Source organism: Barbatula barbatula (assembly GCF_947034865.1).
Source record: "Barbatula barbatula genome assembly, chromosome: 24".
NCBI classification, from domain to species: Eukaryota; Metazoa; Chordata; class Actinopteri; order Cypriniformes; family Nemacheilidae; genus Barbatula; species Barbatula barbatula.
In genome coordinates, this window is record NC_136787.1 from 4,130,368 (window position 1) to 4,371,046 (window position 240,679).

Here is a 240,679-nt window from a genome sequence, read left to right on the forward strand (position 1 = left end):
GCAAATGTGACTGCAGTCTACTTATTCTGCCTCACTACCCGTAGACACTCAAGCTTGGTTGTGGTATGCAGACATATTCAAAGTAATGAGCTGTATGGACGTTCTTGTAGCAGAAATCACTTGAGAGCCCCGGTGGCAGCCATAAACCACAGCATGAGTTCACAAATGATCGGCCTCATTATACTGATGAGCGAGGGGAGTTTTCAGAGCCAGACTGGTCCAGGACGCTCCATCATCTGTCAGCGGACTCCAGATGGGAGCACTTTCGCAAGCAATCAGGAAAGCGATGCGATTCATCTGCATGGAATCACAGTTATGTTTTAAAATGGGATTATAAAGACAATATTCTGTGTAATTCATATTTCAGAGTAGCATTGCAGGATTATGTTCTATCTTGGGAACTTTGATCGCTCAGTTTAGTATATTTGCCTGAAATGGGGAAAGAGATGAAAATGGCCCAGCACATTGGGGCCTGTGCCCCGGGGCCCCAAGCAGAGAGCACCTCAGTATGCTGACAGCCAGAAGCAAGACACTTCTTCCAGAGATTAGACAAACAGTCCTTGGATGCATGCCAATAACATAATAAAATACAATGAATCATCCATTCAAAAAACAACACAAAGAAGTTATGCAAAAAAGTCATTAATAAAGGCTTACTTGAGGGGCATAATAAATGCATTAACTACAAGGCATCACCAATGCATTAAAATATTTAGCATTTTTACTAAATCAAGAAGTATGTGAACATTTGGTCGCAATTTCACTGGCTTGACTAAAAAGACATGGACTGTTCAGAGCTATTAACATTATTTATAATAAAGTACTGTATTGAACAGGATAAAGTATAATTTTAAGACCCAAACATTCACGAAAAATTTTCTTAGCACATTTTGATGGTTTAAAGACTAAATGAAAAGTATGAAGTAGTTAGTGTAGATTAAGTAAAACGTAGATTTAGTGTTGATTAAATCTTGGTTATCCTAGTAAAAACATAATTATATTAATGAAAAATAAACTGTTGTAGAAAGTTATGTACTATAGCAATACTGCGGTTTTTCATAACAGTTTTGAGAATGACAAAAAAAACAAATATAATATTTGGTTAATCAACATAGAGTCCGGTCCACATTCTCCCCAACTAGACAGGAAGGGACAATTCGACTGGCATGTGAAACAACCAATCACTGTTTGCTTTTTGTATAACTTTTTGTATAAAGCAACTTTTCAGAACAAAAATGTGCTATGGACCAAATGAAGAACTTCCTTTTTTTTAACACTGCACAAACATTTTAACAGTATACAGAACATCACTAAATAAAAATGATAATCATTCATTCATTCATTCATTTTCTACCGCTTATCCGGGGCCGGGTCGCGGGGGCAGCAGTCTAAGCAGAGATGCCCAGACATCCCTCACCCTAGACACTTCCTCCAGCTCTTCCGGGGGGACACCGAGGCGTTCCCAGGCCAGCCGGGAGACATAGTCCCACCAGCGTGTCCTAGGTCTTCCCCGGGGTCTCCTCCCGGTCGGACGGGCCCGAGGCACCTTCCGGGGAAGGCGTCCAGTAGGCATCCGTAACAGATGCCCAACCCACCTCAGCTGACCCCTCTCGATGTGGAGGAGCAGCGGCTCTACTCCGAGCTCCTCCCGGGTGACCGAGCTTCTCACCCTATCTCTAAGGGATCGCCCAGCCACCCTGCGGAGGAAGCTCATTTCAGCCGCCTGTATCCGGGATCTTGTCCTTTCGGTCATGACCCAAAGCTCATGACCATAGGTGAGAGTAGGAACGTAGATTGACCGGTAAATTGAGAGCTTCGCCTTGCGGCTCAGCTCTTTCTTCACCACGACGGACCGGTACATCGACCGCATTACTGCAGAAGCTGCACCGATCCGTCTGTCAATCATAATCATTCAATATTTAACTATGTTAAATTGCTTCTGGATCAGTGTTTCTGGTGTGGTCTATTTAAAGATCAGATCATTTAAAAGTTTTATTAACATAGTAAAATTGAATAATATTGAGGTACCTATTTTTTTACCTTTAGAAAAAAACTATTCAGTCACAACTGCAGTTTTGTGTCTTTTAGTCCATGTTTTTTTTTTGCTTTTGGTCTTGCCTTTTGGAACACATGCTTTTTTTGGAATTACGCTCCCCCCTCCTGCCCCCACCTATAATAACACCACTTGCATTGCAAATCATGAAATAATTCAACAATAATAACATGGTTATCCATAAGAATAGAATAACATAAAAGCTTGATTACAAAGAATCAAGTAAATTCATTTAATTTGACTTAATATAGTCTAATTCACTGCTATTTTCCTTCCTAAATGATCCCATGTTTGCTAAGCAAGAATCATTATTAAATGGCTTTGAAATAACAAGACATCGCTGACATTTAATGAATGGTAGGATTGAAATTGTTCTCCAGCCCTGGCTGTATCAATGCATCACTGTGAATTTCACCTTGAGTCAGATGACAGTGAGAAATGAACTTTGGGCTTAGCACTGCCCAGAACCAGAAGGTTAACCTTTCATCACACTTTGTATTTGCTCTGTTCTACAGTAGCGCAACTAATGACCGTAATCGATCATCAAAAAATAGTGTAGAAGCCTGGGGTGACTTTACTGCAACAAAAACAGCAATATTACCTCAAACAAGTCATTTATTTACAGTTGTTTAACAGTTTTTAGCATCCTGTGGTACTTTTAAAGGTTAAAATGTGAGAAACATAAACGAAAAATAAAAACAATAAATTAATAAAACTACAGAGCAAATGTAAATTAAAGAAAATGCCAATACATCAAGTTCAAGGAGATAAAATGTACTGAAAGGGATAACATTTTGATTGAGAAGTTGACATGGTTCCCCTTAGGGTTCCTCGTAAATGTGCCGGGATACTATGCATCCCTCTAGACCACTCTGGGAATTTCACGCAAATATTAAATTACAAACCACCCACAAAAAATATTTGAATCACTCAGAGAGTCTGAGGTCACTGTGCAAACATTTTTTAACACTGAATTAAATGTTTAAAAATCACGGAAACATTCATACTATTCACAACAACCACTTGGTCTGGATTATAGTAGAGGACCGCTGCTTACCCACACAGGCAGAATAGATCAAATTGCCCCTAAACAAAGAGTCACTGCATTCCACTGTGCACACACTAGTACATACGGTACACGTGAACACACCCATGTACAGTGATGAGTATACAGTGAAGGATACATCACAACAAATTTTTCTGCCCCTGATGCCCAGGCTCCCCAGTTGGCCGCATTAAGGAACATATAGCAATACTACGGTTTTGGTGAGGAATAAAGCAGGAAACCCCTTTAGCAGCTGGGAATGGATATTGCTCCTCTCACATGCACATATCCAATTCACTCAAAGAGACAACCATGGCTACTTTAGCCTCGTCGCAGGTTTAAACAAACTCCAACTCCAACGAAAGCAAAAGTCATTAGCGCATCACTTTTTGCTTCGTTGGAAGCAATGCACTCTTCAATTGGGTATGCACGGCACGTCACTTTCCCACATAATCACAACGTGAACATGACAATACATGCTGCCTTAATTGGCAAAACACTCAACAAAACTGCTCCTTACAATATCACGAAACGCAATTCCGTGCAGTGTCCAAGGACACCTGGTTCCTTTGTAAGTCGTAAGGATCACCGTCCAGTCCAACTGCTTTTAATTTAAGCAAATAATTGCGTGTTTTAGCCCCGGTTTTCTTGTTTATCCTTTTGAATGCAGCCATTTGCCCAATCAAGAGATGTTAAAAGGGCGTGTTCACATGGGAAAGTGACACCACTGCATACCCTCTATACATGCGCTGTGTAAATGCCTCTGTAGTGAGGTAGGCGGGACGAGAGCCGGGATTCGAGGCCGGTGTGTGAGTGATAACGAGTCTCGTATCATGGAGGAGATTGGGAGCATAAGAGGACGAGCGACCTGACCATCAGTGAGAGAGGACCAGGCCTGGACTTTATGTTGTGTCTTATTGTTTGTTTATTTAATTTAAAGTATTTTGACGTTCGCCGGTTGCCGCCTCCTTCCTCCCTTTTATTGAATTTGTTACAGCCTCATTCATTCATTCATTCTATAGGCCAAAACTTTAAATAACAATGGAGACGGGCAACTACTCATCCTACCACTTAAACAAGACATTTAACATTAGAGGCTGGTTTTGTTTATTCTGATCAAGAATCTCACAAATTAACAATTCATTTATGAATCTGACCCCTTGTGAATTTCTGTATATTTATATCAGTGGTATGATATTATGTGACTTTTACCTTAGGTCTCTGTGTTTTTACTGGTGTGTCAGTCCTAAATTTAGGACTCATAAACACAATAAATATCTGCTCTAAGAATATTTCAGTTCTAAAATATGTGAGAAGTTCTCTTATACATAATAATTCTGTCTGTATGAGCAACCCCCAGAAATACGTATCATCATTGCAAAATTATACCATAATAGATCATTTCCCAAAAGCTTTTCGCTAATTCTAGCTGACTTTTCTAGTGGGTTGGAGGACATGTTGGTCTGTAAGTGCGCTGTGATGGACTAGCCATATGCAGGTTGTAAACCAAATATTTGGTTTCTGCCTTTTGTTCAACCAAAAATAACACCGTCCCACATTTACACCAAATTTGCTCAAACAAACTGAGAAATACACGTTCTTATGGGGTGTGGTATAGTCAAGTTTACTATTCAAGTTTTATAATACAATATAATACAAGCCAGTGGATTGGTAGAAGAATCTAATGTTCTACAAGTTTTCTACAATATGTTTATTGTTGTCATTCCGAGCGCTTTTTCCAATCGTGAACATTTTGAATTCTAACTAGATTGTGTTTTGGACCTTAAGTCAATTGCTTAGCAGAACATTTATCGCATTTTCTCTGTGACAGACTTTAAACCCTCCTGTTATGTGGCATGCCTATTAATGTGCGAGATGTAATGAAATCTGGAGAAAGGTAGAGCCAAACACACTTGCCTTTGATAGGGATTCTATTATATACGTTATATAGGTCTTGCTTCCGGACCCTCATGAAACATGGATGAGTTTTAGCCGTAAAAGATTCAATTTCCCTTTGATTTATACAAGAAATACATTCTGAAAAGGTGAAAAGTCCAAAATCTGCATATTGTATGTGCCATCCACAGGCTATTTTAAATAAGCTCTGATAAAATTGGAAAAATAAGTGTTGTGAAAAGGAGTTAGAAAGATCTTTTTAAATGTTTCGTCAGTGATCTGTTTGGGTTTATAGTTGTTGACTTTAGCGAGTGTGACTCTGCAGACTTGGAATTGGCTGCAATACAAAGTCATTTCTCCTGACAGAGCCTCTTTTGTAACGGAAATGGCTAGAAAGCAATGTGGAGTTTAATCCAGCTAACGTTTTTATCATACCTCTGACAGGAGTTCTTCCACTATAGCTCTTTATAGCGCTTTTCTTTTCTTACCATTACAGAGGGAATTCTCGCTGTCGGGTTCGCACTCGAGTGGCCTTTGTGATTATCTGCCTCCTTCCACTTAACAAATGTCCTCCTTGTCTCCGTGCCACTTCAGCTTTGCTCTGTTCCCCCAAAGGATGCTGAGTAGGACAGTGTAGCAGCAGGGTTTGGAACTAATGACCTGCTGAAGAGTAGGAGTGTGCATGAGGGTTCACCTCCTCCTGGGGTGACAGTACTGCCATGACTCTTTACTGCCAACAGCCGTCCCCGTGTGCTGAAATCGGCTGACAAAGGCAGAAATTTCTAAAGTGTTTTCAACACTTGCTGTCAGGCACATGACAGTTCTATTATCAATCCAATCAGGCTGGTCCCTTACGCCTGCAACCAAAAAACACACACACTTTTATGACAGACGTGGCATCTCAGAATGCTAACCAGAATACCCGGAAAGGTACAAATCGCTTTATTTGTTATCTTATATCTTAACAGTCTTACATTTGACTAATGGATTTAATTATTTTATTTTATTCGTTATTAAAATGAAATAACTTCCAAATAGCTTGTTCTTTAGAGCTGACATCACATACAGTGGGATGCACAGGTGTGGAATATTATATTTACATGTCAAATATTCTGTTACACTAAAATCTTGTAAAATAGTTTATGTGCAACTACTGTAAAATGGGGTTTGAATGCTGTTTTGGTGTTGATTTTGATGAAAATAATGTTTGGATGAAGGTGTCTGCTAAATGCATAGGCCTACATGTATTGTATGTATTTAAATAGTTTAATGCATAAATACATACTTGCATGATAATATAGGACAAATATTCAAATGTCTCTTAAATAATTAGATTCATGGAAAGTATTATGTCTGTCCTTATTTACCTCAGCAATTTTTATGGTTGTACATGGGAATGAAACTGCTACGACCATTAAAAACTCATATTCACATAATTGTACAAATCAGGGGGGCCAGGATGGGTCTGGGCCCACCCAGATTGACAGCTGGCCTACCCGGTCAGAGCCAAGAAAATTATTATTAATATTATACATTTCTTTTCATTAATTCTAAATTTGAATTGTATAAATCAAATAATAACATTTGAATTGTTTGTTTATTAATAATAATATCCAAATTTTATTAAGAATGGGCTCACGTGATGTCAGTTACGTTATGGCCTTTACGCAGCACGGCAATATCACTGTCTGAATAGCCTCTTTCAATGATCATGTAAACATGGCTTAACAACTATCCATATGGCAGTTTAAAAAAAAACATGTCTAGACAATGATGCCGAAGAAACACAAACTGAGGCACCTGGAAATTAAGGTGGAATACACACAGCAACATCCCATGAATTGAGTGCAGCACTTGTGCTTCAATGTCCATTGATATTTTCACTCAGCCAACTTCCGAATTGGTAAATCAAAATGGTCCACTTCTAGATCTGTCTTTGATAGAAGAACAGAAAATATCCAATTACCCCAATTGATGGAAAGCCACACTCCTTCAGTTCTTATTGGTATGAAAAGTTTAAATGGATTGAATATAGCAATACAAAAGATGCCATATTTTTAAAATATTCAGCCATTTTCCTGAGGTACACACCGAGTTTACATTACATTACATGTTGTGCAAGAGATAGTTAAGTTGATAGACAATGACCTTGATTTGTAAGGTCTGACTAGCATTGTGGTTTAAAGTAATGCCACAAACATCTGGGATGCTGTGTTTAAAACAAGTATTTAGTGCTCGAGACTGGATCACATGGAACAGATGTGTGAGGCTTGAGAAATGTTTTGGCATATGCACACTCCCAACTTTTTGGCATTTACATTTGCTACAGTGCAGCATCCTTCTAAAATGCTGCATGTTTGCTTTTTTCAATTCAATGCACCAAAATGTAACTCATGTCAGCACATCCCCGAAATAAAAAAACACATTAACATGAGCAGAAAAAAACAGTCTGCCTGCATCAGTATGTCAAAGAGGCTGCGTTCTTCCTGTTGCCGATGCACATTTATCATCGTCACCTCTGAAAATGTACAGCCTTCTGCGTAATCCATCACTGACCTTCACAATGCCATAATTTAAAAACCACATCAGTATACGGCCTGTTAAACTGAATACTGTATCTTATATATAGTTCAGAAACGGAATACTGAAAGATCAGCAGAGCTAATAAATAGCGTTAAGACATTAGACATACCTTTGGTGTAAAGGCATACCATACCTGCTAAAACAAATGCTCTTTGGACCACCTGCCCTTCCATTGGAACATAAGGATGACAGTCGTGGCTAATAACAGCCATCACAACACGAAGGAAGCCATCTGCCTGCCTCACAAGGGGATCAAACTTGCTCCTCCAGCCAGAGCAATATCAGTGTTTGTATGTGCTAACACCTGGGGTTTGGACCCACGGTACACACGGCACAAAAACATTCCAGGTTGTCTGGTTGTCTGGATGATGATGATTCAGATTTTTGTGATGACACTTAATAGATACCTGGAATATGCCTAATCGTTGCACTAAAATCGGATACCGATATCACTACTTTCCATGTCTTCCATTGGTAACCAAACAGAAATGCTATTGGTTGAGGCAGTGTTGCTGTGTCAGGGCTTGCCAGAGTTTTTATACCAGCAAATGTTTTGTTAGTGTTAGAGTTAACAGTATTTACAGAACACACATATAAATGTTTTTTACATTTTTTTTTTACAAAAACAGCAAGGCAAAACTGCATCCTTAAAGCTGCAACCCATAACATCCATCTTTTTATCGCCATTTATCTTTGAAACATAAAATGCAGGTTACTTACAATGATGTGTGTTGAAAAAAAAATTTTTCCCATGCAATCCAACCCAACAGCTCAATTTATAAATTATTATTATAAGCTTACCGTTGTGAATTGTGGTAAGGGAGGGAGTTTATAAAACTGATAGTAAATGTATTTGCTCAATAACTGATTTTTGTTTACATTTACAAAATTGAAGTAAATATTATGGTTATGATTATTTATTTGTGTACTTGCTGCAGTGAAGCTATCTGCAAGGAACCATAAGGAATATTAATAACTATGAACTAAAATCAAACTACACTATTTATCAATTTCCATGACTAATAAGCCTGTGTACAGAGCACATGCGCAAACCTCTGTAGCATGGCAGTGATAAACTTTGTTTCATTTTATGCATCATGCCACACAATCTTTGCACTACCCTTGTATCTGGGTGTTTTTAACAACATGCACAAACATTTTATTCATACCTTTGTGCTCCTAGCAAGTTTGATATAACATCCTTGAATTATATATTTCCCAAACGGGTCACGTTGTATTCTAACTTCAGAGCTTTTTTATTGGATGTCATTGCCATGTGGTCCCTCACTTTAACACAACCTTCCCATGGGTCTGTCAGAAATATTGGTCTGTTTTACTGTTACCCTGTTGCCCTCTCTCATTATGACTGTTATTACTGTGCCTCCTTAACAGAGTGCGATTGAAGAAATGTAAAGTGCTTGTCTGAAACATTTAACATCTCTATGTTCACAGTATGTGTGTGTGTGTGTGTGTGTGTGTCATTGGCATGCATAACATTGTTCTCCTCAGCTGTCGGTGGTTGGCTGAGTAGGTGGGGAATGACCATCTGTAAATGAGTTGTTTCGCTCACAACAATGAATAGATTGATGCAATTAATTTTTCATTATGCGCCTTCACCGCGGATCCTAATCATTGTGAATCGAGTGTGCGAGGGGCAGAAAGCGGCATTTGTAACAGTGCTTTCAGACAGCTCCATTGGGAACTTTTGAAAGGCTTTATTATTTGTTCATTAAACAGCCTTTTTTTGCTTTGATCAAGGTTCTTTGGTGAAACCGTATGTCATAGCATAATCAAAAGCAACTGTTTTGGGTTGGGAATGACATCGCCCTCATTCCCTTTTTGTCTGATACCTTGAAACAAAAAAATGCAGTTGCCTATGTACTGAAAAATACCTTTCCCGCAGGAGTCGATGAGTTTCTGAAGAAGTTTCTGTTGGCAAACTGAAAAGGTCACAGTAAGTTCATTGCATCAGCTTAAAGTTTAGTCAAACAGAATAAGAGATATACCAGAAAGTCTTCTGGAGACTCTATGTGATATTCATTTGCAGAAATGCCCTATAGGGGGCCCTCAAGAGATAGTGCTTCTACAAAAATGCCAGAGGAGAAAACACAGATGAAATATGGGAACAGACTCCAGTAGATGGTGGCTGAATCAGAAATGGCCTACTTCTATACTATATAGTAGCCGAATTACAACTGGATGGTGTAGGGCTACTGCTTCCACAAATATTTGTGAGTGTGAATTGGATGGACATGGGAGCTGAGCAGCTGCCAAATTGCAGAAAACTATAAGCCGGGTGGACGTTTTCAAGTGTAAGTAGTGCTAAATGTATTCCTCTTGAGTAATTATGCCTGTTTAACAATGTAAATATAGGTCAAAGAGCATGCGTGTCATCAGTGGCGCCCCCAGGATTTATTTTATGGGGAGACCAAATGGGGCCAGTATAAATGTTAGGGTGGCACAATACAAAAAATTTGCTATGCCTAAATCTCATGGTAGACAACAGTTTTGGCATTGCCATTAATACTGAGATCATACAGTTATTACTATTTATTATATAGTGCCAAATAGAAAACTCAACTGCAATTATCCTCATGTTTATTTGGAGTGCAATTTCAATTAAACTAAGAGTACACAAGTAAAACTGTCATTACACTGTTGCACTGTCCCAACTTAATCCTTTCTAGAACTCTGAAGTTTCACCGGTTGAACAGGACCGGACAGGACGTGCATGCTGTGGTATTGCGGCTGAGCGTGTGTGCGTAGTCGCTGCATTGTGGATAAAGGAGGGGTTGAGTTCGTATTCTACAGTACAAATAACACATTTTACAAGTTTATATTATTTTTAACGATGCTTCATCAATATTCATGTTAATTTAATAGTAAAATTATAATAATATTAAAATAAAAAAAAATCTTTCTGGTTCGGGGGGCCAATGGGGTGACCAGTGTTATTCTGGGGGTGGCAATGGTCTCCCCTTGGGGGCGCCACTGCGTGTCACATGACAATGAAAACATTGCGGATGCAGTGTGTCTGAAATGTATTCATACTGCTCCCACACGTACTATATAGAATAAACTGTTTTAACAGTCGATAGGTACTCACATCTTCATTGGATTCTTCGTAAATTCTATTTGTCTCCTCATTTTCCTTCGTTGCTTCCTTTCATTGTGTCATAGCTCTGCCCCCTCAGGAAACAAGGGAAAGATGCAAGAAAAACATGAGGCAAACCAAATCAAAGCAATTTATATGGCATACATTTTCTCGCTTAATAAACTTAATGTCATGATCCTGCCTCTCCTTGTCTTGGTTTTCGAGTCTTGTGGCAGGATCATGTCAGTCCCATGTGTTTTGTGTGGAGAAAGAGCATTGTTTTGGTTTGAGAAGCCATGCTCTCTCTCCGGTGTCACGTCCTTTAGCCCCGCCCCTTGTTTCCCTGTTAGCAGCCCATTAGTGTTAGTCTTGTCTCCAGCCCTAATCCATCTTTCCCTTAGTGTTTCAGTCCCCTCACCTGCCTCGTGCAATCCTCCTGTTAGCTTTCCCTTAGTGTTTCATCCTTGTCACCTGTGGCCACTCTTCCCTGTGTCATCAGTCCTTGTTAGTGTTTTCCCTTTATCAAGCCCCAGTTTTCCCTCTGTCCCTTGTCGGTTCATTGTCATTTTGTCATTTTCGTACCTCCTCACGTCACCTTGTTGGATTATTCCTGTCTATGGATTATCGTGTTTGTTCCTGTTCTAAGTTTGTGGATTTTGTTGATTTATTATTCAAAGGACTTTGTTTGTTTTGTTCCCCTTGTGGAAAGTTTTAGTTTACATTTTTTGTCTTGTTTTAGATCATGTTCTCCCCATCGAGGGTCTTTTGTTTAAATAAAGTTTTTGTTATTTAACTCTGCTGCCTGCGTTTGGGTTCTGTCCACACACCGTGACAGAATGAACCGACCAAGAAGAACCCAGCAGGCAGCAGTGTTTGCTGCAAGGTCCTGCCAGCCTCGTCCCCTCTGCAGCGTTCGCCAGGATAACTCAGACCTGGCGGACTACCTTGATAGGTTTCTGGAAGCTGCAGGAGAGGTGGTCCTCGGAGAGGAGGAGGTGACCGCAGCATTCATCCACGGCCTCAGGGTTCCCCTATCTCCAGCGGAGACGAGGAGGCTGAGACCGCTGGACTTCGAGGGTGTGCTCAGGTTTGTCATGAGCCGACCGGAGCCCAGGGTCTCAACTGCTCCATGTTTTGCATCTCCGTTGGGCCCCATCCCTGAGGGTCTTGCCCTGAAGCTCGGGGTGTTGACAACCGCCGCGCAACCAGCCTCTGCTCCACCACCAGCTAGCCTCCGTGGTAGGCGTGGACGGAGGGAGTCGTGGGACTCCCCGTCCGACTCTTCCAGCACGGAGATAGTGGGGTCCCCCACCGCTACTCTGCAGCCGGCCACACGTCCTGTGAGCCGGTCAAAGAGGAAGAGGCAGAGGAGAGTGGCACCATCCTGTCCTGCCCAGCAGCCGGTATTCAGCCCTGCCCAGGCGTCCAGTCCAGTCCGGTGGTCCCGTCCAGTCCGGTGGTCCCGTCCAGTCCGGTGGTCCCGTCCAGTCCGGTGGTGCGTGCTGCACCCAGTCCAGTGTCAAGTCCTGCCCAGCCGGCCCTCCAACCTACAAACCAGTCAGCCTTGCCCCAGCCGTTCCCTACTACGGCCGTCCTGTCATGCCCTACCCCTTCTAGTTCCTCCCACTCCAAGAGAGGTATCCCTTCCATGCCCAGACCTTCCTACCCCACCCCTCCGCCCAGCTCTAGGAAGCAGGGTCCTGTCCCTCCTAAGTCCCCACCCAGTTATGTTCCCAAGTTTTTCCCACCTATTCCGCCTCCCCCCTTCCCATTGATGTTTATTTTATTGTCCAACCCCAATCCCTTTCTAGTCATGTCAGCCCTGCCCCTAGTGTGTTCTGTTCTGTGTTTATGGTGTCTGTCCTCCTGTCTGTCAGTCTTGTCATGTTTAGTGTGATCTTGAAGAACTCCTGGAGGAGTTCTTTAAGGCGGGCGCTCTGTCATGATCCTGCCTCTCCTTGTCTTGGTTTTCGAGTCTTGTGGCAGGATCATGTCAGTCCCATGTGTTTTGTGTGGAGAAAGAGCATTGTTTTGGTTTGAGAAGCCATGCTCTCTCTCCGGTGTCACGTCCTTTAGCCCCGCCCCTTGTTTCCCTGTTAGCAGCCCATTAGTGTTAGTCTTGTCTCCAGCCCTAATCCATCTTTCCCTTAGTGTTTCAGTCCCCTCACCTGCCTCGTGCAATCCTCCTGTTAGCTTTCCCTTAGTGTTTCATCCTTGTCACCTGTGGCCACTCTCCCTGTGTCATCAGTCCTTGTTAGTGTTTTCCCTTTATCAAGCCCCAGTTTTCCCTCTGTCCCTTGTCGGTTCATTGTCATTTTGTCATTTTCGTACCTCCTCACGTCACCTTGTTGGATTATTCCTGTCTATGGATTATCGTGTTTGTTCCTGTTCTAAGTTTGTGGATTTTGTTGATTTATTATTCAAAGGACTTTGTTTGTTTTGTTCCCCTTGTGGAAAGTTTTAGTTTACATTTTTGTCTTGTTTTAGATCATGTTCTCCCCATCGAGGGTCTTTTGTTTAAATAAAGTTTTTGTTATTTAACTCTGCTGCCTGCGTTTGGGTTCTGTCCACACACCGTGACACTTAATTCATCAAATATCAGGAGCTTTGTTTTTAATGACATTGTGCCCAAAGATCTTTCTTCTTCGGTTAATTCTTGGTCAGTGCTAAGTCATTTAAAAAAAGAAGAAGAGGAAATAAAATTTAGGTTATCCACCTTTGCATTGATGTGGGCTGCTCTGAGACAGTACAGATGCCCTAAAGGAACAGAGCGGTAGCATGTCTAAATCCACATTCATTTGCATGCTCAGTGCTACCAGTTGTGTTCAGTATGGTACGGTCTTAACTCATGAATACAGAGAAGGGTAAAAAACCATTACGAATTTGGAATAAGGGTATAATTATAACCCGTGAAGGATTGAAGGGATAGGATGAGATGGGGGTTGACATATCTGAACACACTGCTTCGTCATAAAAAGGGAATTTGATCCCATTAATCATTTAAATTAAAAGACAAATGCCGTTATATAAGTAAGGGATAGCCGTGCATTAAAAGATTTTAATGCATGACGTGGAGGCCAAGAAGCCAAGATAAATCTCTTATTGATATGTAATTTTTGATCAGACAGGTGAAAATTACAATTTAGTACGCACGGCCTCGTATAACGGAGGAGATCGGGAGCATAAGAGGACGAGCGACCGGACCGTCAGTGAGAGAGGACCAAGCCTGGCGTTTATGTTGTTTGTATGGCCGGCAGTCGACCGAATGAGAGCTGCTGGCATTTTACTTTGTTTATTTTATTAAAAGTCTTTTTACGTTCGCCGGTTTCTGCCTCCTTCCTTCCTTTCATGGATCTTGTTACAGTTAATTTGTGCATCATTGCAATGTTCAATAATTGTTTATTAAACACTTATGGCAATTTTTGCCTAGTCTTCATTCGTCTTTTTTTAAATATCGCAATAAATATTGTACTGCAGACATCACACCGAGTAGTCATCTTACCGTGATATTTTTATATTGTAACATCACTGGTTTTTTATAAATATTAATTGGTTTTTATCATTAGTATTAATTTGTAACTTAGGGCAAACTGAAAATGCATGGCATTTTATTTTTATTTGATTGATTGTTTGTTCAAAACATCTTAGCAACCTCCTTAAGCCCAATGTATTTAAAACAGGTGTTTAAAGTTTTATAGTATTTATAAACTCCATGTTTTTTACATAAATGACAGCGTTGTGTTTCCCACATTCGTAGTCTTCGTGTTAATATGAAAAGAATATAAGGTTTGATTTTATAATCATTACCCACTGTTTAGAAACGTGTGTGAAAAGAGTTACACCCCCTAAACTAAAGCACCATACCTCTGTGTCATTTTTAAAATAACATATTTAAAAAAAGATGTATTTTTCCAAAACATTTACATCACAAATCACATGAAGAATCATTCTTCCCTTGTAACAAAACAGCCAATGGAATATACAAATGCTATGAGCCATAGCATTTCCAGTCTCCATTAAAACCCATTTATAGGTTTATAAAAAGGTCTTTTCATACGGCATCTGGACCCATTATGATTATATTATGATAGATAGTGCAACGCTATTTGGAGAAGATGAGAAATACAAATTGTGTTTTTGACCTGTAACTTGCTGTCAGATTTTTTGTGTTACACCACAAATCTATGAATATTGCTTAACAAAGGTGTCCTTCACAAAATTACACCCTGATGATTATTACAATAGCCAAGCTGCTATTCATTAACACTGTGTATGGGCCAGACATCTTTTTAATAAGTTAGTGCGTGACGTGCCAAAGAGCTTTTGTGGCATCACCTGCCACTCTAAATGCTCATCATCAGGGTGGTCTCTCAGCTACAATTTAATCCACTGACTTAGATGTTTCCATTAAATATAAAAAAGCTACCGGTTGGAAGAAACATAAAACCCTTTTCTGCTGGCTAGGGGCTACTTTGGAGGTGTCAATACCAGCAGCGGATCAATACTAATGGGAGCGTGGTGTATCTTCCCCATTTAATTACACCTACATCTTACGGCTATAAACAAACATGATAGTGACCCCTAAAAGCGCTAAATCTCCTGCAAGAAGACACAAAATGCATCTCTATCACTTCTGCTGTGGGGATCATCTAGCAAGTAAAATAAAGAATGCCTCCCCCTACTGGGGGAGTAGAGGTGGACTTGATCATAAATATGCCAAACTTGTCTTTTTACTTGAGTGATCAACAAGGTGATATACTGAAATGTGTCAGGTTTATTGTAACGCTTTCTCCATGTTAATGGAACAATATTTCATTACGTTGTGTAAAACCCTTTCATGCATGAATAACGACAAACTCAGTCAGGATGTTTTTCCGTTGCTCTCAGGGCATAAAAAACTATATTTGATGTTTTTTGCAAAACATTTTTACACTTCATTTTCCATTTGAGTGGTCATCTGAAGCTTATTTATGGCAGTGTTTAAAACATTATTTTTCTTTTTTAATACAATTCCCCATTAACCAACAATATTGCTCGACGTGATGGAATATCTGGCTAAACGGTGAATGTTTAAAATACCTTTTAAAAATTATTATTTGTATTTATTGCCTAACGACTAAACAATCCTATTAGTATAACACATGTAACAATGATTGTGGCTTTTAAGTTGATGACTAAGCGCACAACGCCACACTAAGTCCCCATAGGATAGTTAAGACCATAAATTCATTACTTTCTTTGGGTCGGATTGTGTTGCATGGATTGCTGCATTTGGTGTCAAACAAATACGAAAATGAGGATTTGGTTTGGATGCCTGGCATACAGTGCTTCTTAACCATTCTGTTTGACCCAGAAAAAGTGGGGATGTGTTCGGCTTCACAGTCCCAGCTGACTTAATTAGAGAGCATAAACTCCAAGCTGAACTTCATAACCTTCAAATCATCGTTTGCTCTCCTAAGTTTGCTTTTCCCAGTTTACCGCGTCTGCTTGTACTCCACCGCTGTGAGACTTCACACTTCTCATGGTTCATCAGAAGAGAAACGTCTTAATCTAGTCAGTCTGGTCTTATGTGAGACTAATGGCGTACTGCAGTTGAGCAACATTGCGACCAATTAACAGACGGCAGGCCGGTTCTGATGGGAATAACAGCATAATGAAAAGCTGCCTGTGGTCTCAGCATTATTCATTCTCTTATTTTGATGTCTTTTTTCACTTAGCCGTTACACAAGAAAGCAAAAATACTTATGTGTTTTCTTGCTTTTAAAGGATACTGACAGTGTGATATAAGGCAGAGCTTGATTTTCCAATCATCCCAGTACACCATAGAGTGAAATATTTGAAACGAAATATATCACAATATTTTCGTTGGAGCTATATTATTTTGAGATCTGCAGGCTGCAGTGAAAAAAAATGAATTGCTGCTTTAGGTACCAGCTTTGCCAAAAATCACATACGTGGGTTTCACCCGGACGCATTCTTTTGAAGTCCCAGACAGCATATGGTGACGGACTTTAATTAGCCTATTTAATATTCATAATTACTGTATGTTGAAGCGCATGCACAATAGCTCACCAAAAGCCTTACCTAAACAAACACAAAAAAATTGGAACTACATAGGAATTACATTCATAGCCTTATATTATGACATAAAGTATGAAGCCCAAATATGTTTTAAGTCAGTGAGTTTTAAATATGGCACACCGGCGTATGGTATTCAGCTTGTAAAGCTCCAGTGTGATGTTAGATCCCAGCTGCCACAAATGCGTTTCCTGTATTGCTGCTTGTGGCCTCTTCCATGATCTCCAACTGACCCCAAAGTGACCTTGTTAAACAGCATTGTTCTAATATGAAATGGACACCTACATCCTAAACTATTAATGAATACTTCCAATATTGAAGTTATATAGCAACAAGCTTTACCAAAATATATTTAAAGCTATACGAGCTTTACGATAAGATATTTTTGAGAAGAACGACCTGATACTGACCTTTCCTGGCACCAGTCACAACTCGCAACTCTCCATGCGAAATGTGCAAGCGCTCATATACAGCCCTAGTTTTCTTGCTTTTTTTCCTCACAGTTCCTTTTTACATTTATATTTAGTAATTTAGCAGACACTTTTATCCAAAGCGACTTACAAAGAGTTCGGGGAGCAATAAGCGATATGTCATAAAAGAGCAATAGTACATTTGGTGCTAATACAAAGTTACTTTTTACACCTTAAAGTGACATTTTCTACAATACAAACACATTTGAATACTAAATGTCTCTTCAAGTGTAACCAACTATTTAAGTTTAGAAACAACGTGTCTTTATCATATAACATTTACTAATAATTTAACAAAGTTTAAATGTTTCTTTGCACATATGGAAAAAAATGGAAATTTATTTTAGAAATGGGATCCCTCACAAATGGTTCATCTTATTTGGGGGTCACTGGCATCATAAAACTCTAAAAAGTGTGAAAAGTGCGTCACAATTAAAGTATTATAGCTCCAAAAACATAAATATGAGGAGTATTAGTCAAGAGTTAAAGGAGTAGTTCACCTTTAAAATGGAAATTCTGTCAGCATTTACTCTCCCTCGTGTCATTTCAAACCTGTATGACTTTCTTTTTACCGCAGAACACAAAAGGAGATATTTTGAAGAATGTTGTTAACAGCCCTCATTCACTTGCATTGGTTACCAGTGAATGGGGGGCTGTGCTGTTCTGTAACCAACATTTTTTCAAAATATCGCCTTTTGTGTTCTGCAGAAAAAAGAAAGCAGGTTTGAAAGGACAATGGGGCGTGTAAATGATGACAGATTTTCAATTTTGAAGGTGAACTACTCCTTTAAAAGAGTAATTACGATTAAAATGTGAATAAAACATTCATAAATGAGTGCATAATTATTGTTTATAAATTATATTCAAAATATTATTCATTTATTACCAACTTTTGTGTGCAGGTGAATTTGTGTGCAACAAAGTACAGGAGAAAGAACCAATCGGTTGTGTCTTTCCAATTTAAACCACTAGATGGAGTAAAAAAGCAGACGGTTTGACATGTGCTTTTGCCACGTGAGTCATCCTAGACTACACTGGGGGATTATTACACAAAACGTTTTTGACAAACATGACTCGCTTACCATAATCTATCCATTGACATATACTCACAGTGTATTGCCAAAGATAAAACACTCTTGTTGTGTTGTAAATATATCATGATTACCATGAATGTCTTACAAATCTGCATAAATGTTCATCTACTCTATGAATATCAATATTATACAATGCTAAAGGTTTCACAGAGGGGCTATGAAAGGGAACTCCCATACTGCCTTTCCGCAACTCCCACCCTGCGTTAAATGATTCTGCAGGGTGTGAGGCAGCTACGCAGGATGCCAGAAGGTCCCAGTCTTTTGGTTTGCACGGCTTTGCTTTGTTTAAACTCGTGTTTACAACAGGAACAACTGAATTGCTTATTCTCTGGCGCATGCGAATATTAAAAGGTCACGTCCTCTGTAATACAAAGAAAAAGTGACCATCACATCAACACAGTCTGCTGACCATAAACAAACATGAATTATTTACTGTCTCGTCTAAGCCAAGTGTAACGCTTCGATAGTTTAAACGCTGTAATGAAGCATGCTGTTTGTTGAGTTGTTTTCATCGGCAATGTGTAAAAGAGGACGTTTTATATCATTTCACTCTTGTGAAATACACACACTCAGTGAGTAACAGTAACAGTAAAGTAAAACTGAATCTGAAATGTTTGGGACAGTGACTACTTTAGTCATCGATCTTCACCAGGGCTGTGCGATTTGGGGAAATATCTAATCGTGATTGCGATTTGATTTGCGATAAAAAAAATTCTAAAGTCAAGCTTCAGCTCAATATTGTCAATAGTGTGAAGCACAGTAGTTACCCTGCTTAAATAAAAAAATAAAAAACATTTTTGAAATTATAATTGTTTCCATTAAAACCATTACAAAATTCCCTTTGAAGTGTGTTTTGGCATTATTCAAACAGGAAATACTGTTGTTCTATTGGTTGCCAACAGCCCGATTACATCACACCAATAGAATCCAAATACCAGTGTAAACTATTAGAGTTTCCATTAAAACTAATACTACTCCCATTATAACACTTAAATCCATAAAGTTGTCTATTTTGTTAGTGAATTATTAAAATAGTACATAGGCTGATTTATTCATTTTTAAGTATTTGGGATTTTAGAAGCAAGTAGAAAATGTGTTGAATGTATCATTTTATCCGAGTGAAGGCGTCAAGTCCAAACGGCTTGTCCAGGAGACGCGCCGCACGGAGCAGAGACGCGAGAGTGTGACACTGGCTGTGTGTGGGGTCACTTAAAGTGAAACAGACGCGTTTCAAATTTTTCAAGTAGCGTCCACATCGCAGCCTCTCGTCTCACATCGCAATTGCGATTCGATTCGTTCATCCCGATTAATCGTGTGTTATTATAACGCAAACCACGTAAAAACACTCGCATGCTGTGTATCTATTTACAGTACAGTCCAGATGTTACAGTGTAGGCTATAGCCTTCGAGATTAAACACAAATTTTGTTACTGTAGGCCTACCCTAAAACAACTTAGAGCGCCCAAATCCATGAATTATTACAATTATATGAGTAATAATAATAATTTGGCCCGTTTATATTAGAGGGCAATTTGCCATTTGTTCGTGGCTATTTCAGAGAGATGTTCCAATCATCACAATTAAGCAGAACAAAACACAAAGCAAGGCTAATATAATAAAGTTTTTTAAAGTCAAAATGGGCGGCAGTATAAACATCTTGTTCCAAACCTTCAAACAACCACCCCACCCCAGGCTAGCTCTTTTTTAGGACCTTAGTCAACAGCATTTGTTGACAACAGCTTTGGAAATACATCAGGTGGGAACTGAATTTTCTCAGAAAGTACAAGCATGGCCCAAACATACTTATACTTCAGTTCACACCGTTTGTTCTGGTTGATCATGGCTGAGATTGGGTTAGTAAGGTCCAATATAGTCTCGCGATGCCAGACTTTTGAATGATAGCATAAAGTCTTGTCCAGTTTGCAGTTTGTACTGGCTAAGAAACAAACACCGAAAGGAGGAGTTGGTCTAAAAGGCACAAATCAGTTCTGTTTTTATTTTACAGTTGGGGAAGAGAGGAATGTTTAAAATTGTTCAAATCACAATAATGCATTTTATTTTATTATGGCAACTCTGTTGGGGAAACTCAACACTGTGTCATGAAGCTGGCGGTGTTAGGCATTTGTGAAACCACGAGATGCATTTGTGCACTTATTGACATGAAACTCAAATGGCTGCTCCAGTATGGAATTCCCGCCTTCCAGTAATAGGAGCCTATCATCAATCGGTATAGACTGACAATTTCCTTGAGGGCTCTGTACAGTGTTTGTGATGTACTTGCTAGGCTTAATGGATGAACAGAAGCTGAAGCAACATGCAAAGTTTAGAATACTTTGGGTTTAATTGAAATTCAAACAGCTCACACCCTCATGTGACAACATCTCCTTCAATTCACATGCTGTTACTGTCATCATCCCTGGTAAAACTCATGTTGTAGTTATCTATTGTCCCATAGGTCGGATGGAAATATCTTGGAAGAGTTGAATACGCTTCTGTCATCCTTCTTCGAGGATGCTACCGCTCTGCTGGTACTTGGAGACAACATTCAGCTTGTAAAATCACAGACTGCCGACTTCAACATCCTGACTGCGTCTTTTGACCTCAATCGAGATTGCACTTCAGCCACCAATAAGTCTGGTAATCCACTAGATCTTATCTACACACAACCCTACTCCACTCATCACTCCCAGGTCACCCCGCTGCACAAGTCAGATCATTTCTTCATCACCCTTGATCTCGATCTAACTTCTCCAGACACTACACTTCCCCACTGGTTACATTTTGGCGCAATCTACGAACACTCTCTCCCTCCTGCTTATCCTCTGAGCAGCTCTCTCTCTCTTGCTCCACACTAACCTCCTGCCAAGACAGCTTATGCCCTCTTACATCTAGGCCATCTTGTGCATCTCCTTCTGCCCCCCCCTTCGCGCCATGCTCAGGTCTGCTGAGAGAAAGTGGCACAAATCTAAACCAGAAAATCTGAGCATATTACACCAGTCCTTAGATCCCTACACTGGTTTCCAGTAACTTTACTGTTACTCGTTAATAAATAACTAAACGGCCTAGGACCGAAAAATATATGCTCCCAAAATATATACCTAACAGACCACTTAGATCATTAGGATCAAGTCAGTTAGATATACCAAGGGTTCACTCTAAACAACAGGAATCTGCTTTTATGCTGCCCGTAGTTGGAATCAGCTTCAGGAAGAGATCAGATGTGCCATAACATTATCAACATTTTAATGCAGACTCAAAAAAATAAAGTGGACCGCTCCCGGGAACAGCTGGCCGCCTATGTTCCTGATGGCTCCCCCGTGGTACACCTAGGAGAACAGCTCTCTGCACCCCAGAAGGCAGAGTTGAACACCCTGGTCCCTCAGTTTGAGGATGTATTCACGGAACGCCCGGGACGGACCAACTGCATCCAAGATGACATCCATTCCGAAAGTTGGGAGGACCATCTCGAGCACCTCCGGAATGTGCTGGACGAGTTGCGACGGGCTGGACATACCGCCAACCCAAAGAAGTGCCACCTGGGTCTCACCGAAGCCAGTTATCTTGGTTACAAAGTTAGCCGAGGCCTAATAAAGCCCCTGCCAAAGAAGGTGGAAGCCGTCAGAGCGGCCGCTCGGCCGACCACCAAAACCCAGGTACGCACGTTTCTCGGGTTGGCGGGATACTATCGTTGTTTCATTCCTCACTTCTCTTCAATAGCCAGCCTCCTGACAGACCTGACCAAAAAGGGGCAGCCCGAGTAGGTCAACTGGACAGAGACAATGGAGGTCGGCCTTCCGGCAGTTACAAGTCCCCTTGACCTCCTCACCGGTCCTACATGCCCCGGACTTCGGCTGCCCCTTTCTTCTCCAGACAGACGCCTCCGACACCGGGCTGGGCGCTGTCCTGTTCCAAGTACACACCAGAGAAGAACACCCGGTAACGCACATCAGCCATAAGGCGACCCCCGCCGAGACCAAATATGCCACAGTCGAGAAGGAAGTCCTCGCCGCGAAGTGGGCAGTACTGGTGCTCCGATACTATTTGCTGGGCTGAAGCCATTCTTAGTAGTTCATCACCACGCGTCACTCCCAGATCATCGAAAATGGCTATAGAGTCTGAAGTGGTTGGAGCTGAGGTACTTGGTTGCTGAAACCATCTGTCACTCAAGTGACCACGCCCATAATTATGCAGGTATTTAAGGATTAATATAATTTAAAACGAGATATAAAAAATTCACATCCTCACAGTTGTCATGAAGGGGAAAATTAGCTATAAAGACAAAAAAAAGGAATTTGTACTCGGCTGTAAACATGTTTTTTTCTGCTGGCATTTTAACACCCGGGTCAATGAGAGCCAGCCTCTAGCGGCCAGTCGATGAATTGCAGTTTAAGTCACTGCCGTGTCAGTTTCACGATAGAGACCGAAAGGCCTGTGATGGACAGATCTTTTATGGGCTGGGTTGCAGTTCTAGAAAGCCTTCCAGCTCAGGACTTTGAAAGGATTGTTATCTTAGCTGGCACATACATTTTTGAAAATGAGGGCAGGACTTCCTGCATTCACATGCCAGAACCTGAGGGGTCTGCAAGGCATACCCTGCTAATAGTGGTTCACATTCTTAACATTTGTGACTCTGAAACACAAAACCAGTGTTAAGTAGCAAGGGAATATTTGCGGCAAAATCCAACATAGAATTGTATGTGTCAAAATTATTGATTTTCTTTTATGCCAAAAATCCTTTGGACAGCAAGGATCATGTTCCATCAATTTATTTAACATAATAAAAACGTTATTTTTGTGTCGCCATCAAAATCGCTAACAAAAATGTCCAGCAACACGCCTTCAAACTTTGTTAAGCTTTGAATTTCAGCTTCTATTATCCACAACGTCAATACAGTGGTAAGCCAATAAAGAGCATTAAAAGAAAACCTGTTTCTTTGTAGCCTCTGATTAACAACTTCAAAGGTGATTTCCCAGAGTTTTAAATAGTTGTATCTTAGCCACATATTGTCCTATCCTGACAAACCACACTTTAATGGAAAGCTTATTTAGTCAACTTTCATACGATGTATTATTCTCAAGTTATCTTGTCCAGGGTCACATTTGATAGTGGGATCAGACATAACATCAAGTGAGGGGTTGAAACTCCCCATAATGCCATAATGTGTACATAAAGTACAACCATAATGACTTCTAGTGAAACAAAATCAAAATACCCTTTAATGCAAACGCAGTCATTCCGCGATATTGTTTTAATCGACATTTTGAAAACATCGCTTACATTTTGTGCCAATCTGTAATGGAAATCTGGCTAGTGTAAATGGTCACAAAAAGTGGTTGTAGAGCGATTCATCTTTCTTGGAACAGCAGCGTTTCAGGCACCGAAACAAGCTAAATTGTGGCATTGAATGGTTTGAAATCTAACATGTACCGGTAAATTTCCAGATTTAACACGCAATCCTAGTCTCAGGTGCAAGGTCTAATTTGGCACTCTGGCCTGAGATTCTCTCAGCCTTTGAGATTATTCTAAATAACTGTACGACTATTTAAGTCATGGTGTAAACAGCTCTACTCAGACACAGTTTACTGCCCAGTTAGTCCAGTGACGGATTATCTTCGACTTTCGGCAGGGATAGTCCTTATCATGCCACATGCCATGGAAGCCATTGGCTAAAACAGGCCTAGATCCAGCCCAGTGCTACAGTTGCTTACATTGGTACAGTCCAAATCCTCAATCCTGCACTGAGTAATTGACCTGATTTGCTTTGATAAAAAGATAATAAAGAATTAATATAATCATAGTTAATATAATCATTGTACAAAATGCATGACATACTTGTTTACAAAAACAAAAAAAACATTTTTGTCATATAAAACTTTATAGATGTCCAGAGTGTCAGGTCTCGGGTCTAGCACTCCCTATGTTGTTTGTGTTGTCTTCTGTCATTGTCGTGTCGAGCACGTGATGCTGTTGTGACAGCTCTCACGTGCTCGGAGTCTGCATGTTTTTCCCATTACCACTCGTTTCTTTAATTAGTCATTAGTTAAGTTAATTTCCCTCACCTGGTCATTCTTCTCCCTCACTTTGTACACGGCTGGTTTCCTCTTTCCTCGTTTATTTCATAACCTTTACATACTGTGTGTTCACCCTAGTCTGTTGTCAGACCTTTGTAGTTTTTGACCCATCCCAGTCATGTCTGGTAGTTTATCCCAGTTATTTGTCTTTTGGTATATCAAGCTCTTGTATTGTTAATTTGTGTTCTGTTCTGTTCTGTCCTGTCTTGACTCCAGCTTCTAGAACACTTCCGGGTGTGGTTTTCTCATCACTGTTACCCAGCGACCGCTGCCTCCTGCTTCATCCACTGCCACTGACGGATCTTCCGGAGACGTTTTCGGCCCTAGTCAATCCGTGGGTGCGTCCATTCCGGAGGAATCTGAGTTCGGCTTATACAGAGCTTGGCAGTTTCTCTTCCCAGTCGTCGGAGGAGTCCTGGAAGGGGTTCCCAGATTACTTGCGCCTCAGAGGACCACAACTCTACACGCTACTTCTTGGTTGGATTCTCTTATCTACGCATGGTCTTACCCTGAGTGCTTCCGCCTCGGATTTGTGCTAACCTTGAGTTTTTTACTACCCTGCCATGGGAATTTTCATGGACGGTGTTCTTCTAGTCCCGGGACTATAGACAGTAGCTCCGTCTCATTGGACTGTTTTGGGTGGGTGTATACTATCATCGCATTGCCTTTGCTGAGATCTGTCTATTATATCCTCTTGACTGTCGTGCCCTGTGACTATCTGAATTCTCCTGCAACGGCGAGTAAGCCTGCCCTGTTCTCAATAAAGAGATACCTGTTATATTCTGCATCTGACTCCTGTGATCCATGACACAGAGTAAACCTCAATACTTTAATTGATATTAAATCAATATCGTGCCCCCATAATGCATACAGTCCATTTGTCTGAGGATGTGCAGTTGCTTCCAGAATTACATGGACAGACAATACTCCTCTATTCTATGGACATACAATACATTCTTTTACTAAGTAACTGTTGCATGGAGAAATTCATGGTCATCTCTGTGGATTCTGAGAGAGCAGGTGTGCGGCAATGGTGACTTACTTCTCTATTTGACACTTGTCGCATATTCTATTTTAGTGAATTCTTGCCAAGCTTTGTGGTCTGACTTTGAGGCTTGATTTTTCTTCGCTTAACTTACCTTTAATTCGAACTTTGCTACTCTTTATCCGTTATAATACTTAATTGTATTATACTCCAAGGTATTGTATATTTTTATGTTGACGAGACATTGTTTATTTTGGTATAAATGTATTTGAATACAATTATAAGCCTTCTCTACTATAACATGTGGAAGTTTACGAAAGACCAAAGTAACTTCTGATTACCTTTACCCTCTACAATGAGTGGAACACTGCATACACAAACTAGTCCCATTTGTTACTGACTTTTTTATGTTAATTTATAGAAATTTACTATGTAGACCACCCTGAATTTATGTGTTTTGCTCAAAGGTACAACGCAGCGGGACTTTAATGGCTGTTTTTCTTCAGTCAGGATTGACATCGTGTGTCAACGGCTCTTATTGTTCGTGGGTAGCTTACATTGTCATTTATGATATAGTGTGTGAGGTAAGGGCTGGTAACCGTCCATTACTTTCACACATGCCAAAGTATCCACATATGCAAACAGGAGCTTCATGGGAAAGTAGTTTGGCATCTTAAAACAGCTGAAGCAAAGTGTTGGCATCTATTTCAAAATCATACAAGAAAGACACTCAAAGAACAGAAGACGATGCCTAATCAAAGCTTGCCAACTCACTGAGCATCTGTCATTCTGCGACAAATTGTAGGGATGCTGAATTAGTTTGCTTGGCTAGAGATGTCCATTTAAATATGATTATAGTAAAAACTTTGCATGCTAGTATAGAGTAAAATTGGCAATACTTTCCTAAAACAGTAAGTATTAATTATATAAAATACTTTTACAGCATAATCATTGTATGTAAGCAACTGTTGGATAATTTCAGTGTTATTATAAACAGACGTGATCTGATTCTTACAAATCAAAATAATCTAACCCCTAATGTGATAAATACCATCAAATATTCAAACCAGCTTTGAAAAGGCCACTGCCCCTCTTTATTGTGTATTACCCATTTAGTAAAACTTAGAATGGTTTGATCAAACAGGCATTCACAAAGCTCACTCTGTGTAGAAAGTGGATTTTTTCCAGTTTCCTTTCAAATTCAAAGGTCGGTCTTATTTTAACAGATGTAGGCAGGCCTGTAGCTGATCATTCCCAAGTGACCCTAACATGCACTTCCTCTCCAGTAAGCAAACACCCAGGAATGGAACAATCCTACTTTGTACCTACACATTCAGTATTAGAATAAAGTGCCTTTAGTCCCTGCCTTTAATGTTTATCACTTTCCGTCATCATTCCTTGTGTGTGAACAGAAAGCCATTATTTAAACCAGTTTTTTAAAGTTAGCTGTAAGACAGACCAAGCACTTCAAAAAGGCAGAAATGGAAAGAAAGAACAGCTTAATCAGCCCAATCTGGTTTACTGGTCTTAACTGGTCTGGTTTGCTGGTTTTAGCACTTGTCAGCTGTTAAGAATGTAAGACCAGCAAGATCAGATTATACAAGCCTAAACAGTTTAACACCAAATTGAAATCACAAGGGAAATTTGTATCAGGGACTGTTAAATTCTAAATCTATGTCTAAGATGTCTCTTAAAAGTAAGGAAAACATTTGTGCACCCTTTCTACGTACATGAGTTGTCTGTCTAAAGTGATCTGTTCAAGTTTCTGAGGTTCCCATGTGGTAAAATGGTACTTGTGGCTTTACCACAAAATGGTAACCCTTTCCACTGTAAGTAGTTGTTTACATTTATTTGAAGCATATCAAATACTCAGTTGCCACCCTATTTCTCTCCCTGTCTGGATTTCCCAATTTTATTCTTTAATGTCAGCGTGAACCGCCATTCTCAACCTACTTTACTTCTATGAAATTACATATTTTTTAGTGAAACAGGGTATTTAATGAGCAAGAGAGACTGTAATACAATAGCAGTTGATTGAAAAGCAGCCATTAATACAACCCATAGCCAGAAGCTTGTGGGGAAATGTAAAATAAATATTTGAAGTCATATAACTCCGTTATAACATTGTAAAAAAGTTATAACATTGTAATAAAATATTATTCGAAACATTATAAAACTTTGTTAAGAAAAAAACATAGAGTAATTTTACATTTGTTATATTTATTTATTTGGCTTAAATTCATACTCCAGAGTACGTGCAACTTAAAGTAACAGCCAGAAATGTACATAACATGATGACATTTTAATATAAAATGTTTTGATTGTGTTCGACACAAGAAAATAAGTCATGGGTAAGCACAATGGTCATCAAATTATAGGTAATTTCGTGAGTAAATTATTTAATTTAATTGTATAATGTAATTCCAATTCCAAATTTTTTTTATATTTATTTTTGCCTGACGTTCAGTTTTATAGATACCAACTGATGGTGAGAATCTTTTGATGTCACCACAGAACTACAAAACTTCCATTCACTTTTCCTAGAAAATGTTATATCTTACGTTTGCTGACATTAAAATACACACTTAAAATAAGTTTTAAGTATATATAACGTCAATAAAATAAGATATAAACATTGTACAATCCAGTAAGAAATTTACACTATCATACAAAATGACTAACTTAATTTCCTGATGACTTTAGTTCATTAGAAAACCTTTGGTTCCTCCAGTGTTAAATAAAGAGAAGCACATAAAAACTGTTGGTTCAACAAAGCACCATTGCCAAGGAGTGATCACAAGTAAAATTTGCAAAGGAATACCTTCTCCTCCCTTTTCTGTATATGCAGACCTTCTAAATTGAACCAGTAGTCAGGCTCAGAACAGACGAAACAACGCACACTGAACTCTGCCTCCACCAAATCAGCTACACCTCCTCGCGTGAGGAAATGTGAAAGTTGCTCACCGTCAGAGAAACACTTCATGGAAAACAGCAGTGCATGTGGGGGAACTCCTGCTGTCAAGGGAGGATGACATTGCATTGGCTGTCTCAACAGATCATTACCAAGTTTTCCATTTTGTTCTCGAATATAGTGTGAAACAGATGACAGATACTATTGTTCTGAATTATGTTAGTACTTCCAGAGCTAGTTCAATTTTGTTTTTTAGTTTATAATGGGGTATATATTCAACAAAGCAATAAGCAATGAAGAAATTTTCATCTGACCATCTGTCGATACCCCAGTGCAAATAGACCAGCTGAAACGAGTGATTTTTCTTACACAATGAAAGAAAGTGTTACCCACCCAACTCACAAAGCCATGTGTGAAGTCTAGGCCTCAGTGCTCTTCTATAAGAGGTTAGGAGGTTATTAAACTATGAAGGTTCCTTATTTGTCCTCGGAGGGTCTTTAAACCCCTTAGATGCCAAAGGCACCTGCATTTGGGCAGCATGGTCACTCCCTTCCTCTTCCTCTTGTATATCTATAGAAGTAAAACAGCCCTTGTTTCTCAGAAATTAAGAAAAACCTGAACCTTTCAGTGAGTTGTTTGTCTTCCAAGAGGGTGGTCCCACCATATTGTGAACAAGTTTGTGCAGCAAGACTTTTCCACATACTATCATCAGGAAGAGAATTCTCTGAAGTTTCCACAAAAAACGATATAATTACAACTAAAGTTCACTTAGCAACTATGAAGAAAACAACAATGATAAGTGGCCACAGTTTGGTGTTTTCAATTGTTACGAGGGACATGTTAGCCGGTAGTGACTCTTGTTTTGGTTGTCAAAGAGCAAAACAAGTGACCAAACTGGTGACTGTGGTTTGTCCGTCTGGATGCAGTAAATGTATTACCTTATGCAAACTTGCTTGCTTTGTTGTGATCAAATCAAAGTGAAATCAATCTCATAGTAAAAATCTTTATTTTACGAATAGTGCTTTATCAAAAAGTCTTTCACATCCTTATGCACAGAAACGTTACTGGTCTCTTTTTAACTTAACAGCATGGTTCACTATAGAATTCTTTGATTTACTCGCCCAGATGTCATTGATATTGTGATATTTTGCAGAATTTTCTATCTCCTCTGTTTTTTTAAAGGAACATTCTCTCAGGCTCTCAATAAAATATATTCTATTAATCATCTCAGTTGGAAAATCGAGTATAAAATGTGAATGTTTGTTTATCTGTTCCCAATGTAACAAAACATTAAGAGTTAAACAAAATAAATTCACTTAACTTATTATGTTATTACGTATATACATATTTTACTTTCCCCTGCGAAGATATTTTAATGAGGTGAGATATTTTGAAGAAAGTTAGTGGCATCCAAACTTGTATGAACACAAAACTACAGACATTTACATGAAGTCATTTAGCAGACGCTTTTATCCATCAGGGAGCAAAAGGCGATATGTCATACAGGAGCAATAATACAATAGGTGCTAAAACAAAGTTACTAGTTTCAACAAAAGCCAGAACTATACCTGTTGAGAGAGAGAAAACGTTTTTATTTTGTGTTCCACTGAAAAAAAGAAAGTTTTTTGTTTGGGGTAAACTATTCCTTTTGCATGTGTTTACATTTGTTAAAAGGATCTAATAATGGCCTAAAGTATGAAGGAAAAGCCCTGAAAATGCCTTTTTCTGGATGTGGCAGGGATTGGCAGAGCAAAACAGTTCAAACCAGCTTCACACTCAGTGAACTTGAAACATTAGAGATTCCTGTGAAAAGCAGAAGTCACATTACCTCACTCTTTCCACTGAATGTCTGCAGGCTGAATAAAAGCTATTCTCACTGTCAAAATATTCTTATTTTCCACTTGTAATACATCCTTCCAAGACCTATTCTCACCTCATAATTTCGCCTCACCCATATTTTTTTAGGAAATAATAGAAATTTTGTAATATTTTTACAATATACTGTATGTTTGTTAACATTGGAGTATTATGAATATAATATAATATATTGTTCCAGGTATAACATTTTCAGAAAGCAAAAAATTATGCGTTATTAACAATGTTCAGGAGGAGCACGTGCAGATTTAACCCGGCTGGCTTTCGATAAACAATCACAGCAATCAAGCCACCTCACCTCCTTTCTCTAGAACATTTCGCAACATAGGTCCTCATAAACGCACACGCAAACAAAGCAGCTTGTTTGCTTTACACGGTTGTTTTTGTTTTTCGAGAAACTATTCCTAAATGAGAACTAAACTGTAAGAAGGATTTCATCAGCACATGGCGGACGCTAGGTATTCAAGGGATCCTACAGAGTTTAAAAGCGCTGCAGCCATGCAGCATGCCCGCAGGCTCTATCCGTTAAAGCAACATTTCCCCATACAACTTCCCCACAGGTTCGGGAAGTGATCCCATATACCCGCTTGTTTACTTTGTGCTCGTCACCTCCTTCATTCCCAGTTGCTGTCACACCTGCACATTAGCTCGCTGTTCACGCTGGCACGCTAGCACACTGCTAAAGTTGGCTTGCTGCAAACGGTAACTCGCTGCTAAAGGGACACCAGTGTTCAGACGCCGGCCTCTGTAAACATATACTAGTCACGCTCGTAAGATTGCCGTTTTCGACCCAATTAAATAACGGTACGCCAATACATTAACGTTTCGATGGCTGTACACTTGAAGTGAAACCATCCTCTTGGGGAAGACAATTCATTCTGTGTTCCATGAGTCACTCTAATCAACCCAAGTCCATGCCTTAAAAAATTTACTATTCATAATTTATAAACTACGTTTTTCTTGTGTTTGAACCATTACGCAAGAAGCTGGGTGAGCAGAATCTTTCTACTTAAAAAATCCTCTCCAAAAATCCTTTGCATTGCAAAGACAACGCAATCCTGCCGATATGCCTTATTCAACATTCGAAAGGTTAGACCCAATCTCACTGAACATGTGGCACAACTCCTTGTCGAGGCCCTGGTAATCTCAAGGTTGGACTACTGCAATGCTCTCCTTGCTGGTTTTCCGGCAAAGGCTATCAAACCACTCCAGCTGGTTCAAAACACAGCAGCAAGTCTCGTCTTCCAACAGCCCAAAAGAGCTCGTGTGACACCCCTTTTCATCTCGCTCCACTGGCTACCGGTTGAAGCCCGTATCAGATTCAAGTCACGGATGCTTGCCTACAGGACTATCACTGGATCTGCACTGGCATACTTTCACACCATCCTACACTCCTACGCCCCATCAAGAACCCTGGGTTCAGCAAACGAGCGGCGCCTTGTATTGCCCTCTCATAAGGGCAGTATATCGCTTTCCCGCTCATTCTCCTTCACAACTCCGTCCTGTTGGATCATTCTTCCTAACTCGGTCCGGTCAACCACATCTCTCACAACCTTCAAAAAATTACTTAAAACCCATCTCTACTGTGAATACTTTACAGAAAAATACTCTCTATGAATTCTTTACAGAAAAATACTCTCTCTTTCTCTTCAAAGGTAGTGGTCTAGCTTTTGTTGAAACTAGTAACTTTGTTTTAGCACCTATTGTACTATTGCACTCGTATGACATATCGCTTATTGCTCCCTGAATTCTTTGTATGTCGCTTTGTATTAAAGCGTCTGCTAAATGATTAAATGTAAATTTAATCCAGCGTTGGTGAAATCAGGAACATCTAAGAACCCAAGAAAGTACTCCTTTTTCTCTGGCCCTTTTTGTAGACTGACAGTTCTGGCCGCCACAGACATCTGCTCTGTGTGGCTGACATCTGTTTGACCCTTGAATGCCGGCCACCATTGTTTTGACCATTTGATCACCTATGGAGGAGGTCAGTTTATTTTTGCATTGTTTTGCCAAGATAGGTTGTGTGGTTTACTTGCTTTTCAGCTAGTCTGATATGCTCTCTTAACACAGGGTCAAACTTAGCCATGAGCTCAACCTCTTTTAAAAAATTGCCATTGTTGGGTACCATTATTTTGCTTTTCAAGCCCCCAAAAACGAGGTTTCGCTCTGCAAGACATTTAATGATTGCAATCTGTCGAATGAGAACCTCACTCAAATGTCTCTTCTCAGTTGTGTGTGGTCAATTGTTTGTCCCTTTATTAAACGTAGGTCAAGCTCTTACCGTTACATCACACTTTTTATGTTTGCTGGGCTGTTTTCATGTTGTTTTAGGATTGCTCTAATATTAGTCCAATCACGCTGTCCCCCCCATTGAAAACAATTTGTAACACCGGCAAATTGCACAAGCCATGTACGTTGGATTTTTTACCATTTGTGAGGAGCCGAAACATGGAAATGAAAGCTTCTTCTGTCTTGTCATTTTGGAAATTTAAAGTTAGGAATTAAATCGCTTTTTCCTCTAATAACTAAATCAGCCCTCTCTTTACTTGACAAGACCTCAGGCCAGTCAGACGGATCTTTTGAAACTGCTGAGACATTTGCAGAGCAGAACGCTTCCATCAATTCTACAGAAGCCAGTATAGCCACAGGGACAGCCTCCGCAGGGGCCCGTGTTTCCAAACCGTACTCTGCCAAACAAATTCCACATCTAGAGAAGCCAGTATCGCCGAAGCACGGGGCCCTCTCACCGGTCACGATTTTTACTAGTGTATGATTGGTTGAATATATGGAACGAAACTAGGATATGTATGGAATGAAAGTCTGAATATATGGAATGAGAGTGTTAAATATTTCACAATGAAATAGCAAACTTATTTCTTCATCGCTAGAGGCGTATTGAGTCCGGTTGCCAGCACTTTGGCCTGTACATGCATTTCGCCAGCGTGTTTATTAATTTGTTAATACTTAAAATGGCTGCTACTAGATTTCGTGCAGACTCACTCATTATTCAACATCTTAACAATCACAAATAAAATGGCAAAATGGCGCTTTGATGACGTCAGCTTCATGCCGTATATTCATACTTTCAATCAATAGTTTCATTCCATATATCCAAGTTTCAATCTTTCATTCTTTTCCATATAGCTATTCAACCAATCATATTATAAATACTTTAATTTCCTGAAGACCATGCCATTATATATGGCATGGGCCAAAAAGGAAATAATTGTCTGAATAAGTTTAAGAAAAAGTCTGAAAATATAGTTAAAATTCCTGAATATATAAATGTATATCAGAATATATGGATAAAAGCTGAATATATATTTATAAATGATGGTAGTGCGGATATGTCATGATTTTGCCGCATCATGTCATGTTTCTCTTGGTTTAGTGGCAGGATCATGACAGAGTCTCATGTTTTGTGTGGAGAGAGGCATTTATGGCCCTTATTGCTTTCCATACACTCTCTCCGGTCTCGTCTCTGTTCCCATCCTCTCGTTTCTCGTTATTGTTTCTCGTTATTGACATGCCCTACACCTGTTCCCCTCTTGATTTGGTCCCTTATTTAATGGTCTTATGTCTTCTGTCTTGAGCTGGTTCATTGTGGTTGTGTGGTGAGTCCCCCTGTTGTGTCAGTTTAGGTAGTCATGTGTAGTGTAGTTTTGTAGTTAATGTTTAAAGTTCATTTTTAGTCTTGTTTAAATGTAGTTAGTCCTGTGCTGTCCCGTCCCGTCCTGTCTTGTCATGTCATGTTATCTTATACCCTTTTTTGTCATGCTACCCCATCGTGGGTTTTTGTTTTGTATTTATTAAATGTGTTAACCCTTTACCTGCTGTCTGCACCTGGGTCCTCTGTCTGTGTCTCACCACCCACGATCATGACGGGAGAATGAGAAGCGGCAACCTGACAAGAGCTTCGATTAGAGCTGGATAATGAAGGACGCGGCGATTTGTGTTCACTACAAATTTTTAACTGCTATTAGATTATTAATAATAATCTTAAATCTATAATTTACCTTATCACTAAGTTTATTTACTTTATTTATTTTCATTAAGCCTAGTTATGCAAGCACTGAGCTTGTGCAGAGGCTGCAGCTTTTGCCAAAGGGGAACTGGAATCCCCTGGTTGGGCCTGGGTTTTCCTGAGGTTTTTTTAATGCATTTTTATAGATTCATATATTCAGGATTTGGATCTATATATGCAGACTTCCATTTATACATTCAGACTTATAACCATATTTGTGGATTTACACTTATATATTCAGTATTTCGAACTATAATCAGATGTTTTATATATATATATATATATATATATATATATATTTACAAAAAACTAATATCTTTGTACTGTCTGCCTGCCTAGTGTTCATTTTGTCGAGGACCCTCGACGAATGCTTCATGACAAATATAGCACTTATAACGGAGTATTTTCCCATTTACTCTCTACCCCCTTCTGTGTTAATTTTCTGTCTACCTGGCCGCCCAACCCCCAGTCTGCTAGAGGAAAGGGAAAATAAATTTGTCTCTGGGAATAGTTGTTTCCAGATGTGTCCTCCATCTTGGGTCTGCTGTGAATTGCTTTGCAGACAAATACGCAGACATAAAAGTGCAGAGCTAAGAAATATGATCTGATCATTACTAATCGGACCTCGTACGAATCACACCGTATGAGTGACTAAAAAAGAACAATTAAAATTGTGTGAAATTGTTACTGACTTCCAGACCTGTTAATCACCTTATATCGCTTACCACAGTATATATATAGAAATACACAGAAAGCAATCCCCAGCCAGTACTTGAAAAAAATCCTGCAAGTCACATGAAACTCCGTACCCCTCTCATTTCCTGTGATAAAGCATAAGTCAGAACTCTTACAAAACTCACTATTGTGAGGGTATTAGACTGTCAGAACCACGCAGCTTCAGATTGTAAAGTATCCACAAAGCCGCATCCTTTACCACACTTGACTGTTGTCCTTGGCAACGAGGAGAGTGGTTTTAGGTTCATAGATTGTTTCAAAGGTCACTTTGATGGGAAATGGTGTAGAACGGTATAAGGAAAACTGAGGTAAATGTTTTTGTACTTTGGTTTCAGGCAGAATGAACTACTGTGCAAAATGCTATTTTTATAATACTATATGATATGTTTTATTAACATTTACAGAAGTGCAAATGAAGACTTTGGTTCCAAAATGAGAAAACTCTTAAAGAATCAATTTTTTTACTGTGCAGTCCAATTAATATCAATCAAACTGCAGTTGGTTTGTTTTTATTTGAGCCATAATAACGGAAAAAATACAGCTAACTAACACGATGAAACATGATTTTTTAAATTGTTTTAAAGTTGAGTTATCTTATTTTGGAACTAAACTCTTCAAATATACATTCAGTTTCAGAAAATAGTAATGATACACAGCAGCCTATATGCATGTGATGGGCAAATTTTTTAGTGACCCTTTTATAAAAATAGATATATAAACAATCCATGCATAATTGGTAATATACTATGAATAAATTATACTGTCTATAGAAAAACAACATCTGCTTTTCACAAGAAGATACTGTCTGCATTTTTCTGACAAATCTGCTCAGCATGAGAGTCAAAAAGGCAAACACACACACATTCAAATGTGTCTGTCCTGTGATGTGGTACAGACGTCACCAGAAGTCTCGCTGTGCAGCCTTTAACCAGAAGTCATAAAAACCCATGTGCTGTCCTGTCTTTAAACTCAAATACTTGATTATTATCATCTAATATTTATATTAAACTTATAAGATCTCTTTAGACTTCATTTAAAAGTTGAAGCACACATGGCCACATTGCACATATTTGTATGGTCAAGTTTTAGTTCTTACTGTATTAAAAGTGTTTAAGCAACTCATTTTGTATTTACAGCTGAGGCAGGAAGTGCTGACAGGACATACAGTATCTAATGCTGCGTTCCAAACAAAGTCAGACGTGTGAATACATGGGTAGGCATTCACTGATAAACAACCACTTCTTTTAAAAACAATACATATGTACTTGTCTTTACATTAAAGGGGGGTGAGTAATGCGATTTCATGCATTCTGACTTCTTTACACTGTTAAACATGCTGGCTTCTCGTGTATGATGTAGTATTTCTGTGTTTGATACACTCTGCCAGGGTTTGTTATGGGTTTCAGAACGTTTTTTCGAACATGAATTTACGTTGCGTAAAAAGTTTTCTTAGTCCTTCATTGGACAATTCTCCCAGAAGAACACACCGCCAAGCACACACCCATCAATGTGCTTTGTTCGGGTTAAAGAAGTTCACAGGTGTGTTTGTTTGTTCATGGCATTTCGATAATGAATGTTATTTAAACATGTATATAATGCTGGTTCCCCTTCAGTCGGTCTCTCGACGTTGTGTTGAGAGACTGACTGGGGTTTGATCTTGAGAACCTACCTTCTCCGAGATAATTAATTATAAAACGCCAATGGGTTGGCGAATGGCACGAGCACGCCAGTCTCGTTGAGAGAATATGTAGCCGCTATTGCCGCACATCACAATCTCGTGGAGGGTAAGTCTCTCGGTTAGCACAACCTGGTCACCAGGTTCCTCAGGGGCACGAGAAGGGTGAATCCACGCGCTCCGTACCCTCTTGGGACCTTAACGTGGTCCTGCAGGGCCTTGGTACGGCCCCGTTTGAGCCCCTCGGAGGTGCCAGTCTTCCTCACTTGTCGATGAAGAATGCACTCTTGACGGCGCTCGCCTCCATCAAGAGGGTGGGGGACCTACAGGCTTTCTCCGTGTCCCAAGGGTGCCTAGAGTTCGGGCCTGGCGATTCTCACGTTGTCCTGAGACCCCGTCCCGGTTACATGCCCAAGGTTCCCACCACTCCCTTCCGGAATCAGGTGGTGAACCTGCAGGCGCTCCCCTCCGGGGAGGAAGACCCAACTTTGAATGTGTTGTGTCCAGTACGCGCGCTGCGCCTCTATCTGGACCGCACACAGAGCCTCAGAAGTTCCGAGCAGCTCTGTGTCTGTTATGGAGGACAGCATCCGGGGAGGGCTGTCTCCAAGCAGAGATTGGCGCATTAGATTGTAGATGCCATCACGGTGGCATACCAGTCCCAAGATCGCCCCTGCCCACTCGCAGTGAGAGCTCACTCCACGCGGAGTATAGCCTCCTCGTGGGCACTGGCACAGGTCGCCTCTCTGGCAGACATCTGTAGTGCTGCGGGTTGGGCTACCCCCAGTACCATCGCGTTTTATAACCTCCGCGTGGAAACAGTTGCAGCCCATGTTCTTAATGCCACCAGCGTTTAGTGCGGACTCCTGGTTTGGGCGTACACCTGTGAAAGCGCCTTCTCCCCTCACTAGGTGAGACTAGTGCGCTACTTAGCCTCCATACTTTCCCCTCGTGGCAAAGTATAGGCATTCCATCCATCACTAAGCATTTTCACTCGGTAACAAACTGAGCGGAGCCGTCTGTTGGAACCAGGCCCAGTATAGGTAGAGTCATCCCTACCCAGGTAGACCACTATACTAAGGCTAGTGCCCCATACGTAGTGACTCCCCTCTGGGTCGTTCCGTGTGTTGAATTCCTCACTCCTGATTTCCCATTTGGTGAATCTGTGTCCTCCCTGCCGGTAGTGCTCCCACCTGGATTCGTCCCCCTTCTCGGGTTGACACCTTTTTTCGCATGTTGTTCTCCCCACTGGTGAGACCATGTTAATATATCCACGTGTAACCTCCCCTCTGGTAGGATGTGGCCTCCGTAACACACTCTTCAAACAGGAGAGCAGTGTTTCCCGAGTATTCGGCTCCCGACAGCTCCTCACTACTAGAGGCGTATGCCACTGTCATTGATTACCGTCAGTACTAGTCAGGGTCGCTCCGCTGGAGGTCGTGATACGGTGCAGCGCTGTGGCGTATAGATAGATCCCCAGTCAGTCTCTCAACACAACGGTTACGTCTGTAACCTCCGTTTCCTGATGGAGGGAACGAGACGTTGTGTCTTCATGCCACAACGCTGCGCCGAACCACTGCAGTGACCGGGAGTGCCCTCTCAGGTTCTTCAGTACAAAGGGTGAGTGAATGACCGCCACCATCTTCCTTTATACCCGTATGTACGGGGTGGAGACTGGCGTGCGCGTGTCATTCGCCAAGCCCATTGGCGTTTTATAATTAATTCTCTCGGAGAAGGTAGGTTCTCAAGATCAAACCCCAGTCAGTCTCTCAACAAAATGTCTCGTTCCCTCTATCAGGGAACGGAGGTTACAGACGTAACCGAGACGATTTGCAGATAGTATGAAACTGATAGAGGGAGCGGTACCAGCGCTAAAAGATACTAATGTAATGTAAGCAACACGTACGCTCATAACCTAAGCAACACGAACGTATAATGAATCAACATATATGCAGGGATAATGTGATTCTGTATTGTGTGCTTGTGCTTTAGTTCTGCCCACTGCACGCTGTTTTCGGAAAAGATCGTACAGCTATATCTAACTTTTTTAAATGTGAGCAAACTAAAGACTTTTTGAAGATGAAGTATGCAATACTACTGTATAGGTTTAATATGATATTGGCAGAAACTGGGTTTGCTGTCCCCGCTTTAAATGTTCACATAATTTTCCTACGATTCTTATAAAGATGATTGATCTGGCTTTGAGTGACATTCCGGTGGTCATGAAGTGTAAGAATTCCAAGTTTTCAGTAGCACACCACAATTTTTAAGACTTTTTCAACAGCCACTGAGCTGAAGTCACAGCCAGGGCATGACGTTAATGACGGTTACACCACAGTCACCCAATGTCAGTGTTGGTCAGCCTACATTAGCGGTGTTGTCCATTGGCTGTAGTCTGGATTCTCTGACTGTGATCAAGGACAACTTTTTCACCCAGACACAATTCAGAGAAACAACAGTTGGCTTTCATTGCCACTCGCCCTTTTATGTTGTATTTGTGCAGATACTTTTTTCACAGCTAAATGCATAATTGTAAATGATGTAAACATACTTTAGCCACTTTGGTGGGTAAAACTATTTTAAGTTTTATTTTAAGAGGTCTATTAACGATTTAAAAGTTTATAAATAAACGTTAAATAAACCCTTGACTGACATTTATATGTTTTGCCATTCACTGACTATGAGTATATCGTCATAAGTTGTCATTGCAGTTACATAATGACAATTCTGCTGTATAATTCTGTGTAAAGCAATTTTTTTCAAAATTTAAAAGTATTCATAAATGCCATGATAAAACTTGCACTTCCATTATTTTTTAATAACTACAAAAGTGTTGCCAGTATGCATATAATATATTTGTGGTTATGCAATGTCAAGCATTCTAGCTTGGCAGTCACTGGTTCTTCACAATTCCGTTATGTATGATTCATAGAAATAATACAAAATTGGAATATTCAGACAATGGCACCATCCAGACTGGCCAGGAAAGATTTTGGACAAATAATTACTACTCAAATAGACAAAATAAACACTGGAGCAGATGCAGCTGAATAACAGTCTCCACTAAGTGGACTATAAACCCATCCAAAGGTTTTTTCACTGTCAGGACAAAGTTCGACAATAGTTCATGTTGAGTTGGAATAGCCTACTATTAGTGTCTTAAGAAATCTTCTGCTTCATCATTCTAGAGACTTTAGTTTAACATGTAGTTCATTGAACTGCATATTTTGTCATTAAATCAGTATTTTGTCCACTATCTATGTAGGATAAATATACCTTAATTTTGCTTCTGATAGTCTTGATTTACTTCACTGATAAACATGCAAGGAAATCATTAAAATCAATCTTATAAGCGTCCGGAAGACAATTATTTTTAATGTAGACTGGTAACAATGTGATATTGCGTAAAACAAAACTTGGAAAAAATTATCTAATGAGCAGTACAAGCAGTACAATAATATGAGAGCATGAGATCGAAAGCAATTGAGCTCACATGATCCATCTCCCGTGAGATACTGTAGCCTTGTGTCATGAAAAGTTAATGTTGCTCTCAGCAATTTCTGCTCTCAGAAACAAATAAAGAGAAAGAGTAAAGTATCATTGCCTGTCAACTAAATGAATTGTGATTTGTCTATCATGTTTATCTAAACGTTTTTATCTATTAAATTGTAGCAATAAACCGGGTTGGAGAGTAATCTCTCCCCTTCCACACTGAAAATGTATGTAGCCGCTATCGCCGCTCATCACGAGCCAGTTGCTGGAAAACCTCTAGGGCAGCATGACCTGATCATCAGGTTCCTCAGGGGCGCGAGGAGGCTTAACCCACCTTGTCCGCGCTCCGTACCCTCTTGGGACCTCAATTTGGTCCTGACGGGCCTTCAGAGGCCTTCCTTCGAGCCTCTTGGAGAGACCGCTCTTTCTCATCTTACGATGAAGACGGCTCTCCTTGTGGCGCTCGCATCCATCAAGAGGGTGGGGGATCTGCAAGCATTTTCCGTGTCCACGGATTGCCTAAATTTTTTGCCCGGTGATTCTCACGTGATCCTGAGATCCCTACGTGCCTGCGAAGAGCGCCATCCCCCTCTTAAGTTGGGTCAGTGCGCTATCATCTGCCTCCCTTCTTTCCCCTCGGGCGAAAAATAGGCAGTCACTAAGCACTCAAGGCAGCGGGCTGAGCGGAGCAGCCTGCCACCTTTGACGGGCCCAAGCTGAGTTACCCTCATTTAGCTCTAACCGACCTCAGTGCTCCAGATGTAGTAACCCCAAGACCATGTTGATGTTTCCACTGTATTCCCCCCGAGGGTGGGAAGTGGTCTCCGTAGCGCACCTCCCCATTGAGGGAATAGCGCTTACCCAGGGGTCCTAGGGTACCGGACGGCTCTCGCCAATGGATCCGTCTGAGAAGGCCGAGGGCAGGGGCTACCCATCTTTTCTAAAGCTCTGGGACCACTGCCTACCTACTGGAAGGTTACAATCTCGCGACAGCACTTACGTCTGACTCGCCTAGGCCGGTCAACGTCGCTTTGCGATAGATTGTGACGTGGCTAGTGCTGTGGCGTTTTCAATAGGAACCCCATCTGTCGGTTCGACACAACATCGAGAGACCGACAGAAAGGGAACGTCTCTGTTACGTATGTAACCTTTATAAAGTAAAAAAGTATATAAATAAATATAAATACAGTCAGGTTTTCGCTGCCATATTATGTTACATATTTCTTCTGTGAGTTCAACGGTAGCCCGGTATGTTTAATCTGCTCACAAGCCGTGGCTGTGCAAAACGGGTACAATATTAAACAGCACTATGAGATACACGCAGAGAAATATGATAAATACACTGGACAGCTTCGAAAAGTCAATAATTTAACTGTCTCTCTTGTCCACCTTCCAACCATCTGATGTCAAGCTGAAAAACTCCACACAAACAAATGAATGGAAGACAAGTTTTAAACCACATCCCTTAATTTGTCTTGTCTGCCACACCAGTCTGCAATCCATGTCTCGCTGTATTTATGGATTCCATGTGATCTGTCCAAGATGTCTATATTCAAACTGTCAATATTTAGAATGGTTGGAGACAATATGGTGTGTCAGATTTGGTTAAGATACTTACTCAAAATAAAGAAGGTGCAGTGATAATATAACCTTTTTTAATCCTATGACCTGCTCAGATCACTTTTTAAGGAACAATATCAAGGGAGTTTATTTTTTATTTATATAGTCCTGTTATAAAGTGTTTTTGTAATGTTTTATGTATTTGTGTATACTATCTGCTGGGGGGAGGGTGGAGGATGGGGATGAGGGTTTAATGTCTATTGCTTCATACTAAAGAAGGAAAATGTAATGAGCCATACCTGGAATTTATTGTAGTACTGCTTCAAAATGAAACAATAAATAAAAATCCACCCCACAACTATAACAACAAAGATACAGAAGAATAGTATCATTGCAAACAAATTTTTGTAGATTATAAAAACACTGTCAACAAATAAGAATCCATTTGAATGTAAAGGGATAGCATTTATCATTTTCATTCTTCACAGTTTACTATACCAGCAAACACAAAGCATTTCAGAGATTGTTATCGGTTAAATGATAAGATAAAGCCAAATGAGAGGGAAATGAGCTGTAGGTCAAGAGAACAGATCAGAGCTCCAGAAGGTTTATGTGGAGGTCAGCTTTAGCACAGAATGAACTTCATTCAGTGATCCCAGCCCCCTGAAACACTTCACACTCTACCATTACCCCAGATGTTTGACCGTCTGCTCTTTCACTGATAGTGTATTAGCAGATGGGTGTTAAGTGCAAAGCTTTGATGTCAAAACAATACCTGAAGTGCTGAAAGAGCTCATTACACTGTCTACTAACAACGTCAACAAGAAGAACAAATGGCAATGTAGTCAACAGACACGTTTTCATCTTATAATAGAATATAATAAACAGCAACTTTTGATAATTGTGGGCCCTTTTTCTTTTAATGATACTGACATATTCATATAACATGATACTAAAATTGAAATATTTGCAACATCAAAGAATAACATGGTCTTATCATCATATTGTCATTCTATTTGTTAATATTAATAAAATATCAGATTACTCCAAAAATAAATAAAATAATGAATACAATAAAGAAGCACTTTCTTGCTATTCCAAAATAAGATTCATTTGGTAAATATTGGCGTCTGAAAAGTATGTTTGTGTTTACAGTATTTCCTTTATAAATACCCAGGAATTCCAAACTTAACTTTCAATCGAGTGCTTGATGTGTTCCAAACCGTGTGATGTCCACGTCACTGAAACCACATTTTACAAAACCTCAGACTGCCAAGATCTCCATTTAACCTGACTTTGCTTTCCAGTGCTTAGCAGCACAACAAGGCTTTCCTTTCTCTCCCGTGAGTGGAGTCCGTCTGGCTAATGTTGGAAGAGCTGTGAGCCAAGGGTCCTGCAGTCACTTCTGACTTCAAAGCCGTAACCTGAGTCTCTCTGCAGCTCCACAATAAATCAAATAAACTATTCTTGCATACACTACACTATCATAATATATATATTTCAAAGATCTAGGCTGCACTAGTTAGATCAACCGGAACCAGGGACACTTCCAATAACAACTGATGCATTTGTTGCATCAAAGAGTGCAGAACAGTACTCTACTCTCAGCCAGTCTTGTCTCATTGGTCCAAGGTTACCGGAGCGGGCAGGGCTCAATCCATTCCCAGACCTGACAAATGCTGGACGAAGGACGTGGTGACTCTACAAAACTTCAGTCGCTATTAGATTATTAATGATAATTTTAAATCTAACTTTTTTTATTTTGCCTTGTTGTGCAAGCACTGTCGAGCTTGTGCAGAGGCAGCAGTTTTTGCCAGAGAGGAACTGGAATCCCCTGGTTAGGCCTGGTTTCCCTCTGAGGTTTTTTTCTCCTCCAATGGAGTTTTGGGTTCCTGGACACCGTTTGCATACTGATTTGCACGGTTTGCCTGGCTGGGGGGGCTGCTAATATTTGATAGTCTTATTTAATTAACACTGCATATAGGAATGTATTGTGTGTCTGATATTTGACCTGTGTTTTGACTTCCATAACCTTTTATGTTTTACTTATAGTCAATGTTTTCTTGTACAGCTGCTTTGTAACAATGAAAATTGTAAAAAGCGCTATATAAATAAAGCTGAGTTGACTTGACTTGACTATTCACTGGGTGTTTAGGGGGCAGAGGGGGTGAGCCCTAATGCAGCAACTGAGAAAACAAGCATGTGCAGTAGGCAATAGAAATAAAGAGACAAACCTGTGAAAGAAAGAAAGGGTCAAATAAAATGATGTAAGAAAGAGTGAGGCATGAGAGAAGCAGAAGTAAAATTTAACAATTATATGGAAAATCATTAAGATCCCATTAATATCACCTATTTCTCAGGGACAGCGAGATGTAAAACTATTGGGAGTTGTCATAAGGTTAATACAAATGTAAACACCCACAGACAGTACATCTTTTACACATTGCCAACAAAACGAAAGAGAGTTCTAGAAAGACAGTTGGGCAAGTTTTTATCTGATTTGCTGACTTTGCAAAACTTTCCCAAAAGCATATAAGGCCATTTGGTCAAAGTCTTAGAAGCCTGTTAGATATTCTGAGCTATGATCGAATACTCTTTGGGTTCAGTTCTACAGAAGTGAATACTACAGGTACTCAAAGACCAATATGTGCAGGAGTTGAACCACAACAACTAGGCTTTTGGAGGTTAAAAAAGGACATCACAGCAAGAGGTATAGCTTCCCACTGAGCATGCTGGGGAATGCAAGGTATTTGTCATCTTCAAGAAAATGCAGGAATGCAAAGGGTGCTGACTTTACAAAGATAACATAGACCTCATATTGTCATGGAACGTCCTAGGAAAGACTAACGATGGTAAGTACTTAACAAAAACTCTACAATGATAACCCTGGAGAGTAACATTTACTTTACTACTAAAGATGTTACAATTACCAATGCATTTCCGTTAATCATAACATTTACATTAATCATAACATTTAAGACGAGATGAAGAACATGAGAACAGGCAGAGAATTTATGGTGTCTAGTGATGAGGCTGAGGATGGGCAGGTGAGATGATTACAAACACGGGACAGGTGCGGGACCGTGGAGTGTTTCCTTGGGGAAAACACAGGAGAAAGACGGAGATGTGAGATTATAACCCTGTCAACCTTCTAATCCTCAAACTGGCTCTCTTGATGCCATTTATCAAAAGCTGGATGTGGTTTACTCATAATGACTTTTTGTTTTATTGATGGATGTGAGTGAGTAACCTTTTTCAGGTTGTAGAATAACACAAATTGTAAATTTCTATTCCAGACGCACAGTGGCGAGCAAACGAAAAGCAAAGAATCTAGAGTGATTTACATGGATTGCAAAAGCAGTTGGAAGCGAGCCCCTCCGTTGGGACCTCCGCCCTTCATTGGTTCAGCCTTTTTTCACACATGTTCCATAGTTTTACAGTTCAGGGTAAGATTGAGGCCAACTTCTGCAATGCATCATTCACAACAGGTGGTTGGTCATATCCTTGCCTCTCTCCCTTCCTAAAGAATCTTTAAACAAACACAGACAATTGAAGCCATTCAAGTCTCTCTTTGGTGTGCTTAGAATGTGGGTTAACACCTTTTGGAGTTTTTTCAAGACTGACTAATGCTCAGACATGACTGGTTAGGTTTAAATTTACAGTGTGGATTTGTATTTTTTTACGTTTTTGCAAGTCTCACAGACAATGATGAACTGTGGATGTAATGGTCAAACTCTGCCTTGCTCTTGAATGCAAGCTAAAGAGGCCACCCAGGACATGAAAGCTCTTCTAACCTCCAGCCCAAACTGTCAGAGCTTTCACTGAACAGGCCTCACAGCCACGATCTTTGGCTTCTCTCCAAACAACCAATAACAAGTCCTCCCCATCGAGCTCCCCTAGTCTCTGTTATTTATGTATCAAATATTAAACTGAGCGACACTACCCCCACCATAATAGCCTTCATTACAGTGAAGAGAAGTACTAAACCTACTCGTAAGACTTTGATAAACAGCCAAAGTAAATGAGAAACCAAAACCTCACAAAATGTACAATGTTATTACCCAAACACAGACCACTCTAATAGAGTAGGTTCAATAAACTACTTCTCTTTGCAGTGGTTTCATAATGTATAAACTCTATCTCCAAGACACCAGAGGAGGGCATCATCCCTGTGAAGAACGCTGAACTGTACATCTTGTTTAAAGATCAATGAATGGTCTACTCCATTCAATTGTTTAGCTACAATACGTTTAACACTGAAATCTGTAGATATTACATACTTTGGACGATTTAAGTTTTGCTTTGCATTACGAGAACCAAACATACATTAGACTGTGAAACAAGAATTCAAGGTTCAGAATCTGGATTTAACAAGTCCACACTGAACACGCTTTGCTCCTTGCTGAAGTGAAGTGTAGTAAAGGAATCACTAATGATTATTGACTGATGCTGGTGTATTCTCTGGCTTTGTTTACCTTTTATTTAACTTTAAATGAAATAATGTGAACAAGATACTGTCTTGATACTTTAAACGGTGAAATTACATCTTTTAAAGATGTAAATCAAATTTCATTAAAATGGAATATAGACAACCAAATATATGGTACAGTATATTTTAGTTGTCTCATAAATAATCAGTTATTGCCGCAATGACTTTTGGACGGATGTCATCTAGTCCTGTACAGTGGCGGCCGGCCAATAGAGGGCGCTAGGGCGCCGCCCCCCTTAAGCCACAAAAAAAAAAAATTAAAACAATTAAAACAAAAATAGTAATAATAATGAGAAAAACATCAGTATGTCAATATTTGTGTGTTTTAAATATGGAATGCACCCAGTAATACATGTAAAATATGATACAAAATCATATTTGCAACCTTTCCTCTGCCTGTCTGACCGCTTCATCAGCTCTGGGGCGATAGAGAAAGCGCCCCAAGGAGGCGGGTCTATGTAGCAGTTAAGCCAATTGCTAATTTAAGATATGAATGTATGACATAAAATTTAGCCAATCAGCGTTCTTAAATAGAATCCAAGAAGGGCGATCATTTTATCGCCCCAAGCCCTGATAAAATAAGGACTGGGCTCTAGGGGCGCCATTTTTACTAAACGACAATGGCGAGCGCGGACGTTACTCCTCCAAGACCCAACCCTAACTCGGTGAAATCTCTCCTCCAAGATCCGTTTGAGAGGAGAACTTTGTCGGAGAAAGTTCGGGTGAAAGAGCTGGGCCCAGATCAACCTGACCTCTCAATCAAACAGCAGGCTAGCGAAAAAGGGAAGCAGTATATGCGCGGCTTCTCCCGTAGCTTCACACACACACACACACGTTTCTTTGTATATAGTTGACCTTAGCATAAAAATCATTCAGTTATATATGGTACTCTAAAAAATGTTAATAGTGTGTTTGCTAATATTACTGTATATATGTTTTGTATCAATTAATTGTTGCAGTTCTGGAGCACATTAACAATTAGTTACATTTAGTTTGATCATAAAATACTTTATGCTATTCTTCCAGTCAAAGGTTTGAGTTCAGCCACTTGATATCCATTTCTATATTATACATCCTTTATACAGTGTAAGAATTCCTAAAAACTTTATAATAATTTAATGTTATTGTCCACTTTCCACTCTGTTCTGACAGCATGCATATTGTGTTGCCTATTTACTACCAATGGCACCAACAGCCTTTCCAAAAGATGTTACTTATATGTAGAAATAGTCAATTGTTTACAAGTTCAGTTTAAATGCAAATAAAAGGCTTGTGTTTGTGCATCATGATGTTTATGTTTTTGTGTACGAATGCCTCAACTTTTTAATATTAAATAATTACTGACTATTTCACTGAGCACTGCTGTCCTGCAGTTTGTGTTAAATTTTATTGCGATGGTTACGGAAACAAAAAAGTATGGCACAGCCCCACCGAGAATATTTTTCACCAGCCGCCACTGGTCCTGTATATCCTTTGTCATATATCCCCATGTCATTTTTCCCACCATTTTCAAATATATACATGACATTTTAATTAGAATACATTTGATCTGCATTTGATCTAAAAGTTTATGTGAGGACCCGGACCACTGTCCGACAGTGTCAAGTATTAAAGATAAACCTGCCCCAAAGCAAAAAATATTTGGTCACTTTGCATGTATGTCCTAACGGACAATTCCTGGCCAAAATGATGTGCAAAGTGTACAGGATGATATGTAAATGGTCTCACAGTCAGCTAGACTTTACGTAAGAGGAGTAAACATTGCTTACCACATATATTTATAGTAGTACAGCTAGTTCTTTGGTTAGCTTCTTCTCAGGAAATTTTCTGGTTGTGATTAATCACCACAAAAAGTGCATTTTGCAACTTTTTCAGGCTCTTTATACACTCTTTTTGTTAACTGTTAAATGTGCTCTCTGATGAACCATCTGTATAACACGTGTTGAGGGCTGAAAAGCTTGTGATTTCATATAAAACACAGCAGTTCCCATGCTAAAGCTTATAACATTCTTCTTCAGCCTGCCATTATATGTACAGTCTTAAAAAGATAAAGGGCTGTAAGGGCTGTTAAGAGGACCAATAAAGATCTGTTTCAAAATGAAGCACGGGCTTAACAGAGATTTATCTGTAACTATGGGATGAGTTGTTGTGTCAAAGCTGGTTTGTATAAAACCAGGACACTGCGAATGATTTCGGTTGCTTTGATCTGACCTTGATACTGTGAGTGAACACAAAGGTATGCAGGTCTGGAATGTCAATATGTCACAAAAGAAACCTCATGAGCATTCCAAAGAAACTTGACAAAACAGATCCAGATTTCATGGATTCATCTCCAGTCTGATATGTTAGAGATTTCAATTGCCAACATTTTAGAAAAATATGAAGGGTGTCCACCATTAAAATATTTTGTGAAGTTTAAGTTTACATTTTTTGATGTAGTAACCATACCATAAAAAGGTATGATATAACTTACGAGGTTCCTTTCTGTAACATAACTTATAGCTCCTTATGATATATATATAAAATAAAAAAATAACATAAAGTAATTGACATAAATTACTTTCTGTATGACAAAATAAAATATTTAGGTGTTGTTATCAAGCCATAATAAAAAAGCAGATCTTCAGAATCTGGTGTCTGCTGCCAACAAGGAGTTTCTATGCTCACCCTCCAGCACGGATGGAGTCTGGGGTGGGGTAGGGGGTTGTGGTTGGTGGAGGTGGGGGGAGGTGGTGAATTGGTTCCTGATGTGAAGCTAAACTGCTTTTTTTCTCTAAATAACAGTGCTTTTTTGTTTCGAAAAATGGCATTTTCATCTTTTTCCATTTGTGCCAGTAGAGGGTGAACTACCTAATTCAGGAATCAGTGGTTCACATTGCTTGTGCTTCTGTCTCTGTGTTTAAGAGTGGAAAATTCTCAAGAAAATGTAACTTTGCAAGCTTGTGCAAAACTCATTGGTGGTTAGCAGAACATTTTTTATTGCTATAATTTTATTGCTCTTACAAGTTGGAAAAAAACTAAATTTGAGTTATAGTAATAGCTTTGCTTGCCTCAGTAGGAGTTCAAATAATCCACTCTCTGCGTAAACACATCAGTAGTACACTGTCAGTTTAGCACGAAAGCAATCTGTTTTAAAAATCAGCATGGAGACAAAACGTTGATAAGACGGCTGTGTAGCACCTGTTTATGAATTGATTTGTTGATAAAAAACAGAGAGATTCTTGGGATAATACAGACCAGACCCCGGTTGTCTTTGAAGATCCTGTTTTATGTTCAATGAAGAGTTAGGAAGGTAATATTGAAGCACCCCAGTTTATGTGAGCCTGCATGGAAGACATTACCTCAAAAATTCCTTTGACTCTGTGAGTAAACTGACAAGACGGTGGGATCCAGGGGTCCAATTGACTTCAAAGGGATTCAACGATCCTCTCATGACCCCTGGGACACAACCACCGTGAAGTATCGTTAACACACAGGGAAAATGTGATTACTGACCTCACAGACGGCGTTTATAATATTGCGTTTTTCTTTAAAAACACATAATTTTCACTACGGTTACGCCCGGCGTTTCCGTTACACTGGCGTTTTTCACCCCAAAAAAAACGGAGACTTTTAGATTGAAAACTCTGTGGTTACGTGGACAAAAATGGGTTGGCGTTTGCTTTCCTGATTCGTTAAGCCTCATAAGAGCCATTACGCTACCTAAAGGCAAGAATGACCGGCCTCACAAGAAATGTGTAAACCACTGCCTTGTTTATCTTCAAGCTGAGTATACAAATCGACACGGTGACATGACATAAACGCCAGAGAGACTTGAGGGCCGTCTTTTTTTAAATAGCTAATGATGTCATCCACCGATCCATCTGTGTGTCGCCGAATGAAATCAAATTTATAATATGGATTACCTAATTTAACATTATCCACAGAAAGTCCTTGCTTTTCTTTCGCCATCTTTCGTGCATTTCGAACTGGTCGGTTTGTGACTAGTAACCAACTGTCATCAACAACCTACTTATGTATACCCATACAACTATTTACATTTATGTGTGCATGCCTAGCATATCTAAATGGTCATGTGAAATGGTCAACGGCAGTATAAACGAGGATCGTTTTTGTTTTAAAACTGAGTTTTTGTACGACAAGGGGCTAACACCACCACAGATTCAATAACAAACATCTGTAAACTGGAGGTTCTGTGAGTCACCCAACGGCTTCTTATATCCCTTCATATAGAGAACCTCACATCCTGAAATGAATATTCAAATGAAAAGAAGAGAGATGCAATGCCAAAATGTTCCATCCGGCCCAAAAAGTCAAGGAATTCTTGCCTATAGCTCTTTGATTGCAAAGCCGATTTACTGTAAATACATATTAGTACAGCCAGAAATACCTGTCATTCCATACAAGACTCGTCTCTCTAAATTCTGGTTCACTAGCTGAATCAGATTGTCTAAAACATGTATTCCAGACGAAATAAAGCTATACTGTATACGTTCATGACCAAAACCCAGGTCAAGAATAATTATACTAAATAATATTGATGACATACACTTGGCATGCTGATAAACATATCAAAAATAGCATAATCAACTAGATCTATTCTTCAACCCTTTACTGCTTGTCTTTGATGGACAGCCCGAAACGTCTTATGAGTTATGTTTTGCTACCAGAAAATAATTTATTTTTGTCTGACAAACATGACAGCGGGACTTGTCTCATTAGTTTTGTTTATGGCCAAGTTCTTTGGCAATGTGTGTTTACTACAGATTCCAGTAAAACATTTTCCTATCTAAGATGTCATCATCTTCGTTCAATCCTGTGTTGCCTGTTAGGAAACTATGACGACACCATAGCTCATTGGCTCTATCTCCAGTTTATTTAATCTCATTCTGACAGCAGCCCGGAAGGTCCCCAAACCCTCTGCCATATGACCTTGTCTTTCCTTTCACCCTCATGCCATGAACTCTTGTTCTAACTCTTCGGCCAGTCAGTTCTGGAAGAAATAAGAGACTCCAGGTCTCCTATAAACTCCATCCTGTAAACTAGCCTCCCTTTTGAGCTTCAGAAACATGTTTAGAAATGTCTGTACTCCCCCCCATAAGAAAGAGTAAAACGCTTGTACAGTTATGACATGCCTCGAGGAATGGGGAAAATGTGATAATGTCATCTGGATATGATGATAAGAATTTCTCTTCTGTATTTTTGTCTCGTTTTCCGGTAAAAATATAATTGAAACATGATACATTAACTTTAGAAAGAAATGTAAAGATATTAATACGTGTATCATGTCGAATAATTGTTAATCTAAGCAAGGATAGAAACAACAGAAAACAATTGCAATTTGGGGAAGAATGCAGAAATTAAAGCATTAACAGGTGAATTACTTGTTTTGCTATAGAAATGCTAATTGCTTGGTCAGCATATGACAGAGCATAGCCCTTTTGAAATGTTAATGTTTACTAACACATTGAGCATGCAACTTTAAAAAAATGTATTGCAGAAAGACACATTGATCTAATTGGCACAAAACTTGACATTTTATGGAAACTTCTTTGTTGCGATGTTGCTTCTTGAGATGCTATTTTCGGAACTGTTCTACTTCAAGAAAGCACGTGGTTTGAGCGAGAGCTCCTTCAAAATTTCTTCAAATGTATTCTTAATACATCATTAATTCTTGTTGTTTCTCAAGATATTTGTTTTAAATTGCTATTTTACCAAGGATCAAATTTATCCTTAAGTGTATACCATACCAAAATCGCTTTACCAATTGAACACAACGTGAGCACCACGTGAGCACGCCGAGGCTCGCCCCCATCATGGGTGGCAAAACACTCAGCAAAATGACTGCTTACAATATCACTGCAATGCTGACCACACCCAGATTACATCTCATTTCACGGAGATGATACCACTGTAGCATTACAGCCTGCCAAGAAGACCCGTATCAGATTCAAGTCACTGATGTTTGCCTACAGGAATATCACCGGATCTGTGCCGGCATACTTTCACACCCCACTATACTCCTACACCTCATCAAGAACCCTGCATTCAGCAAACAAGCGGCGACTTGTAATGCCTTCTCATAAGGGCATTACATCACTTTCCCGCTCATTCTCCTTCACAACTGTTTCCTGGTGGAACATTCTTCCTTACGCGGTCCGGTCAACCACATCTCTCACAACCTTCAAAAAACTACTTAAAACACACCTCTTCTGTGAGAACTTGACAGACAAAGATAAAAGCGTCTGCTAAATGACTAAATGTAAATGTAATAAACAAGCAAAACCAACTCGTAAAATTCGGGCGACTTAATATAAGGTCACTAAATTCAAAGGCAGTTATTGTATATGAAATGATCACAGACAACAGTTTTGATGTACTCTGTCTTACTGAAACCTGGCTTAAACCAAATAATTTTTTCTGTCTAATCGAGTCTACCCCTCCAAGCTACTGTTGTTTGAGCCACACATCACCTGACCAGGATATTCCGCCGCACCTTAGTAGCAACAAATTCAGGAATTATTTTACAGAGACAATCGAAAACAACCAAGACAAAATTATAAAAACTCAACCTCCAAGTCTGCCCTATGAATTAGCATCAAACATCGCCCTACAAGAAAAGCTACAGTGTTTTTCACCTATTAAACCTATATATTTGGCAACATCTAAACCTACAACTTGCTTATTAGACCCCATACCAATAAACCATATTATTAAAAGAGTTCCTACCTGTTGCAATGTTGCCCATTCATCACATTATCAACTCGTCAATGAATCTAACCATGTCCCAGGACCCTTCGGGCTGGCCGACCTTATGCCTCTGATCAAGAAACCAAACTTAGACCCCAGTGCATTTGGAAGCTATAGACCGATTTCAAATCTTCCTTACCCGTCTAAAATACTAGAAAAAGTAGTGTTCACTCAGTTGTGCTTTTTCTTACAAACTAATGACATTGGCTTTAGAACGCATCATAGCACTGAATATGCACTCGTTAAAATTACAAACGACCTGTTATAGCATATATCAGATACACATTTAACATATATATAAACCTCATGCTAACGTCGTACCTTGTAGTGATCTATACGGGTGGAGCTGGGGAGGAGGAGGGTTCTGAACATGCGGCACTACTATAACAATCACTAGCCGAGATTTAAATGTAGAGCAGCAACCTCTTTAGCTGCTGGTACGGGGGGAACCAATAACTTCACCATGTTGTAATTTTTATTTCGATAGGTTAGACTTAGGACTGCGCCGTCTAGAGTTTCATGGCAGAACTGAGTCATTTACCTTTACTAGACAGCAACCTGTCATTTGGAAATCACATCTCAAATGTCACAAAAACTGCCTTCTTCCACCTTAGAATTGTTGCCAAACAACGACATATTCTGTGTTGCTGACGCAGAAAAACGTATTCAAACATTTACAACCTCAAAACTTGACTATTGTAATTTTATCATCCATCACTGGCTACCCATTAAGTATCGTATTGATTTATAAGTTACTTATAAAGCATTAAATGGATTCGGTCCTACCTACATAACAGAGCTTCTATCACACTACAACCCATCACACTCTCGAAGATCTCAAAACTTTTTATAACACCGAGAATAACCAAATCAACCAAAGGGGGTAGAGCTTTCTCATACGTAGCACCGAAACTCTGGAACAACCTTCCAGATATTATTCGGGGGTCAGACACACTCTCCCAAATTAAATCTAGATTAAAGACACATCTTTTCAGCCAGGCATTCATATAAAGCATAATATGCTAAATAAGTAAAACAATTAATGAACAGCAGCTACGCTAATTAGTCTGTTTCTGTCTACATCGGGGTACCCATCCTGAGGTAGGGAGAGATTTCGCCAGGTCCAGATGAACGTCAAATGCTCATCCATACTAGAGATTACGCCAGCTCCAGTTGAACATCCCTTGCAGTCCTCCTGCGAGAGCCTCCTGACTATCCCTCCTAGCTCCAGCTCAGGAAATTCCCCCATTCAAAAGCAAATAAGGACTACTTGAATTTGATAGTCTTATTTAACTAACACTGCATATAGGAATTTATTGTGTCTGATATTTGACCTGTGTTTTGACTTCCATAACCTTTTATGTTTTACTTATAGTCAATGTTTTCTTGTAAAGCTGCTTTTTAACAATGAAAATTGTAAAAAGCGCTATATAAATAAAGCTGACTTGACTTGACTTGTCACATTAATGCTAAAAAGTATAACTTAGTATTTAATGCTTAACTTAAATCACATGACAGCAGTTTGAAGTTATACCTGCACTACATTATGCTACTATCTTCCCTACAAAATGAGACCACATTCCCTAAACGGTTTCAACAAATAGAATTTCCTAACCACAATTAATGATCTCTGCTTGTTATTCGTAAACATTTACTCGGTAACTTTAAATCACAGTCACTGAGTGCAGCTGTGACATGTCAGATGGGATCTGGCCCTCCCGGCTGAGACTGGTTTCTCCCGAGGTTTTTTTCTTTATTTATTTATCAATGGAGCTTGGGTTTCTCGCCATAGGGCCGTGTTGGATTTCTCAATGGGAGACTGCCATATTAGATAAGCTAAAAGGTTCCGTAAATGCCGTTAACATTGCTTTATCAGAATGATCTTACTTGTTCTACAAACACCATGCATTGTAGCCTACTGTAATTTACCTTTACTGTGATTTTATGCACATTGTGGTACTGTATACATAAAAATGAATTGAACTGAAATGAAATATATCCATCACGTTGTGTAGGTTTCATGAAATTGTGTTGTTTGCGAAAGCAAATTTTTTTTATTTACTTAATAGTTAATCACACTTTGTTCTTTAGAGAGGGAGTAAGTTTAATGAAAAATGTAGGAAAACTACATTCATATACAGATATGGATTGAACTTCCATTGTTACGACTCTCTCTCTCAATGGCTCTGGCTGCAAGTAGGTACTTCAGATTTCTAATGGTTCTCACATGTCTATACGTTTTTAAGCATTTATTTGTCTTTGTAGATGTTAGTAAATGTACATTCATACATGTTAGTTCATGGTGCATTATAAATGCTATCAATTATAGCATTTGATTCAAAAATATGGTAGTATATGCTGAAATCATCAAGAGGTAAGATAAACGCTCTACAAGTGTTGCTAATTTTTTGTTCATAGCTAATCCGTTAACTAATGATAACAAACACAACCTTAATGTAAAGTTTTATCAGAATTATTGTTTGTGTGAATAATCCTTTAAGGTCAAGACAAAGATCTAAAATATACAGTACATTGCATAAAAAATGATAAAAACCCTTGTTAAAATGCAGTATTTATATTTACATTTAAAGTGAATGTGTTTGTATAGTTTTATACAACAGCTATTTGTTTACTTGGGCCGTTTTATTGCTATAATAATTATAACTATAAACATTTTTGTATAGAAAAGAGAAGCCAGTAACTTTTAAGGGACGATTTCCCAACTTTAGCTAAGTAAACCCAGGCACTTTTAGAAAGGTATTTTATTCACGATTTATATAATTGATCTTTGATGCTGAGTGAGATGTGTTTTCAATTACACACACACGCACACACAACCGCGGACGCATAGAGAGAGCGTGTGTGAATGTGACGTCACGCCCCTCTCTCTCTCTCTCTCTCTCTCTCTCTCTCTCTCTCTCTGTGTGTGTCTCTCTATGCTCATGTGCCTCTCTGGTGGAGATTTTCTCTGATTAACTGTACGGAGGTGAATTATTCCATGTCGTATGTGCGCTAAAGAAGGAGGAAATAAAATGAATATGCAACACAGCCGTGGCATAAACAGCGCTAAAAAACAATCTTGCCATCCTTGTTAAACAGACACGTGTGCGTTTCTTTGGAGCTTTTTCAACTTTTTGGATTTACGGTTCAGTTTCGGAATAACTTGGTTGGATTTTACAGTCACTGCTGCGAGTAAGTATTTCGATTTTATATCTGAAAAATGAATATGAGATTTTTTTACCGATTATTTATGCATTTATTGTTTTTTCTTTAAAGCATCACACCGTTAGCTCACAAATGTAATGCTGTAGCCTAACTATAATATGACTAAGGGAGTGCAATAAGTGATATTACTGATATTAAGGGTGCTCGTTGTCGGTCTAAAACGTAGGATAGTGCTACTTTGTTATCTCAAAGACAGTAACGCGTGGCAGTGTTCGACAGATGAGGCTGAGGAACTAAAACGGGTCACTTCTTTCAGCATCTCATTACACCTCCCAGACTTCTCTTGTTTTAAACTAGTTGTGCATTCATTTGAATAGTAAATTGGCCTTCAAAGGTCGTTTCGAGTATGCATTTTTGGGTGTATGCATAAGTGCCACCCTTTTATTACTTAGAATTACTTCTGAGTTTACCCCAATTTACGGTATTACCTTTGGTTTAGCCTAAACACTCACAGAAAGATGATAACGAGTACCTAACAACAGAGTTTTTATAGAGTTTTTTTGTAAAGAATGTTGTAAGATTGTCTGTTACAAATTGAGATAGCAGACAAAAATTCCTGGCCTGTCTGGCTAGCTCTCAAAAAACACATGCCTTGAAACGCTGTACTTCCAATAAAATCAGGATTTGGGTCATGACTTACCTCAATGACATGGGAATTGGTCACATTACTTACAGGACAGTGACAAACATGCAAATGCATATTTTTATTAAATGTATGGTTTGTTGCAGCACATGTTGCTTTGAATTAGTCTGTCTCTCTGTTAAATGTTAGTTGCTCACATTATTTTTAAAGGTCATTACTCAAAGTTTCAAGCAAACTTACAATGAATGGGTAGACCCAACATATTTAGTGCCAAGGCTTCAATCAATCCAGTGGTTGGTCTGTTTTGAGCTAGAAAGCAGACAGGAAACTCTCCCCTTTTCAAAAAACACATATGGTTCTCCATCACCTCCGAGGTCAGGACTGGGTGCAGCTGTGGAGCTTTGCAGACAGTGCTGGTTACTGCCCTTCCTGCTATGTGTCAAACCTGCCGAGGGAGATATCACACTCCAAAATGTGTTCAGTGGCCTTCAATTAAACACGTTGGTTGGTGCTTTCTAAAAAAACTAGAGGGCAAGGCTGGCTTGATGCAGTAGATGACTGTGTTCTATTGTGTGCTATTTTAATGTCCACCCAGCTAGGGTGTGACTGTGCATATTATTTTGATATGAGATGTTGGGTTGAAGTTTTCAATTTTGTAGAACAATGCTTTTACTTCAGCGTCAGGGTTGGTAACAATTCGACAGTCCTCTCATGCTAACAGTTTGTTGTCATATTGGTGTCAAACAGTTATCTATAGATTTCCTGCTGGGGTGTATGGTAGGGCTGTAGTCAACCAAAGAAATGCTTAGTCGACCAAAGTCCTGTCCTGCGCAGCGATCAGTCGACTAAAAAAAAAAAAAAAAAAAAGACGCGATGTTTTGCATTTTGATTGAACATTTATTAAACAATCGTCATAGAACATTTATAAAACAACAACGAAAAGACATCAATAATACATACAACTATAATAATAATACAATTCTTTGAAAATGAAGTGATTTTTTTTAAATAGCCGAAATTAAAGTATTTAAAGTTGGGGATGAAACATAGGCTAAAAAAAATAGGCAACTGGTCGACCAATGAGAATGTCAGTCGACCAAGACGGCATCGACCGATTAGTCGACTAAACGACTAAAGTTGACAGCCCTAGTTTATGGCCCCTAATCTGGTCAACTTCAAAGACCTCAAAGACGTGGTAGACTTTTGGGTGGAATTTCAAGGATTTATCTTGTAGTAGAATAAAGACACATTTAGACGACCCTTCATTCTGTTAATAGGTAGTTTAATAGTCTTTGCTATTTTCCACCACGTTCTTATCATTACAGCTCTACAGTGTTGTGGCAATGCGCTGGTCCGTTTGGATATTTATTGTATTGAGTTATGCTCTTTTATTTGTATTGATGGATTTTAAGGGATTGTGTTCAATTTGTCAGCTTTTAATGGATTTAATTGGATATGTGCCTTTTGAATAAGTATGTTCTTTATTATTATATTTACTATTTAAGATTAGTTGTTGTGGTGAATAATTGTATTATTTGTTGGGTGTTGGGTGTTGTAGCCACTGGAAGTTTGAATTTCCCTACGAGGGATCAATAAAGTTTTTATTATTATTATTGAAGTCCCAATTTATCTTAAAAATTAAATATAATTGGATATGAAAAAAGAAGCCTATATGTATATATACTTAGCAGGATCTTTTTGAGCTTGTTTTTCTACAGACAGCATATTCAGTGATGTAATGTTAAAATTTTGGGGTGTGCCCATAGTGTTTGAGTTCAAGATTCTCCCGTTTACAATCATGACACAACTGTGAACAAAACAGTCCCCATGAAAACTGGAACAAACTTGATTGAAATAGAGCCGAAGAGTGGATTGAATAAATTAGATTCCGTGTCAGTAGTGAAGATTTGTGGACCCTAGTTACCCAGTTACTTCCCAATATTTGCATATAACAGTTTGATATAATTGTTAAAGCCAGTTTGCATGTTCTGATACGCTGATAGTTATGTTCACAACTTAAACACTGATGTCAGCCCGAATAACTTTGCTATCAAGTCACGTCATGTTTGGTGTTCTTTAAAAAAGCTAATGAAACAGGAAGTTGGTCTTGTTGCACTGTTGTGTCGGAAGTCAATAGAATTGGCTGTGTTTGGGGCACAACGTGTTATAGATATTATGGTGCCTATAGTAGTTTTAAGAAAGAAACCTAATTGAGTATAAAATGTTAAAATATGATTATTAATAAAGAAACTTAACTACCATATGAAAGAAGTAATAATGTTTACCTTAAATAAAAACATTTTTGTTGCTGAGTCTCTTAAGTGTGAGTCATGGTAAGCAGTGTACATTGGGGTGGGAATCGATTGGTCCCTTACTATTCGATTCAGAATTGATTATTTTTAATGTACTAAATATGCATACAGAAAACGTAATTAGGTCGCATTTGCCCTCAGTGGCCGACTAGTGTTGACAAATTGGCACTTTTGCTTCTATTCTTTGAACTGGCACATATTGTATTTTAATACAACTGAGTGCCCAATAAAGCCATTCTCATTGACATTTTCTGTTGGCTGACAAATTGCATATTTACAGAAGTATGATCATGTTCTTAAGTCTAAACAATGGCAGGTTTTGGGAAACACTATATTGCACTCATTGACAATTCAGCTGCTGTATGGTCAATCAACCAGCCGGGGTACTCTCCTTCACGGTGCCTTGTGGTGGCCCTGGGCGCTAGACCATGCGCCCCCTGGTGGCCGGCGGAGGCTCCTCTGGTAGGGAGGCAGTAGCGGCCCCCCGTCCCCTGGTCCTCCCCCTTGGGCAGACGGATGCAGGCGGTGACCCCTCCCGGCTCTTCCGCACCTGCTCCTCCCCCTCGGGCGGATGGACTCAGGCTCCAGCCTCTGGCAGGCGGTGGCCGCTCTTGGCTCCCCCACCCCCCACTCGTCCCCTCCTGAGCCGACGAGGCAGGCTCCAGCTCTGGTCCTCTCTAACTGACGGTCCGGTCGCTCGTCTTATGCTCCGGATCTCCTCTGTGATACAAAAGACCGGCCTTGAATCCTTGAATCCTGAATCCTTGTGTTGTTATGTTCTTATGATGTTTTATTGTGTAATAAGGACACTTTTCCCCATGTTCACACAACACATGTACATATAATGTCAAATGAAACCTAACAAAAGCATTTGCCTGTTGTTCATTCTTGCTATGAGAGCAGATAGCGAAACATCAGACCTGTATCTGATTTAGGACCACACATGGAAGGTTCTCAGATCAGATTTAAAAAGATCGGATTCCATGTGGTTTGTCGTGTTCACACTGACATGCAGTAAACAGATCCGGGTATCATATAAGCAAAAAAATCTGATTTTGGTGGAAGTGTGAACTTGGTCTAAAAGAGCTTCTTCCTGCTCTTCTTCAAAGAGAATTCCTCAATTAAATCCTTAATAATCAATCTGACGTAGAATGTCGTTCTCACTTGACGATACTGTCATACCGGTCAGTCTTTGTTCATGCATTGATGTCCTCACTTTATTTTGGAGTCTCTTTTTTTAAAACAACCTCCCTCCTCTTTTTTTTTGAGGATCAGCATTCCATTTCTAGTCGGGAGGCCATTGGTCACAGAGCCGCGAAACGCAATAAACTGAACAAGTTCCTGTAGATCTTCACAATATTTTTTAATGAGACTCTTAACAGGCCGCGCGCATCTCTTCATTGGGCATGCCTTTTAGACGGGTTAAAAAGCCCCAGTAGCAGCAGATTTCTTGGTATGCTGTCATATTTTCTTACATTTTCGTTTGACATGTTGGGGTCATGACGATGTCCTTTATGTACTGCGTGACATGTCAACTTTGTCTCTTGATTTTGGTGTGTGATAACGAGGCTGTCTCTAATTTAACTTTAGCATAATTGCCTCAATCATGACATCAAACTCAAAAGAGAATTATCTTGGGGGGGCCCTGGTGTTCAGGGCCCTGGGCTCAAGCTCATGTTGCACATTAGTATCACGCGGCCCTACCAAACTACCTAAGCATATGCACCACTCTTCTGAACGATGGTTACCCCAAAAGTAAAAATACAACAAACTCTTCTAAATATTGAAGAAAAATTTACATTCATCATTAACAAGTCTTTATCCTATATAAAAACACATAAAATAACAGTTAATCTCCAAATTTACTCTCCTAATGCAGACTCATGCAAAGCATGTTAGGAACTGAAAATCATTCCCATCAAATCGTGTTGAATTAGTTACAGGAACTCAAAATATTTCAGTTAGTTTATATAAAATAAGGTTTACACTCCTTTAACTGTTTAATTACTTTGAACATTCAGGTCACAGCGTTGTTCTGATATTTTAGCAGTATTTATGACATTGAAGAATATGTTAGTCATGTTACAATAATCTGAGCTAAGGTTGGTTGGGTTTCTAACTATTAAAACAACTTCTTTAAAAATGACAACTTTTTTTGCTGATCAGCTAACAATGTGGTTGGTTTACCCACAAAGTTGAAAATGACCAGATGACAGTGAGATTTGGTTTAAAGGTGAAAGGTCTCTTTAAGATGTTAAAATTACATTGGATTTGCAAAGATAAATTTGGAGTAGTAGTCCCAGTAGGGACATGTCAGACCACAGTTAGCTAAAAAAAAGGCCATAGCGGTCTGGTGGTTGTTGTTAAGGGACAAACATCTATGCTGTCCTTGTTAATGATAATTAAGTTACAAAGTGGCTTGAGAAGATTGGCAAAACTGAAACACCATATACTCTATGCATCTTGGTAAATGTTTTTTTTTTTGTTGTAAATGAACCTTTGTATAGTTTCTGTAGTCATATCTGTGTAAATTGTGGTTACTACTAATTCCTTTAAGTTGCATGTAAGTCACACATCCTGTTGTGGGCAGATCTTTGCCAGAATACACTACAACCTAAACATGACTATGCTGTTAATCACACGATATTGTTAACAGTTTTGTTCTGTGTAAAATATGAATGATAAAACTCTTCTTTTCTAACTATATAATATTTGAAATTCCTAGTTTTACCTGTTTGTTTTGTGATGCATTTGATGGTAGGGTGACGCAGTTGATTTCTATGCGTCTTAACAGATGTTGCTTTTTAGAACAGTCACACCCACAGGCCACATTATTAGCATGAGGTACAAAAAGCTTTCTTATAAATAAACTTGCGATGGTACTCATTGGTCAGTGGCTTTTGATAAAAGTGTCCACTAAAGGAATAAATTAAATAGATTAAACAATACATTGAACTGTTCAATTTCATTTGGTTTAGTTATAGCAGGATTCTGTGTTCTTCAACAAGTATTGTTTCTGTTGTTCTGTTCTGTATGTTTTCGGTTAAGTAATCATTGTCATCAATCCTTTAAGGTTTTAAAGGCTTATTCACAAAACTAGTTGACTGGTTTCAATTTCAGTGAAAGGCTGAAAAGAAAAGCATTTTTGTTCAAGATTATGCAATGAGTGACAATGTGTTATATGGACAGTTACACGATCGAAAATAACCCTTTAGATTAGATATTGCTTGAAAACCACAGAAACAAAGTCTTTAAGGCAGCTTGGAATACTTCACAGTAAATAGTTTTCTTCCCAAACAGTGTTGTTTACATACAGCAACATCTTGCTAATCTTAGTACTGTTTTCTGGTTTACTTTGTGGCTTGGCTAAATCTTTGGCTATATCAAATATTTAAAGTGTATTAAGTCAGTTCAGGTATCATTTACCCAATAAACAGGTTTTGAACCACATGAGTGTAAAAATTGTTTATCTTTGTGTCAAAATGGAGGCTGTAATGCATGTTTACACGTTTCATTATTATACTTCTTTATTTTAATGTAAACGTTTTTATACACTTATGTACTATACAGTCAACTCATATTCTAAGTGAGTTTGATGCATTTTTGTGATAAAGGAGAATCAATTGTTGAGGTACTTTTTGTTCTCGTCGTAATACAAACAAGTGAAGGATACCAAGGAACCACACTTTCCCACAATTCTCGGATAGATCGACACTCCAACCTTACCGTTATGGACTCTACAACAGAAAGAGAGACAACCATTTTATATAATTTAGAAAAAATGCTATCAGTTATACTGAGGATGTCCTGTTAAGTGTACCTTTAGCTTAATTGGTCGCATCAGAAGTTCATGGGTTTGATACTCAGGGAAGACATTGATTTAGTGTTTTCCACATTTATTGAAAAATAGCGATTTTTCGTGAGCACGCAGTTTTTTCAACATGAAAACGTTTGTTAAACATATATTGAAACCCACTACTGTTACCTACTTCTCTGCACATTCCATGAATTATTAATAAGCCTTCTTAATTATGGGCATAAAATAGCATCATTCTGTTATGAATCACATTGCCAGCGTTGCCTCAAAGAGACTATGCATCCATGTGAACAATTTACTCATTGTAACAATCCGATGTCATTACTTTTTGACAGGTGCTCAACAAGGCCTGCATTGTATCCTCAGACAGGCGACCAATGCTGAAATAGATATGCGATGGTATTGCTTGTTCTGATTCCAATACTCCGAATATTTGTGTGTGATTATTGCTTAGTAATGTTTGATTTAATGCCATTTCAAAGTGAACATTTTGTTTTAGTGGATTTCAGCATGAACAAAGATAACATGTTGATTTGTATAACTTAAAAATGCTTCATACATGTCAGTGATATCACTGAACAAACCAATGCCTATGAAACCTGGCACATTGGGTGTTTGAAAAGTGCTTTCATAGAGTCTGAAAACTGCCTGCTTGGGTAAATAATCCTTTCCATTGACACTATAGCAAATTCATCATAATCTCAAATGTACATTTAAATGCCAATTAAAACACAAATTCTATATTATATTGCCATTTAGAAAAAAGCTATTTACAGTAAGTGTTCACTGTGGTTTTCAGAAATAGCTGTCTTTCACATTGGTTTTAACAGCAGATACAGCACTGTAAAGATAAAAAGTTATCAAACTCATTCAGTCAAGTCCTAACCGGAATTCCCTTTCCACTGTCTTTATCCATTGAGGATGGCTGCTTTGATACTGCTGAAACTGCGGCTTTAAGCATTTCTTCAATTGGAAGAGGAAGTTCATAGACGTTTGGGCACAGATCACTTTTGTTCATTGCTATAAGTTCAGGGAGATCAGTGGCCCGAGGCTATATGATAAAACACGTACAATGTCAGGATCTGTCTACTTGTATTCCAGCACTATGGACCAACGTGTGTCCACGATAGGTTTATAAGTACACAATAACTGTGGAAAGGTCATCCACACTCGCTTGACATTTCAGCTCTAAACAATTGATAGCAGATAGGCAGAGCTTGCCATAGCTCTCATGAGACCAGAAAAAAGGTCTGTTTGGATATTTTTGTTAACACACAGGAAAACTACAGAAATACAATTCTATGACATTCATTTTGCTAGATTGCTAGCACAGTATTAAAACGCAGTTTTTTTAATGATGGGGACTTTTAACTGAATGTTGTTTTTATATTACACTAATGAGATATTTCCTCTGCATAACCCTAAAAACCTTTAGTCTAGATTTTGTCTATTTATTTAAGGGGTAATTTGACAAGGATATAGCGAATATTATCGTATTTTTTTAGATGTAATGCAATGTGTCAAAAACGCTGTATTTTCTACATACTGTGCAAATTTGTATCTCCTCATTGCCCCGCTTCTCTATTTTACAAAGTTCATCACTATGAGAACGGAGGTGTGCTATGATTGGCCAGTGCATAGTGGTTGGTCGGATACTGCAATTGTGTGACGGAAATGTAACGCCAAAGACCATATTTGGAACATCAGGCCCTAAGCAATTGTAATGACAGGGAAGCCCACCTTACGCGTGCATACATTTGGGTGGTCTTAGTCAAATCAGGATACCAGGAACTGACGAAGATTTGTGTAGGGGTGGTTAAACTAGGTGTTTCAGGCAGGTTCGGGTGAGCATTCTCTTTTAGATAGAAAACAAGAGATACTTTACTTTTTGCTATTTTCCGTGTCTCATACACGCATGGGCAACTTATAACACACCAATGACACAGTAAAACACGTATTCGTGCCATATGACTCCTTTAAAGGTAAAGTTTGTAATTTTTGCACCATTAATGTCACCAAATGTAATTGAAATGCTCTTAACTTGAAAACCAAGAACTTTTCTGGTTTCTCTCATTGACATAACAAGGGTTGCAGAAACACATTCAGTCATTGGAATACCCAGATGAGGCCTATTTCCTGTACAGGGTGTTTGGGAAAAGAAAATCAGCCAATTTAAATGAAGTTCCGCATTGATGTGCCTAATAGTTTGCTTTAAGAGTTTACGCTATAGTGCTACAGACTACCATTGTGTGTGTTTGTGAAAGCCCACAGGATGTGCTTGTTTGATTGGCCTTTCAAGGTCAAGGTTCTTTCCAGGTTATGAGGTATGATGCCAATTAAACAGGACCAGATGGAAACTGCATGCTAAAATGCCATGGTTAACGCCTCTAAATAAACTTACATGGTTTTCAATATCAATGATACTGCTTGTTGCTGTCATTAAAGGAAAAGCTGTTGATGGATCTATTATCAGATTCTAAAGAAAAGTCATGCATTTTATATGCTTTATTGTCACAGGAGCAGCTGAAAAATGTGCCTGTACAGATGTACGAGGCAACCCTACTAAAAAAAACAGCCGGTCTCCCAGAGAGGTTTTGGCAGGTTAAGCTGTTGAAGCAAGATGGTTTGAGATAAGTTTTGGACACTTTTTAGCTGTGCTTTAGGTTTTAGCTGGACAGGCTGGTTAGAGCTGGTTGTGGCTGGCAGGGATGTATTATAACTTTGATGTGCCCTGGGCACGGATGTTTCAAAGGCCACCTGGCATCACATATTTTACAAGAACAGTGTTGACATGTCGCATGACACCGCACTCAGGAATGGAGTCACTTGTCCGGCCGTTGGGGTCTTTTGAATGGTCCACTGTTGTGGACCTGACATTGATGAGATGAGCTGTGTGTAAAAATTTAAAAGATTTCAGCTTGACAGCGTACCATGGAGCTTATGTGGGAGATGCTGCAACTGGCGCGAGATGCAGGCATAACACAGTTAAACACGTCCGTCTAGAGTGTGTTTACATAGAAGAACAATATAAAAGTAGTTCAATAGAATAGAAAAAAGTCTTCTCTGTAAACTGCACAAAAGAAGAACACAAATTGATTTATTCATAGTTTTGCAGTACTCCACACTGAAAAAAGCCTATGACCTATCCAATTCATATTACGTGGGAATAGGTTTATTCCTTGCATAATTTACATTTCTGCATTAAGAAGATTAGCGCTTAACAGTCCATGCATTACAAATGAAGTAATGTCAAACACCAAAGCATTTATCAAACGTTATCTTAATAAAAAAGTTGGTTTTAATTTAGGTGAGAGGTATCTTTCGTGATTTCTTCAGGGAAACTCTTCCACAATGTAATCCAGCTGTCTCACAAGAATGCATTCAATGTCCATTAAAGACTGTCTTTGACACATTTCTGGGATTTAAACTCATTTTGTTATTTTGCCTTCTATTGTCCTCTACGCGTGACTTCTGCACACTTATATTACACCGAGTATTTTTACTCGCCTCTAGATGTCCCTCTCAACAGCGCGGCAATGCATTAGGATTATTTATTTGATTTATTAGCTACAGTTAATATTTCACAACTGCAAAAATTCTCCCTTTATTCCACAGAATGCAGCGCTACTTAATTGACAAAAGTAAATAAATGAAAATTGTACACATATTAAATGCCAGGCCCCCCTGCTGGTCTAGTGCCCTGGGCACGTGTGCAGTAGGCCGTGCGGTAATCTGTCTCTGGTAGCTGGTGGTTTTCAGTCTGTCCGGCTAAAACCAGATTGACCAACTAAAAAGTGTCCAAAACCCCTCCAAGGCCAGCCTGCTTCACCAGCTAAAACAGGCTGGGAGACCATCTTAAACCAGCCAACCAGTTTAGGCTGGTTTTAGCTGTTCTTTTCAGTAGGGAAGTTGGCTGAGAATGCTGTCGATGTGACCCTTATCAGACATGTGAGGTTGAATGTGATGACAAAAGCTGTGAATCTCTGACACTTTTCTTTGTCTTTTACAGGAACGTAATTCTTCAGGATGGATGACGAACAATGCTACTACAACGAAACTATAGCCTTTTTTTATAACAAAAGTGGAAAGTATCTTGCAAAAGAATGGAATACAGTAAGCAAGCTAGTCATGGGACTTGGGATTACAGTATGCATTTTTATTATGCTAGCGAACTTGCTTGTGATGGTGGCCATCTACAAAAACCGCCGATTTCATTTTCCAATCTACTACCTAATGGCTAACCTAGCGGCTGCGGACTTCTTTGCGGGACTTGCCTACTTCTACTTGATGTTTAACACGGGACCCAATACAAGAAGGCTGACGGTCAGCACGTGGTTGTTGCGCCAGGGCCTAATCGATACAAGCCTAACAGCGTCAGTTGCTAACTTGCTAGCTATAGCCATTGAGCGTCACATCACTGTGTTCCGCATGCAGCTCCACACCCGCATGAGTAATCGACGAGTAGTTGTTGTTATTGTAATCATCTGGACCATGTCTATAATTATGGGGGCCATACCTAGCGTGGGATGGAACTGCATCTGTGACATTAGCACCTGCTCCAACATGGCACCTCTCTACAGTAATTCCTACCTGGGCTTTTGGGTGATCTTCAACCTGCTTACATTCGTGGTGATGGTTGTTCTTTATGCCCACATATTCATGTACGTACGCCAGCGGACCATGAGGATGTCACGGCATAGCTCGGGTCAGCGGCGCAACCGAGATACTATGATGAGCTTGCTGAAGACGGTCGTGATTGTGTTGGGTAAGTTTCACTCTTCCTGATTTGTGACTAGCATTGGCCTATCATTACCTAAACCTTAAAAGCAGAATAAGCAATAATTATTTTCTAAACTCAGAAGTTGAAACATTCAATTCAGGTTTATTTATATAGTGCTTTTCACAATGTTTCATAGTTGCATTGTAATTTTGAAAGAGTTCAGAGATGACTCAGTTGCCCTTATGGTGGATGCTTTATCATCGGTACCAAATGCCTTCTTTCTCCATTGATGCCAAAATGACGACCTAATCTAATGACAAAATGAATGGATCACAAATTACATAACAGCAAATGGTTCATAAAAACATTAAATGGCCTTTTTTTAATCTGCAACATTGGACATCATAGCTTAGAAATGTTCTTGTACTTTTTATCTTTATTGCTTTTATTTATGTGTTTGTTGTATTTCACACATTCAGACAATTTGCATACTGCAGACGTGGAACAAGCCTTATTGTGGTCCGAACATAGCTAAGGAGACATTTAGCTCTATACGTAAAGTGTTTGTATCCGTTTTTTCCACACGGATCCGGCGTTTTGGGAGCCTGAAACCGCTATTGTTTGAAATCGGGTCCCAAAGTGGATAAATCGTGTATACAGCCTATCCGTATATATTTTGAAACAATGATGTCATCACCCCATTACGTAACGTTTATGCATATGCTCCAAATCTTCTTCACCGTTATTAGTGTATAGCTGCGGCAGACTTACAGCACCACATACTGATTTGGCGTATATACTACATCGGTTTAGCGGGTTTGTGTGTACGCAAATATTTCTTGAGACGACGCCGTGAAAAAAAGATCGGATAGGGATGGCTCTCGCTTCGTTTGGATGTGACTTTAGAGTCCATTGCAAGGTAATTCTCACACAATTTCTTTTGTATATTCAGATGTTATCTCCTATTTCATTAAAACAATCATAAGCAGATGGTTTAAAGCCGCAATGATCTGATCAACAAACAAACTATCCCAGCTCATGTTTGATATTTTAAAAGGCTGGGAAAGCTCCTAAAGGTCAGTTCTCTTGTTTACCACATTTTCAGAAGAACACATGAAACCGTGATACATTCTGGTAAGTGTATGAGGGTCTGCCATGTGATACGATAAATTTTATTAGCATCACAGAGCCAAATCACACATTTTCTATGAGAACGTGTCCTTTAATGAGGTCATTTGGAAACTTGAAAACTTGCTCTAGGGATTAATTAATTTCTCGGGTTGCTGTTCACATTTTGGCGAGATTCCGCGTCTTTCCTGTCAAGGGAGATCTTTTCCTGATTTTACATAGAAATAATGTACTACTGTTTAGCCACGCGCCAATATGGGCAGAATTGTAATTTAAATCAGCAAAAAACCATCAACTTGTAAGTGAAATACCTAAATGCTATGCAATGTGTTTCGTCTCAGTCCATTGTGCCAACTTGTTCGAGGTGACGAACAATGTAGCCCTTGAATGGTCTACAGCTCAGTGCCTGTAATAGTGGTGTTGTGGCCAGTTCCAGCGTTTGCCATGCACTGCATCAATGTCATGCCTCACTGGCTCCCCCACTGAAGTCTGACTCAGAAAAAGGAACTAGTCAGTGTGCAGAATCCCGCAGCACCAGCACTGTGCAGGAAACAGTACTGTTGTTGTTCGGATCGGGCAGGCTCGTCTTCAAGCTTTGGGGAGGATGGTGAGTGGGGGCCTAAATGAAAGCGTGGTTTGTAGACTATGACCTCACCCTGGAGAAAAGAGAGGTATAGAACCATTATTGATGTGTGGTGAAAGTATGCAATTTGCTTTAAATTATATAATCTTGTAAAAGTATATATCTGCATGTTCATAAAAGTAATCAAACTTGATTAAACTGAAACTAGATTACTACGTTTTATAAAAAGGTTTCATTGTAAAACTTGCAACCACAATGCCTGGGTGTTCTGGTCATTGTTGGGTGGCCTACAGTAAATCAAAGTCCAACACCCATTCTGATATTTTCAAACCTCCTTTAATGTTAATCAATGGGTTTATTCACCAAGGTTTTTTGTCTACCAGAGGAATATAACATCACTTGGAAAAGTAAACATCTTTTTACACGGCTTTGAAAATGTGTTTCACACAGTTTTTGTTTGAGCTTTGTATAAAAAGAGTAATACAATCTGCAATAGAGGTTGAGATCATGTGACATAAATACTTTGTTTGCCCAGGTTGTTTTTGTACAAGAAAATTTATAAATAAAAGGATTGTTAAAAAGACTGTGGGATCATTAAAGTAAAAAAGATCACATGTGAAAAATGAAATGAAATATTTTGTTTTATGTTGTTGGTAAAAAAATGTTTGTTTGTGTGTCGTCTTTGCCCCGCCTCTCTGAAACGGGCAGATTTTATACAAAGCTCATCGCTCGAAAAAGGGAGGTGTGCTATGATTGGCCAGTGAACCAGTGCGAAGTGATTGGTCGAATACTAAAAGCATGTGACGGAAATGTAACGGCGCTTACCATATTTGGAACATCAGGTTCCAAAGTAATTGTACAGACGGGTACCCCACCGTACTTACGTATAGATTTGGGCGGTCTTAGTCGAATCATACCACGACCTGACGTAGATTTGTGGGGTGTGGTTACACGGGACGTTTCAGGCAGGTCTGGGTGAGCATTCGCTTTTAGATTCGATGCATCTTTTTGTTCCGACACTTTTTTTCTTGCAATTTTACGTGTCTAATATAACACACCAAAGGCAACTTATAACACACCAAAGACACAGAAAAACACGTATTCGCGCCATATGACCCCTTTAATATGTCAAATCATTGTGAAAAATCCTAAAGAGCTGTGCTTATCATATTTTCATGCATGATCCACCCAACATTGCAAAAACGAATGACACACTGCAACAAATCACTTCCACAACCAAAAATTATATCATTATTGTTGCTTGTCAAAGGCATGACTCATTCATTGTTGAGAGTTACTCAAGGGCGTATGAAGTAAATTTGAAAAACAGTAAAGGGGGGATGAGATCATTGAATCATTTTCCATTCCGCTCATCAAGAAAAGACAATAAGACGGGTGTTTTATTCTAAATACGTTTCTGTTAGTCCTTGGGTTATTTTCCTCTGAAAATTCTTTGCTTTATCAGCATTACTGGAATACATGAACTCCAATATGCTTACATGGTGTAGAGATCATTTTGCTAAAACGCATGAATTAGCTAAAAATATTTAACCTTTTATATTAAAGTGTTAAATTTCACTTGCTGAATAAACACCTTGTCACATGACTTAAAGACAGCTTTAAATGTGAAAAAGGGGCTTAAAGTTACTCTGTGGGAGCAAAGATCAAATTGAAAGTCAAAATTCAGAGTGAAATCTGGTCTGGAGTGAATGTGCCGAATCCAGAGAAAGTCCACAGGAAACGCTGTCTGAACAGCGAGGGCAGAACAAATGACCGTCCGTCTGCCAAATCCTTCAGTCCCAAATCTCCAGTTAAAGTATGGACTAAGCACTTTCACAGGTGTGACCGGCTTGCTGAGTTCCCATCAACCCTCCTGCTAAATGCTGCATACTTTGACCACAAACATGCGGCCATATCTGTCGTCAGTTTTGCCAAAAAGTCAGCATGTGTTTTTGGGGGATTTTGATGATGTGTGCGTAATATCTCGCTTATCTCGGATGTGTCAAGGTTTGTGATTTTCCAGAACAACACATTTAATCAGCAGTTCTGTAGCCGATTCACATTTCGCATCTTTTTTGGGCGCATATTCATTATTTTAAATGCAGACGCGCCGAAATAGGGGGCAAGCGGTGCATCGAGATGAAAAAATGGCAACTTTTCAGAAAGGCGCAAGCGCACTGCATATGATGTGTCAAGAACCAACCAGCCAATATAAACAAGCTCAATGAAGATGGAGACACAGTCGATCAAAGCATAACTAAATCTAGTAGCAGAGTTATTGGGATGTATTTTCAGTGTATTTAATCCATATATCCTTAGTTTATACCTCCTCGTCTCAACGGCTATCGTGGCTCATGGTTGCTTAGCAATGACAGATGCCAGGAGAGAGCAAACTCCAGGAAGAATGGAAAAAGCAGGGCGGCTTGCGTTTTCCGCACAGTTTTAGACACGAAATGTGAATCGCTGCTTATATTGCGCCCCGTCATCAATAAAAAAGCGGCAAACACTACATTACATTGTCACATTGTTGGCCCCACCCACTGGCATTCAGTCTGAAGAGTGATTGGTTCAAAAATGTTCTTTGGGTCAAGCAAATCACATACATTGATACCCCGCATTCAAACAACTTATTTCGCACTAAACCTGAAGTCCCTGAAGGGCTTCAACACATTCTAGGAATTTTATCGCGAAATGTAATCTAATGATTCGTGTTCACAGACACAAATTTCCCCTTTTTTCGTTTCACTTAGCACAACTTGTTTTTTGAGTTACCCATCACGACTTTTACGTTAGGTTTAGGGGCGGGGTTAGGGTGGATCTTTATCGTTGCACGCTTGTAAAATGTTTGCGTTTTAGCTAAATCAGATTTTGCGGTTGTGATTTTAGGGTTGGGGTGAGGTAAGGTGTTGGTTAGCCACCTCTTTAAATTTTTACGACTTCCTTTGATATCAGGTCATAAATATATAATGTATTTACACTCACTGTCTGTGCATTGAAAGTCATGGCGAGTGACACGAAAAAAGGTTTGTGCAGACTGACACGAGAGGGTAGTTCATATCTATGAAGACGAATCAATGGCTTTTACATTTCCTGCCTATGCGACGTACTGCCTTGAGTCTGGGTTGAGGGCTTTTCTAAACACCCCAGTCATTGTGCCTGATGGTGTTAATAGGCCTTTTCTGCGGAAGTAATAAATTAAAATCTCGCTTTAAGATGAAGCAACGCTTTGAACAGCTGCGAATTGAAATGCTTACTCAGCTTGAAAGAGCAGCAGAGCTTTAGAAGAGGATGGGGTATTATCAAAGGCCGGTTGTACCTAACCAATATCCTAATGTGGATGACTTTTTCATAGAATGTACTGTACAACATCACACTAGAACTAAATGATCAACCTAAGATCAAGCTGTATGATATAAAATGTATCATTAAAAGTGACACGGAACTGCACAAATAGATAAAACACTCCTATGTGCCATTGGTCTACATTAAACAATGTTAGATGAAACAGGGAAATTGTTTGTTTATCACACAAACTGACACATTTGGTCAATGTGAATCCTAGGATACAGCAAGAATGTATGAAGTCCAACTCACAGCTACTGTCACCACTACTGAAGTTTACACTCAGAATGTTCACTCTCTGTTGTATTAACATTTGGGTACTTTTCTGATGAATAATTGAGAAATACTTGCAACCAAACACATATTACAATAATTACCATTACATAATACACAAAGTCAGGATAAAGCGTATCCAATTATTTGATCTAGCTGTAAGCTGATACGTGAGGTGGTATCATGTCAGGATAATGCCATTGCAATACCCCCCCAAAAGACCTTTATTAAATCATACATGTGTTTTATGACATTAAATCCTTGTTTAACTCATTTCAAATGATATCAGAAACCACACAAATTAGATTATATAAATACTTGTTAGCAAAATGTTGTAAATGTATCTGTTCCAGAACATGACATCAGCATGCTATGCGTAAAGTGCGGTTTTTGAGGTGATATCACAATTCACCCAGTCATCCTGGATTCTCTCAGTATTACAGTTAGTTCACCGTTATTATGTCTTTTTATTTACCAAACAGCACTGAGTTTTGACACTCCTGGCTTTGGAATCTTCTAGAGTCGGTTTTAAAGTCCTTGAACCTTATTATTGCAAAGTATTTGACTGTATTTTTTCTATTATATCAGTATTTTGAACAAATACTATGTTTTCTTAAATTAAAGGTTTCAATTTCAATCATAGTCCTACAAGATAAGATTTAATGATTTACATGTCCAATTTAAAAACCTGTTTGTGTTTTATAATATACATTTTAGGCTTTAAGCAGATGTTATTTAGAAGTGTAGATTCCAAACAGTACATTTTGTTATTGTTATAAATAATTTAACATTCTTCCCACATTTGAGTTCTTTTTATTGTTGTGCATATAGCCACGATCCTCAGATTACGTTCCTCCTCAGAAACTTAACTGTTTTAACTGTTACTTTCTGAGCAGTTTGGAAATATAAAATAGGTTAACAATGATCCATCCGTTCTCACAGCTTCATCTGAACCAAGAGCAAAGTGCTTGTTTTAAAGATATATTTTCGATATGCTTTAACTTTAAACGTCTATTGATTGTTTTATGAAAAAGAGTGTTTGTGGCATTGCATCAAGTTTCAAGAAATTAAATCTTTGACGTGCAAAGTACCAAGATCTCTCTTTTTGAAAGAAAGGTCGAGTCTCTGGTGAGCTTGTTCAGCGAGAGCAAAACATGTGGCAAATCTGTGCTGGAAACAGCTTGGTGGAGTTTATCTAACTCCTGAGAGTTTCCACATAACTTTCAAGTGATGTAAACCAGTCAAGAGCAGCTGCGTTTGCCTAAAAGATCACGACTCTTCCAAATGCATTTATGTATTGCAAAATATCACTCGTAGCCAAAATAAAATGAAATAATAAAATACCTTACACATTTTAAGTATGGTTATTGTTTAAGTTTTCATAGATACTTTTTGTTATTAAATTAAATATTTAAAAAAAAAAATTAATGGATTATTTTACAGAGCTTGTCTCTATGCATTACAGGAGAACTATGCTTCATACTTGGTGGAACAGCCGTTGTGTCGCCTATAATGCTTCACATGCTGCCTCTGTGAGCAGCAGTGGCACAATTGTAAAACACTCTGACACAAAGGAAAATTGTTGCTGTTTTTTTACATTACTGGACATTTTGCCCAGAGCACAGTACAGTACAATTACTCAACAAATACCCAGAAATACTTACTATTTTCTCTCATTTCTTAAGGTGCCTTCATTGTGTGCTGGACGCCTGGTTTGGTCCTTCTCTTGCTGGATGTGGTGTGCAAAGACTGCAATGTTCTGATCTTTGAGAAATTCTTCCTGCTATTAGCAGAATTCAATTCCGCCATGAACCCGATCATATATTCCTACCGGGACAAGGAGATGAGCGTCACATTCAAACAGATCCTGTGCTGTCAACGGCAGGAGAATGTGAATGGTACAACAGAGGGTTCAGACCGGTCTGCATCCTCCATTAACCACACCGTCCTGAGTGGAGCTCACCACAACGACCATTCAGTGGTCTGAGGTTCAACAGGGGCCAGGATCCTGTTAGATTAAGCAAGAAAATGACTGTGAAGGTATTTTTATCAGCAAAAGACTTTTTCTGCTTAAAAGGTTTTTTTCTTGATATGTTTTTTGTATGTTTGGACACTACAAGTATATGGAACTATTTAAAGGCTAATCCAAGAGGTTTAAAGCATCCAGTTTAACACAAATTATATTTGCTCCTATAATGCCTTAAAGATGAAAAAAGTTTAATGAGCATTTAGACAAGTTGTAATTGTTGACCAAATTGTTGCAAAACAAGGACGATTTTTGTTGAATGGTTGTACAGCATGTGTTAAAGTGAAGGATGTTGTCAAGTGCCCAGTGAATCTGTTTAGCTACTTTACTCTAGAACAAAATAGTGCACTTGAGGGACCACTGGGAAATCATTTTAGGTGATCTATGTAAAGGACTTGATGTTGGCTTGATTTGTTTTGTTGTCGCATAGTTTGTTTAACACTGGCAGTTCAACCGACGATGACATCGTAATGTCGGTGGATTAAACACTTTCTAGGTGGATCTGACTGACCATATCAAAAACTGAAGAAACGAATCATGATAATAAATGGCATGGTGGAAAATTTAAGCCCCCATTCAATTTCTCAAAATCTTTCACATTTAGATCACCTATGAATAGAACTTTGGTGGATATTACTTTGAACGTATAACATATAGATGACGTTTTTCAGGGTGTCACAATTGAACATAATTGTACGATTATACAACAGTTTACTTTCGATTATGTGTAGTAAACTTCATATTGTTATGTTAGCTTAGAAGGCTAATTGTATACTTGGTTTACTAGTTGTATTTGTCACTCTTTTGCCATCTCTGTTTTAGAAATAAGATTGCAGGTTACTTTACCTATTTTTATTGGGGCTGAAGTTAAATGGTGTCAATCCATACGCAAATTTGTACCGACTGTTTTGAACACTGTTTTTTTAGACTTGCTCAGTAGAAAATGTTTGTTTATTTTAACCACAAAAAGTTAAAAATTGCAGCTTTAACATTTCTAAACAGCAAATTTTTAAGGTAAGGCCTTACATTTATTGTTGATCGGTCAAGGGGTGTTTTACTGTAGTTTAGATGAGGGCTGGATTCTCACTGTACAATGGTTCTTAAATATCTGTGTGAAGCTGGGTGTTCTTCTGTATCTCAACATTATGCTTTTTTAGACAAACATATGCTATTAATGAATTCATTAATAGTGGTAATAGGCAATACCATTGAACCTTAACGCTGCCTGGTCGCATTGCTAGTGACACTATGTCCCTTATCTAAACTAGAACATACGCTTTACTTTTGAGGCATTTTTATAAATGAATTCAGGGAGTAATCTAATGCCTTTTTTATTCAAAGACTGATCATGTTGCCTTTGATGCCACTTTGCTAATACACGAAATAAAGAACAAAAAATCGGATAGCAAATTTTAAATTCATATTATTTTTGTAGACATCCGTTTTGTGGCCACGGAACTGGGTGTCCGTTATAAAGAACAAACACTTTGTGGCACAGCCATAATTCAGATGAAATATAGTCATGTTGGAAAAAAATCTTATGGTGACACATGACGGAAATTAAATTATGTCTGTGCTTTATATACCAGTGTATGTACTGTACGTATGTATATAATATGTGTATATATTCATGTATGTTAATCAAAAAGGGAATGTTTATTGTTTAAAGTTAATCATTTTGAGTCAATGTATAGCAACTTTAGACCTTTTTGTAAACTTTTCTCGAAAATCGAATTGTATCTTTTTTGGCCAAATATGAAAGAATTGCTATATTTTAGAGCTCAATACCAAATGTATTTGCATACCCTCCCTAAAAATATCTGAAATATCTTAATCCGTGATATAACAAAATATCAAACCAAGTGAGATTAATATTAAGAAGAAAAAACACAACCATGCTTTTCAAACAGAACTTAAACTTTGTCAGACATGAATGTGATGAATTGCCTGTGTGAACGCGAGGAGATCACACTAGAACAACAACATTCAACCTTGACACCAGTTGATAAAGTGAAAAAAAGCTCAATATTGGTTTGCCTCTTGCTTTGGTATTTTGTCATCTTATACAGTTGCATTCATTGCAGATATTTTGTGGAAACTGTCAAATAATCCAATATCAATATTCCATTTAAATTGCTTAAGTAAAAATCTCAGGAAATAATCTCCTGTTTAAAACTGAGGTGAAATGGGAATGGCAGCAAAATGAAACTAAATGTAAATGTTTGATCTTATCAATAACAGTGCTATTTTAACTTGTGTTTGAAACAGTATTATGCTAAATGAGAATGAGACTGAAATTTGAAGACTTGCACTCTGAAGACTTTTGGCCGAGATGCTTTTATATTCCATAACAGTATTACTAATTTTCACACAACAGTAAATTGTAACATTTTCATAAGTTGGAGGGTGAAAGTATGTGATTTGTCTTACAAGGAACACAATGTATAAACCTCTTGTTTTTAGTCATCGTGTTTTGTTACCAAGCAACTAACGGTTCAAAGTTAGTTTGTTCAAAGTACATTGTAAGCAGTGTTGTGCTTTGGATCACAGCCATTAAAAAAGACAGCTGTGTGTGACGGTCGTGGGCCATTGCTTCATTCTTGGTTGAAAACGGCAATGGACCTACTGATCATTTCAGGAAATGTAACCACATTCAAAGGTTCCGCTTGGTTTCACTACTAATGATGTCTCTGTATTCTGAATTACATTTACTTAACAATGTCATGCAATAAATAAAGCTCCTTTAAATAAATTTGCATATCCATCCCATCTTGATCTGGCATGCATTATTTAAATATTATAAGAAAGGGTTAACAATGGAAGCAATAGTGTTATTACATAGTTTATGACATACATATAACATAGTGTTATTGTGCAAATAGAAAATAGTTAATTATTCCATAATGTCATGGCTCACAGATTTTGAAAGATTTTCCACATTTCCTGCAAAGGAAATCCTTGTCCAACGAAAGAAGATGAGTGATTTATGCATTATAATGGATCTTTTTTTTTCCAGCCGTAAAGAACATGGTTAAACAATTGTGAAAATGACTGGTATGTGAAAGAGATTCCACAAGACAATTGGACTACAGTTTTACTGCATAAACCGGAGCAGCTGGGATCGGAATTCCTTTTTGTTTACGTTACTCTTAAGTCATTTCTGATATCGTACATGGAGTATTTCAAACAACTTAAGTGAAGCTGTGACAGAGAATAGCGTTCTCATTTATCAGAAATATGAAGACCAGATACTACGTTCTATAGCTACAACCCTGCAGTAGATCGAAATACAAGGCAGGCTCAAAATATACACAGCGTTCATTTCCAAAACTAACCTTACAAATCATAAAACTTCAAACTTGGACACAAATATATTCTCACATGCAATAATGGCTTCCCTGTTAAGCTTTTACTACAAAATACACGAAGGGGTCCAAGAACTAATATTCCTTGTTTTAGGAGACCACAGCTATACCAGGTTTTTCACCCAAGTCCAAAATAAACTAACCAAAATGGAAACAGTCAAGCTTGTATCTACTTTTCAGGTTCATACCGCTCCACCCTCTTACTCAAAGACCCTGTGTCAGACCCTGAGAAGTAAACATGGGTCAAAAGAATAAAACAACAACATTTTGGGATAGGCGGGGCTGTGTTCCTGTGGCTCCAATGATTGCGTTGCATTAGTGTTTAGTCTGCTAAATGACTAAATGTAAATGTAGTGTAAAATGTGAAACTTAAGTGCACTGTTATTCGTTTGAAAAAGCTGCATAAAAGTCACACAAACCATAATATAATTGGTAATAAATAAATATAATTTGTTTCATTGAAATATAATGTATTATCCATTTGAAATGTATTTTTTTTAACTTTCTATAGTTACCATCCTTGGTGTGAATGAGCCTTTAGGCTTGTTTTCCAAAAAATATCTGGTCAATATGTCAAGTTGTCCAACCAATAGTGGACAGTGCCACAAACTCGTATTTGGTGACGCGAGATCGAATCTTTACTCGAGTTCCTTTATCAATCCTCTTCCCATTTCCCCACAATGTGCTTTCATGTCTTGCCCTTACACCCTGCTCTGTCCAGTAAGACACAAAACGCCCCAAAATATAAGCAGAACGGTATATGAAAGCTTCTTTTGGGGTAACCATTGACAATTTAACAAATGTTTTGGGCATTACCCACATAAAGTCTTGTCTTAAGAAAAAATGACGAGCACAATAATGAAAAAGTTCCTCGTTGTTTCTTATGAAATTCTAAATACTTTTACAAAATGTTTCTTCTGTACAGTTGTGAGAAAGGAACAGCATGTTTTATCTTTCTCTGTGAGTGTTATGTGAGGTGGTCAGGAATTTGGCGTTTGTCACAAACGTACGTCACAAGGGTCAGGGAGAGTGTACACTTAAAAATCACAAAGGCCCAAATTCAGCCGTTCGGTTCTGTTGTCTCTGTGTCTTCCAAGCGTATTGGCAGGAGCCCTGGCTCGTGAACCCAGCCGTCACTTGTTTTTCCTGGCCTAGCAGTGTGACGTCTGTGGTCTGCCTTGCTTGTTTGTTGTGGTTTCCATAGCAGTACAAAAAATGGTGGCAAAGGCAACGTATTTCTAGGATTATCAGATACGGGCTAACATTCTTAGAAATGAAACGCCTGTCCCACACACGATGACAGTAAATCCTTCATGATTCTGTTTCTCCAGTGTGATTTAATACTGTCTCTGTAAGTTCCTGTTTTTAATGCTTAGAACAAAAAATTGGCTTCAATGCAGAGATGGGTAGTGTAGTAAATGACTGTTCCATGAGCTCATGTGCTGCTGTTGATGCTGTGATATGACACTGCCCCCTACCTGTCACTTCAAGCTAGCATTATAGCACAGTGTATCATGTCTGTCTTGTCTGCCAAACTGGTATTATGTTTTTTTGCGTTTCCCATTTCAGCATATTACACTGTAAAACTGTTTTGATGCCTTCAGTGTTTCAGTACAATCAAATGGGCTTTACAAGTCATACACCTCATCAAAACAAGCAATTGATCAACTTGACTAAACTTTTACAGTAAGTTAAAATGATTTGTTAAGCCTATTAGAGTGTACTTAAGGGTTAAAATTCTGTTATGATTTGCGCAAAACACACAAAAGACATTTTGAAGAATGCAAAACAATAAAAACACACAGTGTGGTCAACAGTAGCCTACTGAGCCATGCACATCTGAGGTAGATTTATAAGGTTCATTTTATTTTGGAAGGAAATGGTGAGGGTATGTAATAATATAAAAAAAAATATATTTTTTTTTCCAAAGACAGATATGCAGCACACATTCCTAATGTATAGCTTATGTGACCACTATATTGACAGAGCAGATTATAAATCACATAACATTAACAAAACAACAGTAACAGAAAAAATACCATGCATTGTTTATATTATTTCCAAACGTTTTCCATCCTGAAAATAGAGGTTTAGTAAATAGTTGCTAATAATTCCATGGGTCAAATAAAGATGACCATTCCTCCTAAATGCTGTTTTTGGTACTATGTTATGCACTAAAGGGATAGTTCACCCAAAAATGAAAATTATGAATTATTCAAACCTGTATAAATGTCTTTGTTTGGTTTAACACAGAGAAAGATATTTGGACGAATGCTTGTCACCATTGGATACCATAGTAGAAAAAATGTCAATGGTAGTCAAAATTGCCCCAGAACTGTTTGCTGTCCTACATTCTTCAAAATATCAAAAAAAAATACATATATATATATATATATAAAGTAATTTTTCCTACTCTGATAGTCAGTGCGGTCCAAGAACTGTTTGTTATAAATATTCTTCCAAATATCTTTAAAAAAAATAAGTGTTCATCAGAAAAACATGTTTTATTCAGATTTGGAACAACTCGAAACAGCAAATCACGACAGAATATTTTTTTGGGTGAACTATCCCTTTAATGTCAAACCCAAGAATTATATTATTAACAATTGAATCCGAATAACTGTGTCATAATCTTTGAAACGTGTGTTGTAAATAGTTTGAGGACATTTCTTTTTGTAAGCACCTTTTCTGAAACAGCGTTTCAGAGTCAGGATACGTTTATTTACAGCAGATTTAAAAGAGAAACTAAAATGCCTAAATGCTTTAAATTGGAATAGCAATGAATGAATAAATAAAACAAGTTAGAAAACAAAATAATAAAGTGATGATGTGCCGTTTTAAAATATGCTAAAGTTTACACTTAACAAAAGCATCTTATTATGTGTGCACCTCTTAAGAATGTTATTAAACAATAATCAAATACGTGTTACCCCTTAAATAAGCACAAAACAGATCAAATGGCACAACATCAATGTCTCTGCTTGCAGAGGTTTCAGGCCTCTTAGGGTTCTTTAATGTCTGCACTATTCCACCTTTAAACTAAACTTCTTATGCTTACGTTAATCACCCGAAACCTTTGGTGTTTATCTGCGTCATTGCGATCCCATGAGCAGTCATGAAACAGCCATCTTCAAAGACTTTGAGGGATGAGTATTACTTAAAGTGTCAAAGTTAGTCTTTTCAATCATGTTAGGCTTCTTTTAGATTCCACAATGTTTCTCTGGGATCTGGAGCATGTGCTACACACTCTTCTGTAGCTCATATGAATTACTTAAAGTGGTTTATCCCTCTTCAAGATCCTTCAAGGTATTTTGGGGGAATCTAATATTTTACTGAACATTGAAGATTAGTTAAGGTAAAAACATTTTAACAGCATTTTTAGAATTCCTCAAGACATGTCAGATTTGATCATCTGATCATGCATTCTTTCAAGAATGCGTTGAATGCTAGCGAAACTGGGCCGGTCGGTGGGATGACCGCTCCAGCACAGACGCATGAGGTTATAAAGCTCCTGTGGACAATTTTCCGGACAAGCCAGAACATTTCCGTCCCTCACGTAGTAGATTACCTCCTCGTGGGCCATGCCGTAGTAGGGTTGCATGCCATATGAGAAGATTTCCCATAATACAACTCCATAAGCCCACACATCTGACTCGCTGGTGTAGCGGTTGTAGAAGATAGACTCCGGTGGCATCCAACGAATGGGGATGGCGTCATTTTCGCTGGCTTTATAGTAATCAGCTGCGTAGATGTTGCGAGAGAGACCAAAATCTGCAATTTTCACTATTAGGTCTTCTCCAACTAAGCAGTTGCGGGTGGCTAAGTCCCGGTGCACAAACTTGCGTTCCGACAGGTACGCCATGCCCGCCGTCACCTGATTGGAGATGGAAAGCTGCTCGAGGCAGCTGAGGGGCGGGTAATGCTCGGGCACTGACACAAGGCTGCTGCACGTCAGGCTATCCCGACTCAGAGTGGACTTCTGGGATGGAGAGCGCTGTCGTAAATATTCATTTAAGTCCCCGTGGGCCATGTATTCAAACATCAGACACATTGGCTTCCCCACCGCACAGACTCCTAAGGAGCAGACACACAAATGAGTTAAACTTCCAACTGTGACACCCGACCAAAAATACACTCCTGTTATTTTAACACTGGGTTGAAGCATTGAATCTGTTTCCGGAATGCCACAGTAAGGATTGATCCTGTCCTCAGGGGTACACCCTGGGTCAGCTGTAAAAGGGCTATTTTAGGCTTTTCAATAGGGGTACCCTTGGGGAAAGGACACAAGTAAAAGGAAGCAGATGTGGTTCATTTTAGGAGAATCCTAAGGCAGACGTATAGTAAAAGTGCAAGACTGCAAGACTGCGTACCCAGGAGCCGTACAATGTTGGGGTGATCAAACTCGGCCATGAGAGCGGCTTCTCTTTGAAAGTCATTCTGCATGTCAGCCGAGGCTTCCTCCTTCAACATCTTTACTGCAACCATGGTGAATGGCTCCATTGGCAAAAGTCCAGGGGCTCTAGAAAAACAAACATAATGGACAGATTACTCATTTATTGGAACTATCTGTTGAATAGCTTAAGTTTGCACACATCAAATCGTTTTTCTTGAAATTCACTCATCATCCCGAGAGATTAGTTGCAATGCAAAGTTGGAGCAAGCAATCGTTTCGTGAGATCCTAACTTGATTTTTATCCAGGAAAACACTGCTTTTGAAATTGTGTTTAGACAGAGCAATCTGGCTTCCATAACTACAGTTTTGCTAAACAGTCGTAATGAGAAAGCGACATGCATATAGAAGACTGCAGGTCTAGGCAGCCAGTATATATACACACTGTACTGAAGTTGTAAACACATGACTATGGGTGGTAGTTGCACTAGGACCTTACAAACAGAAGACCACCTTCACTGATCTCAAACCACATTCCTTTGTCCATATTGTGACACACTGGCAAACAGGTAATGCTTTCCCTGAATAGTTTGAATGGCAGCCAGCCACTCAGGAATCAACATAGAATGCCATCAACATTGCACTTCCTGTGTGTTCCCGGTGAAGTAACACTGTTCTCATATGCGTCCTATAAATAACCTCCTCAGCAGGGCTTGCTTACCCATTAGCGTCTACAGGGAAGTTTCACATTGAATCCCATCACATGTCTGCAAGACCTATCCTATTTCAAGAGACATCTACGTGATGGATATGTATTACACGCAAGTGTGGTTCTCATGGGTTTTGTATATACGTTTTGGTATCAGTCGGACCAGATGACTGCAGGGATCGACTGTGCTGTATGTGTCAGACCTTCACATGCTGATTCATAGGTGGTGTATGTTGACTGAAGTCTAGCTGTCCAGACTGTAGATTGTTCGCTTATTATTTAACTATTGTTGATTAAATCAAATTTAAACATTGATTTATGTCCTTTATGACGTTCACAAGATAATTTACAGTAAGGATACAATAACTGTAAAAGTTTAAACAAGGATTGAGGAATGATTATGTAACTAAGAGAATTAACCAAGAAACCCTAAATAAATCAAACCTACAGTGTGAAAAAATATAAATTTTGACAGATTTTACAAGTTATATGAACTGAATCTTACTGTTTTTTAGATTATTTTATGTATCTTTGAAATACGGTAAAAACCTGTAAAAATCCCCCCAAAAAACAAATGTAAAAACCATGGCTACGTTTGCCGATAACGTTAAAAGGACACTTTATCGCCGGTTATACCTTTTCTAGGCGTGTTTCCCGAACTATACCTTAGGAGGATACTTTCGTACGTCCCACATTACCAGGTGCTGTCCATGGCGGTGGTGCTGAATGAATGGATATTGATCATTTGATGATCAATTATTCACACTATACAGGGGCTGCTTCACTGCGTTATGTGAGGTAGCAGCGTTCTTTATAAAATAAGCAAATAGTTGAAGTTGCATTTATTAGGACTCATAGGATAAAAATAAACCAAGTTACATGCCAACTATATCCAACCATGGATATTATTTAATGTATCAATCCGCTAAACTCACTGGCAATAATGGTCCACAAATGGTCATTTATATCAAAGGTTCTCAAACTTTGGGTCAGAGGGTCACGCAAAGAGAATTAATCACACTTCCAATATCAAGGGGAAAACATAAACAAGTATGCCATAAATGTGCAGCCAAAAAGGTATTTGCATAGACTGCGATGTAAAGAAAAAGTGGCCACAAGCGGGGCGAACTCTTAACATTGATAAGGTACATACTGTATACTGTAGCTAAGAGCGCTCCAGACCAACCAACGTTTCGGGAAACACATATTAACGATGAGGTACAGCTTGAGGTATAACTTAAGAACGACGTAGCGATAAGAATTGTTCAGTGTATTTCTGGCGCCCCTAAAAGAAAGTTTAAGTTTTTTAACAAGATTACATTTTTTACAGTAAATTTTTTTAGTACGGTCAAAAACTGTAATTTACAAGAAAAACAGGGAAAACTATTTATTATATATTTTTATATCCCGTAATTTTACAGGAAAAAACTATTACTTTACAGTATATTTCTGTTGCACAAGCTGACATAAAATGACATTTTTTTATGGAAAAAATTCCAAAATTCCTTTTATAACACAGATTCTTGAGGTCACACCTTAGGATGTTTTATAAAACAGTATTGAAGGAATACTATCAGTTGTATGGCTCTTATTGGCGACTTTTTCTTTATTATCTGGTTCAAGTCATTCGTATCGATTTTTTATAAATTAAAGAAATGAATATGTTGTCACAATTATATTATTAGAGGCCTTTACTGAAAACAGGGATGTAAACTTGTTACCTTTATATGAAATTAGCTGTATAGGATCCAAAATGGGTCATAATTGTGGTTCGTCTAGATCCGATGAGTTTTTGAAAATGAGTGTGTGAGGGGGGTCTGTGAGTCTTTGGGCGAGGTCGCGGTAAATGAAATTATGAGAATGATGTCCAGATGATGTGGTAAGAATGTCAAATCACTAGCCAGTTTGACGATTATGTTTTGAATGCTGCGCAGATTGAAAGCACATACTCAACTCATGAATCAATTTTAGATGTAGTCGAATTGCAGCACGTGCGTATTTCTGACTTACTTCAACACACCCGTCACTTAGCAACCTAAGGCGCACTGGTTTGTTTGCCTTGAAAGGAATGGAGCAGACCCAAGAAACATAATATGGGATGAGTGTGGTAAAACACTGACAACCGCTATCACCGCATTTACGGAGAAGCCCAGATGTGTAAAAGGAAACTAGTCACGTCACCCATCACACCCCATAACGTTAAATGTGATAATGAGTGCACAGAGTTGACGATAAACTGCTTCGTAATGTTTTGCACAGTCCATCTATCTACAAAATAGCCGCGCTACAGTATGTGATAGTCAACAGGCGTTCATAGATGCCACAGTGCAACACCAGATTTCTTGTGTAACATAGGGGAAAATGTTTTACGTTTTCATTCATAACTCACAGACTAACTCTGTCTTCTTGCATTTAGTCAAATATAATAGTCTTGTCCTTATTAGTGAACATATATAAATTGTTTCATTAGTTACTGCACCTATATTCTTTCTTGCATACCATCAGTATGACTAGTGTTACAATTGCTCCCTTTGTGGGGGCGACTGTAAAAGTGTTTGGGGGCAATTGTAACACTGAAATACAAGTCAAATGAACCCAATGTATGTCAAATAAAAGCCTAGTTGAAAGTAATAACACTATACTGCTGTAGTACTTAATTACATACATTTAGATTTTTTTATGATTCAAATGACAGGGAAAGTTCTGCCATGAAACTCTAGATGGGGGCAGTAGAATAGTCTAACCCAATCTTGGCAAGTGATTGTTATAAAAGTGGAGCGCTCTTTTGAAACCCTCCTCCTTCCCCAGCTCAACCTGTGCTCCAAGATGATCAGGTACGCTATACGGGGGTTATTCAAATATACAGTACGTATTACAATTGCTCCCGGTCTCCCCTATTGCACGCATGTGAGTGTGTTCCATCTACCTATCCATTAATCATCTACCTATCCATCTATCCTTTTATCCATCTATCTATCCAGCTATCCATCTATTATTTATCCTTTTTCATCTATACATCTATCGTCTATCATCTATCTATCCATCTATCATCTATCTAATCATCTATCTAACCATCTATACATCTATCATTTATCATCTATCACATATCTATCCATTTATCCATCCATCCACCAGTCTATGATTCATCATTGTAACAGTAACACCATTGGACTTGCTTGAAATGTTTGGTAGCTCTCACCTCGCCTGAAACACCCTCCCGAAGGCCCCCTCTCCAATGTCACGGACATATTCAATATTGTTGCGTGGATATTCGAGACCAAGCAGCTTGGAGTTGAGAAGGAGAGGCAGCCGTTGATACATGGGGTTGGGGTGAAGTCTGTCCAGCAGGAGCTCTGAGGGCAGGGTCGTGAGAGGTGGCGTCTCCAGCACCCTACTGATATATGAGCACAATTATTGTTAAAATTTGAAGAGATAACAAAAATAACTGTTCAATACTCACATCATTGTGTCACTTGTTAACATCAAAAAGCAGTTTCTCATTTCTTTGAACAAGTTGCAAATGCTTTGGTACATCCATGCAAATGATCATGTACAATTCTCTGCTGTTTCCTACATTATCAATTGCTTATGTCATGTTGATCAAAATATATTATAATGGGTCTCTGTTGAATAGTCTCACCCCCACAACATTTAGGCATTAGTTCATAGCATAAGTCTTTACATGCAAAATGGTTGAACATCCTCAGTTTTTAAACAAATAACGCGTTTGTCTAATGTACGAAACAATATGTTTGGTTTTTAAGGATGACACCGTGTTTCTAATTCGCTTACTGACCATTCTCTTCCGTTTTATTGTTGGAAGCACCTGCTCACACAGCCCTGCGCTTCTTGTTGGAAAGGGGTGGAGACCAGCAGCTCATTTGCATTTAAAGAGATACACACAAAAACATGCCTGTTTTTCCTCACCGGCAAAAATGGACATGTTGCGTACAGTTTAATACAATATCCGTGGTGTATTTTGAGCTGAAACTTCATAGACACATTCTGCGGACTCCTAAGATTGATATTACATGTTGTAAAAGGGATACATTTGGGGGTCTTTAAGTAGGGTCCCTGAATCAACGTTGCTATGAAACATGTTTAGGGTTATGGTCTTGAACATTATTCTTATCACCCAATAATTTGTCTTTTTAAGAGGAGGGGTTAGATTTAGGGTTGGGCAACGGTCTAGTGAACCTACAATATTAAAGGTATAGTTCATCCAAAAAATGTAAATTCCGTCATCATTTACTTACACTTACACAGAAGAATATATTTTGAAGAACATGTGAAACAAAGCAGCACCACAGACCACCATAGTAGTTGCAAACATTCTACCAAATATCTAAAAATTGGCCTTTATATAGGTCTGGAACATCTTGAAGGTGAGTTAATTATGACAGAATTGTCATTTTCGGTGAACTTTCTCTTTAAGTTTTGTAAACACAATATTACCTCTTTCTTTTATTCCACATTTTCTTTCGTCTGTGACACATGAGGATGAGTATGGTGAAGAAGGCAGCCCCAGCAAAGCCGGCAATGACAAAGATAATGACGCTCATTGAGTACGCTGTGGACGCCGGAGGAGGTGGATAGAACTGTATGGGCTTAAGAATCGAGGGTGCAGTCTTCACACTGGTAACTACAAAAAAGTAGAAATTACAAGCTTTGTCCATAACCTAGTAAACTGTCTTGCTGCCTACATAGAAATCAGTCTTTTAACAATACGAATACAAAGCACACACAACTGCCATATTGATAATCTATACTTAGGTAATGCAATAAATAATGATTTTCGTATTCTAAATTGTCTACATTGTATTTTCAGGACAAAGGGGATATTGATGGTACCTTCTCCACATTTGGGCACCAAGCAGTACTCCCAGCGTACATTGGGATTTGTAGTGTAGCACCACGGCCTGTCACTCTCTCCTCCAGGGTTACGGCAGTAATTTTCTGCATTTCGTAACTCAGGAATAACGTCTGCCGACAGTCTGTGCTGATGGGGATCCTGTTTGAGAAGAAAACATGAGCCGTTAGTCAATCTATCAGCCGAGAATCTTAAACTATGTTCTTGTCATCTTGGCTAAATTTAATGTTCCAAGCATCCCTGATGTTTCCAATGTATTACCAAGTTTTTCTTCATTTAAAACCCACTGCATGCATCGACATTTTAATTCACATTGTTTTAGAATCTGGCAGAATGTTGTTAGGTCAAAATGTTACTATAAAGAAAATTTTTGATTGTATTGTTTTGTTTTTCCAAATAAAAATGAGGAAAAATATCTGTTATGCACATAGAGCCAGATCCAAGAATATACCTGGCTAAATTACTTTTGGTTCTGGGATAGCATTATTTTCCCAGTCCATAAAGCCTTAGTGTTCTCAGATCAAAATGAAAAGCCATTCAAGAACAGGGCATGTTACGAATTTCATTAGGGACACGAGAAGTTCCTTGGAATAACTTTGGCGAATCAAGAATGTAATTGGTTCATTTTTGTTACATCACCTGCTGATTCCATCTCTGGCAGGGGATTGCAGATGCAGTTGTGTTGTGAGTTCCCTGGTAAAACCTTCCTCTGTCATTGTAACATGTTTCTATAGAAATAGAAAAAGTGAACTGTCCAAACTATTGAAACTATAAAATGTCCTTTAATGTATTTTATAAATATAATAGAGGAGAACATAGAATAATAATGCACTTACTTGTAACTTGATCTTTATTGATATCTAGAGAACACAAAAAAGTAAGAAATGTATATAAAAAATTGCTTAGATTTGCATCTTGTTTTGCTAATTGTTATTTATGTTAAGTGGTATTCTAAAATTCAAATTTCTCAACGATTATACAAATCTACTTTGCTACGATAATTTTTGGCTGTTTTTTGCCACTGTGTTTTGATAAACCGTTACATGGGAACATTTGCTCAGCTGTCTAACCTCCCCCACCCTTACCTCCTTAAAGCCTTTGTCTATTGAGCATCCTAATCTGGTCCATCCACAAGTTAGCTGTCATCACATTCCTTACAAGGCATTTCACAACATCAAAACAAACCGTATAGCATTGTCCTGCTGACAACCATATGTGGCGATTTCCACTAACGCCTATTGTTTTCACGGGATGCATAACATTATTGACAACTGGCCCTGAAATATCGCAGGACTAAACAAAGATGAGTTGATACTACACAGGAAAATGTAGGTTTATGTAACACCATGTCACTCTTACCAACGTAAGGAACAGTTGTACATGAGGATGGGTCTGTTTGCTGGCTGGGTAGAGAGCTGCATTCTGGGAGAGTGATGCTCAAGCTATGCGGGAACCCACGAAGAGATCTATCCTCAGCAGAACGCCACTCTTTGTAACAGTAAAGCTCCTTTACTGCCAGACAGTGCTCCCTGTGAGATAACAGAAAAGTATTTATATACAGTAAATATACAGTATGTATCACTGGGGTGTAGTGCGGTGTAGTGGTTAAAGCTTAGGTCTGGAAATTGGAAGGCTGTTGGGCTAATCTCTGGTGGGAGCAATCCATGAATTACAACCATTGTGCCTGTAAGCAAGGCACTTAACCTCCGGTTTTTCCACTGGGATTGTCCCAATAATGAGTGTACTGTAAGTTGCTTTGAAGGAAATGTCTACTAAATGCTACTTGCTTAATTGCGATATGGGTCATTCCCTGTACAGGGTGCCTTTTTTAAGTCCCTGGGGTAAATAATCGCATGTTGTATAAAAAAGTGAATGGAACTTTGCTTAAATGGGTCGTTTTTCAAGTCTAATTGTGATTTTAGGGCATTGCACCATACGTCATCAGGTGCCATACGTCACATTAAAATCTGCCTTGAAAAAATCGTTTTATATTCATAATCATTGGTCTTGAATTGCCTCATTCTTCTAAACTAGTGCATGTTTTCTGTCCCCAGAGATGCTTTCTACCAACGTAGTATGTATTAAAATGGCAGCTTGAAAGCATTAACCCGACCCTGACATCACTTCTCTGATGTGACATCATACTTAGGAAGAAATTCAATGCAGAAAGCTCGGAAAGTACCTTTGAGATATACAGTATGTTCAGCCATTAACATCAGTGCAATGTCATAATATCACAGATCTACAGTTAATTTGCCACTTGAATTACCACAGAGATTAACAATAGAGCTGTTGTGTCATACTCTACCAGTGGTATTTTCTGAATCATGAACTTTGGGATTCCAGATGCAATTTTAAGAAATCTATCCCAGACAACATTTCGCATCATGGGGTTGAAAAGCAATGACATACTGTCACAAAGAATGAGCCGTACTCTTTCTGTTTAATGTCTAAAGATGAAGCCTAGATCCTCTCTAGTACCTGCAGACAGGTTTAGGTGCTGGGCCCAGACCAGATGGGTTGCAGTCCAGGAAGGTAGCATGGCAGAGCAGGGACTTGACAGCAGGCCTGCAGAATGAGCTCACTCCTTCCAGCTCGCCCCATGCGCTTTGAGCCAGATACTCCTGAGCGTCCTCTGGGTTCGGCAGAGAGTAGTTGAAGAAGACCAGAGCGTCTCGACGGAGCACGTTCAGACACACGTCGCCTCTGTATGTGCTGCAGTAACCAGCATTGCCTTTGTAGAGCCTAAATTAAACGAGACATTCAAAGCAATGACAAACATGACTAAACAACACGCAAAGCAAAATATATATTTTTATTTACAAAATTAGCAACATTTGCTGTTGAATACTACTAAACATGACATAAGCTACGTCTTTTTTCGAAGACTGCGTCGCATACGTCATCGAAGTTCAATATTTCAGAAAAAGCAACCTTTATATTTTAAGGTGAGAACGAAATTACGTCTTAAGAGAAGAAAATGTTCATTTGTAATGTGTTTTTTTTTACTGAAACCTTGATGACGTATGTGGTTGACAAATGCGACCTCCGGAAGCCATCGAATTGAGACACAGCTAATATCTGGCCTCTTTTCCAGTCAAATCATGTGAAAAATGTCCCTTCAGGGCCTCCATAAATAACTGCACCTCTTGAGTAGCGACTGACTCGCGAATAAAGTGCACAGTTGACAAGAATAAAGTGCAGTTCTCACAATTAGTTCATTCTGTCTAACTTCGCTTTAATTGTTACCAGATGTTGAACCTAAACTGTCGGATAATTACTTGGTTTATTTAAGTTCATGTGTAACTTCAACCATATGGCGTGTCTAGCTTTCATGGAAAGAGTGTACTGCATTAGCCAGCACATGTGTATGTGTTTACATTTATCATTTCAATCAATAGAGACATACTGATTCAATTTGAGTTGCTCTTTTCAGAGAGACAACTTTCCGCTAACATAATCGCAAGTTTTCGAAAGACTTCCTGTTAGGCAACTTGACTGATGCAGTACTATATTGAGGTCTGTGTTTTATTTCTTTTATTGCACAAAGTTCAAAGAGAATGTCAACTTGAATGACTATGCGTATGGGATTTGCTTTGTAATCCTAGTTAAATCCCACGAATGCATGTTCAGGCCACATTTTATTAAATATCTTCTTTTTAGCATATAAATGTGTAGAATAGTTTATGATCTTCACTGCTTTACGGTAATACAAATACATTACAATGTAGTGCGTTTTTTCTTAATCCACTACTGTGATGATGTATAAATAGTGTACAATTCACACAGCAAGTAATTTCATTTCAAACGCATTGGCTAATGCTTTTTGACATTATGCTAAAGACGCGATGTTGTTTTAGATACGAAAGACATATTCTTGACCTATATGATTAAACATCACTTATCAGAACTGAAAAAACATTCCTACCTCCATTCTATGGGAAAGTTGCAGGATCCGGAGACCACCACCAGGAACGGGCCAAAGAAGAGAGAGGAGAAAAAAAAATATCTTCTTGATAATGGCAAAGGGCAACACATCCACTCTGTTTGCCTGACCATACTTATGTGATGTCGTTCATGGCTAAATGTGCATGTTTGTGTCTATGAGAGGGGTAGAGGGCACGGGGGTCTGGCGATACAGCAGGTGTGAAGTTTTAACAGCCCCTCCTAAACTCATGTGACAGGGTTCTTGAGGGTCTTGATGCACGTTAAGGATTTGGACTTGAGGTCAATGTTTGTAACATTGTCTCCGTAACTGTGTGTAATTAAAACATTTAGTGATAAATATAAGTTTTAACCAGATATTATATTGATTTGTGTTGAATATGACATAAAAATAATTGAAGGTCCACAGAGCAGTCCCTGCAATTGGCTCTTTGGTAGGACCTGAAAATCAGATTCTGACGATATTAATTTATTATCATTTATTAAATGATGTTCATACATACTAGATCAAGGGAAGGAGAAATTTCTAGCATGTTTTCGCAGCGATGCATTTCTGGGTTTTTGAGGAGGCAACAGAGCAGCTATCCAAATACGAGGGAGTCTAATAGAAACAGCGGCACCAGAAGCACAGCAGCTGAAACTAACCGAGTCACATCACATTTACGCCAAGCAGCTAGACAAGCATATGGCTAAAACAGTAGGTCACAGTGGGTGTTTGTTTACATAGACCTGTTTCATGAGCTTTTATTAACAGAAGCCACACAGTATGTCACATGTTGGCATAATCGGAGTGATGTGGCCATAGACCGTTTTATTACAGTATGTACCTCAAGATTTAGCATTAACATTTATAAAAGCAACACCATACTCATATGACCTGTGACTAGTTACTACTTCTTTAAAGTTTTCACAATATTTTATTACCTTGTGTAAATATTCACTTCATGTGATGTCATCCTAGTTGCAGATAATAACTGATAAAAAATTTGCCAAATGCAACTTACGACGAATACGATAATGGCAAAGAATTACCAGAGATATTTTATCAAGTTTCAAATAGATCTACGTACTCACAATAACATTTGATTAAAAAACATGTAACAGACATCTGAGTATAAACGGTGGTAAACTTTTAACACATATTCGCATAATAGGATTAAGAAAAAGTTGTGTGTCATATGTGTGTGGTGGACTAAAGACGAATTCACGAGTATCCAACAGACAGCAACAAACTCCAACACCAATAGACACCAACATTCTAAATTCTCATTGACATTTACCCCAATGGAGTACAGTATTTTTGCAGAAAGTTTGGCTACCCAAGCACATTTTTGTAAGCATAAGCTGACTGACAAAAATAACGTAGACAAACCATTCAAACTTGCTTGTGGTCTATGATGATAACTCTGAGTCTTACCTGAAACGGTTATTTTCGCTGTGGCTTTGACCGAGTTGATTCCTCCACTGTGCTGGTTAGTAGCTTGACAAGTGTAGAGAGCGGGTTTATGGACCACTACACGCAGAATGGACACTATGACATCCCCTACAAGAATCTCCTCCACTGATGCTTCAGAAATCTCAAATGTATAAAAAAACGTACAAATCCTTAATATCGTTTGAAATATTAAAGCAACTTGACATTACATATTGTCGTTTTCAATATAAAATGTAATCTATAATTGAATGTAGAATAATAATTATCACATGCAATGTAGCAATATAGTGTAAATGTGCTTTTTAGCCTATGCTCTCATCTTTTTAATAGCACAGAGACTGCAGCGCATGTACTGTGATCACAGCCTATTTGTCGATTACTGCAATTAAGTCGTTCTTGATTGTTTATGTGAAAGAATAAAAATATCATCAAGAAAATGTTTATGCTCATATGCAAGTCATTTGGTTGTTGCCACAATTAAAACAAATCCCTCTGTTTATGCTTTGGATGTGTTGACTCTTGCTATTCGGCTAATGTGATTGGTAGAGTTTATGTGTAAATCATGAGAGCCTGTAGGAATGTTTAATCACGGCTCTATATTTGACAAAGTGCTCATGCGTCTGATTTTAGACGGTACTTTATTTGGCTAAAGGAAACTTATGAACTGAAAGTCCTGCCAGAATGATACTCCGAAGAGGTCATTTTAATCAGCGGTTTGATGATATCTCGTGTTTCAAAGATGCTCCAGTGGTCAGAGGTCAAAGTTAATATCTCAATCATAATGCTGAAGAGCATTTGACTATGACAGCGGTCTAATGATCCGAGAAATGTTTCAGATTAACATGCCTCCGCAGGCATTATAATTGCGCTTTGTGGTGTTTTTCATGAATGAATAACTTCAAAATAATGTAAAAATAGCTCTGGGAAATCAATAACATTAAAACTAGACCTATTAAAGAAAATTGAGTTAGCATTATTGTTTTAATGTATCACCAATGCTCCAAATTGATCTTACAGGAATTTTGGAACTCTTTTACGTGGTGGTTTAATGTGAATTGTACAGGTTATGTATGATTATTGATTATTGTATTATTATTATTAGAAAAAACGCAATACTATGAGCTGTTCTATTCATTCATTTCTTATGATCACAATCACTTCATTTCATCAATTCCGCATTTTGCCTTTAACCGTGACACATAAAGAGTTTGATTGTTCTAATATCTGTCAAAAAGGTTATCCAAATTGAACAAATACAACATAAATGAGAAATTTAAATGGATTATATATTGTATTAGAACAGGATGAAAACAAATTCAGAGCTACGTCCTGCTATGTAGGACTGGGACAAAATATCAGACTGGCATACTACGGACAAAATTATGTTCATTCACTCAAATTGGCTAATACCTTTAAAAAAAAATAAGCAGTTGGTTTGTTTTGATTTTAGCCATATCAACTCTAAAAATACAGCTAGCACAATAAAACGGAATAAAAACCCGATAACATCATACAAAACATGATTTTTGCAACCAAACTCTTCATATACCGACCCGATATTTTGTCATATTTACAGTGTAAGAAGGGTTAAAGGTGTAGATTTTTCTAGTTTCAGAATTTGTGGTCTGCTTTGATTGCCCACAGTGTTACCTAACACGGCAATAAAACACAAGTTTTAACCACGGCCGGTCAGCCAACCTAATACTTATCTACACGTACCTATAACAAAATTCTATTAAAAACATGATTAATACTATCCAAATAAAAACAAAGGCAGCACAGCCTGTTTATAACAATTTTTATTACCCCCTGACAGAAGCCAGAGACGTTTGAATCTGGGGTTGAGATTTATCTGCGTGTTTTTACACAAGCCTGGTGGTCAGTGTTCGGTTTACTTTGTTGCGATCTAGCAAAATCCACATCCCAAAATGATCCGGAATGATGATAACAGTGCTGAAGTGTTTTGAATTCCTGACTTGATCTCAATGTGGCTTACATTGTGTTGCTTCTGTCCGAACAGCGTCTTGAGGAATGATTGTTGCTGGAATCCTGTTATTAAAGGCGCAAAGCATTTACAGAACGCAGGCCTTTGTATTCGAGACACGCTGCCTGACATTTAACGTGAACGACCTGAATGTCTCAGTAAGATGAAATGAAAGTACGATTCATTTGCTCCATAGTGCCATAGCAAACATAAAGAGCAGGAGAAATTAAAAGATGCCGAGAGAATGAAAAAGTAAGTGTAAAGATTTACCGTATTGCCATTTTCAAGCCAGGTTATTGATGGGATTGGGTTGCCAGTGGCGTTACACTCTAATGCAACTTCGGATCCAATCTGAACTTTCTTCTCTTTGGGAACTTTTAGTATTTTGGCAGGAGCTATAGGAAGAATATATTGCATACATGTAAGTGCATTGTGAATAAATACACAAAAAAGCAAAAAAACTATATTTCGTTATGATATTATATTATTATATAAGCAAAGGAAAAACTTTTCCATTTTTTGTCGTGTAAATGCAGTCTCAAAGCATACCTAAAGAATGAATGGATACATACCTTGTACTTCAAGGGTAACTGGTCTGGAATAAGCTATCCCAAAACTATTCCTGGCTACACAGCGATACTGCCCAGCATCTTCTTTTTTGATGTTATTAATTTTTAGTGCACCAGATTCTAACACTGAAATGTGACTTTTAACCTGAAAGATACATCAAATATATAGCAAGACTTTAGATAACAAACAAAAATATATTTAAATAGTAAGACAAGATAATATTCAGGCCTACCTTTATCAAATCCTCATCTTTAATCCAGGTGATTTCTGGTTTGGGATATCCTAACGCTACACATGGCAACACAGCCTTTGACTCCACAAGCAACGTCACATTTGTCGGATGCCTTTTAATTTGAGGCTCTGAAAAGGCAACAGGTTTCTACGGTTACCATAAAGCATGGCGTAGGTAAACACATTTTGTAATATTTCCATATTTTATAATGTTTAAACTGGTTTAAACCACAAAATCTGGTCATACTTTATCAGATATACTCAACAACATACTCATCTTCAGTTGTAAAGCTCCACAGCTCTTGGCCGGTTCCCCAACTCCATTGTTGGCAGTGCAGCAGTATTCTCCATTATCTGAATCCTTCACATTGGGAATGATCAGCATTTGGCCATTTTCTCGTATAACATATCGGGAATCATAATACCTGCAGTAATGAAATAGTATCACACATGCAATTTCTTTTTAAAAGATGAAGAGTTTTATTTGTCTATGTAGAAAATACCAAGTGTTTGATTTATAAAATAGGGTTTCACTTGCACAGGAAAGTTATTTGGGCCATAATTAAACAGCAAGGCTCTTTTTCTTGATACTATACAGAGTTTGTATGTTCTCCGTGTGTAAGCATGGGTTTGCTGAGGGTTTTCAGATTTCCCGTATACTGTCCAAACACATGATGACAAAAATGATTTTATGAAGAATGTTCTTACCGAATTGGATAATTATTACGTGTCCATGTAATAACAGCTTGAGGGTATGAATCAACCTCACAGATAAACGTTGAGTTATGATCCAGAGGTGCATCTACTGTCTCAAGCAATGTTGTGATTCTGGGTGCTAAAATAAAGCAGCAAACATTGATTATTGATACATATACATACTTTTAAATTTGAACGTTTGCAAATATTTGTGCTTAAAAAAAAGGTTTCGGTTTAGTCACATACAGTGGTTTAGTTATTGGTAGCTATGACCGGCTTTCCTGTAGCTCAGTGGTGCATGGTTCAAAAAACTAATGTTTAGTATAATGCAATGTACCTTAATAGATGTAGGTCTGTGCTGTTCTGTTCATGGATTGCAGACAGCAGTGAATACAATGCCACATACAGTACAACCAATCATGCATAGATACAATAGCAAAATAAACCTTTTCCATTATTCGCATACTATTTTTTGATAACGTCAAAAGTTGTGCTTCCAACCATACTGTATTTTGCAACCAATTCAACTGAACAAGCATGGACAGACTGCTAAAAAATTTCTCTATCCTTAATGCTGTGTGTGTGTGTGTGTGTGTGTGTGTGTACGTGCGTGCATGTGTGTATATGTTTGTATGCAAATAAATAAATCCAGTAGAACATTGGATTTGTGTAGTGAATTTTTGGCTGCCAAATACAGACCATCAAAAATAATGAAACATTAAGATTAACACTCAAACTAAAAACAATCTGAAGTGAAGCCAGTTGAGAAGCATTGGATGTCAATGACTTGTTTTCACAATAGTCCAGTCATTGCAAGAAATGCTTCTTTTTGACCCTTTGTTATAACCATTAACCATTTGACCCTTGCTATAACCATAAATCATGCACTGCAAGTGTTGTGAAACAACCTTTTCTTTCCCCAAGAAAATAGTTTGCATTCTGAACACTCCTCATTACACCACAAACAGCTGACCTCAAAGAGGGTCAAAGAGGGAGGACATGTTTCTAATGGCAATAACAGTGTGAAATCACTGTTGCCAATACAGACCTGATGTTATTTCAATAAGATTTCCAGCGAATAAAAAGCAGCTCAATGTAGTGACTGGGGTTCAACTGGATACAGGCACACAAGCAAAAATGTTAGAGTGGTATTACGAGCTGTTCACACAGAATGTATTTTTCATTCCCTTGCAAACTTTTCCATTGTTTTTCTAGACACGCACTACGTGGACGTGTTTGACCAATGTAGTCGAGTCTTTCATCTTTTGCAGCGTCTCACACATAACCACTATGTTTTTAAGATGCTGTGTCAAGTGAAGTGTCCAGTTTATTGGAGAGGGGGTAAGGTAATGCCAACAGTGTATTTTCAGATGTTAATGAAGTTAAGTACTTTAAATTGAATTGCAGTCAAGATGTATGCATATGTAAATTGTATCAAATGGTCAAGTACATTGTGAAGTGTGACCAAAGTAATTTGAGATTTAAACACGAAGCACAGTCATCAATGTCAGTTCCAGAGCAATGGGCCAATCAGAAGACCCCTGGGGGGGGCAAAAATGTGTTCCGTGTAAATGGGCCATTGGAAATCTACCATGTTAAAACAAAGGTTTTAACTATTCTTCAAATTGTTTCAATTTGATCACTCACTTGATTGTAAGTTTACAAAAGCTGTGGATAAAAGTTTTTGCCGAAAGCATAAATGTATAGGTTGTAAAAACGCTTTATGTAGAGGAACTCCATTTGAGTTGTTTTCAATGTCAAATCAAGTGGAGATTTTCAAACTAATAAAAGGTTTTCTTTTAATTCTGTCAATAGCAAAATTGTTGATTTTGACCAGTTTACATATCTTTAAAGACGTGTTAGACAAATACAAGTCCGATTCCAACAGACGTGATAGTGGATGACTAAACAATCAAACTCCAGTTATAACATTTAAAACAAAGAACAAAATATCGCTGAAGAAATATACCAAACTTACTGTGGATTTGACAGTGCATATTTAATTCAGTTTAATGACTTTGAGCTCGAACGTTGATACTTTAAGGGCAAAAATCGATGGCAATGTCCAGAAGGAGATGGATGGAGTTTTTGTTGTATTCAAATGGTGCTTTGGAAGGCATCTGCTGTATGTAGGTGATAGAAAGTGTGGTTTTGAATACTTGCATTTGGATATGTATAAGCACGCCCGCTCATAAGACCACGCCGTCCCTTTCTGTTTATGCGCGTTCTCAATCCCTGGACTTTTGAAAACTACATTACCCATCAGGCACCGCACACTTCACCCGCCATCTTCGATTACACATTCGTCACACCTGTGCACATGTCAGTAAACTTTACCTGCTGGCGTCCTCATGCTAATTACCATCTGGTTATGTTACAATATAAACCATCACAATAAAATGAATCAAAAATCTTTTGAATGCCATTTCAAATAAACTTGTAATTTCTGAACATTGCCATCGATGTTTGCACTCAGTTGCTGTGTAAACCACCACTCAAAGCTATTGGGATTATGATGTTTTATGTATTATAAATTCATGTTTACTGTTGTTTTACTGTTAAATATAATGAGATGAGTATGTCCATGCTGTGCTGGGTTCTTTGTCTTGAAAACTATTTGGCAGAAGTGTGTAACATGAGCTCTGAGGAATGCAGAAGCAGGGTCTCAGATAACAAGTGTGTGAGTGTATGTGTGTGTGCGTCAATCGCATCTCTCGGCAGGACCGGCTATTTTCAAAATGTTTTGCAGGAGCCAATGGTTGGGGGAGAATGGAGTCAGATTTACATGTCCCGAGGTGATTGGTTCCGGAGGATTCAACGCCCGCCCGATGAAGGGGAGGAGCCCGAAGATAGAATCGACGTCACATACTTTATAAATACTTGTAACCCAGAAGTGTGGGTTCTGTTGGTTTTGTCTCATATGTATGTTGAGAGAACAGCCCCAGCTGGAAGAAGCTTTTACATCTGATAATAAATTCTACTTAAACTTATTGGGAAAAACGATCTCTTTGACTTTTCTTCAAATTTTGAACACGCAGGACTCGAGATTCAAAAGTCCGATAGTTGGTGACCCCGACGACGTGATTTGAAGGACAAAGAGAAGTTTTGGCGCCACATTTCGGCGGACCCCGTGGGGGAGGAAAAAAAGATATCGAGACGATTCAGATTTAACACAAAAGGCCGGCTAAAATACAAAGGTAAGCAGAAAACCTGTTATTTCGAATTCTGCTATTGGATATACTAAATTTCTGTGTTAAATTTGATGAACATCTCGATGAATAGACGAGTAAAATTGAAATAAGGAAAATCAGATTTAAAAGATTCTTTTAAAACAAGTTAGAGTCTTGTTTTAAAACAGATTAAACTGTTTACGGGTTAGAGTCCCTTGGCTAAGGAAGCCATAAATTAAATACAGATTAAAGTTCTGTATAATTGTTGGGAAAGAAATCCCGTGATCGGCGTATCACAAATTCATTTAGGTTAAAGTCCTTCGGACAAGAGATCCGTAAATTATTTACTTTGTATGAATGGTATTGGGGATGAAAGTATTTAGACGTGGTGTTTAGTTGAATGCATAAGTGAACGGAAAATTCAGCACGTGGTGTGTGTAGGCCTTGTGTATGTGTATAATCTAAGTTGGTGTAAGGAGACGATCGTAAAGGAACTAGTAGGAAAGTTATATTGAATACATATATATATAAGTAAATAAATAAATAGAATGGCAGAGTTTCAAAAGGAGTGTGATGAATACGAATGTCCGACCGTATTAGCGCAATGGCAGAGTATCGCTGAGATGATGATAGCACAGGCTGAACCAAGAGAGAAAAAAGGGAGACAAAGAGAAGCTCAGGAATGTTGGTTAGAATTGTGTGATAATTATGCATGGACGAAAGAGGCAGAGACATTCAAAGTGCCCCTGGCCCCGAAAATAAGAAATATGGAGAAAAAGGCTCATTGTAGGTTAGTCAGACATAAAGGTGATGAAAAAACGATTAAATGGTATAATGCAAGTAGATATAAAAGTAAAGGGTGTGACTTAGAAAAACATTTAAGAAAATGGGGTCGTCTTGCCCTCGTGGCGACAGCTATATCACCTATTGGACATAGGAAAGAAGGGAAAGCTACAGACGATGATGTTAGACTGAAAGTGAAGGATGGAAACAGAGAGACCCAGTCACTAGCACCGCCCCCTGAACAGTACCGCCCATTGTATCCGCCTCTTGCCCCGCCTCTTGCCCCGCCTATTGCTCAGCCCCCCCCCTACATCTCACCAAATACGACTCACAGCAAACAACAGGTCGTGCTTGAGGTACGAGAGGGAGTTTTAGACTGTAATTTAAAAGAATTAGAAGAACTTCGACAGGAGGTACAACATCTGGGCAAGGTAGTGACAGAACAGGTACATGCGGCACGAGCTCAGGTGAATGAGACAATGCGCCACATGGCAGAAAATATGGAACTTCCAGAGGAAAGTGATGGTAGTGAGAACGGAGTAGGAAGTGAAGATGAAAGGGGAAGTTGTAGAGCAGCTGGCCCTATAGAAACAACAGGTCAGGCCCAGGGCACGATGCATACAGTATGTATTAAGGGAACGATGGTGATGGATCAGGAGCCAATAGCAAAACGTACTAGGGGAAGGGAAAAAGAGCAGCAGCTGTCTAATTTTTCAATTGATCATTGCCCCCCTAACGTACCAGAGCAGAGAGAGCAGGCAATGAGTCATCATAGTAATCAATTATATCCAGGCGTACAAGCCCCATTGTTAGCAAAGAGCACTGGGGTGCAGTACCAGCCCTGGTCACACAGTGACATGACTGCTATTTCCAGTAAACTTCCTCCAATTACATCAGGGGGCTCTAAGTGGTTAAGTAAATTAACGGCCTTGAGTCATGGTACCGTTTTGGCTTTGGGTGACATAAGGTGTCTGTTGGGTCAGATTTTGACAGCCTCTCAGATGGGGAGTTTTGAACTCGAAGCCCAAACATTACAATATCCAAATGATCTTGATTTTTCAAAAGTAATCACAATGGTGGGCAGGGCACTCGGTCGATTGTACCCATTGCCACCCACCGTATACCAAAACATAAAGTTTCGCATAAAACCAGGTGAGACAGGTGCAGCATATTATTTCAGGTGCGCTGCTGAGTGGGAACAGATGATGGAAGAAAATAGTTTAACCAACCCAATTACACGAGACATATTCAGAGCAGCAGTCATGGCAGGTGCCCCTAGTGGTGTTAAGCAAATAATGGAAAATAACCCTGACATTCCAATTGCTAGTAACGAAATATGGGAAAGGCATTTAGTCCACCACACAGATAGGGCTGTAGAGAAAACAGGAAAAGAGGAAGAACAATTAGAAAAGATAAAAATAGAGTTGCTAAAACTACAGTTAGAACAAGCAAAAAATGAGGGAGGGACAAAAAAGAGTAAGCAAATGCCACAACAACCCTATCAGCCACCCCCTTACCAATATAACGGCCCACCCTATGGTACAGACGCCCATGCAGCAGGTGGGAGGGGAAATAGACAAAGGAGCAATTGGAGGGGTAGTAATAGAGGGAGGGGGTCTTATGGAGGGAGGCAGCAGGGCGGGGGAAATTGTTACGTGTGTGGTGAGGCAGGCCACTGGATGAGAGAGTGTCCACAGCTTTCAGGTCAGTTTAACGGACCACCTGCGGAGGGATGGGGTCCTCGAAGAGGTGGTGCCGGTGGTCGCGGCAGGGAACCACAAACCCCATACAACCCGGGGCAATACCCTCCACCACCCTCCAACCTACAGGTGCCGATGTTCCCGCCATCGGGCCCGGAGGATGGCGCGAGCGTTTATTGAAGGGGCCCCCAGAGAACCGAAATGAGGGCTAGGGCCGAACCTCTCATTTCGTTAATGGTAAACAACAAACCATTAAAAGCTCTGGTGGACACCGGAGCCACCTATTCGACTGTCACAGGCGGCATAAAACAATCTGATCTGAGTGACAAAACTGTGACGGTCCTCGGATTCTCTGGGGGGAGAGAAAGCCACCAAATGACACAACCCTTCAAAGTTGAAGTGGCAAATCAATGTTTATCACACTCGTTCCTTTTCTCCAGCAATGCTCCCATTCCTCTTTTGGGAAGAGATTTATTAATAAAATTAGGGGCTAGCATTCTGTGCTCAGCAGAAGGGGTAATAGTTACATTTCCAGATGGTACAACCATTAACTGTTCCCTATCAGGTAATACGACAGACAGCCAGTGGATGCTGACCTCGTGTGGGGAGGAGGAGGCAGCTGATCTTTACTGGGTAAAATTAGATGATGACGCACAGTGGGGCACCACAATGGAACTGTATAACAAATACCGTTCATGGATTTCAAATTTAGATATCTATTTACCCCCCATAGACCCATTGCATTGTACATTGTTTTATGACAGAAATGACATAACCATTTATGAAGACATGTTTCAGGAAGTGGAGGGAGACAGATGGGTGTTGGAGGGAGCTGGAATTTTTGTGAGTAAAGAAGGAGTGATGGCTCCAGTGAAGCTGACAGAAGAGCAGTTGAAGTGGTATGAGATGGCAGACACAGCAGCACCTCACATATCGTTAGCCTTACACCCAAGCCATGAAGCCAGGGAGCTAGGTAAGGTTACAAAAACACTGTTGGCCGCCCAGGATTGGGAGCCCACGGAAAAATCAGATGTTAAATATTCACCTAAACACAAAGCCTATTGGATAGAAGGTGCCACACGAGACACTGGAGCTCTAGAGCATGTGCAGGTTTCTAGATTCCATGGCAGGGAGCTGTCAGATAGTGTAGGAGCACCAGACATCATAAAAAATTTACCTGAGGATCTTTGGTCTCAGGGCCCAACAGATGTAGGTTTTTGTAACATGTCTCCAGTTTACTTTCAGTTAAGCACACCTGACCCAATCTGGATTCCACAATACCGCAACAAACCTGAGGCGGACGAGGGTGTGGCCGCAACAGTAAAAGGTCTCCTAGAGAGGGGTGTTATTACACCATACAAATCTAGGTGGAACACACCTATTTTTCCGGTGCCAAAACCAGGCACGAATAAGTACAGGTTGGTACATGATCTGAGAGCAATCAATGCTGTTGTGGCTACACCATCGTTAACAGTGCCTAATCCGTATACTGCACTCTCTGTGATAACACCTGAGCACAATTGGTTTACATGTATTGATCTGGCTAACGCATTTTTCTGTATCCCTTTAGCAGAGGAATGCAAGGCGTGTGTGGCTTTTACATACAAAGGTTGTCAATATTCTTACAACAGATTACCCCAGGGGTTTGTTTTATCACCAGGAATTTTTAACCATGCATTAAAACAACAATTACAGGACTGTAGTTTGCCTGGAGACTGTGTGTTGATCATGTATGTTGATGACCTCCTTTTGGCAGCCAAAACAGAGCAAGGATGCCTGGAGGGGAGCGAAGCTGTGTTAAGACAATTACACAAAAGTGGCTTCAAGGTAAGCAAGGAAAAGCTGCAATTTTGCAGACCTTGTGTTACATTTCTAGGTCGCATGATCACCCCAGAGGGCTCCACGCTAACTGTAGCCCATAGACGAGGAATTTTGAGTCATCCAAAACCAACCACGGTTAAAGAGATGTTGTCATTTCTAGGCCTAACAGGGTATAGTAGACATTATATTCCAATGTATGTTTCATTAACAGCCCCTTTGAGAGATCTTGTAAAACAACAGGGTATGAAGAATTTGAGAGCAGACATTGAGTGGACACAGGAAGCTGAACGGACGTTCATTAACCTGAAACAACAGATGGCACATGCAGCTAATCTCAGTAGTGCCGATTACAGATCACCATTTCACTTAGACGTCTCTGAGACAGGGTCAAGTGCACATGGGGTACTTTATCAAAAAGACCAGGGGGGCAGAAAAGTGTTGATGTATGTTAGCATGTTGTTGGACAGTGTAGAACAAAGACAGCCACCATGCAGCAGGTTTGTCGCAGGCCTGGCAAAGATAGTGAAGAAAACGTCTCACATTGTTATGGGCCACCACCTAATTGTTTTAACCACGCATTCAATCGCATCTTTTGTTAATTCTGAATCATTCACATTTTCCCCTTTACGACAGCGACGCATTGCAGCAATTTTGCTCGCCGACCATATCATATACACGCATGAGGGCATTAACATGGCAGATTTGGTGGAGGAGGGAGAACCACACGACTGTGCACCGATCACAGAGAGGGCATCAGTGGTCAGACCAGGTTTGTTTGCAAAACCATTGACTGGCCCTGAGCCAGTCATGATTTTGTTGACTGACGGGTGCTGTTTCAGGGCGGAGGACGGAAGTTTGAAAGCGGCTTATGCAGTGGTAGAGCAGGTAGGACATGAGATGATTACGAGGGATGCAGCAAGGTTAGAGGGGAAGCAGTCAGCACAGAGGGCAGAAATGATAGCAGTGATCAAAGCCTTGCGACATACTGGTGGACACCGTGTAAACATCTATACTGACTCTGCTTATGTTGTTACAGCTGTACACGTAGAAATGCCGTTGTGGAAACGTTGTGGCTTTATCACTTCGTCAGGTCGACCAATAACACATGCATGTGAAGCCAGAGACCTTTTAGAGGCTCTGATGATCCCCTCAGAGGTGGCAGTGATTAAATGCGCTGGTCACTCTAAGGTGGATAGCTCTTTGAGCAGAGGCAATGACGCTGCAGACTTGGCGGCAAAAGCTGCTGCTGGTTATGTGTCCTCGCAGATGATGTGCACATCAGAAAGAACATCTAACGATTTATTGCCGAGATTCACAAGGGAATACCTTTGTAAAGAGCATCAGCGCTGTACCCCTGAAGAAGTCTCTGTGTGGGCACAACATGGAGCTGTTCGTGCCTCTGACGGACTGTGGCAAGCTCCGGATGGACGTCCGGCGCTCCCAGCGAGTCTGTGTCATTCCATCATGGTAGAGGTTCATGGAGTGAGCCATGTCGGGGACAAACAGATGATGAGAGCGCTTGAATATTGGTGGCATCCTTTTTTAAAAGCTATGGTCTCAGCACATGTGAGCACGTGTGAAGTTTGTCAGGGATATAACGTTAAACCCACGATTAAACCAACAAGGGGTTCGTTTCCTTTGACCGGTGGTCCGGGGGACGAAATCGTGATTGATTTCACAGATATGATCACGAGGATACAGGGTAAGCGTTATCTTCTGGTAATTGTAGACTATTTCACTGGATGGCCTGAAGCTTATCCTGTAGGCAGAGAAGACAGTACGGCGGTGATAAAATGTTTAATTAACCATTATATTCCGCGCTATGGTTTCGCCCGGCGTTTACGATCAGATAATGGCAGTCATTTCAAGAATGAACATTTGCGAGTCGTTGAAAAGGCCCTAGGCCTCAAACATGCATTTGGTGCAGTCTGGCATCCTGCCAGCCAAGGTAAGGTTGAACGAATGAATCTCACCCTAAAACTCAAATTGGCTAAAATCTGTGCACAGACAAAACTAAATTGGTTGTCAGCTTTGCCATTGGCCTTAATGTCAGTAAGATCATCTGTTAACCGAATCACAGGATTCACCCCTTTTGAATTATTTACAGGTCGGCAGTTTCCAGGGCCACGGAATGCACTGTCGGATGCCATTGTGACACCATTATCTCACGCTGTCTATTTTGATAAACTGACTGCTCTCATTAAGACTTTTTCATGCCAGGTCAATCCATCTCCAGCAGCAGACCCCCCTCCTACGACGGTACAGTGGGTGAGGCTGAGGACGTTCAGGAGAAAGTGGAATGAGCCGAGGTGGTCGAAACCCTATAGGGTGACAGCGAGGACATCACATTGTGTTCGATTGCAGGGCAAGGGTGACACTTGGTTTCATTTAACTTCATGTGTAGCTTGTGACCCCCCCTCAAGGGATCTTGCAGAGACACGGGTGGACCTGCGTAGACAGGTCCAAGAGAGGGAAGGAGAATCGGAGGCTGAAGAAGCCACAGGTGAAATCACAACACCACCAGTACAATAACAATTGCAAATCATTCACAAGACAGGTGTTCCAGGTGAATGTGCTGTGACCAAAGAGAAGGACAGTAGAATCATTTTCCAGTGCAATAAATTTTGAGTGAATACTCACGGAGGTGGAAATACGTATTACCATATATTTTTTATAACCATATTATATATTGTTCTTATTGTGATTCTCATATTTATTATTTTCATATATCTATTGTTTTTCATATTTTTTAATATTTACTATTTTTTATACCTTTATATTGCTATTGTGATTTTTATATTGTCATTCTTTATCTTCTTTACCATTTTATTTTGTGTGATTTTAACCATATATATTTTTCCTTAATTGCATATTCCCATTAAGTATACTGTGTGTTTAACCATTTTAATTTCCAAGAGTGTGTTTATTATTCCTTTAAAGTCCAAGAGAGGGCAACAAAATGAAGCTGTGGGAAAACTGTAAGCTGTCGGGGATCCTATTAATAATTTCAGGAGTTATAGTAGGAATAATTTTTAGCCTAACTAAGGGTCAGGAAGGCAACAACACCATATCAAAATCGAGACACAAAAAAGCCATAGCCGATACGAGGTTACCGTGTGAACAACTCGTAATTAATTATGTTTGGGGTAAGACTACATCATTTACTTTCGACCTATGCGCTGTCATAAATTGTGGGGGAAAAAATAGTTCATGGAGGGGGTACAATATATATATATGCATGGATGGGAATATGGATAGTGTTTGTAAGGTGTCCCAGTCTAGGCAAACCTATAGGGGTGAATGGTGTCCATCATGGAATAAGGTAATCGCATATACAGGTGCTTGGACTCCGGAACAACCTAGCCTTTGGACCCGTACCTCGGCAAAATTTGATTTAAAAATGCAGAGAGATTACAGTGCAAGTCAAAATCCACTCACCCTTTCAATATCCACCAGAACGGGATCAGCCAATTATACAGGGGAGTTTTTCCTTATAATGGGGGTGCACAGCCCAGGAACAGATAAAAAAGCAGTAATAAAATTTGTTATAGACAGTTCACCTGAGGAGGAAAGAAATGAGACAATAGCTGAGCCATTATCGGTAGGACAAAAGAATGTAGTGGTGGAAATAGATTACACCATGTTAAAACCAGAAGATATGATAGAGAGAGCTACAGGATATGGGGAAAATAATTTGTGGCTGGAATGGATAATTACCACAGCCAGAGAACAGAGGTTAGATGATTGTGTTGGATGTGCTAATGCAAGACCTCATTTATATATTGAACCAGCCCCGTTGTACCAAAATGATACGTGGGGCTATGAGTGTATGCTGGCATTGACACGGATGGCCAGTCCAAAAAACTGTACCACATTGGCAGCAATATTCCCACCAATAACTAACCTTTCACGGGCAGGTCCATTTACACCAAAGAAAGCAAATTATACCTGTTTTGATATTAAACGTCTATCACCAACCAGCAACCTGGGGGAGATAAATAAGGAGTGGTGTGATCACATCATAGTGGATAATGGGACTGAAATAGGTACGTGGGCTAGAGCAGGTTTATATTATTATTGTGGAGATCGAAGATTGTTTACTAGGATACCTGAGAAGGCAAAGGGAGTGTGTGCTTTGGTAAGACTGGGAGCCCCAATAACTCTGATAGGTGACAGAGCAGTCAGAACGGAAACCATAAATTCAGCAACATTGACAAGAAGACGTAGGAGACACATCATAAAACGGAGAGCAATAGGTTCAAGTGTTGATTTATCATTAAATAGCCCGACATACATTGATGCGATAGGCATTCCACGAGGTGTGCCGGATGAATATAAACTAGCAAACCAAGTGGCAGCAGGTTTTGAGAATATACCCATAATAGCTGCCCTTTTTCCAGTCACCCCAAACAAGAATGTAGATAGGATTAATTATGTGCATTATAATGTGATGAGGTTAGCGAATATGACAAGGGATGCCGTAGATGGTTTAGCGGAGCAGCTAGCACCAACTTCACTGATGGCTATACAGAACCGTATGGCTCTGGACATGCTGTTGGCAGAGAAGGGAGGAGTATGTGTAATGTTTGGTGATCTTTGTTGTACGTACATTCCCAATAATACTGCCCCAGATGGATCAGTGACGAGGGCATTGGAAGGTTTGAAAACTTTGTCTATAGAGATGAAGGAACATTCAGGAGTAAATAATCCTATTGGAGATTGGCTAGACAAAACATTGGGAAGATGGAAAGCAATAGTAATGTCTATTGTGATGTCTATAGGGGTATTCATAGCGATTTTGATTACGTGTGGTTGTTGTTGCATTCCTTGCCTTAGATCACTGTGTAATCGTTTAATAGTTTCAGCTATTGAGAGACCGGAAAGCCCCAAACCATTTAATATGCCATTGTTATCCAGCTATACTGACGACACGGAGGACCAAGAATTTTGACCTCTGTCGAGGTCAAGAGAGGGATTATTGGGATTATGATGTTTTATGTATTATAAATTCATGTTTACTGTTGTTTTACTGTTAAATATAATGAGATGAGTATGTCCATGCTGTGCTGGGTTCTTTGTCTTGAAAACTATTTGGCAGAAGTGTGTAACATGAGCTCTGAGGAATGCAGAAGCAGGGTCTCAGATAACAAGTGTGTGAGTGTATGTGTGTGTGCGTCAATCGCATCTCTCGGCAGGACCGGCTATTTTCAAAATGTTTTGCAGGAGCCAATGGTTGGGGGAGAATGGAGTCAGATTTACATGTCCCGAGGTGATTGGTTCCGGAGGATTCAACGCCCGCCCGATGAAGGGGAGGAGCCCGAAGATAGAATCGACGTCACATACTTTATAAATACTTGTAACCCAGAAGTGTGGGTTCTGTTGGTTTTGTCTCATATGTATGTTGAGAGAACAGCCCCAGCTGGAAGAAGCTTTTACATCTGATAATAAATTCTACTTAAACTTATTGGGAAAAACGATCTCTTTGACTTTTCTTCAAATTTTGAACACGCAGGACTCGAGATTCAAAAGTCCGATAAAGCTTGACGCCGAATAAATCCGGAAAAAGAACGGAATAAGTCTAATGCACCTAATAACAATAAGGTCTGACACGGTTGGAAAACCAATCAAAACGTATTGCTAACATTTACAGGAAAAACATTCTTAATGTGGTGTCCTTCAAATAAAGTAAGTAGTGCTGTAAAAAAGTTTAGGCTAAAATAGAGTAAGTGACACGGCTGAACTTTTTCTAATGAAATTGTTGCAATTGCCTAGTTTAAATCCGTTTTAGATCACAGCATCCTTTTTATGTTTTAGGGAGGAAAATATATTTGATACACGTAAATATGTTTTATTAAATATTTTTAGCTATTTCATTTTTATAAGTGGAATTGGAGTTAACCACAGTCTAGAAAGCCATCACTGAAATCTATTTAAATATACATATATACATTTATCTCACTAATATTACTGTTCTGCAATTCAATGCAAAAATGTATGTATGTTGGGGGGGGGTTTGGGGGGGCTCAGGTCTTGACTTTGCTTAGGGCCGCCAAAATGATAAACAAACCCCTGTTTGCACTTAAAGTAACAATGTTTGAGCTCAAAGTCATTAAACTGCATGAAATATGCACTATAAAATTCACAGTGAGTTTTGTATATTTCTTCAGCAATAATGTGATTTAAATGGAGTTTTATTGTTTAGTCATCCACTCTCATATCTGTTGCAATCAAACTTGTATTTGTCTAACAGTTTTTTAAGTCTTTAAAGATAGAAACAGGTCAAAATCAACAGACAGAATGCAAATCTCCCCTTTTAAGATCTGTTACATTCAGATTAAACTGTACTAAAAATTGACACACAGTACTTTGCTCGCTAATGTAATTATCATATTGTAGGTCCCGTGTCAAGCATGTGCTATATTCAGTTTCTATGTGTTATTAATGAAGCTATAGACCATGCCAATGTTATTGCGCTCATTCAGTAAGTGGTTGCAGGGATGGGATGTGTCCTTCTTAGTGACCTCGAACCATTTCGTATAAAGCTCCAAAATACATCAACAGCAATATCGTCCTGATCCAGAAAACATAACAAAAGACTCTTTTGTTAGTTGTTTTCTATTATGGCTCCATTACAAATGCAAAAAAACATTGTAATCTTTTATGTATCAAAGGGCTTCCTTTGTTGAATACTGGATTTAATCAAATGGAATACCATCTTGGACCCTTTGCTGGTCTTTGCTTGTTTAACACTTAATGTGCTTTGCAAAACTTCTATTATGTTGGTTTTAGATGGTGGGCCAACTAGCAATTGCCCAAAGTCAGTCTCCTAACCAGTATAGTCAGGTTGGAAAGAGCATCTACGTCTAGTCTCTGGTTTGAGCAGGGAAACATTCTGTTTTAATCCCTTTCACTGCTCTGCATGAAGATCAGTTATAGACAGAGAAGATGGAGCCTAATTCATTTACACCATGACTCTGCAAACCTTGTTTGCTTTCGGCTGCGTTTTCTCACAGGGATGCATTAGCACTTTGCTGCAACATAACCTGACAGTTTCCGACGTGTGAATTAGCGGATATATCACCTGTTCCTCGCAAGAGCTTCCAAGGACAGAATCATCCCTGACCTGTTAGCAACAGCTCAAATGAATATACTACTTGGGGTTTATGCATACTACTACTCTTTACCACTTAAACATAAACAAATCACTTTTATATTACTTAATTATGTGATTATACATAATTAATGCAATATCGCTAAATATTGCTTGGCTCTCAGCCAATCAGATTCGAGAACCAGACAGAACCGTTGTATAATAGATTAAATATATTTTTCAAATATATAGTATCAGCCTTCTTTCAAACATCCCTTGGATATATTTTGTATAGTTAGGCCACAAATTGACATCTGTGCATTAGATAACACATTTTAAAATAACACAATAGATATTATAAAAATGGACAGAAAACATATTGTGACAGATTCCGGTGGTGAAAGGTGTTCACAGTCAATGTGATAAAATACACCTGTGATTATTATACAGACAGATTTTATGAAAATGTTACCTGTTAGATGAAGCTGGAACTTCGGTTTGGAGGATACATTAAACACTCTTAAAAATAAAGGTGCTTCACGTTTCCATGGAAGAACCTTTTTTTGTCTAAAGGGTTCTACTAGGAACTTTTAACACATGAAGAACCTTTCTGTTTCACAAAAGGTTCTTTTAATGAACATTTACTGAATGGTTCTCTGTGGAACAAATAATGGTTCTTCCATGAGTGAAGAACCCTTTAAGCACCCTTGTTATTAAAAGTGAATTTCCTCCCCAAGTTTTCCAACTTTGCAATTTTCTCATGTTACAATGACTTAAAAACATAACTTCAAGACGCATGAAAATTACTGACATTGATGTTGCTGATATAAAAAGGCCGCCCACAATTTGGCCAAAATGATTTATCTGCCTGCTGTCTGTGTTTAGAAGACTTCAAAAATGGACAAAACGTGATATGAATTTGTTTTTTTAAGGTAATTTGGTTTGTGTTTGATGCCACATGTCAAATATTTGACAAACTGGGGTTTAATTCAAGAAAAAAACTTTCAGAAGCGTAATAGCCATCACCAATGAGATCTGTTTTCGGTTGAAATGTATATCTGTGGTTTCCATAAGTCTTTGTCTTAATGTCTTGTTTTCTTTGGTAGGTAATGTGAATGACATTTGGTTTGACAGCTGAAAGGATGTGCTCTGCACTTTGAATGCAAAGAAATATTTATTTTCTTTCCGAAGGTCATTGACAGTTAGATGAGGAGTACAATCGCTACTGATGCTATTTATTCGATCGGGTGGTGTATACATCAATATCAACTTTATACTTGACTACATTTACATTACATTTATTCATTTGGCAGACGCTTTTTATCCAAAGCGACTTACAAGTAGTTTTTATACAGTGGAACATTACTGCAGAGCAATCAGGGGTAAGGTGCCTTGCTCAAGGGCCCTTCAGTCATGACCTGCTGGCACTGAGATTAGAACCGGCAACCTTCTGACCACAAGCCCAACGCTCTAACCATTAGGCCACAGCTGACTATCTGATACCGGTTTGCCACCTGATATCAGTGGCTCTACTTTTGCTTCTAGATGCAGATCTTACATTGGACTTCTATTGGTGATTCATAAACATAATATTCTTGAGCTCTTTAAATCTAAAAACCATTCCATGATTAAAAATGACCAACATACCCTACTAATAAGAAATGACCTCAAGTGAAGTTAGAGTTTAGGGTTTGCCCTCATGTTTCAAATGATATCAACTGAAATCAACCCATCTTTCATTCATTCCTGATATACTGTAAAACACATATTTGTAAATATTGGACTGTGTTTTGTTACAAACCATAGAGATTTTCTAATATGGTCACTGGCGGGCACTTGGAACATTGTAGAAACTCTATCTCCCTCCCTCTTTCTCTCTACGGTAGCTTATAAGTAATAAATGAATTAATTAATTTAAAAACTATATACAAATGAATACACATACACACAATTTCTATAGTAAGCTATACATGTCTTTTACTTGTGGATTGTAAATAGAGATTTTATAAAGTGATTAGTAAGTCACCAGGTGCTGCCTCATATCTATAGTCATGCATGTGCTGGTTAGTGCTTGCACAACAAAGTCAACGCAAGTTAACCCACAATCCCAATGAAACTCACCTCTCTGTAGACCTTCACTCAGGCTAAAATATGTCACAATGAGTATTAATGGAATGTTTTTAAGGACCTTCATGTTCACCACAGATCGTTCTGCTTCAAATCAGCTTTGAAATCCATTTGTGAGCCTCACATCAAAGTTGTGAAGTAAAGTCCCTGCAGTAAAGCGTGTATGGTGTATGACGGCTCCTAGAGTCTGTCAGCGTCGCTCCGTATGCGTGGATAGCTGAAGATAGACAGGGCCAGCTGCTAGATATGCTTACAGTGATATGAGGGGAATACAAAGATGCAGAGAGTGTCTAGAAACGACATAGAATCAGTTTTTAAACACATACATTTAGTATTATTTAGCATATAGATTGTGATGAATTTTGAAGAGATCGTGTAGGCCACCACCAAAAATGTATTCCTTATATTATTAAGCTGTGGATGTGATTTTATGAATCTGTGTTATGAAGACTGTCTAAATCTGTTTGACGTTTGGTTTGAAACCTCTAAGAAGAGTTTTACCCTACAAAATGTCAAAATGTTGTATTGTATAACACGGCCAGATCCTTTCATTGCATTCCTTTGAAACAAAAATGATTCAGTTGTGCCAATGATATTGTTTTCTCTTTGCTGATGAAGACGGACGAAGTTAGACCCTTATGTACCTCTAGGCGAGTTGGACAGTACTCAGGAACACACCAGCCCTCCCTCACTCATAGCAATAGCATGACAAGCATAGCCTTTGCATTCAAGTCGCCTTTGTATGGAATTACCCACCTGTTGCTCGCTGGCCCGTACGTACTGGTTTATTTTAAGCTGGAGACTGACATTTCCCAAAGTGACTGTTTATGTCCCATCCTCTCTGCTTTTGCCTTTTTTGGCAGAACATCTTTTTATTCATTAAATTATCTAATTATCACTTGGAAGTTGACAGCTTTTTAAGAAGGTTATGTTATAAATATGCCAATATGCCTACAAACATCTCCACATCTCCAGTCAAAGCGAATTTAAAGAACCGGTTGAATTATTTTGTACATGTGTAATATGTGTTTCGATTGTAGCTGCTTACTAATAAAAATAGTATGAAATTGATTTTAATCATAAAAAATCTGTTCGGTTTTGCATAGTTAAAGGTCCAGTGTATGATTTTTAGCGGCATCTAGTGGTGAGGTTGCGAATTGAAACCAACGACTCACTGCACCCCTCCCTTTCGAAGCACTACGGAAGCTGACACAGAACCAAGATGTCGTCACGTTTTTGCTTCTTTGCCGAATGAGATAACATATTTACGAAACACACACCGTAAAGCAGTTTGTACGTATGAGGATAATGTAGAAACAACATGCAAATTTCATGCAAAGGGACTTGCGGTGTATGTAGATAGAAATAACTCATTCTAAGGTAATAAAAACATAACCCTTCATTATGTAAGGTCTTCATACACCTCTGAAGACATAGTTACGTCTATTATATTGCATTTCGGGCAATAGATCCTCTAAAAAATGACACAAGGGACCTTTAATATAAAATAAACTTGATATAAAAGTATGTATTTTATTAATTTAGCCTGCTCTAAAAGAAAATTGTCAATTCAAAGAATACTGTAAAAAACATGAACGATGAAAATGTTCTTTAAACATTATGAATTTAATGTTCATCATGAATTTTCATTTCAGTCATAAACATTATGATTTTCATGTTCTATTCAGCAGTCTATATGACTTTCAAAGAGTCCAATTCTGTTAAGGATGGAAGTAATATGAAGTTCATTGTTATGACAAACTTAATGTCACAGGAGGTTGTGCAATACTGAAGACAGCTGCAATTCCTCTGATGTTCCTATTGTGTCACCCTGTGTTTTGGCAAACATTGAGACATTTGCAGTTAAGGATGGGCAAATGGACATTCTGCAATACAATATGGGTGAAGCAAACAGCCAAGACATCAAACCTACTGTATAATAGCCCAGTACCCACTGAGCTGGGAAGACTTGTGTTTTTCAACGCATTATTAGGCCTATTTATGATGCTTTGAAATGGATATGAGTTCCCCATTAAAGCCCTAAATGAATTTTTACACCCTGTTTTTGAGAATTATTAGATGTATTCTTGTTCCTGTATTGTGATCAGTTATACATTGTTAAGACAGTTATGTAATTTGACTAACATACTGTATACTGTTAAGTTTCACCAATGCATATTGTATTGAGAATAACTGCAATAACACCATGTATTCTGTATCTTCATTATTTTTCATAATTACATCTCTTTACTACAGTAACCACTGCTTAAATGACAGTAAAACTGCTTTGCGCCTATGCAAAAGTGTGAAAGTGTTATATAAATTCATTCGAATTGAACTGCACTAAATTCAGGAAGTGAATACAAGAAAGAGACACTCCCACACAGCTTCAGCGCCTTCGCTTTACAAGATTTCTTGTTACTTAAATTATACTGCCATCTCTTGCTTAGACAGAGAACTGCTTCAATGCAATATCCAAGGAATTTCAATCATGGCTCAACCCTGTTTAGCAAGTCCAAAGATTTCAAAGTATTTCCCAATTCACACAAGTACAGCCAGTGTAGGTGAACTCCTTGAACAATTTTTTTTTTGCACGTTTTTGCATGAAAAATAATTCATGCGATATAACTGAAATTAATTTAATGCAATTGCAGAAAAGGTGCATGTTCATGTTAATACTAGCATAGAAACGACATGCAGTGTGTTTCTATTCTAAAAACGTGTTACAGGTATATTGAAAAACCCCAGAATGCACTATTACGCTTTAAAACAATCTGGACAAAGGTTGATGGTCAAAGAGCATTTGTGTCTCTGACTCTTGCCGGTTTCAAAAGTGTCTCTTTATCTATCTAAAAAAACTTCAGCAGTAAACACACCACAGACACGTTGCTTTACTTCTGAACCTTGAATTGTTTTTCTAAAATGTGTCTAATATAAAAAATTGCACAAAAAATGCTACTTTACCTGTTTTACTTGAATACATGTAACTTTTTCTATAAATGATGAGCACATTCGTTCCGGCTGTTTTGATATTGACTGCAGAAATTTTGGTATTGGTATGTAATATGACAAACTGTAGATAACCCCAATGCGTCTTAAACACAAAACATTTAATGTGTAATAGGTTATGAATTTGTAATTACTAATTCGTTAAATCTGTTTGAGAACGAGTATCGTAGTAATTGTCTCATCATACAGTAGTACGTCACTACACACAAAGAATAAACCTTTCCCTTTTTCCGGTGAGATATTCAAACCATCAGATTTACACGTATGGGTGTGTTCATACATTCACTGCATTGCTAAGCATTCCCAGAATGCACTTTGGAGAGGTAAGTAAGATCAAGTTACAGCACAACAGTGTCACACGCTACAGGAAAACACCTGACAGGGACTCTCCATTCTGCACCCCATTCTCCGGATCCTCTTATCTGACCTGATATTTTCATAGTTGAGCCTCGGGAAGAGATATGTCACCTATTCCGCTTTTAGTTCATTGGTATTGGATCTAGGCAGGCGGCAGGTGAGTAAACTTCAACGTGCTAATGTTCATACTGTGTGTGCTACTACGGATAATGTGTAAGAAGCTATTTCAACTTTGTCTATGGGCAGAGTGCTTTACATTTATGCTACTGGTGGACGTCTTTATTCAAACCTGACTCAAAGATATAAGACTATTCAATTCTCTCACCTGGTAGCTAAGGAAGTGTGGACTTCAAATCTGACACTTGGTCATAATCAGACAAAGAGTGTCTAGCATATGCAAGAGAAATACGTTTTTGTCTTTTGCTTATGGAATTAATTATTTAACACGTTTGCTGTGTCTGTATGCGTCCATTGTTTAATCTATTTTCACCTTTTTATTGCATTAGGCCATGAACTCCACATTGCACTGTAAGCAGTGCTGTTGACAGACGTATTTACATACAGATGCATATCTTTTGTCAGTCAAAACCCTTTTAAAGCCGTGTTTGCCGCAGAGCTCGGTTTTTATCTGTGGTTTTCACAGAGCGTGCACTGACTTGAATAACCACACCACTCCCTCATAGCACAAATTCAATGAATTCAATGTCATGAGCAGGCAAAGTGAAAGTACAACGCAAACAACACTAAACACACAAGACCAGCAGTCCATTTCTGGGAGTCAACTCTAACATGTTGGCAAAGAAAGCAAAGCGTCCAAAGGGGTCCTTTTCCGTAACCACACTTTGGACCTCATGAGTAGCATTAACTCAAATACCAAAGGTTCTATTAAAGCAGCCAAAACGTGTTTGGACACAGTCTGAACACTTAAATAAATATCCTGAGACATTCAACATTCAATGTCTGCATTCCTGCTGTCAGTTATCATATGTACGAAGTGAATGAGGATTTTAAACTGTCTACTTTCTTCGTAGATCTGGTTGGTTTGGTTGAAATGAATGCAGGAGAGTTAAGCTCCATTGTTCATATTGGTGCTGAAAGGACTTGCTCCAGGTTAGTAGTTGTTGTAATTTACATACTTTTTTAATGAGTAAAATGACTAGTCAGACGAGTGATATATAAATAAATCTGAATTGAACTGAATGTCATCTTCCAGAGTGGATATACTGTAGTCGTACACGCTGGACCATAGCGATTCTGCTGGGGTTGTGAATTTTATTTCAATTCAGATTTATGAACTATATAGCTTTTGTTTCACACTTTGATATAAAATTTAAACAGCAATGTAGTGTGTTTTATTTGTAGATTTATTTGTAAAAAGAATGCTGATGCGCATAAAAATCCTTACGAGCTCATATGTGTTGATAACTTTGTGTAAAGACACTGATGTACATGTGCATATTTTTTGTTGCTGTTGGGTCTTTAAATGCGTCCCTACCCCTCTGAAGTTTAGATGTCTTTAGTCTACAGTGGTGTTTACATGGCTGATACCTTATAAACATGTAGATAATAGTCAGACTGAATGAGAAGTTTGTAGGTCAATAAACAAATGTAGGCAAATGTTTCACATTGCATGTGTACAAAAGGTCAGAGTTTGTTCCTTCTATTGAAGCCAATGAGATGCTTTTCGAAACATGTTCAGATCAATGTGTGTTCACAATTACAGAAGCCAAATGAGAGAAAATTATAAAAAATATAATAATCTTTGTTTTAAAGGGCCGAATTTCACTCTTTCTTGAACACCTACAACTGCTTTCTTAAAGACAAAACACACCTGCAGCTTACAGTCCATGAGGTAAAACTTCCTCCGCAATTATCTTAATGGATGCCTACACCTTCACTATACATACGCTTTCATTAACATGTGTTTCAATGAATACGTATCCTAAATTAACATTTAGCAGTTTGCAGCCCTCTTCAGGCAGAGTGTGAAATAGCATGCCCTCAATGCATATTTTTCCTCAATTCACTTTCTGTCTTTACAGAATGCCGGAGAGGTGACATTCGAAGGGATCCTGGTCATCTCCTGGGGGTTGAAGAAGCCCATCCAGCTAAAAATACAAGATGAAAAACAGACTTTTCTAGGCGAGTCTCCCATCAAATCACCAGACCTGATCAGTCCCCTTGGAAACAAAAGGTCACTATTGTATTTCGTATTCCATTTACAGTATGTGCAACCAAATTTTATTTTATAAAAAGTAATTTTACTGAATTAATTATATAATTTTCATTTTAATAGTTATATCCCTGATTCAAAGTTTTCTCTCATGAGGTGGTAGAAAAGATTTGTGTTGCCTTTTTTTTATTTAGATTGCTGTAGTCATATATATATATATATATATATATATATATATACATACTGTGTATATATAGAGTATATATATATATATATATATATATATATATATATATATATATATATTTATATATATATAAAATGTGAAGACTTGCTGTGGTTAAAGCTTTTTTTTATTGGCGTGATATGTTTATCATTGCCAGTAAGTAATGCGGGTCAAGGCTAAATAAATAAACAAACAAACAAAATAAAGCTTACCTTTTTGCTCCAGATAGTGTATCTTAGAGATTTTAGTGTTTTTATTATAAAAACAAAGAGAAACTTTTCTAGAGTTGTTTTGAAAAATCGATTTAGACCAGCTACCATCAAAGAAAGCATAAATAAAAAAAATGGCTTCACACAAAAGTGGGGGTTGTCAACAGAATAATGGGAGGCATTTGTCCACAAAACAAACTTTGTCTTCGATGAGATTTAGAATCTTGTACAATTTATGGTGATCTAATAACATGTATTATCACTGACAGGGGTATGACACGGTGGGGAGAGTTTGATGATCTTCATCATATTGATGAGCTAGAAGAAGTCATTCAAGATGGATCCAAACCTGACAATCTTGCTGAAGGTGACACAGTGAAACTAATAGTGGGGCAACATATATTTTCATATGTACCTTACGTTTCATTTATTTATATTTTATGTCTCAACACTTCAAATCTGATGATGTTTTTCTACCATCCAAACTTAGTCACACTTTAAAAAATAAAACGCTTAAAAGGTTCTTCGCGGCAATGCCATAGAAGAACCATTTTTGGTTCCACAAAGAACCATTCAGTCAAAGGATCTTTAAAGAACCATCTCTTGCTTACTGTTTTAGAATCCACAGAATGTTTACCACCTCAAAGAACCTTTTGTGAAACAGAAAAATCTTAAGATTTTAGAACAGGTTCTATAGCATTGAAGAACCTTTTGAAGCACCTTTATTTTAAGAGTTACTTATAGGATATACCTATATTGTACCTAACTAACACAATGATAAATATCTTTATAGACTACATTGAATATGAAAGCAAGACATTACGGCCTCTTCGATCAAAGCGATCGATCAGCGATGACAGTTCAAATCTGTTTCGAAGCATGAGTGACGCCTCACTTGTGAAAATGAGGGTGAAAAGTAAGAAGATGGCAGACAGACAGAACAACAGAAACTATCGTTTCTCCATCAATGGACACTTCTACAACTACAAGGTTTGCAATAACAAACTACATGAAACATAAAATCAGTTAATTCGACATCAGAGCAGGGCCTAGACAGGACCTGCTCCTTGTGTAGGCCTGTGAACAATATAGTATTTTATATACAGTAACAATAAATGTTTAATAAGATAACGTTCCTATTTTTGAGGACTAAATCAAACTGACTTTATTAGGTTACACAAACAGAGGTAGAAAAGCAGGTAGAAACATCCAGACTGTTCCAAAGAGGCATGGGTTTCTTAGAAACATAGTCAACATAGTATTTAAGAATAACTATTTTGAGATATTTCACAGTATTCTGATTCATGTTGTTTATGCAGACATCCATTTTCACGCCTACATATGGAGCAACAACAAATGTCCACATCGACAGCAACATGACAACACAGGAGGTCATAACACAGCTGCTCCACAAATTTAAAGTAAGTACTTATTTGTTTACTTTTGTTTTCCCTGCATTGCACTGGGTAGATTCTGTTTATATGCCCAGTTTCACAGAGAAGGTTTAATGTTGCTCCCAGACCAAAATGAATGTTTGAGCTTCACTGAAAATAACTCGCCCTGAAATATCTTAAAATGTCTCAGTGCCGTTGTTTGTCTCGAGATGCACACCAGTAATGTTTTTACATAAACATTTTTATAAAAGCAACTTGAATATTGAAGGTTAGTCTTGGCTTGCACTAAGCTCTCTCTGTGTCATATATTCATTTCATTTAAATAGCTTTAATGTCAAAAACATGTTTTTTTCTCAATGCAGATAGAAAACAACCCACATGAATTTGCCCTCTACTGCGTTCATAAAAGTGGAGGTATGTAGAATTAATAGTTTTCACATGTCACCTTTTAGAGGAAACAGAAAGAGTTGCTTACCCATACAAACTGTAACTCACTCGTAGAGCATTGCATAAGCCATGCAAAGATCATGGATTTGATCAACACATTAAACATTAAAACTACATTTATTCATTTAGCAGACCTTTTTATCTGAAGCACTCTAACATTTATTCAAAGAGCTAGACAGCAAATCTAGTTTACCACGTACGTTAGAGAAATAGGGTAGGTGCAAGTTTTTGTGTGTGATTTGTTGCCAAACTGTGATAGGGTAACTAGGCGTCGCTCATTTACAGATCGTTTCCCCCATGATTCTTCACTCAGGCACGCAAGATCCATTTTCCTGCCGAGTTTAGCCCCAACCCTGATAAAAGAAACCTGAACAAGCTAATCAAAGTCTTCAGAAATACACGAAACATAAAGTTAATAGGCGCAGACGTAAGCTCCAACCCCAAACCAAATGTCGTACTAAGCACAATAGAAACTTCCAAAAAGATGTGTTGAGGCAAGCTGGAGCTAAACCCTGCAGGAAAGTTGTGCTCAAGGATTGAATTGGGGCACCCCTTTTTTAACCCAGGGATTCCCAAACTGGGGTTGCAAGGGGTTTGCGAAGTACACTTTATGTCAACCAGTGCACAAACACGTTTTTCACATTACCTTGATAAAATATTGTTTTGTAGCAGTTTTGGGTGCTATGTTTGTTTGTGTTGAGTCTATCAAGCATGTCAAAAGTTCACAAAGCACAACAAGCGTATGGTTAGGAACACACTTCATGCACATTGCATATTTGACATTACCAATACTGCTGTTATATTTATGCATCTGGAAGACGTCCAAAGCAACTTAAAGCATTCAAGTTTATCAATACAAGCATGAGTGTTCCCTGGGATTTGAAAGCTATGAGCTCTGACACATGTTTTAAGCAATTGCATTTAGATCTTCTAAACATTCATATTTTTCATCACAGAGAAAAGAAAGCTGAACGGTTCAGACCTGCCACTGTGGGAACGTGTGCTACAAGGGCCATCCGACAGAATTATGAGAATGTTCCTCATGGATAGGGAAGAACAAGAAGTTAGCCCTGATGTGAGTCTGGCTCTCTGGAAACCTACAAAAGTGCATATTTAATACTCCATGTGAAATATCTTGTTTCCATTGGTTTAATAGGTCGCTCAATACCTCAATTTAGAGCAGCCCATTTTGAAGGTAGTTCTGCAAAAACTGGAGGAGCAAGAAAACCAAGAAATACAAAGGATAATATCAAAGTGAGACCATTTTGTGAATAACAGATTTGTTGGAAATTTTCCAAATGTTGGAATGTAGCAAACTACCAATTTCCATTTACTTCCTTTGCAAAGAAAGTCATATACAGGCACAATTTATATTTGTTTACATAACTAATTTCAGGTGCACCCGGTGTTTAGCTTTAACATGTTTTTATTACAGGTACCAACATCAGCGCAAACTCATACTGCAATGCTTACATAAAAAGTTGCCTGTTAAGACGGAGACAGCAGTATAAATACAGACCGTGTCAAAATTGTAGCAACTGGAGACTGTTTTCCACTTGGGGAAAAAGTACGGAAAGAATGACATCACTGCAGGGATTTCAGAACTTGAGATGCATGAAGAATCAGGATTTGAGATGAATGTAGGACATTATAACGCTTTTGTACTTTTATGTTTGTGGATATTATGTAAATAATGTAAAATATTTTTCACTTCAACCTAATCACACTATTTATCATGCAAGGGACCAAATAAATCACTGTTATTTGAGTTGCGGTTTATTTGTTATTAGTAATCTGTTAAGAGAAATTTGCTCTCTGTATGGAGTTCCATCTTGAAAATGTTCTGGAAACAAAGCTGGAAAAATAGATACTGTTGCTATGTGAATGCTGCTTTTGGAAAATAGATCCAGCCTGCAAGTGACTTGATTTATTATTTCTGGATTTCTAAAAAGGCTTTCTATTAGGGGTTTGCTTTTGCCAGGTTTCCAACTTCCAGCAAACCAATCAATTTCCAAAGGATGAAATCAATACCCAACCTACTTTTTCCCCTCCAGACGCATGTCTTATTCCCCTATTTGTCACTACTGTGAAAGAAAACATCACAGTATCTTGCGTACCGACTTTAATTTGCTTTCCAAATATAGTTCTCACTTTCACTTATAACTTCTCTTCATAAAAAAATTACAAATTTATAGTTGTTAAAAGTCATTTCATAAAGGTATTATTAAGGTATTTATTTATTATTAATAACGAAACAGACACATTCTTTCAAAAGAAGGACTTTTATAACCATATTAATACATTTTACATATCCATTATTGTTCCAGCACATATGATACAGTAAAAACTGTCTATATAAACTTTAAGACTTTTTGTTGCAGGCTTGTTTCTCCACCCGATGTTGATTATTCCTTGGATCGAGGGTTATGTCAAACTTGCACGCCAGTTGCTAAAAAAAGAAATGTCAGAGACATGCGAGTTACAGCAAAAGTTGTATGTATGTGCACATTTTGATTGCATAGCAATATGTTTTTAACAAGAAAAAAGATCTACCTTTTTTGCCATGACACAAGACTCAATATCTACGTTTTCTGATTTGAGGCATTTTGTCTTTCCTATAGTAGCCTCAATTTGGAAGTTTATCCTATTTGTAACCTGGATAGAAGAAAAGATTCACTGTCACTGGCATTAACAAAGTAATCATATAAAATAAAAAGATTGCATTCTGTACCTGAGTGTGAGCAGATCTGATGTCGAGAAGTTTAAAATATTTCTTTGACTTAGACCTTGTGTTGAATTCCTCTACAGCTTTCTTTGCAGCCAATATAATGTCTACCCTCTCTGGGCTCGATTCAGTCCAGCCACCAAGAGGCTGGACTTTTCCTATAAGAGGACACAAAACAGATCACTGTATTTGCTGTAGAGAACATAAAGCTGGACTTACATTTCAAACAGGACAGACTTGAAGCAGTGCTGTTAAAATTGTTCATTGAAGTCAGGTTTTTCTTACCAGACAAAAGGCAATTTCATCCACATGAAAATATGTAATGAAATTTAAGTTGATCATTTTGTTACGTTTGTCATTTAAGTCATCTATGTTTATCATTTTTATAAGCACCATGGAAAATAACAGCATTTCCTACTTCCATAAATTAGATCTTGTGATTTGTTATCAAGATTTAAGGTCAAAATATATTAACATATAGTCGCCATTTCTCTACAATTACAATATTATGTTCATAATAATAATCATGATAAACTGTTTAAAAGAGGGTGTGCTGTACATGGCAGGACATCCATGGCAACTACCCAAATATTACAATACTCCATCTGTTACCATTGTTTATCTACCTGTCAGATAATATCCTACTGTACCATACGACGCATATGAAAACACATGCATTTTCTTTTTTTATTTTGTTAATAATCTAGTTAACTACCTACTTGGTACAATCATTGATTCCTCCAAAGGCTGATCAGCTTGGCTGAGTTGAAATACAGAAAGAAAAGAGACCAGGAGAAGTAAAGAGACATCCATGTCTTCAGTTTGTTGGTCTCTGAAAGACTGAATGAAGGCGTGAATATGTGGACAATTTTAGACTTCTGCCTTATAGTCAGGGAATGTCTGATGTGTCCTGGCACTCCACCCTGCAACCACAGAAGGTTTGTGACGTTCAGTGCTGTAATGAGCAAGAGTGAACGCACATAGACGGTGAGTCAAGGGAGGCGTTTTGCACCTCCGTGCGTGTGTGATGTGTCGTACAGGAGAAAGAGAAAATAAAGGGTAATCTGCTTAGTTCTCTAAGCTGCCGCCGGCCTGCTGTCAGTTTACATTCAGCTTTTGCGTATTTAATTCAATTTCCTGTTAGTTACAGGTAAAGTTTAAAAGAAGTTTATATAAACATGAGAACAAGGTATGGGGAAATAGTTACTTTTTCGTTTTTTTAGCCCGTCACTCAGTGCTGTTTTTGTGAAATTGCATCGGTGTATTCTAAAGCATCTCATACATGTTCACACACAGCAACATACGGATTGATTTTTATTAATGACTGATATTACAAATCAAAATGTACACTTATTTTGCGAAGTATTTTTTGTCTTCATGAAACATTTATGCTTTTCATTTAATGTTGTTTGTGAATGTTAAATTTAGTACTTCAGCATTTGTGCGTGTGTGCGCCACAATGCAAAACACCATGACGGATGCCTTTTAAACACAATCTACATTCCAGAACATGTGCTATGAAAATCACACCCTTACTGCAGCACAAAAGTCCAGACAAAACAAACACCTCATTGTTACATAAAGGCCATGCTGACGGAGCACAGCAGATGCCTGTGTGTGTTTTATGAAATGCTGTTTTTCATTATTGAAATAGTTGTATTTTACTTTGTATACAATACAAAATTACACTTTTCCATCATAATTTCAAGTATGATTTAATGAGCTCATGTCTGTCTGTGTGCACTGAAACTTAATAACAGGTTAGCTTTTGTAATTACGGTACCTGGCATAGGCTATTTTTTTACATGGGCATTATCTGTATTTTGTATTGTCACAACTGGTATAACTTAAATTTCCCACATTGTAATTATAGACAATGATAGAAAGAAATGATTGCAAACTGTTGCATCAGTCTTTGTCATGGAAATATCACCTCAACCCAGATCACATTGTCATTTATCCGATCATTACTTTTTCGGCGATACTATGTAACAATGAAAAGTTTCTGTACTTAATAGTGTTAAGTGGTTCATACGCACAGAGGTGGGCTAAGCACAGCAGGGCTCAATAGAGTTTAAAGAGCTCTTCCACGGGCTTCCTTAAGGACTTGAACTGAAGCCGGACTCTTAAAACCCTTTCCACACAGCCAGGTGGTGTCAAAACAGGTTATTCAGGTTAATGATAAACCTACAACCCTATTCATAGTAACAGAACTGCAGCATCTTGTTAAAAACTAAATCTTTGTTCTTTTCAACGAACAACTTCAAATCAAGAACTTTTTTTACTTTTACTCAGATAAAATGTTAAAGAAGAATTTGTTACTTATAAGGGATTAGGGAATAAGTCAAACATAAAAAAATTTATTAGGGTACTTGTTCATTTACTCAAATACTTGATTTGTGTACTACGTAATTCCACCACTATACAATAGATAAAAAGCCTTTTTGGTTTCTAATAGGCCCTTTTCACAATGACTTAACTTCCGCCTTTTCGCAAAGCAGTGTATCATAACATCCGTCTTGCAACAAAGAAGAAGAACTTCCGTTTTGCCCTCGCGTTGGAATTTAACAACAGTGAAAAAAACGGACAGAACAAGTATTCAAGCACTTATCCTAGCACCGCCGCTAACGTAAAAAGAAAACAAAACACTTACCTTCATAATCAAACAGGTACTGTTCAACGAAGAATTTGTATTCTTTATTTAGCTTAGATCTTGTCATAGCGAAAATTTGTCTGAAAGATGTTGCACATCATCTAGCCATATTTGTGGCATTTGTGCAAGGGATTGTAAACTCCATTCTGAGACGCTAGTGGAAATAAAGATACACTGCTTCGCAGCAGAACGGAGGATGCGTGAGGTCATGTGAATCGTAGTCATGGCCCTGTCCTGAGTCTGATGTCATACAATGTTTCACAGAATTTTGTGCAGATTTAACCCCAAAATTCGGAATAATTTGTGATAGACCATGCCATCTCCAATGATGCATTTAAAAATAAGAGTGCAAGGTGCCAAAAAGAATCCAAGGCAATACTTTTATTCTTTTTATTTATATATTCATTTCTACTTATAAAATGTTCGTTGTCACACATACATTTAGCAACAGCGCCACCTATTGTTAAATTATAAAAATTTGGCCTTTCCTTGTTTTTATGGGCTTGCCTTACATTTATATCAGTAACCAGGTTTTCATGGCAGGTTACATCCTTTGTAAACCATAATTTGTGACCCATCTGTGAACATCAAGCTAAAGTCTTTTTTTGGTGTAAAAATAAATTGAAGATCCTGATTTGCTTTTTCTTCAGCCCAGTCCAGAACAAACTTCTGCAAAAGAAATGTATTTCCAATACCAGGGAACCTTTTAGTCAGCACAGTTGTGATATTTTGGTCCGAGTAGAGCTTTGAGATGTCATGGCACGTCAGATGTCATTGTCTCTGGTCTTCAGTCTCAATCTTTCTCACCCCATGCTCATTACTGACCCCTTCCCGATGTGATGTAGAGCTCTGTGTAGATCTCATTCACAAGCGTTGAGCTTCCTTGATTTAACGTTCCTTCATTGACAAAAATTCTCCTTTAGTCTAGATTTTAGTTGGATGGTGGTTCACAGAAGTTAGTTCTGAGGAGTAAAGACAGATAAAAAAACTAGTGAGCAACAACACTTTTATTTTGTGATATGTACTTGCACACAAGTACATCATATGAAAAATGCCATTCTATTTACCCGTTCACCACAAACTGTACCCAAGTGTCTGAATCGTTACAGGACAAAAGTTAAATGGGTTTTAAATAACAAGAAAATACAGACAGTCTTGCACTGTGAAGTTCACTTGTAAAAAAAGGTCACGCCAGGAAACACCTCAAGGGTCACAGAACACAAAACTCCATCCAGTCCCTTATTCTTAGTTGCTACCATACAACCAAACAATCAGATTTGTAAAGAGATTAAGGTGTGTCTCAGAGAGACATAAAGGTTCTGTCATGATCCTGTCCTGTTTGTCGACTGGTTTTGTGGACAGGAACCATGTCTTTTTGCGTGTTGTGTTCTGTGTGGAAGCACATGGCCTTTGTTTTGTTTGCTTTGTGCCATGTGCTCTCCTGTCGCGAGTCTCAGTACGGATCTGCTTCATTATAGTGCCTCAAATCTATTGAATCCATTGACTGTGTTCAGATTCCTTTATTTAAGTCACAAAAACATCTGCATGGCTATAAATCCACTCAAGCAAGGGTGTTTAAGCATCACACGACTTTTCCCACAACACGACAACAAAATTAGTCCAATAATGAGTTTTATTAACATTATCAGTTATTATGAAAAGTGGCTTCAATGGATTTTACTTTTATAGCTATTCTACTTTGGCAAGAATAAGATCATTTTGTGTTCAATAAGACAGGGTCAGCAGTAAGCAGTACAAGAGGGAGGATTTTTACTATTTGCTAACATGTTATTGAACATTATTAAATAATGTTTACACGGTTACATTTGAAAAAAGATGAGTGATTGCTTCTGTCTTTCGGCATTTGTGTATTTTAATGAGTGAAATTTATTCCACACAATTATTCATTTACACATTTCATCCAACGACCAATTTTTGCTTCCCTTCAGTGTTTCATTCCCGACACCTGTCCCTTGTCAATGATCCCTTGCTAGTCTCCTATATAATACCCTTGTGTCTGCTGTCCTTTGCGGAATTATTTTGTATTGCCTGACAGCCTGCCACGCCTCTTCGTGCCATGTTTTTGATGACATTTTTATTATTTAGTCTTGTTGTGTTATTAGTAGTCTAGTTATTCTGTTTTTTGTTTTGTCCCATTGTGGGAAATCTTTTGTTTCATGTTTGAGTTACATTCCTGTTTCGCCCCATCATGTGTTTTTGTTTCTTATTATTAAAAGTCTATTCGTTGTTTGCACTGCTGCCTGCGCTTGGGTTCCTCTCTCTCCTGCGAACCCTGACAGATGGATGGCTTCATATATTAACAATGGCATTGACTTTATAAATGTGAAATTACAAAAATGTGTAACTGTCACTATATTCATAAACTTTGAAAATGTATATTTTTACTCGGACGCCGGCATTTTTTGTGTCAAAATCCGTGACGTCAAATGGTTGCAACCTAATCATTTTCTCTTTTGCTAACAGCGAAGCACACACGTTTTCCATATATGAGGTCAAACATAAGATCAGATATTTAAATGCACATGGACACTAGGTTGCGGTATGTCCTTTTGACACAAGCCAGCCTGCCTGCCATAAAAGAAGAATGCGTTCAGTGAGCGGTAAACATGCAAAAAATCATCCTTTTAAACGACCGTCTTTAAGACAGTTAAGACTATTTAAGACATCACCATCCACCATTGATAAATCAACATCAAAAAGTCAAAATCTGGATAAAATGCAACTTATAAAGTTTGTTTTTTAATATGTATGTTTGTATTGTTTCTGAACAACAGTATTAAAATGTATGAAAATACACCAAATAGTGTCTTTATTTTCTTTGTTTATTATTTTAGCATTGTTTATATATATTTGTTTATCCTACAGCACCTATATTGGGACATATTTACTGATGAACTGATTAATGTGTCTTTGTTCAGTTTGGCTGCCTGTGCGTGGAATGATTTAACGGCATTAAAAAAAACATGGCGGCCTCCTTAGGTTAAAATGAATTTAAATATTTGATGTGTTTCTAACGACAAATGCTAATAGTGTAAGGCTACTACAAGGTAGTAGTATCCAGACATCTCTCTATACACCGTGTTCCCTTTAAAAGGAAGGGAGCTTCAAGATCACATAGAAGAACCTTTTTTGTCTAAATGGTTCCATAAAGAACATTTAACCTGCGAAGAACCTCCTTTTCACAAAAGAAAATCACACTACAGATTATTCAGATTAAAGGTAAGAAAGAGACGGATCTTTAAAGAACTTTTGACCTAATGGTTCTTTGTGGAACCAAAAATGGTTCTTCTATGGCATCGCAGTGAAGAACCTTTAAAGCACTTTTATTTTTATGAGTGTAAACTATAAATATGGACCTAGGCTGAAAAATATGGACCTCCACAAATCAGAATACTTTTGATGGAATTTGGGAACTTTCTGACTCCCACCCATAGACAGCAACGTAACTGACATTCTTCGCTTTGAAGATACAAATCTTAATTAGCGTTGCGAAGATGAACAGATGGTTTGTCGAGTAATTCATGGCAGAATTTTCTATTTTCAGCCGAGTTCACCTTTAAATATCAATCTGCTCGTCAATGTTTTCACAAGCTCTCGATAAAACGTACAAACTTCTTGTACACACCATGCACTTCAAAGACAAAAACTCCCATATTTTATAAATAACCTGCATCGTACATGAAAGACAGTCCTTACCTCACTAGCTGAAGAGTCTGGTCGATCCATTGATTCATCACTCCTTATTGACACACTGCTGGATTCACCAGATTCTTCCTGAATCAAACTGAACATGGTTTTATTATAAATGGCTTTAATGTTTTATGGGAACATTCATGGGAGAAAACATACATACATTAATTCATCCCGTTTGATAAATTTGCTGTTAAAATTGTTTCTGGCGTCATTGAACACCATTGTAAAGGTATGACAAGGTATACAATAAAGTCTTATTTCTGAAATCCCGTGCAACAAACTAACATTTCATTTAAAGTAATTCTCTCACCTTGGGACTGTCTTAATGCGTTGTTCTTCAGAGATGATTTTTGTAAAGTCCATAGCAACATCTGTGACGTAGACTCTAAAATGGAAAAGTGGAAAAAGTCTAGATCGGAGTGATTTTGGGGCTTTTCTTGCTAATTAAGAGAGCAATGGAAGAACAACACACTCCTTTTATGTAATAACCAACTCAAAAAGGCAATCAAGTCATGTTTGCTTGTACCAATAATAACAAGAACTTCTTTCATTTTAGAGCAATATCTGTTAAATTCATCGTTGTACCTGATATCATGGTAGTGGCTTCTTATCAAATCTGCCCAGTGCATACATGTAAGTGCACAAACTCTCATAATAGGCGATGCACTTTAAAGAACAAACTTCTCCCTTCAATCCGTAACTTCAAACATGCACAAAAAAGATTGGCTGTACCTCAGTTTAGCAGGAAAATCTGCTGAACTGAATCCATCTGGTTGATCTACTGATTCATCCTTTTTCATAGACACACAGCTGGGTCTAGATAAGTCTGATCTTTCGTTAGGCATCCTGAAACACAAGTGATTCACAAATAGTGTAAATACAGCTATTAAATCTACATAATACAGTATCTGATGTCATTAACATAGCACCCATTTAGGGAAAGTAAAAATGTTATTTAAAGTCACTGGCATTCTCTCACCTTTTGACTGTCTTAATGCTTTGTTCTTCAGAGAGAATTTTTGTAGAGTCCATGTCAATTTCAGTAACATAAACTCTAAAATGTAAAGTGTACATATTTTCCGGATTAAATTGTGGTTTTGTGCATTTTAGAAATTGGAAGAGTAACGCTGAATAAATAAACATTTGGCATTGCATAATTTCACTTTAGGAAATTCAATATTTGTATCAATATTGTGTAATATTTTTATTGACACTAACATAAACTTTAACCGGCCGTTCTATTAACGGTCATTAGTTGCCTTTTGTTGTGCCTAAGAACATTCATCTGCCATGATTATATTCACAATACAGCACGGCTCCTTAAAGCAACAACGAGATATTCTCGACCTTAAAATAATCTCTCTAAAATGATTTTAGTGGCAGAACAAACTGGACGAACTTTACTGCCGCTGCAACCTTAGCAGCCCTCTATTGGCTGAAATCACACTTCTAACCTTGGTACGCGGGTAGGTTCACAAGCACCGCCTATCACCTGCTTTACGGCATGGTTTTACAAACAAATAGGCTCTGTTACTTTACTTTTTTTATGGGAACAAAGGCTACTTTACCTGATCGGTGGACATAGTTTTAAAACGATGTACGAATCTGACTACGCTGGTTACATCCGCTTTGTAAACAAATTCACGTGTATCGCAGACAAAGTGGAAACTTTGCGACAGTTTTTACGACACGTACCAGACAATTGCGCTTATCAACCACATGGGGTAACCATACTCCAAAACGTCTCGTTGTTGCTTTAATTCTCAAATTATAAAAAATATAGTATATTATTTAAAATAATAATAATGATTATAATTTAATAATAATAATAATTTAAAACCTAAAGACAAATTATATCATTAAAATATTTAGGAAATTTTAGAACTCATTTTCACAAACTTGAAATAAAAATGAACACAACAATAAATACCAAGGCGTGTACTTAAATGAAATTATTTAATCCAATAAATAACTTAAAAACATGTATGAAATAGACTTACCTCAGTTTAAAAGGAGAATCTATGGGTGTACCTGGTGGATGCATCGATTTATCAGTCTTTATGCAGCTGGGTTCAGGAGATTCTTTGAATAAAACTGAAACATATTTGAGTTTATATCCTGAATATACAGCTTCAATGTTTTAATTCGTTTTCTGCACTGTGAAAGAAAATCAACCTCAAAACTGTTGTCCAAAAGCTGACTCGAAGGAATAACATTGCCTTTAATCTAGTTGTATTTCATATTAATATGAATCCAAACTCCTTAGAAAATTTCTGCTGCTTTAAGAACTATAAACGTGGCTTTACGAGTTATTTTACACTACTTAAACTCATCAAAAAAGGTTAAGCGATTTCAACTTCAAATAACACAAATAAATGTAAAAACTCATGGGTGTGATTATGCATCAATGTATACTTTATTTCTATTGTTTAATCTTTCTATGCTTTTTGAATAAAATACATATATCCTGATATGCTGTTGTTTGCTTTAATAGCCTATAGCACAAAGTGACACAGGCTGGAGCAGGAAACCTGTTTTTCCCCCTTCCTGTGATTGTGCAAACTGTTGCTCTTAAAACACCAAAAAGTCTGGCTTAAGTTTCACATTTTCAAGTTACAGATGCTTGTTTCTTCACACAGCTTGCTCTTGCACAACCTATCCAAAACCTTGTCGTGGCAGGCAACCTAAATAATTTATAGTTACAGTGTATTTATTATTAGTGAAAAACCATTGTAACCAAAACAAAATCAAAACAGTAACTTGCAATTCAAAACAACAATGGCACCTGCTCGACTTCTTTCACGCTCCCCCCGCAACATGTTAAGATGGATTCTCGACTTTCCAGTTCCCAGATTTGAAATCTCGGCACAAAACGTGTCAAATTCGGTTTAAAACACACGAACAGCTCGTGATATTGTTACTGCGGCTGTGCTCTCTGGCAATGGGATGCCAGATGTTTTAGAAATAACTGATGCGTAACAAACAAAATGTGTTTATTAGAAGTTTGTCAACTACGTCTTTCCGTAATCATAGCGTTTTACATCCTAAATGCAGCATTCAAAAGTTCATACGTTTGAGATCAGGATATTCATATTTAATAAACTGTGAAACTTACTTTTTAATTTATCCTCGTTATTCCCGTTGTGGTTCATAGGACATGCCTCGCATCGGTGTTCCTCAAATGAACACGGTACTTTCACTGTAAGCGAAAGAGATGTGTACGCAGCAAGCACCCTTAAAGGGACCGTTCACACCCAATACATATTTTTATATTAAGTTCAATAAAGGTGGTGTAAAATGTAAATCCTGTCTTTATAAGTGAGTGAGAACACAAGCAAAAAGGTTTAAAGTGTATTTGAGCCTATATGAATGAATTGTGCTTGTGGAACAGACAAAAAGTGCCCTTATATACACCCTGAGATACACTCATCCTGCTAAAACATCACAACTGGGGCAAATTATCATTCAATGCTATAATACAGGCATGAGGGGTCACTTTAGAAAGATTTTCACTAACACTGTGCTTGCAGATGCACTTATTAAACACACACACACACACACTTAGAAGACCATATTTACCTACACAAATAAGAAATACAAAAAATCACAGACAATCCTGAGTTATTGAATAGTATTTGAAAAATAAGAAAGGCACAGAATACATGGTATTATTACACTTTTTTGCAATAAACTGTACATTGATTAAACTTAAAGTCATACGGTCGCCCAAAAATAAAAATGTCTTCATAGTTTACTATCCCTCTTTATTTTCAAACCTTTCTGACTTTCAGCAGAACACAAAAGGAGATATTAAGAAACAAGAACATCACTGGCCCCCAATCACTTCGGTTGGGGACACGAAACCAATCCTAGTATAGGGCCAGTTAAAAATAGGTTTCAAAATATCGCAAGAATGTCACACAGGTTTGAAAGGACATGAGGGTGAGTAAATGATGACATAATTGTTATTTTTGAGTGAACTTAGATTCATAAGTTTATAATAGGGATTTTTTGTATTAAAAGTACTAGTAACTGTGTATCTTTAAATGGTGTGTTCTGTATATTAGAAAGGATTGTCTAAAGATTGTTATCAGTCTTTGTAGAAAGATGACAGAATTTATGCCTGAAATAAAAAGGAGGAAACTCCGAATATGTCATTCAAAGGCTTGCATTACATTAGTATACTTTATAGAAAGGAAATGTATTTAAATGGTACATATGACTATGAGACATAACAGAAAAAAACATCATGATAAGCACCACTGGTTCAGGGCTTGTTTGTTCAGTATGAGGCAGTAAATAGCTTTTGGTGCTCATGGCTAAACCCACTTTGATTTGCCAGTTACATGTAAATATGTAGGTGACAGCAGCAGGTGAGGTCCAATACTGTGAAATAATAAAAAGAACCACTGTAAAATGTTGATTAGTGTTAAAGAATTAGTATTATTAACAACATTAATGTTTAAATGGCACCATTCACACTATCATTCAAAGGCTTACCAAAGAGAGCATTTTTTAGAGACATTTGGCAAAACTAGGTGATTAGGTTTGGTAGGATTAGGTGATGGCACGCATCCTGGGTCGTGCGATGCCCTCTCTGGTGGCCTGAGAGATTCACTACTGCAGCTTACCCTGGGGAGATCAAAGACGCTCGGTGGGGAGGGTTGTTTGGTTACACCATTGAAGACTGTGTACTCCAGTCTTAACGATGAAGAAGCAGACAGCTCCGTCTGGTCACCGAGGTCCCCCCCCCAGGGTCAGTGAAGGAGATCGATCCCCTAACTCCGCTATCGTTTGAGTCTGGGGGCCTGATTAGCACTCCCCAGCCTGTTGCATTGGCTAGTGAGGATGATCCATCTCGGCTACGCGATCCAGTCTGCCAGACACCTGCCCAAGTTCGGGGCATTCTGTTTTTTCTCTGCAATACTGCCTCCATGCTTTAGGCCTAGGTGGCCACCCTTCTGGGGGGTTACACTTAGGTCTTGGGGTACGGGTTGGGTTATGGTTAGAGAAAACTGTCCCTTCCAGATTAATCTAGTTTCTCCCAAGACTTCTCTTCATACAGTATTTATAAAAGTGGGGTCTTAGAGTGGAGAGTGGCGGCTCCACCCCCGCGCAGTCCAGCTCATTTGGGTGCAGTTCGGGCAGGCACAGGTGGACCTGTTCGCCTCCCTGGACACCACCCATTGCCCGCTTTGGTACTCCCTGACCGAGGCCCCCCTCGGCACGGATGCTTTGGCGCACAGCTGGCCGCGGGACAAGCGGAAGTACGCCTTCCCCCCCAGTGAGCCTCATTGCACACGTCCTGTGCAAGGTCAGGGAAGAGGAGCATCAAGTGCTACTAGTTGCGCCTTACTGGCCCAACCGGACTTGGTTCTCGGAGCTAATGCTCCTGACGACAACTCCCCCCTGGCAGATTCCCCTGATGAAGGACCTTCTTTCTCAGGGGAAGGGCACGTTGTGGCATCCGAGACCAGACCTCTGGAACCTCCATGTCTGGCTCCTGGACGGGACGAGGAGATCCTGAGTGGTCTACCCCCAGCGGTGGTGGAAACCATTACTCAGGCTAGGGCCCTGGCCACGAGGCGGTTATACGCATTGAAGTGGCGCCTCTTCTCGTCCTGGTGTTCTTCTCGTGGAGAAGACCCACGGATATGCTCGATCGGGAGCGTGCTGTCCTTCCTGCAGTCGAGACTCGAGAGCAATCTCTCCCCTTCCACGCTGAAGTTGTATGTAGCCGCTATTGCCGCTCATCACGGACCAGTTAGTGGGAAGTCTCTGGGACAGCACGACCTGGTCATTAGGTTCCTGAGGGGCGCGAGGAGGCTGAATTCAGCCCGTCCGCGCTCCGTTCCCTCTTGGGACCTCAATGTGGTCCTGGCGGGCCTCCAGAGGCCCCCCGTCGAGCCCCTCGGAGATGCCGCTCTTTCTCATCTCTCGATGAAGACGGCTCTCCTAGTGGCGCTCGCCAAGAGGGTAGGGGACCTACATGCATTTTTCGTGGCCACGGATTGCCTAGAGTTCGGGCCTGGTCAATCTCACGTTATCCTGAGACCCCGGCCTGGCTACGTGCCCAAAGTTCCCACCACTCCCTTTCGGGACCAGGAGGTGAACCTGCAGGTGCTCCCTTCTGGGGAGGAAGACCCAACCCCTTCCGTGTTGTGTCCAGTGCGCGCGCTGCGCCTCTGCCTGGACCGCACGCAGAGCTTCTGGAGCTCTGAGCAGCTTTTTTGTCTGTTTTGGGAGATCAGCACAAGGGGAGGGCTGTCTCCAAACAGAGGTTGGCGCACTGGATCGTGGACGCCATCAATGGCTTACCGATCACAGGATCTCCCGTGCCCGCTTGCAGTGAGGGCACACTCCACCAGGGGTGTGGCCTCCTCGTGGGCACTGGCTCAGAGCGCCCCTCTGGCAGACGTATGTAGAGCTGCGGGTTGGGCTACGCCCAGCACCTTCGCGGGGTTCTACAGCCTCAGCGTGGAACCGGTATCTGCCAGAGTCTTACGAGACACCGCCAGGTAAGTCCGGCAGCCGGTGGGCGTACGCCTGCGGTAGCACTCCTCTATAGGTGAGACGTGGTGCTATCCAGCCTCCCCTCTTCCCCCCACGTGGGCGAAGAGTAGGCATTCCATCCATCACTAAGCACTCCTCGGCGGCGGGCTCGGCGGAGCAGCCCTGCCTCCCTTGGCCTGTTTCTGAGCTCTAGCAGTGACTCAAACAAGGCCTAGTGCTCCACACGTAGTAACCTCCCCACAGGGCGGTTCCGTCTGTTGTCTTCTTCTTAGAATGGCTCTCAATCGATGGCCCATGACCTCTCCCAGGTGTACTTCACCTGCTCGCGACACCATCTCATGTCTGCATGTCTCCCACGTGCTCTCCCCTATCCGGTGAGACCGTGTGTGAGTCTCCACTAAGCTCCTCCCTGCGGTAGGAAGTGGTCTCCGTAGCGCGTTCCCTCAGGGGGGAATGACGCTTCCCAGTGGCCTTACGGTGCCGGGCGGCTTCTCGGGTTAAGAGAACTAGGCCGCCGTCCGTGACGGCCGGTGGAAGGGGCTCCCATCTTTTTTGAAAGCTCTGGACTCCTTCCCTTCCGCTGGAAGGTTGCAATTCATGCTAAGCGCTCACGTCTGACACGCCCAGGCCAGTCAGCGTCGCTTCGCGAGGAATTGTGACGCGGCACAGCGCTGTGGCGTTTTCCGAGGAACCCCATTCTGTCGACACAACGTCGAGAGACCGACAGAAAGGGAACGTCTCGGTTACGTATGTAACCTCTGTTCCCTGATGGAGGGAACGAGACGTTGTGTCCTTCATGCCACAACGCTGGCCGCCCGCTGCAGCAGTCGGGGCAAGATCCTCAGGCTCCTCAGCACAAAAAGTGAATGAATGCGGCACGCCGGCTCCCTTTTATACCCGGATACCCGGGGGCGGAGTCCGGCATGCAAATTTCATTCGCCAATTTTCATTGGCCTGTTCAAGTCAGTCAGAGAAGGTAGGTTCTCAAGTCAAACCCCATTCTGTCGACACAACGTCTCGTTCCCTCCATCAGGGAACGGAGGTTACATACGTAACCAAGACGTTTTCCAGCATGAAAGAAATTACTGTTAGTTTCATTAGACATAAAAACAAAAGTCAGGTTCAAACACGAAGACGAGAATGCTGGAGCTACGATTACTGGAGGCACGAAATGAGGCACAAAATTACTTTTCAAAACATTGAGCTGCCAATCACAACTGTCAACCAAAAGGATTAAGATACACAAACACTGTTATCGTTGTCTGTACATCTTGTCTTGTCTGTACATAAATGTTATTGAATATTTATTAGGTGGAATTATTAGTAAACCGAACAGTATTCACAAAATTCTATAAACAAAAGGTATAAGCAATATAATTTGATAGCTTAAAGAAGTGAAGGTCTAAATTATTTATTATTACTTTGCTTTGTGCACTACTTTCCGACCGTACTGTACCTTACTAATCTAAAGCAATAAATTTATGAGAGAGAGAGAGAGAGAGAGAAACAGAGAGAGAGAAACAGAGAGAGAGAAACAGAGCATTAAAATGATAGAAAGACTCATGTGTGAGGGGTTTAAACTCATTGCTTAAATTAGAGCAACAAAACCTTTTCCTAAAATACTGCAGTTTGCCGATCTGCGGTGAGAAGAAATATATGTAGCATTTATAGCTAGATATATATGTAGCATATTCTATAAGTTCTATAATCATACACGTATATAGCTAAAGTTGCAAATGCACTGTCATCTTGGCAGGACTGGCTTGGCAGGGTTGCCAGATCTAAGTAATAAAATCAATCATCACTAACCTAATGTCCTTAATCCAAATTACAAAACTTTTACATATGAAATAATTTTAAGATTCACATCTTAATATCAAAATCCTTCCACTCTTGACCTGCGGAATAAAAAACACCACAAAAGTTTAATATTAGCCCAATTACACAGGAATTCCACAGACTTGGCAACACTAGTTCAAAGACTGGCTTGCACCTTTACAATGTGGTGCACGACCTACATAAAGCAGCCCAGTGGCACAAAAATGGGGTATACAGTAAATGTGCTTAGGAGCGCCGCACTGGGGGGGGGCTCCATTGTGCCAAAGTATTATTCAAAGATTTTTTTATAAAATGTTATAAATGATAAAAAATAGAACGAAAAAGGTAATTATTTGAAACGTTTCAGTTTTAAGTCAAGTCAAGTCAAGTCAGCCTTATTTATATAGCGCTTTTACAATTTTCATTGTTACAAAGCTGCTGTACAAGAAAACATTTGGACTATAATTAAAACATATAAGGTTTATGCAAGTCAAAACAAAAAAGGTGAAAACACAGAAGACATGCGCACAGATTCAGCCACACACAAAACACTCCACACACACAACACGCACACACACAAAAACGCGCACACAGACAGACACACACAGAAACACATGCACAGGGGCCGTCACCTAGAACCACACACCCAGGATAAGGATAGGGAAACACAGGTCAAATATCAGACAGACTATAAATTCCTATATTGAGTGTTAATTAAATAAAACTTTTCAATTCTAGCAGCCCCCCCCTGGCCAGGCAAACAATATGCAAACGGTGACGAGGAACCCAAAAACTCCTTTCCAGTTCCCCTCTGGCAAAAGCTGCAGCCTCTGCACAAGCTTGACAGTGCTTGCATAACAAGGCAAAATAAAAATAATTTAGATTTAAGATTATCAAGAAACGCATATTTGTAGTTGAAGTTATTTTCAGGACTCTGGATTAGGATTACCCTGCTTCAGTTTCAGAGTTTGTGGACTTATTTCGTTTTCCTAAGGACTTTGTTCATTTTGTCCCCCTCGTGGGAAGTGTTTGTTTTGTTCACATTTTCCACCTTGTGGGTTTGTTGATTTAATAAAGTTTTCTAAGTTAATCCTTCGTTTGCCTGCATCTGGGTTCTGTCTAAACCATTTGTGACGGAATGACCCGATCAAGGAGGACCCAGCAGGCAGCAATCTTAGCTGCAAGATGCTGCCAGCCTCGTCCCCTCTGCAGCTTTCCCCAGGGGAACTCGGACCTGGAGGACTACCTTGACCGGTTCATGAGAGCTGCAGGGGAGGTGGTTCTCGGGGAGGAAGAGGTGACGGCTGCTTTCAACAGCGGCCAGGGTTCCCCTATCGCCAGCGGAGATGAGGAGGCTGAGACCGCTGGACTTCGAGAGCGTGTTCATGCTCGTCATGAGCCGACCGGAGTCCAGGGTCTCGGTCCGTCCGAGTTTATCATCTCCGTTGGGCACCATCCCTGAGGGTCACACCGTGAAGCTTGGGGTGGTGACCACCGGCACGCCGTCAGCCTCTGTCCCTGATACCTCTCCACCACATTCCAGTCTTCAAGTGTGGGAGGTGAGAGTCCTGGGGGTACACTTTGGAGGCCTTTTACGAAGTGTACACAGCCACCAGTGTCTGGGAGATCTGTTCTGCTTACGTCAGTAATCCGTTTGCAAGACTGATAAGCAGATAACACGCTGAATCCAAGCAAAAGTTGTCTTTTGAACTTTACGGAATCAGCACCACACAGCAGACCATGTCTGAGAGTTCAACAACTTACAATCGTGAGTAATCCATTTGCAAGTATCATCAGCAGATAACACGCAAACTAGGTTTCACATGTGCTGGCGTTCATGATGATCAGATTTCTCAACACGCTGTGGCAGACGTCCTTTTTTTTTGCATACAAAACCCCTACTATCGACCTCAACACTCTTTCCCACACTTCTCCCTGACTCACTTCCGGTATGCCGTTTAAATACCCTTCCCGGCTATTTGGTGACGTGCCTGAAAACTAGTATACCTTCTTCATCACAGTAGTAAAGAAATATAATGACAATAAAAATACAGAAGGTAGAAAACACATTACATTTTTATTCAAAGTACTAACAAGCGTTTTGTATATACGTAATCGTTTTTTCATGGGATGTACTGTATATTAGTCAAAAATAATTGTCTAAAGATTGTAACCAGTTTCTATGTAGAAATATGACTGGGTTTATGATTCAATGAGTACATCAAATACTACCCTGAAATGGACAGGAATCAGAAATACATTTCCTTCAAAGGCTTCTATTTACATTAGTACTGTATAGAAAGAACATCTATATACAGTAATTTAGACTATGACTAATTGTATTATTCATGTATTAACTGAAAAATACAAAAACATGGTTGCTCCTGCTGGATCAGGTCTTCTGTTTGTCCAGTAAGAGGCATTAAAGAGCTTTTACTGCTTATGACTGAAGACACTTCTTTGTCTTGTCAGTTAAATCTGTGGTTGACTGTAGCAGGTGGGGTCCAAAACTGAAATATTAAGATCAACAACTTTAATCCGTGTCTTCATTCCGATTTCTAGAGTCTTATAATTATGTTGCACCTATGACCACCTTTGTAAACTTTCCTGTGGTAGTCAATGGTGCCTCAGAACTGATAGTTGCTAACATTCCTACAAATATCTTTGTGTTCACCAGAACTTTGGAACAAGGTTTGGAACAACTTGAGGGTGAGTAATTCACAACCGAATTATTAAGGGTCAGAAATGTACTGATCTACTGACTCAAGGGTTTAACTTAATTCAATAAACTCCTTGCATATGGAAAGATGTCAGGTGCTCTTTTTGGACAGACAGTGATAGGCAAGTAAAACAAAAGACTAGTGTATGACCAAGGCTGCTTACATGGCTGCTCTATGGAGGAGGTTTTGTCCCTTTACAGATTAATGATTCTCTGGAGCCGGGATCTGTACAGAGGCGTGTGATGTGCTTGCACCTCAGGCAACCCACAGAACCACTGAAGAACCGCTGAAGAACAAGATATGGTTCTATACAGCACTTTAAGTTGTTCCCCTATGATTACCAGCCAAGAACCACTTTAAGACAATAGAGCACCTGATTTGTTTTTTTAGAGTGTACACACAGTACATAAACAAACTGCAACTATTAATAAATAACAAAATAAAATAACTTACTGTAGTTTTGCTAGTCTACAGTGTGGATCCTTCAGTAGATCAGAGAGCAGCTTCACTCCTGAATCTCCTGGGTTGTTATATTTCAGATTCAGTTCTCTCAGGTGTGAGGTGTTTGACTTCAGAGCAGAAGCCAGAACAGCGCAACCTTTATCTGAAATACTGCAGTCAGACAGTCTGGAGAGAGAGAAAAAGAATATAAATGAAAACACACTACCATTGTTTCTTAAAAATACAAATAGAAAACAAAGCCTATTTAGGGGCCAAGCCCCTGTTCACTTGAAAATGGGGGGATTGAGAATGCAACAATTTAGAAATTCGGCTCTTTGTGGTAGATTTACTGAACAGGACACAGGCGCTCCCCCACACGAATCAAAATGAACCAGCACAGGACAGAAAACACTGGGGCATTATAAAGGTATCAAAATCAAGAGGGACAGCTGCAGGGCTTAAGGTACTAATGAGGAGACGAGAGGGCGGGAACAGAGGCGAGACCGGAGAGAGTATATGGCAAACCATAAGGGCCAAAAAGGCCCCTCTCCACATTAAACATGAGGTTCTGTCATGATCCTTCCACTAAACCAAGAAAAACATGACATGATACGCTAGAATCATGACAATAGCACCACCAGCAGTTCAAAATGCACTTTTCAAATGGCTGTAACTTTTGAACCCCTTGGTTTACAGAAAATCTACTATGTACATGTAATTCCACTCGTCACGTTCATCGCATTCTACTATATGTCTTACATTACAGTCAATTAAAACTGTAACAATGAAATGAAATGCCACTTACTGTAGTTTTTCTAATTTACAGTGTGCATACTTTAGTAGCCCAGAAAGCAACTTCAATCCTGTACCTCCTAGTAAATTAAAGTTTAGATTGAGTTCTCTTAGGTGTGAAGGATTTGATTGTAGAGCTGAAGCCAGGGCAGCACAACCTTTATCTGAAATAGTGCAATTTTCCAACCTGAAGAAAGAAAAAAAAATGTTTGGCAGCTCACCTTTCGTGTGTACAGCAAAGATAGCAATAACAAATGTGTTTCTTTAACAGAAACAAATATGCAAGAACCATGTTCAAGTATTAAGCAGTAGTTATTCTTTTCCCATAGTGTACTAATCCTTAATGTCTTCTCTTACACACAGTCAAAAATACTTATGTAACAGTGCGACCTAGGTAATTAGTGGTGAATGACACTTGTGCGTCATGTCCAGACCCTCCTTGTTGATGTTTGTTGACTGTGGTTTCAGGTATGTGGTGTTAGCACGTAGTCAGTTTAATAAATTCTTTTGTGCAATTTGTCATTGGCACTAATGATTTGTGTATTACACCCTAGTCTGTCCGTGTACCTAAGAGTTCTTCATCGGTTGCTTTACTAAATAGACCTAATGACTGCCCTCCCTTCAGGTACGTGAAAGCTGTTTGTTGCAAACAGAATGTCTAGCGCCGGTTGATCTTAACAATTGGTGTCGGGTTAAGTAACGTATAGTTTGTTTATATTTGAGTCTAGCAGCGAGTTTTTTATCCTGATTCGTGACCTGATTATAACAACTTATATACCCTCGTGTGGTAAGTCTAGCCTATGACCTTCAGTGGGAAATTCTAGCGGGTATACTGTATGTAATTATTAGTAACACTGTGTTATATGCTACAGGGTCCTATCTCCGCTCCTATTCCGATCTTCATTACCGCGTTTGGTTTCGTCGTGCCCTTCCCCCTCCTTTTGTGCGAGGCGATTAACGGTGCAGCTCAGTCGCTGTTTCTGCTGTATACTACAAGATGGCTATATGACGTTTACATAATGGAACTACTGCTCACACTTTCGGGGAGGAATTACTGTTGTCCTTGTCAGGATTCTGGGACATATTGAGTCCGTTGTGGTTTTACCTTGGGACGGAGGATTATCCACACCTGTCGTTCAGCTCGAGGCATGTTTTCCCCGCCATCCGCTTCTTCTTCTTCTTCTTTAAATTTTATGGCGGGTCGCAACCAGCTTCCGCCATCCGTTTGGAGCTAGCCCTGTCTTTTCTTTTTGTTTTGCTTTTCCTGTTATATAATTTTTTATTTTTGTTTATTGTAGTGCTTTTTGCACTCTTTTTTGGTGTATGATTTAATAGTGACTTCATTTAACTGATTTGCATTTATGGTTTTTAAAGTTATTTATTTTGTTTCTGATCTTCCTTCAGGAGCTGAGGACCCAAGGGTGAAAGATCTTCTAGTGATGGTTGTGCTACTTCACTGAAGGAGTGTGTAATTTGAGTTCAAGGTGTTTGCGTGGGGAAGTGTGCTCTTTGGATACCTAGTCATAGTGATCACCCAAGTGGGTAACCTTAGCCCTGTCGTATTTTTGTATTTTGGTTTCTATTTGAACCAGTTGTCAGTAACTGTGTTCCAATATTTTCCTTTCTGTGTTTTTTGTGATTTAGTATAATTTGAGTCTTTGATTTGTTTTATGGAATCTTTGGTTTAGCGTCAAGCTGGCAGTATAAATGGTGCTAGGAATGGCTCCATACGAGTGACACTGTTTTTAAGCATTTCTATTATCTTGAATTCAAATTGTTAATGAAATATTTTGTATTTTTTATGACACCTGCATCCTCCTGCCTAAATTATTAGAGTGCGTACCTGTGTGCTTTAAAAGACCAAATAGGTTAATTTCTATTTTCTTGGTTCACACCTTCCCAGGTGGCGTAGTCGGTTTTTCTATAAGTATCAGTCTCGTGTTATTGAGAACAACCGACGAGACTTGGACACATCCTGACGTGACAGCAATTCGGCTACGTTTTAGCGTAGTTGACAGGGCTCGGTCACACTTATACCGTTTCCTTGATTGTTGTATATTTTTGTATTTTGACATGCTTACCCTTAAGAACCCTTTTTGTAATTGATAAAACTAGAGATACAACTATATTAAATTGATTTTAAAAAGCTTACTCTAGTTTCCTCAGTTTACAAAGTGGATCCTTCAGTAGATCAGAGAGCAGCTTCACTCCTGAATCTTCTAGTTGATTATAGTTCAGAATGAGTTCTCTCAGGTGTGAGGGGTTTGATCTCAGTGCCGAGGCCAGTACAGCAACTTGTTTAAATGAAATATTGCACTTTGCTAGTCTAAAGGAGAGAGAAAAAGATCAAATTTACAGCTGAAAACGTAGAACGTGTTAGAAATGTCCTTCCAAACAGTAGATGTACTAGTAAGACTAAGGTCGGTTGTTAAACGTTTAACTATGTGAAAATACATTTTAATACAACCTGACAATGGGCTTTATATGTAGCCTACTAACAAAAAATTCCTGCACTCCCGGATTTTCCCCTACATTTTTACAGTTGTTTTAACTATTTTCCTAGAAAAATGTTTGAGCCGGGTTCAACAGACAAGGCTTAAGGCTTGTCCCAGACTTAAATGAATGTTTGAGCTGTTGTAACTGAAATCTCTTAAAATATTTCGTTGTTTTGTCTCAAGATTCATACCAGTAATGTGTTTTTTCTAAGACAAATTTATATATAATATATATAAATGCGACTTAAATATTCTAAAGTAACAAATGTCTAGTCCTGACTTAAGATGAGCCTCGTCTGTGAAACCGGTCTTGATGTGTCATTTTATAATCATAAAGAGTATAATCATTTAATATCTGAATTGTTATCGAAGATCTATTGTGTGTATGGGCTGTTGAACATTAGGACAAACCCATGAAAAACAATATAAAGAACATTGTTCCATGGAAACAATGAAATTACTCAAGAGAGCATTACAAAATGCATTACAGCTAATTTCAAAGTTATTAACAGTTAGTATTAAAGTCATAATGCAATATAATAACACTCACTGCAGTTTTTCCAGTTTACATTGTGGATCCTTCAGTAGATTAGAGAGCTGCTTCTCCTGGTTTATTTCTGCTCAGATTCAATTCCCTTAGGTTTGTGAGGTTTGATGTCAGAGCTAAAGCCAAATTAGCAGAAATGTCTTCACTCAAACCACTGTTTTCCAGCCTGAAGAAAATGGGATGTTTAAACTACTTTAAATTAAAAGGTCTTTCCTGTAGCTCAGTGGTAAAAGTATGGCGTTAAAAACGCCAAGGTCATGTGTTCAATCCCAGGGGATTGCACATACTTGTATACAAAGAAAGTCATTTTTTGCAGTGTACAAACTCACTGTAGTTTTTCCAGTTTACTGTTTGGAACCTGAAGAAGGTCACAGAGCGACTTCAGTCCGAAATCTTCTGATTCATTATCACTGAGATTCAGGTCTCTCATGTGTGAGGGGTTTGATCTCAAAGCTGAAGTCAGATCAGCAAAACCTTTATTTGAAATATTACAGTACGCCAACCTGCAGAGATAAAAAAAGTTTTAAATAAATTATTCAATTAGATTAATAAATTATTACGGTTGTCTTAAAGTCTGGCCAGGAATGTTAAAAAAGCTGTGATTTTCCACGTGCAATTAGTTAAAGCTCACTTCATCAAAACCACCTAACGTTTTAAATGTTGCTTGAAAGCTCTGGGAGAAGTTAAATTGGAAATGTAAGTCTCAAAAGTTCAAATAGGATAACAGTATGTTGGCTTTGTGACTTACTGTAGTTTCTCTAGTCTACAGCGTGGATCCATCAGTAGATCAGAGAGCTGCTTCACTCCTGAGTCTCCAGGCTCATTATGACTCAGGTTGAGCTCTTTCAGGTGTGATGGGTTTGACTTCAGAGCTGAAGCCAAAAGAGCACAGCCCTTCTCTCCAACAACGCACTGCTTCAGCCTTCACACAGATCAGCCAGCCAATGAAAAAGCAATAATTGTGGTTACTGTTTATTATTTAGATGTCCCATGTAGTTCTTTCAAATTCAAAATTAAAATATTTGATGAATATCAATATATTTACATGTACAGATGAATTTTGAAATGGAAGGATTCAAGGATTCACATAATATTTTAACTCTCACAACTGAATAAATAATGTAAGACCCTTACTCTAGTTTCCTCAGTTGACAGTGTTGATCCTTCAGTAGTTCTGAGAGCATCTCTACACCTACATCTCCTGGATTATTATAGTTCAGATTGAGTTCTCTCATGTGTGGAGGGTTTGATCTCAAAGCTGAAGCCAGAGCAGCACAACCTTCATCAAAAATACTGCACATTTCCAGCCTGCAGAAAGAGAAATTTGCTTTTTAACAAGACCAATAACGTTTAGCTGAATTATTTATTTATTTTAATTATTATTTGTGTTGTGGACTATATGTAAACATTGTAAGGTAAATAATGACAGTGATGCTGATTTTTGAATATGATACAGATCGCAACTCTTGAGGGTAAAGCACATCAGATATGCTTGTTAATAAAAATCGTCTATTTATTTGAATACTAGGTAGGATTTAGTATAATAGCTAGAGAGCTTGCCTTGTATGTACAGTATAACTGCATATATATATAGGAAAATATTAGAATGTATGTAAATCTACTACATTATTATATCATTAGAGGATCTTATATAAACAGTAGAGTGTACAGTATGTTATGTTTCTGTGTAAAAGTATTTTCTGTGTTTTGTATTTCAGATTTCCTCTATACCAGGAACGTTGGGTTAAATGCAGTTAGGATGTGTACTAAATGTTGAGTTATTTTCAATTTCTGAAATACAAATGCCATTTTCTCACATGTTCAGGTATTAATTGTGCCTGGTTTCACAGACAAGGTTTAAGGGTAGTCCCACACTAAAATAAATGTATGAACTGTCGTACCTAAAAAGAACTTACCCTGACATATCTGAAAATATTGCAGTGCAATTGTTTTATTTTAAGGTGCACACCAGCAATGTTTTTTTCTAATGCATTTTATAAAAGCAACCAAAATATCCTAATTCAACTAGGACTAAGACAGAATCCGAAAAGGCATACTTGCTTACTATATAGTAGGCAAAAGGCAGTAGACGAATGAATAGTATGTCCGAATCGTCAGTATTCACAAAATAGTTGGCGAGAAATTCCCGGGTGGTGGACTATTTCTTGCAAGATTTGGATGCGCGTATTCCAATGTTGCGTCCAAATACGCCTACATACCTACCTACTATGTAGTAGGAGAAAACAGAAGCCTACTTAAACATAGTATGTCCGAATTGTCAGTATTCATTAAAGAGTAGGCAAGAAATTCTCTAACCTCAGCAGAGGCAAGATCGCTCCCGTGCTTTGGCCTGAAGTTGCCACCCTTTCTGGAGAAGGGGGCAAACAACCCTGTCCCTCTGGCCGAGATGTCTTGCGGTGACAACCCCTACTTTATCGTCCCCATGCAGGTGGGGGGCTGCACCCCATCCTGCGAGGGTCACGCAGAGGCGCATCCTGGAGTCTGTCTGACATCAGGATTGGTTTGTGGTTATCGACCCGAAGGACAAGTACTTCGTGCCTCGATTCTCTGGCAGGCCGTTTCTTCAGTTTTTCCCTCAAGGGTCGAGCATACTAGTCCAGCCTCCTCCTACTCGGTCTCGGTGTGGCCCTGCCTCACTGTGCCTTCACAAAGGTCACAGAGGCTGCCCTCACTCCCCCCAGGAGCAGGCCGTGCGTATGCTAACTATCTTGATGAGTGACCTATCTTGGCACTCGTGGGATCTGTGGCCTACGCACAGGGACCATGTGCCTGGCACCTCGACCGATTGGGCCTATGGGTCAACCAGGACAAGAGCATGCTTTCCCCTGTCGGAGCACCTCTTTTCCCAGAATCGGACTAGCAGCATGCAGCATGCCTCACGAGAGTGTGCCCTTGTCTGTGAAACCTGGCCTTGATGTATTATATCGCTGTTTGAGCATTAAAAGGTCTGAAAAGTTACAAAGCGGAAAGTCCAATCCAAAGGAATATATACTCTCCTTACAGAAATAAAAAGTTCAAGAACACCAATTCTCTTGTTTTGTAAAGTCATTATATCCCTCATTTGTGTGTTTCTTCGAATAGTGACATACAGTATATCTGAGCGAAACGGCTGGAAAGAGGAAACTGTCACAAAATGGTTTTGGACAGAACCCAGATGCAGGCAGACGAAGGTATAACAAAAAACTTTATTAAATCAAACACCCGCAATGGGGAAAAACAAGAACAAAAACACACTAGCCAACAAACACTGGAAACAAACACTTTCCACGAGGGAAAAAAACAAGGTCTATATAAAAGAGAAATAATAAGTCTACAAACTGGAACAGGAACAACATGCATTCCAAAGACAAGACATCCGTGTTAAGCATGAACAGTAGACAATGCACCGACACTGAACAGAGGGACACTAAGACTATATAAAGGGAGACACTAACGAGGAGTGATTACATGGGGAGAGTGGTGACAGCTGATGGGAATAAAACCCTAATTAAAGTGAAACACCAAACAGACGATGGGAATGAAACCCTTAAGAAATTACAGGAGATAGGAGGGTGGGGCTGAGAGACATAACAGGAAGACACATGGCATCAAGTAACAACATAAAGCCACATGTCTCCACACATAACACAACAGAAACCCGAAAGACGTGGCAATGTCATGACTCTGCCCAGGGAGCTTGAAAGCTCGAGAAAGGAAGGACAGAGTCCTAACAGAAACATGTTGGTATTTAATTTGATCCTGGTCAGTGTAGACCCAGTCTGAGACACATCATGCATAGATGTCGTTTGGAGCGAGAGGGGAAGTTTCACCGTGTCTATTGTTTTTGTTGCGTCGCATCGCGCCACCTCCAGTGTAGACAAGGTGTTAAAGTTTGTAACAAATATTGTGGAAATCAAATAAATAATGACAAGCATGAGTAAATAATAGTTCATACATAATTTATTGGTAACGTGTGTTAAAAGACATACATAATTTGCTGTTTGTCACATGTAGCAGAGCAAGTTTTTGTAAGTGGGTAATGGCTGCCTTTTCCACTGGCCACCACTACAATATTTTAGACCTATGTGAAACACATCACCTACCTACCCACCTACCCTAACTATAATGGTCTCTTCTTGTCAAAGAGGATAATATAGGTCAGAATAAGCGGTAAACCCAACCTTATTTTCAAAAATGCATGTATTTGAAATTCTTACTGTAAAGTCTCCAATGCACAGTGTGGATTCTTCAGTCCAGCAGAGAGCAGCTTCACTCCTGAATCCTCCAGCTTATTGTTACTCATATTCAGTTCTCTCAGAAAAGAGAAGTTTGAGCTGAGAACTAAGACCAACCCTGAACAACTTTTCACTGTGAGATTACAACTACTGAGGCTGAGAAATAAATATACACAATTAATTGTATTAAAGGAATGTGTTTGTACCTAATTTCAATTAGTTAGTAGTTATAAACGTCATGGAACTCATGAGTTTTACATTAGAAAGTACTCACTCTGCTTTTCTAGATGCTTTCACAACTGGCATCATTCTCAGAAGACATTCTTCTGATGGCTCATATTTATTCAGTTGAAATTCATCTAGCTCCTTATCTGAATTCAGCAACACAAACACCAGAGCCGACCACTGAGACGGAGTGAGTTTGATTCCAGAAAGCCCGCTGAAATCTGCTGTGCTGCTAAGAAATGACTGGACGTCCTTCACTAGAGAATTATCATTCAGTTCATTCAGACAGTAGAAAAGATTGATAGATATCTCTGTAGACAGATTCTTCTTGATCTTGTCTTTGATGTACTTGACAACTTTCTTTATTTTGTAAGATCTGCGTCCTGTGTTTTTCAGGAGACCTCGCAGGAGAATCTGGTTGGATTCCAGGGAGAGACCCAGAAGAAAGCGAAGGAAAAGGTCCCAGTGTCCATTCTCACTCTGCAAGGCCTTGTCCACTTCAATCTTCAGAGCTTCTGTTAAAGAATTATCAGATTGTTGTCCCTCATCCTCAAAAATGCAAAAGAACTTGTATAAAGCTGCAAAAAACTCCTGGACACTCAGATGAACAAAGCTAAACACCTTCCCCATGTAAAATCTGAACTCCTCTCTGAAGATCTGGGTACAAAATCCAGAATGCATTGATGCCTCTTTGACATCAATGTCAGACTCTCTGAGGTCCTCCTCATAGAAGATAAAGTTTCCTTTCTCCAACTGTTGAAAAGCTAGTTTTCCCAGTGACAGAATACTCTTTCTAGCCTGATAAAGATCATCTTCATTTTCTTCATCGTATTTCTGTCTCTTTAGTTTGATCTGAAAGATCAGGAAGTGTGTGAACATTTGAGTAAGAGTCTTGGGGATCTCTGCTTCACTTTCTGCTTCACTCAACATTCTCTGGAGAACAGTGGCTGATATCCAGCAGAAGACTGGGATGTGACACATGATGTACAGACTTCTTGATAATTTGATGTGTCTGATGATTCTGTTGGCCAGACTTTGATCATTTATTCTCTTCCTGAAATACTCGTCCTTCTGGGGGTCATTGAAGCCTCGTACCTCTGTGATCTGGTCAACATACTTAGGAGGAATCTGACTGGCTGCTGCTGGTCTTGAGGTGATCCAGATGAGAGCGGATGGAAGCAGATTCCCCTTGATGAGGTTGGTCAGCAGCACCTCCACTGAGGCTGATTCACTTACATCAGAAAAGCTTTGATGGGTTTGAAAATTTAGATTAAGTCGACACTCATCCAGACCATCAAATATAAACATAACTTTGTAGTCTGTAAAGTCTCCCATGTTGATCTCTTTTATTTCTGTGACATAATGAGCAAGTAGCTCAATTAAACTGAGATTTTTTTCCTTTATTAAGTTCAGCTCTCTAAAGGAAAATGGAAATATAAAATGAACATCTTGATTTGCTTTTCCTTCAGCCCAGTCCAGAATGAACTTCTGCACAGAGACTGTTTTTCCAATTCCAGCGACTCCTTTAGTGAGCACAGTCCTGATGGGTTTGTTTTGTCCAGGTAAGAGTTTAAAGATGTCATTGCATTTGATTGCATCCGATGTCTCTGGTCTCCAGGATGTCAACTCAATCTGTCTCACTTCATGCTCATTATTAACCCCTGCATTCCCTTCCTCTGTGACGTAGATGTCTGTGTAGATCTCATTTACAAGTGCTGAGCTTCCTTGAAGTGATATTCCTTCATTAACACTCATAAAGGTATACTTTAGCCTGGCTTTAAGTTTTTGCTGGTGCACAGAAATCAGTTCTGGTGAGTTAAAAGAGATGAAAACTAATGAGCAACATAAGGACATATAACAAACATTTAAACAATGCTGTTCCAGTGTCTCATTATAAATCAGACAGAGTTAGAAATCCCATCATGCACTGCATGCTTCAGAATTCTGGATTAGAGCATCATAGCTGTTGATATAGCTGTGACCACTCTGTCCTGTGACAGATGCGGTGATACACTGTTATCAGAGAACATAGGTCATAGAAAATATGACTTGGAGCTCTTACTGCTCAGGAGTGTGTTGGCGAGGTTCGTCTGGTCTATCTCTCTCAGGATGTGCAGTGTGATCATCAGAATTCCCTCCTTTACTCTGCTTTGACCCTCCTTCTCTCTCATGGAGCACTCTGGATAACCGGAGCTCACTAGCTTTTTAAACCTCTTCAGTTCCTTTTTAATCAATGAGATCATTTTGTTCTCAAGGTCCTGAAATCAATGTTCAGTCACAGTGGTTTTTGAGCAAATGCACGCTTAGTTTCAGCAAGACATTAAGTGGTTAAACACTAGGATCAATGAACAAGAGTCAACATTGGAAGGGTCAAGAATCAAGAAGAGAATCAGGAAGAGGGTGAGGGTAAATGGTATTCTGTCTGACCATAAGAGCTCCTCTACAGGGTCCCCTCAAGGGTGCGTGCTGTCACCTTTGCTATTTATTCCTTTTTTCAAATTCTATCTTGTGCCTTTCCTTTTGGATTTGTGTTTTCTATTGCTATCTCTACTTCTGACTACATATATTATAATACGAAAGAGCGTAACATTTCCTGCAACTGCCTTAGACTTCAACAAATCATAAGGTTATTTGTCAGACTATCCATATTATTTTAAAATCAATTAAACTTAACTTAAACTTAATTCAAGCACATGCAACTTACGTTATTTTCGTATGTTTTTGCATGTTTTAAGTACATGTATCTTAATTTAAGAATTCTTAAAGCAGCTGAGATACCCAGCAAGTTCATTATAACATCATCACATACCTTAAAAATAGAATCCAGCTGCTTCATCTCAACAGATGACTTTGCTTCTTCCACTTCTGTACTGTAGTTCAATAGATTATTGTCAATATTTTATACACAAGTGTATATACATGTACATTTCACAATTATACACACCACGCTTGGTGCTACACCTCACATACAATATAGCATGGGTGCTTACTGCCTACATAATGTGATATTAGTAATATAAAAGTGATATTAACTAAGTAATTATTGAGTTAAAATCATGGACAACATGACAGATGAAAGAGTTCACACCTTCTTTCATAGTGTAATTCGAATAATGCTTCTTTATAGCCATTAATTATGTTACCTTACATCATTTAAGTCACCTTGAATTAAAGCATCTGCCAAATGCATAAAATGTAAAGGATGTTTCAACGTCTCAGTAAAATATAGTAGGGCTATCATTTAAGACTTTTGTTTGATGCATCCTTCAAATAATTGACTGATAACAGAACAGAATAACAGAAGATACATGAAGGTTTCTTAGCTTACACACATATCCAACACAGTTTATGTTTCATTGACTTTTAGTTGTTTTGTTTTGTCTCTTTTGTTCAGTATCATTTCGATTACTCCTTGTTTGTTACCATATATAATTATTGTGTTACACAGCCTGTTATTCCCAGATAACACTATGGTAAAATTGTTGTACCCAGATAACCATAATCTTAACCAGGGGTCTCTAACCCTGCTCCTGGTGAGCTACCGTCCTGCCAGCTGCAGCTTCAACACACCTATCTGTATTTCCATTTACATTTATGTGTTTGTCGGACACTTTTATCCAAAGCGACTTATATTGCATTATAATATACATTGTATCTGAATATGTGCAAACCCATGACCTTGGCATTGTTAACGCTAAACTCTAACCATCATGCAAATTGGGGTAGGAGCTGACATCTTCAGGACGGTAGCTCGCCAGGAGCCGGGTTGGAGACCCCTGATCTAAACTGATAGCACAGGGTTTCCAGACAATAATTGACTGACAAATTATTTCTAAATATGGCAAATAAATATGGATCTCGCGGGCCAGAGTTGAGAACCACTGGCCTACAATAAGGTCTTCAAAACTATTCGAACTATATCTTCAAATAAACTTAAATAATGTTTTACTTTAAAATGTTAATTTGTATAAATAAATGTTTACATACTACATTTTTAGAAGAAGTTTACTAAAAATTTGCTTTGTTTTGTCCGTAACAATGCTCTGCCCAGCCATAATTGTATTCAAAATGTGTGCAGCTCCTTATATAAACAATTTAAGATATGAATTGAGCCAAAATGAAAGAAAGCTGTCAGAAAGTCATTAATATTTTTTTAGTGCATAGAAGTCCGTAACGTAACATTACATCATGATGTTCGCTTCAAATAAAAGCATCTGCCAAATGCATGAATGTAAATTACATTTTTACAAACTTGTGGTACATACAGACCATGTACTTCAAAGAACAAACTTGCCTACACTAAATAAATAAAATCAAAGGTGCATGAAAAAAACTGTACCTCGGTTCAGCAGGCAAATCTCCTGATCTGAATTTAACTGGATGATCCATTGATTCTCCACTCTTCATAGACACACAACTGGGTTCAGTAGATTCTCTGTGAATCCAACTGGATCTAGCTGACTCTGATTTCCGTTTATGCATACTGAAACATAGCAATGATTCACAAAACACTCAGAAGTAGAATTTCAGTAGCAATGCTTAAAGTTAATAAAACTCTCTAGTCTTCATGATATTTCAAGTCATCATCTTTGTGTACATTTCAGTGAGGAACTCTTCTCAAAGACTAAATTAATATTTTATTTCATTAAGTCATGATGTGAAATGTATATGCGGCAAGGTGTGCAAAAACCTGCGCGGCCTAAAGATCCGTCAGGCAAAAATGAAATCCATCCAGTTGGTGCAAGAGAGGAACTGCTCAGGAACTACTCTTGGTGAGATGCAGGAGGAGCGAAGCCCAGAGTCACCCCACAGTGCTCGGAACCTCTAGGCGACTCAGGCACCAGCAGAGCATCTTAAAATTGACGGGTTAAGTGGTCTCAGACATATAAGAAGGAGTGGCTCCAGTTTAGGGTGAAGCTGAACAACACCTCCAGACAATGAACACTATCATCATCAGTTTAGCGGCTGAGAGATTTGGGCTGGAGCAGTGAAATGCCCTTACACCAGGAACAACAAAGCAAATAAGACCCACCAGCTCTGAAATGAGCAAAAGAGCCTGAGGCAGAGGTTCAATGTAGCGACAGAGGAAGAGAAAGGTCCCTTTACAGAGCTGTTTAATAATCTCAGAAGAAAGCTTTTGACCTTGAGGAGGGCCGAGTGGCATTGATGGCGAAAGAAGAAGAGAGCAAGGAAGCAATCTATCTAATCCATTTGGATTTACAAAACAGCTACTTGGGCAGGAGCGGTGTGGCCAGCTTACCTGCCCCAAAGCCGAGATCGAATGCCACCTTAGAGATACCCTTAGATATGAAGACAGGGATATGGACATTGGTTAATCCACCATAGCCACCTGTGGAATTTGATAGCAGGGAGCCCAGCTGGGAGAAGGTTCAGGAGATGATCAAGAAAGCAAGAACAAGCTCAGCCCCAGGGCCGAGCAGAGTACCTTACAGGGTCTATAAGAACTGCCCAGAGTTACTCCACAGGCAATGGATGAGGATCCTGATGGTGATATGGAGGACTGGTAAGGTAGCCCCCCAGTGGAGGTACTGCATGAAGGGGGTATGGACTCCGAAGGACGAAGAATCAAAGAACATTGATAAATTTGGAACAATCTCGCTTCTCAGTGTTAAAGGAAAGATGTTCTTCACACATGGTGGTGTATTTAAAAAACATAAAGTCAAATTAAGTCACTGTGAGAATAGGTTCTCTTGTGTCCTGGTTTGACCCTGTTAAAGATGACATTAAGAGTTTAGACATAGCACAATAACACAGTGTCCTGGTTTGCATCAACATATGTCCGAGGAAGAGATTATGCATAAATGAATAAAGTTTATAGTGTATGGAAAGTTGAAAAAGGGTTTGGGAATGTAGGTCCTGAGAAAAAAACTAATTGTTGCTTATGTTGCAAATAAGTGATGTGCATCTGAAATGCCACCATCATACTTTACTTTTTGCCAGCCCCAGACTTTTCAGTCCGCACCTCGTAACGTCTTTCAGAGAGTTTGAAGTCCCCCCAGATGAAGAATAGGAAAGACACAGTACAACCGGACTGGTTGTTCCACGAGTCGTTTATATATGTTTCTCTTTAGTTAAACACAATCTTCACATACATGTCAACAAGTGAATGTAAACAGGGAAAAGATAACACTTTGAAATAAGCTACAAATCAAATTAGGCGTAAACACATTAAAATAACAGTCAGCAGTAGAGCAGTCAGCAATCTCCGGTTTTATTAAGAACGCTCGAAGACGATGTAACTGAACAAATGTTAATTCAAAAGTGCCCTGCGTTATCATCCGACAATGATGAAATTACCGGCAGTGGTACGGCTCAAACCCCGCATAAATTCCTTTGGGAAAAGGCTGCTAATGTTGACACAATTTTTAAGCAATTGAGAGCTTTTCTTCAAGAACGTCAAGGAAGAAGACAGGATTTATCATTTGCAGCCAGCACTAAGCAAAGACCAAGAGAGTCAGTGGGTGAATTCTTTGTGCGCTTTAAAAAAGCATGGACCGATGATTTTAAATTGCCAATGAACAATGAGATTAAGCCACTGTTTGTTAATACGATGTTGAATAACATGAATGCAAAGCAAGCGCAACTAATCAGAATTACCACATCAAATTTGCATGAGATGAGCATAGAGGCTCTAGGCAGACAAATAAAGGAATTTGATGCATCCGGTGGTTTCACAGTCAAAGTGGAAAATGCCATGTTTACAGGGCAGCAACAAACAGAGAATTATAGCCGCACACAAACTTCTGACCCCCAGCGACAGCGTGCTCACCAAAGGGGGAAGTCAGAATATCCGGAACTGACATTGCATGTCCTGTGACACCATTTCTTCACAAATTCACTATTATTCCAGGTGCACCATTAAATCTTTTAGGTCGTGACATGATGCATAAATTAGGCATGGATATTAAGTTCACTGAAAAACAAGTTGTTTTCTCTTTTTTGTCAAGTTTACAGGCATCCATCGATCCTATGCCAACATGTGTGCAGTCAAGCAGCTCACAAACCCTTGTTTCCGCTGTCAGCATGCCTGCACGGGTGGAGCACAGGTGGATGATTAACCCTCTGTTATGGTCTCAGTTCAAGGATGACACTGGTTTTATTGATATGGAACAATATAAAGCAAAATTTTAAACAAATAAACCTGTCTACATTAAACAATACCCTTTGTCTAAAGATAAGGAGGAAGTTATTAAGATCAGGGTACGAGGCTATTTTACTGGCAACAAAAAATCTTAGCATTCATACAACAGCAAACATTAATCTCGCTTTGCTGGGTATTTTGGGTATGACGGACATGGCAGATTTAACTGTTGATCATGATTGCATCTTTGAACTGACAACCTCTTGTTCTTCTGGGGTCGATCTGTTGGATACGCCCTTAGAGGGGGGAGAACACATTTATGTGAATGGGTCTTGTTCAAAGCCCTCTGATGGTGTCTACCTTTGTGGCTATGCTTTTGCCCTAGACTACAATTCAGCCCAAGCGGCAGAATTGGTAGCATTGATACAGGCCTGTGAACTGATGACAGAGAAGCGAGCAACAATTTACACCGACTCCAAGTATGCATGGAGTGTTCTTCCCCACTATGCTAAAATGTGGGAAGCAAGAAGAGTCAAAACTGCTGATGGTAAGCCCATAGAACATGCAAATCTGATAGGACAGTTACCCGAAGCAGTTCAGCTTCCGCTCAAAGTGGCCATAGTGAAGGTCAAAAGCCATGCTTCAGGGGAAGATGTACAAACTATAGCCAACCGAATGGCTGATGAAGCCGCAAAGGCAGCAGCCTAAAGTCAGACTAAATGGCCATTTCATCAAAAAGACGAAACACAGTCAGCGATGACACTACATTTAACGAATGTACCTAACATCGACATCAAAATCTTACAAAGTCCGTCGATACAGGCAGATTTGGAGCATTGGAGCAAAAATGTCTGTGCTCAAGATAAAGTAGGGATTGTAAGAGACGAAAAGGGTAGAATCGCACTACCAAATTAATATCTTAATACCAAATTATCCTAATTAGGCACTATTTGTATCACACTAGCTGTGCAAAAGTGGTTCAGGCAATTAACCAATTGTAATGCATTGCTGATAAAACTGCGAAAATCGTTTTTTGGTCCTCTTCCCTCAGAAAAGCCTACTCATAGTTTTGTTCCAGGACAAAGAGTGTTTGTGAAGAGTCTGAAGCCTACCAAGGTTGGAGAACCGAAATACCACGGACCAGCAATTGTGTTTGCCGTGACCAGGACAGGAGTTCTGACGGACTACCAGCCGCAGTGGATACACGCTTCTAGACTGAAATTGTGTTCTTTAGGAGAGCAGGCAAGCTCCAATTTACAATAGAATCTCAAAAGGGGATTCACATTACTGCATCTTAGGGTGGACTACGCAGAGGAAAGAACTACCTTTCGTGAGGTGGGGCCACCCAAAGCCAGACGATAGACGGTCCATTGAGCCAACAGTGCTGACCCCGTACTCCCCCTGAAGTACACTAAGGGCCAACCGTGGGCCGGAGCCTTCTGCCATCCGCCATGAAGTGGAGAGGTAGGGAACAGGGACTTGCTGCTGGCTGCCCTTAGCTGGAGGAGCCATCGCTGGCTGCCAGGGGGCGGAGTTGGATTGAGCCGTTCACCACGCGTCCAGCACCATCGCATGGTACTGCAGGGAAGAGCTTCTCGGCTGGCTGAGGACCGCTCGGCAGTGTGTCGGGGAACCGGACCAGGATTTTGTCTCTGTCGCTCCTTGTGCTTTCGGCTCATTTGCTTCCAACTCGTTTGTCCAAACCCCCAGGTGCTGCGGTCGCCGAGACTGGCCCCCGGGGGGAGTAGAACACAGTCTCGTGGGCCTGTGAGGGGAGATGGGGGTATGTAACGAGCAAGGCGGGACGAGAGCTGTGAGGGAACGGCCGAGGCCGGTGACGCGAGTGATAATGAGTGTCAGCTGCGCATTGCACCGGTTTCGCATCTCTCACGGAGGAGGTCCGGGAGCATAAAGGGACGAGCGACAGGAGGGTACGAGGAGAGAGGACCAGGACTGGACTTTCCGTTGTGTTTTAGTGTGTTTGTATGGCCGGCACTCGACCGTTCGTTTGTTTATTTTATTAAAATCGTGTGTTATGTTCTCCAGTTCCCGCCTCCTTCCTTCCTTTCATTGAACCCTATTACAGTGACTATCATATTATGAAAGCTTACTAAAGGTTTTTACACCTCAGTCTGTCAGAGTAATGAATAATGATTGTTTTTAAAGCAAACTCTGAAATAAACTTTAGATTTTGCAAAAGCATCTGCCAAATTCATAAATGGAAATACAATTTCCAAAAAAAAAAAAAAAAAAAAAAAAAAAAAAAAAAAAAAAAAAAAAAAAAAAGAACTACTAACCTCACTATTCTTAGCTTTTATACTGTGCTAGGCTTTAATGGACTAGTTTGATGCACTTATGTATTTTCGTTGCCTATGTTGTTATAATTGCTTCCAATGTTTCCTCATCTGTAAGTCGCTTTGGATAAAAGCGTCTGCTAAATGACTAAATGTAAATGTAAATGTAAAATTTAACAAACTCTCAACAAAAGTTATACAGACCATGATGTACATAAAAAAAGTACACGATTCCATAAAATGATTTAAAAAAAAACACTGTCGTCTGTACCTCAGTTTAGGACAATCTATTGATCTGAATTTAACTGGATGATCCATTGATTCTCCACTCTTCATAGATACACAGCTGGTTTCAGCAGATTCTCTAGTCCAACTGGGTATCGATGGGTCTGATTTCCATTTATGCATCCTGTTTCACAAAACACTCAGTAGCATCAGAATTTCAGGTACATAAATCTATTTATAAAACCGTTGATGGACTTCGCTGTATTAACAAAGTCTCCACCCTCATCAAGTTGTACACTGTCTGCCATTGTTTCCACGCTGAACTACTAACTGTGAGCTACAACAATGTTTTGTAAACACATTTGTTTAAAGATATTTTAGGCCATCCTGTGAAGTTTCTCTTAAAAAAAGTATTGTGCAAGATTTAAAGACAATGGCGCGTTTGTGCATTTACTCATACAGAGCATGTTTTCAGATTTTATAAACATGGCGCGTTTGTGAATTCACTCAGAAAACTGCGTGTTCAGATTTTAAACAAACGATGCATTTGTCCTGTGTACTGTGTATTTATATACTGTAGAATAAAGGTATAACTTTAGATTCACCTCCAGACTAACTTAAATGTTAGAGGTGTCTTAATCGACTTGCACTGACATAAGTCTTAAATTATATCAGTGTGGATTGTTTTGTCTCAAGATGCCCTCCAATAATGTTTGTTACAGTTTATCATGACCCCAAAGTTTTGGAGATTTATATTATTTTCGTGAAGTGCAAAATGACTGTACTCACCTCAGTCTGGCAGAGTCTCCTGAACTCAATTGAACTGGTTGATCCACTGAGTCATCAATCTCCAAAGACATACAGCTAGGTATAGATGCGTCTGAGCTCACACTATATATCCTAAAACACAGCGATGATTCATAAAACACTCGGTAGTGTGTGATATTTAAAGGTAATGAAACTATCAAAGCCACACTAAATCTGAAGTCACAGACATTCTTAATTCTTTTCGAACATTCTCACCCTTTCCCTTGGTCCATTGCAAATTTTGTGATGTAGACTCTGAAATTTTACACATATTTTGGATTAAAAAGGGAATTATGGCATTGTTTTAGAAATGAACAACTATTTTCGATTTTCCTTGATTTTAACTATCTTAAAACAAAAACGTTGCCATAGTCAAGATTATAAAATGTAGGCATTCAGTAATTAAACAAATATATGTTCAGCCCCATATATTTACGCAGCATGAAAACGGTTAGCAGATATGCAGCCTTTTAATGAACAGAAAGGAGTTCGGTGGCTGTCTGTATCTCTGGTGCTCCAGTCTCCAGTGCCCTTCGTGGCCCCCTGATCTACTGGCACCTCCCTGGCACCCGATGCTGGTAGCACAGTCCCTTCTGGAAGGGGACGTAATGTCGCGGTCCTTGTCTGTTTCTCTTGTTTTCTCCCTCCGTCACCCTAAAACTCCCATGATCCTCCACACTCCCTCAGCTTTATAAAGTCTACCATCGCCCACACCTGTCAGCGATCTTTTTTTACTAAAAATGTCACATCCATAACGCTGGAACGCTTCAATGCAGGTTGCCATTGTTACAGACTTTTCAGAATGGTTTGTGAGTTCTCTTGACTCTGCAGCTGATGTTAGTTCTATAGCATATCACCTAAATCTGCAAGTCAGAAGCTACTTTTAGCTTGAAAAACCTCAAACAAATGGTTTTAATAACATAAGAATAATTTATGGTCTTTACCTGTCTGTCTACTTTTTTAATGAAGTCCCCTGACTCCCCCCAATCTGCCTTGTTTCCTGTGACTGTTTTGTTAATGAATATCCTGTTGTTTCCCATATACTGTTTGTTGGTGATTCTGTTATTTGTTTTTCATAAACTATTCCTGCGCTTGATTTTGTTTCAATTCTTTGTCACATCAACTTGTTACAGTTATCATGCCATGAGTAATGCATCTCGTCATCAAAACTGAAAGTAGGTAAGATATTAAGCAATATTTATGGTCGCGGTGGAAGTTCTTGATAAGTGAGAGGGTCCCTTCGGATCAAAGTGGTTTGCCCCAAACCACAAAAGTGAAATGGAGCAGCAATACTCACCATTTGGCCCTTGGAAGTATAGAAACAAATTGGTGTTGATGGGGTAATAAAAAGAGATGTCAGTGCTTTACCAGGGGCCAGTATAAAAACTACTGCGACGCACTGGGTCTTCGTCCTGCAGCCACATGAGGGCGCCCTTGTTCCTTTAAACTAATTTGTTCCATGGGTCTCAAACTCAGTTCCTGGAGGGCCACAGCTCTGCACAGTTTAGCTCCAACCAGCTCTAAACCACACCTGCTTGGAAGTTTCTTGTAATCCTGAAGATGTTGATTAGCTGTATCAGGTGTGTTTGATTAGGGTTGGAGCTAAACTGTGCAGAGCTGTGGCCCTCCAGGAACTGAGTTTGAGACCCATGTGTTAAACATAAAATTCCCTAATAAGATTTTATACTCCCTAAAACAACATATTTTTCACACCAACTTGTAACAGTTATCATACCGTGAGTGATGCATCTTGTCATATGAAGCACGATTAAGTCACTCAAAACTGTAGCTAGATAAGAAATTAAGCAATATTTTAGGGGGGGTTTGCAAGTTTTGGGAATTTTTATAAATGATTTAAACTAATTAAAATAACTGGACCAAACGCATCTTTATTATAGAACAAAAAATCATTTACAAATGAAAAATAAATGTTTCCTAACATTAGAGGGGAACAATTCTTGCATTTTACAACTTTGTTATGGTATTTACACTGTAGACTCCAATATAGCTACCTATACATAAATGCACAATATGAAAACCAAAAATTCTGTAACAATCACTGTGTGTAGCAATAAACACGCATTAAAGCTACTAATGTAAATGTTATAATATAATAAAACACCAACTAAACAAAGGTATAAGAGAAAACAAGCGCAACTACAGAGCAACAGGGCTAATAATGACTAACTAAGGTAATCTATGCGGGGGTAAAGGTCAAAGGGGTGATACTTAACTCAAACAGGTATATTACAAATGTGACAGAAATTAAAAACAGTAACTTCAAAACATTTATACTCAAACAAAATGTTTAGCTGGATTTTCAACTTTAAGTTCTAAAATACTACATGTTCAAATTCAGGCAACAATCTTTTCATTCCGTTTAAAAAACATAGACAGGCTCATATATTGTAAATGCAGCTTTGGTATTAGGATGCTATATGTATTAGAAATAACCGATGTGTCTCTTTTAAAAGGCAAATATTTGCTTTGTTAGAAGCAGTTTGTAAACAACGTTTGATTCCATCAATGATGCAGCATCAGAAAGTTTAGATATTTATTAAAAATTGTAATACTTACTCTATTTGTTATTCTCTCTATCCCAAGTTTTCTGTCCCATTGGAATTTATATTCCGTGTATGAGTTTTCCTTTTCCCAAATGGACTCAATACTTTCCCTTTTACCTGAGAAGACCTTCTCGAAAGTCTAATAGGTGCTCTTAAAGGGACAGTGCACTAAGAAAACAAAAAATAGGCTAATAAAATAAGTTATAAGTTTAAAATGACAAACTTCCTTTATAATGTGCTTTGGTTAGCCAAATACATTAACAGGTTTCCACATTTTCTTTTCAATTATATTTATTATTTGTTTCTGTAGCTATTGGCTTAGCCATGTAAAAGTCAATTAGATTGCCAAAGAACACACCTACTGATAAAATAAGAGTCAGATGTAAATATGTTGCTGTGCTAAACAATGAGCGAGAGCACAAGTCCACAACACCTTATTTAGCAGCAGATTATTACATGATATATGTGTTTGGGAATCGAAAATCAATTCCAATTCCGTAATCGAAATGAAAAGATTATAACATATTTTTGGCAGACCAGTCTAAGCAGGCTAAATTACCATAAGGTTGATATATAAATGCTTTACTTTATTTTCATAACGTTTGAATAGAAACCGGGAATCGATAAGAATCAGAATCGATAAGCGGAATGGAAATTGGAACTGGTCAAATTCAAACAATACCGAGTAATAATACTCGGTGAAGCTTTTATGCATTTATAAAACAACAAATTTTGGACTCAATACTTTCCCTTTCAACTGAGAAGACCTTCTCGGAAGTCTAACAGGTGCTCTTAAAGGGACAGTGCACTAAGAAAACAAAAAATAGGCCTATAACAACAAATTGTTGTTTTATTACACAAAACTGAAAAGAAAAATGCTTCACTACTTTTACAAATTCCATCCATCCATCCATTTTCTTCCGCTTATCCGGGGCCGGGTCGCGGGGGCAGCAGTCTAAGCAGAGATGCCCAGACATCCCTCACCCTAGACACTTCCTCCAGCTCTTCCGGGGGGACACCGAGGCATTCCCAGGCCAGCCGGGAGACATAGTCCCACCAGCGTGTCCTAGGTCTTCCCCGGGGTCTCCACTCGTTCGGACGGGCCTGGAGCACCATCCGGGGAAGGCGTCCAGTAGGCATCCGTAACAGATGCCCAAGCCACCTCAGCTGACCCCTCTCGATGTGGAGGAGCAGTGGCTCTACTCCGAGCTCCTCCCGGGTGACCGAGCTTCTCACCCTATCTCTAAGGGATCGCCCAGCCACCCTGCGGAGGAAACTCATTTCAGCCGCCTGTATCCGGGATCTTGTCCTTTCGGTCATGACCCAAAGCTCATGACCATAGGTGAGAGTAGGAACGTAGATTGACCGGTAAATTGAGAGCTTCGCCTTGCGGCTCAGCTCTTTCTTCACCACGACGGACTGGTACATCGACCGCATTACTGCAGAAGCTGCACCGATCCGTCTGTCAATCTCCCGTTCCATCCTTCCCTCACTCGTGAACAAGACCCCGAGATACTTAAACTCCTCCACTTGAGGAAGGAACTCTCCACCAACCTGAAGTGGGCAAGCCACCCTTTTCCGACTGAGGACCATGGCCTCGGATTTGGAGGTACTGATTTTCATTCCAGCCGCTTCACACTCTGCTGTAAACCGTCCCAGTGCATGCTGAAGGTCCTGGTTTGAAGGGGCCAACACGACAACATCATCCGCAAATAGCAGAGACGAGATCGTGTGGTCCCCAAACCTGACACCCTCCGGCCCTTGGCTGCGCCTAGAAATTCTGTCCATAAAAATTACGAACAGAACCGGTGACAAAGGGCAGCCCTGCCGGAGTCCGACATGCACTGGGAACAAGTCCGACTTACTGCCGGCAATGCGAACCAAGCTCCTGCTTCGGCCGTACAGGGACCTGACAGCCCTTAGTAAAGGAACACAGACCCCATACTCCCGAAGCACCCTCCACAGGAGGCCACGAGGGACACAGTCGAATGCCTTCTCCAAATCCACAAAACACATGTGGATTGGTTGAGCAAACTCCCATGAACCCTCCAGCACCCTGTAGAGGGTGTAGAGCTGGTCCAGCGTTCCACGTCCTGGACAAAAACCACACTGTTCCTCCTGAATCCGAGGTTCTGCTCTCGGCCGTATTCTCCTCTCCAGTACCCTGGCATAGACTTTCCCGGGAAGGCTGAGAAGTGTGATCCCCCTGTAGTTGGAACACACCCTCCGGTCCCCCTTCTTAAAAAGAGGGACCACCACCCCGGTCTGCCATCCCAGAGGCACTGTCCCCGACCGCCACGCGATGCTGCAGAGGCGTGTCAGCCAAGACAGCCCCACAACATCCAGAGACTTGAGGTACTCAGGGCGAATCTCATCCACCCCCGGTGCCTTGCCACTGAGGAGTTTCTTGACTACCTCAGTGACTTCGGCTTGGGTGATGGACGAGTCCACCTCTGAGCCCTCAACCTCTGCTTCCTCAATGGAGGACGTGACGGTGGGATTGAGGAGATCCTCGAAGTACTCCTTCCACCGTCCGACGACATCCCCAGTTGAGGTCAACAGCCTCCCACCTCCACTGTAAACAGCGTTGGTAGGGCACTGTTTCCCTCTCCTAAGGCGCCGGACGGTTTGCCAGAATCTCTTCGAGGCCAGTCGATAGTCCTTCTCCATGGCCTCACCAAACTCCTCCCAGGCCCGAGTTTTTGCCTCCACAACAACCCGGGCAGCAGTCCGCTTGGCCTGCCGGTACCTGTCAGCTGCCTCAGGAGTCCCACAAGCCAACCAGGCCCGATAAGACTCCTTCTTCAGCTTGACGGTTTCCCTTACTTCCGGTGTCCACCACCGGGTTCGGGGATTCCCGCCTCGACAGGCACCGGAGACCTTACGGCCACAGCTCCGAGTGGCCGCTTTGACAATGGAGGAGGAGAACATGGTCCACTCGGACTCAATGTCTCCAGCCTCCATCGGGATCTGGTTGAAGCTCTGTCGGAGGTGGGAGTTAAAGATCTCTCTGACAGGAGACTCGGCCAGGCGTTCCCAGCAGACCCTTACAGTACGTTTGGGTCTGCCGAGTCTGTCCAGCTTCCTCTCCTGCCATCGGATCCAACTCACCGACAGGTGGTGATCAGTTGACAGCTCCGCCCCTCTCTTAACCCGAGTGTCCAAAACATATGGTCACAGGTCAGATGAAACGACCACAAAGTCGATCATCGACCTGCGGCCTAGGGTGTCCTGGTGCCACGTGCACTGATGGACACCCTTATGCTTGAACATGGTGTTCGTTATAGACAAACTGTGGCTAGCACAGAAGTCCAATAACTGAACACCGCTCGGGTTCAGATCAGGGGGGCCGTTCCTCCCAATCACGCCCCTCCAGGTGTCACTGTCGTTGCCGACATGGGCGTTGAAGTCCCCCAGTAGGCCGACGGAGTCCCCAGTCGGAGTACTTTCCAGCACCCCTCCCAGAGACTCCAAGAAGGTCGGGTACTCTGCACTGCCGTTCGGCCCGTAGGCACAAACAACAGTGAGAGACCTAACCCCGACCCGTAGGCGCAGGGAAACGACCCTCTCGTTCACCGGGGTAAACTCCAACACATGGTGGGAGAGCTGGGGGGCTATAAGCAGACCCACACCAGCCCGCCGCCTCTCCCCATGGGCAACTCCAGAGTGATGAAGTGTCCATCCTCTCTCGAGGAGTGTGGTTCCAGAGCCCAAGCCATGCGTAGAGATGATCCCGACTATCTCTAGTCGGAACCTATCAACCTCACGCACCATCTCAGGCTCCTTCCCCGCCAGCGAGGTGACGTTCCACGTCCCTAGAGCTAGCTTCCGTGTCCAGGGATCGGGCTGTCGAGGCACTCTCCTCAGACTGCCGCCCGATCCACTACGCACCGACCCCCTATGGTCCCTCCCGCACGTGGTGAGCCCACGGGAAGGCGGTCCCACGTCGCTCCTTCGGGCTGAGCCCGGCTGGACCCCGTGGGGAAAGGCCCGGCCACCAGACGCTCGCATACGAGCACCGACCCCGGGCCTGGCTCCAGGGTGGTGCCCCGGTTGCGCCATACCGGGCGACGTCATGGTCCTTGTTATTTTGAACATCATAAAGGGTTTTTGAACCACTCTTAGTCTGACCCGTCGCCTAGGACCTGTTTGCCTTGGGAGACCCTACCAGGGGCATATAGCCCCCGACAACATAGCTCCTAGGGTCACTCGGGTACTCAAACCCCTCCACCACGTTAAGGTGGCGGTTCAAGGAAGGGTTTTACTTTTACAAATTGAAATTGAAATAATTAGCAAGCACAACAAACTGACATTGAATCCACTGACGTTGCTGTGCTAACAAGCTTACCAAAACAGGTTGGAAGAAGAGATCTGTATACATTTTGTTTACATTCATACACAACATAACCTTTGAAAAATATCACATAAACATATTGTTACGTGTCAGAAGACATGGATTACTTTTATGATGGATAAATGCGCAGTGTCCCCTTGGTCTTGGTGCAGGTTGATGGCAATAAAAATGTCACTCGATTCTTTATTCCTGACATTTTACCAACTTTACCTCAACCATAGTTAAAACAAAACGTACAAAGACAAACATACAGGACTGAGAGCTCTTTAGTCATGTACAGTACGTAGAAAATCCCGTAACCCAAGAAGCTCAGAAAGATCCTAAATTGAGAATTTCTTGCTTCAAAAATAATGGGCCCAGTTTGTCTTAGATATTACACTTAAAATGCTGTTTGAACCCATAGTTGGGCTGAAAAGGACAAACTCAAGCAGTGGGTTGAAATGACTTGAAACAACCCAGCATGAGTTAATGTTTAACCCAGTTGTTCAACCGTTTTCAATTATAAATGACAAATTAGACGACAAAGTACTTTTAATAGACAAATCTATTGAAATATTGGCCGTTTCACATACACTTACATCTAAACCAGTGTTTCTATCGCGACATATCAGTCACATCAGGGCAAGTTGGGCAACTCACAGGTATTGCATACCAGAGTTCAAAGTCCATATATTATATACTGTATATCGCTTATTGCTCCCTGAATTCTCCTTCACAACTCCTTCCTGGTGGAACATTCTTCCTAATGCGGTCCGGTCAATAACATCTCTCACAACCTTCAAAAAACTACCTAAAACCCATCTCTTATGTGAATACCTGACAGACAAATGAAAAAAAAAAGAAAAGTACACTATCCCTCTTCTCTCAACAGGTAGTGGTCTAGCTTTTGTTGAAACTAGTAACTTTGTAGTAGCACTTAATGTACTATTGCTCTTTTATGACATCACTTATTGCTCCCCGAACTCTTTATAAGTCATTTTGGATAAAAGCATCTGCTAAATGACTAAATGTAAAAATATTGACAAATAAATGCCAAAAGTATAAACTGCAGTAAACGAGTGTATGTAGGACCACAGTCTGTCTCTTAACACAACATCGAGACCGGCTGAAGGGGAAGGTCTCAGTTACGACTGTATCCTCCGTTCTGTGATGGAGGGAACGAGATATTGTGCCTTCATGCCACAATGCTTGTTGGAAACCTATTGCGTGATTTGCATGCATACTTTCCATTCAGGTTTGCCGTAAACCAGACTGTTGCATTCTTTCCATGTTCATGTAAATGCCAAAGTAAAAGCTGAAAAGGTGTTGCTCATTGTTTTAACCGAACAAAAGCATTTCCATTTGAAGGCAAAAGAGAAATCCTTTTCAATGATCTGTGTGGAGTTTATTAGATTGGTGGAATGACTCATTCGAGGTTGACGACAAACTTATGTTATAAACTTATCTTGTTATTGAACACTTTGTTTAGATCTTCTCAGATTGCTGTTGGAATTGTGATTGTGTTGTGAATGAATATTAAAGTATTTCACTAATAATACATACAAATAAAACACGACACGTTATGTTCAGGTGTATCCAACTCTAACACATTTAGTTTTTGTGATTGAATAGTTTTTAGAAGAGATTTCTTTTTCAACGTGCATCTCAAGTTTTTTGGTCAGGTAACAATCACAACAGCAACAAAAGCAAGCCAGCAAACACTAAAACAGTAATCCTTTAATATTATTAACCACGTAGTTAACGTGTAGAAATGCATGCGAACTTCAAAACCCTTGCTTAATGTTTAATTGTTTGAAAAAACCTTACAAGTTGAGAAACTAAATAGAACTAAATAGTCACTTTTAGCCGAATTCATTGATATCCTTTGTTGATAGAACATTCTGAAGTAGGTTTTTTATAACTGCACTTTCAGCTGTACCTTCATAAAAACTATTCAGAAGTATTATTTGTGAACACTGCGTGACTAAGACAGGCATCTTTTTCAATTAACAGTGAGGGTTATAAGATACCTCAAGTAGTTTTGTCACATTAGTCACAGTTAGAATGATAGAAAGGGAGTTACTCTTACCAAGAAAATTTGGTTTATCATGACAAGTATAGCAACCACGTATAGTTTTTTATCAAGCTATCTTCCATGGAAGTTCCTCAGCTGGTAGAGCTACTAACCCAGTAGGGAGGGTAGAGAGTAGAAGTATTTTGGCAAAATATGATGGCGTTGTCCAACATTATAAGTCAGAAACACCCTTACTTTCCGAATTAAACATTTACAAAACTTAGATGTATTTTCTTTAGATATCTTGTATGATTGTTCACATTATAATATTTAAATGTATAAACCTTCAAAGCGTTTTTCGTATAGCATTCTTTTGATTCTTTATTTTTATGTTAATCTGTTTATTTATTTATTTGTTTGTTTGTTTATTTATTTGCTTATTTATGATCCTGTGTTTACACAATACTGTGGCATAAAACATTGCTGTTTTCATTGACTCAGATATGTTGTCGCTTTTGGACCGTTTTCATACCGTTTGCCTGACTGGAGGGTGCTGCTGACATCAGCTTTAGAATTTAAAGTTTTGGTATTTATTAATATATATATTTATTTTAAAATGTAACATTCTGCTAAATGTATTTATTATTAAATATAACAATTTATAGTCAGTATAATATATGACCTGTGTTTTTCTCTTTTATCCTAACTGTTAAATGTGTGCCTCTCTGAGACACCCACGCTGTGTGTACGTCTCTCAACAGGTATTGTTCTGGCTTTTGTGGAAACTATAACTTGATATTAGCAGCATTGTATTTTTGCTCCTGTATGACATTTGCTTTAATGTCACTTTGGATAAAAGCGTCTGCTAAATGACTAAATGTAAATGTATTGCGCGTGTGGAGTTGTGTTTTATGCATGTGGGAGTGTATGAATCTGTGTGTGTTCACTTTTTTTTGTTTTAACTTGTATAACTTATGCTTCTAGTCAATATGTTTCAAGTACTTGACAGCAATAACGTCATGGCAAAGTTCAAACTTACCACCTTACTCCAGGAAGTTTTGTAGATGTATTACATGGTTGCTTCGCTATGTACCTGTTCGGCCAGTTTTTGTAGTCAGGGCGACTCCCACTCTTGACTTCTAGGAAAGGCTGTTAGAAGAGTCATTATTTAATCATCATCTCCTTTAAATCTCAGATGCACTTTACTCTTCGATAGTGTCAAACTTTATAGGCTGAGAAAACATCTCAAGAGCAGACTCAAAAACAATTGTTTTATTTCATCATTTACATTTTTAGACAGAGAAGAAAGAGAGAGAATAATGAAGAGAGAACAACAGCGCACAAGATCACAGGAGAAGAGTTTTTATAGACTCCTTAAACATGAGAGCATCGATAAAAAACCAAACTGTAAGTACACTTTAAAAATGAAATTCAAGTCTTCTTTGGGTATCTGTTTTATTAAAATGGTCTGGAACCATCTGGCGTGCTTCAAGGCACCATTTCACGGTTTATATTTGTGATTCACAATTTTTCTATAAGCAGAAATACTGAAACCAAATACAAAGTAAACAGTATAAATAAACAACAACAATTTACATTGAATAAATATTCACAGAATAGTCAATATTGTACATTACAATGCTAAATTCATGAAATCAAATGTATAAGTGCAGTTCACAATTTTGTATTGCTAAAGTAGATGTGTATTTATGGCAAAAAGAGAACAGGAGCTGCGCCCGATGGCCTTAGGGGTCCCAGGCAGTGCAAGGATGAGCATCGGGGTGGGTTGGAGCTGGGTCTGTTGGCTTTGGGTGTCCCTGGGAATAAACTTCTCATAAAACATTACATTTAATCATTTAGCACATCACAAATTTGTTTACAAATGTAACAACAAAGAAAATATAACAATGCCAGGTAGTCACTGCTTTGGTCAATGGTTAAGGAGTACAATAGTTTACATACTTATTACAACAGTAATAATCCACTTCATGCTGATTTTTTCATTGTCAATTAGTAATTTTACATGTGCAAATAGAATAAACAACATAATCACAAAATTATCATAATAACTATAATACTCAAGGATCAAGAATCTTATAAGTTCCTGGGAGACCACAAAGACTTCAGATGGTTCCGACAATAACCGTATTATGAGAAAAGGAGCTACAGATTACGAACCGCTGCATTCAATTATTTAGAAATCTGGCAAACTAAAGCAAAATGTGATGGTGTGAATAGGGCCTCCACAAAGGCCAGTTAAAATAATACACTAAAATATAACTGAGATAAAACAATGGCACTGACATATTGTAAGTTATTTTAAGTTAAGACAGCCCGACCATTATTGCATTCTGTGACGATAGCCTTAAGCCTCTTTTGTAAAACCGGGCCGAATGTATTTAAAGTATCGGGAAACAAACAGGTTTTACAAACAACTCAAGATGACTAAAGAACATTTATGCATATGATTACATTTACAGTATTTCACTGTTGCAGAGTGTCAAAATACATAAGCTAAGAAGTTTGTACATGTGGATAGGAACTAATTATAAATATAATAATATGTTTCTTTCTTTTTGGGGGGGCATCCAGTCTCTCGTGATGAAAACAGACCAACAGATCATTTGAACGGGTCAAAGAAAAGGTGAGACCTGTTATTCATGACCTTTTCAGACAGGGTAAGAGAATTGACTGATGTGTCTTTACAAACAACAGAAATGTTGTCAGTCATTGTTTAATGTTGATGACTTTTTTTCAATTGCTAACATCCATTTGACCAATCTGTAGTCACGTTTTCAAAACTCTAAACTCATCTAGCACAACATCCGTCTGTTGTGACCCTACCATTTACCCAATTCATGTTGTTTTTACACAATAATCGAATGAAACGTTTTTAAAATGCTTAAAAAAAAATTCACACAATTATTTGTGTCTTTTTTACAAATGCTTCAATACAGAATGACAAACCTGATGTTCCAAACCCTAAATATAGTAAAAAAAAATCTTCTTCTTCTAACAGAAGAATCAGAGAGGCAACACAACAAAAGCCACTGGGAATTCGGTGGACAATATATAGTATAAGTTAATTTAAGTCTTGTAGTTAGTCTTAGTCCTGTCATGTCATTATATTTCCCCGGTTTTATGTTAACCCCTCGTGGGTTTTTGTTTTGATTTTTACTAAAAGTCTTGTGCAAACCCCTTCCCCGCTGTCTGCACCTGGGTCCTCTGTCCATGCTCGCCACCGTTCATGACTGTGAACAAACTTCAGCTGACAATCTTCAAAGCTTCAAGGGAGATCCGTTTGGATACTGTATATGCGCAAAGAAGAAAGAGCATCTTGCCACTGGACACCAAAGACATTTCACAAGGAAGGAATTGAGGCTGTTACAGTAATAAGCCAGTTTTTGACTTTTTTGTGAGAATAGTGCAGTGCCAAAATGTGATAAAAGTAGGGACAATATTTACAAATATATTAAAAAAGAATATGAACAGAAACATTCATTTTTTCATATCCATCCTTTTCATATTGGACATCAGTCAAAGACTTGTTTGCAAAGTGTGTTTATAGGTAGCAGGAATTTTTTTGATCTAATTCTACCTCAATTGTTTGTAAATTTTGTATATACAGTATGTTTCAAACAAAGTATGAATCGTTCATATCAATTGCACTGATGATGACTAAAAATGTCTAAAATGACTAAAAATGGCTCAAATATTTTAGATAATCCCTTAACTACATAACGCATTTCTTTCCTTTTACTGACCTTCCAAAGTAGAAGTGTATTGTAAGGTTTTCTTCAAGAAACTAATGAATATTTTTGTTTGAGTAGATGTGCATGGTTTTTACACGATACCATCTGATACCACTAGATGGCGATAAAAGTATTTTTATACTATCAAACGTTAAACAAATGAAGGTAGCCTAGATGGTGATGTTGATGGGGTAACAAAAAGAGATGTCATTTTGAGTCAAACCTTCACTATATCTTCTCTCTCTTCTCCATATGTGGTGTCCTTAAAGAACATGGAAATATATGTTTCAGCTGTCCTGCACCTGTTTCTTTTACAGCTGCTTTGTAACAATGAACATTTTAAAAAGGGCTATATAAATACATTTCACTTGACTTGACTATTGTAATGCAGGAAATTTCCCATTAAAAAGGGTTATTGTGAATCCTGTAGTGATATACAGTGCCGGCTATTCATTTTTGGACAAACATTAATTTGCCACAACTTACCTACTTCTCCTCATGATTCTGTCAGACCCTTTATATAAATCTCCCATTTTACCAGATAGAAAATTGTACATTGCCACATCTTTATTGTAAAAAGTAAAATAAAATAATTTAATGTGAAATGTAAACGATTTCAAGTATTTTATTTATTTTATATAAATTACAGAATTTTTATTAATGTACTGTACTTTTCATATCTTAAGCATGTTAGTTGGCAATGTTATGAATATTTTATAAATAAATATTGTACAGTCAAATTGCACGTAGAACACTAGGGGGCGCATTACCAGAAAAACCAACAGTAGGCCACAGAGAACACAGTTTTCTTGAATTGTTCTTAATTCAAGGTTTTAAGAGAGCAAGCAGTCTATTTATTTATAAATAAACATGCTGAGCTGTTTAGACATTGTTAACAATATTGTATAAAAATGTACTATAATGCACGCTTTTTCTGTCGTCAAATCTTCTCAGTTAAAAATCTTTGCTCAACCCATATTGAGTTAAATACGTCAGAGAGGTTTCTTTTCGAACATTTGTCATTTTCTTAAGATGTCACAGAGGCTATTCACGTGAAGTCTTTCTCTAAAAATCTTGCGTGACTTGGCCTAATCTTGCCTGGGAAACCAGCCCTCTGGGTTATTCAAGGTCAAAGCCTTTGAAAACAAGTACCCGAGTACAGTCTTTTCCCATGTTCATAATTTTCCCAAATGTTCTTTTGTCTGTAAAAGCTGTAAAATACAGTTTTTTTACAAAGCTGTTCATGTTTGATCACAATCTTGTCGTAGGGGCCACACTCCTGTTCCTGCTGAACTGAGCCAGTATTTTACTACAACTGATGTCAGCTCAGAAGGCACTGGAGGTCAGGTCCTGGTGACACACCACTCTGTTTCATATACAACTCATTCATGAAAATAAAATTCAATCATTAACACTGGTATCTTAAAGGTGAAGTGTGTTCATAGTTTTTGTACCAGTGAAAGACAAGAATTACCTTTGAAACCTGAAGAGTGACGTCTCATTCTATAATTTCAAGATTTTCTTTGTATCTTTATTACAATCAAATGATTTTGAATTTTAATGTATAGTACAGAATCAGTATATGCATCCACTGTTCCGAACTCCCACAAAAGGGTGGTCCCATTTGTCCTTCCAACAGAAAAAAAACTGCATACTTATTTTCTTTCCAGGTGAAGAACTTAGCCACTGTGAACAAAAAAAAGTCCATACACGTTCACCAATCAGCCAAGCTCTGCACCCGCTCAGAAACACATCAGAAATGCTGTTCTGCTGTTCATTAAAATACATAAACCCCCTAATGGACTTCCCCTTATATTTTCACGTTTGATGCCATTTCTTTTTTAGATTTCCACATTTTTCTCCATTTCCTCACAGTCTTGGAACTGCCGGTAAGGCCGTGGCAGTGTGGTAATCCCTGGCAATGTGATTTTTCATTACAGTCACAAATCAACATGCCAGGAACCCGCACAGCCACAACAAGCCGGTCACCCCCGCCACCCCAACTCCAGCTCCTGCCTCTTCCATGCTTGACTTAACTGTAGGTATTTCCCCAATTATCCAGCACATACAGATAAGAAACTTGCTGGGATTTTCCCTCTTCAAAAGGCTGGAAAGATAAGGATCTGAAATTAACAGTTACCATTACTTATTTCTTACAATATTAGTGTACTTCCACTTATTCAGTATAGAAGGCCCTCTTAAAAAATGGCGCTATATACTGTAGCACTTAAAGTGGTTCTTTGCTCATAATCATAGGGGAACCACTTTTAGTGCTATATAGCACCGTATCTTGGTGCATCAGTGGTTCTTCGGAGGTTCTTGGGGGTGGCCGAGGTGCTATATAGCACCGTTTCCATAAAAAGAACCTGTCCCTGTATGGTTCAATATTGCACCTCAGTCATCCCAAAGAACCTCTGAAGAACCACTGAACCACAAAGATATGGTTCTATAAAGCACTTAAAGGTGGTATCCCTATGATTACGAGCCAAGAACCACTTTTAGTTGCACTGCGTGGCAGTGAGATGAAGAGGTTTTCTACCATGGTAAAATATATGGTACTGAATGATTACCACATTTACGTTTACTTTAACTCCAACATATTCATGTTCTACTTGTCACCCATGTGGAGCACACACAAATGATTTAACTGTGTGCAGTAAGTACATTTAAAATACATAGTTTTGTCTCTAAATAAAATGATTTGCATTTAAAGATTGTGAACCAAGTGCAAGCTGATGCAAAGTTGGATCCAAAAGCTTCTGAGATATTCACATACTCCTAAGCATGAATGTAATCCTCTCGTATTTCTTGCTCACGAAATATCCCATGATCTTTGCCAGGAGGATTCTTGAGGAGTTTAATCCATAAAGCAAATAAATGGTTTGAGTTAATGGTTTAAGTTTCACATTTAATTCACATGATTTGTTGAATGGATGTGTAAGTTATCGCATGAAGAGTTCAGAGGAAAACCGCATAAATCCGTCAGATGACTTTTCGTTTAAAATAGCATTTTTTAGCAAACTCCTACATTGAGCCATTCCAGATATTTCAGACCGGTCAGAATGTGCTACGTGTGGAGAGCATTTTCTCAAAATCATTCAATAATATCAAAATAACTGGAAGTGACAGTACATACCAAGGCAAGATGACCAAACTTTATTTAATATTAAACAAAACTGAAAAAAACATTTATAGTTTTCATCCATTTCTCTATGGTTTTAATCTTTGACATTTACCGAGTCAGCGTTTGACATTCAAGGTTAGATTTTCACAGAATGTTACCTCATGTTGAACGGAGTTATAAAGATAACTGTAAATCGTGGGTTCACAAATGTAAACTACTTATAAAGTCTTATTTATAAAAATAAATGAATTAAAATACACTGAGACAAATTGAGACTGCAATATTTTCATGATGTTAAAAACACTGTACACTATAACATTATAGTAAATATTTGTGCACACATTAGAACATTCGTTTATTCGTACTGAATAATGAAGACTAAAAACACCAATATTAAATGAGAACTCATTCAATACTGTTCAAAAAGCCTCCTAGGATGAGACCTCAAGATGATGTGTGATAACAAGTCTAGGTGCATTTTTATTTATTTATTAGCTATTACAACGTTCAGTTACTGTTGTATTCCTCTATAGCTTTGATGAGTTTACCATTTTTCTAACATGTATAAAAACTGTGGTTTTGTGTATGATATTTGTGTTTGACCCTTTAAGGTGGACAGGGCAAACATAACATTCAAAATGTTATGCGCGTTCTCTGCCTTTGCCTTTTGAGTTTTAACTGCCCTTCTTCCTTTTCTCCGCAGCTCTTGATAAAATTTGGGGTGGTCTGCTTTGTCTGTTCTGTGTTGAGTACGGTCCTGAGGGTCTTTTAGGGAAGTGACCTCTGGGATTTGTTTGATAAGAATCTTTATTGCTGTAATAATGTCATTATTGTGTCTGGAGCAGATCCTGATTGTGGGATTGGAAGAGCACGTGTGTCGAAATAACCTTATGTCTTCAACAAAATGAGGCAATATTACATTACGTGATACAACCATGCTGCTGTATCCTGCTGGATCTTCAATAATGTAAGGGATAGTTCACCCCAAAATGAAAATACTGTCATCATTGGCTCACCATCAAGTTGTTTCAAACCTGTAGAACATTCTTTGTTCTGTTGAACACAAAGTCAATGGTGGCCCAGAACTGTCTTGTTTCCTCGCATTCTTCAAAATATCTAATATCCTTAAAGGAAGTTCTACAGGTTTGGAACAACTTCTGTTTTAAGATATTCTGGGTGGTGCTTGCAGAAATATTTGGCACAGTCATATGGTGTTATGGGACTTGTTTCCTCACATGTTTGAATGCAAGGTAAGGTAATAGTACACCTCTGCTCAGGTATCATTCATGTACATAGTACAAGCCATGCGGAACGAATTACACACTGAGATTTTCTCCAATCCCTAACTATGAGGATTAGTGAAAGTGATGCAGCGCAAACTGCTAGTATCAACATTAGCCGATTCAAATGTGAGCACAAAATCTCCAATCCCAGCTGAGCTGTAACTATGAACATTGCTTAAACCAGAGACAGAAAATGAGGTATAAAAAAGACGTATTATGAGAACTTAGTTGAGTTTTATGGTTGTGGATTTAGGAATCTTCAGATTTAGGAATCTTCATAGTCGTATTTCCCATCGTCAAATCCCAAACTTGTGAAACCCTCCTGATCTTTACACTTGATCTTTCTTTCCACTGCTATTTTTCTGCCATACAGCAAACCGTTTCTCATATTTACTTGTTCGCTCTCTCTTTCCTGATGGTATGTCCTGAGAATTAATGACTATTAATGAATTTGGAGCCAAGTGGTTGGAAATGATGTGGAAAATTACAATGTCTGTCTCTCCATGCCTCCCTTGAAAGCATGACTGAACACCCCGCCGGTCCAACAACACTACCAACCCCCATCAAGACCACTCACCCTGAACACATAAGAGCCCAAACCCTCACTGAACCCTGGGGCTGACCTTATCATGTGAGAGAGCTGAGATAAGGCAACTTGGCCCATCTTTCAAAGGAGAAAAACAACATTGCATTTCTGGCTTTGAGTCAAGGGTGCTAGTTTAAATTAAAGAGCTACCTTTCACACTTGACATTTAGTGAAGTATATCTTGTGCCAGTTAATCTTTTCAACATCGCATACAACTCAACATCCCTATGAGGTTTAATACTTTACTGTCCACATAAATGTAAGCAATGCAATCATTATTGTTTCTGCAGTAAGTTTGCGGGTCAACAACCATGCCAAGACTACATATTTAAGGGTGACACTGGGCCGAGGGTGGTACACGTCTGTGCTGATATTAACCATACCAGGCAATAGGAATTTTTTTTTTCCAAAATGTATACTTAGAAAATGTAATAGATCTGAAGAAACATTGATATGTGGGTGTTCTATTTTGGTAGGTCATGCGAGTCAAGCTTGCATCAGCTGATACACATCTACCTTTAGAAATATAACCCTATCACAGCTTTCGTTTTAAATTAATTCAGCTATCAGCAGCTTATCGTGATGCTTAGGAGCAAATTACCCTCCTCCATCCCCAACTCCACCTCAAATTTAAAATCAGGATTTTACTTTATGGTATTCCTCTTCGTAGGTTTCAATAAATAATAAATGTCATTAAGAACAAATGATATCTGTTTGTTCTGCTCTGTTTACCCTAATGGGGATTGTTTTGTGGCTTATGCTAGCTAAATGAATGGGCGGGAAGTTCTGCCCAGGAAAGAACCATACCGGCAATCTAAATTGTATCCTAATTGTCAACCATTTTAAACACAGTGATCCTGACAGAAACTTTTTTTTAAGTAATGTACTGTCTGAAATCTCTATGGCATTGGTGTCGGCAAATAGAAAAAGCATTTTGATGACAGATTTGTCAAACAAATAAAGTCTTTAGTCAAAGTCATGCTTATTGGCTGAGCCAGTGTTGCTGCTGTACAAAAGATCCTATACACGGTTTCAATGTGACAACATAAACAAACGCTGCTGCGCAAGAACATGGTTAAATTCCGGTACACATTCACAAACAATAGAGTGCCTGTAGATTATTTCTGATAACAATAAAAAGAAGCCAAGAAGAACCGTTACTTGGCTAATCTTGTCTGCCCAATATTTTGAATTTAGACTCAACCACTGAGTTGTCAATGTACCATACGGTTTCTTTAAATGTGACCAAACTGCAGGACCCATTTAACAGATTTTTAATTTAATAAAATGAACATACAACAAAATTCAACAAATCTATTATTTGATATAATTATTGTACAGTACAATAATAATACGAATGAATATTAACATAATTTAAATAAAATATAGTTATTATTAGCCAAACACAAACCGGAAGTTAACTGGGGTTCAAGCAATGGTTTACAAGTTAAAAAAACAGTAATTGAGAATGGGGCACCAGTCAAATACCATAAAATGTGTCACGTTAAGCTTTTCATTTTATTTGACTCTTTGTCAATTTGCAGTTTATTTAAAAAATATATGTAAAATCTGAGAAACAAAAAAATCCTGTAAATTACAGTTTTTACTGTATATTTATGGTTGGAATCTAACATTGTTCTGAGATAACAGTGTTTACAATAATTGTTCTATGAACCTGCTACAAACAAAAAATATGTTATCTCTATTCAGTGCAAATCAAAAATGTAGGCTGTTGTTGTCTGTAGAGAAAAAAACTAACAATGAAGATAAATCTCTCTTATGATATAATTATATAATTAATATGAAACAACAGTCTGTGATAAAAATTTTGCTATGTCACACCATAGGACACACAATTCATGATTAACATACCATTTTAAAGACACTTTTAGAGAATACAGCTGTAAAACTAATGTGAATTGCAGAATATTTAGGCTTAAAGTTTTACTGAAATCTCTGAATAAACTTCTGAATACAAACTGCAAATCTGACCACAGTTTGAGATGTTGTTGAGATCTGTTCTAAACCAAAAAAAAGAATAGAAAGATCTGGAAAGAACTCCAGCAAAGTCACCGTTTTTGTTTTGCTGCCCAATAGTAACAAGATTAAATCCGTATATGAATCTAAAACTAAAAAAGTCATTCTTACCTGTGAATTTCTGTTCTCTCTGAGTTTACTATCTACCAGATCAAACAAAACAGACTTCCCAACAAAGACTGGGAGCAGTGGATCCGAGAATCTAATGGAGACACCCTGCTGTTTCCTGTGACTGCTTCAGTCAGTCTTCAACATCATCTCTTCATACTGCTCATTATAGCTTCACCCGCTCAGGTTTCACAGAGAAGGTCCAGCATCCACCAGTGAAAGATTCTGTGTATGTGTGTGTGCTGAAGGAAACTGGTGGTAATCCTGTAAAAGTTCTCCACTCCGAGTTTTACTGTAATCAAATGCGGCCGCTGGATGAGGACCTCATAAAGGGGAACATGAGCTTTGCTTTTCTCATCGCCGCTTTTCCTGCCAGTCCCACCCTATTGTGCACTGGATGCCAAGCATTGCTGCCCTGATCTCTTGCCCAGGTCTCCTCGCTCTGTGTTTCCCCTTCTGAAAGTGGTTACTAGTGATTGCTAAGGCAATCTTTGCTACTGTTGCTCATATTTGGACATTTCAACAAACTTTGACTCTAGATATTATATATTGGTGCATAATCACAAATATTATGCATTTGTGACTACAAATGACCGGATTTAAAGATTTCACATGGCTTGTAATAAAAAGACAATTGACAAGCATATTGAGGGGTCTGAGCTGAAAGGCATACAGACTTGTAACAGTAAGCAACCACATAGCAACACCCTGGCAACCACTCAAAATGCCTTAACTACCATATAGCAACGCCCAGTACTCCTTGCCATCGCATTTTGTACCGTAATGGGTTACTCACATTTATTGAGAAAAGTTCAAATGTGTTTTTTTTTGTTATCTGTACATGACGAAAGTTTTGCTCAACACAGGAGCCTGAAGTGGTGAAATCTGAACACTTTTGCTTTCACCCACTTCTTTTATCTACGCTTTCATAGTCATTGTGTGCTTCTAAATCCTGTGCACAAAGTGTAATAAGACCTTTAGACACACAGTTACAGCATATCCTGTTCACAGTCTCTTGTATAAGGACAATACACTACCAACAGATTCATTACCTCCTTTCAGGCCAGTACACATTTTACCACCTGAATATGGTGCAGTCGACCACAATAGAGTTAGTATAGGGTTTTCAAAAATATTACAAAGTAAGAGTGTTGTTTTTCTAATGCAAATGTCTCCACCACAGTGTCAAAACACAGATGTGTGGTTGCCAGGGCGTTGCTATGTGGCTGCTAGGGTGTTTTGTGTGGTTTCATAATGTGCACATCCATGAAATTCTAGAAATGACAAGGGTCTTGTTGTTAAAAATAGTTTTGTGTCAGACACATAGTGCTTCGAAAGGTAGGGGCGAGTGGTGGAGTGAGACGTTGGTTGCAATTTCGCAATATATCATCGCTACATGCTGCAAAATTGCACACACTGGACCTTTAAGAAACTTTCGCCTTAATGCATTGTGTGATAGACTGGTATATTGCCGAGGCTGATGTTTTGGGTCCATGTTCGACATTTTTACAATAAGTCGATATTTCATTCTGTTAGGCAGTGCGTGCTAGCATTGTTCTTTAAAAGGTTGTAAAGCCAGCATTTCACAAATAGTAAAACCACGACAAATAGGTTATGTTAGGTGGATAAGAGACGAATATTGTATGTTAAGGACTAATAATACATTTCAATTCCTATATATTTTATTAATATTAATCCACATTTAGCCGTACAAGATTAGCGTAATGACAATGACAAATGTCTGCACCTTTTCATGCTTTCAAGTCACTGCCAAGAAATACACCATATTTGTTTATTTAGTTTGACCAATTTCTGTATTTCCCTCATTTACTTTATAGCTGCATTTGTGTTATATCGGTATTGGCATCATGAATTAAAGAACTATATCAGTTACCCACTAGTTAAAACTATATTTTGTCTTAAATGTTTTGTACTGTGAGTTGCTTATTCAAAGCATCTGTTTAGTAAATACATATAAGTGTCTTGAAAATCTCATAAATTCACAAATGGTATTAATAATTAAATTAGTGTGTTAGTAACACAAAGCAGGTAGAACTTACCGTTCCCCACATAAAACACTTGAAGAATGATGAAATGATGATGATGATAGCAAAAACGATGTCCTTGTGACTCGATCAGATCAGAAAAAAGAGAGTAAGGCGCCTGCCGCCTCCAAGTCGTCTTCTAAATTGGGCTTTATGAGTTTGCATTGTGCTGTTTGGGCATTAATCCTATCCCACAACAATTCAATGAGCGATTTGTTGCAGTGTTCTATCAGCCACAATGCATCTCATTCACCACACGCTCTCTGTGTGGGAAGTTTTGGGTTCTCTGTCTCTCTTTCTTTCAATCTAAGTGTCATGAGCAAGTACCAGGCGAATGGCTTCTTTCATTCTGTGCTTCTTTCATTCTGTATACCAGTTACAAACATTCTTTGTTGTTGCCCTTACATTTCTGTACATGATGTTTATTGCACATATTGAAAAGTGAGTTTTATTGCTATTGATTTGAGAATCTATATGTGAAAGTTTGATGAGTAACCTACAATGTACTGTAGATCCAGTGGATCTTGCTGAGCATTGTTTTAGATTGATTGTGTTATTTGCCATAAATCGTGTACCAATAAAGGGACATTCCTATTACCACAAATTTTTTGAGAAAGGATATTTCACCAAATAATAATCAAAAGTTCTCTCAATATTTACTCAAAACCTTCATGCTGCTTTTTCTCTGAAACATAAAAGGAAAAACATCCATAAAAATGAACCAGATCTTTTCCATACAATGTGAAATTATAGTGACAAATTCCATCAGGCTACAAAATAAACAAATTAAGCCAAGCCATACAAATCTTTTTTTGACCAACAAACAAACATTTCTTATAATATTCTTAATTTTAATATTGCTCTAAAATGGGTTACAAATACTTATGGACTTGACACAGCTCAAACTAATATTATCTTTGGTTTAGATGTAACGCAATGTGTATAAACAATTGAAAAGGACTGGTCGGATGAGCCCTTTCAACAAGTTGGTATGATTGATTAGGGTCTTCATGTCTGTAACATTTTTTGCTTAAAAATACTCAATGTCTGTGTTAACAGACCCCTTTTTGCCCCGTCAAAAACAGCTACGCTCACAGCAACCCGTTTTGGTGCATGTCTCTTTAAATAATAATGAGTTACAGCGCACATTAACATTACACACACAACGTGAAAGCATAACTAGTATGCTGTGACAGATTTTTTTTAGCCTAAGTACGAATAATTGAAGATGTTTAAAACGAAACTATCTGCAGTGTTCGCCACTGTTCATTACCAAAACAAACAGCTTGTCGCAGTTAAACATATCAATGCACATAATGCACAGCTAAACTCAAAGTGCCCATTTGCCAAATAACATATACATATAATATATTATAAATATAGCGTAAGTTTAACACTGGCTTTGAATGTTCTATTTAGCCTGTGACTGACTTAGCTCCCTTCGCTATCATATGCTAACGTTTTCCTCTTATATATACGGTACATTTACGCCGACTGTTGATAAATATTTCTTACACCGGCAGCTTTGTCTAGTTCAGTTGGTCTCGATCCCTCTTGAGGAACAAGCTAATCCTGCTCGTACTGTCCCAGGTTGAAAAAGCACTTGAAGTGAACTCTGCAAACAAGCAGGTTTTTACTTATGGTTTCTGATGGATTTCCACTAAATATACAATAAACCCTCCTGTCTCTTCCGAGGCTGGGACTCTGTGCAGCGACTACATCGCACGTTGTCCCCGAACATTAGCGAAGGGGTCACGTACACCGCTGTCGCTTGTGAAAACAAAAATGGCACCAGCGTGGTGGGTGAAATTGTCTAGATTAAGGGGCGGTAACATTATAATAGGATCCGATTTGGACGTCACAACCGGAGCAAAATCTGAACGGCTCGATTTCGTACATGCTTGCAGGGAAAAGCACACCAAAACAAACTTACTGGGTTCTTATTTTTCACGTTTTCTGGGTTGCATGAATACATGACTGGGCAACTTATAAGACACCAAAGATACAGAAAAACACGTATTCGCACTATATGACCCCTTGAAGGCATAAGTCAAAATGTTTATTTCTACTCATATTTATGAGTGAATAATGATTTGTTTTAATCATGCTTATGTTTGTATCTTTTTGTAGCCTGACATTCTTATGGAAGAGGTCCTTCAATTCTCTTCTTTGTGTTTCACAGAAAAAAAACAAAAGTAATGAAAGACTTTTCGTTTTGGTAAACTGTTCCTTTAAATTGATGACTTCAAATGTCTGGTATTCCCATCCTGCCAGCGAAACAGACAGAGGGCAGACCAGTGGGCGTCTTCCAAACAGAGCTGCACCCAACGCCAGACCATTTAAGGGTAGCCAACGTGCCCCAAAAATAAAGAGCAAAGATTCCTGTGAGAGGGTGGGAGAAATGATTGTAGAAGGACAGAATGAGAGAAAGATGTTTTTTACTCACCAGGAAATCCATGGATGCGATCCATATGTGCTCCTTTCTGTAAACTGGAGGATTACAGAACATTTCTGTCCGTCTACATGCAGTTAAACCCTATTTTAATGCTCCACACTGCTGCCGCTTTGCTCTTCTGCTTTGACAGTCTATGTGGGCTGCCCCGCCAGTGTTAGTCTGACCTTCCTGCAATTTCAACAGTTGGCACATTAAAATAACGAAGTCCAGATGTCCGATTAACAGGAACCCAAGCCACCCAGCTCTCAACAATGGAAAGTCTAGGGGAGAAAGCTGGCGTTTAGAAAGAATCATAGCAATTTAAAAGTGTATAAGGTTACATTTTGTTCTACACATCATTTTAGAAATACAATGAAAAATAAAATAGCAGAAAATGTGATGCAAAACAAAAAATACAGTAAGTGAAATAATGAGACTAAGGCAAACTGTCAACCTTTATAGTCCAGGGAATATCTTTCAGGGTATATTTACTTTTTGCAGTATTTCTGGCAAAAAAACTCTATTTCACTGCTTGTGTGTAGAAACGCAGGTCTAGTGAGGAGGAAGCAGCAACCATAGGAGAGTATATAGTGTATGTTATCACATTGGGGTAAGTTGTCAAAGGAACCATGCTAACTGTATGAGTTTCAGCTAAAGACCAATAGAGGAAACAGCGAATATGCAAAAATATTACAAATATTACAAATAAACCTTGAATCTACTGAGAGTACCCATGTATTCAAAACCATTGCTTGAAAACACATTTATAGACTTTCGACATTACCAAGAAGCCTCCCTGTGTGACAAATAACCCCAGTCCCCCTATAGCACATATTTTAGTCTCAAGCTTTTTTATCCTCTTAATTTTTGACAAATTGAAACTTTGTGCTTTTCAAGAGCAGTGGTTGTGATAGTCTCGTGTTCTGTGTGTGTGAGTGAAGCTTTCAAGAAGAAACGCTTCATTTCTGCTGGGTAACATACTGTAAGCTCCATCTCTCCCACTATGTCGGTGCTTTTAAACACATAGCTTAACAAGATTCTTATATCACACAAGCTATTCAATACGTCTCCACAGCCAGGCCGAGAGAAATGGAATTGAGTCATGGTTGAGGCTGAACTGTAATATCTTATTCTTGTGATGACTCACTCACTGATTGTGAACAGATGGAAAATGTGAGTGCATGAGGAAACAGCAAACTGTGGCCATCTAGTGTTGAATATTGAAATAATTCATCCCTGATGATGCATTTCTATGGCAAACCAAATTAGCTTTTAATCATTGAATCATTGAATCACTCTCAGAAATGTGTATTCTTGATATCAGAAATAGAATTTCAACTAGTAAAAAACATAATTCTTGATATCTGTGATTGCATTTGAGTGGCAGTCTATTGTGATATTTAACTAGTAAAAATGCATTTACAGATATCAAGAATTTAGTTTTTTACTATTTGAAATTCAAATTTATTGAAATCAAGAATACACATTTCTACGAGTGATGACGTGATTGTTTAAATAAAGAATTCACATTTTTACTAGTACAAATTGAATTGTTGATATAAAAAATTCATATCCTGAGAATGATTAAAAGCTAATTCGGATTGCCATACATAAAAACAAAGTAAATATGAAAAATAAATCAAAGATGATAGATGGCATTAATGTATACGCTAGTCTAGATGTGTGTGTTTTATTTAATGCCCAAAAGTGAAATCCTACTCAACAATTTAACCAAATATTTGTTATTTATTGTATCCACTACAAATGGGTCTTTCTTTGTAAATGGTATGTAAACATGTTTGTCACATGATGTGCATTCCTTTTATTGGCTGGCTGTTATGGTTGAAATGTTCTTATGAGATAAGAAAATATTTCAGACACTGTGAGTGTCTTTAAAACCGTATTTTATTACAGTTTATTATAGGAAATACAGGACGTTTTTGAGAAACAGGTAAGCGTTAATGATTTATCCATTTTAAAATGGGTTGTCATCATTTGCTTATCACTCTAAACCCGTTTGCCTTCAATAAGAGAAACACAGGGACATACAACATTACAGCCCCTGCATAGGAATAAATGTAGTAATAAACAAGTGTGTGTACTTCATGCCAGAGAGCGATTGAGATTGTAAATGTATTTTGGAAGAAATGAGATTAAACATGGTTGATTTAGTTCAAGTCTAAGAGCAGTTCTTGAATAACACATTTGAAGTTCAACTGTATCAAAGGTTGATATGACTACATCATGTGAAAGTTCTGCATTACGCTATATACATGAAAACACTATTTTTACAGTAAATGAAATTTGCTTCATTTACTCCGTAAATAACTTTGATAAATAAATAAATAAATACATTTCATTGAAATGCTTGCAATGCTTTTCATTAGTTACACTGAGCAACATGAGACACAACCTGACTTTTTAAGCCCCTCCCACACTACCATTTTAAACAGAAATGTATGTTTCTATGTTTATTTCACTATACAAAAAAAGTAAGAAACAATAAATGTTTCCTCAAACACAACCAACCTTTTATTCAAATTTGGCACGAGTTTATATTTGGGGTGGGACGTCTAATCCTTGTATAGAGTAAAAACATTAACATTTAATGCAAATATTATCCATTTAAACATTGTTTTCCCCGGCCACTGGATTAAAAATATTGTGGTTTATTATAAATATTATTGAAGTACATAGTATTAAAGCATAGCAACAGAACTACAGTAAGCCATCTATGAAGAATTATACAAACATTGAAACATTAAAACAATGCTCGATTACCTAATGTATAAAATATATGGTCGCATCAAGCATATAAAAGCCACAATCCTTAAGGACTTATTAAAAATAAATATAAAAAGAATATGTTCGCATTATCGTCGATGCCAATGCTACTTTTAATAAGAGAGGATAATAACAGTGACCTCATTTTCATCTTTAAACCAACTTGATGATTTCTGCAGTTAATTTATCTTTGTGATTCTGTTCAGTTCCGTGTGTACATTGATGCATCGTAAATATGCGATTGATATATATGTATATGCATTAGACTTTTTTATTCAAAGCGACGTTCATACAATACATTTTATGATCAGGCTATGCGTGGTTTTTGAGAAACGAACCCATTGCAAACGAAATGCTTTGCTGGGCTACACGGTCACTGTAGATAAACACTAAAGTATTGCGCGATCGATCAGCATCAGTCAGTTGCGTGTCAAACCCACATGCGCGGCAGCGCGTGCGCGCGGAGAGTTTGACAGTCAAAGGGAAGCGAAGCTCGACGGACTCCCAAACGACCGAGAAACAAACTTGGACTTTATGAACTATATTTTTGACCTAAAACATCTATAATTGAGGAAGACGGTAAGCTCCGTGTACCTTTCTTTCACATTAGTGCTTTGTTTAATGTAGGCTACAACAGTTCATATCTAACATTCAACTTGTACGTTCACAGCAGTTAAATTATGGGGGAAACCCGTTCATTATGTTGGACGAAACGTCGGACATTTTTGCTTTTATTTATATTTGGATTGTTGTGTTTCTTCCTACTGTACTGTACTGTACATTCATGTAGCTCTGAGGTTAGACCATAGCGCAAGCAACGCCAAAGTCATGGGTTCGATGCCAGGGATGACGCATTCTCAGAAACGAATGGGCTTTGCATAAGCGTCTGCTAAATGTGGACATGTAAATGTCATTGTTTCAAAAACAGTGAGATTTTTGCTTTGCCTATGTGAGTTCAAATACTGTAGTGTATTTTATTTATATTTTAATAAAAACTCTTCATGTGCATATATAGGCCTATAATACACCTACATATTTATGTTTAGTAGTTATAACATATTTATATTCACACTTCACAAACCTAATGACTAAACTGGGCTGCCCTTTATGGAAAGTTAGGAAAGGCGTCCAGGGATATTGACTTCCTCAAAAACACTTTTTGTTTGCAGACTATCTTCATATCTTGCATATTACATGAGAAATTGACGTTGCCTTTGTTGTTGTGGTGCTGGTGGTTATAAATCTGGTAAAGACAGGTTTTATCCGATGACCATATCAAACAAACATAAAATGATGCCATCTTTTGTGGTCGAGCAATAATGGCCGATACGAGGCTGATGTCTATAGTAGGCGTGCTAGTGCTATAACTGCTAGTGTACATGTTATTAGGCCACTTCATTAGAAAAGCTGTTTGTTTGATCCAAGCAAGAGCAAACTGTGGCAGCAACAGATATATCGACATGAAAAGTGGATTTGCTGAGGTTCAACCCAAGCAACTGAACTGGAAAGTTTAAAGATGGGGTAACATGCTATTTCGTGCATTCTGAATTCTTTACACTGTTAAACGGGCTGGCTTCTCGTGCTTAACTGGTCAACTTGTTAAAAAACGAGTTGGACGTATGAAGTAGTACTTCTGTGCTCGATACACTCCCCCAGCACTCCAACTTGCCTAGGAGGGTTTTTTATACATTTGGATCCCTGTTTCGTAACAGGGATCCTATTCCGTTTTATAGGCAGTTCTCCAAGAAAAGCAGGCCAAACGCGTCATCCACCGAGCGAAAGACCACGCGCACGTGCTAGCTTGAGAGAAAGACCACGCCCACGCATCAACCAGCCAGCGTGAGAAAGAGCAGCACTCCCATCAATGCCGTGTCACTCGTTTGACAGATGTTTAGCTGTGTTCAAGCTCACTGCTTTTCGGTTATGAATCTGATATAAACAGTGGATATAACGCTGGATTTGGAGATCGTTTGAAATGGATTGATGATGCGGTCATAGCGCTTAAAGATGCCAGACATGAACCGAACGCGGTAAGTCAAACTATGTCATTTATCTGTGTTTTGTTGCCAATCGGCACGTACGTGCAGAAAGTAAACAGATTAGGGTATAATGCAATGAGATTGTGTGCTTGTGGTGTAGTTCCGTCCCCCCTGCCCACCTCAAGCAGCTTGTCTTTTTCAAGCTGTATTTCTCTTTTATAAATTTGATCAAACTAAATACTCATCGAAGATACGAAGTAAGCAATACAACTGTATAGGTACTCAAGATTAATATGAGGTTTGCAGAAAATGCTGATGTTATCCCATCTTTAAGTATTTCCGTAATTGCTACCTACTGGTATTTTCGTATGTGCCAAAAAATATGTCGACTGCTTTGTCCTTTGTACTATACGTTTGTCTTTGTCAACGGTCATTGCCAACTTCTTCAGGTAAATCAGTATATGTTGTTGTGTATGTTGTCTGTTGACGTCATCTTAATCTGTCGCCCTGCTGTCTTTTTTTGTGCCATTTGTACTGCCATACTTATTGTCGTTTTGTTTGTCATCTTTACTGATGTCTCTACTGTCGTCCCTACTTTTGTGTTGGTCTGTTGTCCTAAATGTCATCTTTACTGTTGTCTCTACTGTCGTCCCTATATTTTGTCGTTCTGTTGTCCTTAATGTTGTCTTTTCTGTTGTCCCTACTGTCGTCCCTACTTTTGTGTTGTTCTGTTGTCCTTAATGTCGTCATTTCTGTTGTCCCTACTGTCGTCCCTACTTTTGTGTTGTTCTGTTGACCTTTCTGTCATCCTGTTCTGTCATCTTAGGGTCCAATCACACAGATTCCTTGTCTCTTTTAAATAGGTTTTAGTTGACCGGGAGCGTTTAGTGCCTGAAGTTTAAAAAGAATAAACTCTGAGCAGAAAAGCGATTGACGTCATGCGCCTTTTTCCATTGTCCAATCAAATTAATGGAGAGGAGGGGCTTGTGGTGACAGGACATTACAATTGCTTGAAACGACTCGAGACTGCAGTTATGGAGGAGAAACTTGTGCCAGCTGTCACGGATTAACAGAGCAATGCAAGAGCAAGCACCATGCTTGTACCTGTTTTAAAGCTAGTATGACAGTTAACAAAAACTAAAGAGTTGCACTATATTCCTGACAGTACAGCTGTTTCGGTTGTCGCCTAGTAACACAAAAAATGCTGCTCAAAAAGCTGAAAATAAACTGAAAAGCAGCATGGTACGTTTCGCGTTTTCAAACATGAAAAACGCATTCTGCGTGATCAAACACTTATTCTGTCATCTTTACTGTTGTCCTTAAGGTCAGCTTGCAGTTATTACTGTACTGTAGTCTGTTTCTGTCTTACTTGTTCTTCTTGACATCCTTGTAAGTATGACAGAAGAGGACGACAGAACAAGACAACAGGCCAGGTCGAATGTAAAGATGACAGAACAAAACATCAATAAGGACTACAGAAAAAACTACAGAGGAACAGACGACAGGACGACAGATTACATAAATGTCAACAGACAACATACCTGTCAATTTATACAGATTTACCTGAACAAGTAGGCAATGACTGTAGACAAATCTATATTAAAAAAGCACAAAGCAGTCAACACATTTTTGCCACAAGTGGAACCCCATATGCCAGACTGCTTTAGGTTTATGGATAGAAAACAAGTCAAATAACCACCCAATACAACTGAGGTTTCTAGAAGAGCATCTTACGTCAAACTTTAAAGCTGATGGGCTACAACAGCACAAGACTACACCACATGCTACTCCTGTCAGCAGAGAACATGAAGAAGCAAACAAAATAGTTCTGAAAAACTCAAAGCTTTGGGTGTCACCGCATATTGCTACAATGCGTGTGATTGGGTGAAGCAATTTCCCTGAGGTCCCAGTAGTTAAAATAGTTAAATTCCTTTCAAAATACTTTGGAGGAGAAATAAAGTTCTGTCCTGACAACTCTCGGAGGGTGTAGCCTACATGGCATACATGTATAAATGAATTTGGTCTTGGCGGGATAGATCTGCTACGCTACTGCTGCTGCTAATTATGCTGCGGCGTTACAAGTATAGAAGACTTGCTACTGCCAATACATCCACAATATGCTGCTGTGTGCATGTAACATTAATGAATAAACCCAGCCTAGCGTACATGATCACCTTGTAGAAGATCTTTACAAGTGGAGCTGGGGAAGGAGGAGGGTTTCTGAAGCGCGCTGCTTGCTACGACAATCACTAGCCAAGATTTAAATGTTGAGCTCATTGGCTGATGATACAGAAGGCACCAATCAGCTGCACCGTCTGGTCATTATGTCAGTTTGGTTTAGACTATGGGACTGCGCCATCAAGTTTTACAGTTTACAGGTTGCTTAATATGTATCCTGTTTAAATCTTGAGCATTATCCGTGTTGTATTCGTATTATATTCAGCCAAGTGGTCTATTTTTTAGGTACACTGCGTTTACCGATGTGATCTGAACGGTTCATGTGATAAGTTTCACGTCATGTGTCATTTACAATGTGTTCACTCCACACCAAATGCAAACACACGCCTTTCCTGACTGATAAAGACCTATTGTTTCAGAACAGGCCGGGTGTGATGGTGATGTGATATCAACACAAGGCTGCTGTGTATTTTAATGGATTTCAGCAAGTTTAGCAATGCTGATGCCGTCGTCTTGTGGTTTGGCTTTCGCAGATTCTTATTTTTGGCAAACCATTTGATCCCCAGCTAAAAAAAGGATTAGAAACCTGAGTTACCAAAGAGAACATCCGGTTTTGACTTTGGCTATTATGTTTTGGTCTCATTTATTTGTTGAAAGCTGTCCATTGCATCTGGTTGGTTATTTGTGAAGAGAGATTTTCGGATTGGGATCAGATTTGATATCTACTGGTTTGTTTTCCACGAATTGCAGATCAGTTGTGCAATCTGTGGGTCATGGAATTAAGGGCAGTGGGAAAGCCTTGGGCCATGACATATAGAATACAGTACTTGCAGTAATATTATTGCAATAAAATTATTGTGAACACCGTATATCTTGCCCTTAACACTTTTTAACTTGTCACTATGAGTGCTTGGATGTTAAAAAATGGTTGTTATGGTGGTGTTCTCAGTAAAAAAAGGAAGCAACATTATGATTTATTTCACACTTGCTTACAAAATACTATACAAAATGAGCTATATATTGCGCTATATAGGTTTTTGTGCTATTACATTTCGAAGTAGGAATTTGTAAATCAAAGGGGGTTGTACACTGGACACCGAAGCGCCGAGCGTCTAGGACAACTCTGTTATTAATGTGGTAGAATCTATATAATTTTTTGTTTAATATTTCCATTATTCCCAAACAGATAAATGGATCTTGCAGCTTATAGCGAAGACAGTTTTTACTCTTTCCATAAATATTATTTCACTTAAATAACATATAATTTAATGTCAAATTATGTGAGTGGCGCCCTGTGTCACTGCAGGACTCAGAACAGCGTCCAGATTTGTAGCCGAGCGCTACTGTAAGGCGCTGAATGGTTTCTTTTTACAAACAGTGGCGCTACACTGCACGTGTGCGACCCCCTTAAGACCCTGTTTGTGTAACCACCGCTTTTGTATGTTTATTTTAGAAAAACAGTTTCAGTTTCAGATCAAAGATAATTGGTCCAAAGTTGTTCATAAAAACTGCTTATATAATGTTTAGAACTTTGCCCTGTACAGTATAATCACCGGCAGTGCTGACATGGATATGCGACCGAACAAAAAAGCAAACAATAGCGCCTTAAGCCATATCCGTCTTACCTTACCGTTACGTACTCAGCTGCGATTGTTTGTTTGTTTTGTGGGCAGTGACACATGGAACATAAGGAACGATTTCATGACTAACTGTTGCAAATCCGTCTTCTTTGGTGTTTCACAGCCTTTCAAGGAAGAGCTTTACAGTAGGAGACTTTCCCAACTATCTGCATTTCTAGTTTGTTACTGATAAGGTATGTGCAATTCATTTGTATTTTTTAGCAGGGACGGCTTTGTAACAAATGGTCAAACATGGGCTCCTGAGTTTCACTGACGTCTACAAGTGCCTTCAACATCGATTAATGCTTGGAAAGTGGACCAATCGCAAGCTGAAAATTACTCTCTCTGGGTCTTGAGGTAATGCACCTGCAATTTCTAAAATGTAAGAACATTTAATGTCTTTTGTTCAATAATATATATGAGCCAGGTTTAATAATTATCAACAGTAGTTGTGATATAACGATGACCACAATACAAATATTAGACACACAAACAAGCACTTTTATTGGTTACAAAATGTGCAGCTTCTATTTTTCTTATAGAACTCAAATTAATTCTTCACAAAATCCTTAAAAGTTGAGTTGTAAATACTATTATTTCCCTAATGTTCTAAGCTTCTGTAGATATACCATAGCATGCATTCAACTAGGAACATATCTTTGGAACAGCTGAAATGAGAAATGAGCACAAAAATAAGGTTGTATAGATGTCATGCATCACCCAATGGATTTGAATATCTCTGTTTTATAACATCTGCTGGTTTGTATAAAGTAACTTTTGGAACATCGGGCTTTACTCAGAGCACATGTAAAAATAGCGTGCTTCATGTGTGTATTTATAGCTGCTCAGTAACCTCTATCCTCCCCCTCATAAACATATTCTTCCATCTTTGTTTACTTTCACTATCACTCCATTTAGTGTTAGTCGCTCACAGTTTCCCGACACCCACTTATGTGCTATTTCTTCCGCCTGTAGGCCTACTAGACCATTGAAGTCACATTGAGCTGGATATGCAGTGGCTCAAATGAACAAGAGAACGGTTTACAAGGTAAGGAGAACTGTACTGGTGTGAAGTACCTTCAGACAACATGTTTTTTTATATTTATTGTGACTGTTATACTTGTATGTATATATTTTTACAAGAATACTGTAAAAGATACTATATAAGACATAGGATAGATTCCAATAATGGCAATTCTCGAGACTCACCCATATAGAGTATAGACAAACAAATATGTTATTTGCATTAAGTGATGTTATGTGATAAACAGACGTATTTGCATTCTTTATTTGTTAATAACATCATGTCAAAAAAACAGAACTGCAAACTTCTCTAACTTTTGTGGGATTTTACTACAAATGCTGCAAACGTGAAATGTTTACTGTCAGGAGGAAACATGACGCTCACATTTCTTCTGAAGTGCTGTATAGTTGCATTTCTTGCATCAGCAGCTTTGATCTACACCAAGAACAGGAACATTGCAGTTCTTCATTTCCTGTCTGATGATGCACAATGCACGCATCAACTTTGAGTTTATGCTGCTAAACACTTTATTTAATTTAGTAGTTTTGTGGCCTAGTAATATTAGATTTTAAATCTTGTTTTTTACCTTTGAATACCAGATGAATTCAACATCAGATGACACCGGAGGTGGAAGACCTCAAAAAACTGCCAGCAAGGACCACAAAAAGGTAAAGAACATGAATATATACTATATACTATAAAACGATTATAGTTTTATCTGTTGCGAGATGTGTCTGTATCACAGTATCAGTTATTAATTTTAATTTTAATCAAATTTAATTTCTTATTGGCTGGACAAGAAACGTTTGACCCAAATAAACAAGATTTACTATGATTTAAAATATTTGAAGATACACGACCGCAACTTTAGCTTGAATAACATTTACACGCACACATTATACAGATGTAAAATGTATTGAGGTTTCTGTTTTATACTTCTTTAGATCATTTGTGTTTTCAGCATTTCTTTTTTTACATTTAAATTCATGCATTTGGAAGACGCTTTTGTCTTACATTTTGCATTATTATATACTAATTTATATCATGTTTTTATTGTGCATTCCAATTATTACTTGATCCAAATCCAATACTTTTATAGATGTATTGTATTATATAATATCAATTTCATTCAAACTACATTTGTACATTTGTTGCTTCTTAAATTCTAAAAAATGAAGTTATCTATAATGCAAATAAACATATAGCCTACTTTCCCTAAAACTGTTCGTGCGAAATAAAAACAAATGCATTACTTTATCTGTGATGTTTGCGGTGGGCTGTTTCTAGCTCTTAGGCCGCTTATAGATTAATTCCATGCAGCCCAACATGTTTTTCTGTGCCTGAGGCACAATGTAGCATTTGTGCCATGAGCTCTTTTGGGATTAGGGGGGATTTGATTTCTCCACGTCCCACTCTGATTTGTCATTCCTGCGGTCTAATGGTGTTTTCCCACTTGCTGTTACAAAATGATGACCAAACTATAACCACAGTATGAGCCATTTTGTGTATTTTATACAACATAACACTAGCTGATCACAGTGGATGCTTGCCCTCTCAAAAAGACATTAGGAAGAATTTTGTGATAGAAATGTCATTTGTGATATGATTGAGAAAACTACTGTACAGTTTTGGGCCAGTCAACAACATTGTGCTGACTTAAATGTGTCACCATAGTAAAGTTACCTAGCTAGCTGGCTAATTCGAAATAGCAAAAATGACTTAGAACGTCTTAGAGTTTTTGTCTGGCTTTTAATAATTTGAGGGTCAGACACACTCCCAAAAGTGAGTGTAAAGCTGCTTTGGAACAATGCAGATTGTGAAAAGCTCTATATTAATACAATTGAATTGAATAAATTAATAATTCCACATTCTAATGCTAAATAATGAAATTCTTCATTTCTCAGCGGTATTGCCAAATTGTCATTTCATTTCATTTAAACTGTTCTTACAGTAACAGCTTCTTGTAAATGTACAATCAAACCACTAAATGTGGCTTAACTAAGCCTCCAAACTTTGACTTCCTTGCCTTCTACTTCCTCCCATTTGTTGCAATGATGATAGTAACCTTTATCGCTACACAATGACAGATCCTCTTCCTCTACATTAAATGTGTGAATGTTTGACTCCAGCCCACAGCAGAAGCCTTGAGAGGAGCCATTCAGCTTGGCATTGGATACACAGTTGGCAATTTAACCTCCAAACCAGACAGAGATGTTCTCATGCAAGACTTTTACGTTGTTGAGAGTGCCTTTCTTCCCAGGTACTTAATATCCATGTAGCAGTTTGTTTGAACACTACTTGCGTGAACACGTGAATAATAGCTTGTAGAATTTATAATTGCTTAAACAGTAGTACTGGGAACATGCTTACCTTTGTAATAGCCTTTTTACCAGGAGCATACGATGTCGAAAAAAGTTTAAAATGCAGCATGTTATTGGAATAATACTGCAACATTATGGGTTTAAAAAATTGTGCTTTGCTTTTCAGTGAAGGCAGTAATCTAACCCCTGCTCACCATTATCCTGACTTTCGCTTTAAAACATATGCTCCTCTGGCCTTCCGCTACTTTAGGGAGCTCTTCGGAATTAAACCAGATGACTACCTGGTAAGAGACATTTTGACAATGACTTACAATGACATAATGATAAATACATGTCAGATGACTTTCATATTCTGTTCAATAGAATGGAATGATGGATAATTAATGAGTCATTCACAGGAAACCGTTTGTGCCTGAAAATTCCAGGAAGTTCAGGTTGGAGTTACTGTTAACTTACAGTAAATCATATTGCATCTTATTTTCAAACCTCAGAACCAAAGGGTGCGGTTACAATCCTAAAATGAACAAAATTAAGTTATAGTTATTTATTGTTACTATTAAGTGTGGATGATGGACACACAACAGGCCCTGCGTTCCATTCCGAAGTGATCATCCCTATGCCCCACTCCCTTCGAAGAGTAAAGCTCTTGATGTGTAAACGCTAGACCGAAAAAGCAATTGCATTTCATACATGTGTCCGTTTAAAATTGACTTGGCAAAATTAGCAATACAAACAATGTAACTTTCTCTTTATTTTGAGTGACGTTGTGTATGGTGTCCCGTTCCTGAAGGGCAAAGATATAAATAATAACAAGATGCGCCAATGCCGTTGCAATGAATCCCATTTGGAACGCACCAAAGGTTTCCTGAGATTGACCCAAGTGCACCTGTTGGTATATAATGTTAATTTTTTGTTCGTTTTTATCATGTTTTTCTTCTTGATCTGCAGTACTCTATTTGTAAAGAGCCCCTGATCGAGCTCTCAAACCCTGGAGCGAGTAGTTCTTGGTTTTACTTAACCAGTGATGATGAGTTCATCATAAAAACTGTGCAGCACAAAGAAGCAGAATTTCTACAGAAGTTACTTCCTGGTTACTACATGGTAAACCACACAATCACACAGATCTTCAACAAGCTGTTCATTAACCAACACATGACAGTATTTGACTGCACGTTAACTGAAATAACTGTGCTGTCCAGAAAACTACAGTCGTTTTTAGAACTACTCTAACAAGAGTGGTCAGTAGATTCAGTAAATCTTTACAACTGAGCTTTTTACTTGCTATCTACTATCCGCTTGTTAAGGCTGCCCATTGCCACATCTTAACGCTCTTTCAAATGTCAAAAGGGAACAAAAAACCATGGGCGTCGGAACCTTTGTATGTATTTTGTTGTATGTAAATGCACACAAGTAAAGTTTTTGTTAGGCATGTTTGTAAAAATGAATTAAATGGCGTAATTAAAATAAGTCCTAGTCCTGGTTTAAAGGCGCCACCTTTAAGTAATAATATCTCTGTCAATTCATCAAACGGTGGCAACCACAGTACAAAAATATGTCGTCGGCTGCGACAGCGCATCTTCTCATATTGACGCAGGGAAGAGATCATGCGATAGAAAGAGCAATGTCTTAAAATAAAACGTCTGTGGATTTTAAGTATAAAAAGAAGGATAAAAGTAAGGCGGAGCTAGGACCAGCGTTAATATTTTAAAAACTTTCCAGCAGAGACGCGTTAGGACCCGCGGCACTGCTGCTTTTAGCGGAGATACTCATAGGCTGTGTCCGAAATAGCCCCATATAACCTAATATAGAGCTCTATTTCAGGGGACATCCATTTTTAGTGGTGTCCGAAATTATAGTGGACATTGTTGAGTGCACTCAATCCCATAATCCACCGCAATAACGAGTGTACAAATGATGTAAACTCAACAGTTAGACTATACCCATAATGCACCTCGAGGCACATGCCCACGGAGCAGTTTTGAGCGTCATTGTTTATCTTGAACCGCTTTAATATTGTACACGTCCAGATACTGGAGAGAGAGAGAGAGAAAGAGAGAGCCAGAGGGCGCTGAAACTGGAGAGAGAGCAAGAGCGCGTTTTACAGGGGAGAGGTAGAGGAAACGCATGCCGTTGAGTTGTTTGTCCGTTAAGGGCTGCTGTACAAAACATGGCGGCGAATTCAAAGTATGTAGGCCCGCTCTGTATGTAGATATAAATAGCTGATTCTAAGGTATTACAAACCCAACGGTTCATGACGTAAGGTCTTTATACACCTCTGAAGAAGTAGTTTTGTATATTATATTGCATTTCTGTCGATTGGTCATGTTGAAAACCCTGTATTGTTCTTTTAAGGTAATCCCTGTCCTTAAAGTCCGTACAACATAAGCCCTATTCGCACAGGATTAGTATTATCTGGGGACCTCGTGTGATTTAGATAGTACCTCCCCACATTTGTATTTCATGTGGCGCATTCGCACAGGATTTGTGAAGACTTTTATTTTACACAAGTTTACGGATTTATATCCTGGATATGATGGCTAGGCTTTGCTCATAGTTAATATATATATGTGTATGGTGTATAATGATATATGACCATACCTGTCAGCAACGCAGTCGCGCTCAAGGATCTTCTGTCCGGTTCGCTGTCGCATTACGGGAGTTTTCATCAGAAATTCCGCATTTTACCTACAGCCTGACTTCCAAGCTCTTGTTTCCTTAAATCCATGTCACCTGGCTCATTCAGGATCCGTATATGTTAAACTTCATTTCGTTTCGACATAGCAAGGTAAACAGATTATTGTTGTAAATGATCAAAACAATTAATAAATGGATTCCAACTAACTGGGAGAAAAGACCTCCTCATTACCCCAATCTTACCATACACTTAATTATTAAACACAATTTTTCTACTATTTTGATGATTCGCTTAATAGGACTAGGTGTTATAATCCCAATATTTCAGCACAGTTTAACATCCCAATAGGACATTTCCCATGCCTTACGCATGACATGGGGTGCAGTCAAGAATGAGAATAGAGGTAAGGATGTCCGGGGTTTCACTCGGTCGTCGGGTAGGCATCCTCTGCGTCAGATAGCTCCAAAACAACTAGTCATGCGTTTTTCTCACCACTCCACTGAAGCTGCTGTTAAACAAACATCGTTTTTACTCAAGGTTTTTCTGGGGGAGGTTCCACCCACATTTTTTGTACTCCCGACAGGCATTCAACAAATTATACTAATATACACTCTCAATGTGCTGTATACCGAAAAATTTGGATTGTGACCTTTATCTGCCTAGTAAGAACCTAAAAGGAAAGACAGTGAATCATTTTTATGAATCATTAAAATACACAAATTGTGTGAGGGACCCTGTGAGCCTGGAGACTTTGGTGTAGCTACACCAGGACTTAAAAGCTTATCTTAAATGTGTGATATGGTAAAATCATGATCATAAACGGCTGTTGAGATACTAGTCTCTCATGAGATGAGTGGTGGCTTGTACCTGGAAGCAGTATTTTGTATGTCGTGACATAAAAAGTGGATTAGCATAGATTATTTGTATGTATTATCTATACCAACTTCATTATCTATACCTCTAACTCATATCCTTTTGAATATCAACACTCACTGTTCAGCTACAACTGTTTTATTCCCGCTACATTTACTTTTACACATTTGACAGATGCTTTTATCCAAAGCGACTTACATTCAATATACTTTATACATTTGTTTCTGAGAATCCCTGGGATCGAATCCATGACCTTTGTGTAACTAGCGCCATGCTCTAACTCTAGGAAAGTACAAATATGCAGATTTTGACTCATGCGTGAAATTTAAAACTCATTGTCTTTTGTAGCGTGATACTGACCTGTCGATACTTGTCATTGCAGAATCTGAATCAAAATCCAAGGACACTCCTCCCAAAGTTTTACGGGCTCTACTGCATCCAGTGTGGTGGTGTGAATATCCGTTTAGTGGTGATGAACAACGTTCTGCCCCGGTCTTTAAAAATGCACTACAAATATGACCTTAAAGGCTCCACGTACAAACGCAGAGCATCACGGAAAGAGCGTGCCAAAACCTCCGCAACTTTTAAAGACCTGGACTTCCAAGAGATGTTCGATGGTCTTTACTTTGATGCAGACACATACAACGCTCTCATGAAGACGCTCCAGAGAGATTGTCGGGTTAGTTGAGTTGTTAAGTACAGCATACAGAAATCTTTGGTTTGAATGTTTTGTGGTCACAATGTTCATGCGTTATGTTGCACAGGTGCTGGAGAGCTTTAAGATTATGGACTATAGTTTGTTACTGGGAATCCATGTTCTGGATAGAAAGATGAGGGGGAGAGGAGGCAGAGGGGACAGTAAACGTCAGGGTGGGCAGAAGGTCTTGTACTCCACGGCTTTGGAATCAATTCAAGGAGACGGAAAAGCTGCCGAGGTGCTCGCTGACACAGACGATGACACGTGAGTCTTGAGGGTGGGGAGTTTGGTTGCTGGAAAAAGCCAAAAATAAAGAAGGGATTTAACCGGAAACATTTAATGGCTAGAACGTTGAAAGTATTTATGTAATGTATTAATGGGAAAAGAAGGGGAAGGGGACACATGGGAAAGAAAGATAGAATGCAAAATAAAAACAAACAGGTTGTTGTCAAATGTGCCGTGCACGTGTACTATGGTGTGACATAGTACAAATGTCACAAAAACAGCCTTTTTCCACCTAAGAAATGTTGCCAAGTTACGAAATATTCTGTGTGTTGCTGACGCGGAGAAGCTTATTCATGCATTTATGACCTCAAGACTTGACTACTGTAATGCGCTACTTAGTGGTTGTCCTGCATCATCAATAAACAAACTACAGTTAGTTCAGAACGCAGCTGCCAGACTTCTAACCAGATCCAGAAAATACCATCACATAACCCCAATTTTATCAACCCTTCACATGCTACCCATTAAGTATCATATTGACTTTAAAGTTCTTTTAATCACTTATAAAGCCTTAAAGGGTTTAGCCCCTACCTACCTAACAGAGCTTCTATCACACTACAACCCATCACGCTCTCTAAGATCTCAAAATGCAGGACTTTTGATAATACCTAGAATATCTAAATCGACCAGAGGGGGTCGAGCTTTCTCATACGTAGCACCTAAACTCTGGAATAGCCTTCCTGATATTATTCGAGGATCAGACACACTCGCCCAATTTAAATCTAGATTAAAGACGCATCTTTTCAGCCAAGCATTCACTTAAAGCAAATATGCTAAATAAACCACCAGGAGATGCTGACATTAGATATTATTTACTAGAATAATTGGATTTATTATATAACACACCATGTAGTGTGTTTTACCCTTTCTTGGGTTTTTCGTTTTTCCCCTGTAAAGCTGCTTTGGAACAATGCAAATTGTGAAAGGCGCTATATAAATAAAATTGAATTGAATTGAACATAGCAAACATTTAGAGAACAAACTTTTAATAATATGCTTTTCTTTTAAAAACTGTATTAATTCATTATTTACGAATGAGTAATAAATAAATAAATTGTAATGAATCATTGTTTTGACTACCTTTAGATGCGTTTAAACATTTGTCGTTGGTTCTAGAATGGGTGGCATCCCTGCTAAACACAAAGATGAGAAGTTACTGATCTTTTTGGGCATCATTGACATTCTGCAGTCATACAGGTATAATTCACATGACGATCAAATTTAAGAACATTTTAGTATTGCCGTGTAGAGTTTTAAATGCTCATTTAAATTATTGCATTCTCTGAAACAGATTTATAAAAAAGGTCGAGCACTCTTGGAAGGCTCTGGTACACGATGGCGTACGTATTTTGTCTTACAAAACACCTCTATTCACCTTTGACACTATTTTGATTTATGCTTCTTTTAAATGTTGTATGCTACAGGACACAGTATCCGTCCACAGACCTAATTTCTACGCTGACAGATTCCTGAAGTTCATGGGCAGCACAGTATTTAAAAAGATCCATCGTAAGTTTGAGACCTCTATTTATTCTATATTAAGAGAACAAATGTGATATGCTTGATCACTTATATTTTTTTTCTTGGTTTTAGCCCTCCGTGGTGCCTCCTCTAGAAGGAAGAAAAACTCTATCCGGCCTTGTAGGTCGGCCTCACAGGAAGCTCTGTCAACCATGAAAGAAGAGAGTTTAGATAGGAAGGCACAAAGTCTTGAAAACCTTGATGATCCAGGTGCTTATTTTACAAGCTGAATCTTTTGTATTACAAATGTATTTTTTAAACTTTTATACCTTGTGAGGTACGTAAAAATAAATTGAAGAGTTGTAGTCGGGTTTAAGATGTGATGACTTTATGGCCATCCCAGAATGCTTGGTAGCAATCTTAGTCAAATTAAAAGGGTTCGATTAAAATATATATATTTTATTAAAAAGTTATAAAAACTAAAACAGAGCAAATGTATGTCGATACAAACCTGCTTTTTTTTCGACAGATCCGAGCTCCTCTCAGAAAACTGATGTTATTCTAAGCACCACCAGAATACATCCAGCGATTTCCGTGAACACCATTTCTTCTGCTTCCTCTATAGATGATAAGGACTCAGAGAGCAGGTGTTCTTTCAGCCGACACACCAAAGAATCACTAAATTGACTAAAGAGACAATACCAAACTTCCTTATTTTGGACATTTCTTCTGCTTTAGGCTCAACTCAACTTCATTTATATAGCACTTTTTAAAATTTTCATTGTTACAAAACAGTTGTACACGAAACATTTTGACTATAAGCAAAACATTATACAAGTAAAAACAAAAAGGTCAAACACACAAACACACTCAAAATACGCGTGTTATACAACTAGTGATAACAAATTTCAAACATTTGAGTGTCATAGGCTTCTATTTGACTGATCAAGATAAATGTGTTGTTTTTCATAGAGATCACAGAACGTCCACCTCGACTCTTGCTTTGGAGGACAGTGTTCTTCCAACCACAGATTCACAGGCGAGCACACCCGAGTCGGGTCTAGATGTGTACTTGGTCAGTATTTAGTTTTGTTTATTTCTTCTGTAGTTTTATTTGTAACCACACACCACAAAATGTAAAACACTAGTTGACGTCTTATTGTGTCTTTGTTCCAGATCATGGTTTATTGCTCATATTGCTTTTTCTTTTGCAGTGATACGTCAATTGGAACAGACCATCAAAACATCTACAAGACTGACAGACATTTTATATCATTATTAAAATCATTTCATTTAATAATGGCAAGACTTGCCACTTACTGTCTCACCGTAGACTTTTGCACAACAGATTTTTGTAGCTGCTAATACGCATAAGATTAGGAAAGAAAATGTCTTATGTCTGAAACCGTGGCAAAGCGATTGCCACACTATTGTACCGTCTGCACTTTGTACCCACTTGCAGGCACAAGTTTGTCATTTAACATTAGTTACAATCCCATTGCAGCACAAAGCCTACATCTAATGAATGCATTGGTTGGTATGCTATGTAAAAGGTGTAATACCAGAAAATATAAGTTATTTAATAAATTGTCGTATTTTGTGAACACTCCTAACTTAAATGATTTAAGTGATTATTTTATTCATTTCAATTGATTATTACAGTACAATGATTAGTGACAAAAATGATAAATGGTGACAAATATGAACATGAAGTTTGGTCATTGATTTAGACGCACAATTAAGTCTAAGTTATGATCAAGAGAGCCATTATAATGTTCAGCTTGACTGTATAAGATTTATATGGGTTCAACATTAAACTTTTAGGACTTTTATAAAAGCATAATATATTTTGATTAGATACATAAAATATATAATTGAAATGTATAGTTTTTACAGTTGCTCCTATGCTAATAAATGCTGTATCTTACAAATTGTTCAGAATTGTGTGAAGTCAATCTAAGCACGTATAGAGCAGTTTATATAGGTTTGGGACCTACCAAAAGCAGAGAATTGTTAAATCGATGTGTTTATTTTTTGCGTAATTGGAAATAGCAGTTTTTTCAGATGTCCAGGATGTTTCTTACAAATACCAACGGCATTAAACTTTGTTTATTGTGAATAAATATAACATCCGCTAGGGGGTGCTGTATCAATATTTTTCAGGTTTGGAACATCAACTCCCAAGTTGTAGACTGTAGTATAATTCACATTGAAACACATTTATCTGAATCGCAAAGCTTTACATTTTGTTTACATGAAAACTTGTATATGAGAACATTTAAACATATTTAATGCCTACGAAGTACGTGATCTTTAGGTATCAGGGTTGAAATGTTTAAAAAAACACGTGCTAGGATCCTCAATTACATTATGAATGTATATTACAGGATCTTGGCTTTGGACACGTGCTTTGGAGGTGGGGTTAGAATAATATTTTCTCAAAACAATGTAGCTATTAAATACTATATAATATATACGTGTAGGCCCTTGTACACAGCCACGGAGAGTATTTAATACATAGGCTACTTAAACTAACTACATGTAATTGTATTACACGCCAATATAACACAATGAGATCTATAAAGTAGAGAAAAAAATTTTTTTCCTAGAACTAACGTCACTTTCTGTGAAATTAAATGTTTCAAGCCTGGAAAAGTGTTTGCCTTCATGTTTACACGTCCCCCAACACAGTTAACGTTACTTTATAACGCATAAATGTTACTTTATCATTCACCTTAAAAGCAATTATTTTGTGTATGTAGTCGAAAATATGTACTTCACGAAACGTAACGTCCTTTGTGGTCACGTGGTGTGGGAATGCGCGTTGGGCTCACCTGCGCGGTCATAGACACGCCCATACCTGGAAGTTTCAGGAAACCTGGGATTGTACACAGAACCGATTGCAATCTCTGTCGTTTTAAAGTTGTATCGGTCACACGGAGTATCGTCTGTCTCTCCTATGAGAGTTTGTGGTGCTTCGGTGTCGGTCAGTCTGACGGTAAGTACTTTCACATTGAAGGACTCTTCTATTTCTCTGTTTATCGTCTGTTTTTTTCTGGTTTCGGTTGTCTGTTGTTTATGGAGGTGACTGATATTAAACCTGCTGTGACGTCAGACAATTATGAGACAATAACGTGTTGCTTGTGTATTATTACAATTCTGCGTAAAGGGTCTTTATTTATACTCTCATTAAAAGTTGCTCGTCTGTATTTCGGAGTTTTCAAAGGAACAGGCCTAGTCGAAGTATAAGCTAAACTTGGCCTGTTATTTACTTTGTCTCACAAAACGTATTGTGCTGCCATTGTGTAGCTATTGTGCTGGAAAGTGGACTTATTCATTGACAAACGGGGATTTTTGTTACTCATTGAAGGTCATTGTTTGACGTTTATGCATTCATGGCTGCGTAACAAACAGAAGTAAAAAGCTGCGCTCAATGCGCCAGAGAGGTTGCCTTTTGTGTCCCTTTAAATAATATAAATAACACAAATTATAATGGACATTGTATTGATTTAAAGGAAACTATAGTGGTCTACTGGTAACCTTTTGGGGTTCTATTGGTGGGATATTATCTGACAGATGGGACCGAACATACAGTAACACAATCGCATCCTTTTGGAATAAGACCTAAAACACACTACAAGAAGTTTGTAAGGTTTTAACGGTAAACAGCTGATGTTCACAGTGGAAACCACTGGTATGTTTTTTAAACACTGGGCACTATCCTATAATACATTATTATAATATATATTATAATGAAAGCGACTTAAATAGCCTAAATTATCTAAGGCGTAGTCCTGGTTTAGGCTATGAAACCGGACCATTAGGTGTTTTTGTAAAGATATTTTTATGTAGGCAAAATGTGTCTGCTAAATGTTTTTCAAGCTGTTACTTATAAAACTTTTGATCAAATCATTTAAAGACCACTAACATAAATTCAGTCATGTGTGTCTATACGTTTTACTGGCAGTGTATTATGTTCCGGCCTATATGTGTGTGTGATTTATACAACGAATTAGTTCCACACAACAATTCTCGTTTTTGATCATTTGAAGGATATTAGATATGTGTTTATACATAGTGTACACGTTTTAAATATAAGCTTTGCAACCTAAGAGCACATTTATCTAATGGGATCTGTCTTTTGACCAATCATTAGAAATATATACGAAACCAATATGAAACCATGCTTTATGCCACACCCCTCTTATCCTCCACATGTCCGCATACATACTTTTATACTTCAGAGTACAGTTGTGCGAAGTGGTTGAGTCACAGTATTATATGACTCGCTTGAAGGCAGGAGTGGTTGTACAGAGTTAGATTAGATCAGCTTCTCTTTTAGGAAAGTTTCAGTCTGGAATGTAAATGAATCTGAAATAAAAGCTTCTGCTTTTTCACATAAAAGTTATTTAGTCCAAAGCATCAGCAATCCACTACCTCACATTATGGCTACAAGAATGCAGAGAGGGAAAGAATCCTTTGATCCCCGAGCAAAACATAACTTTGTACTTACTGGAGAAACCCTTGTTGGCAAGCACAGAGGTCAGACATTTCTGATAGTTGGTCACCAGGTTTGCACATGTGTCAGGAGATGTTTGAGTGCACTCCTCTGTGAATCTTTAAGGTTTCTTGGCTGTCGCTCAGCAAATTGGAGTTTTAGCCTCCTTTACAGATTTTCTATAGGACTTTGGTCTAGAGACTGAAGGAGAAGCACATTAAATGTCCTAGCCAGACACTCTTTGGTTATCTTGGCAATATGTTTTGGGTCTTTGTCATGTTAAAGGCACATCCACGACCCATCTTCAGTGAACTAGTTAAGGGGAGGAGGTTCTTGCCCAACGTCCCTCAGCCCCTCAATGCGGTGAAGTCATCCTGTATCCACAGCAGAGAAAAAGCCCTAAAGCATAATGTTTCCATTACTTTGTTTCTCTGTAGGAATTGTGTTTTTGGGGTCATTGTTACTATTTCTCTCCCTCCAGTCAATTTTCTTCCCGTTTGACCACAGCACTTTCTCCAAACCCTTTTCTGAATCATTTTGATGTTCATTGTCAAACTTTAGACGAGCCAGGCGGGGCCTTCTTGGGCAAGAGCTTCAGGATTTCAATCTGTTGTGGCATAGCATGTAATAAATGGTTTGCTTGCTAACTGTGGTCCCAACTGTCTTGAAATCAAATTCTTCCATGTAGTTCTGGGCTGATCTTTAATATTTTGCATGATCATATTTAACCCATTGGGGAAATCTTGCAGGGAGCTCCAGACCAATGACAATTGATAGTTATTTTGTATTTCTTCTATTCCCAAATAATGATAAATAATCGCACCAATAGTTATCTCCTTCTAACCAAGCTTCTGTCTGTAGTCTATTCATGGTTTGTGCAGGTCTCCAATCTTGCCCTTTACATCCTTTGAAACATGTTTGGTCTTGGCCATGGTGGTGGAGAGGTTGAATTGAAAGATACAGATTCTGTTGGCAGGCATATTTTATATACATAACAAGCTGATTTCGGAGTACTTTCTTAAAGTGACAGGACTAATCTGTGGTCCATATAGGCACATAACCAATCTGTGAAGCCAGAATTCTTGCTGGTTGTTAGGGGATCAAATTTCACTAACTGATATGCAAATAAATGTATAACCTTTTTATATAAATGTTTTCCCTGATTTTTTTTGGTTGATATTCAGTCTCTATCAGTGAGAATAAACCTACCACAAAATTATAGACCCTTAATTTCTTTGTAAGCAGGCAAACTTACAAAATCAGCAGAGCTTTAATGCAAGGCTTATAGCACTGTCATTTCATATAAAACCCAAAGATTAAGCAGAATGCAGAATTTGTGTTTGGTAGTAATGTGTGATGTTAAGATTGTAAATCCACTTGAGCTGACTTACGATGAGTTTAGGGGCATTTTGAGCTCCATGATGTAACATTTTGAGTATTTTCTCTCTATGTCTGGACAGTGCATAAGAAGTGTGACGAATGATCACTTTTGTCAGGCCTGCCCTGACCGACGGTGAATATACTGAATGTTTCAGAGCATAAGTACTCGCTTTTGTGTTGTGTTAAAGTGGAGGACAAAGTCCATTTTGTTCAGCAGCCTGAAAGTAAATAAGACAGTATCATAATGGGCTCGGTTTGTTTCTTAAAGAAGTCAAATAAAACAAAGTCACTATCTTGCCTATCAAAGTTAGGAACAGGACTCTTAAATAATTATCAATGTGGAAACTGAACTAAATAATACCATATGGAGGCCATGCTACTGTATATAAGCCTATATAATGTACAAAATTACTAAACGAACAATGGTGTTGTTTCTCAATGATCCTAGTCTGATAATCTAACAACATACAACAGCAACATTTTGTGCTTTGTTACAGGTTTGATATGGTTAAAAGTAAGGACGAATGTTTAAAGAGCGGAATACGAAGAATGGGATCAAAATTCAGTTATTCTGACTATTCAGAAAGTGAAAAAGTGTGATTTTTGCAAGACGTAGAAAGAACTGTGCTTAGTGGTAAGAGCATTGCGTTAACAAAGCAAGGTTGTGGGTTCGATCGTAGATACCTATGTATAAATGTATAGGATATGCAATGTAAGTCTCTTTAAGTCGGATAAAAGCGTCTGCCAAATGTAAATAAGCTCATAAGAGTTGTTCATTTGTGAATCAGAAAACCGAGGTCATGCTGTACTCAAAACATTTATTTTGTTTCAGTAGCTGCGATGCAGGTACGCACGCAAAATCTAACTTTGGAGTACGTATTACATATTACATACGTATATTGCAACAGCGTATTATTTACATACAGATCGATGAGAACGGGTAGAAAAAACACATTACCCATTACAGAACTGGACACCATTAATCATTCCTTTCCCATTATGAACCGGTTCTTTTAACAATGGAAGACTTTATACTAGCTGTGATCATTAATGCGACTCTTAATGACTAAAGTATGAATGTGGTTATTCAGAGCTTTTGCAGTTTTAAGAGACATGCAGGCATGTCTGTGCGAATGTAAGTTACAACACTGCCGATATGCGGAACATGTTTCATCATGCTGTAACTTGCACATGTTTTCTTATGTAACAGGATTAGTTCACAAAAATACCTTTATTGCTTTATGGGGTTGGTTTGGTTAAATAAACATAAGCTACATTTCAGCTTGCCTTGTATAATGTGGAAGCCGAATGTCTACGAGAGAACGACGACCCCATTGTGATCTCCAGAATCACATTGTAGTCTTAAAAAGCTTAAAAAGACTTCTTCAGTTCATTTTGTTTTAGAAAAATCCTGTTTCTTGTCTGAGATGTTGACTGTTATCTTTCGCATTTGAGGTCTTATAGCTTTGATGTCACCAGCGGCAGCGCTGCTCTGTCATAAACACGTCATGTCAAAACGCAGCTCATGCATGTTCAAACAGAGTGTATGCTTGTAACCGGACCTAAAAATAGATCATTTAATTTAGGGGCTTTAGATGTTTTGAAGTGTGGCAGGGATTTTAGAGCTCCTGCACTTTGGCAGTTCAGTCTCCTCCTCTCCGTAATCCGTAATGTGGATTGGGGAACGTGCATGGACGTATGGAGGAAATCGTGCATGGACTGGTCTTTTTAAGAGAGGATGAAGCGTTTTTAGTGGTGGGTGGAGTTAAACCAGCAGGATTACAGAGAAACGGGCCATGGTGCATCCCTGATCTGTCACGGCTTAGTACCACAATTATCCCCCTCACAGCGTTTTCATTAGACTAATGCTCCAGAATTATGTAAGAGAGATGCTGTGCCAGCATCCCCAACGTGGTTGTCGTGTTTTCTTTTTTTTTGTCCCTCTTGTCCTACGAGAAGAACGAAATGGGCATCTGTTGGATTCTACAGACCGGCAGTAATCTGAGTAATGTGGAGCTAGTGCATCTGATGTTGAATCAGTTTACTGCTGTAAATGAGGTGATTTCAATGCATCGTCTGGAATGTAGCGAATTGGGTGCTTGGACGTTGCGGAGATCTCTGTAGTTCTAAGGAACGAGTGAGAACCAGAAAAGTAAAAAAAGAATGAAGTACAAGAAGTTCATCACCATCATGCAAGCGGCCGCCGGGATCGCACCTCTTAATAAAAGGGAGCTGCTACCACCTGGCCGGAGATTATGGAGACCCTCAGGGTGAGTTGTGTAGAAGATGCCGGAAATGCATGAGGCCATGAAGTTCATGTTGTTTTTTCATGACTGGCTTAGTTCTTGTAAATCTGTAACATTGAGTTGATGGCTAAATGTTGTATGTATCCGAGTATATATGTAACCATTTTGCAGACTTGCAGTGTGTTGAGGTTTTATTGGATGAGTATAAAAGCCTAGGGTTTGAACCCATTACCTTGGCATTGCTTACATTGTGTTCCTCCAGTTGAGCTATTTTTCTTTGAGGAGCATACTTTTTTTTTAAATGATTTTGACCGCTGTGCACTGTAAAAAAGGATTTGAGGATTTAGTTGACTCAACTTATTTTCCTAAGTATATTCAACTAAAATGCTGAGTGTACTTAAGATATTAAGTTTACCTGTGTCCAACTAATCCGTTTAATCAGACTAGTTTATTCAACAAAGATTTCTCAGTTGTCTGAGTGGCATGGAAACCCCGCCCACCGAGCATGTCAGCTGCGCGCGTCACTCACCGTTCACCCCTGCATAATTGCGTCAGGAAACCCTATCAAAAATACACACGGATCACGGCGACAACGCGCTATAACTGACGAGAAGCTTCCATTTTTTCGGTCAAGGGTTTTTCGTGGTAAGTGCAAATTTATATCTTGTTATTTGTGAAAGTTCCCGTTAAGGTGTTTACAGAACCCTGCACATGTATGTTCCTAGTTTTACGAATAAGCTATTATTTTACTAGTTAATGAGTTCCCCTAATTTTTTATTCAGTTGTGGCCACATGCAGTAGCCTATATATATATATATATATATATATATATATATATATATAGTAGTTACAGTGAAGAGAAGAGAAGTGAACAAAACTTTGTATTTCATTTTCGCCAATTTGTTTGTGATTTTATGAGGTCATCATAACGAGGACATCTTCTCAGTCAGCGGCCCCTGCAAAAACCCCGCGGAGCCTTCCCCACAACACAGAACACAGGTGACCATGCGCCGTGGCTGACTTCTATATGAGTTCTTGAGGAAAAATGTTTATCCAGATCGTATTTGTAAAAGTCACTGTTAAGGTATACAGAACGCTGAACATGTTCCAGGGTTTGACAAATACGCTTGTCCTCGCCAAGTTAACGAGCAGAGTTCCGTGAAGTGCCTTCATCGTTTTGCTTCTTTGTGTATGCTCACTGTTATTTTACGGTCGTGGCATCCTGTTATTGAAATATGTCATCCACGGTTTTCCTGCATAAAAAATAAGAAGCCGCCTCCGTCTCACACTCTTGCGAAAATGATTTCGGGACGATCAACAGACAGACTGTCATTTGTAACTGTAGTTGCGCCACAATGGAGGCGCTGTTTCTTTATCAGCACCAGTGAGGCGCTGAAGAGTCGCAGAACAAGAGCTAGAAGTAGCTTTGTTTCACGGCAGTTTATGTGAATTCCTTTTCATCAAAGTACGTTCATTTTCTTGAAATTGTAAAACGTGCTGTACATCGTTGTAACGTTTCATAATGTGCAGTTGTTTCATTGAATTAGCGTTATACTGTTCACAACGTGTTCGCCAGTATAAATGCACATGCATATGTGATACGAATGACTCGTTTGAACAGGTAAAACTATTCAGTCACTAGCGAATATAAGATTTCAGCGAATCATTTATAGCTCCGTAAACCACAAGAGAACGCAGGATATGAATGAGATTTGCTCATTTAGTAAAACTAAAGGCACTCCGGAAGCAGTCATACTTTCATAACAAAACGCTTGTACTTTATGTGATCCAATGTTGTTTGCCTACTCCTGGCAGAAGGCAAAAATTGGTAGCTCTTTGAGTTTATCGAAATATTTATTTAAACCGTTTGAAAAGGCTGAAATTGAGCAAAAGGACAATACTGTGCAGCAGACATTTACATTTATGCATTTGGCAGATGCTTTTATCCAAAGCGACTTACATTGCATTATTCTATACATTTATACGTGGGTATCTGCCATCCCCTGGGATCACACCCACAACCTTGTATTGTTAACACAATGCTCTTACCACTGAGCTACAGGACAATATTACATTACATACAGCCCTTTAGCTGTTATATATGCACTAACTCAAAAAGTAAATATATACTAGTCTAACTTTGACTTTTCTTTTTCTTCAGATTTGGGCTAGTTCAACAGAGCATCTTGTGACTCGTATGAAGTAGACCTGCAAGCTCTGCCCATATTCTTCTGCCAACCAACGCAAAATAATAAGGCACTATAAGATAAAAAACAGACACTTCAGTAGATCTTGCCCCTTACCTTGCATCTATAGTGACTGTTTGTGTTCTTTTAAGACACAAGTTGCCCTTAAAAAACATTTGTTACAGCACAAAAAATATCTGCTTCATCAGTTTCAGCCAACTATTACCCACAAATCTCATGTAATAACGCATAGGTTACAGTGTGAATTGTGTAATTTTTCTGAGCCATGTACTTTGTACATTTGGGAACTCATTTGAAGAATGAGTCTGTTAACTGTCCTTTTAAGCAGTGTCAATTTAATATGAAATGTCAATGTTAAACTTTGCCTGTAAAGGAAACTAATCTTTTTTCTAACATATATAAGACTAACATATATTTAAAGTACGTGTTCACTTTTAGCAGCACTTAAAGGCAGTAATTTATTTACGTATGCTGTAGTTTAACATGCGTTTGTTACTTAATTTTTCCATAACATGCACATATGAAATGTCAATGTTAAAATATACTTTATAAAGGAAATTAAAATGAAATAAAATAACATTCTGCTTGTTATTCCATGTCCGGAAGTCATGTTTATGCAGTACTGTTCAACCTGTTGAATTAACTTAACATTCCAAGTAAGATCAACTAATTTTGGAAAAAGTAACCTGGCTGCCTTAAAAAGATAAGTTAATTCAACAAGCTGTTTCTTTTATCTAGTTTGCACGACTAATAATTATAAGTGTATGCAACCAGATACTTAGTTTTAACAACTAAACATTTGTTGGTCTTACTAATTTGATGTTCTTTTGACTCCAATTAAGGTTTGCGCAACTTTCTTTTCTTGTTGGTCCAATTGCCACAATTGTTGGTCAAAAAAATATGAAGTTGATAACACTTAACCATTTTAACCCCAACTATTGATTCTTAATTCAAAGAACTCTTAATATGTGTCAACAACTAAAGTTTTTTAGCATACTCAACTCAATATTTTAAGGCAGCCAGGTTACAAATTATTTCAAGTTGAATTAACTTGTTTGTTTTTACAGTGTGGGATCAGAAAATGTAAAACCAAATTTTCTGTGTGTGGAACCTTTGTTTCTTTCTCCAGGGAAGTGATTTTTGAGCAGCGTAATCTACACTTTAGCTTTCATATCTCATCTGTTAAAGGATTAAAGAATACAAATTCTGTCATTATTGTCACCCGGATCGTGTTCCAAACTGTAAATTTTTACACTTTCTCATATAACAAACTTGTACCTTAGTTCTAGTACATATATTTAGTTCACATAAATATGCTGTGCTCCATATGCACTGTATGCATGCTGTGTTTCAGTATGCTATATTTCATGGAGCCACACTATAGACTGTTTCATCGGATGCGCCTGACCCCCAGTTAACTTCCGGTTTTTGTTTGGCTAGTGTCTAATAATAACTATTTATATTTAATTTATGTTTATATTAATTTAAATAATTATTTTACTGTATAATAATTGGATGAGAAACGATTTGTTGAATTTTGTTGTATTACATTTACATGTTGTATGTTCATTTTATTAAATACAAATCAATTTGTTGAGTGGCCAAACAAACCGTATGGTGCACTGACAGTATTGGACATGATTGGTATCATAAATAATCTACAGGCACTCTGTGCCCTGGAAGTTCAACATTTGTTTATGTTAAGATGAAACCGTCTATAGTTTTGTGTGATAATAATAATGCATACATTTGAACCATTATTCACTGAAAATATTACCATCTTCTTTCAAACCTTGTTCTTGCCTCCATGTTAATCAATGTTGGTTCGTCTCAGTTAGTTACACGAGAAACAGTTGAGACAAACCACGAATCAACATTGTGCGGTGCTTGGCATGTTGCATCTAGTCACGTCATGCATGCAGGGGTTAGTAAATAGCGAAAACCCATATTTATCTTTATCTTTGAATTAAGTCTTTTCTATTTGGCATTTCTTTAAGAGCACCTGGGATCTCTGTTTTTACCTTCTTCAAACTCTTCTAGTTGTTTGCTCCTGTGTCGTACATGAATGCACGATGGACAGGTCACAAAATATTTTTTTTATCATTTAAGATTGTGTGTATTCTGTGTTATTTACAAAATTTTATTTTTACAGTGACCAGTCCAACCAAATCGAGTTATTCCGGTCAAGCGGATCCAGCTGGAAGAGGTTTTCCTTGACCAACGAAGTTCAGTATTTCTGCCTACGTCGCCTTTCTGCTCCAAGCTATCCAGCAATTAAACAGGTATTGAACTTTACAAATGTTCTCATAGAAAGCAATGCAGACCTTTTTTAAATAGGCAATTTAATTTAAATGTCAACTTAGGATTTACTTGGTTGTCTTGCAAGAGCAAACTTTATTAGGACTTGCCCTTGTACTGGTGTCCAGTGTGTTTTTATGGTAAATGTACATGTATATTTTAGTAATATATAGTCATTTTTAAAGTTGAATTGTTGAGACTCATGTCAGACAAAGAGCCATCATGATTTCTGTGAAAAAACAGAAGCAGTTTTTGTATGCTTAGCAAGCAATTGCTCTCCTCTTATGTAATGTCTTGATGCTGAAATATTTGTGCTCCTCTAAGACCTGCAAAATTATCACATAACAGAAAACCAGAGGTAGCGGTCTTTTCAACTAAACAAGTCTCAAACATGGCGACCCAGATGTTGTAAATTGTGCATTTTACGTTTTATATGCTGAAGAATTGTTTTATGAATTTTAAGTACGAGCATTAGTATTACGCGTCTAGACGTTACCAGGTAACCCTTGCGCGACCTAATTCATATTCATGAGCTGCGACAGGCGATAGATAAGGGATTTTGGAACCACCCATTTGACTTCATGGGGGCCGGGTAATCTTTAAATTAAATATGACATATATTGTGTTGTTGTTGCTCAAAACATCTTGAACCGCACATGACGACAAGCCGAACAGAGTATACACGTGACTGTTTATAGCTTTCTAAAGTATAGATGTTTAGGTTATATTACGCTGCCTCATAAGAGGCTCCCCCTGTCGTGGACGTATTGGTACGGTCTGGATTCACAGTACAATGGAGTTTGAATGGTTTAGGCGCTACGCATTAGCGATTCGTTTTTCGGGCTAAACTGCTGCACGAAAGCCTGACACGCGGGTACTAACTGTTTAAATAACCGACTTGTTTATTTTTTGTCGGTGTCATTAGTGTCAACTTATAGTTTGCAAGATGCCCGTGCTTGTGGACAGACGGTTTCTAAACCGAAATGTTGAGGCGTATTTTCATGTAAGTACTGTTAAAACTTCCTCAGTTTAATTTGTAGTTTCAGAGATCAGTAATTCTATTTAGATCGGTCATTCTATTTAGATCAGTAGATCAGTAATTCTATTTAGATCGGTCGTTCTATTTAGATCAGTAATTCTATTTAGATCAGTAATTGTATAGCAGGTTTGCTGGTGTGAACATTTGCGTCGCTTAGAAGTTACAACCACCTGCTGCCGCTATAATGAAATAACCTGAAATAATTCAACGTATTCGGTAGTTGAACATACATGCATCTGTATGGAACAGTCTGGTAAATGAATTCATTTACCTAAATAAATGCTGCAGATTTAACACAAGCATTAATGAATCCTTTTGCAGTATTTCAATACGTAATGTAATATTTTACGCAAGGAATTATGTTGACGTCATCTTAAACAGTAGCCTACGCGGAATTACCAGTAGAGGGACCACCACACCGCTCATAAATCATGAAAACAAAACGATGCATATTATTATTATTTTTTAAACCCTAAACATCAGCTTAAATGAAACTCCGGTGTTATATAATGTTCGCATTTAAGTATCAAATTCTTGACTTTCTTGTTTGCTTGATGTAACATCACGAGTCTAGTTTGGACCATCTGACTAAATATTTGACTCGAAATCGATATGATGTGATTCTCAGTTAAAGCCTGTTATGGGTCACTGGTTTTAGTCAGTTGAGTGGACATAGACAGTTAAAGCTGATTATCTATAATGCATTGAGGGAATACTGTCTGCACGAACTGTAACCCTTCCAGCACACTGTATATTTTACCATATGGTTGTTTGGCTCTGTCGCTGCTTTAGTTAACCAAATCCTATTATTTTTTGATTACCAAGGAATGTGTTCTGTTGCTTTACTAATGTTTTGTGTTTTCCAACTCTGCAGTAGATCGAGTGTTTCGCCTTGGACAGGAAGGTCCTTCTATGTTTTATTTCATTCCTTTATTATACCTTTGTATTGATGAGTAGGAGAATTTCTGGACATTCTTAGTTGTTTAGTAAACGTACAGCACATATTATCTACACTTTATCATATTTGTTACTGACATGCTTGCAAGTGAAGCTAAGTGCATCTGAAGCCAGATATTTGGGTAGTTGACAAATATACCGTATTGTGTCTTACTGTGTGAAGGCCAAAAAAAATAGAAAACAAACTGTTCATAATATTTTATAATATCACTGGTATTTATACGTACAGTATAATATGAAATGGCATGAGAGAGATTTATCTTCATTGGTAGTTTTTTCTACATTTTCACTGTCACCCCGTAGGACCCCTGCGGCTTACTTGTCAACTACCCATTCATTGTTTATATCATTTACATTGAGTCATTTAGCAGACACTTTTATCCAAAGCGACTTACAAAGAGTTCGGGGAGGAATAAGCGATATGTCTTACAAAGAGAAATAGTACAATAGGTGCTAATACAAAGTTACTAGTTTCAACGAAGGCTAGACCACTACCTGTTGAGAGAAGAGGGTTAGTGTACGTTTTTCTTTCTTTGTTGTTTTCATTTGTCTGTCAGGTATTCACAAAAGAGATGGGTTTTAAGTAGTTTTTGGAAGGTTGTGAGAGATGTGATTGACCGGACCACATTAGGAAGAATATTCCACAAGGAAGGAGTTGTGAAGGAGAATGAGCGGGAAAGGGATTTAGTGTCTTTATGAGAAGGCATTACAAGTCGCCGCTTGTTTGCTGAATGCAGGGTTCTTGATGGGGTGTAGTAGTGTAGTAGGGTGTGAAAGTATGCCAGCGCAGATCCAGTGATAGTCCTGTATGCAAACATTAGTGACTTGAATCTGATCCGGGGTTCAACCTAGGCCTGTAGTGATGCGTCGATGACGTCAACGTCATATTTTAGTGACGACGCTTCGCCACAGCTCAGTCGCCAACACACACGTGGGAGACCAAAACATTGCAGAATGGAGGACGGAACAGTAATCTCCTAGAATAAAATATCGAACAAAGCCCCAATTAAAGAAAAAGGCCTAAAAAACAGCTCGCCCTAAATCTTCGAAGGTATGGGAATACTGCAAATTTGGTCCCAAACGTAAAGGTGTCGTTATTTGAGCTCTTTGCCAAATGGAGTTGGCATACCACACCAGCACAAGGGCAATGTTGGAGCATCTGAAACGGAGGCACCCCATTGTCACTCGCGAAGGAGACAATAACAAGAAATGTATTTAGCCAACGTTACTACTTACATGTTTGTGTAGTGTGTTGAGTAGCTTGAGCTCTGCGCACTTCGGTGGTGCTAGCTAACTATCTTAGCTCTCCGTGCAGTTTTTTCGTGCTAGGTAGCTACTGGCGCCTAGACAGCGGTGTTTAGCTAACGTTAGTTATCATCTAATGTTGGCTTGAATGGAAGCTAGCTTACGGCTGCATCTATAGTAGCTGATGTTACATTTACATTTACATTTATTCATTTGGCAGACGCTTTTATCCAAAGCGACTTACAAGTAGTTTTCTTACAGTGGCACATTACTGCAGAGCAATCAGGGGTAAGTACCTTGCTCAAGGGCACTTCAGTCATGACCTGCTGGCACTGAGATTAGAACAGGCAACCTTCTGATCACAAGCCCAACGATCTAACCACCAGGCCACAACTGACCAACATGATATCAACAACATGATAGTACTACATGTTAGATAACGAGAACGTTAGTTACTAACCTAGCACGAAAAAACTGCACGGAGAACTAAGATGCGTTGGTGGTTACTTGGTTAGCTTAGCACCACCAAAGTGCACAGCTGCTAAACAGGCTGGCCTTTCATTTTGTATAACAGTAAAATTATTTTATTTATTTTATTTTGTGTAAAGCAGAATATTTTTTGCTGTGCAAAGCCGTTGTTTAATAAAGTATGTTATTAAGAATTTTTTGGTATTTATTTGAGATAAATTATGGTTTTTATTAATCGAGCAGTAGAAAAATAATTGATAGATGAATCAACAAATTTGTCGTTAGACTAGTCAACAAATTGTTAAAATAATTGCCCGATTAATCGTTTACCCCCGCCCTACTTCAACCGGTAGGCAGTGGAGAGAGATGAAAAGCAAGCTGCTACAGTGGTATCGTCTGGATGAAACGAAATGTAGATCTGGGTGTCATCAGCATAACAGTGATATGAGAAGCCGTGTGCCCGTATGATGGGTCCTAAGGATGTCATGTAGATGCAGGGGTCCAAGCACCGATCCCTGAGGGACCCCAGTGATCATATGGTGAGCAGTGGACAGCAAGCCCCTCCATGACACCTTGAATGATCAGCCGGAGAGGTAGGATTGGAACAAGCGGAGAGGGGAGCCTGAGATTCCTAAGGATGACAGGGTTGCTAGCAGTATCTGGTGATTGACCGTGTCAAACGCTGCAGATAGGTCTAGCAGAATCAGGACCGAGGATGTGGATTCCGCCTTGGCTAGCCGTAGTGCTTCTGTGACCGATAGCCGTACAGTCTCGGTGGAGTGGTTTGTTTTGAAGCCAGACTGCTTGTCATCCAGAAATCAGTTGTGTTGTTTCTCATAAAATCATACACAAACGTTTACTGATCAAATCTGATCAATACAAAAAGGCTTGGTAAAAAAGTAATGTTCAAGTGCCTCTTGAAAGAGGATCACTAAATAAAGTACTTATTCACTCAAAATCTATAACTGTGCTGTACTAAGGACTGTCTGTCTCATAGCTCATGTACCTGTGTAATGTAGAACACAGCAGTACATGTTCAGTTACAGGGAGAAATCAATTGTTTGATATCCCTTCTGGTAACCGCATAATTAAGAAATGAGGGCAGCTCCTCACATGCCACATTTTTATCCTGTCTTATATTTGAGACAGGGTTAAGAAGACATTACAGATTAAGGAGTCATTATGGCCTTTCATTTAATACCGCACAATGGATTTTGATAGTACTACATGTTCTTCTATTCTATATATGGCATTCAAAAAAGCGATGCTTAGATACTCCTAACCCCATAATCCTTCTAAATTATAATTAAAATGATGAAATCTGCTAATCTAACAGCCCTGCATGTCCAATCGCTCATTGTGCAGACTGCAGAAAGAGATCCCAATCCATAAGCATCAGCTTTGAGATACAAGTGCTGCAAAAAGGTTCTGCATGCGCTCCGTAAGCCACAAGAAGCTTTGAATGTCAACCTAGATAAGCTGTATCACTGGATGAGTTTTAAATGGAATTTTTATTTAATGCCACTGCAGCAGACTTCTTTTTGTGCTGTGGGGTGGCATGGAAAAGGTGGGATTTGTGCGATATGTAGGCCAGCGGCCTCAGTCTTACGTCAAAGGCAGACAGATACATTGTGCTGGAGGGTGAGGCGCTTTGGGCCAGTGACATTTTGTTCACGGGAGAAGTGACAATATGAAGACCGTTCTCTCACTGCACAGAAAATGGGCGCATACCATCAAGGCCATTCGCATTCTCCAGGGCATCGTAAGCACACATCTTCATCTGTTAATCTCTTTTACTTTGTTACTTTTTAGTTTAATTTGTTTATCAAGGACCGTGAATATCAACAGTGCATTCATTCGGGCTTCTGAACCATTTTGATTGTAAGGAATTACCAAAGACTATATAGTATTGTTCTTATATTTGGTATCTGTTTGATTTCATTCAATGAATGCATGTAATATAAAATGCAGAAAGCGTTCTCAAAATTGTCAGGGCAACTTCTTTTCTTGGTGTTTGGGTTGTAAGAATGTGAAAAAGGTCAAGAATCAAGTTTGCTGGTTTAGAAAATGAATTGGAGGCAAACAATTCCTCGACATGCCTTAATGCAAGATAGTGTCACAAGAAGGGGTCGAACAATTTTAGAACCGGACGATTATCGACCTCAATATAAAACATTTTTCGATTATCGACATCGGAAATTTTAAAAGCCTATTTGCCAATAAAGTAATTTGATTTTGAAATGCGCTATTTGCCTCTGCTGCTAAAGATTTAATGAGAGCCGTCGGAACATGGCAGTCTGTTGCCTAGAGTAATGCCCGTCCTCAGCCCATTTGATTTGTTGGGAGTCACGTATCCGGCCATTCAACGCGGGAGGCTGAAGGCACTGGAAGGATTGGACTGAAAGCATTTGCTAGCTCAAGCTGCTTCATGGATCGCGCTTCAGTTGATGGCATAGGCATTTGCACATTATTTGAAGTCATGCCACTTCACAAATACAAATCATTTTAAAGCACCAAGTACTCGCGTGCTCTCAAAAAACGATCTTCAGTCATCACTTACTTTTGACCGTATGTATATGACATGATTTAAAAAAAATTATCGATAGTAGAGGTATCACTATCGAAGAACAATATTGCGATAGTTACATGTATCAATATTTTTGCACAGCTCTACGAATTTTCTTTATATTCATTTAAAACAAGGCATGACGTGGTACTTTCAATTTAACACACATTTTTAAAAAAGGCCTTAAAAATCTGTATAACCGTAACCATTTAAAATCCCATAGCATATCAACACATTAATGAATTATATTGTAATATTTGTGTCTGTTGTCTTTTAAAAATGTTACAGAGGATGAGAATATCAGTCATGGACACAAATTTATTTTTATTATTTGTAATTATTATATATAAATATTCTGTCTATCATGTTTTGTTGTTTTTTTGTCATTCAAGAACGTATAGAGCTCTGGAGTTTGACATTCCGCCATTTTGGCAGGCATTCAGGAGAACGCTAGAGCGGCTGTGGCATTGGTTTTGACAGTGTTCAAACAATAATTTAAAACCAGACTGATAAGACCTTACTGTTTCAACATGGTGCTGTGGACCTGGATGCCAGCACAGGCGGGTGAAAACAAAGGGGAATCCTTTGTTTAGCTATATCCTAGTGATTTAGCTATGCTGGCTATACGAACAAGGACGGCGAGAGTCGATTACGTTAGCTAACAACACAGTTGACTAAGCCTTCCAATGAAGACAAAGCAGGTTTAATTACCAAATTAGACTGCTTCCATTTATTCCTCTCCAGGCTTTTGTAGGTTTTTTAAAGAGTCTCAGGGAATTTTTTATTAAATAAAAATTTGACTCCTTTTTAAATTACAACATATAATTTGCTCATTCAAATGACTGCAGTGATGCCTCAACAGATGCTATGTTATAACTTAGAATCTAAATTTATGTAAATAAACGTATGGCAATTCATGGTAAGGTGCAGAACTTTCATCGAATGAGATTGTTGTGTGGGTGGAGCTGTGAGTCGCAACATCGCAGAAATAGAAACAGTTTCTAAAATAGAAACGGCTGTTGCTCGTCTCGCATCGCTCTTGCGGCTGGTTAGGACCAAACCTCTGATTAACATGGAAAAGATACCTTTTATCGCGTGTCCCGGCATCGCATCGCGTTTGGCTAGGACACGGTGTTTCTGTAAAGAGAATTACAGCTGAGAATGCAATAAAATGCGTAAATGATCCATTCCTTTATCAAAATTATGTTTTTCCCAGGTAGAGAATACACTGATCTTAATTGTGATATTTATTTTTGTGTGCTAGTGTATATTTTAGAATGAAATCTTTACTGCCATGATGTTTCAGTGGTTTTGTGAGAATGACGCAGGTGCATGAAATGTGCAGAAAGAATTGTGGATAGTGGGTTGAGAATTATTTAGGGCAATAGTTGGTTGCATATTTGGTTGAGAAGATTAAAGAGCAACAATCATAATCAGTCTGTGTGTTTGTGTGAGCGCTGGTTGGTGAAGAGGTACCTATAGGCTTTTAAACAGAGCTCTAAAATACATGTTGTGTCAGCTATGTTTTTAATGTTAAAATCAATAGGATCCTTTTAAAATCCTTTAAAATATTGAGGTGGGACTTTTTGAAAGTTTCCTCAAGAGATTTTATTGAAGCCTTTAGATATTAAAATGTTTGTGCACCATTCATAATTTTATTGTAATGTCCATTTGCTTGGAAATTTGGGAGAAATCTTGTTCATAGTTCCCGAAATGAAACAAAAGATGATTTTACCCCAACACATACCTATAAATAAAGGTTATTTAAATAATAATAAAGGTATAAATAAAGGTTATTTATAGGTATGTTAAGTTTTTTTTTTACTGCAGCTGTTTTTCTGGACTTTTTTCACGTTTCTGGGTTTCTCAGCAGCGGAAGTCGTCAGTTGGGTAAACTATCGCGGTGAACAGGAGACTACCACCCAAAAAATAGTTTTTAATGCAAATCTAATATTATACAAAGTATAGTTTTCTTAAAAAAAATTATATAAAAAACTTTGGAGGATTTACGATGCTGAAGACCGTTGAACGCGCCATCACAGGCCTGTGAAAAAGCTCCATATACTTTTTGAAACCTTTTATAACTTATGGTCAAACATATTGCTCTATGATAAGTTCTCTATGATAAATTCTCTCTATAGATGAATTCTGTACTGTATTTCTGTATTTTGTTCAGATTCTTGGTAGGTCCGTGTAGTCAACAGCCATATAGTTTTTCACTGTGGCAGCACCAGCACTGCAGATATCACCTGGTAGATCACTGCTATCTGCTGTAACTTGATTCTGTCCACCGTTGTGTCTCATATCAGCCTGTTCATACTGTTTCAGAGCCCAGTCATGGAGGAGACTGTGTGGGAGCAGTACACTGTGACCCTACAGCGGGTGAGTACACCATGTGTTATATATCTGCTGAGCTAAATATCTAAAGCACCTCAAACATGTGTTTGTTTATGAATCTGATTGAAACTGTTGTGTTTGTTATTTGAGTACACTGAGGAAACCAACACTAAACTTTGTCATGTATCTCACCCTGCTGTGTTTGTGCTACAGGCGTGAGGAATGATACCTGCTTACTCGAGAAAGTTTCTTTGAGCCAAATCAAAATGATATTTTGATATATGATATATTTATATATATAATATATTGTTTTCTTTAATTCGAAAATCGATTCAAATAGAAAAATCCATATTTTTTCCCCACCCCTAATGGTAAATACTTTTTACAATAAAATGACAAGCGCTTGTATATTTACATAACGTGGGGAAACATCACATGTCACAAAAACAATCTCTCTCCATCTATCTGTCTGTCTCTCTCTCCGTGTATCTCTTTCACTGGGCCATCTGGTTGAAAGACACTAATGCTGTACACACAGACAGCTGAGCTGTGATTGTTTAGGGTGGAGGGGAGGGAGGATAGGAATCTCATCAGAATTATTCAGCTGACACACAGTCATACACATCTGCGATATCTACGCTCAGTTGTTTGTATGCTGGAGAATCAAATATACTATACTATACCTACACTCTAGAAGTCATATGCAATTGCAGGAAAATCAAAAAGAAGTTTTGTTTAAGGGTCATCTATATACAAAGTGTTTTAATGTTGTTAGTAAATCAAAAGATTAAAACATTGATCATTTTTTGCTTTGATTTAGGATTCCAAGATGGGGTTTGGCATTGCTGTGTCCGGGGGACGGGACAACCCAAACGAAGAAAATGGAGGAATGTCAATCGTCGTGTCTGATGTGCTGCAGGGGGGTCCTGCAGACGGCTTGCTATTGTGAGTCATGCTGCATTTACAACTCAACCACTGTTGAAGGGTCACTTCTTCCAAAAATATTCTGTCATAATTTACTCGCCCTCGAGTTGTTCCAAATCTGCATTCATTTCTTTTTTTCCGATGAACCCGGTGAAAGATATTTGGATGAAAGCTTGTAACCGTTCTCGGCCACCATTGACTACCAATGACATACCATAGTTACAAGCATTCTTTTAAATATCTTTAAAATATCTTTTAAATATCTTTCTCTATGTTTATCAGAACAAAGACAAAATGTCAGTCAATACAAGTTCACAGTTTGTGATGGGACTTAAAGGGGCAGTTAGTAACATTTAGCAGTAAAATAAAAAAAACTCTAGGCCACTGTTATATATTTTGTTTACTTACAAGATCTAAAAAGTTTCCAACTACTTGTAAATCATGAGAAATTATAAACAGTGACAAGGGGCTATGCAGTCGCCTGTCAATGGCGTCATATTCGCATTACCCTTTGTTACCGTATTTACTGGCGTAGATACCGCATGACAACAGTGCCGTGGACAAATGCAGAAGTAGTGTCTAGCGTCTAGCAAGCCACTTGTTTGTTTTGAGCGGTTTCTTATTTATGGACCACAATTATACGCAACATTTATAAAACTATTACTTTACCTCATCCGCTAACATGATTTCTTGTTCCCGTCTGATTGATGTCCATCAGTGGTGGAGTTGAAGACAACAGATCCCATCATTCTACGCCCCTTCACAGCGTCATCAAGCTGTGCCATTGTTGTTGTTGTTTTGATCGTGCACCCTCTAGCTGCGTTTTCACGAACTGTAGTTTTAAAGGGATAGTTCACCCAAAAATGAACATGCTGTCATTATTTACTCACCCTCAGATTATTCCAAACCTGTATACATTTCTTTGTTCTGCTGAACGAAAAGGAAAATCTCAGTAACCAAACAGATCTCATCCCCCATTGACTCCCATAGGATTTATTTACCCTACTATGGCAGTAAATGGGGGATGAGATCTTTTTGGTTACTGACAGAATGTTAATTTTGGGTGAGGTATCCCTTTATGGTCATTGTTTTATATTCTGTGCAGTGAAAATGACAGAGTGATGCTGGTGAACACTGTGCCCATGGATGGAGTCCCACACTCCTTTGCTGTGCAGACGCTGCGCAAGTGTGGCAAAGTGGCCAAAATTGTAAGTGTAACTTTTTTTCAAATTTTGACATTTACTTTTTAATTGCATTAGTTTTTAAAGTCTGTCTGTATTGTAGATGTTAATATCACAACTGAAATATTGAGGATGGAATAATTTTTTAATGCTTTTATGCAGACATTTAAGAGGGCTAGAAAAATCCCAGTCAGCATGCCTAAACGCGGCCCGTCAGCGGACGACCGCGTCTTTAGCGGCGACTACAATGAAGACTATGACCAGGACCGCCACAGTGTTTACAGTGGACGCAGCTACCCTGATCGCGACGCCAGTCTAGAACGAGGCAGGGGAGGCTATGCAGAAGAACACGACCGCGATTATGATCGCAGCCGAGGGAGGACCACAGAGCGAGGCATGAGCCCAGACAGACCGTACAGACGAGACGGAAGCCGAGGACGAATGCTGGACCGCGAGCGTAGCCCAGATCGCCTTTATCGAAGTGAACACACGCTCGATCGTGTACACAGCCCGGAGAGACGCGACCGAAGTGATCGGACACTGGACCGCAACTACAGTCCCGACCGGCGCTATCGTAGCGAACACAATCTGGACAGAGACCGGAGTCCAGACAGGCGATACCGCAGCGATCGGACGCTGGACAGATCACACAGTCCAGATATACAGTCCAAGCCGGAACCGGCTTGTCGCTACAGCAGAGATAATTTGGCCAGCGAACAAGATCGCCGGAGGTATGATCCTCGCCAGGATGAGGCAGTCAAGAGGAGTATCAGTCGAGACCGGCTGGACCGCTCACCCTCACCCGCCCCACCACAGCGGCATGAACCTTTGGAAAAGCCCCTCAGTGTTACTCTTCTGAAGAATCATCCCAATGATGGTTGGTTCATTCTGATATAATATGGCGGCTTATGAGCACATTTTCATTTGTCTGTTTAGTTAAAGTTGGTTTCATCTTATAGTCCAATCTCTAACATTCGGTTTCCCATATATATACAGAATATGGCCTTCGTCTGGGCAGTCAGTTGTTCATCAAAGAGATGACAAATACGGGCCTGGCATCCAAAGAGGGCAAAATACACGAAGGCGACATTATTCTGAAGGTACGCCCAAGTGATCAAATGTCAATCTGAAATCTAAATTTACTGCATGCACATTAACCTCTTACTTTGTAATTTATTAATACTAGTTTTCTTTTGTCTCAGATAAATGGTACGGTCACAGAGAATCTTTCCCTCGGCGATGCTGGGAAGTTGATTGAGAAGTCTCGTGGAAAACTGCAGCTGGTGGTCCAAAGGGATCGCAGTCATGTGCTCATTAGAGTCCCACCCATGGCAGACAGTGACTCTGAAATAGATGGTGAGTGGATTTCTGTAACTAACACACAGCCATGAATATGCAGTTTGTTGAGGTTTGACAATACTTTAGTGACCAGATTTAAATGAAGCAGCAGCCAGAACTGGGTGTTGCCTGTAGAGCTTCCCTATATAGTATGACTGTACCTTAAAACACCTCATGTTGAATGCGTTTACACTCAGTCTCAGTCAGGCGACTGCAGTTACACCTCTCTAAGTGGCACAGTCATCCACTCTGACTGTTATTTATCAGGTGTTTACTGTTATTCCATTGTGATGGTCACGTGTGGTCTGTGTACGCATGTGTTTGCAGATATCTCAGAAATCGAGTCGTACCGCTCGTATTCTCCTCAGGAGGACAGGCGGGGCCATCACTCAGACCTCTCCTCACACTCCTCGAATGAGAGGTTACAAGAAAAAAACAGGTAATACTGGCACCAGAGTTTCCTGAAATGTTTGTATGAGGCTGGCCAGGTTATCATACTGATCATGTGGTTACCAAATTACTGTTAATAAGCAAACCATGTTAAAGCTTTCTAAGCCGAGTATGAAATAGAAATAATAATAATATTCTGAATCATTTCATGAATCATATTAGTTTAGTTCACATTATAGCAAACCTTTATAAATGTCATTGTTCTGGAAGATATGTGGGAGAATATGGGAGTAACCAAATCGATCTCATGCCCTATTTACTGCCATAGGGAATATAAATACTATGGGAGTCAATGGTAGATGAGATCTGTGTGGTTGCTGACATTTTTCTAACCATCTTCCTCTGTGTTCAGCAGAACAAAGACATTTATACAGGTTTGGACCAATCTGAGCTTGAGTAAATGATGACATCATTTTCATTTTTGGGTGAACTATCCCTTTAACATAAACTTGCAATTAACATCATTTATTCCTCTTGGTTTGTTTTTATTTCAGCATTTTCAGTATGAAACTGCTAGTATTTAACTAAATATTTATTTTACTACAAAAAAGGAAAACATCAATTTGCTGCATATGGAAAACTACTGAGTTCGCACTTTGTCATGTTACGTCATTGGTTGTTGGAAAATATAGTGAAACTGCTTTTAAAATGGAATTTCACGCAATTAAAAATGTAAAAGTTAGTACAGTTTGTCAAGTTAGTACAGGTCAAGCTTTTTTAAAGATATTACCAAACAAGCTGTGTTTAAGAATTTTCAAGTTTTATTTATTTAACACTGCATATAGGAATTTATAGTCTGTTTAATATGTGACCTGTGTTTCTCAAATAATCTTGTGTGTGTGGTTCTCGGTGATGGTTTGTGCGTGTTGGTGCGTGTGGAGTTTTTTGTGTGTGGTTGTGTTTGAATCTTTGTGTCTGTCTTCTGTGTTTTCTCCTTTTTGTTTTGTTTTTACTTGTATAAACTTAAGCTGTACAGCTGCTTTGTAACAATGAAAATTGTAATAAGCGCTATATAAATAAACATGACTTGACTTGACTTGACTTGACTTGACTTAAAGTAACTACTTTACCATTTTGTCATTAGAGATGAACCTTCTAATAGACTGGCTAAAATGGGAGCCATGCCGACTCCATTCCGAGCGGCACCAGCGGAGCTGCCGCCTCCACCTGTAGAGGAGGAGCCTCGTAGTGAGTCACCAGGTACCCACACTGCACTGATCTTGAAAAGTTCAACAAATTTGATAAGAAATTTTAAACAAAACGGTTTTATAGTTGTTTTTGGACATTTCATTTTATGTAGCTTTCCTGTAGCTCAGTGGTAAGAGCATTGCGTTAACAACGGAAGGTTGTGGGTTGGATCCCAGGGGATTGCAGATACATATGTAAAATGTATAGGATAATGCAATGTAAGTCGCTTTGGATAAAAGCGTCTGTCAAATGCCTAAATGTAAATGTAATGTTTTTAAAACAGCACCGGTGCCGGCGCCAAAAGTAAGTGTTCCAGTTAAAACCAAACCTCTGCCCAAGGTCCCACTGCAGCCCAGTCCCGAAGACCTGGAAATATATGGGTTTGTACTGAATTCAATGTTGAATTCTAGACTAAATCTAGAAGCTATAACTAATCAATTTGGCCATAGCTTTGAATTACTTGTCGTCTTTCTTCAGTGATGTCACAGTTTGGCATCCTTTGATTCTAATGAAAAGTGTCTCACAGCCCCAACACGGTGATGGTGCGCTTCCAGAAGGGCGACAGCGTTGGCCTGCGTCTGGCTGGCGGTAACGACGTGGGCATTTTTACAGCAGGTGTTCAGGAGGACAGTCCTGCCGAGATTGAGGGATTGCGCACTGGTGACCAGATTGTGAAGGTGCTACAAATGTCTCAAATGCACTAGATGTACATGTTCTGTGTCTTTATCTGTCATGCATGATGGGCTGATCATGTAAAATGTGTTGCAGGTAAATAATACAGATTTCAGAGGCATGATCCGAGAAGATGCAGTCCTTTATTTATTGGAGATTCCGAAAGGAGAGGATGTGACCATCTTGGCTCAAAGCAAACCTGATGGTACATTAAAACACCTCCGTACAGTCAAATAACTCAGTTTACAGTTATTATATCTTTTATTAAGAATTTGCTGGATGCTAATGCACGTGTAAATAGGCTCACTTGTGTGTCCGTAGTTTATAAAGACATCCTGGCGTCCGGACGAGGAGATAACTTCTTCATCAGAACACATTTTGAATACGAGAAGGAGCTTCCTCAGAGCTTGACCTTCTCCAGAGGTGAGATATTTAAAGTGGTGGACACCCTATATGACGGAAAGCTGGGCAACTACCTCGCCATCCGCATGGACAAAGAAGACCAGCCGCGGGAGAAGGGCATCATACCCAGCAAAAGCAGGTAAGAGGATTGTGAAATGGTTTTGCGTACAGATGCTTGATTTACTACGATTGTATGCTAATAACATTATTACAAAACACTGCAGAGCGGAACAGATGGCAAACGTTCAGAATGCTCAGAAAGGGGCGGGCAATGACAGAGGTGACTTTTGGAGACTCAGGGGTCAAAGGGCAGCCAAGAAAAAAGATCTTCGCAAGAGCAGGGAGGATCTCAGTGCTACACCCGTCACTACACGCTTCCCAGCTTATGAGAGAGTAGTGCTGCGAGAAGGTACGGCTAACATGCTATGTGACATTCAGTGACTTTTGATCTCTGTTGCACAAAATATTCTTGAGTATTTGTATAGGTTTTTTGTAAATATATATTTGAATTATTACAAAGGTTCACATTTTTAAAACCAATTAGATGATTTTAATTTGTATTTTATTAATTAATATAATATTAAAATAATATTTTTACATATGTTATTTAGTTTAAAATATTTGTTTTCACCGATGCATATTTAGATTTCCATATAATATGTAGTTGTAGTATTTTAAAATGAGGTTTTGTCTTCCATTTCATTTATGTGGCCCATATTTACCTGACATGCATTTTGTTTGCATATTTAAATATTCTAATGCCTTTTTCACATTTTTTAACCAGTTCATACTCAAACTTGTATATATTATTTTTATATCCATATATATTTATATATTGTAAAATATTAGTTTTAACTGATAACTGTTTTGATTTTCATAAAATATTAATTTCTAGTATTTTTTTATTTGTTTTTGTCCGACATCACATTTTATTTGACTACATTTACCAAATAATAATCATTTATTTTCAATTAATTATATAAATTGTTTTGGAACTATTTGTGGCCCATATTTACCTGACATGCATTTTGCTGGCATATTTAAATATTCGAATGCCTTTTATGTGTCATAAAAAAAATTCAGCATTCTCTTGTCTTACGTTTAATGTAAGTCATTCGTTTTCGTCATTCTCTCACCAGCTGGCTTTAGACGACCTGTCGTAATATTCGGCCCAATCGCAGATGCTGCCAACGACAAACTTGCCAATGAACATCCAGATGAATTTGTTGTAGCAAGTAAGCTATTCATAATATATGGAAATGTCCTATTTCAAATATGCATAGCATAGCAAGCATGCATTCATATTTTCACATGCTTGCATTGACAGAAACGGAGCCTAAAGATGCAGGCACAGATAAAACTTCCGGTGTGGTCCGACTCAACACTATCCGTCAGATTATTGAACAGGTAAATGTGTAATGACTTTTTTCTGTCATCCTTAAGATGTGTTTTTTAATAGTGTATACAACAATTGTTTTTTCTTGTTTCCAGGATTTACACGCTCTGCTCGATGTCACACCCAAGGCTGTCGACACCCTGAATTACACCCAGTGGTATCCAATTGTTATCTTCATGAACCCAGACAGCAAGCAGGGGGTGAAGGCCATGAGAAACCGTCTGGTTTCAGGATCCACCCGCAGTTCACGCAAGCTTTATGAGCAAGCGGTTAAACTACGTAAAACATGCCAGCACCTTTTCACAGGTTAGTCTTGGGTTTGAGTCCCAGGAATACAAAATGTAACAGTTTTTAATTATACTTTAAACATACATTTTTCTTTGCCCAGCTACGATTGAACTGAACTCTGCTCACGACGCCTGGTTTGGAAGCCTGAAGGATAGCATACGAGAACAACAAGACAAATCTGTCTGGGTCTGTGAGAGCAAAGTAAGCACTTATCAGACAATTCAACGTTTTTTTGTTAAAGTTCAGCTTCTGTGTGAAATTGTCAGCAGTTTGTGTGAAGTGAGAAATGACCGGCCTTTGTCCTGTTTCAGCTTGACGGATCAGAGGAAGACCTGGATCTTAATGACGACCGCATGTCGTACTTGTCGGCGATGAGCGCAGACTACCTGAGCATGGACAGTCGTCTGACCAGCGATTTTGACGACACTGCCGATGAGGGTGGAGCCTATACGGATAACGAGCTGGACGAGTCCACTGACGATCCACAGCCGATGTCAGCCATCAGCCGCTCATCCGAGCCTGTTAGCGACGAGGTAAGTACACTTATGTCTGGACGGTCTTCCTGTTACATATGGCATGGTTCCATCCCTTGTGTCATTTTGTGACTGTTTGGAATGCTGTTTCTAAGGCCTAACCTACTTTTTGCTACGTGAACCATGATTAATTTGCATAGTGACAAGTGCTTGTCATTCTTCCAACTTGTATTATCATTGTCCGTTATATGATTCCTATCAGCAAGAAGCAATAAAAGGTTGGCGGGTATTAGTGATGTGCGGATGGCGGTAAAATCCGCGGGCGCTGCGGATGATCTGCGGGTCGGGTGGGTCGGGTAATAAAAAATATATTCTGATTAATTGCGGGTGGGTCGCGGGTTGATGAGATCATTCGTTGAAAATACAATTATTTATAACAACATTTCTTTAAAATACGAATGTGCTTTAATAACAGTTTCAACCAGGCAACCGGCAATTTTGCACTCATGTAAAAGAAATACGCGGGTGTCGACAGTGGAGGGGGGTCCTTTTCTTAATGCAGAAATGGAGGCGAAACAGATCCCGGAGAAACTTTCAGTTAGATGAGTCCTCAGAGGAAAATGGGTTATTCTGGGACAAACAAGATCGCTTATTCCCATGACTGCGGCGCCTTGCTAGGAGAATATTGTGCATTCCTGCAACAAGCTGTGCAAGCGAACGCTCATTTAGCGCGGGTTTTAGAGGCGAGGCGGAATCGTCTGAATCCAGGCACAGTAGATGCTATTCTGTGTTTGCACAATGCAAAAGAAAAGGCCAAGTAGCTAATGCTGAATTGGCACCGTTTTGTTATCGGACTTTGTTCTGTTTTCTGGAAAGAAAAAAAGTTCTTTATTGTTACTTTGAATATCTGTTTTAGGAATGTTCCAGTATATTTTAATTTATTTGAGCTGTGTTTGTGTGGCATGGCCAAACTTTTTGTTATACAAATAAATGTTCATTTAAAAGCATTTTACGATTAGCGTATCATTTTAATATCGGATATTGACAGACTAGTTCTAACGTCACTGAATCTGAAAACATCATGCTTAAAGAATATAATTAGATGTATTAAAGTGACGATCGGTTGCGGGTCGGGTGCGGATATCTATATCATAGAAAATTATACGTGCGGGCGGATGGCGGGTGGATAATTGATTTGAAGCAGCGGATGCGGGTGACATTTTAGCTCATCCGCGCATCTCTAGCGGGTATATATCTACTAGAAGTGTTGGTCACACTGCCCTCTACAGGTCAAGCTTGAAACATTAGTTTTCTAGCATCATTTGGTGTTTATGAGTATTTGGTCTGTTTTCTCGTATGTGTATTTGTACACACTCCAATTAAATCAAAGTGTATTTCACCCATGCAGAGAACCATGCCTGTTCCTCAAGTCCGTATCAAGAAAGCAGGAAGCCGAGAGCTGCTTCAAGACCCGAGTCCACCACCATCATTTGTGCCAGAACCCCCTAAAGTAAGTTGTCCTATTATCTCCCTATCCACTTCCTCTTTATTGAAGTATTCTGTGCAACCTTTACAGAACTAAGAACCAAACTCCTCCTTTCACCGCAGGTCAGGACGACTTCACGCGCCGCAGACTCTAGGAGTTTTGATTCTCGATCCAGCAGTACAGTAAGCAGCGACGTGCCCGTGAGCACCAAACCTCTTCCACCCCCTGTTGCCCAGAAGCCCAGCTTCACGATGCGGTTGGCCCCTGCCGATGACACGTCTTCTAATAACCCTGCCAATGACCCAGCCAATCGCTCCTTCATAGGAAAGGTGAAGGCGTTTGAGCAGATGGATCACCTGGCCCGAGCGAAAAGGATGCTTGAGCTACAGGAGGCTGAACAAGCACGGGTTTGTGTCTCACTCAAACACATCATGCACAGAGTCTTCTAACTTGCATGTCTGGGTCATGTTTCACGTGAAGACAATGGAGCCTATTTTTAGGGCAGGACATTTTTTATGACTATTAAGGACCTTTTCATTACAATGATATTTAACCATTTAAATTTGTTTATTTTTGCCAAATTTTTTTCTGTTAAATTGTAGACATGCATTACACCATGGTAGACTATGTGTTAAATTTGGTTTTTTATTAAAAAATGTATTGGAAGAGAAAATCTGTTCAATTGTCATGGGTAACAAAATGAATTGAAATCATTTTAATGAAATATGACCTAGACAATTTTTCCTTGATTTGTATTTTTAAAAGTATTTCATATCAAAATCAATGCAATTGTTTATTTCTTGAAAGTTGAAAAAAAAAAAATTTTATGAACTTTTTTCCTCTTCGCATAACAGCTCGAGATCTCTCAGAAACATCCGGACATCTATGCCGTTCCCCACAAACCAAAACCCAATCAAAACAGACCCCAGCCTATTGGGTAAGTTGATTTGAAACAAGGGTTTTATAGTTTACTTAAACATCTTTGTTAATTTAAACAAAAAATATAGACCTACATGTTATTTAGAAAAACTAAACAAAAATGACAAATGTAAACTGAATAAGTTAAAGATGGGGTTACACACCCAGTTTCTGACAATGGCAGCTTTATTTACATAGCACCTTTTACAATTTTCCTTGTTACAAAGAAGCGGTACAAGAAAACATTGACTAAGCAAACCATCTGAGGTTATGCAAGTCAAAACAAAGGCCAAATATCAGAAGACTATAAATTCCTTTATGCAGTGTTTATAAAATTCTAGCAGCCCTGCCGCCAGGCAAACAGTCCAAAACAGTATGCAAACGGTGGCGAGGAACCCAAAACTCCATGTGTACCAATCTCTCATATAAATCTTGAGTACCTATACAGTAGTATTGCATACGTCGTATCTTCGAATAGTAATTAGTTTGATCAGATGTATAAAAGAGAGATAGCTATACGATTATATCCGGAAAAACACAACCTGCTGTTGGCTGGAAGAAGGGATGGCATTTTTACATTATGCATGTAACGTAATGCGCCTATTGCCAACAAAGCACAGACAAATGACTTAGTTTGACTTACCGCGTGTGGTTCATGTCTGGCATCTTTTAACACTGGGACCACACCATCTATCCATTTAAAAAGATCTCCAAATCCAGCGTTTGTATAATATTAATCAACGCAATGCATTGAACAAACAAACTACTGACTTCTCTCACTATGATTGACGAGCTGCTGCTACAGGCCCACAGCGCAGCCAATTTTGATGGTAGTCGATTCTACTATCGCTCGTCGGTTGACACGTGGGCAGGCTATGTCTTTCGCCTTGCCTAGCTTTTCAAGGAGAGTTGCCCATTAAAGGAATCACATCCCTGAAACAGGGATCCAGGCTTATAAAAAACTTTCCGAAACAAGTTGGACTGCTGGGGTTGTTTATCATGTACAGAAATACTACGTCATAGTCATTTTTTGACATGAGAAGCCAGAATGCATCAAACGCCATTAAACACTTTTAACAATACAGCACTGAAATGAATCATTGAAGATTAACAAAACTGAAGCTGATATAAAAATGTATAATATTAGTGTCAAAAAGATATTTCTATATTGCAAATTTGAGCTTTTCTAAGCTAATTGAAAATATCTATAAAACTAAAAACAAAACTATAATAGGCCTGTTTTGAAACATTGTAACTCTGTCAAATGTGTATCTGTGCGCTAAATTCTTCAATCTCAAAAGGTAAACTTTGTTTCATTTAGCTCCAGCTCAAACTCTGAGAGCCGCACTCATTACCGTGCTGAAGATGATGATGATGAGGAAGAATATCGACAGCAGTTGGCTGATAAGACCCGCAGAGGCTACTACAACCCCCAGAAATATAACGACACCGAACTGTAACACATGTTTCGTAAAACACATATCACATAACATAATGAATCACTGTGTTTTGCCGTAGTTTCTATGCATGTCATTATAAAGAACCACGGACAAAGCAGATGCCATTTTGAACACTAACATGTTATTTGCTTAAGGCATATATGCAGTATAAATACGACAGTAATAGACCAGCATTCCTACTGAAGCACAGTTAAATCACTGTTAACAGGGTGTTTTCTTTTATACCTGTAATGTTTTTATACTCCATTTCAGCATATGTGTTATGTGTTGTAGTCATCTTTGTTTGTACGTCTTTTATTGATTCGGTTTGCCCACAATGCTGTCATGTATCGGCCTCTGGTAAAAGCTACAAGATGGGGTTCAAGGTACACTTTAGTTTGCCATAAATCAAACCCAAATATGTGATAAATGTTGTTTTTTAAAACATCCGAGTGCCTTAACGCCATCGATCAAACTGCTCTAAGATGAACTCAAATCTTAAGAAATGCTTTTGTTTCCTGCATATTAATGTGACACAATTGCCGTACAGACTTGAGACATCAAATGTGTTATGTCTAGATTTGTATATTGCTCCAGGTTCAGAATATAATAGCACCATGTATAATGTTGTAACACTGTTGACATGTTTCTATGATCACTCCTTTGGGCTGGACCACTGAAACGCAGATTTGTGGGAAATAATGCTATTTTTTAAATTTAAAGACTAAATAAATAAACCAAACTTTTAATATTGTTACTTTGCTTAGTTTGTTATTATTATTTTCATGTTTGAGGGCACCCCATGTAAGCAAAAAAGCATTCTCTGCCAGGGACTTACCTGCGGGATCTCTAAACAGCAGATATAGCATTGTTGGTAAATGTTTGCATTTTGAGTACTAATTGTCCTTGGTTGCATTAAAATAACAACTTCACAAATACATTAGAAATGTACAAAAAAGACTGATAAAGATAAGAGATCGGTTCTCAAGGGTGCCCCATCTGACTACCAACGGGGCCTCAAGATTACCAATGTCCAGACAACCGTTTCATAGAATTAAAAAGGCCAGGTCACAACACCTTCACATTTTGCATAACACTTGACACACCATTTGAACGAATGGCTATATCACATGCTTTATAATGGTGTGTTCAGGTATTGATTTGGTCAACAATTGGACCCCAGAGAGAAAATATGAAGGGACTTATGTAAGACGCTTCTATGAGCATCGCAAGCCTAGGGCTGCGGTAGGGGCCGGTATTAAAGCATCACTTGACATAGAGATGAGTGCGCCTGAGCTAAGGGCGTCCCATGCATGTTAGACAATGATAAACTGCTATGAGAGTTGTGTCTTATATCTCCCGGGGTCTGCAGCTTGGACAGGATCCTGGAGCAAGAGCCCAACGCACTGTTGTGGTGTGTTTGCAAGATACTTTTTTAGCTATTCAAGATCTGGATAAACTAAATGTTGTGCATAATGATTTCTATGGGGCAGGGGAATCTACGACAGATCTAAACACCAGAATTCTGCGTGGCACGATCCCTGGAGGTGTGGCCATATTCTGGCACAAGAAACTGGACCTGTTGGTCACTGTGATCAGGTTGGATGTTGACTGGCTCATAGGAATTAAGGTGGTGTATAATAAGAATGTTTTTATAATCTTAAATGCATACACTCCATATGAATGTCACAAAAATGAAAATGAGTACTTGAATAAGCTTGCCTGTATAGGGTCTTACATAAGGGAAAGTGAATATACATCCATTTTTGTCTTGGGAGACCTGAATGCAGATATATCAGATACCACTTCACTTTTTGGTCAACACTTGATACAATTCTGCAAAGATCACAAGGTTATCTTGTCCACTAGGAAATAATTGCCAGTTGATAGCTACACACATCTGAGTGAAGCTTGGCATACTACATCCTGGTTGGACCATTGTATATCTACAGCTGATGCGCATGATTGTATAAAGGAGGCTGAGATCCTATATGGTTTGGCCACAGCTGACCATATTCCTGTCTCTATGTTCATAAATATTAAGGGTTTACCTAAGCTTGTTTGTAGTGACAGTCATAAACAAGGTGAAATACTGGACTGGACCAGGCTGACAGAAGACGACGTGCAATATTACAAGTTACTGACTGATGTGCACTTGAGAAATATTGAGTTACCCGTTGATGCAATTATGTGTGTGGATAGCAGCTGTAAGAATGTAAGTCACAATAACGACCTATGTGCAATGTATGATAAAATTGTGAACTGTTTAGTTGATGGAAGTAAACCACTAAGAAGTGAGAAGGTTAAACAACATATTGTAAGACCAGGGTGGAATGACTATGTCCATGATGCTCATATGGAGGCAAGATATGCATTTAGAAGATGGGTCTTATCTGGCAAACCTAGGCATGGCCCAATATGTGAGAATAAGGTACGGTGTAATGCTAGGTTTAAATATGCTGTCTGTTTTATAAAAAGAAATGAGCTGGCTATGAGGGCTAACTCTATGGCGAGAAAGTTACAAACTAATAATGTTTGAGTTCTGGAAGGAGGTGAAAGTGGTTAACAATAGCAAAATGCCACTGCCCTCTAGTATTGATGGCATTACTGAACCGGAAAACATTGCAGAGCTATGGAGGAGACACTATGAGAACATTTTAATTGTGTGAATAGTGATGTGTTTGACATGGGAGAGATACCTTATAATGATGATGTAGTCATCAGGCCGGAGGAAGAATGTCATGCTAATGACAAACTTAAAATGAACAAAGCCTGTGGGCAGGATAGAACAACTGCAGAACATCTGAAATACGCTGGTCAAAGTATTTCTGTTATACTTGCTCTATGCTTTTCTGGTTTAATGAAGCATGAAATACTTCCTGGATCCATGTTATCTGTCTTGCTAGTGCCTTTAGTTAAAAATAAGACTGGTAAATTAACTAGTATAGATAGCTATAGACCTATTGCACTTGCAAGTGTACTATCCAAGTTACTAGAAGGGATTCTTGGGGATAGGATTGCAGAATACATAGTGGCAACAGATAATCCGTTTGGTTTTAAGAACAAGCATGGAACTGATCTGTGTATTTATGCACTGAAAGGAATTGTCCATAGGTATAGATCACGCAATAGATTAGATTAGATTCAACTTTATTGTCATTACACATATACAAGTACAGTGTAACGAAATGTAGCACAGTCTTCATGTGTTTCCTGGATGCGTCAAAGGCTTTTGATCGTATCAATCATGGGAAACTGTTCGGTAAACTATACGAGCGTGGTCTCCCCTATTACTTAATCAGGATACTGCAGTACTGGTACTCCAACCAAACTATGCAAGTCAGCTGGGGGATGAGTTTGTCAAGCCCGTTCTATGTTTCCAATGGAGTGCGGCAGGGCAGAATTCTATCCCCGCTGCTATTCAACTTGTACATGGATGATTTATATATGGAGCTAAAGGGCTGTAGAACTGGCTGCTTGGTGGGGGATAGTCTCACTAATCATATGCTTTATGCTGATGATTTGGTGGTACTGTCTCTCTCCAGTGCGGGCCTGCAGCAACTTCTTAGACTATGGTCTCAACATGGACTAATGTTTGATATAAAATTTAACTCTGTGAAGAGTGTAGTGCTGATCGTCAGAACAAAGGAGGATATGAAGTGTGTCTATCCCTCTTTCTCATTGGCAGATGAACCACTAGAGGTTGTAAAGAAAGTTAAATATCTGGGACATGTGATGAGAGATGACCTCTGTGATGATGGTGATGATGTGCAGCGGAAAACTGTATGGACAGGCAAATATGCTGGCAAGCAAATTCCACATGTGCACTCCTGATGTTAAAATCGCACTCTTTAAAGCCTATTGCACTCCATTGTATACTGCCCACCTGTGGTGTAATTTTAGTGAGTCGAAGATGAAGAAACTTAACGTGGCTTATAATGATGCACTGCGAATTGTGCTTAAAGTTCCTAGGTGGAATAGTGCCAGCGAAATGTTTGTGTCTAACAATGTGCCCACTTTCAATGCGGTTTTAAGAAATCGTATGTATAGATTCATGTGCAGACTGAGAGGGTCTAAGAATATGATCATTGTATCCTTAGCGGATGTCTCTAAGAGTGATACAAAGTATCCATCTTGCTTTTGGAAACATTGGACCCGAAGCCTGTATATGTTTTTATAAATGATACCCCATCGGTCTCACTCCCATATGTTTTTGTATTGTTTTGTACTGTATTTATATATATATATAT

At 38.9% G+C, this 240,679-nt stretch overlaps 9 protein-coding genes and 1 long non-coding RNA gene across 32 annotated transcripts; 5 read left to right on the top strand and 5 right to left on the bottom strand.

The window, feature by feature from the left end:
* The first annotated feature begins 55,726 nt into the window (after positions 1-55,726).
* On the top strand, positions 55,727-77,658 carry lpar1 (lysophosphatidic acid receptor 1). Its single transcript, XM_079448088.1, has 3 exons — positions 55,727-56,073; positions 66,828-67,583; positions 74,550-77,658. The coding sequence occupies exons 2-3, from the start codon at positions 66,845-66,847 to the stop codon at positions 74,849-74,851; spliced, it is 1,041 nt and encodes a 346-aa protein (XP_079304214.1). The 5' UTR covers positions 55,727-56,073; positions 66,828-66,844; the 3' UTR covers positions 74,852-77,658.
* Positions 77,659-80,742: 3,084 nt separating this feature from the next.
* On the bottom strand, positions 80,743-114,011 carry musk (muscle, skeletal, receptor tyrosine kinase). Its single transcript, XM_079449260.1, has 17 exons — positions 113,771-114,011; positions 97,098-97,224; positions 96,663-96,814; positions 96,391-96,518; positions 96,161-96,302; positions 95,859-95,983; positions 93,587-93,746; positions 92,153-92,159; positions 90,706-90,969; positions 89,584-89,753; positions 89,061-89,084; positions 88,864-88,952; positions 88,206-88,365; positions 87,810-87,996; positions 86,554-86,748; positions 82,626-82,774; positions 80,743-82,329 (listed from the first exon to the last, which is right to left on the bottom strand). The coding sequence occupies exons 1-17, from the start codon at positions 113,841-113,843 to the stop codon at positions 81,644-81,646; spliced, it is 2,838 nt and encodes a 945-aa protein (XP_079305386.1). The 5' UTR covers positions 113,844-114,011; the 3' UTR covers positions 80,743-81,643.
* A 3,073-nt stretch (positions 114,012-117,084) lies between these two features.
* rassf6 (Ras association domain family member 6) lies at positions 117,085-124,341 on the top strand. Of its 2 annotated transcripts, XM_079448065.1 has the most exons (11): positions 117,085-117,299; positions 118,174-118,252; positions 118,916-118,994; positions 119,185-119,336; positions 120,020-120,117; positions 120,544-120,740; positions 121,070-121,171; positions 121,507-121,558; positions 122,548-122,666; positions 122,748-122,845; positions 123,027-124,341. In XM_079448065.1, the coding sequence occupies exons 2-11, from the start codon at positions 118,194-118,196 to the stop codon at positions 123,100-123,102; spliced, it is 1,032 nt and encodes a 343-aa protein (XP_079304191.1). In that variant the 5' UTR covers positions 117,085-117,299; positions 118,174-118,193; the 3' UTR covers positions 123,103-124,341. The 2 variants fall into 2 exon arrangements, with proteins under 2 accessions (XP_079304191.1, XP_079304190.1); XM_079448064.1 differs by lacking the exon at positions 117,085-117,299 and having other exon boundaries at positions 118,072-118,252; positions 123,027-124,324.
* Positions 123,861-125,774, bottom strand: LOC306889279 (cystatin-C). Of its 2 annotated transcripts, XM_079448066.1 has the most exons (5): positions 125,524-125,774; positions 125,036-125,239; positions 124,323-124,474; positions 124,145-124,246; positions 123,861-124,040 (listed from the first exon to the last, which is right to left on the bottom strand). In XM_079448066.1, the coding sequence occupies exons 2-5, from the start codon at positions 125,127-125,129 to the stop codon at positions 123,954-123,956; spliced, it is 435 nt and encodes a 144-aa protein (XP_079304192.1). In that variant the 5' UTR covers positions 125,130-125,239; positions 125,524-125,774; the 3' UTR covers positions 123,861-123,953. The 2 variants fall into 2 exon arrangements, with proteins under 2 accessions (XP_079304192.1, XP_079304193.1); XM_079448067.1 differs by lacking the exon at positions 125,524-125,774 and having other exon boundaries at positions 125,036-125,342.
* Positions 125,775-127,336: 1,562 nt separating this feature from the next.
* On the bottom strand, positions 127,337-133,890 carry LOC306889962 (uncharacterized protein). The gene is made up of 7 exons (XM_079449366.1): positions 133,799-133,890; positions 132,684-132,777; positions 131,663-131,737; positions 131,416-131,529; positions 130,994-131,068; positions 130,687-130,774; positions 127,337-127,931 (listed from the first exon to the last, which is right to left on the bottom strand). The coding sequence occupies exons 1-7, from the start codon at positions 133,833-133,835 to the stop codon at positions 127,926-127,928; spliced, it is 489 nt and encodes a 162-aa protein (XP_079305492.1). The 5' UTR covers positions 133,836-133,890; the 3' UTR covers positions 127,337-127,925.
* Positions 133,891-141,571: 7,681 nt separating this feature from the next.
* LOC306890035 (uncharacterized protein) lies at positions 141,572-145,784 on the bottom strand (the record flags this gene model as incomplete). The annotated part of the gene is made up of 5 exons (XM_079449501.1): positions 141,572-142,020; positions 142,188-142,361; positions 142,981-143,154; positions 145,120-145,293; positions 145,768-145,784. The coding sequence occupies 5 exons, from the start codon at positions 145,782-145,784 to the stop codon at positions 141,990-141,992; spliced, it is 570 nt and encodes a 189-aa protein (XP_079305627.1). The 3' UTR covers positions 141,572-141,989.
* Positions 145,153-163,624, bottom strand: LOC306889458 (NLR family CARD domain-containing protein 3-like). Of its 5 annotated transcripts, none has more exons than XR_013786203.1 (14): positions 163,475-163,589; positions 161,114-161,152; positions 160,880-160,990; positions 160,137-160,274; positions 154,809-154,952; positions 153,279-153,339; positions 152,532-152,727; positions 150,519-152,277; positions 150,227-150,400; positions 147,144-147,317; positions 146,758-146,931; positions 146,339-146,512; positions 146,013-146,125; positions 145,153-145,293 (listed from the first exon to the last, which is right to left on the bottom strand). XR_013786203.1 is itself a non-coding variant. In XM_079448427.1 (14 exons), the coding sequence occupies exons 2-13, from the start codon at positions 161,128-161,130 to the stop codon at positions 146,052-146,054; spliced, it is 3,246 nt and encodes a 1,081-aa protein (XP_079304553.1). In that variant the 5' UTR covers positions 161,131-161,152; positions 163,475-163,587; the 3' UTR covers positions 145,153-145,293; positions 146,013-146,051. The 5 variants fall into 5 exon arrangements, 4 of the variants coding, with proteins under 4 accessions (XP_079304553.1, XP_079304554.1, XP_079304556.1 ...); XM_079448427.1 differs by having other exon boundaries at positions 146,013-146,175; positions 163,475-163,587; XM_079448428.1 differs by lacking the exon at positions 161,114-161,152 and having other exon boundaries at positions 146,013-146,175; positions 163,475-163,624.
* A 7,335-nt stretch (positions 163,625-170,959) lies between these two features.
* Positions 170,960-174,168, top strand: LOC306889322. The gene is made up of 3 exons (XR_013786196.1): positions 170,960-171,215; positions 172,401-172,452; positions 172,993-174,168. It is a non-coding gene; the product is annotated as an uncharacterized lncRNA (long non-coding RNA).
* Positions 174,169-188,345: 14,177 nt separating this feature from the next.
* Positions 188,346-205,169, top strand: pip5k1ba (phosphatidylinositol-4-phosphate 5-kinase, type I, beta a). Of its 16 annotated transcripts, none has more exons than XM_079448375.1 (17): positions 188,402-188,540; positions 193,792-193,883; positions 193,960-194,094; positions 194,713-194,785; positions 195,361-195,429; positions 196,891-197,021; positions 197,249-197,366; positions 198,031-198,183; positions 200,973-201,269; positions 201,355-201,551; positions 202,689-202,769; positions 202,864-202,912; positions 202,997-203,081; positions 203,166-203,303; positions 203,563-203,680; positions 204,006-204,108; positions 204,248-204,967. In XM_079448375.1, exons 4-17 carry the CDS (start codon positions 194,762-194,764, stop codon positions 204,248-204,250), a joined length of 1,566 nt encoding a protein of 521 aa, XP_079304501.1. In that variant the 5' UTR covers positions 188,402-188,540; positions 193,792-193,883; positions 193,960-194,094; positions 194,713-194,761; the 3' UTR covers positions 204,251-204,967. The 16 variants fall into 16 exon arrangements, with proteins under 16 accessions (XP_079304499.1, XP_079304488.1, XP_079304496.1 ...); XM_079448363.1 differs by having other exon boundaries at positions 188,422-188,540; positions 193,963-194,094; XM_079448373.1 differs by lacking the exon at positions 193,792-193,883 and having other exon boundaries at positions 188,346-188,540.
* Positions 205,170-205,883: 714 nt separating this feature from the next.
* On the top strand, positions 205,884-237,186 carry tjp2a (tight junction protein 2a (zona occludens 2)). Of its 2 annotated transcripts, XM_079448027.1 has the most exons (24): positions 205,884-206,031; positions 215,517-215,646; positions 224,266-224,319; positions 225,095-225,219; positions 226,304-226,406; positions 226,542-227,256; positions 227,376-227,479; positions 227,582-227,735; positions 228,045-228,156; positions 229,252-229,367; positions 229,639-229,735; positions 229,882-230,032; positions 230,124-230,232; positions 230,349-230,568; positions 230,654-230,838; positions 231,569-231,664; positions 231,757-231,836; positions 231,921-232,131; positions 232,214-232,314; positions 232,425-232,646; positions 233,995-234,096; positions 234,195-234,479; positions 234,927-235,009; positions 236,312-237,186. In XM_079448027.1, the coding sequence occupies exons 3-24, from the start codon at positions 224,275-224,277 to the stop codon at positions 236,448-236,450; spliced, it is 3,555 nt and encodes a 1,184-aa protein (XP_079304153.1). In that variant the 5' UTR covers positions 205,884-206,031; positions 215,517-215,646; positions 224,266-224,274; the 3' UTR covers positions 236,451-237,186. The 2 variants fall into 2 exon arrangements, with proteins under 2 accessions (XP_079304153.1, XP_079304152.1); XM_079448026.1 differs by lacking the exons at positions 205,884-206,031; positions 215,517-215,646 and adding an exon at positions 216,432-216,665.
* Positions 237,187-240,679: the final 3,493 nt, after the last annotated feature.

What these genes read in the sequence shown, in the direction of transcription:
- lpar1 (XM_079448088.1), top strand. Translation starts at nt 66,845, where the DNA reads ATGGATGACGAACAATGCTACTACAACGAAACTATAGCCTTTTTTTAT. An exon ending in GACGGTCGTGATTGTGTTGG is followed by an intron (nt 67,584 to 74,549) that starts GTAAGTTTCACT and finishes TCATTTCTTAAG; the next exon opens with GTGCCTTCATTGTGTGCTGG.
- musk (XM_079449260.1), bottom strand. Translation starts at nt 113,843, where the DNA reads ATGAAGGTCCTTAAAAACATTCCATTAATACTCATTGTGACATATTTT. An exon ending in TACAACTGTTCCTTACGTTG is followed by an intron (nt 89,085 to 89,583) that starts GTAAGAGTGACA and finishes TGTGTTCTCTAG; the next exon opens with ATATCAATAAAGATCAAGTT. An exon ending in GGGAGGGTGTTTCAGGCGAG is followed by an intron (nt 82,775 to 86,553) that starts GTGAGAGCTACC and finishes TTGTTTTTCTAG; the next exon opens with AGCCCCTGGACTTTTGCCAA.
- rassf6 (XM_079448064.1), top strand. Translation starts at nt 118,128, where the DNA reads ATGTACGAAGTGAATGAGGATTTTAAACTGTCTACTTTCTTCGTAGAT. An exon ending in CTGCGTTCATAAAAGTGGAG is followed by an intron (nt 121,559 to 122,547) that starts GTATGTAGAATT and finishes TTTTCATCACAG; the next exon opens with AGAAAAGAAAGCTGAACGGT. An exon ending in AACAAGAAGTTAGCCCTGAT is followed by an intron (nt 122,667 to 122,747) that starts GTGAGTCTGGCT and finishes TTGGTTTAATAG; the next exon opens with GTCGCTCAATACCTCAATTT.
- LOC306889279 (XM_079448066.1), bottom strand. Translation starts at nt 125,129, where the DNA reads ATGGATGTCTCTTTACTTCTCCTGGTCTCTTTTCTTTCTGTATTTCAA. An exon ending in TCAGATCTGCTCACACTCAG is followed by an intron (nt 124,247 to 124,322) that starts GTACAGAATGCA and finishes TCTTCTATCCAG; the next exon opens with GTTACAAATAGGATAAACTT. An exon ending in CTTGTGTCATGGCAAAAAAG is followed by an intron (nt 124,041 to 124,144) that starts GTAGATCTTTTT and finishes TTCTTTTTTTAG; the next exon opens with CAACTGGCGTGCAAGTTTGA.
- LOC306889962 (XM_079449366.1), bottom strand. Translation starts at nt 133,835, where the DNA reads ATGAACCACAACGGGAATAACGAGGATAAATTAAAAA. An exon ending in TAACGAGGATAAATTAAAAA is followed by an intron (nt 132,778 to 133,798) that starts GTAAGTTTCACA and finishes AATATGTTTCAG; the next exon opens with TTTTATTCAAAGAATCTCCT. An exon ending in GATTCTCCTTTTAAACTGAG is followed by an intron (nt 131,738 to 132,683) that starts GTAAGTCTATTT and finishes TTTACATTTTAG; the next exon opens with AGTTTATGTTACTGAAATTG.
- LOC306889458 (XM_079448427.1), bottom strand. An exon ending in AAAGCATCTAGAAAAGCAGA is followed by an intron (nt 150,401 to 150,518) that starts GTGAGTACTTTC and finishes TTTATTTCTCAG; the next exon opens with CCTCAGTAGTTGTAATCTCA. An exon ending in AGTAAACTGGAAAAACTACA is followed by an intron (nt 146,176 to 146,338) that starts GTGAGTTTGTAC and finishes CATTTTCTTCAG; the next exon opens with GCTGGAAAACAGTGGTTTGA.
- pip5k1ba (XM_079448370.1), top strand. Translation starts at nt 194,762, where the DNA reads ATGAACAAGAGAACGGTTTACAAG. An exon ending in CGCTCCAGAGAGATTGTCGG is followed by an intron (nt 201,270 to 201,354) that starts GTTAGTTGAGTT and finishes TATGTTGCACAG; the next exon opens with GTGCTGGAGAGCTTTAAGAT. An exon ending in GACATTCTGCAGTCATACAG is followed by an intron (nt 202,770 to 202,863) that starts GTATAATTCACA and finishes TCTCTGAAACAG; the next exon opens with ATTTATAAAAAAGGTCGAGC.
- tjp2a (XM_079448026.1), top strand. Translation starts at nt 216,609, where the DNA reads ATGCCCGTGCTTGTGGACAGACGGTTTCTAAACCGAAATGTTGAGGCG. An exon ending in AAGGCGACATTATTCTGAAG is followed by an intron (nt 227,480 to 227,581) that starts GTACGCCCAAGT and finishes CTTTTGTCTCAG; the next exon opens with ATAAATGGTACGGTCACAGA. An exon ending in GAAGACCTGGAAATATATGG is followed by an intron (nt 229,736 to 229,881) that starts GTTTGTACTGAA and finishes AGTGTCTCACAG; the next exon opens with CCCCAACACGGTGATGGTGC.